Genomic DNA, 276953 nt, shown 5'->3' on the forward strand with positions numbered 1-276953 from the left:
GGCAGTTCCAAAGGATACACACCACATACATATGCAATGGTACATGTTTACAACAGCAATTGATCTAATGATTTAGCGAAAATTCCTCAATTCTCCTTCACTATCATCCAATTCAGTAGCTTAGTACTACATCCCATCTGATGACGCTGCTTGCTGCATGGCCCCACTTGTCCTCCCCTCCTCACAGCACACATAAGTCGGGCAGACTGATTCACTTCTCGGGTACTGAGAGTGGCTATCAGTGGCTAAGTCTCGCCAGTGTCATTTTTGCAAAGTAGTCAGCAGTAGTCAGGCTTCAAGTCATTCTTTGAGGGGCAGTGAGTATCTGCTGTGCTGGTGGGAAGCTGCCGGTGTCCGTCAACGCCTCTGACAGTCGCTCAGTAGTTGCGACCACATCGGTGAATTACCTCTTATCAGAGGTGGTCAGTCAGTGGATGTGAGATATAATGTGGAGCATCTAATGGATGTGAGAGTCGGTGGGTGCCTGAGGGTGTCATGGCCTCTGTGGTAGGTAAACGCCTGTGGTTCACCTTGACACCCAGTGAATGTCGTTCAAGCCAACGGAAAGTCAGTCAGCAGCTGCAAGGGTGGCAATGTTACCCTGAATGAGTAGCTCGAAGAGGCAGTTTGTGGACCTGAGAGGCAATCAGTGCTCATGTAAGTCAGCCAGCATCTGGTGTCAATAAAGTTCACTGAATACACTAAGTAAGCATCGATATTCATTTATCTGTTGTGTCTGTCAGTGCCTGGGCAAAGCACTCTTTGGCAGTTCTAGACCTGTCAGCCTTAGGGTGGTCTCATCCCAAACTTTTTGCCTTCATCCTCCTGTTTTCCGAATGTGTTTTTGTTTCTTCGGACTCCGCGCACGTTACCACTGCTGACCAGTACTAAAGTGCTTGTGCTCTCTCGTTTAAACATGGTGAAATTAGCGTACACCCGATTGGCATGCTTAATATACTTGTAAATCCTTAGCAAAGTGACACTATCTCCACCCAACAACTTTAAATTTGATGCTACTAGTGGGCCTGCAGCACTTATTACGCCTCCCACTTACGTAGCCTTTGAAACATGTCTTCAGCCCCGTGCGTGTAGTTTTAAACTGCCATTTTGACACAGCAAGATAAACCTATTAACTATTGGGCCCTCAAAGCAAACTCCTCTGTACACATCCCGACCTATGGATGACCCAGAAGAAGGAATGCTGTGCTACTGTGCTGCGTGAAGGACTGAACTCTGCTGCCCTGTGACCCTGCTGCCCTGTGACCCTGCTGCCCTGTGACCCTGCTGCCTGAGTGAGAAGGACTGGACCTGCATCCTGAACCCAAAACTACTCCAGTGAATCCAAGGGCTAGTTGGCTGGCCTCCTGATCAGAGCCTCAGAGACAGACAAGGCTCCAACCACCTTGAACTCAGCACCTGGACTCTGTTGGCTGTAAGGCTTGCTCCCAAACTGGTGCCATCCAGTTCTGGACATTTGGACATGGACCTGAAGGTGCTCTGCCAGCCCAGCTGTGGGCCTAGCAGAACTGAAGAAGTGTAATGCATCGCCCCGCTGCTCCTTGGAACCACAGCTGTGGAACCCATCTCGATGCAGGACCTCACATCGCAGTCCCACAGCCCATCAGAACTACTGCTGTGTGACGCATCCTTAACACAGGATGTTGGAACCCATATTTTAGGTACTTTGTTTATTGGGCCTAACTTGGTGGCTGTATTTGGCCTGCGCTCAATTGTGGTAAGCCTCAACTTGTAACTTTGACCCTGTCCGAAGAGACCAGATAATCTCAGTTGGCGCTTTGTGCTTTTAAGTACTATTTTTACATAATTCTTTAAAATTGCACATCTCCAGTTCAACTGATTGAATTTTTGACATTTTGATGTCAAATCATTTTTTCAAATTTACTCGGTTTTCTAAACGAGTGTGAGATTCTTCTGATGTGTTTTGTTCACTTTACCACTGTTTGTGCTGCATAAATACTTTACTCATTGCCTCTAAATTAAACCTGCCTACTTTTGTGCCAAGTGACCAGAAGGTTAAGCATAGGATAATTTGGGGAAAGATGTGTGTTTGCTGCTTGAGTAGGGTACCACCCACCTCAACCAGTCACCCAATTTCTTACAGGCGGCCGATGCCCATGTGAGTCAGTGACCTTGGGAGGAAGTGAGTGAGGTTAATGTCATTGCAGGTAAGTCAGTGCATTCAAGTAGCCATTTCGAGACAGCGCCTGTGAGAAGCACTTTGTGGCTGGAAGAGTCAACCACTTTGGTCAGTGGTATAAGAATATGTGGCAGGTTGTGAGAGCTGGTGAGCCACTTTAAGGGGCTGTTAAAGAGGATGTGGATCTGGGCCGTCGCTGACAAGCCGGTGCTGTGAAAGAGATCCATTGCAGTTTTAGCATGGACACCAAGAGGTCTGGGACAGGACTCCCCAGCACTATGATGGGGCCAACGAAAGGAACAACCGCGATGATGAAGTATGCCACCTACTGTGGGTGAGAGGGTGCATCCTTTTGGAGTAACACCTCCTCCTCTGGGATCACTCCAGTAACAAACAGTGAGGATCATTGGCTTCTTTAGGAATCATTATATACATATGAGCCTCGACTCCAGGAGTACAGAAGGTCACTCCTGTCTGTGCTTAGAGGCTACCAACCAGTGTTTTGCAGTTTTGACTGTTGTCCTTGGTTGAAAACGTGACATACCAATAGAAAACGAATCCTTCTAAATAGGACATTTTGCACAGACTTGTCACACAGTGCCAACATTGTGAGCATGCACACTCACTGTTCTTCTGTCCTTCATGAATGTATATGAATTTGAAAATACCAATGGTATTTTCAACTTGCTACAAGTCTGCCAAATGTCATGCATATTCATCAAACAATGCTGAACTCCTATGCTAGGCAAGATATACAAATGACCACCCAGCAGCAATTTCACACTCTAATATCTCAAAAACAGTTTGACAAAAACACACAAAAAGCATACTTTCTGCATAAAGTTCAACAAGTTTTACAAGTTTGCTGTAAACCGGTTCAGCGTTTTTTGCTGCAGCTGAGAGCTCAAATGAGTAAACAGATCTTTTTTGCCCTGCATGGAACTTAATTAAAGTGAACATGCCACACCTTGGATTCATATGCTATGCAAGTGCCAATTTCTGGTGCCAGTCCATGGGGATCACAGTCATAGGCAAGTCAAAAATTCCTTTTTAATTGAGAGTGCAGCTGAACCATAACTACACAGTGGCAACTAAAATTGTGCAGTACGTGTGTGTGTGTGTGGATGTGTGTGTGTGGGTGTTTTCACACGCCTCCTGTTTGCCATGTACTGGACTTATCTGGAAGGTTAACACTCCTTCCCACCCTGAGGCCTGTCTCTGAAGTTTGGGTGTTTCCACTTGGAATACAACAGATGCTCCCCCTGGAGCTGTGTGTGGAGGAATAATTTGTTAGGGCTTGCATTTTGGCATGTTTTCATCCACACCACCCTCTGTATTTCATCATCAGGAGAGAACAAACCAGTCTTAGGCATTGGCGTTATCCTGGCAACCTCTGGAGGATGCACACTGTGGGAAGAAGACACAAAACCCATAATCATCTGCTTTTACTGAGGGATGTCCACTTTACATGACAGGAGAACTCAGTGGCCTACGGGTGTCGCCCACACCATGCAGATCTGACACATATGTTTTGTGCACTGTGGCTCACGCGCAGATGATTCTAACCTGAAGGGCACATCTGCAGATATCTCACTGAGATGCAACGGCACAGTTAGTACAAGTGTGTCAGAGAGGCTGAGATGTGTAGTCCAGATCTGGAAGGCTTGTGTGTATGGGTCTATGGAGGGAGTGTGGTCTCATTTCAAATAGACAGAACATAAGGTCAGATGTCCAAAGCGTTTTAGCAGCTGCAAACGGGACGATTCGCAGAATTGGGCCGTTTGCGACTGCTAAAAAGCTTTTTGGTATGTACCAATGTAATTCGGTATTAGGAAGGAGCGTATTAAGAACATCTCTTCCTAATACCAAATCGAGGTGGTATGTTTTAATGTTTTGCGACTGAAATGCAGTCACAAAACATTCACTGGTTACCTCCAGTTATTCAAATTGGTGGTAACCCATTTGCAAATAGGAAGCAGTCCCCAAGGGACCAGGTCTCCTTTGTGAATGACTGCCAAAGCATTTTTTAAGAGCAGGCAGTGGTCCCAAAAGAAAACTTTTCATTTTCTTTTTAAGGAAAACGGGCTGCATTTAAAAAAAAGATTGCTTTATTGAAAGGCAGTCACAGACATGGTGGTCTGCTGAGCCCTGCAGGCTACCATCCCTGTGATTTCTGTGATTCCCAGTAGGTCGCAAAGCCAGACCTACCTCCTGAATATTAAAGAGGTAGGTCTATTTGCAATCCACTGGGAATCTCAAACGAAGCTCAATAGAGTTTCGTACATTTGAAATTTGCAATTTCTTCATTGTGATTCACAAGAATAGCAATTAGAAACTCACAATTTCTAGCACACGTACATGTGGGCCATATTTTGTTTCTTGCTTCAAGTGATGCATTTTGTGAGTTGTGCATTTTGAGTACTGAAGACAGTCAGTAAGATGTGGGAGAACAAGCAGTCCAGTCTGATGTAAGGTCTTGATAGCTCCTGGGTGGACATAGGGAGGTCCCACCTTATGAAAACTGCTCCATCCACTGCTGTGTAGTGAAAGGGGGAGACGCAAACACTCACCAGTAGCTGGGTCCACCTATGTGCAGATGGATGGAAACACTCAGCAAGATCTATGGCCTCTTTAATTGGCCCCTTCCTCTATTTCCAGCTTCACTCCTGAAGACTCTCATGGACAAGCCTTACTTTTTCACAGTTTCCCACACAAGCCAGAAGCTGATGTATGACACTTTGTGTACATTTCCTTAATAATGATGTGAGGATTGAGCCAGCACCTGTGCAAGAAGGAAGAGTTACAGAAAGGGCACCACACTTATCCGGCAGAAAACAGCATTTGTTCCTTGCACGACATCACGCCTATGTTTGTCTTGGCGCCGTGGTGTTTCCATTAGAGAACATCTTCAACTGCCCTGGCACCCATGCGGAAGAGAAATGTCCTCTTGGCACTAAGCTGGCACCCACTGCATTTTCCCAGGGATTAACATCTGATGGAATCACTGATTGTGACCTATTTTGGACCAGGGTGAGGACCAAAAGAACAACCCTCTTAGTGGTGAAAGGCTACTGCCTTTACCAGGGGTTAAGCAGCATGAGCGTGGTGGGGGCAGCATACCGTGTAGTGATCACTAGGAGTGAATAGACCTTTCCACCTGTGTCACTGGAGTGAGGCCTACAGGCTCATTCATTTGAAGTTCTGCTGCTATGTGCTCGACTCACCCTTGGCCCTCATCGGTTTGGTGTGCAGGGCTGCGCGTTCCATGTGTGTAGGACGTGCTGAGTGTATGTGTGCTTGAGAATTGTGCAATACCGGGATGGTGCAGTGCATGTAAATTAAATGCATGTGCTGGGTGTGTATGTGCCTGTGAATGGCACAATACATGGAAGACTCTGGGTTCCATTTGGGGAGACCCAGGATTAACTAGAGGAACATGAGGAGGTAGAGGAATGCCCCCGTCAGATTTGTGGATTGCTACTTCCCTGTGAGCCGTCTGACACACACACACACTGGGGGAAGGGCCATCCAGACTCTTCAGTACACACCTTAAAGGGTGCTCTTTGATTAAGAGAGAGGTCACTAGGAGAGGGGCTGTGCACATCTCAGGAAGGAGATGAGGCTTATAAGAGAATCATAAAGTAGGGCTGAGATGCTGGGGTAATCTTTTGATTCACATCACTCTGGCTGACATACAGGTGCGACCCTCTAGTCACTCACATGGTCAGTGTTTTGGGGCTATCAGATTTGAGTTGCTCCTACAGTGATAGATTTCTTTCTGGGGGTAGGGCAGGGCAGAGGCGAGGACACCTGAAAAGGAGAGCAGACCCCCAACATAAAGTTCAGAGACTCAGATTCTAAGTCATGTTTGGTTCAAGGCACCTAAAGTTGTCAATTGTCAGGCATCCAGTTGGGCTGTGCAAGTGGGAGAAGCTCTGCAAGACGTCTGCCTGTGACACGGGCTGAAGGCCCTGGCCAGCCAGTCTCCCAGCAGGGGGAGGGGACATCACCAAGGGAATCCAAGATCACCTGTCACTGGAGCACCTGTGCCCATCTGCTTGCCAAGACTAGTGTGCCCTGTGAGGGAGAGGAGAACGCTGGAGAGAGCGAGGTACAGTGGGGGATTCTGGCAGTTGGATCCCTGTAGCAAGGCGTGAGGAGATGGCTGCTGCACTGAACCTTGTCGTTACCCATATGCAGGGATGAGGCTGCGACCTCCGTATGCCTGAGTAGAGCTGCCATAATGCGCACAGTAACTACTGATGAACAGATTGGATCATTGCCCGTGTGCAGGTTAAGTTGGCAGCCTGGTGGGGCTACCATGAAGAGTAATGCCATGCTGATTGGGCTGTAGACCGTGTGCGGAGCTAAGTCAGCGATCCTGTATGCCGGGTGGGGCCACCGGGAAGATTGCTGCTGTGCCAATCGGACCATAGTCCAAATACTGAGTGGAATTAGTGACTTTGTATGTCAGTGGGTGCCACAGCGACAAGGCTAGGAGTGTGGTCTGGATAAGATCATCACCAGAGGAGAAGGCCACTGTTGTGACCCAAGAAGATCCAATCCCAAACTGAGACAAGTACCAGGAATGTTGCAACCCATGACCTGTGGGGAGGATCCCAAGAGATTTAACAAACAGTGGAGGAGCATCAAGGGACCTCCAGAGGCAGCCTCAAGAGGACCACATGTGTGGAACGCGAGGAATCTCAACCTCTGCTCCTACTGGCCACATCTGAGGAATTTACCGCAGACAGGCACTACAGCTTCGGCGCCTGTGAAGGGGGCATGCTCAAAGACTCTCCTATCCTCTGATGCAGGTAAACTGATTTGCGGGCTAGGTGGCTCCGGGGGAACTTCCCTACCATATAGCTCTTCAGCGCTGGAACACTTTTGTCTTTTATAAGGAATCAGAGTGAGACTCCTGAGACTCGGACTACTAGTGGGTTTAACCTGAATGTTGCCCACAGCGAATGGGGAACAGTCATTCCCCCTGGAGAGAGGGAAGTAGGGCTAAGGGACCTGGGTACAAAACACTAGAGTCCTGCCTACGGCACTGTAAGCATTGTTTGTGAATGTCAAATCATGCTCTGTGATGGTATATAAATACTCCTGGTTTCATAAAAATTATTATTTGACTGGGAAATCATTTATTGCAGCTGCTGAACATATTATGAGTTGTGCAGATGTGTTCACCCACTGTATCTGCCTACCCTGGAGAAGCCTTGAACTGCTCAACCTGCGCTGCCACTGAGAGTCAAGTGCTGTAAGGGTTTTTGGCCCTGTTGCTCAGGATCCATAGTAAGTCGGGTCCCGGGACAACAGGGGTAAAAGGCCTTAACCCCTGCACATGAACAGAACAATGCCTTCCACATGGAATCCATTTTCCCAATTTTTTTTATGCCCCAAAGCCTCAAAGACGATGCAGGACTTGCTTAAAATGAGGTTATTGTGTCCACATCGCTTAAGAAGACTTTGCTATATTTAAATAAATCACAATGCAAATATCCAGACTTCCAAGCACTATAACATCTACTAGGCGATGACAAATCTCAGAAGATTTATAGAAGCTGAACGACTTACACAGCTCCTGAGGCGGCTTCACACTCATCATATCCCTCTCCTCAGGTCAGATTCTCAACAGCTTATTTGATCCTGTAAAACCAGTTTAGGGATAACTGGTGGCTTCCTGTATTTTATACAGCTGACAGTGCTTAATTTGTGCCGGTGGTTTCCAGTGCAGGGCACAGACACGTAGTTTTCTGTCTCAAGCATTTGCTGCGAGCAAAAGACACATATGGGAAAGACGGAGGATGAGAAAAACGAAAAAGCGTCACAATGGTAGAAAGCAGAAAGCTGCAAGAGTGAGTTGAAGGGGCAGGTTCTGACTGTAAATGGATTAAAGAGGCCTGAGATGGCTTCAGGATTAAGCTGCCTCATTATTCTGTGTTGACACATTTAATTGCATCAGCCGCGTGTTTCAAAGGAGAGCCTTGTGCACCGGCAAGTTTTATTTACAAATTAACCACCAATACAGCAATAGATATATTGAACTTCACACTTCTTGACAGCATCACAAGTTGTATCTCAGTTTCCTTGCTCTACCAGGAGGAGCTTATCTTCTCTAGCTTAGGTTCTGGACCTCTGTTCAAACATGGTGCTGAACACTTGAGTGGGCTCAACAGACCTTTTCACTAGCCACATGTCCATCTGGTAATTCTGCACCAAGTATGAAATCACAAATGTCGAATTAGCCAGGCAGTGGTTGTAGGAACACAGCAGCCTGACCACTTCTAACCGAGGCGGGAAACTGAGGCTTTGGTGGGGGGGGAGAGCAACGCCTTACCTTACCAAACCTTAGGTGATCCCTTTAAACCACATTGGCTGTAAAGGCCACCCGCCTCTCTCTAGCACATATCCTTTAACTTTAGAGCCTGAGAAGAAGGTGGAAAGTTGCTAGCCCACCACCCCATCAATTAACCCACTGAGTCCGCCTAATGCTGTTGGCCTATTTTTTAGTGCAACACCTTGACTTGACCCCAGCGCACCCCACTTCTAGTGCATTCCCACTATTCCAGATTCTATCTGCCAGTCAAAGGCCTTTGATTGGCTATCAATAACCACAACACTACTGCAATCAATACTACGCCCAGCACCACCCACTGGTATACAAGGGCACTGCGTTTAGCAGCAGCTATTTCTCTGTTTTTTCACTATCCTCATATTTGCACCAAATGATTTAAGAACTTATAACGACCAAAGGCTGGACAACCCCCAAAATTTAAAAGCAGCTTAACCACTGGAATACAGGATTCCTTCAAGTCCCCCCAAATGGAGAACCTTAAACTGCTGCATTCTGTAACAAAGGAGTCATCTTTCAGAAAATCCTAGAACAAGAGGTTTCCTTTGTCTTGTTTAATATCAATGGTGTCTACTTTCAGTGTAGGTCTTACACCCAGGAAACCATGCTCGCAGATGACACCCCAGCAGGTGCTTGCTTCAAGCGTGCTCACAGCGGGACTGAGTACTCATCTCAACAGGAGCCCTCTCCAGCGCACCCCTGCACTACTACCTCCAACGCCTGTGATCTGGAATGGCCAGCACACGCGCCTTCGAAACCTTTGCAACCACTGGGGCTCCACCCACACAGGCAGCCTGCTGGAAAACCGGGGTTGAATGCCTTGAGACATACTTTGACACCATTGGTGTGAAGGTTGAAGGGAAGCGTCCATTGCTCCTGCACCTGGGGGTGCGGACATTCTTAAAATCTCCAAAACAGTCATTGAAGAGGTGCCCCACACGTACACCACACTGAAGAATGCCATTACAGCACATTTTTAACCTTATGCCAATCCTGACTACGAGAGGTTCTTACTGTGACAAGCACAGCAAAAGCCAGAAGAGTCGGTAGATGTCTTCTATGCCAGTTTAAATGAGCTGGCCCACATATGCATGCTGCCAGAAGAAGAGGATGCAGTACGGGCTTAGTTCATCCAAGGGTGCGCGTCCTCGAAACTACGCGAGCGCATCCTCCAGGAGCCCAACATGAGCATGAGGGACATCCTTATGCTGGGGCAATCTAAAGAGTTGTCCAAAGCTTGTGCAGTGCACATGGAACAAACACCAACCCCTGTAGTCAAGTCTGAACCAGTCAACACGGTGTTCAAGATTCTACCAAGCCAAGGGCTGAAAGGCCCACACCAAAGACAAACAGCTGTTTCTGCGAATGGTGTACAGGCCCAGTACCATACCCAGGCGAATGCCCTGCAAAAGGGAAGATGTGAAGCACAAGTGGAAATTTGAACTACTTCTCTAAGGTACGCCACGTGACACCCTGGGGGATGCTAACCAGCTCCAAGAAGCCAGTATGAGCTGTTGCCGCTGTCCCCTCCTCATCCTCCAACAGTGACATGGACGATGACCAGGAGATGGTTCACTTGGTGAGGACGGTAAGCCCTACCAACATCAGCGGAAGCTACCCACATGCCAAGTGGTAGTACATGGCCACCCCATTTCAGCTCTGATGGACACTGGAGCCTCAATCAAACTCATGGCCGCAGCAGTGTGCAAGAGCCTGCCAAACCCCCCACTCTTTGACCAACCAGGTTACAAGTGTATGCTTTTGGAAATCCCCAACTGCTAGAGATGAACGGCGTCTTCACGACAAACTTTACGCACAAGACCACCAGCATACCCACTAAAATATATGTTTTGCAAGAAGGATCCGGATTTCTATAAGGTTGTCAGAATGCACAAAGCTTGAGCCTCGTCCAGTTCGCATTTGACATGGAGAACCTCATTCAAGAGTTTGCCATCCTCTTTGAAGGCACTGGGTGCCAGCGAGGCCCCCCACTCTGACTACACATTGAGGAATCCATAACCCCAGTCACACTGAGACATCGAAGGATTGCTTTCCACCTCCGCCCGAAAGTGGGAAAGTGCCAATCACCTTCAGGAAAAATGATCACCCATCATTCAGGCCCCAAAAATTGCAAATCATCTAAATCAATCTTACAAATTAAAGTTGAACACCCTCCCTCACTGTCTGCTATCACATGAATCAACAATCATCACTCACAATCATTCAATAATATATCACTCATTGGTGCAATAGTTATCTGTTCCAATCCAAGCATGGTGGTAGGTACACAATTGTATCTCCTCTTTGATGCAAGAAACAGATTGGAATTTGGCAGTGTTTTATATCAAATGATCTTCTACGGCAGCCCTTCTAGGCGATGAAAAAAGAAAGATCATAGCAGTGGACGGTACAGGTTAATTTTTGCTAAGTAAATTAAGTTTGTAAAGGCCAATCACTTCTCGGCAAAATGATCATCCATCATTAAGGCCACAAACCATGCAAATCATCTCAAACAAGATTACAAATTACAGTTGAACACCCTCCCTTACTGTCTACCACCAGATGAAATATCACTCACAATCACTCACTCATTGTTGCAGTAGTTGAAGTTACCTCTTCCTCTCCAAGCACGGGCAGGCTGGGTAGTAGGTACACAATTGTATCTTTGATCCAGGCAACACATTGGGATTTGCTATTGGCACTCTTGTAAATCAGTGCTCTTCTGGCGCAGCCCTGCTAAGTGATGCAAAAAAGGATAGGCATGTGAGGAGACAGGCGTGTTCTCCAAAGTCATGAAGGAATTGTGCGGGTTTCTTCTCTGCACACTGGCCCAACTGCAATCTGGCAATACATGTGACTAAAAAATGGTGGAGCAGCATAAATCTGACAATGTTCCTCTAGCTACTTTTTCTTTTTTTTTGCAAAGAAAGAAGTTCAACGAGAAAAGTTCTATGGTGGCACTGGCACACTCCATCCAGGAAGTACAGTTTGTCCTCAGACTCAGGGGGTTCATCCAGAAGTTGGTCAGCGAACGTTCTTAATTCTGACCAATCATCCTCTTTCTCCTCCTGTGGTGTTTTGGGAATGGTGTAATCAAGTGGTATAAAATGTTGGCTAATTTTGATCATGGTTAATCTCTCCACATTTTGAGGCAAGAGACTGGTCCTTCTCACTGGAACAACTGCACCAGTTGCGCTGAACACATGTTCAGTAGACACACTGGCTACAGGACAGGACATATACTTTATTGACAGCCTGCTTGGCTCTGTCCATTGGCTCATCTTCCCATATCAACACACCAATGGGTTAGATACTCCTGGAACACCCTCTGAATGGAAAAGGCTGGTGGGAAATGAAACATTATCCACAGGGTAGCGCTGCTACCCTGGCGGGTGGTGTTTCAACTCGCCGCCAGGCTGCCTGACAGCGGGAGCCTGGCGGTGGGTGAGGGCTGCCGCTGGCGACCCTCACCATGATCATAATATGGTGGTTTTGCCCATCATGCCGGCTGGCGCCTTCAGCCGCCACTGCCGGCATGGCGGGCCACTGCCAAGTTCATAATGAGGGCCATAGTAATTGATCTGTTTGTACTGCTCAAACAGACGTCGCAACGTATAAAAGTTTGAGTTCCAACATGTTGGCACTTCCTGTATCAGGGCTTTAAATGCTGAATGGCTGAAATGAGTTCAGATTTGTCTGCAGGTGGTCAGTATGTTGCTGACTATGTCTTCTTTCTTGAGAAACTCTTTGACAACCAGGCTGCTGTAGTGCATTATACACAGGACCCTGAAATAGCCTCCGTCTGATATGGCCTTGACTGTGTTACTGCCATTGTCTGTGGAAACAAATCCAGTTCGGAGACCTCTGGGTTGCAACCATTCAGATATCTTGCTATTAAATTCATCCAAGATTTTTGCAGCTGTTTGTGATTTTTCCATGTCAAACACTGCTACTGTTGCATGATGACGAACGCTCTTAAAAATTTTGTCAGTGCCAAGACCTGTAGATAGCTTTTGCTTTACCCCCACAAAAGAGATCCAGTGTGCAGTGATGCACATGTAATCAATCACCTGACAACTGGTCAACGTGTCTGCCGTCAGGTGGATAGTGTGGACACCACTTTTCTGCAAAGCTTTCCCAACCAATTGCGGCACATCATGATGCAGTGCTGGAACCGCAACTTTGGCAAAATAGGACTGACTTGGAACCTTCCATTTTGGACAGAGGGCTGCCACAAATTCTAAGAATCCCAACCCCTTCCACAACAGAAAAAAGGATTAGGTCCAGCGCTACCATTTTTGCCAGCTTCCCATTGTACAAACGTGCCATTGGGTGGTTGCGGTCATAGGGCCCCTCCTGCCTAAACATGCCTGTTGTAGTAGTCAGGATTTTCTTCTTTTCTGGGGCCACCGGTAGGTGGTGGTAGACACAATGTGCATTGTGGTGCAGAGACCTTATGCCTTAGTGTCTCAATCTGACAATGGCTCTTTCTGTGCCATTGTGAGGTCACTAAGATGGGTGATTCTGGCACACTGCTGGGGAAAGGCCTTCTTTGTGTGAGGCTGATGTCACCCTCTTCTTCCTCACCTTCCACTGTGATTTGGCCAGTTGTAGCTGATGTTTCCCGACTCTCTTCACAATCACCATCATGACCACGTTCAGCATTTTTTTAAGGTCCTCCTCCAACCCGAGTGCCTGATGTTTTTTAATATGTGCCATCTGGCCTCCAGTACCATAATGTGAACCAGGCTCACATCGACAAACACTGGCATGGCAATTAGAGCATATTGCAATGTTTTCCTCCTGTTTGCTAAACTTAAAAAAGTCTCAGACTGGGGAGAAGTACTGGGCCATTGCCAATGCCTGAAGAAGAATGGGAGGTAGGTGGGTGTGTTGATTGCCTCTCTGCAGTGCATACTTCCACTGAGGTAGGGGTTGGTTCAGGTCTCAGCTGGGGCCTTACAAATAGGAAGCTAGTGATGCTGCCTGTGCCTCATCCCTCGGAGAAGGTTGAATGATAATGTTGGACTCCTCTGTGCCAGCTTCCACTATGACTGGCTTATCTTTGTCATCCTCCTCATCATCATCCCCTTCCAAGATTCTAAGGCTTTCTGGGACTCTTCTTTTCCCTTGCCTCTCCTGGCATCTCTCCATGTCCCTATCATTGTCATCAGAAGTGGCGCTTGGAGAGGATAGTAGAGTAGTGCCCTTCCCTTTCCTTGCTGAAGATCTGAGAGCCATTGATTCTAAAAGAGGAGGTTCTTGCTCTGCAGGAAGCTCAACCTCGTGTTCTGCTCTGACTTCGGGAAGATCTACTATTGCCAGCTGTGGCTGCTGTCCACTTTGCTCTTTTTCTTGAAACAATTGGACACTTCCTTGCGAAAGGGACAAATTCACTTCAACATCACTGCTCGTCGGCATCGCCATGATTGTAGTGGCCGCCTCAATGACGGACATGGTCTTGGGCTTAGGTTGGGGTGGTGCTATTGATGCGGAAGTGCTGCTCCCAGGTTCCTCCCTTAGGCTGGTGTGGCAGGCACACTTCTCCCAAAAAAGATTGCCATTTGCGCGCCACTGGTAGAAAGGTGTTACTTCTTCCTGACCACTTTCTTGGGGGACAACTTTCATTGGGGCCATCTTAAAGCTCTCAGTTGGCGGTGGCACTAAGCTGCACAGGTTGTAGAGATTGGATGGCTGAAATAACTGGACAGGCCGTCTCTTTGTCAGTACTTCAGGTGATGTGACATCTCTTGTCTTGTGCACCTAAAAGCAACCAAGCAAGAAAAACGTGTAGTTAGTGAAACGTGATTTTGTTGCAAATTGAAATAGTACAGACAAGTGCAATATTAATGTGATTGGTTACTTATGTAATAAATACTCATTTAATCAAACATTTTGAAGTCAAGCCTCACCACCATACCATAAAAATTCATTTTAAATCAGGCAACACAACATGCAGATATAGTTCTTGGTATGGGAGGACGAAAAGAAAAAAACTATTGTGAGGAAAGGACAAAGGAGGCCCAAATTAAAATGAAATAAAAGGAAGGAAATAATATAGGCAATGTTCATGAGAACATCTTTTCGTATACTACAATGATCCCCATGCGTTTCAATATTATACTGGTATCACATCAATTCATGCAACGCCATGGCAGATTGGCTGGAAGCATTACATGGCTGCCAGCCACACAGTCAAACAATAACAACAAGCAAGGAGGCACGGGGAAAAAGAACACATGCAAGCCTATGGCAAAGTCACACTGGCTGCATATACAAAATGTTTGCCAGCCACATGGTCAAACACCAAGGAGCAAGGAGGCATGGGGAACAAAGAATACATGCAAGCCTATGACAAAGACACACTGGCTGCATGCACAAAATGGCCGCCAGTCACATGGTCAAACAACAACAACAAGGACCAAAGAGAGCAAAGGACACATGCAAACCTACGGCAAAGGCACACTGGCTGCATGTACAAAATGGCTGCCATCAACATGGTCAAACAACAAGGAGCAAGGAGGCACGCAAAACAAAGAAAACATGCAAGTCTATGGTAAAGGCACACTGGCTGGATGCACAAAATGGCCACCAGACACATGGTCAAACAAAAACAACAAGTAGCAAGGAGCCATGGGGAACAAATAACTTATGGCAAGGGTATTCTGGCTGCATGGTCAAACAACAAGGAGCAAGGAGGCGTGGGGAACAAAGAACAGATGCAAGCCAATGGTAAAGGCACACTTGATGGATGCACAAAATGGCTGCCAGCCATGCGGTCAAACAACAAGGAGCTAAGAGAACAAAGAACACATGCAAGCCCATGGCACGGACACAATGGCTGCATGCACAAATTATCTGCTAGCCACATGGTCAAACAACAACAAGGAGCACGTGGAACAAAGAACACATGCAAGCCTAGGGCAAAGACACACTGGCTGGATGTACAAAATGGCTGCCAGCCACATGGTCAAACAACAACAAAGAACAAGGAGGCATGGCAAACAAAGAAAACACCCAAGCCTGGCAAAGGCACATTTGATGGATGCACACAATGGCTGCCAGCCACATGGTCAAACAGCAACAACAAGGAGCAAAGAGAACAAAGAACACATGCAAACCTATGGCAAAGACACCATGGCTGGATGCACAAAATAACTTCCAGAAACATAGTCAACCAACAACAACAAGGAGAAAGGAGAGCAAATAATACATGCAAGCCTAAGGCAAAGACACACTGGCTGATGCATAAAATAGCCACCAGCCACATGGCCAAACAGCAACAACAAGGAGCAAGGAGGCATGGGGAACAAAAAACACATGCAAGCCTATGGCAAAAGGCACACTGGCTGCATGCACAAAATGGCTGTCAGCCACTTAGTTAAACAACAACTTAGAGGAGGGAGCACAAAAAACACATGCAAGCCCATGGCACAGACACACTGGCTCCATGCACAAATTAGCTGCTAGCCACATGGTCAAACAACAAGGAGCACATGAAACAAAGAACACATGCAAGCCTATGGAAAAGACACACTGGCTGGATGTACAAAATGGCTGCCAGCCACATGGTCAAACAACAACAAAGAGCAAGGAGGCATGATAAACAAAGAAAACATCCAAGCCTGGCAGAGACACACATGATGGATGCACAAAATGGCTGCCAGCCACATGGTCAAACAGCAACAAAGAGCAAGGAGGCATGGCAAACAAAGAAAACATCCAAGCCTGGCAAAGGCACACATGATGGATGCACAAAATGGCTGCCAGCCACAGGGTAAAACAGCAACAACAAGGAGCAAAGATAACAAAGAACACATGCAAGCCTATTGCAAAGGCACCATGTCTGGATGCACAAAAAAGCTTCCAGCAACACGGTCAACCAACAACAACAAGGAAAAAGGAGAGCAAATAATACATGCAAGCCTAAGGCAAAGAGACACTGGCTGATACAGAAAATAGCCACATGGTCAAACAGCAACAACAAGGAGCAAGGAGGCATGGGGAATAAAAAACACAGGCATGCCTATGGCAAAGACACACTGGCTGGATGCACAAGATGGCCACCAGCCACATGGCCAAACAAAAGCAACATGTAGAAAGGAGCCATGGGGAGCAAAGAACACATGCAAGCTTATGGCATAGGCACACTGGCTGTATGTACAAAATGGCTGGCACCCACATGGTCAAACAACAACATCAAGGAGAAAGGAAAGCAAAGAACACATGCAAGCCTATAGCAAAGACAACATGGTCAAACAACAACAAGGAGCAAGGAGGCATGGGGAACAAAGTACACATGCAAGCCATGGGTAAAGGCACACTTGATGGATGCATAAAATGGCTGCCATCCACATGGTCAAACAACATCAAGGAGCAAAGAGAACAAAGATCACATACAAGCCGATGGCAAAGACACACTGGCTGCATGCAAAACTTAGCTGCTAGCCACATGATCAAACAACAACAACAAGGAAAAATGGGGAACAAAGAACAAATGCAAGCCTAGTGCAAAGACACACTGGCTGGATGCACAAAATGGTTGCCAGGCACATGGTCAAACAACAACAACAAAGAGCAAGGAGAGAAAAGAATACATGCAAGTCTAAGTCACAGACACCTTGGCTGGGTGCCTGAAATAGCCACCAGCCACATGGTCAAACAACAACATCAAGGATCAATGAGAACAAGGAACACATGCAAGCCTACGGCAAAAACACACTGGCTAGATGCACAAAATATCTGCCAACCACATGGTCAAACAACAATAACAAGGAGCAATGAGGCATTGGGAACAAACAACACATGCATGCCTATAGAAAAGACACACTGACTAGATGCACAAAACAGCTGCCAGCCACATGGCCAAACAACAACAACAAGGAGCATGGAGGGGAAAGCATGCATGCAAGCCTAGGTCAAAGACACCATGACTGGATGCCTAAAATAGCCGCCAGCCACATTGTCAAACAACAACAACAAGGATCAAGGGGAACAAAGAACACATGCAAGCCTAGGGCAAAGACACACTAGCTAGATGACCTAGATAGTTGCCAGCCACATGGTCAAACAATAACAACAAGAAGCAAGAAGGCATGGAGAACAAAGAACACATGGAAGCCTATGGCAAAGACACATTGACTAGATGCACAAAACAGCTGCCAACCACATGGTCAAACAACAACAACAAAGAGTGAGGAGGCGTGGGACACAAAGAACACACCCAAGTCTATGGCAAAGGCACACTGGCTGCATGCACAAAATGGCTGCCAGCTAGATGGTCAAATAACCCCAACAAGGAGAACAAAAAATACATACAAGCCCATGACAAAGACTAACTGGCTGGATGCACAAAATGGCCATCAGCCACATGGTCAAACAACAACTGTGAACAAGGAAGCATGGAGAACAAAGAACATATGCAAGGATAAGAACATAAACTACACAAAATGGTCCATGGCCACACGGCATGGATAGCAAAGACAAATGGTGGATGATGGCAAACATGCACACACACACACACACACACACTGGCCATAAGGAGGCATGGTTGTAACACTGAAGGAAACACACATTCTCCTATACCATCAAATATTACCTCACAACATTTACACTTTTTGCAACTAAAAAAATGAAATGCAAACATTAGACAAATTATAATTTAATTCAATGTCATCCCTGCCCTAAATGAAGTTTTAAAGACAAGTACTACTGAAACATTTATTTTATGAACTGATGACCACTAGTACGGGGCCTACTGGGTAGATGGCCCTTTGGAAATCTAGGCCACAGAATAAAATAATATTCCAAATGTTACAAACACGTAGAGAAGGTACTGAGCTGTGCTACACTTATACTTTGCAAAAGATTAAAAATCAATGAAATGCAAAATAAATATTAACTAGGCAACAAAGCAATACTGGTGCATGCCCAAGCACATAAACCATACTTGTATACAAGGGTTTTTCAACTTACTTGTATGATTTAACAAAAACAAAAGGCCCGATTATAAGTCTGGCGGTCTGAGGACCGCCAGACTCGTGGTGACACTCAGAACGCTGCAACTGTGGCAGTCCGACTGCTACATTACAACCCTGGCGGTCAAACCACCAGAGGATCGCTGTTACAATCGGGAACAGTGGTCCCAACAGGGTGACAGCTGCCTGAGTTGTAGTCAATCAGGGAGGTGCTAAACTCAGCGCCTCCTGGATGATTACAACGTACCTTACCACCAGCCTTACCATGGCTGTCACCCTGCCATGCAAAGGCTGGTGGTAAGGGTGTGCTGTTGGCTACAATGGCATGGGCAGTGCAGGGCCCCCTTGCCCAGCACCGTCAGAATGTGCATTGTCTGCTTTGCAGACAGTGCACATTCCAGGGGTGCTGGATGGCCCCCCTGTGTGACAGTATTGTACTCTGCTTCCTGTGGAACTGAGTCCAGTGCTGCTGCACAGTTTGCACTGGGATGACTAGCTGAAACCTTGGCTTCCGCCACTCAGCCCAGTGTAAAACTTGTAATGGGTCTGGTGGGGAGACCGCCAGCTACGCAGCAGTCTCCTCACCGCAAGTCTGGCAGTCTGGTTTTCTGACCCCCAGACTCATAATAAGGCCCAAAGTTCTTAAATCCAAAGGTAAATCCAGGAGACAAAGAAAGAGATACTTCCACCTCGAAATCCAAGAGAAAAGTGACCAGAAGATGGACAAAGCACTAGAGGAGCCTGCTGTACAGGAACAAGTAGTCTCGGGAGCACTTCCTCCATGTTTGAAAAAAAAAGCTTCTCACACTAAAAAACAACTTGCAACATCTATTGGAGAAGAAAATCCACTCAAAAGCCTCTTTTTGACTTCAGGTAGATGCATCTCAACAAGAAAATATACTTCAGGTGCATTTGCAGCACTTTTTTGGCCGGCATAGCGGCCAGAAGCAGTGCTAACTAACGCGAAATCTTGCGTGCATGCCCGGAAGCAGTGCGAGTAAACGAGAAATCTTGCACATGCGCTAGTGGCCCGAGAGTATTGCGGTGCTTGCGAGTGCCATAAACAAATCTTGCATGCACGAATGAACTCCGTATGGTTGAATTCGGGAACTCTGTGCTACTCTGCGTAGCGCAAAGTGTCCAAATTCCAAAAACTCTGCTAGAGGAGCAGAGTTTTGTGCCCAGACCTAATCGGGAGTACCCTTCTCAGCATCATAAGGTGGTCATGTGTAGTCCTCGTGACTGTTGTGATGTGGTGACTGGATGAAAGATGCGTCCAGCCAGGATTCAGTGCTCTGGCTATCTGTGTTGGAGATGGAAGTACTTCTAGCTCCAGAGGTCATACAAAATGTCGAGTGTAGTCTGGTGCACACCATAGTTCTTAAGATGTTTAGGGACAGGTAGCTCTCCTTCATCCTCTGTGATTAGAGTAGGGGGAGCTGTACTGATATTACTAGAGTCCCTGCCTCTGGCCCTCTCTGCTACCTACATAGTACAAAGTACCTGCTCCAGCGTGCACCACAGTAGAAGGTGCAGGTGAGCCGGGACCAGGTCATGTGCAGAAACACTGCTCACCACTGCCCAGAGGGTTTTGTATCTTCTGATGTTTGAACTAAGGTTAACCTGCTCACAATGAGCTGTTCATTGGTTCAAGGAGAAATGAGGAGGAGAATTATGCAGATCTGGTGGCCATATGATGGTTATAGCTATCTTCACTGATTTACTTTCTTTGGACCAACATTTTCTCTATTGATTTTCTCTTTACAGAATGTTACCCTCTGTCATATGTGTGCACAGAACTGAGCAAAAGAGCAGAGCTTTCTAGAGGTCATGCAATGTTGTAAAGGGAAAACGTCTTCTACACACTACTGATCAGCACATACTTGCATGCTCCCCCATGATGCCAGCAGGGCCTTCTGATCAGTGGTACTGCAGTGACAGGGACCCAGAAGGTCTCAGTCAGATAGTGGATGGCACCGCGTGCAGGTGCTGGTAGTCTCTAGAAAGCTAGCTGTCGAACTTCTTTGTGGCGTTAGTTAGGGGCAAAGCTTAACCATATCAAATGCCTTATCCAAGATGGTGGTCTCCCCATTGGGAGTTATTGGAACATCCCAGTCCAAGCTGTGGTGGGTGTTTATTCCTAGGAGGTCAGTTACTGTTCAGGCATACATATGGCAGTGTTTAAAAATGCAGGATGTGTCTCAATGCATTCATCCCCCAATCGTTTGTCATGCTATTCATCCCCTTGTCACACATTTGTATCCCCAATATTACTCAGCAGATTGGATTCTTCTTTTGTAGTGATCCTCTTTTGTGGGTTTTCTGGCTTTGCATCATTTGCTTTTATAGATATTTGTCATCATTGAGGACCTGCTTCACAAAGGTAAACTTAGACCTAGCATCTAATTTTAAACCTTAATTCTAAATTAAGACTTCAATTCTAAAATTAGACTTCAGGTCTAATCTTAGTCTTCAGGTCTAAACTTGACTTAAGGTCTAAAACTTGACTTCAGGTCTAAACTTAGACTTCAGGTCTCCTCATGTCTAAAACTTGACTTCAGGTCTAAACTTAGACTTCAGGTCTAAACTTTACTTCAGGTCTAAACTTACACATCAGGTCTAACTTTACCTTTGAGCCCTAAGTTTAAACCTGAAGTCTAAGTATATCTTTGTGAATCAGGCCTTTACACTTCAGGTCTAAAGTTAGACATCAGGTCTAAGCTTAGACTTCAGGGCTAAGTTTAGCTTTGTGAATTAGATCCACAATTTGGATGGGCTTCCTTGTGGATCTTCTGACTGGAACTATGCCTTACTCTCCTTCCTGATGTGGAGGTGCGTTTGTGCTGATTTCACCAACACAGTCTACAGCTTCAATTGAAGCTACAAGTCATCCAAAGAATGTTTTACCCCTTTGTGGGGTTTTCCTCAGAACTATAACCTCCTAAAGGAGACACCTGTCAAATCAAATCAAATCATTAACATTTATAAAGCGCGCTACTCACCCGTGCGGGTCTCAAGGCGCTAGGGGAAAGGGGGGGTTACTGCTGCTCGAAAAGCCAGGTTTTTAGGAGTCCTGGGTGGTCCTGAGGCTGGTGGGGAGGGAGTTCCAGGTCTTGGCTGCCAGGAAGGAGAAAGACCTCCCACCCGCCGTGGAGCGGTGGATGCGAGGGACGGCAGCGAGCGCGAGGCCAGAGGAACGGAGGAGGCGGGTGGGGACGTAGAAGCTGAGGCGTCGGTTGAGGTATTCCGGTCCCTTGTTGTGGAGGGCTTTGTGTGCGTGGGTGAGAAGTCGAAAGGTGATCCTTTTGCTGACTGGGAGCCAATGCAGGTGTCTCAGGTGTGCGGAGATGTGGCTGTTGCGGGGTACGTCGAGGATGAGGTGGGCGAGGCGTTTTGAATGGTTTGCAGGTGATTTTGGAGTTTGGCGGTGGTCCCAGCGTAGAGGGTGTTGCCGTAGTCCAGGCGGCTCGAGACGAGGGCGTGGGTCACGGTTTTTCTGGTGTCGGCGGGGATCCAGCGGAAGATCTTGCGGAGCATGCGGAGGGTGAGGAAGCAGGCGGAGGACACGGCGTTGACTTGCTTGGTCATGGTGAGAAGGGGGTCCAAGATGAAGCCGAGGTTGCGGGCGTGGTCTGTGACGGTCGGTGAGGTGCCGAGGGCCATGAGCCACCAGGAGTAGTCCTAGGCGGACGGGGTGTTGCCGAGGATGAGGACTTCCGTTTTGTCAGAGTTCAGCTTTAGGTGGCTGAGCCTCATCCAATCTGCGACGTCCTTCATACCCTCTTGTAGGTTGGTCTTGGCGCTGGCGGGGTCCTTGGTGAGGGAGAGTATAAGTTGGGTGTCGTCGGAGTAGGAGGTGATGATGATGTCGTGCTTGCGTACGATGTTGCCGAGGGGGCTCATGTAGACATTGAAGAGTGTCGGGCTGAGCGATGAGCCTTGAGGTACGCCGCAGATGATCTCGGTGGGGTCTGAGTGAAACGGTGGGAGGTAAACTCTTTGGGAACGGTTTGAGAAGAAGGAGGCGATCCAGTCCAGGGCCTGGCCTTGGATCCCGGTGGAGCGGAGGCGGGTGATTAGGGTGCGGTGACTGACGGTGTCGAAGGCCGCCGAGAGGTCGCGGAGGATGAGGGCGACTGTTTCACCATTGTCATCAGGGTTCTGATGTCGTCTGTGACTGAGATGAGGGCGGTTTCCGTGCTGTGGTTGGTTCGGAATCCGGTTTGTGAAGAGTCGAGCAGGTTGTTGTTTTCCAGGAAGGCGTTCAGCTGTTTGTTGATGGTCTTCTCTATTACCTTGGCTGGGAAAGGCAGGAGAGAGATGGGGCGGAAGTTTTTCAGGTCGCTCGGGTCAGCCGTAGGTTTCTTTAGGGGGGCGTTGACTTCGGCATGTTCCCAGCATTCGGGGAAGGTAGCAGAAGAAAAAGAAGAGTTGATGACGGCCTGGAGGTGCGGGGCGATGATGACGTCGGCTTTATTAAAGATGAAGTGAGGGCAGGGGTCCGAAGGGGCGCCGGAGTGGATAGAGTTCATGATGGATTTGGTTTCTTCAGTGTTGATGTGGGTACAGTTGTTGAGGGTGAAGGCCGGGGGTGCGGGTTCGGTGATGTTAGGTTGGGTCTGGTGTCCGAAGCTGTCGTGGAGGTCGCTGATCTTGCCGTGGAAGAAGGTGGCGAGGGATTCGCACAAATCCTGTGAGGGCGTGACGGCGTTTGCGTTGGCGTTGGAGAACTCCTTGACGATGCTGAAAAGTTCTCTGCTGTTGTGGCTGTTTTTGTCTGTCGGTGAAAAAGTTCCTTTTGGCAGCGCGGATCAGGTGGTGGTGTTCGCGGGCAGCGTTCTTGAGGGCGGTCATGTTGTCAGCGGTGTGGTCCTTGCGCCAGGCCTTCTCGAGGGTGCGACAAGTTTTCTTTGATTCTTTGAGGGTGTCAGAGAACCAGAGAGGCTTTTTGGTGTTGGTCTGTCGATGCGTGCGTTTGAGGGGAGCAAGGTTGTCTGCGCAGTTGGAGATCCAGTTTGTGAGGCTGAGGGCTGCGTCGTTGGGGTCGTGGTGAGGGTGGGTTGGTTGGCGGCGAGTGCGGAGAGGAGTTGCTCTTCCGGGATCTTGTTCCACTGTCGACGAGGGATGGGTTGAGTGCGGAGGGGGCGGGTCTCGCGTCGGAATGTGAAGTGGACACAGCTGTGGTCGGTCCAGTGTAGAGCGGAGGTGTGGCTGAAGAAGATGTGTTTGCTGGCGGAGAAGATAGTGTCGAGCGTGTGTCCGGCGATGTGGGTGGTGGTGTTCACCAGTTGCTTGAGGCCGAGGTTGGCGAGGTTGTCGAGAAGGGCGGTGGTGTTGGGGTCGTTGTTCTGTTCCAGATGGAAGTTGAGGTCGCCTAGGAGGATGTAGTCTGGCGAGGCGAGGGCGTGCGGGGAGATGAAGTCGGCGATGGCGTCGCTGAAAGGGGCGCGCGGTCCGGGGGGATGGTAGACGAGGGATCCTCTGAGGGTGGTCCTGGGGTCGGTGCGAATTTGAAAATGCAGATGTTCAGCGGCGAGAGGGGTGTCTTCGGTGGAGGTGGTGACGCTGATGGAGTCTTTGAAGATGATGGCGATGCCTCCTCCTACTTGGTTGGTGCGATCTTTTCTGGAGATCTTGTAGCCTTCGGGGATGGCAGTGGCGATGTCTGGAGCTGATGAGGCGTTCATCCAGGTTTCCATGATGAAGGCGACGTCCGGAGCTGTGGAGTCCAGGAGGTCCCAGAGTTCAACGGCGTGCTTGTGGACAGAGCGAGCATTGACCAGGATGCACTTGAGGTGGTTGATGGCGCGTGGGATGGTTGTCGTGGTAGTTGCGTGGTGGAAGATGCGTTTGCAGGAGTTACAGGCGAAGGGTCCATGGGTGCGCTTGGGGTGGGCTTGGAAGCAGGTGTTGGAGCGCCCGGGGTTGAGGGCGTGGAGGGTGGTGGGGTCGTAGCGGGTCAGCGGGGTAGGGGACGGCTGGGGACCAGGGGTCGTGCCGCTGGGCGCGGGCCAGGCGCAGACGGGCGCAGACAGGCTTGCCTCTGGCGCGCCTCTGACACGCCAGCGGCGCGCGCTCGCTGTGCAGTCGCAGAGCGGCCGCCATAAGAGGAAGGAGGGGGGGGGAGGGGGCAGCTGGGAGCGAATGGGAGCTGGGGGCGGGGGCGTGCAGGAGGTCGCGGCGGGAAAGCGCGAGGGAGGGGGGGACAGGTAGAGTGAGAAGAGCTGGGGGAGGGGGTTTAAGGGTGGAGGGGGGTGAGTGTTAGAGTTTTAGGAGAATAGGGAGATAGATAGGAGTAGGGTTGAAAAGATAGGGGAGGGGGGTAGTAGAGGTGGGTGAGGCTGAGAGGTAGAGTGAGAGGATAGGGAGATAGGTAACAGAGGGGGTGTTGGGACGGGGGAGAGATAGGGAAATAGATAGCTGGAGAGATAGGTGGAGAGATAGAAAAATAGGTAGATAGGAGGAGGAGGTGAGTGAGGGAGTTAGGTGGAGAGATAGGTAGAGGAGTGAGGGAGGCAGGTAGCGAAAGGGTAGATGTGGGTGATAGTGAGAGATAGGTGGAGAGATAGAGGGGGGTGAGGCAGGAGCAGGAGGGCAGAGACAGGGGCGGGAAGAGACAGGAGTCGGAGAGGACCGAAGAACAGAAGAAGCGAAGAACACAGAAGACCGGAAGAACACAGAAGAACAGAAGAACACAGAAGAACAGAAGAGAAGAACACAGAAGAACAGAAGAACACAGAAGAACACAGAAGAACAGAAGCGAAGAACACAGAAGACCGGAAGAACACAGAAGAACAGAAGAGAAGGACACAGAAGACCGGAAGAACACAGAAGAACAGAAGAGAAGAACACAGAGGACCGGAAGAACACAGAAGAACCGAAGAACACAGAAGAACAGAAGAGAAGAACACAGAAGAACAGAAGAACACAGAAGAACAGAAGAGAAGAACACAGAGGACTGGAAGAACACAGAAGAACCGAAGAACACAGAAGAACAGAAGAGAAGAACACAGAAGAACAGAAGAACACAGAAGAACAGAAGAGAAGAACACAGAAGAACGGAAGAACACAGAAGAACAGAAGAGAAGGACACAGAAGACCGTAAGAACACAGAAGAACAGAAGAGAAGAACACAGAGGACTGGAAGAACACAGAAGAACAGAAGAGAAGAACACAGAAGAACAGAAGAACACAGAAGAACAGAAGAGAAGAACACAGAAGAACAGAAGAACACAGAAGAACAGAAGAGAAGAACACAGAGGACCGGAAGAACACAGAAGAACCGAAGAACACAGAAGAACAGAAGAGAAGAACACAGAAGAACAGAAGAACAGAAGAACAAAGAAGAACAGAAGAGAAGAACACAGAAGAACAGAAGAACACAGAGGAAGATGCAGGGGACGAAGAAGCAGAAGAGCAGACGAACAGAAGATCAACAAAGAAGATACAGAAGACGAAGAGCAGAAGGCAGAAGACCACAGAGCAAGATGAGGAAGAAGAGAGGCGACAGGAGAGGCTGAGGAGCACACAGAAGAAGAGAGAAGACGGGGAGAAGAAGAGTGCAGAAGAAGATTGCAGAGGAGGAGCGAGGAGGAAGAGACAGAGAGGAGGAAAAGAAGCAGGAGCAGGAGAGAGGGTGAGTAGCGCGGGGCAGGGCGAGGGGCTGGGAGGTGGGGGGTACTTACTGTGAGGTGGGTCTCAGGAACTCAGGAACCTGGAGGAGCTGGAGGAGCTGCAGCGGCAGGGGGAGCGACCTACCCTTGGGTCAAGGGTCGCTACCACTGTCGCGCAGCGGCCGCCATAAGAGGGAGGAGGGGGGGGAGGGGTCAGCTGGGGGCGAATGGGAGCTGGGGGGCGAGGGCGTGCAGGCGGTCACGGCGGGAAAGCGCGAGGGAGGGGGGGGACAGGTAGAGTGAGAAGAGCTGGGGGAGGGGGGTTTAAGGGTGGAGGGGGGTGAGTGTTAGAGTTTTAGGAGAATAGGGAGATAGATAGGAGTAGGGTTGAAAAGATAGGGGAGGGGGGTAGTAGAGGTGGGTGAGGGTGAGAGGTAGAGTGAGAGGATAGGGAGATAGGTAACAGAGGGGGTGTCGGGACGGGGGGGAGAGATAGGGAAATAGATAGCTGGAGAGATAGGTGGAGAGATAGAAAAATAGGTAGATAGGAGGAGGAGGTGAGTGAGGGAGTTAGGTGGAGAGATAGGTAGAGGAGTGAGGGAGGCAGGTAGCGAAAGGGTAGATGTGGGTGATAGTGAGAGATAGGTGGAGAGATAGAGGGGGGTGAGGCAGGAGCAGGAGGGCAGAGACAGGGGCGGGAAGAGACAGGAGTCGGAGAGGACCGAAGAACAGAAGAAGCGAAGAACACAGAAGACCGGAAGAACACAGAAGAACAGAAGAACACAGAAGAACAGAAGCAAAGAACACAGAAGACTGGAAGAACACAGAAGAACAGAAGAGAAGGACACAGAAGACCGGAAGAACACAGAAGAACAGAAGAGAAGAACACAGAGGACCGGAAGAACACAGAAGAACCGAAGAACACAGAAGAACAGAAGAGAAGAACACAGAAGAACAGAAGAGAAGAACACAGAAGAACAGAAGAACACAGAGGAAGATGCAGGGGACGAAGAAGCAGAAGAGCAGATGAACAGAAGATCAACAAAGAAGATACAGAAGACGAAGAGCAGAAGGCAGAAGACCACAGAGCAAGATGAGGAAGAAGAGAGGCGACAGGAGAGGCTGAGGAGCACACAGAAGAAGAGAGAAGACGGGGAGAAGAAGAGTGCAGAAGAAGATTGCAGAGGAGGATCAAGGAGGAAGAGTATATCATAATGTACATGGTGGGGTGATGGCTACTGTGCGGAGATTCCTTTTTCTTGGGCACTCAACATGCTTCTCTGCGGCTAGTCCTTCTCACCCTCTGAGCCACTAAAGTCTTATTAGCCATGCCAGTGCCAGCTGCCTGTGTGCCCAATTATGGAGTTTTGGGTGTTGGTGAGGTTGGTCTTTCTTGGAGGAAATCACTGAGAGGGTCTTATGCCAAAGAAAATAGCACCTTCTGATACTGTTGGTGAAACAAAGAAAGACAACTCAGAGAAAGGCCTGCCTCAAAATGAAAGGTCTGCTTCACCAGGTGGTACATGGGGAGGCCTGGACATCCTGGGAGACAAACTGATGGGCCATAGCAAGGTCTCAATTACTCTGGAGCTCAACCCCAAAGTTGATGCAACAAAGAACCTTGTCTGCATGGTGGACAGGTTCATAATATTTTCAGTCTTGCTGCCCCATCTAGTCTGAACTATGGCTGGTTGTGGTTCATGTCATAGTGACGCCAGGGCTCCTATGAAATGCCTAGCTCCTCTTCTCCATTCTGCATGCCCAGGATTTGGCCTTCGATTAAACCTGGGGTTGATGGAGACCCATTGGGGGAATGGAGCTGGCAAAGATGCTGCTGAGTGCACAGATTCTAGGGCTGTTCCCAGTGTCTCAGTAGAAACCTTGATGAAACATTGCTAGAGCCGAAACATTTACAACAGCAGCTCTTAATGCAGACAGCAAAGCATGAAATGAAAATATTGGAGATTAAAGCTGAAAGGCTTGAGATCAAGCAAGCTGTAAACTGAGATTCAGGAGAAAGGGTCCAAGAAAACACTGGGAGAAATGAGAAACAGACCAGTGTGGTCTTGTGTGATAATTTCTGCAACAGCAGGTCATGTGCACTGCAGATGTGCACCTAACACAGCATGCTGTCAAGTAATATTTTTGTGTAAACTGTGAAGCAACAGGAGTTTCAACAATGTTTTCCATTGCCCTCAGCTGCTGGGAAGATGAGCCAGCTATGAAACTGCCAGAGGGCGGAATGAGGAACAAGGAAGCAAACACACAACAGTAGATGTGGGAGGATGTACATCAGGTCTTCCCTCAATGAATTGTGACCCTGTGTAGTAGGGCTGTGGTTCATCATTTGGGTTCCCGCCCGATGAATCAGTCCCTGGTTGCAACACCTTGTGTCCTTCCATGGTGGGGAACTGACTCTGCCCAGAGACTCACTTGGTTCAGGTAGTTGAGAAAGCTATGTCTGGGGCAATGATATGAGAGCACAGAGGTAGTCCCATGATACTGGGGGATGGGAGGGTGGTGGTCCCATGACACTATGGGATGGGATAGTGGTGGTCCCATGATACATCTGGGATGGAAGGGCAGTGGCCCCATGATACTGTGGGATGGGAGAGTGGTGGTCCCATGATACAGTGAGATGGAAGGGTGGTTGTCCCATGACACTGTGGGATGGGAGGGTGATGGTCCTGTGATATTATGGGAAGGGATGGTGGTGGTTCCATGATACAATTGGATAGGAGGGTGGTGGTCCCATGATACAATGTGATTTAAGGGTGGTGGTCTCATGATACGGTGGGATTGGAGAGTGGTGGTCCCATGATGCTGTTGGATAGAAGGATGGTGGTCCCATGATACTGTGGGATGGGAGGGTGGTGGACACATGATACAATGGGATGGGAGGGTGGTGGTACCGTGATGCTATGTGACTGGAGGGTGGTGGTCCCATGATACTGTGGGATGGGAGGGTGATGGTCCCATGATACTGTGGGACAGGAGGGTGGTGGTCCCATCATACTGTAGGAAGGGAGGGTGGTGGTCCCAGGATTCTGTGGGATTGGAAGGTGGTGGTCCAGGATACTGTGGGATGGGAGGGTGGTGGTCCCATGATACTATGGGATGGGAGGGGGGTGGTCCCATTTTACTGGGGGATGGGAGGGTGGTGGTCCCATGTTACTGGGGGATGGGAGGGTGGTGGTCCCATTATACTGTGGGATGGGAGGGTGGTGGTCCCATGATATTGTCAGTTAGTAGGGTGGTGGTCCCATGTTACAGTGGGATGAGAGGGTGGTGGTCCCATGATATTGTCAGTTAGTAGGGTGGTGGCCCCATGTTACAGTGGGATGGGAGGGTGGTGGTCCCATTATACTATGGTATGGGAGGCTGGTGGGCCCACTATGCTGTGGGATGGGAGGGTGGGGGTTGCATGGTACTCTGGGTTGAGTGGCTTTGAGGGAATGTTGACTTAGTTAGGGTGATGTGTGAGAAAGTAGCCTCTTTCTAGCCTTGTTACCCCCACTTTTGGCCTGTTTGTGAGTGTATGTCAGGGTGTTTTCACTGTCTCACTGGGATCCTGCTAGCCAGGGCCCAGTGCTCATAGTGAAAACCCTATGTTTTCAGTATGTTTGTTATGTGTCACTGGGACCCTGCTAGCCAGGACCCCAGTGCTCATAAGTTTGTGACCTATATGTATGTGTTCCCTGTGTGATGCCTAACTGTCTCACTGAGGCTCTGCTAACCAGAACCTCAGTGGTTATGCTCTCTCTTTACAAATTGTCACTAACAGGCTAGTGACCAATTTCACCAATTCACATTGGCATACTGGAACACCCTTATAATTCCCTAGTATATGGTACTGAGGTACCCAGGGTATTGGGGTTCCAGGAGATCCATATGGGCTGCAGCATTTCTTTTGCCACCCATAGGGAGCTCTGACAATTCTTACACAGGCCTGCCACTGCAGCCTGAGTGAAATAACGTCCACGTTATTTCACAGCCATTTACCACTGCACTTAAGTAACTTATAAGTCACCTATATGTCTAACCTTTACCTGGTAAAGGTTGGGTGCTAAGTTACTTAGTGTGTGGGTACCCTGGCACTAGCCAAGGTGCCCCCACATCGTTCAGGGCAAATTCCCCGGACTTTGTGAGTGCGGGGACACCATTACACGCGTGCACTATACATAGGTCACTACCTATGTATAGCGTCACAATGGTAACTCCGAACATGGCCATGTAACATGTCTAAGATCATGGAATTGTCACCCCAATGCCATTCTGGCATTGGGGAGACAATTCCATGATCCCCCGAGTCTCTAGCACAGACCCGGGTACTGCCAAACTACCTTTCCCGGGGTTTCACTGCAGCTGCTGCTGCTGCCAACCCCTCAGACAGGTTTCTGCCCTCCTGGGGTCCAGCCAGGCCTGGCCCAGGAAGGCAGAACAAAGGACTTCCTCAGAGAGAGGGTGTTACACCCTCTCCCTTTGGAAAAAGGTGTCAGGGCTGGGAGGAGTAGCCTCCCCCAGCCTCTGGAAATGCTTTGATGGGCACAGATGGTGCCCATCTCTGCATAAGCCAGTCTACACCGGTTCATGGATCCCCCAGCCCTGCTCTGGCGCGAAACTGGACAAAGGAAAGGGGAGTGACCACTCCCCTGACCTGCACCTCCCCTGGGAGGTGCCCAGAGCTCCTCCAGTGTGCTCCAGACCTCTGCCATCTTGGAAACAGAGGTGCTGCTGGCACACTGGACTGCTCTGAGTGGCCAGTGCCAGCAGGTGACGTCAGAGACTCCTCCTGATAGGCTCTTACCTGTGTTGCTAGCCTATCCTCCTTCCTAAGTAGCCAAACCTCCTTTTCTGGCTATTTAGGGTCTCTGCTTTGGGGAATTCTTTAGATAACGAATGCAAGAGCTCATCAGAGTTCCTCTGCATCTCTCTCTTCACCTTCTGCCAAGGAATCGACCGCTGACTGCTCAAGACGCCTGCAAAACCGCAACAAAGTAGCAAAGACGACTACTGCAACCTTGTATCGCTGATCCTGCCGCCTTCTCAACTGTTTTCCTGGTGGTGCATGCTGTGGGGGTAGTCTGCCTCCTCTCTGCACTAGAAGCTCTGAAGAAATTTCCTGTGGGTTGACGGAATCTTCCCCCTGCAACCGCAGGCAACAAAATACTGCCTCACCGGTCCTCTGGGTCCCCTCTCAGCACAACGAGCATGGTCCCTGGAACTCAGCAACTCTGTCAAAGTGACTCCACAGTCCCACAGTCCAGTGACTCTTCAGTCCAAGTTTGGTGGAGGTAAGTCCTTGCCTCCCCACGCTAGACTGCATTGCTGGGTATTGCGTGATTTGCAGCTGCTCCGGCTCCTGTGCACTCTTCCAGGATTTCCTTTGTGCACAGCCAAGCCTGGGTCCCCGACACTCTAACCTGCAGTGAACAGCTTCCTAAGTTGTCCTCCGGCGTCGTGGGACTCCCTTTTGTGACTTTGGGTGAGCTCCGGTTCACTCTTCTTTGTAGTGCCTGTTCCGGCACTTCTGCGGGTGCTGCCTGCTTCTGTGAGGGCTCCCTGTCTTGTTGGGTGCCCCCTCTCTCTCCTCACGCAATTGGCGACATCCTGGTCCCTCCTGGGCCACAGCAGCATCCAAAAACCCTAACCGCGGCCCTTGCAGCTAGCAAGGCTTGTTTGCGGTCTTTCTGCGTGGGAACACATCTGCAAGCTTCTTCACGACGTGGGACATCCATCCTCCAAAGGGGAAGTTCCTAGTCCTCTTCGTTCTTGCAGAATCCACAGCTTCTACCATCCAGTGGCATCTTCTTTGCACCCTCAGCTGGCATTTCCTGGGCATCTGCCCTATCTCGACTTTGTCGCGACTCTTGGACTTGGTCCCCTTGTTCCACAGGTACTCTCATCCGGAAATCCACTTTGGTTGCATTGCTGGTGTTGGTCTTCCTTGCAGAATTCCCCTATCACGACTTCTGTGCTCGCTGGGGAATATAGGTGCACTTTACACCTACTTTTCAGGGTCTTGGGTTGGTCTATTTTTCTAACCCTCACTGTTTTCTTACAGTCCCAGCGACCCTCTACAAGCTCACATAGGTTGGGGGGCCATACATTATTTGCATTCCACTTTTGGAGTATATGGTTTGTGTTGCACATATACCTATGTGCTCCTATTGCAATCTATTGTAACTATACACTGCTTGCATTACTTCCTTTTGCTATTACTGCATATTTTTGGTATTGTGTACATATATCTTGTGTATATTTGCTATCCTCATACTGAGGTTACTCACTGAGATACTTTTGGCATATTGTCATAAAAATAAAGTACCTTTATTTTTAGTATATCTGTGTATTGTGTTTTCTCATGATATTGTGCATATGACACCAGTGGTATAGTGGGAGCTTTGTATGTCTCCTAGTTCAGCCTAAGCTGCTCAGCTATAGCTACCTTCTATCAGCCTAAGCTGCTAGAAATACCTCTTCTACACTAATAAGGGATAACTGGACCTGGTACAGAGTGTAAGTACCCCTTGGTACCCACTACAAGCCAGGCCAGCCTCCTACATGATGCTACATGATTCTGGTAATACAGTATAAGGGCAGGCAGTTAGTGTGGGAGAAGACGCACTCATTGGTCCCATGATACTGTGGGATGGGAGGGTGGTGGTCCCATGATACTATGGGATGGGAGGGTGGTGGTCCCATGATACTCTGGGATGGGAGGGTGGTGGTCCCATGATAGTATGGGATGGGAGGATTGTGGTCCCATTATACTGTGGGATGGGAGAGTGGTGATCCCTAGATACTATGGGATGAGATGATGGTGATCCTATGATAGTATGGGATGGGATGGTTGTGATCCCATGATACTATGTGATTGGAGGGTGGTGGTGCCATGATACTGTGGGATGGGAGGGTGGTGGTCCCATGATACTATGGGATAGGAGGGTGGTGGTCCCATGATACCTTGGGATGGAAGGGTCCAATGATACTGTGGGATGGGAGGGTGGTGGTCCCATGATACTGTGGGATGTGAGGGCGATGGTCCCATGATACTATGGGATGGGAGGTTGGTGGTCCCATGATACTGTGGGATAGAAGGGTGGTGGTCCCATGATACTGTGGGATGGCAGGGTGGTGGTCCCATGATACTGTGGGATGGGACAGTGATGGCCCCATGATACTGTGGGATGTGAGCGTGTGATATTATGATACAATGGGATGGGAGGGTGGTGGTCCCTTAATACTGTGGGATAGGAGGCTGGTGGTCCCATGATTCTGTGGGATGGGAGTGTGGTGGTCCCATGATACAATGTGATTTAAGGGTGGTGGTCTCATGATTCTGTGGGATCGGAGAGTGGTGGTCCCATGATACTGTTGGATAGGAGGATGGTGGTCCCATGATACTGTGGAATGGGAGAGTGGAGTACACATGATACAATGGGATGGGAGGGTGGTGGTCCCATGATGCTATGTGACTGGGCGGTGGTGGTCCCATGATACTGTGGGATGGGAGGGTGATAGTCCCATGATACTGTGGGACAGGAGGGTGGTGGTCCCATCATACTGTGGAAAGGGAGGGTGGTGGTCCCAGGATTCTGTCAGATTGGAAGGTGGTGGTCCAGGATACTGTGGGATGGGAGGGTGGTGGTCCTATGATACTATGGGATGGGAGGGTGGTGGTCCCATTTTACTCGGGGATGGGAGGGTGGTGGTCCCATGTTACTGGGGGATGGGAGGGTGGTGGTCCCATTATACTGTGGGATGGGAGGGTGGTGGTCCCATGATATTGTCAGATAGTAGGGTGGTGGTCCAAAGATAATGTGGGATGGGAGGATGGGGGTCCCATGATACTATGGGATGGGAGGGTGGTGGTCCCATGTTACTGTGGGATGGGAGGGTGGTGATCCCATTATACTATGGTATGGGAGGCTGGTGGGCCCATTATGATGTGGGATGGGAGGGTGGTGGTTGCATAGTACTCTGGGATGAGTGGGTTCAGTCAGTGGCTTTGGGGGAATGTTGACTTCGGGTGATGCTACATGATTTTGGTAATCGAAGGGCAGGCAGTTAGTGTTGGAGAAGAGGTACTCATTTGATGTGGGTGGTGTAAGAGGCGGACACTGCCTATTGGGCACAGAGGTTCCCCCTCAGCCCGGTAACGGCATAAATATTCAGCAATGACACCCAGGCATTCTCTACGATGGAGACTGAAAAGCGGATAAAGACTTTCTGGGAGATGTGAGGGGCTGGGCCTGGGTAGACTTGGCAGGAGTCATACCTATGACTACCCAGGCATTAATGGGATTATTAACCTGCTTACTGGCCAATGTCCTCCCACAAGATTTGGACGTCTCTCTGCTTCTCAGGATCCTTTCTGCACATCTGAATTTGCTCACATTTCCAATCAAGCTTGAATTTGCATCTATTTTCTCTGGAGACTTGATACTTGCTCCCTTGGTTGCTCTTTGTCCTGATGATGGCCTAGCAATCACTGAAGGTTCTAATACATCTTCGAAAGGCAATGTCAGGCCTTGCAGGTTCCATCTTGTGTTTTACCCCCCCACACACACACAGATGAAGCCAGCAGTATGACAAAGATACCTGCTGTCCCAGGTGCAGAGTGAGCCAAGACCCCCATACTCTGCTAACTCCTGTATCATAGAAAGGACACAACAAACCAAATGCCCCTTCCGCCTCCCTCCACAGTGATGGCGCCAATTTTCTCAAGTGTAGGGCTGCTGGCACGTGTTAGGCAAAACGCAGCCTGATTTGAGATTTCACACGTGGTCCTAAGCTATGAACTGCGATGCTCACAATGTTGTGTTTGAAAATGTCTCCGTTCCGGAGAACAACCTGGATAACATCAGTGGTTGTCCATGGGTGGGGGCGGCAGCTGGATGGGCAAAACTTGAAAGGAGTCAGTCGTTTGGCATTTGCATGTCTTACTTTTGTAAAGTGTATGAACACTGCACACCCATGTCAAAGAGCACCTTGACTTCTGATCATTGAGGAAGATAAGTTTTTGTTCCTCCAGTGGAAGCCATCTTTAAAGAGCCTTTTTGAGATTTTTTGAACTTTGTCTACCTCAAAGAAAGAAATGGGAATAAGTACTGGGCCCCTGACACCACGTAGTTAGAATCCTTCTGGGTGGAAGGAAGTCTGCCAGGAAGAAGAGCCGGATGCTGTAGGAGGGACTGCCACTTTGCCTGTTGCTTGGTTGTGCTGGCCTGCTGCTTGCTGCTTCTGTCCTGGAAGTGGAAGGATTGGATTTGGATTTCTACATCCTGCTTCCAAAAGTTCTCCAAGGGCTTGGACTGAGCGTGCCTCCTGTTAAGAAGTCTCAGGGACATCCAAGAGTTCACCTGCTAGCACCTGGGCTCTCTTGCTGAGAGTCCTGACTTGCCAAGTGGTGCCAAATCCAGTTCCTGGGCCCTTGGGAGTGAGTTCTGGTGCAACAAGGAAGAAACTAGTGTATCGACTTCCTGAACAACTTTGGTATAGGTACCGCTTTCTGACCATGCGCCCCTGCCTGCACCGGAGCTATGGCCCCTGCTGAGTGTAACGGCTCTGACCTACAACCCAGGCCTGCCACTGCTGCAGTAGTGTGAGTCCAGAGTACCGTTTCACCGATGTCCATGGCACCCAACTCTTCTGCAGCACCTGTGACTGCAATACTTCGAAGTCGACGCCTCACGTCTTGACTAGTTGGATTCATCATAAGGAACTGACGCCTCACTGCCAACACCACATCACCTCCTCTGCAACCGTACAGAACCAACACCTCACCTCCCCTGCCTAGCAGTAAGGAACCAATGCCTCACCTCTCCAGCGGCAATAAGGAACCAACGCCGCACTAGCTCCAAAGACGCCTCACCTCCCCAACTCAGTGCAATGTCTTTGTTTCCTCATCGTTTCCCAGGGCACTGTAACCGGAGTGTACATGAATCCGTGGCCGGTCCTGCTCTCTCGCAGGTGGTGCCGGACTGTTGGAAGCGACTCCGTCAAGCGGTTTTGAAAGCCCCAGTTGGAGCTATTGTGTTTCCAAGCGCAATGCTACATTTAATCTTTGAAAATTTGTATCTTTACTTGTGTCTGTTGGTTTTAGTCATTGTGGTCTTGTTTTACTCAGACAAAGATTGTCTATTTTTCTAAACTGGTGAGGAGTACTTTTGTGGTGTGTTCACTATGTTATTGTGTGTGTGTGTGTGTGTGTGCGTGTGTGTAAATACAGGATCTGGCTCAGGTGAAAAGCTAAAATTACGGACAAATGCTGTCCATGAAGCCTTTCATCACGGACAAAATTACGGGCCATCAGTGAAAATTACGGACGGGTGGTCACCTTAGCAACAAACCTGGTAAATTATTTTATTGCTCGATTAATTAAAGCCATCGCAATACATATTACATAATATGGCACAATAAAATACTCCCAATTATTCCTGTTATAAAATACAATACCAATTATTCCTTAAATGAGTGCCAATTACAATAACTTATACTAAATTCTTTAACGTATTCTATAGCTAGTCAATATACATGTGTACATTAGAACCCATATAAAGTTTAAATAAGTCAAAGGAGGGCAGACATTTAGCATGTGTACAGCTGTCCCAGGCAAACTGCCCTTTATGTTTAAACAAGCAAAAATGTATATCTCCACCGGCCTAGTCGCATTGAACCTACATCAGATTGTACACAATCCCACACACATCGCTGGACACATCCTAGATTTAATTTTTGCTAAGCCTGAATTAGTTACTGTTCATAGAATCACGCCAATCACATGGTCAGACCACCATTTGATATAATTCCGACATTGAACACCACAAATCAACACACCCCACAACTACTTACATACATGCACCTATCGACCCTGGAGCAAACTCAGGGGGTGATTCTGACCCCGGCGGTCTTAGACCGCCGGGGCCAGGGTCGGCGGGAGCACCGCCGACAGGCCGGCGGTGCCCCGCAGGGCATTCTGACTGCGGCGCTTTGGCCGCGGTCAGTGCAGGAAAACCGGCGGTCTCCCGCCGGTTTTCCGCTGCCCGTCAGAATCCTCCAAGGCGGCGCAGCATGCTGCGCCGCCTTGGGGATTCTGACACCCCCTACCGCCATCCTGTTCCTGGCGGTTCGCCCGCCAGGAACAGGATGGCGGTAGGGGGTGTCGCGGGGCCCCTGGGGGCCCCTGCAGTGCCCATGCCCATGGCATGGGCACTGCAGGGGCCCCCGTAAGAGGGCCCCGCAAAGTATTTCAGTGTCTGCAACGCAGACACTGAAATACGCGACGGGTGCAACTGCACCCGTCGCACCTTCCCACTACGCCGACTCCATTCGGAGCCGGCGTCCTCGTGGGAAGGTCGATTTGCCCTGGGCTGGCGGGCGGCCTTTTGGCGGCCGCCCGCCAGCCCAGGGCAAATCCCAAAATACCCTCAGCTGTCTTTTGACCGCGGAGCGGTATTTTGGAGGGGGAACATTGGCGGAATCACCCCCTCAATGTTGAAGATTTAGAAACACAAATAACAACCAACACAGATCTAGATACAATTAATTCTGTTCCAAAACTTTGAGTGGCTATAGGAAGCTTTTGATATCCTAATACCTAATACCACTCAGAAAAACTCAACAGGACAAAAGAAAACCAACACCTTGGAGAAACATAGAACTTAAAAAGATAAAGCAACAAATCAGACGGTTGCAGCGGACCTGGCTCAAAACAAACGACATCCAAAGACAAACTGCAGCCACACAAACTTAACAGAATATAGAAATCACAATCAAAAAAGCTAAAAAAAAGACAGAATTCAAAATGCTAAATCTGCAACCAAAGAATTTAATAAAATTCTCAATTAATTTCAAAAACCTAAATGCATGGAAGGAAGTCATTCCACTACTCAAGATTTCACAAACAAACTGGCAACTCATTACACAACCAAGGCAGACACAATAAACTCCTATTTAAAACAGAAGAAAACCATCAGCACCAACCCCTTTTCTAAAATTCCCTCTAAGAATAAACCAACCCAGCCTCTACAGTCCTCCATACAAATATCACAAGGTGTATTTATGGATTTGGTCGAAGCTAGCATGCCTGCCGGTTGCCCTTTTGGCCCTTGTCCACCACACATCTTCAAGAACATTCTTTTATCTACTTCTGGTGCCACATCTGTAAGAAGAATCATCAACAACTCTTTCTCTACAGGAACGTTTCCTGAAGACCTGAAAAAGGCCTACATACGTCTGTTATTAAAGAAAACAAACCTAGACCCACAGGACCCCAACAACTACAGATCAATCACAAATTGACCTCTCCTGGGCAAACTGATAGAAAGAGCAGCATTCGCCCAGATGCCACAATTCATTGAAGACAATTCCATACTTTCAGACTACCAAACTGGATTCCACCCAGGAAGAGACAATGAATCAGCACTAAAAGCAATATGGGATAATCTTAAAAACACTGTTGACTGCAATGGAGTTGCTGCACTACTTCTCTTGGACCTCTCGGCTGCCTTTGATATGGTTGACCATGACACCCTAATTCAAAGACTCCATGAAGCCGGCATAGAAGGGACTGCTCTCGACTGGATTACATCCTACCTTCAGAACAGAACTAATATTATCTATTCTCCCCCTTCTCGTCCAAACCGTACCTCACAAACACAGGGGTCCCCAAGGATCAATCATCTCACCTTTGCTGTTCAACATCTACATGATATAATTACCAGAAGTGATCAGTGATTTTCAACTCACTTGCCACAACAATGCAGATGACACACAAATATTACTTAAATTGGAATTCCCCAAAAACATTGAAAACTCACAAATCTTCAGTTGCCTCAGAGCCGTTGATCAGTGAATCACTTGGAGCCATCTCAAGCTAAATGCTTTCAAAACAGAAACACTCACATAAGGTGACTGGAAAAATGATGACCCACTGTGCGCCTGGCCTGACGATCTCCGACCACCTCCTCAATTATCTGAGGAAGTTAAAACCTTTGAATTACCATGGACTCCAAGTTGACAATGAATGCCCAAGTGGACAAATTATCACGATCAAGCTTCTTCACCTTGAAGACTCTGCAATGCATCTTCCCCCACCTCAGATTTCCACGCAAGATGCAGGCTACTATCTCTCTTGTGCTATCCAAACTGGATTATGCCAATGACCTCTACAATTGATAATTTCTGTCTATTGTGAAAAAACGACAACGTATTCAGAACTCTGCAGCCAGGCTACTATTACATGTAAAGCCACAAGCCCAAACCGCCCCTGACTTGAGAGCACCACACTGGTTACCCATTGCCAGAAGATCCACCTTCAAGCTGCTTTGTATCACCCACAAAGCTATACACGGAACAGGACCGCTTTTTATCAGAAACAAAATAGCTAAAAACATTCAACAAAGAAACCTCCACTCAAGATTGGCACCCCACCTTAGAACACCACCATACAAGAAAGAGACTATAGGTGGTACATCCTTCTCCGTTCAAGCAACCAAACTACGGAATTCATTATCCCCAAATATAATATCAACCGATAACTCTCCTGTCTTCAGAAGACTACTCAGGAGTTGACTCTTTCCTTCATAAACCACCATATTCAGACAGCAATGGACTGCATACACCTGTGTTGATAAATAGTTATAACCTGATTATGTGGATATTTTAGGTGTGTATTGTTCTTTAGGAAATATGTATCGCTACTATGTCATAACAATAAATTACACGTATACTCTTTTAACCTGTTTAACAGATATATATTTACACACGGTTGTGTGTGTGTGTATCTGTGTATATATGTATATATATATAATATATAGATATATTTGAATGCATGTGTGTAAGTATCTGTGTGTGTATACATATACATGTGTATGTTATTCTATGCTTAACATGTTCATAGGTCATTGCATAGCTCCTAGATAAGTTGTGTATATTCTACATATGCATAGTTCTTTAGGAAATATGCATTGCAACTATGTCAGAACAATAAATTACACACCTACTCTTTTAACTTGTTTAACAGATGTATATTTACTCACAGTTGGGTGTGTGTGTGTGTATATATCTAAATATACATGTATATATATATATATATATATATATATATATATATATATATATGGATATAGATATAGATATATGTGTGTGTATGCATGTGTGTATGTATGTATCTGTGTGTGTATACATATACATGTGTATGTTATTTTATGCTTAACATGTTCATAGGTCATTGCATAGCTCCTAGATAGGTTGCTATTATATTAGATACTTATGAATCCCTTCTCTCCTTTTTATATCACACTGATCAAATGTTTTATTATCATAAGCATTTCACTATTCAAAAATTGAGGAAAGATAAATAAATGTTAGAAAAGTACACTTATTAATTAACTTCAAATATTACAAATCTTGAAAGTGTGTGTTTATATAATACTACTTTTCTTCTCATATTACTATACCCATTATTATATTCCTTGAACATATATTCCCTTACTGTGTATTTACATATCTATTTATTTATTACTCTAGTCCTACTGTATTAGAGAAAAATTAAATAAAAATAAATAAAATAATTTTTTTAAATACAATTCAAATGATAAATAAGTAAATTAAAGTTAAAAAAAATAATAATAATGAATACATAAAATAAAAATAAAAAATAGGATTAAAAAAAGTATATATATAAATAAAATTATAAATAAATGAAAATAATATAAATTTACTCTCTTGTAAGCTTTACTTTGTCTACCCATCACCATATGTCATGTCTCTATCAATCTATCCTCCATCCCCACTCTGACTTACCCCAAAACCATTCTACTACTTTCATCTCCTAAATAACCCTGCTGAAGCTCTTCCCTCCTCTTCCACATCTAGCTCACCCCAAACCTCAGTTACTATCATGATCTCCCAAACAACCCTACTACATACTCACTCATTTATCTCACCTTTGACTCATCCAAAACCCCTCCTGATACTATGATCTCCCTAACCCTTTCCACAGACTCTTCCCTCCTCCATCTCTCCTTTACGCATCCCAAGCCTCATCCTATTACCATAAACTCCCAATTAACACTTCTGGATTCTTCCCTCCTCTATCCCTCCATTACACTTGTGAATCCATCTAACAAACTCATATCCTCTGCTCAAATTAACTCATAATAATACTAAAACTGAACTCATATTTCCGTATACTAGCCCACCACTAATTCCTCTTGGTTTCCAGAATAGCTTGCTAGTCACCGAAAAGCGCTTTGACGCCTCATCAAGGCTAATAAGCGCTATATAAATACTATTACAAGTACAAGTACGTGCAATTTTACTCTGCAAGAAGTGCCATATCCGGGTCACGGAGGGAGTACTGAAGGAATGAGGCCGAAGACACGATTGATTGACGCAATCGAGGATGATTCAGCCGGAGACAGCAGGATGATGTGAGGCCTTCCCTCGGGCTTTCTGAATTCTGCTCGAAGGACGTCACTGGGAGAACTTACTCCCTGAGACAACTGATGAAGAAACAAGTTGCACTTACATGATCCAAGGAATATCGCAATGTTTTAACAATACAAAGGATGATGTTTGCAACCTGCTGAATTTAGTGCCAGAAGTGGTCTACCAGTGAGGTCAGAACTGTTGTCACTTCCGGGTCCTCGTCGCCAGCAGAGGAACATTATTCAGTAATGTGGTGGGAGACAATGGCTTCTGTATCAGACTAGATCACCTCTGCCAATTGCTCTGGGGAACTGAATTTGCATTGACGTGTGATCACGAGCCCTGGCTAAGGTTCTCAGCTCCACCGGATCTGAGGGCACATTGCCTCACATATCACCAGGTTCTCCCTGAAGCTGTAGGATTGTAACTTTAGGGGACAATATGTGCCTGAGGTGAAGAGTAAGGCTGGCGCGTGGGATGGATGTCCCACCTCACTAGTCCCTGAGGGAGATGAGGCGGGGGATGACTGCAGAGTTTGAAAGACAGAGGAAGTGAAAAACGGGAATTAAAATACAGTGCCTGCTTCAGAACACATGGGCCCTCATTACAACCCTGGCGGTCGGTGTTAAAGCGGCTGTAAGACCGCCAACAGGCCGGCGGTAAAAAAAATGGAATTATGACCGTGGCGGAAACCGCCAACATAGACAGCCACTTTAACACTCCGACCGCCACGGCGGTACAAACAAAGAGCATGGTGGTCAACGCCAACAGACAGGTGGAAGACAATGTACCGCCCACACCATTATGAGAGGCCAATTCGCCACCTTTTCTGGGGCGGATTCAACGCAAACAAAAACACAGCGGAAACAGGACTTGGAAGGGAAAACTCTCGCCTCTACACACCCCACGAGGAACCAGGGTGCCATGGAGCCGGAACTCCAAGTTCTCCCTGCGATAGCCTTCCTGCTCCTCTACCAGGAGGTGAGAACCGCACCTATGACACAGGGGAGGGGGATGGAAAAGGGAGTGACACACACACGCAACACCCCCACCCTCACACAAAACACACACACCAATACATGCTGAAACGTTACATTCCCCACCTACCCCCTGGAAGAACGCAAGGACAAAAGGAAATGATTGTAACAATTGTAATCATGAAAAATCCATTACTCAAAAATATATATACACTATTATCAAATATGTACACCAAGAATTCAAGTCCATGTACTGCACCTACATAGTCTGTGGACCACTGGGCCCAAAATGCATGTGTGAGGCCCACACAAGATACCCAATCCAAACGGAGAGAACACTGCAGGGGCATCAGATCGAAATAAAACAGGCACCACAGGGGGAAGGGAATGAGGGGCACCTCAGCCAGATGAGTGCACGACGCCAACTCCACAAGGGGGCTCCATGCCCATTGATGTATCCTGGGGAGTGCAAAGCCACAGTCTCTCAAGTCTCTACAGTGGGTGGTTTGCCCACTGCTGCATCCTGGGGAGTGCAAAGCCACAGTCTCTCAAGGCATCCAGTGGGTGCTTTGCCCGCTGCTTTATTCTTGGTAGTGCAAAGCCACAGTCTCACAAGTCTCTCCAGTGGGTGGTTTGCCCACTGCTGCATCCTGGGGAGTGCAAAGCCACAGTCTCTCAAGTCTCTCCAGTGGGTGGTTTGCCCACTGCTTTATCCTGGGGAGTGCAAAGCCATAGTCTCTCAAGTCTCTCCAGTGGGTGGTTTGCCCACTGTTTTATCCTGGGGAGTGCAAGGCACAGTCTCTCATCTGGTTGGTTTGCCCACTGGTTCTGGAGAGGGCTATGTGCCCAGAGTGCTTCATCCTGCCAAGGACTGAGGTAGTGGATGCCTTTCTCCACTGGTTCTGGACAGGGCTTTGCGCCCAGAGTGCTCCATCCTGCCAAGGACTGAGGTAGTGGATGCCTTTCTCCACTGGTTCTGGAGGGGGCTTTGTGCCCAGAGTGCTTCATCCTGCCAAGGACTGAGGTAATGGATGTGACACTCCACTGATGGTGGGGCAACATGGAAGCTGTCCAGGCCCCTGGAACTGACAACCAGCCTCGTACGAATGACCACTGGGGATGGCAGCCATGTCTGCGGTGGTGCCACTGGCACAGGATGTGTCGTGGGCCTCTGGCGGTGTTGGCTGCAGGCTCAGTAGCGGCAGTGCTTGCGGCGGTCATTGGGCAGCGGTGCTGGTGGCGTCCTCACTTAGCTTGCTGCTGGCGGCGGTGTCCTGAGCGGCAGTGCTAGTGGGGGGATCACAGAGCTTGCTGCTGGCAGCGGTGTCCTGAGCGGCGGTGCTGGTGGTGGCCTCACTGAGCTTGCTGCTGGCGGCGGTGTCCTGAGCGGCGGTGCTGGTGGAGGCCTCACTGAGCTTGCTGCTGCTGAAGGGCACAGTGTCTGTGGTGCTGGTAAAGGGCACAGTATCCTGGGTGCTGGCGGCAGTGCCCGTGACAACAGTGCATGTGGCGGTGCTGGTGGCGGTCTTGTCTGCCGTGCTGGTTGGTGGCGACTTCCCATTCTTTCTTTGGCCCTTCCCCACCTTGGATGGTGGCGCAGCTGTCTTGCCACTCCCAACTGTTGTCCTGACTGAGCCCTTGGTGGCAGGTGTTTTGGCCTTCTCCCTCCGGGATGTGGGCAACCTCTTCTGTTTTGGAGGTGGGGGAATGTCCTTGGCCTGGCTCCTTGGGACACTGGCTGCCCTGCTGCTTGGCGCACTCCTGAAGCCGGTTACTGCTGGCACCACTGTTCCCGGTGATGTGGTGGCTGAGGTGCTGGGTTGGGACCTGGAAAGGCGGGCCCTAGGGGACAGAAGGGGTGGGGGAGGTGAAGGGAAGAGGTCAAGGTTTGACAGGAAAAGTTTTTTAGACACACTGGGATGGGTAGATGGAGGGGGTTTGGGAGTGGAGGAAGAGGTAGTGGTTGTAGGAGGTGTTAGTATCGGTGATTAGTTTATCCATGATTGGTGTACTTTATTTATTAGTAAGTCCCTAGTAAAGTGCACCATTTGTGCCCAGGACCTGTAGGTCAAATGCTACTAGTGGACCTGGAGCACTAACTGTGCTACCCACATGAGTAGTCCTGTAAACACGTCTCAGACCTACCACTGCAGTGTCTGTGTGTGCAGTTTTAAACAGGCATTTTGACCTGACAAGTGCACCTGCTTCACAGCCCCAAACCTTCCCTTCTACTACATGTGAGCCATCCCTAAAGTAAGCCCAAGGCAGCACCATGGACAGGATGCAGTGTATTAAAAAGGTAGGTTATGTACTGGTGTGTTTCACTTGTCCTGATAGTGAAATAATGTTAAACACGTTTTCACTATTGCAAGGCCTATCTCTCCCATAGAGTAACATGGGATTGCCTTGAAATACAGTATCTTTTAAATGTAATTTCCCATTGAGAGCAGTTGGAGATGTGGAGTTTGGGGTCTCTAAACTCACAATTTAAAGGTACATTGTTTGGTGAAGTTGTTTTTTGAACTGCAAGTTTTAAAATACCACTTTTAGAAAGTGAGCATTTTCTTTCTTAACCATCCTGTGCCTCTGCATATCTGCTGAATAGACGTCTGGGCTAGGATAACAGTTGGGCTGTTTGTGCATTCACTCTCGACAGTCACACAAAGGGAGCTGAGGTGTGCCCTGCATATCCTGATGGCCCATTACTAGACTGATGGGTCTTCCTCAGCTAGAGTGGTGGGAGGAGCTGACACTTGGACCTGAATAGCGCTGTGCCTGTTCTCACACAAAGCAGTCTACAACCACCTGGAGTGTGCCTGAGGCCAAAGAAGGGAAATGCAGGGTTGTGTGCACTACAAAGACTTCTTCTTTGAACTTTGTCTACCTCAAAGAAAGAAATGGGTATAAGTACTGGGCCCCTGACATCACATAGTTAGAATCCTTCTGGATGGAGGGAATTCTGCCAGGAAGAAGAGCCGGATGCTGTTAGAGGGACTGCCACTTTGCCTGTTGCTTGGTTGTGCTGGCCTGCTGCTCGCTGCTTCGGTCCTGGAAGTGAAAGGATTGGATTTGGATTTCTATATCCTGCTTCCAAAAGTTCTCCAAGGGCTTGGACTGAGCGTGCCTCCTGTTAAGAAGTCTAAGGGACATCCAAGAATTCACCTGCCAGCACCTGGGCTCTCTTGCTGAGAGTCCTGACTTACTTGCCAAGTGGTGCCAAATCCAGTTCCTAGGCCGTTGGGAGTGAGTTCTGGTGCAACAAGGAAGAAACTAGTGTATCGACTTCCTGAACAACTTTGGTATAGGTACCGCTCTCTGACCTGCACCGGAGCCATGGTCCCTGCTGAGTGTAACGGCTCTGACCTACAACCCAGGCCTGCCACTGCTGCAGTAGTGTGAGTCCAGAGTACTGTTTCACCGATATCCGTGGCACCCGACTCTGCCGCAGCACCTGTGGCCCCATTGTGTGACTGCAATACCTCGAAGTCGACGCCTCACGTCTTGACCAGCTGGATTCATCATAAGGAACTGACGCCTCACTGACAACGTCACATCACCTCCTCTGCAACCGTACGGAACCAACACCTCACCTCCCCTGCCTAGCAGTAAGGAATCAATGCCTCACCTCTCCAGCGGCAATAAGGAACCAACGCTGCACTAGCTCCAAAGATGCCTCACCTCCCCAACTCAGTGCAATGTCTTTGTTTCCTCATCGTTTCCCAGGGTACTGTAACCGGAGTGTACATGAATCCTTGGCCGGTCCTGCTCTCTCGCAGGTGGTGCCGGACTGCTGGAAGCGACTCCGTCAAGCAGTTTTGAATGCCCCAGTTGGAGCTATTGTGTTTCTAAGCGCTATGCTACATTTAATCTTTGAAAATTTGTATCTTTACATGTATGTTGGATTTTTGTCATTGTGGTCTTGTTTTACTTAGACAAAGAGTGCCTGTTTTTCTAAACTGGTGGGGAGTACTTTTGTGGTGTCTTCACTATGTTACTGTGTGTGTGGGAATGTGTGTGTGTGTGTGTGTGTAAATACAGGATCTGGCTCAGGTGAAAAGCTAAAATTACGGACAAATGCTGTCCTTTAAGCCTTTCATCACGGACAAAATTACGGGCAGCCAGTGAAAATTACGGACGGGTGGTCACCCTAGCAACAGACCAGGTAAATTCTTGTATTGGTCAATTAATTAAAGCCATTGCAATACATTTGACATAATATGGCACAAGAAAATACTCCCAATTATTCCTTTTCTAAAATACAATACCAATTATTCCTTCAATGAGTGCCAATTACAATAAATTATTCTATATTCTTTAACTTATTCTATATCTAGTCAGTATACAGGGGTACATTAGAACCCATATAAAGTTTAAATAAGTCAAAGGAGGGAGGACATTCAGCATGTGTACAGCTGTCCCAAGCAAACTGCCCTGTATGTTTAAACAAGCAAAAATGTATATCTCCACCGGCCTAGTCGCATTGAACCTACATCAGATTGTACACAATCTCACACACATCGCTGGACACATCCTAGATTTTATTTTTGCTAAGCCTGAATTAGTTACTGTTCATAGAATCACGCCAATCACATGGTCAGACAACCATTTGATAACTTTCCGACATAGAACACCACAAATCAACACACCCCACAACTACTTACATACATGCACCTATCGACCATGGAGCAAACTGAATGTTGAAGATTTAGAAACACAACTAACAGCCAACACAGATCTAGATACAATTAAATCTGTCCCAAAGCTTTGAGTGGCTACAGGAAGCTGTTGATATCCTAATACCACTCAGACAAACTAATCAGGACAAAATAAAACCAACACCTTGGAGAAACACAGAACTTAAAAAGATAAAGCAACAAATCAGAAGGTTGCAGCGGACCTGGCTCAAAACAAACAACATTCAAAGCAAACTGCAGCTAAACAAACTTAACAGAATATACAAATCATCAATAAAAAAAGCTAAATAAAAAGGTATTACTCAGACAGAACTCAAAATGCTAAATCTGGAACCAAAGAATTTAATAAAATTCTCAATGAATTTCAAAATCCTAATTGCATGGAAGGAAGTCATCCCACTACTCAAGATTTCACAAACTGGCAGTTTATTACACAACCAAGGCAGACACATTTGAGTCCTATTTAAAACAGAAGAAAGCCATCAGCACCGACCTCTTTCCCAACATACCCTCTAAGAACAAACCAACCTGGCCTCTACAGTCCTTCACACAAATATCACAAGGTGTATTTATGGATTTGGTCAAAGCTGGCAGGCCTTCCGGTTGCCCTTTTGGCCCTTGTCCACCACATATCTTCAAGAACATTCTTTTATCTACTTCTGCTGCCACACCTGTAAGAAGAATCATCAACAATTCTTTAACTGCAGGAACTTTTCCTGAAGACCTGAAAAAGGCATATGTACGTCGGTTATTAAAGAAAACAAACCTAGACCTGCAAGACCCCAACAACTACAGACCAATTACAAATGGACCTTTCCTGGGCAAACTGATAGAAAGATCAGCATTCACCCAGATATCACAATTCATTTAAGACAATTCCATACTTTCAGACTACCAAACTGGATTCCGCCCAGGAAGAGACACTGAATCAGCACTCAAAGCAATCTGGGATAATCTTAAAAACACTGTCGACCGCAATGGAGTTGCTGCACTACTTCTCTTGGACCTCTCGGCTGCCTTTGATACTGTTGACCATGACACCCTAATTCAAAGACTCCATGAAGCCGGCATAGAAGGGACTGCTCTCGACTGGATTACATCCTACCTTCAGAACAGAACTAATATTATCTATTCTCCCCCTTCTCGTCCAAACCGTACCTCACAAACACAGGGGTCCCCAAGGATCAATCATCTCACCTTTGCTGTTCAACATCTACATGATATAATTACCAGAAGTGATCAGTGATTTTCAACTCACTTGCCACAACAATGCAGATGACACACAAATATTACTTAAATTGGAATTCCCCAAAAACATTGAAAACTCACAAATCTTCAGTTGCCTCAGAGCCGTTGATCAGTGAATCACTTGGAGCCATCTCAAGCTAAATGCTTTCAAAACAGAAACACTCACATAAGGTGACTGGAAAAATGATGACCCACTGTGCACCTGGCCTGACGATCTCGGACCACCTCCTCAATTATCTGAGGAAGTTAAAACCTTTGAATTACCATGGACTCCAAGTTGACAATGAATGCCCAAGTGGACAAATTATCACGATCAAGCTTCTTCACCTTGAAGACTCTTCAACGCATCTTCCCCCACCTCAGATTTCCACGCAAGATGCAGGCTACTATCTCTCTTGTGCTATCCAAACTGGATTATGCCAATGACCTCTACAATGGATAATTTCTGTCTATTGTGAAAAAACGACAACGTATTCAGAACTCTGCAGCCAGGCTACTATTACATGTAAAGCCACAAGCCCAAACCGCCCCTGCCTTGAGAGCACCACACTGGTTACCCATTGCCAGAAGATCCACCTTCAAGCTGCTTTGTATCACCCACAAAGCTATACACGGAACAGGACCGCTTTTTATCAGAAACAAAATAGCTAAAAACATTCAACAAAGAAACCTCCACTCAAGATTGGCACCCCACCTTAGAACACCACCATACAAGAAAGAGACTATAGGTGGTACATCCTTCTCCGTTCAAGCAACCAAACTACGGAATTCATTATCCCCAAATATAAGATCAACCGATAACTCTCCTGTCTTCAGAAGACTACTCAGGAGTTGACTCTTTCCTTCATAAACCACCATATTCAGACAGCAATGGACTGCATACACCTGTGTTGATAAATAGTTATAACCTGATTATGTGGATATTTTAGGTGTGTATTGTTCTTTAGGAAATATGTATCGCTACTATGTCATAACAATAAATTACACGCATACTCTTTTAACCTGTTTAACAGATGTATATTTACACACGGTTGTGTGTGTGTGTATCTGTGTATATATGTATATATATATAATATATAGATATATTTGAATGCATGTGTGTAAGTATCTGTGTGTGTATACATATACATGTGTATGTTATTCTATGCTTAACATGTTCATAGGTCATTGCATAGCTCCTAGATAAGTTGTGTATATTCTACATATGCATAGTTCTTTAGGAAATATGCATTGCAACTATGTCAGAACAATAAATTACACACCTACTCTTTTAACTTGTTTAACAGATGTATATTTACTCACAGTTGGGGGTGTGTGTGTATATATATCTAAATATACATATATATATATATATATATATATATATATATATGGATATAGATATAGATATATGTGTGTGTATGCATGTGTGTATGTATGTATCTGTGTGTGTATACATATACATGTGTATGTTATTTTATGCTTAACATGTTCATAGGTCATTGCATAGCTCCTAGATAGGTTGCTATTATATTAGATACTTATGAATCCCTTCTCTCCTTTTTATATCACACTGATCAAATGTTTTATTATCATAAGCATTTCACTATTCAAAAATTGAGGAAAGATAAATAAATGTTAGAAAAGTACACTTATTAATTAACTTCAAATATTACAAATCTTGAAAGTGTGTGTTTATATAATACTACTTTTCTTCTCATATTACTATACCCATTATTATATTCCTTGAACATATATTCCCTTACTGTGTATTTACATATCTATTTATTTATTACTCTAGTCCTACTGTATTAGAGAAAAATTAAATAAAAATAAATAAAATAAAATCTATAAATACAATTCAAATGATAAATAAGTAAATTAAAGTTAAAAAAAATAATAATAATGAATACATAAAATAAAAATAAAAAATAGGATTAAAAAAAGTATATATATAAATAAAATTATAAATAAATGAAAATAATATAAATTTACTCTCTTGTAAGCTTTACTTTGTCTACCCATCACCATATGTCATGTCTCTATCAATCTATCCTCCATCCCCACTCTGACTTACCCCAAAACCATTCTACTACTTTCATCTCCTAAATAACCCTGCTGAAGCTCTTCCCTCCTCTTCCACATCTAGCTCACCCCAAACCTCAGTTACTATCATGATCTCCCAAACAACCCTACTACATACTCACTCATTTATCTCACCTTTGACTCATCCAAAACCCCTCCTGATACTATGATCTCCCTAACCCTTTCCACAGACTCTTCCCTCCTCCATCTCTCCTTTACGCATCCCAAGCCTCATCCTATTACCATAAACTCCCAATTAACACTTCTGGATTCTTCCCTCCTCTATCCCTCCATTACACTTGTGAATCCATCTAACAAACTCATATCCTCTGCTCAAATTAACTCATAATAATACTAAAACTGAACTCATATTTCCGTATACTAGCCCACCACTAATTCCTCTTGGTTTCCAGAATAGCTTGCTAGTCACCGAAAAGCGCTTTGACGCCTCATCAAGGCTAATAAGCGCTATATAAATACTATTACAAGTACAAGTACGTGCAATTTTACTCTGCAAGAAGTGCCATATCCGGGTCACGGAGGGAGTACTGAAGGAATGAGGCCCAAGACACGATTGATTGACGCAATCGAGGATGATTCAGCCGGAGACAGCAGGATGATGTGAGGCCTTCCCTCGGGCTTTCTGAATTCTGCTCGAAGGACGTCACTGGGAGAACTTACTCCCTGAGACAACTGATGAAGAAACAAGTTGCACTTACATGATCCAAGGAATATCGCAATGTTTTAACAATACAAAGGATGATGTTTGCAACCTGCTGAATTTAGTGCCAGAAGTGGTCTACCAGTGAGGTCAGAACAGTTGTCACTTCCGGGTCCTCGTCGCCAGCAGAGGAACATTATTCAGTAATGTGGTCGGAGACAATGGCTTCTGTATCAGACTAGATCACCTCTGCCAATTGCTCTGGGGAACTGAATTTGCATTGACGTGTGATCACGAGCCCTGGCTAAGGTTCTCAGCTCCACCGGATCTGAGGGCACTTTGGCTCACATATCTCCAGGTTCTCCCTGAAGCTGTAGGATTGTAACTTTAGGGGACAATATGTGCTTGAGGTGAAGAGTAAGGCTGGCGCGTGGGATGGATGTCCCACCTCACTAGTCCCTGAGGGAGATGAGGCGGGGGATGACTGCAGAGTTTGAAAGACAGAGGAAGTGAAAAACGGGAATTAAAATACAGTGCCTGCTTCAGAACACATGGGCCCTCATTACAACCCTGGCGGTCGGTGTTAAAGCGGCTGTAAGACCGCCAACAGGCCGGCGGTAAAAAAAATGGAATTATGACCGTGGCGGAAACCGCCAACATAGACAGCCACTTTAACACTCCGACCGCCACGGCGGTACAAACAAAGAGCATGGTGGTCAACGCCAACAGACAGGTGGAAGACAATGTACCGCCCACACCATTATGAGAGGCCAATTCGCCACCTTTTCTGGGGCGGATTCAACGCAAACAAAAACACAGCGGAAACAGGACTTGGAAGGGAAAACTCTCGCCTCTACACACCCCACGAGGAACCAGGGTGCCATGGAGCCGGAACTCCAAGTTCTCCCTGCGATAGTCTTCCTGCTCCTCTACCAGGAGGTGAGAACCGCACCTATGACACAGGGGAGGGGGATGGAAAAGGGAGTGACACACACACGCAACACCCCCACCCTCACACAAAACACACACACCAATACATGCTGAAACGTTACATTCCCCACCTACCCCCTGGAAGAACGCAAGGACAAAAGGAAATGATTGTAACAATTGTAATCATGAAAAATCCATTACTCAAAAATATATATACACTATTATCAAATATGTACAACAAGAATTCAAGTCCATGTACTGCACCTACATAGTCTGTGGACCACTGGGCCCAAAATGCATGTGTGAGGCCCACACAAGATACCCAATCCAAACGGAGAGAACACTGCAGGGGCATCAGATCGAAATAAAACAGGCACCACAGGGGGAAGGGAATGAGGGGCACCTCAGCCAGATGAGTGCACGACGCCAACTCCACAAGGGGGCTCCATGCCCATTGATGTATCCTGGGGAGTGCAAAGCCACAGTCTCTCAAGTCTCTACAGTGGGTGGTTTGCCCACTGCTGCATCCTGGGGAGTGCAAAGCCACAGTCTCTCAAGTCTTCCAGTGGGTGCTTTGCCCGCTGCTTTATTCTTGGTAGTGCAAAGCCACAGTCTCACAAGTCTCTCCAGTGGGTGGTTTGCCCACTGCTGCATCCTGGGGAGTGCAAAGCCACAGTCTCTCAAGTCTCTCCAGTGGGTGGTTTGCCCACTGCTTTATCCTGGGGAGTGCAAAGCCATAGTCTCTCAAGTCTCTCCAGTGGGTGGTTTGCCCACTGTTTTATCCTGGGGAGTGCAAGGCACAGTCTCTCATCTGGTTGGTTTGCCCACTGGTTCTGGAGAGGGCTATGTGCCCAGAGTGCTTCATCCTGCCAAGGACTGAGGTAGTGGATGCCTTTCTCCACTGGTTCTGGACAGGGCTTTGCGCCCAGAGTGCTCCATCCTGCCAAGGACTGAGGTAGTGGATGCCTTTCTCCACTGGTTCTGGAGGGGGCTTTGTGCCCAGAGTGCTTCATCCTGCCAAGGACTGAGGTAATGGATGTGACACTCCACTGACGGTGGGGCAACATGGAAGCTGTCCAGGCCCCTGGAACTGACAACCAGCCTCGTACGAATGACCACTAGGGATGGCAGCCATGTCTGCGGTGGTGCCACTGGCACAGGATGTGTTGTGGGCCTCTGGCGGTGTTGGCGGCAGGCTCAGTAGCGGCAGTGCTTGCGGCGGTCATTGGGCAGCGGTGCTGGTGGCGTCCTCACTTAGCTTGCTGCTGGCGGCGGTGTTCTGAGCGGCAGTGCTAGTGGGGGGATCACAGAGCTTGCTGCTGGCAGCGGTGTCCTGAGCGGCGGTGCTGGTGGCGGCCTCACTGAGCTTGCTGCTGGCGGCGGTGTCCTGAGCGGCGGTGCTGGTGGAGGCCTCACTGAGCTTGCTGCTGCTGAAGGGCACAGTGTCTGTGGTGCTGGTAAAGGGCACAGTATCCTGGGTGCTGGCGGCAGTGCCCGTGACAACAGTGCATGTGGCGGTGCTGGTGGCGGTCTTGTCTGCCGTGCTGGTTGGTGGCGACTTCCCATTCTTTCTTTGGCCCTTCCCCACCTTGGATGGTGGCGCAGCTGTCTTGCCACTCCCAACTGTTGTCCTGACTGAGCCCTTGGTGGCAGGTGTTTTGGCCTTCTCCCTCCGGGATGTGGGCAACCTCTTCTGTTTTGGAGGTGGGGGAATGTCCTTGGCCTGGCTCCTTGGGACACTGGCTGCCCTGCTGCTTGGCGCACGCCAGAAGCCGGTTACTGCTGGCACCACTGTTCCCGGTGATGTGGTGGCTGAGGTGCTGGGTTGGGACCTGGAAAGGCGGGCCCTAGGGGACAGAAGGGGTGGGGGAGGTGAAGGGAAGAGGTCAAGGTTTGACAGGAAAAGTTTTTTAGACACACTGGGATGGGTAGATGGAGGGGGTTTGGGAGTGGAGGAAGAGGTAGTGGTTGTAGGAGGTGTTAGTATCGGTGATTAGTTTATCCATGATTGGTGTACTTTATTTATTAGTAAGTCCCTAGTAAAGTGCACCATTTGTGCCCAGGACCTGTAGGTCAAATGCTACTAGTGGACCTGGAGCACTAACTGTGCTACCCACATGAGTAGTCCTGTAAACACGTCTCAGACCTACCACTGCAGTGTCTGTGTGTGCAGTTTTAAACAGGCATTTTGACCTGACAAGTGCACCTGCTTCACAGCCCCAAACCTTCCCTTCTACTACATGTGAGCTATCCCTAAAGTAAGCCCAAGGCAGCACCATGGACAGGATGCAGTGTATTGAAAAGGTAGGTTATGTACTGGTGTGTTTCACTTGTCCTGATAGTGAAATAATGTTAAACACGTTTTCACTATTGCAAGGCCTATCTCTCCCATAGAGTAACATGGGATTGCCTTGAAATACAGTATCTTTTAAATGTAATTTCCCATTGAGAGCAGTTGGAGATGTGGAGTTTGGGGTCTCTAAACTCACAATTTAAAGGTACATTGTTTGGTGAAGTTGTTTTTTGAACTGCAAGTTTTAAAATACTACTTTTAGAAAGTGAGCATTTTCTTTCTTAACCATCCTGTGCCTCTGCATATCTGCTGAATAGACGTCTGGGCTACGATAACAGTTGGGCTGTTTGTGCATTCACTCTCGACAGTCACACAAAGGGAGCTGAGGTGTGCCCTGCATATCCTGATGGCCCATTACTAGACTGATGGGTCTTCCTCAGCTAGAGTGGTGGGAGGAGCTGACACTTGGACCTGAATAGGGCTGTGCCTGTTCTCACACAAAGCAGTCTACAACCACCTGGAGTGTGCCTGAGGCCAAAGAAGGGAAATGCAGAGTTGTGTGCACTACAAAGACTTCTTCTTTGAACTTTGTCTACCTCAAAGAAAGAAATGGGTATAAGTACTGGGCCCCTGACACCACATAGTTAGAATCCTTCTGGATGGAGGGAATTCTGCCAGGAAGAAGAGCCGGATGCTGTTAGAGGGACTGCCACTTTGCCTGTTGCTTGGTTGTGCTGGCCTGCTGCTCGCTGCTTCGGTCCTGGAAGTGAAAGGATTGGATTTGGATTTCTATATCCTGCTTCCAAAAGTTCTCCAAGGGCTTGGACTGAGCGTGCCTCCTGTTAAGAAGTCTAAGGGACATCCAAGAATTCACCTGCCAGCACCTGGGCTCTCTTGCTGAGAGTCCTGACTTACTTGCCAAGTGGTGCCAAATCCAGTTCCTAGGCCGTTGGGAGTGAGTTCTGGTGCAACAAGGAAGAAACTAGTGTATCGACTTCCTGAACAACTTTGGTATAGGTACCGCTCTCTGACCTGCACCGGAGCCATGGTCCCTGCTGAGTGTAACGGCTCTGACCTACAACCCAGGCCTGCCACTGCTGCAGTAGTGTGAGTCCAGAGTACTGTTTCACCGATATCCGTGGCACCCGACTCTGCCGCAGCACCTGTGGCCCCATTGTGTGACTGCAATACCTCGAAGTCGACGCCTCACGTCTTGACCAGCTGGATTCATCATAAGGAACTGACGCCTCACTGACAACGTCACATCACCTCCTCTGCAACCGTACGGAACCAACACCTCACCTCCCCTGCCTAGCAGTAAGGAATCAATGCCTCACCTCTCCAGCGGCAATAAGGAACCAACGCTGCACTAGCTCCAAAGATGCCTCACCTCCCCAACTCAGTTCAATGTCTTTGTTTCCTCATCGTTTCCCAGGGTACTGTAACCGGAGTGTACATGAATCCTTGGCCGGTCCTGCTCTCTCGCAGGTGGTGCCGGACTGCTGGAAGCGACTCCGTCAAGCAGTTTTGAATGCCCCAGTTGGAGCTATTGTGTTTCTAAGCGCTATGCTACATTTAATCTTTGAAAATTTGTATCTTTACATGTATGTTGGATTTTTGTCATTGTGGTCTTGTTTTACTTAGACAAAGAGTGCCTGTTTTTCTAAACTGGTGGGGAGTACTTTTGTGGTGTCTTCACTATGTTACTGTGTGTGTGGGAATGTGTGTGTGTGTGTGTAAATACAGGATCTGGCTCAGGTGAAAAGCTAAAATTACGGACAAATGCTGTCCTTTAAGCCTTTCATCACGGACAAAATTACGGGCAGCCAGTGAAAATTACGGACGGGTGGTCACCCTAGCAACAGACCAGGTAAATTCTTGTATTGGTCAATTAATTAAAGCCATCGCAATACATTTGACATAATATGGCACAAGAAAATACTCCCAATTATTCCTTTTCTAAAATACAATACCAATTATTCCTTCAATGAGTGCCAATTACAATAAATTATTCTATATTCTTTAACTTATTCTATATCTAGTCAGTATACAGGTGTACATTAGAACCCATATAAAGTTTAAATAAGTCAAAGGAGGGAGGACATTCAGCATGTGTACAGCTGTCCCAAGCAAACTGCCCTGTATGTTTAAACAAGCAAAAATGTATATCTCCACCGGCCTAGTCGCATTGAACCTACATCAGATTGTACACAATCTCACACACATCGCTGGACACATCCTAGATTTTATTTTTGCTAAGCCTGAATTAGTTACTGTTCATAGAATCACGCCAATCACATGGTCAGACAACCATTTGATAACTTTCCGACATAGAACACCACAAATCAACACACCCCACAACTACTTACATACATGCACCTATCGACCATGGAGCAAACTGAATGTTGAAGATTTAGAAACACAACTAACAGCCAACACAGATCTAGATACAATTAAATCTGTCCCAAAGCTTTGAGTGGCTACAGGAAGCTGTTGATATCCTAATACCACTCAGACAAACTAATCAGGACAAAATAAAACCAACACCTTGGAGAAACACAGAACTTAAAAAGATAAAGCAACAAATCAGAAGGTTGCAGCGGACCTGGCTCAAAACAAACAACATTCAAAGCAAACTGCAGCTAAACAAACTTAACAGAATATACAAATCATCAATCAAAAAAGCTAAATAAAAAGGTATTACTCAGACAGAACTCAAAATGCTAAATCTGGAACCAAAGAATTTAATAAAATTCTCAATGAATTTCAAAATCCTAATTGCATGGAAGGAAGTCATCCCACTACTCAAGATTTCACAAACTGGCAGTTTATTACACAACCAAGGCAGACACATTGGAGTCCTATTTAAAACAGAAGAAAGCCATCAGCACCGACCTCTTTCCCAACATACCCTCTAAGAACAAACCAACCTGGCCTCTACAGTCCTTCACACAAATATCACAAGGTGTATTTATGGATTTGGTCAAAGCTGGCAGGCCTTCCGGTTGCCCTTTTGGCCCTTGTCCACCACATATCTTCAAGAACATTCTTTTATCTACTTCTGCTGCCACACCTGTAAGAAGAATCATCAACAACTCTTTAACTGCAGGAACTTTTCCTGAAGACCTGAAAAAGGCATATGTACGTCGGTTATTAAAGAAAACAAACCTAGACCTGCAAGACCCCAACAACTACAGACTAATTACAAATGGACCTTTCCTGGGCAAACTGATAGAAAGATCAGCATTCACCCAGATATCACAATTCATTTAAGACAATTCCATACTTTCAGACTACCAAACTGGATTCCGCCCAGGAAGAGACACTGAATCAGCACTCAAAGCAATCTGGGATAATCTTAAAAACACTGTCGACCGCAATGGAGTTGCTGCACTACTTCTCTTGGACCTCTCAGCTGCCTTTGATACAGTTGACCATGACACCCTAATTCAAAGACTCCATGAAGCCGGCATAGAAGGGACTGCTCTCGACTGGATTACATCCTACCTTCAGAACAGAACTAATATTATCTATTCTCCCCCGTCTCGTCCAAACCGTACCTCACATACACATGGGTCCCCCAAGGATCAATCATCTCACCTTTGCTGTTCAACATCTACATTATGGGGGTCATTCTGACCCTGGCCGGAACCGCCAGAATACCGCTGCGCGGTCAAAAGACCGCCGCGGGTATTCTGGGTTTCCCGCTGGGCTGGCGGGCGACCGCCAGAAGGCCGCCCGCCAGCCCAGCGGGAAACACCCTTCCATGAGGATGCCGGCTCCGAATGGAGCCGGCGGAGTGGAAGGGGTGCGACGGGTGCAGTTGCACCCGTCGCGATTTTCAGTGTCTGCATGGCAGACACTGAAAATGTTTGTGGGGCCCTGTTACGAAGGGCCCCTGCAGTGCCCATGCCATTGGCATGGGCACTGCAGGGGCCCCCAGGGGCACCATGACACCCCATACCGCCATTCTGTTCCTGGCGGCCAAAACCGCCAGGAACAGGATGGCGGTATGGGGGTCGGAATCCCCATGGCGGATTCCCCAGGGCAGCGGGAAACCGGCGGTACACCGCCGGTTTTCCATTTCTGACCGCGGCTGTACCGCCGCGGTCAGAATGCCCATGGGAGCACCGCCAGCCTGTTGGCGGTGCTCCCGCGGTCGTTGGCCCTGGCGGATTTTACCGCCAGGGTCAGAATGACCCCCTATATCATTTCCAGTAGTGATCACTGATTTTCAACTCACTTGCTACAACTGTGAAGATGACACACAAATATTACTTAAATTGGAATTCCCCAAAGACATTGAAAACTCACAAATCTTCAGTTGCCTCAGAGCCGTTGATCAGTGAATCACTTGGAGTCATCTCAAGCTAAATGCTTCCAAAACAGAAATACTCACATAAGGTGACTGGAAAAATGGTGACCCACTGTGCGCCTGGCCTGACGATCTCGGACCACCTCCTCAATTAACTGAGGAAGTTAAAAACCTTGGAATCACCATGGACTCCAAGTTAACAATGAATGCCCAAGTGGACAAATTATCACAACCAAGCTTTTTCACCTTGAAGACTCTGCAACGCATCTTCCCCCACCTCGGATTTCCACACAAGGTGCAGGCTACTATCTCTCTTGTGCTATCCAAACTGGATTATGCCAATGGCCTCTACCATGGATCATCTCTATCTATTGTGAAAAACCTACAACGTATTCAGAACACCGCAGCCAGGTTACTATTACGTGTAAAGCCACAAGCCCAAACCGCCCCTGCCTTGAGAGCACTACACTGGTTGCTCGTTGCCAGAAGATCCACCTTCAAGCTGCTTTGTATCACCCACAAAGCTATACACAGAACAGGACCGCTTTTTATCAGAAACAAAATAACCAGATACATTCAACAAAGAATCCTCCACTCAAGATTGGCACCCCGCCTTAGAACACCACCATACAAGAAAAAGACTATAGGTGGGACATCCTTCTCTGTTCAAGCAGCCAAACTATGGAATTCATTACCACCAAATATATGATCCACGGATAACCATCTTGACTTCAGAAGACAACTCAAGAGTTGGCTCTTTCCTTCATAAACCACCATATTCAGACAGCAATGGACTGCGTATGCCTGTGTTGATAAATAGTTATAATCTGATTATGTGGATATTCTAGGTGTGTATTGTTCTTTAGGAAATATGTATTGCTACTATGTCATAACAATAAATTACACGCATACTCTTTTAACCTGTTTAACAGATGCATATTTACTCACGGTTGGGTGTGTGTGTGTGTATATCTAAATATATATATATATATGTATATAAATAGATGGATAGAGATATAGATATATGTGTGTGTGTATGTATCTGTGTGCGTATACATATACATGTGTATGTTATTCTATGCTTAACATGTTCATAGGTCATAGCATAGCTCCTAGATAGGTTGTTATTATATTAGATACTTATGAATCCCTGCTCTCATTTTTATATCACACTGATCAAATGTTTTATTATCATAAGCATTTCACTGTTCAAGAATTGAGGAAAGATTAATAAATGTTAGAAAAGTACACTTATTAATTAACTTCAAATATTACAAATCTTGAAAGTGTGTGTTTATACAATACTACTTTTCTTCTCATATTATTATACCCAATATGGTATTCCTTGAACATATATTCCTTTACTGTGTATTTACATATCTATTTATGTATTACTCTAGTCCTACTGTATTAGAGAAAAATTAAATAAAAATAAACAAAATAAAATCTATAAATAAAATTCAAATTATAAATAAGTAAATTAAAGTAAAAAAATAATAATAATAATGAAAAAAAAATTGGATTAAAAAAGTATATATATAATTATAAATAAAAATAATATAAATGTACTCTCTTGTAAGCTTTACTTTGTCTACCCATCACCATACGTCATGTCTCTATCAATCTATCCTCCATCCCCGCTCTGACTCATCCCAAACCCATTCTACCACTTTCATCTCCTAAAGAACCCCGCCTAAGCTGTTCTGTACTCTACCACATCTAGCTCACTCCAAACCTCAGTTACTACCATGATCTTCCAAATAACCCTACTAAATTCTCCCTCATTTACCTCACCTTTGACTCATCCAAAACCCCTCCTGCTACTATGATCTCCCTAACCCTTTCCACAGACTCTTCCCTCCTCCATCTCTCCTTTACGCATCCCAAGCCTCATCCTATTACCATAAACTCCCAATTAACACTTCTGGATTCTTCCCTCCTCCATCCCTCCATTACTCTAGTCAATCCAAATTACCAACTCACATATCCTCTGCTCAAATTAACTCATATTAATACTAAAACTGTACTCATATTTCTGTATACTAATCTACCACTAATTCCTCTTGGGTCCCATTGTAGCGTGCTACTCGCTGAAAAGCGATTCGAAGCCTCATCAGGGCTAGTAAGCGCTACATAAATACTATTACAAGTACAAGTACGTGCACTTTTACTCTGCAAGAAGAGCCATATCCGGGTCACGGAGGGAGTACTAAAGGAATGAGGCCCAAGACACGATTGATTAATCGAGGATGCTTCAGCCGGAGACAGCAGGATGATGTGAGGCCTTCCCTCGGGCTTCCTGAATTCTGCTCGAAGGACGTCACTGGGAGAACTTACTCCCTGAGACAACTGATGAAGAAACAAGTGGCACTTACATGATCCAAGGAATATCGCAATGTTTTAGCAATACAAAGGATGATGTTTGCAACCTGCTGCCATCACCAGGACGTGACTTTAGTGCCAGAAGTAGTCTCACCAGTGAGGTCAGAACGGTTATCACTTCCGGGTCCTCGTCGCCAGCAGAGGAACATTATTCAGTAATCTGGCGGGAGCCAATGGCTTCTGTATCAAACTAGATCACCTCTGCCAATTGCTCTGCGGAACTGAATTTGCATTGACGTGTGATCACGAGCCCTGGCTAAGGTTCTCAGCTCCACCGGATCTGAGGGCACTTTGGCTCACATATCACCAGGTTCTCCCTGAAGCTGTAGGATTGTAACTTTAGGGGACAATATGTGCCTGTTGTGAAAAAGTAAGGCTGGCGTGTGGGATGGATGTCCCACCTCACTAGTCCCTGAGGGAGATGAGGCGGGGGATGACTGCAGAGTTTGAAAGACACAGGAAGTGAAAAACAGGAATTAAAATACAGTGCCTGCTTCAGAACCCATAGTGAGGAACACCACGAGGCCCTGAAAAGGGAGAAGCATGTCTCCCATAATCTCCACCCTTACGATCGACAACAATAATAGAAATTAGGGTTATTTGTAATCAGAATCTATAGAGGGAATGAGGGCACATGTCATAGTGTAGAGACAGACATGCTGTAATGATTTGTTTTGACATCAAGCTCCCCTATACATGGTTTAGTGTAAACTATTTGTAATATTGAGGTTAACCATTGGACAGGTCTCCTTTGCAGCACAGGTGTGCATCCCTTGGAGACCCAGGTTTTGAGCTCAGGGTTCTCCTCGCTCCATAGCTTGCTTGCAACCGAGAGATTCTGCAAAAGTGAAGCAAAAACCTAAACATTCTCACGGAATCCTGACACAGATCAACAGGAGTCTCTCTTGCATTCCATGGCTAAACATTCTCACGGAATCCTAACACTCATCCACTGGAGTCTCTCTTGCATTCCATGGCTAAACATTCTCATGGAATCCTGACACTGATCAACAGGAGAGCCTCCAGCATTCCATAGCTAAACATTCTCATGGAATCCTAACACTGATCAACAGGAGTGCCTCCAGCATTCCATGGCTTAACATTCTCATGGAATCCTGACACTGATCAACTGGAGAGCCTCCAGCATTCCAGAGCTAAACATTCTCACGGAATCCTGACACTGATCAACAGGAGTGTCTCTTGCATTCTCACGGAATCCTGACACTGATCAACAGGAGAGCCTCCTGCATTTCATGGCTAAACATTCTCACAGAATCCTGACACTGATCAACAGCAGTGCCTCCAGCATTCCATGGCTAAACATTCTCATGGAATCCGGACACTGATCAACAGGAGAGCCTCCAGCATTCTATAGCTAAACATTCTCACGGAATCCTGACACTGATCAACAGGAGTGTCTCTTGCATTCTCATGGAATCCTGACACTGATCAACAGGAGAGCCTCCTGCATTCCATGGCTAAACATTCTCACAGAATCCTGACACTGATCAACAGCAGTGCCTCCAGCATTCCATGGCTAAATATTCTCATGGAATCCTGACACTGATCAACTAGAGAGACTCCTGCATTCCATGGCTAAACATTCTCACAGAATCCTGACACTGATCAACTGGAGAGCCTCCAGCGTTCCATAGCTATACATTCTAATGGAATCCTGACACTGATCAACTGGAGTCTCTCCAGCGTTCCATGGCTAAACATTCTCACGGAATCCTGACACAGATCAACAGGGGAGCCTCCAGCATTCCATGGCTAAACATTCTCACGGAATCCTGGCACTGATCAACTGGAGAGCCTCCTGCAGTCCATGGCTAAACATTCTCATGGAATCCTGACACTGATCAACAGGAGACTCTCCTGCATTCCATGGCTAAACATTCTCATGGACCACAGAATGCAATCCAAAACACAAGATGGCATGTGCAAAGGAAATATACTTATTACAAATACAACAGGTGCGTAAAGACATGAGGACCAACCATCCTTCTCCTGGTCAATATGCGATGGTTGAATGTTCTCTCTTCCATTTCCACTAATATGTCAAGACCGAGTCATTCACTCTGTCTTTTGTCTGCTTTCTACACCAATGCTTCTGCAAGGCAAGAGATGAGGCTTCTGCAAGAGGTGAGGCCTCACCTGGAGCTGTTCAATCCTTGGATAAAGAGACTCAGGAGCAAAGGACACCACCCAGCCCAGAGTGTGCAGCTGAATCACTGATACTGCATCCCTTGGTCTTTGTGTGGTCTCTTCACCCCACGATCAACAGGTGAGAAGGCTGTGATGCTGTGCACAAGGGTTTAACCCCTACGCCTGTCAAACATGTTGGACAAAGAATATCCCTGAATGTCAGATCCGCTGATCTCCTGCTCCTGCTCCTGGCACTGTTCTACACATAGCTCACCATGCAGTGGTAAACACAAAAGTGCTCTTCCAGGATTGTGAGTAGGTCATTCTAATGGGTAGACTCCAGGTGCAGCAGTTGACTGGTACCTAACGCGCCTGGCCTTGGGCAAGCTGAGAAACTGGGGTTCACCCTGTCAGATCTTAGTATGAAACCCTGAAAAAAGCTCAGCCTAGTTTTTGCAGCACCCATAAAGGGCATCAGGCACCAGTTATTGCAGGAGTTCACCGGCTGCTGGACATTGCCTCTTCAGAGGCGGTGCTGCGCTCAGTAAAAAGCACAGTAATCTAAACGTGCCACAGATCCCTAATTTAGGATTCTGACATTTGGTTTCATCCGGAATTCCAACAGAGTCACCATCAAAGGATTTCCCCAGCTGGGGTCCCGTGAGAGCTGAGGTTGATGAGTGCCCTTGATGTGATCGTGGGGCCGCTGGTGCACACGCCTCAGTGGCCAAGGCGGCCTATCCCGGGATCCCTCTTGGAGGTGGTCCCAACCAGAACAGGCCCCACAGATGGCAGCCCTAAGGGGCTGGTGCCACTCTGCAAGACACCTCCGTACATGGTCAGTTCAGTAAGCAGAGCCTTCTTCCAAAGGAAGGGAACTGAAACTGGCACTCTTGAAGATTACTGCACACCCACTGAGTGAGTGTGTGCAGGAAAGAACAAGCAACAGAGCAGTGGTGTGTGGGTGACCAGTGCAGGTGCTGGGTGTTCTGGCATGGACACTGGGCTAGGAGCAGAAGCAGCGCTTTAAACGGGCAGGCACTGTCCGGAACTGAGTACCTGCACTTCTAGCTTTGAAAGGGAGAGTGCCTGCACTTCTCAGCACTGCTGCGGTAAATCTAATGGTAGAGTGCCTGCACTTCTCAGCACTGCTGCGGTACATCTAATGGGAGAGTATATGCACTTCTCAGCACTGCTGCAGTACATTTAATGGGAGAGTACCTGCACTTCTCAGCACTGCTGCGGTACATCTAATGGGAGAGTACCTGCACTTCTAGCTTTGAAAGGGAGAGTGCCTGCACTTCTCAGGTACATCTAATGGGAGAGTACCGGCACTTCTCAGCACTGCTGCGGTACATCTAATGGGAGAGTATATGCACTTCTCAGCGCTGCTGCAGTACATTTAATGGGAGAGTATATGCACTTCTCAGCGCTGCTGCAGTACATTTAATGGGAGAGTATATGCACTTCTCAGCACTGCTGCAGTACATCTAATGGGAGAGTATAGGCACTTCTCAGCGCTGCTGCGGTACATCTAATGGTAGAGTACCTGCACTTCTCAGCACTGCTGCGGTACATTTAATGGGAGAGTATATGCACTTCTCAGCGCTGCTGCGGTACATTTAATGGGAGAGTACCTGCACTTCTCAGCACTGCTGCGGTACATTTAATGGGAGAGGACCTGCACTTCTCAGCACTGCTGCGGTACATATAATGGGAGAGGACCTGCACTTCTCAGCGCTGCTGCAATACATCTAATGGGAGAGTACCGGTGCTGCAGTACATTTAATGGGAGAGTACCGGCACTTCTAGCTTTGAAAGGGAGAGTACCTGCACTTCTCAGCACTGCTGCGGTACATCTAATGGTAGAGTACCTGCACTTCTCAGCGCTGCTGCAGTACATTTAATGGGAGAGTACCGGCACTTCTCAGCACTGCTGCAGTACATTTAATGGGAGAGTACCTGCACTTCTCAGCACTGCTGCGGTACATTTAATGGGAGAGTATATGCACTTCTCAGCGCTGCTGCAGTACATTTAATGGGAGTATACCAGCACTTCTCAGCGCTGCTGCAGTACATTTAATGGGAGAGTACCTGCACTTCTCAGCGCTGCTGCACTACCTGCACTTCTCAGCACTGCTGCAGTACATTTCATGGGAGAGTACCTGCACTTCTCAGCACTGTTGCAGTACATTTCATGGGAGAGTACCTGCACTTCTCAGCACTGCTGTGGTACATTTAATGGGAGAGTATATGCACTTCTCAGCACTGCTGCTGTACATTTAATGGGAGAGTACCTGCACTTCTCAGCGCTGCTGCAATACATCTAATGGGAGAGTACCAGCACTTTTCAGCGCTGCTGCAATACATTTAATGGGAGAGTACCGGTGCTGCAGTACATTTAATGGGAGAGTACCTGCACTTCTCAGCACTGCTGCAGTACATTTCATGGGAGAGTACCAGCACTTCTCAGCGCTGCTGCAATACATTTAATGGGAGAGTATCTTCACTTCTCAGCACTGCTGCAGTACATTTCATGGGAGAATACCAGCACTTCTCAGCGCTGCTGCAATACATTTAATGGGAGAGTACCTGCACTTCTCAGCACTGCTGCAGTACATTTAATGGTAGAGTACCTGCACTTCTATGCACTGCTGCAGTACATTTATTGGGAGAGTACCGGCACTTCTCAGCACTTCTACAATACATTTAATAGGAGAGTACCTCCACTTCTCAGTACTACTACATTACATTTAATGGGAGAGTACTGGCAATTCTCAGCCCTGTTGCAGTACATTTAATGGAGAGTGCCTGCACTTCTCAGCACTGCTACAATACATTTAATCGGAGAGTATCTGCACATCTCCGTACTACTGCATTACATCTATTGGGAGAGTACTGGCACTTCTCAGCCCTAATGCAGTACATTTAATGGGAGAGTACCTGCAATTCTCAGGAGTAACCTGATACTCTAAATTGTGAGTACCAGAACTTCTATATTTCCATCTAAAGCACAGGCGAGAAGTCAGTTTGCAATCTGCTAGAGTAGTGTTGTTGCCAGGGGAGGAGAACTGGGCAGAAGACCTTTTAAACAGAGTGTTTCCTCCAATGAACTTGTTGCCATTGGTGCAGAGTGTTTTCCAGCGGTTAGAGGAGAGGTGTGGTCTGCAGGAGGTAGGCCTCTTTGCACCCAAGGCGAATGCTCCACTGCCCTGCATGAAGGATAGATGCAGGGTGTAGGAGGCTGGCCTGGCTTGTAGTGAGTATCAATGGTACTTACACCTTATACCAGGTCCATTTATCCCTTATTACTAGATTAGTAGTGTTCTAGCAGCTTAGGCTGATAGAGGTAGCTATAGCAGAGCAGTTTAGGCTGAACTAGGAGACATGTAAAGCTCCTACTATACCACTTATATCATATAGCACTATATCATAAAAATCACAATACTCAGAGTTACTAAAAATAAAGGTACTTTATTTTAGTGACAATATGCCAAAAATACCTCAGAGGATATACTCCCTTAGGAGGTAAGTAAAATACACAAAATATACACACATACCAAAATCAGGTAAGTAAACAGTTAGAAAAGTAGTGCAAACACTGTAGAATACAATAGGATGCAATAGGCCTACGGGCAAAACAAACCATACACTAAGAAAGTGGAATGCAAACCACGAATGGACCCCTAGGCTAGTGTAGTGTGTAGAGAGTTGCTGGGAGTGCAAAAAAACACTAAGGGTGTGCAAGATACCCCACCCCAAGACCCTGAAAAGTAGGAGTAAAGTGATACTACTTCCCCAGAAACACACTAAACGTGTGATAGAGGATTCTGCAAAGACCACAACAGACTGCAAAGCACTGAAGATGGATTCCGGGAGCTGAAGACCTGTAAAGGAAGGGGACCAAGTCCAAGAGTCGCTGAAGTGTCCGGGGGGGGGGGGGGGCAGGAGTCCACTAAACCCCAGATGAAGGTGCAAAATGACTGCCTCCGGTTGGAAGAAGATGCTGGTTTTGCATCAACGAAAGGAGGTAGGAGGTTCTGCTTTGTGCAGAAGATGTCCCACGGCATGCGGGTGGATGCAGAGTTCTTTCCTCTGCAAAATACCACAAACAAGCCTTGCTACCTGCAAGACTCATGGTTGAAGAAAAAGGGTGCTGCCCAGGTCCAGGAAGGACCAGGATGCCGCCACCTAGGAGGGAAGACAGAGGGGGGCCCTCAGCAATGTAGAGAGCCCAATGGATGGAGGGAATTAAAACATTTCTAGCTATCGCGTCAAGAATGTTAGATTCTATCAAGGGCACGGAGGCGAGGATTATGCTTACTCTTTACTTTACTGACAAAACAGCAGCCAATAAAAAACTATATAACTTAAAACTAACATTCCCATGATGCCAAGTCCACCAATCACTGCCACACGATGAGCCCATAAATAGCCTGTGTGCCATAGTCCTTCCTCTTTCTTTGCGAATCCAACTTGTCGTTGAATTAGTTGCTGCATCAGAAACGAACTCCTCAAACGTGAGGGACCAACACTCCACTTCAACTTAGAACAGAACTGGAATCCAACTCTTGATCCAAAGATGACCTTTACGAATTTGTGTTAGAAGATCTGTGAATGTAAAAGAATAAACTAATATCCATGTACACTGAAGGGAGGGTCAGCAATTTAACATGGTTGATGCATATATCATAAATTGATTATAAATACTTATAATATTCATAATAACGATTAATGGGTGGGATAATCCTCACCTCCGTGTCCTTAATAGAATCTAAAATTCTTGACGCGATTGCTAGAACTTTTTTTATTCTATGTCAGGACTGGAGGCTTCGGATTCTTCTAGTTTAAAGTCTATTTACCACTTCTGACACTACCTCAACTATGGGTTTGTGATAGAATACCTTGAAGGTGGAATCATTTGACCAATCCGCTGCAGCCATAATATTCCCCAATTTGGCTCCAGTAGCAAAAGCTTTTGAAGCCGTAGCTCCGCTAACAGAATGAGCTCCAAATACACTTATATCAATAATTGACCAAAAACATTCCCTCTGAATTCTCGTGTGTAATCTTCATACACTTTCAAACATTGAACCACACAAAGCTTCCTATTATGTGGAAAAGATGGATAAGAAATACATTTCGATGAGGTTTTAGTACGTCTAGTAATGGAAAAAGATACTCCTTCTGGAGTAAATACTCTACCTGATAAATCCAGAGCTTTAACATCTGACACTCTTCTGCACGACAGCAGGCATAGTAGCATTGTCAATTTTGCCGATAATTGTTTGCGAGATAAAGCTTCATTATCTGGGCAATTTCTAAGGAAACGTAAGACAATATTGACGTCCCACAAAGGAGTATATTTTGGTTGAGGAGGTTTAACCATGCGGACACCTCTAAGTAATTTACAAATCAAAGGATGTTCACCTACTGGTTTCCCCTGAATATGCGGGTGCCCAGCAGAAAGAGCGGAGCGACAATTATTAATTGTCCTGTAAGCCAAACCCTGGGAGGCCAATTCAGAAAGAAAATTGGCTATGACATGAATTTCTGACCCCAGGGGATCCACACTCCTTGTATTGCACCAACATACCCACTTCCTCCAGGCTTTCTCGTATCTTTTCTGAGTGGAAGGGGCCCAAGATTGGGGTAAGAAAAACATTGCTGATTCCTAAACTCCAGGCACTTGCCATCGTCGCCTGAAAGTCTCCATGCCATCAGGATTAACAATCCATGCAGAATTAGTGGGTGAAAATTGTTCTACGGATCCGTGAGAAGGTCCACAGACAATGGAATCTTCACTGGAAAGTCGAAAGACAGAATCATCGCAGAAGGGAATCAAGGCTGAACACTCCAAAACAGAGTTATCAGAATGACCTCCGAGCTTTGGCGACGGACTTGTGCCAGGACGCGAGGAATCATCATGAAGGGAGGGAAAGTATAAAGAAGCTCCGTCAGCCACAGCTGCAGGAAAGCATCTGTCCCCTTCGCCTGAGGATCCGGTTTCCAACTGAAAAAACAAGGAACTTGACTGTTCAATCGGGAGGCAAATAAATCCATCTGACACGTCCCCCAACGTAGTTGGAGCGCTTGAAAAATCTGTGGATTGAGCCTCCAGTCGCAGCCATCTCGAAGGAAGCGAGAATTCCAATCCGCTGTCGTGTTGACACGGCCTGGAATGTACTCCGCTATTACTGAAATTTTCTGATTGAGGCAATAATGCCAGAATTCCTTCGCTATCTCCGCTAGGAGACGTGATCTGCCCCCCCCCCCCCCCCCCCCCCCCCCCAAGGCGATTGATGTATCTGACCGCAGAGACATTGTCCATCCGCAGGAGGATACAACAATGAGCCCGGCGAGGGGCAAGAGATCTGATGGCAAAAGCCCCTGCTAGGAGTTCTAGACAATTTATATGATATGTCAGTTCTCCCGGGGACCACCGTCCCCCCCGTCTCCACAGGGCCGCAATGTGCTCCCCAGCCCCATCGGCTGGCATCTGACTCTATTACCACATCTGGACTGGAAGGAAAGATCGCTCTGCCATTCCATGCATCCATGTGAGAGAGCCACCATGACATCTCTGTCTTGGCTTCCTCTGACAGGGGAACCAATTCTGAGTACTGAAGACCCTTTTGAAGATGGAGAATCTTCAATCTCTAAAGGGCTCTGTAATGTAAAGGGCCTGGAAAAATCGCTTGAATGGACGATGCCAAGAGCCCGAGTATGCGAGCTAACGTCCTCAATGCTATAGTCAGAGAGGCAAGCGCTCTCCTCTACTCTTTCTTGATCAAACTCCGTTTGTTGATCGGAAGAATTAGCAAGGCCTTCAAAGAATCTATTTGAAAACCTAAGAATTCTATATTCTGAGTTGGAATTAAACAAGACTTCTCGGAATTGATGACAAACCCGAGATCCTGTAGCAATTGTATTGTCCAATTTAGATGAATCAGTACAACCTGTTTGTCTTGAGCCATAATAAGAATGTCGTCTAGATAAATAATCAGACGCACTCCTCGTTCTCTTAAGAACGGGACCACTGGGCGCAGAAGTTTGGTGAAACACCAAGGAGCTGAGGATGGACCGAAGGGAAGGAATTTGAACTCGAACCAGTGGGAACCTGTGAGAAAGTAGCCTCTTTCTAGCCTTGTTACCCCCACTTTTGGCCTGTTTGTGAGTGTATGCCAGGGTGTTTTCACTGTCTCACTGGGATCCTGCTAGCCAGGGCCCAGTGCTCATAGTGAAAACCCTAGGTTTTCAGTATGTTTGTTATGTGTCACTGGGACCCTGCTAGTCAGGACCCCAGTGCTCATAAGGTTGTGGCCTATATGTGTGTGTTCCCTGTGTAGTGCCTAACTGTCTCACTGAGGCTCTGCTAACCAGAACCTCAGTGGTTATGCTCTCTCATTTCTTTCCAAATTGTCACTAACAGGCTAGTGACTAATTTTACCAATTTACATTGGCTTACTGGAACACCCTTATAATTCCCTAGTATATGGTACTGAGGTACCCAGGGTATTGGGGTTCCAAGAGTTCCCTATGGGCTGCAGCATTTCTTTTGCCACCCATAGGGAGCTCTGACAATTCTTACACAGGCCTGCCACTGCAGCCTGAGTGAAATAACGTCCACGTTATTTCACAGCCATTTTACACTGCACTTAAGTAACTTATAAGTCACCTATATGTCTAACCTTTACCTGGTAAAGGTTAGGTGCAAAGTTACTTAGTGTGAGGGCACCCTGGCACTAGCCAAGGTGCCCCCACATTGTTCAGAGCCAATTCCCTGAACTTTGTGAGTGCGGGGACACCATTACACGCGTGTACTACATATAGGTCAGTACCTATATGTAGCTTCACAATGGTAACTCCGAATATGGCCATGTAACATGTCTATGATCATGGAATTGCCCCCTCTATGCCATCCTGGCATAGTTGGCACAATCCCATGATCCCAGTGGTCTGTAGCACAGACCCTGGTACTGCCAAACTGCCCTTCCTGGGGTTTCACTGCAGCTGCTGCTGCTGCCAACCCCTCAGACAGGCATCTGCCCTCCTGGGGTCCAGCCAGGCCTGGCCCAGGATGGCAGAACAAAGAACTTCCTCTGGGAGAGGGTGTTACACCCTCTCCCTTTGGAAAATGGTGTGAAGGCAGGGGAGGAGTAGCCTCCCCCAGCCTCTGGAAATGCTTTGTTGGGCACAGATGTGCCCAATTCTGCATAAGCCAGTCTACACCGGTTCAGGGGACCCCTTAGCCCTGCTCTGGCGCGAAACTGGACAAAGGAAAGGGGAGTGACCACTCCCCTGACCTGCACCTCCCCTGGGAGGTGTCCAGAGCTCCTCCAGTGTGCTCCAGACCTCTGCCATCTTGGAAACAGAGGTGCTGCTGGCACACTGGACTGCTCTGAGTGGCCAGTGCCACCAAGTGACGTCAGAGACTCCTTCTGATAGGCTCCTTCAGGTGTTAGTAGCCTATCCTCTCTCCTAGGTAGCCAAACCCTCTTTTCTGGCTATTTAGGGTCTCTGTCTCTGGGGAAACTTTAGATAACGAATGCAAGAGCTCATCCGAGTTCCTCTGCATCTCTCTCTTCACCTTCTGCCAAGGAATCGACTGCTGACCGCGCTGGAAGCCTGCAAACCTGCAACATAGTAGCAAAGACGACTACTGCAACTCTGTAACGCTGATCCTGCCGCCTTCTCGACTGTTTTCCTGCTTGTGCATGCTGTGGGGGTAGTCTGCCTCCTCTCTGCACCAGAAGCTCCGAAGAAATCTCCCGTGGGTCGACGGAATCTTCCCCCTGCAACCGCAGGCACCAAAAAGCTGCATTACCGGTCCCTTGGGTCTCCTCTCAGCACGACGAGCGAGGTCCCTCGAATCCAGCGACTCTGTCCAAGTGACCCCCACAGTCCAGTGACTCTTCAGTCCAAGTTTGGTGGAGGTAAGTCCTTGCCTCACCTCGCTGGGCTGCATTGCTGGGAACCGCGACTTTTGCAGCTACTCCGGCCCCTGTGCACTTCCGGCGGAAATCCTTTGTGCACAGCCAAGCCTGGGTCCACGGCACTCTAACCTGCATTGCACGACTTTCTACATTGGTCTCCGGCGACGTGGGACTCCTTTGTGCGACTTCGGGTGAGCACCATTTCATGCATCCTTGTAGTGCCTGTTTCTGGCACTTCTCCGGGTGCTACCTGCTGCTGAGAGGGCTCCTTGTTTTTCTCGACGTCTCCTCTCTCTTCTGGTCCAATTTACGACCTCCTGGTCCCTCCAGGGCCACAGCAGCTTCCAAAAACGCTAACCGCACGATTTGCAGCTAGCAAGGCTTGTTGGCGTTCTTTCGGCGGGAAAACACTTCTGCACGACTCTCCACGGCGAGAGGGATCCGTCCACCAAAAGGGAAGTCTCTAGCCCTTTTCGTTCCTGCAGAAACCTCAGCTTCTTCTGTCCAGTAGAAGCTTCTTTGCACCCGCAGCTGGCATTTCCTGGGCATTTGCCCATCTCCGACTTGCTTGTGACTTTTGGACTTGGTCCCCTTGTTCCACAGGTACCCTAGATTGGAAATCCACAGTTGTTGCATTGTTGGTTTGTGCCTTTCCTGCATTATTCCTCTAACACGACTTCTTTGTCCTTAGGGGAACTTTAGTGCACTTTGCACTCACTTCTCAGGGTCTTGGGGAGGGTTATTTTTCTAACTCTCACTATTTTCTAATAGTCCCAGCGACCCTCTACAAGGTCACATAGGTTTGGGGTCCATTCGTGGTTCGCATTCCACTTTTGGAGTATATGGTTTGTGTTGCCCCTATCCCTATGTTTCCCCATTGCATCCTATTTTAACTATACATTGTTTGCACTGTTTTCTAAGACTATACTGCATATTTTTGCTATTGTGTATATATATCTTGTGTATATTTCCTATCCTCTCACTGAGGGTACACTCTAAGATACTTTGGCATATTGTCATAAAAATAAAGTACCTTTATTTTTAGTATAACTGTGTATTGTGTTTTCTTATGATATTGTGCATATGACACTAAGTGGTACTGTAGTAGCTTCACACGTCTCCTAGTTCAGCCTAAGCTGCTCTGCTAAGCTACCATTATCTATCAGCCTAAACTGCTAGACACCCTATACACTAATAAGGGATAACTGGGCCTGGTGCAAGGTGCAAGTACCCCTTGGTACTCACTACAAGCCAGTCCAGCCTCCTACAGAACCCCATTGGAATTGTAGAAAATGTCTGTGAGGGGCAAAAATCGGAACTGAGAGGTAGGCGTCTGAGATCCAGACGCACCATCCAGTCCTTGTCCCTTAAGAGGTCTCTGAGGAGGTGGATACCTTCCATCTTGAAATGGCGATACAGCATCCAAGAATTGAAAAGTTTGAGATTTAGGACCAACCTGGAACCGCCGCCCTTCTTTTGTACTAAGAAGATTGTGCTGGCGAACCCCCGAGGATGAGGAGAAGTGTGCACTATAGCCCCTTTTTGTATGAGAGAAAATATCTCTTCTTCTATGAATTCGCGATCTGCGAGGGAAAAAAGGAGAGGCATAGGAGGAGCCTTTTGAATCGGGAGGCGTAAAATTCTAATTGGAAACCCTGAACGGCCTGCAGAACCCAAGGGTCTTGTGTAATTAACTGCCAGGCTGGTAGAAATGACTGTATCCTGTCCCCCAAAACGACCTCCAAAGGAGGGATAATTCTCACCTGAATTTGAGGTGTCTTGGTTGGAACCACTTCTGCGATAACCTCTGGAGGAGCGACCACGCCCTCTGTAGCGGTTGGGGTAGAAATTGTGCTGGTCTGAAGAACCACTTCAGTTACCCTGAGAGGCGTATCTGGAAGCCTGCTTTCTTCGGCCTGACGCTCGGCCTCTGAAGCGCCTGGCCTGGGCAAAAAGAGCATTATTGATCATTTTTTTAATGTTGGATTGGGCCTTGACTAGGGCTGTAAATGTGGCAACATATTTGCTCAAGTTGGAAATAAATTTATCTCCAAAGAGCATACCATTGGCCGACGAGCCCGCTTCATTGTTAGCCAATTCTTCCAGCTTAGGATCCAAGCGAATGAGGATGGATCGTCTACGCTCAGTTGACATGGCGCAGTTGGCGTTGCCAAGAAGACAGATTGCTCTCTGAGCCCATTGCAACACGGCTTCCGTATCCAAAGGAATATCAGATTCTTTAGATTGAATGGCCAGATCCAAGATTTTTGTCAAAGGACCGGAGATGTCAAGTAATTTGTCCTGGCAGCCTCTCCAGGCACGATCTAGACCCTTCTTCGGGTCTTTGGCGAATTTTCGGAGAAAGGTTGCCATGCTGGGGTCTAACTCGGGCGTCTCCGCCACCTTACCGAGAAGAGAGGGGTGAGGGCATTCTGACCTGAGGGTGTTGCGCACCTCCTTATCAAAGCTTTTACATAGCCTGTCTTGGACGTAGTTGGCAACTTCCAGAATAGGAACCCATTCAGTGGAACGTGGGTGGATAATATCCTCGGGCGAGAATAAGAGGTTCTTGCCAGCCAGAGGATTAACATCAGACATAGAATGCCGTGTCTTGCGCTGCTTTTTGCGCGGAAGGGGATCTGATTGCGAATCCTCTGAGTCTGATTTGGACGAAGAAGGGTCCTGATAACTGGATTGAGAGAAAGAGGATTGCTGAAAATATGAGGAAGTATCCTGAGGAGGGGGAAAATCTCCATAAGCATGGTCGCGCAACACAGAGGTTGCCATTTGCACCAAAATCTCTGCTGAGGAAGTGCCACCTGAGCGTTGCAGAGGGAGACCCACATTCTCAGATTGTAAGCGAGGTTGTTGACTACTCTCGCCCAAAAACTCTCTTTTGGCAAAATTTGTCAACGGTTAGGTAGAAGGTTTAAGGGCCTGAATTAGTGCCCAATTAACGGAGTCTTGCACGGGATGCCCTAGTGCCTCCACAAGTCTTTCCTCCATTTGATGCTCCAAAGGCATCTATTGCAGTTCTTCAAGCTGCTCTTCGTCATTGGCGTAGTACGCTATACTAGACCTCTAAAGTATTGGAGGAGTTAACAGGGGGGTGGCAAAAACCCTGAGCAGGTGAGTAATATATTCTTTTGAAAACAGCTAGCAAGCTGTATAGCCGGTTATTTTTAAGTGGAGGGAGCCACCTGCTTGCCAAATATATTTTGACTATAAAAAATTGCAAGAATGTAAGAAAATGCCCCCTGAGCAAAGCTCTATAGTATTTACTGCAGCCCCGTCGGGCGAAAAAACGGCCATATGACTTGCTGCTATAAGTTGTGAATGCCCTCCGAGACACACGCGCTGAAAGCCGGTCGGAAAACTTCTGATCCGCTCACAGCGTATGCGCGTCAATGGGCACAGAAAGAGGACTGCGTCCTCTTCACAGTGAGCGCTCCTCACCGAACGGCCTGCTCCCACTCCACACCGTCAGAAAAGGGGGAAAAGAAACAACGCTGCAATTAAAGGAGTCGAAGCTCCTAGAACACGTAATTAACCTGAAAACAGAAGCGCTTGCAATTGCGCTCGCGTTTCACAGCACAATAAAACACATTCAGTTTAAGCACATTTGCTCGCGTCACTTAACTGGCTGTTGGAGCAGCAAAGAAAGAGGAAGGACTATGGCACACAGGATGTTTATGGGTTCATCGTGTGGCAGTGATTGGTGGACTTGGCATCATGGGAATGTTAGTTTTAAGTTATATCGTTTTTTATTGGCTGCTGTTTTGTCAGTAAAGTAACGAGTAAGTATAATCCGAAGCCTCCGGTCCTGACATAGAATCACCAACAGGACTCCTTGAACACGGCTCCAAGCAGACTGAACACTGCGGTCGTCTCAACACTGCAAAGAGAGGTCCCACGACACCGGAGGTCAACTCAGGGAGCTGAGCATCACAGGACAGAGTGCTGGGGACCTAGGCTCAGCTGTGCATGCAGGATTTCTTGAAAATGTGCACAGAAGCCCTTGTAGTTGCAGATCACAGGATTACTGTCTGGGGAGGGGAGGCAAGGATTTACCTCCTCCAAATTTGGACAGTTGGACCTCTGGACAGTCTGGGTCACTTGGGTCCACCACCTGTGTTCCAGGGGCCACGCTCGTCAGGATGAGAGGGGATCCAGAGTACAGGTGAAGCTGAAGTTTGGTGCCTGCTGGAGCAGGGGGGAGATTCCGTCGACCCACGGGAGATTTCTTCATGGCTTCCAATGCAGGATGAAGGCAGACAGCCCCAGAGCATGCACCACCAGGAAACAGTCGAGAAAGCCGGCAGGATGAGGCGCTACAATGTCGCTGGTAGTCTTCTGGCTACTTTGTTGCAGTTTTGCAGGAGTCCTGGAGCAGTCAGCGGTCGATCCTTGGCAGAAGTCGAAGAGAGAAGTGCAGAGTCCTGCTGGATTCTTGCAAGTCGTAATCTGAGGAGAAGCCCACAGGAGAGACCCTAAATAGCCCTGAAAGGAGGATTGGCCACCTAGTCAGGTATGCACCTATCAGGCGGGGTCTCTGACGTCACCTACTGGCACTGGCCACTCAGAGGCCTCCAGAGTGTCCCCACACCTCTGGAAACAAGATGGCAGAGGTCTGAGACACACTGGAGGAGCTCTGGGCACCACTCCTGGGGTGGTGATGGACAGGGGAGTGGTCACTCTCCTTTACTTTGTCCATTTCCGTGCCAGAGCAGGGACTGGGGGTCCCTGAATCGGTGTAGACTGGCTTATGCAAGGAGGGCACCATCTGTGCCCTTGAAATAATTTCCAGAGGATGGGGGAGGCTACCCCTCCCCAGCCTGTAACACATATTTCCAAAGGGAAAGGGTGTAACACCCTGCTCTCAGAGGAAATGCTTTGTTCTGCCTTCCTGGGACTGGGCCGCCCAGATCCCAGGAGGGCAGAACCCTGTCTGTGAGGTGGCAGCAGCTGTAGCTGCAGTGCAAGCCTCAGAGAGCTGGTTTGGCAGTACTGGGGGTCCGCGGCGGAGCCCCCAGGATGCATGGAATTGGCTCCCCAATACCAGATTTGGTATGGGGGGGACAAGTCCATGATCTTAGACATGTTACATGGCCATATTCGGAGTTACCATTATGAAGCTACATATAGGTATTTACCTATATGTAGTGCACGTGTGTAATGGTGTCCCCGCACTCACAAAGTCCCGGGAAATTGCCCTGAACAATGTGGGGGCACCTTTGCTAGTGCAAAGGTGCCCTCACACTTAATAACTTTGCACCTAACCTTCAGCAAGTGAAGGTTAGACATATAGATGACTTATAAGTTACTTAAGTGCAGTGAAAATGGCTGTGAAATAGTGTGTGCACTATTTCACGCAGGCTGCAATGGCAGTCCTGTGTAAGAATTGTCTGAGCTCCTATGGGTGGCAAAAGAAATGCTGCAGCCCAAATTGAGCTCCTGGAACCCCAATGCCCTGGGTACCTAGGCACCATATACTAAGGACTTATAAGGGGGTCCAGTGTGCCAATTGAAATTGGTAAATGAAGTCACTGGCCTACAGTGACAAATTTAAAAGCAGAGAGAGCATGACCACTGAGGTTAGCAGAGCCTCAGTGACACAATTAGTCCCTACACAGGTATACACATTCAGGCCACAAACTATGAGCACTGAGGTCCTGGCTAGCAGGATCCCAGTGACACAGTAAAAACACACTGACACACTCACAAACAGGCCAAAAGTGGGGGTGACCATGCTAGAGAGAGGCTACTTTCTCACACCAGGTTCCTTCAGAGTATCACTGTAGCCAGGATGCCGTGCTGCCCTGTATGATCCTTTCTGTCTTCAGTAGAGGAGGAAGGGCACATTCTTTGGATGTTAAGAGGGCTCTAAAGATAGGTTTGTCTAGAACTGAGGGCCAGATCTAGAGTATGGTGGGCCGGTTATACCTTCACAAATGTGAAGGATATCTAGTCCACTATGTGGGGTGCTGCCATCAGTGAACTCATGCAGATTGTGAAAATCCAATTATCACACAAAGAACAAGTGTCGCAATAGATTCACGCCCATTCAGCGGGAGAGTGGTGAGGGTGTGGGGAGTAGCCGGTGGTGCATTTAGGAGCACACAGTCACAAACACATGAACGCAGCCCGGTGTGGCAGTGCATTGTCATTCAAAGACAGCACATTTCCCATTGAACTGGCACTAAATTTTCAGAGACCTGCAGCTTTACTGATAAATTTACAGCGAACCGAGGACAATGTGTAGAAATCGGGTTATCGTTTGCACATGACTAAGTACAGTGTGTTGATTTGTTTCGATCCTATTAAAAATCTTTGCTTCCATCACACTTCAAAAAAACGTACCTGTCACCTCGGTGTCCCACCACGCCCGCTGGCTCGGTAAATCTTCTCTTCTTCCTCCCCTCCCACCCAATCCCAACGCTTCTCTCATGCTGTTGCCAGCATGAGAGAAGCGCCAGGAGTGGCCTGAGCGGGCTCAAATGCCGCTCAGGGAGGGAGTGGGAGACTACGCTTGGTCACACAGCCGGGTGGAGAGTTCTAAGTGCGCATGTCAGTTTGGCCGGCCTCAGACGTACGGCCAAACTGACATGCGCACTGAGAGGTGCACATACCACTCTACAAAGGGGGTGAGTGTTTGCATTGTCAGCACTCCGTCCATCATCCTTTTGTGTTGCTAATGTCACCCTAAGTGGGCAGGGTATGCCCAGAAGTGGGTCCCGTGCTTCCCATGCCACTGGATCCAAGCTAGCCTGGCTGATGAGGGGTGAAACCCCGAAACCGGTCCCAGGATGCTTGTTTCCAGTCCAGGGAAGACCTGGCCTGGCAGTTCGGGCTGGACTGTTCCCATGGGGAACAGGGTCAAGACTGATTTGCATATGGCTGGGTCCAAACTGGAATGGCATGGGCAGCAAAATAACAATGGATTAAACCCAGATCTGTGACTGGGGGTGAGTGTTTGCATTGTCAGCACTCCGTCCATCATCCTTTTGTGTTGCTAATGTCACTCTACAAAGGATACCAGCCCCGCCCTAACAAAGAGGAAAAATAAAACTGATAATAAAATGCTTTTATTATCACTTTATTTTTCTGCTTTCAGCAGCGGGTGACGCTCCTTCACCACGGCAGAGGGTGCTCCATCCCTACTTCCAGCGCCTATGAGGGTGGGAATGAACTCCAGCCCTCAGGCCCCGGACTCAACAGATAAATACGAGCCACCAGGTCACCTTATGAAATTCACGGGACTGCATTGCTTGGCCCGGCAGAGGGGAGGTCACAAAGAGGGAGGCTGTTCATGCAGGACGTGAGGCGCCAGGCCAGTTTTTTTCCTTTGAATTCTGGGACTTGTAGTCCTGTTTTATAATGAAGTAAACACGCCTACAATTCCAGAATTCAAAGAAAGACCTGTGCTGGAGCAGCATGCATGGACCTGGGGAACGTGGCACGGCCGAGGCATCCCTGATGGTGCCTCTATGTGGGGCATCTGCAGGCATCCACCTGCCCCCCCTCCCCCCCCCCCCATTGATGAAAGATGGAGCTCATGGGGAGGACCGGGCCATTACTGGGTACAAGAGTGAACACGGATTGTGACCTTAAGGCTGCAGAGTGTGACTGCAAGCCCATCACAGGGCACCACGGGGCAGCAAGCAGTGCTGGGTACACCCTGCCAGCGGCGGAGCCTCGCCACCGGGGGGAGGTGCGGGGGCGGGCTGCGCAACGCCCCTCCGAGGCGCGTTGTCACACTCGGGGGCGGTGGACTGATGCGAGCAAGGTTAGATCTGACACACACACACACACACACACACACACACACACACACCGAGACTCTCACACGCACACCACACATCTGTACATGCACACACACACATATATATATATACAAAGACACATGCATACACACAGGCACACAAAGACACACACACATATATATACATACACATAGGCACACGAAGACACACACACATATATATACATACACACAGGCACACAAAGACACACACATATATATGCATACACATAGGCATACAAAGACACACACACATATATATATATATATATATACTTACATATATACATGCACACTTCCCCCACCCCCAACAAAAGAAGAGCCTGTTTGCTGAAAAGCGGCCCCAATAAGGTACCAGGAACCTTCATGTCGCCCAGGCGGGGAGCCCCAACCCCGGGCTTTTCTTTCAGTGCTTCCAGGTCCCTTACTTCAATTAGTCCATCCGAAGTGCGCAGAACCACAACTCCCAGCATGCACAGTGCCGGTAAACAAACATCTATTACTCGGCACAGCATCCTGGTGGCAGGGGCCATCCGGAACCCACCAGAAGCAGGTGCTTGAAGTGTATCAAGCCCCAGGGCTGTCAATACCTCCGAGGGCTGGTCCTGCAGTGACCGCAGGTGTCAGCAGCGAGCGTTGAACCGCCCCTCCCCGGGAGGTGGGAAGGTAGGAGGAGGCCGGGACGGTCCTGCAGTGACCGCAGGTGTCAGCAGAGAGCGTTGAACCGCCCCTCCCCGGGGGTGGGAAGGTGCAGGGGGGGCAGGAACGGTCCTGCAGTGACCGCAGGTGTCAGCAGCGAGCGTTGAACCGCCCCTCCCCGGGGGGTGGGAAGGTAGAAGGAGGCCGGGACGGTCCTGCAGTGACCGCAGGTGTCAGCAGGGAGCGTTGAACCGCCCCTCCCCGGGGGTGGGAAGGTAGGAGGCCGGTCCTGGTCCCTCCCAGGCCTGGCCCCGGACACTCCCTCCTCACGGAAGCCATAAAGGCCGGGCCAGGGCGGCAGAGGCTCACAGCACTCCGGAGGAGATCAGTGCGGGTGTCAGGGCGCTACCTCCGGCTCTATCATGTGGACTCTCGCCCTGTGCTGTGCGGGGCTCCTGCTGCTCCAGCCCGCTGCCGCCCAGGAGGACTCCTCGGACATGTAAGTCATCCCTCTCTCTCTCTCTCTCTCTCTCACTCACTCACTCACTCACTCTCCTCACTGCACCCCCCCCCCCCCCCACTCCTGGTACTGAGATAGCCTGTCTAATTGTAGGGGGGAGTTCAGTCAGTGCGCCTCAGCCTTCACCAGTGCTCAGCACCGCACACAGCTGCTTCAGTGCACCTCAGCCCTGACCAGTGCCCACCACTGCACACAGCTCCTTCAGTGCACTTCAGCCCTGACCAGTGCTCACCACTGTACACAGCTCCATCAGTGCACCTCAGCCCTGACCAGTGCTCACCGCTGCACACCGCTCTACTGAGCCACCTCATTCCTGACCAGTGCCCACCACTGCACACAGCTCCATCAGTGCACTTCAGCCCTGACCAGTGCTCACCACTGTACACAGCTCCATCAGTGCACCTCAGCCCTGACCAGTGCTCACCGCTGCACACAGCTCTACTGAGCCACCTCATTCCTGACCAGTGCCCCCCACTGCACACAGCTCCTTCAGTGCACTTCAGCCCTGACCAGTGCTCACCACTGCACACAGCTCCGACCAGTGCTCACCGCTGCACACAGCTCCATCAGTGCACCTCATTCCTGACCAGTGCTCACCGCTGCACACAGCTCCATCAGTGCACCTCATTCCTGACCAGTGCTCACCGCTGCACACAGCTCCGTCAGTGCACCTCAGCTTTGACCAGTGCTCACCACCGCACACAGCTCCTTCAGTGCACCTCAGCCCTGACCAGTGCTCACCACCGCACACAGCTCCTTCAGTGCACCTCAGCTTTGACCAGTGCTCACAGCTGCACACAGCTCTACTGAGCCACCTCAGCCCTGACCAGTGCTCACCACTGTACACAGCTCTACTGAGCCACCTCATTCCTGACCAGTGCTCACCACCGCACACAGCCCGTCAGTGCGCCTTGGCCACTGCTCAGTACTGCACACAGTTCCATCAATGCACCTCAGCCCTGACCAGTGCTCCCCACCGCACACAGCTCCTTCAGTGCACCTCAGCCCTGACCAGTGCTCCCCACTGTACACAGCTCCATCAGTGCATCTCAGTCCTGACCAGTGCCCACCACTGCACACAGCTCCATCAGTGCACTTCAGCCCTGACCAGTGCTCACCACTGTACACAGCTCCATCAGTGCACCTCAGCCCTGACCAGTGCTCACCGCTGCACACAGCTCTACTGAGCCACCTCATTCCTGACCAGTGCCCACCACTGCACACAGCTCCTTCAGTGCACTTCAGCCCTGACCAGTGCTCACCACTGCACACAGCTCCTTCAGTGCACTTCAGCCCTGACCAGTGCTCACCGCTGCACACAGCTCCATCAGTGCACCACATTCCTGACCAGTGCTCACCGCCGCACACAGCTCCGTCAGTGCACCTCAGCTTTGACCAGTGCTCACCACCGCACACAGCTCCTTCAGTGCACCTCAGCCCTGACCAGTGCTCACCACCGCACACAGCTCCTTCAGTGCACCTCAGCTTTGACCAGTGCTCACAGCTGCACACAGCTCTACTGAGCCACCTCAGCCCTGACCAGTGCTCACCACTGTACACAGCTCTACTGAGCCACCTCATTCCTGACCAGTGCTCACCACCGCACACAGCCCGTCAGTGCGCCTTGGCCACTGCTCAGTACTGCACACAGTTCCATCAATGCACCTCAGCCCTGACCAGTGCTCCCCACCGCACACAGCTCCTTCAGTGCACCTCAGCCCTGACCAGTGCTCCCCACTGTACACAGCTCCATCAGTGCATCTCAGTCCTGACCAGTGCTCACAGCTGCACACAGCCCGTCAGTGCGCCTTGGCCACTGCTCAGTACTGCACGCAGCTCCATCAGTGCACCTCAGTCCTGACCAGTGCTCACAGCTCGTCAGTGCGCCTTGGTCACTGCTAACCACTGCACACAGTTCCATCAGTGCACCTCAGTCCTGACCGACGGCATGAAATGCTCTTTCAGCTCTTGGGTCAACACCAGGTCCACTGGAAGTAGCTGCAGTGAAAGTTCAAATTGTGCGGCAGGATTGACTAAATTATTGTGGCAGTAAATGTAAATTTATGCGGTGCAATGCAGCACAATTTGAGACAGTATTACTTCATTATTTTGTATTTTTTTCACATGGTAACACTGTCTGGGGAAATGTTTCACGGCCATACCTGTTTAAGCACAAAGACTTCCGTAAGCAAATGAAAGATGGTAGAGCACCTCTTGTGGAGGGCCTTCCACGCCCGGGAGCTCTGGTCGCCATGTTGTTAATAACTTTTCATCCATTTGAGCTAGACATTTTTGTTTTTTTTGTTCAAATCTGTAGTTTATGCAGCAGAGGATGAATTATGCGGCAAATGCGACCAATCCACAGCTATTTAATGCTGTGGCATTTTCTGCAGAATTCCAGTGGCCCTGGGCTACAGCTCAGCCCTCGCATAGGGCCATATGTACTAAAGCATGGCACACAATGGGTGAACCCTGTCCTCCATCTGGCACCAGGTGTTCACCCCACAGACCTCTCATGCACTTCCAGCTGGTGCAGCTCCGGATCACAGGTGGGCCAGGGCTCCAGGGCTCCGGGTGCGTGGACACCGGACCTGACCTTACCAGCCGGAACAGCTGCAGAGGAAAGCGCTTGTGGCTGTGACTCTAAGAGCAGCCGGGCCTTGATCTGCTTCCCTGCCAGAGCTTGTATGTGGCAACACTCTCCCGTGCCAGGGCACGCCCCTCTCCATGCACCCAACACACCGCTCAAGTCTATCCCAACTTCCTGTTAACCCCTCCAAACAAGGGGAAGTGGAGCGTTCTGCACGGTTATTTCCCATTCTAGCCAGAATAACGCATCGTCAGGACCACTGGAATTATGTGGTTGTGCGGCTGTGGCGATATTATCATATATGCATTTGCCACGTAATCCATGATCTGAAACATAAACTGCAGATTTTAACAAAACAAACAAAAAAAAATGTTTCTATTTCAAAAGTTACTGAAATGCAGTGACGTGTTGTCGCACAGCAGGAAGTCCTTTGCAAGGCTGGACTGGTCACCCTTCTGTTGCTTATTGCTATATTTCGGTATTTAAACTGGCACTTACGATTCGAAACCAATACCCAGACAGGTTACCATGTTTGAAAATGACCAAATAATGAACTAATGCTTCTACAAAATGTGCTGCATAACTTTCCTTTTCTTGTCGCATAATTTACTCAACGATACCGCATAATTTGCTCCTCTCCTGTCGCACAATCCCAGAGGCCCTTATCATAATTGCAAGGTAGTGGTGTGGTGTTACTGCATGGTGATGTTAATAAACTGCGCAGTTTGCACCCTGTCAATGCTCTGGAACCTGTAACCAGGCCCAGCGTCACAGCAGCAATACCTGCATTCACCCACTGATGACTCTAGTACTCCGTCTTGCACTGATCTGCCAATGTACATCAACCCTGACCTGCTGCCTCAGCAGTGCAGAGCTGTTACCAAGCCCCACCCAGATTTATGGGGGACTTCACTGCTCTTTGCTTCTGGGGTGGGGGGCAGTTTGAAGCTCTTTAGCACAGATGGCTAGTGGCCCCACGTCACGTGTGTGTGTATGTGTATATATATGTTTCTATAGCACAAACCAGTACCTTAAGTTAAAATAATGGGCTCGCCCTGCAGTGTGAGGAGGGGGCCCTTGTCACTAGACTGAATGGGGCTGCCCTTAAAGGGCCCCCCAAACCCCGTTTCTGCCCCTGGCACCATCCTAACCTACCCCAAAGGCCGCAGTTTCATTTCCCTGGTTGCAGTCTGCCTTCTGTAATTGTGGACTCGGACCCCAGCATGGGAAGGGCTGTTGTGTAACATGCCACAAGTGGACGGATGTGTCTCAGATCACACGGGGTCCTCATTGGAAAACACCCCAAGATGCTGCTCTGTGCTTTGCCTTCGGTCACTCTCCGGCCACCTTTTCCACACACCGTGCTCTGTCCAAGACACCGGATGCCTTACTCCACACTGCCAGCCCCACATCTCCAGGTCTTCTCCCACCACGTGCTGAGGCTCACTCTGTGACACGGGGGTTGCACACCCAGGGTCTCGGCTCTTCATCCTTCCAAGTGCTTCCATCCTTGCGGTCAGCCTGCCCCACATCTCCAGGTCTCCTCCCGCCACGTGCTGAGGCTCACTCTGTGACACGGGGGTTGCACACCCAGGGTCTCGGCTCTTCATCCTTCCAAGTGCTTCCATCCTTGCGGTCAGCCTGCCCCACATCTCCAGGTCTCCTCCCGCCACGTGCTGAGGCTCACTCTGTGACACGGGGGTTGCACACCCCGGGTCTCGGCTCTTCATCCTTCCAAGTGCTTCCATCCTTGCGGTCAGCCTGCCCCACATCTCCAGGTCTCCTCCCGCCACGTGCTGAGGCTCACTCTGTGACACGGGGGTTGCACACCCCGGGTCTCGGCTCTTCATCCTTCCAAGTGCTTCCATCCTTGCGGTCAGCCTGCCCCACATCTCCAGGTCTCCTCCCGCCACGTGCTGAGGCTCACTCTGTGACACGGGGGTTGCACACCCCGGGTCTCGGCTCTTCATCCTTCCAAGTGCTTCCATCCTTGCGGTCAGCCTGCCCCACATCTCCAGGTCTCCTCCCGCCACGTGCTGAGGCTCACTCTGTGACACGGGGGTTGCACACCCCGGGTCTCGGCTCTTCATCCTTCCAAGTGCTTCCATCCTTGCGGTCAGCCTGCCCCACATCTCCAGGTCTCCTCCCGCCACGTGCTGAGGCTCACTCTGTGACACGGGGGTTGCACACCCCGGGTCTCGGCTCTTCATCCTTCCAAGTGCTTCCATCCTTGCGGTCAGCCTGCCCCACATCTCCAGGTCTCCTCCCGCCACGTGCTGAGGCTCACTCTGTGACACGGGGGTTGCACACCCAGGGTCTCGGCTCTTCATCCTTCCAAGTGCTTCCATCCTTGCGGTCAGCCTGCCCCACATCTCCAGGTCTCCTCCCGCCACGTGCTGAGGCTCACTCTGTGACACGGGGGTTGCACACCCAGGGTTTCGGCTCTTCATCCTTCCAAGTGCTTCCATCCTTGCGGTCAGCCTGCCCCACATCTCCAGGTCTCCTCCCACCACGTGCTGAGGCTCACTCTGTGACACGGGGGTTGCGCATCCAGGGTCTCGGCTCTTCATCCTTCCAAGTGCTTCCATCCTTGCGGTCAGCCTGCCCCACATCTCCAGGTCTCCTCCCACCACGTGCTGAGGCTCACTCTGTGACGTGTGGTTGCACACCCAGGGTCTCGGCTCTTCATCCTTCCAAGTGCTTCCATCCTTGCGGTCAGCCTGCCCCACATCTCCAGGTCTCCTCCCACCACGTGCTGAGGCTCACTCTGTGACACGGGGGTTGCGCACCCAGGGGCACATCTTTGTAAGATTTGGGTGCGGGGGTGATCTTCAGATATCCCAACAATCTGGCTGGCACATAATATCAAAATACATTATATGACAAGCAGGGCTCCTGAGGGGGCTTAAGGGGCAGAGGAATGGTAGAAGCAGTAAGTGAGAGAGAATACCATATTTAGTGAAATAACCAACATTTTTGAAGCATTCAAAGCAAAAAGGGAGGTAGTAAGTGTCTTTGTCTGTGTTTATGTAAAAATTCTTGGTGAAATCCGACAGACATCTCACCGTACCCAACTGAATGCATCTGTACCCAACTATTTCCTAGAAAATATATTAATTAGGGGGTTCCAACACCTCCCCCGCCCCCCAAGCTACGCCCATGTGCACACATTTCAGCACATTCACTGATCTCCTGCACAACACACTACCGGCTACCACCACTGTGCCCCAGTGTCGGAAGTGCATTATAAGTAATAAGTAGGGCTCTCAGTTTTATTGTGTGTGTGTGCATATTTTTTTTACATTTTTGTCTGTATTTATACATATTTATTTTGAGTTTTAAGAATAGAGTCGGAAAATGGTAGGGATCCACATTTATTTCATTCTTAGATGTGCACTCATACCTGGATGCCTTTGAGCGTTTTAGCAAATTAAGCAGCCACATATTACAAAACATTTCACCCACAGGCGCATATTAGCATTATACAGCAAATACATGTGAACATGCCTGCATTTAAGGAATTCTCACCCTGTTTTAACTCCCCTTGCTGTCTGTCTGCCTAGTTCTTGCCTGGAAGTCATGAAGAACAGAATTGAGTCTCTCACAAGAAACTGAATTTTCAGTATTTTTCAGATTTTTTAAAATAAATACAGACAGGAAACCTATTGTTTTCTGTCTTAATTTATCTGTTAAAATCAGTAAAAATGGAAAACTGGGAGCCCTAATTATAAGGATGAGAACTGTGATGCTGTGCACGGTGGGAGTGAGTGGGGGGCGGCCTCAAAGGTGTGACCAAAAAAACAACAAAATATTCTCTAACTTTTTCCGTCTTTCTCCTTCAGGTAACTAAATATATAATAATGCCCTGCTTAGAAGGAAATTAAGTGCAAGTTGTGTTAGTGCATTTCCCACTAATTATCATGTTCTGAAACCTTTATTAGTTAATGCGCTGCAGAGGTCTGTGTGTAACCAGCGAGCCACAGTATTAAACCCTGGTTGGTGAAGTGGGGAATTGCGAGGTGTGTGTATATGTAGCACTATGAAGTCCTGGCCTGTGACAGAAAGCGCTGTGAATATGAGTCCTTATTTTAAACTTTCATTACACACCATATAAAATAGTCTTCTTCAGAATGTTCAAAAAGGTTTAAGATAAACAAAGCGCTTCCAAAATATAGACTTTAGTAATGCCCAGACTGTGAGTGCAAATGTCCTTAACAACTACGCACTTAACATGTCAGCTGTTAACTCCATTACACTACATCTGTGTTATCAGGACGCCTCAAGTGATTCCATCAAATGAAGTCTATACTGGCTTCTAGGCACCCTTTCCATTTGCAGATTGGCCAGTTGCGCACACTTAGATTTCTTTCAGACAGCATGCACCCTGGCAAGAAGGCTTGTGTAGCTGTCTGCCCGGCTTCGGTTTCACAGCACAGAAGGCGCCCTGCCTTACACCACAGCTGAAACATTTCAACTCTGGGAATGCTCGTATTTAGGGAACTGTTATTTTTTATTTTTTTATTAAAAATCACCAACAACCGTAATCAAGGGAGTAACCCTAGCTGTATGCCCTTAAAGTCAGGGCGGTTTGGCATCCCAGCATCAGCAGAGCTCCCCTCCCAGAGGGCATCTTCTCCAGGAGTCTAGACTTGCCCACAGTTAGGAGGAACCTGCCAGTCCTGTATGCTGGCGGGGCTCTTTGAACTGCTTCTCAGGCAGCTGGAGTCCTGTCCCCCTGCTCAGGATCACACGCAGCACTAGCCTTCTTTGCCTTGCTGAGATCTGCCACTTGAGTCCTCTGTGTTGACGTGGAAGGTATACATCCATCGACCCCTGCGAGACGCTTAAATGATACTGGAGTAATTGGCGTAATTCTGGCAATTTCATGTTACTCTTGACACGAAATTACTGAAAATGATGCCTGTTTGCGTAATTGTGAGTAATCCGACACACAAATCCTACCACAAGACAAACAAACTGAGCGAACACCAGCGCCTGCTTCTGTTCTGTTGCGATTAGCACTGTTCGCAGCACAAAAAGCATTCACTGCTCCATTCTGTGCTAAGAAAACCCTTGTAAATGCTGAGTTGTGCTTCTCAGGTAGTTCTGCATAAACTTGTGTAACTTTGTGTGTTCATGCTGCAGCAAATGACGTGAATTACGCCCACCCCTCGTCGCACTGTCCTCCCCTGGAGCTGCCCATCCGTCCACATCCTGTGCCATCTACCCCTAAACATCACTGCACCCCAGAGTATCCATCTGTCTTGTCCTTGCAAACTTACCTCCTGTGTACTCCTTAAGCCCCCTCCCACAACCACTCTTGAAACGTTGGCACAGCTGGCCAGAAGTCGTGAGTGTCTTGACTTAGGGTATCTGCCTCTTGGGGAAACTCTTCTTAGCCGACCCTTAAGTTATGTATCTGGAAGGGCATATCTAGCACTGAGGAATCCAGATGTTGTGAAAACATCTGCTAATGTTTACATGTGGATTAGAAATTTACTGACCCCCAACCAAGTCCGACATCTCACCCTAAACTCTACAAGAATCTATAATTGGCCGTTTCTGCTATGGCCCCTGGATCCAGGTCCTTCGGTGGGTGGTGGAGGGGGGCTGTCACCCAGGGAGGCACTAGATGAAATGGAGCCGGTTACCACACCCTGACACCACCCCTAAACCAAATGTGGGTCCCTGACTTCTGGTGGGAGAGGTGGTTAAGAGCAGGCGGTGGTTTGTTATTCTCTCCATAGCAGCAGGAACTGGGGAAGAGGTTAGCTCACCAGTGTATTTTAGTGGAATGACAAGTTGGACAAGCCACACTCGAAATGGGCGTGGCTAGAACACATACTAAGAATCTCTTCTCAGAGACGTGTAATTAAGGGCGTGGCTTAAAACATATACAGTAACATGAGTGGTACCCAGAGCATGCCACTTGGCAAGTATTTGGGTGGGTGTCTGAAGTTTCTGTTATTGCTTACAGACAAATAACCACAACAAACCTAGGCCTGCTTCCTTTGCCAATGCTTGTTAGTATCAAACCTGGGGTAATGCCAGTGGCCTTGTAGTGAATGTTTGAGACTGAATGAAACACTTCTGAGGCATGTGGAGGCTTTGGGGGGTCTTGGGGTGTCTGAGACTCCCTTTCATACCTCTGCCCTGTAACGCCTCTCGCATGTTAGACATTACATCAATTTTCTCCTGACTTCTTAGTTCTGAAAATCCCCATTTGTGTTCGTGTGAAATGGCCTCTTTTCTTCAATAATAGCGTCTTCTCACTCTTTCCTGCACATGCTTCCCTTCATCTCCTCCGTTTCGCACGCGCCCCCAGCTCACCTGTAAGCACTGACTTTTCTTTAAGTTTGGTGGTGTCCATATTTGGACATCTGGGTACCACTTCCCCACAGTAACAACTGGTGCATATGTGACCATTCACCGAGTGCTCTGCAGAGCGGCCAACGACTGGAGGGGCATGTCGTCGGACTACCTTTGCGACCCACTGGCAGGCGCTATGAGACTCTCTCGCTGCCTTCAGCCTCAGGCTGTCAATGATGGCGAATCATAAACCCCCACAGGGCACCTGAACCCACCCAGACACCTCGAGGCCACCGGGTTCGGTCTGCGCTGTACCACGTCACAACTACAACCCCGTCGTAAAAAGCAAGTAACATTAGGAAATGCAGGGCAATGGCTCTCACACGTCAGACCCCCTCTGCCCCTCGACTGATTGCTCTGAGGATGGGGGTGGGGAGGGTGTGGGGGGGGGGGGGGACTGCTTTCCTCGTTTGCAGTCATATTTTGACTGTTGGTGATTGAAAGTATAAATGTTTCCTCTTTTTCTCTCTTGTATTTTGTCCCTTGGTGATTGACAGGATATATTTTTCCCCTTTTGTATTTTGACTGCTGGTGTTTGGAAGGATATTTTTTTTTCTTCGCTTGTATTTTGTCTCTTGGTGATTGAAAGTATACACTTTTTCCTCTTTTGCTCCCTTGCAGGCAGTTCGTGCTCATGGCCCCGGCGCTGCTAAAGTCCAAAACCAGCGAGATGTTGTGCGTGTTTATCCGGAACATCGAGACACCCGCTCCGGTGACCGTGATCCTGGACCACGCCAGCTTCAGCCTCTCTGTCCTCAACGAGACCGTGCCCGCCGGCAGCCCCTACTTCAAGTGTGCTCAGGTCTATGTAAGTGTGCTGGGATCAGAGGTCAGGCACTGCTTCCTCTGTAGTCCACTCGGTGCCGCGGGTCCAGGGCCTGCTGTGCGCCACTTTACGCGCGGTGCGCATGCCACAAGCCACTTTACGCGTGGTGCGCATGCCACAAGCTTTATGCACACCTTGGCTGAACACAGGAGATCCTGGAGCAGCCTGCGAGGGGTGGCCCGTGGACTTTGCAGCCCCTACTATAAGTGTGCGTAGGTTTATGTAAGTGTGCTGGGGTCAGAGGTCAGGCACTGCTTCCTCTGTAGTCGTTCCGTGCCGCGGGTCCAGGGCCTGCTGCGCGCCACTTTACGCGCGGTGCGCATGCCACAGGCCACTTTACGCGCGGTGCGCATGCCACAGGCCACTTTACGCGCGGTGCGCATGCCACAGGCCACTTTACGCGCGGTGCGCATGCCACAGGCCACTTTACGCGCGGTGCGCATGCCACAGGCCACTTTACGCGCGGTGCGCATGCCACAAGCCACTTTACGCGTGGTGCGCATGCCACAAGCTTTACGCACACCTTGGCTGAACACAGGAGATCCTGGAGCAGCCTGCGAGGGGTGGCCCGTGGACAAGGCACATGGCTGCCTTCCTTGCTTTGTGTGTCTGTCCATGTGCACCTCCTCCAGCTGCCACATCTCACTCTGTGGATCCTTCGCTTTACTGCACAGGGTGGACTGGGTCAGGTGCCAGAATACATGTGGCCCCCACTTCCATATTGGGTATCAGAAAAAGTTGTAATTTGTATTTACAAAGTGCCTACTACCCCTGACGAGGCGTTGACGCGTTTTTTGGCGAGTAGCAAGCTACTCTGGAACCTGAAAAGGATTAGTGGTGGATTAGTATAGGGAATTATGAGTTAATCATGTGAGTCTGTTAGTTGGACTGAATATGATAATGGAGGGATGGAAGAGAGAAGCCTCTAGAAAGTGTTATTTGGGAGCTCATCGTAGTAAAATGAGCCTTGGGATTAGTCAATGGAGAGATGGAGGAGGGAAGAGTCTGTAGATGGGGATTAGGGAGATCATAGCAGTAACCTGAGGTTTGGGATGAGTGAAAGGAGGGACACGTGAGGGAAGACTTTAGTAGGGTTGTTTGGGAGATCATAGTAGTGGAATGAGGTTTGGGGTGAGCCAGGATGGATAGAGGGAAGCGTCAAGGAAGGGTATTGTATAGATCATAGTAGTATATGATGAGGTTTGGGGTGAGTCGGAGTGGAGACGGAGGGTAGATTGAGAGAGGTCTAGGGTGAGACACAGTAGTGCACTGGAGAGCGTGAGTTTTTTCTTCTCTTGAGCAGTATGAGTAAAGTGATACATATATAGTTACATGATTACATATACAGGATATATATGTATAAGGAATATAATATATTGAGATTGAGACTTCTGTAGAAATGTCGGGTGTCTCAGGCAGTCAGGGCCTCTCCCCTCATAACTTAGCAGGAATCACGTCCACGAGGAAACCACCACAGCCCTTGTGCCCACCGTCCCCACCGTTCCACCTCCACACAGCTGCTGCTAACACTTAAAATGACTCCGGCTAATGCACACTCCACTGCTGGTGGTGGCAGGTGGGGCCCACCAGCACTGATTTTGGGGGACAAGCAGTTACTTTTTTCTCAGAAGACATTGACCCCTAGTAAGAGACACACAAAGGGGGGGGGGAGAGGAATAGGAAGACAGAAAAACTGTGACAGAAGAAAAAGGGCGAAAAACAACCTGCACAAGTACAGCGGGCAGGGAAGGCCTAGTGGTGGGTGAAAGAGGCACAGGGTGGTATCGTAAATAGGAAGCCCTGAGATCCAGCGCCCTGATAGCACTGCACGCAGGTTTCTGGGCTCCAACTAGGCCCCAGCAGTGGCTGCTGCAAATCTGTAGGGGAGGGTGGGCAGAGATGGGGGAGGTGGGGTGAGACAAAAAATATAAAATAATAACAAAAAAACTTTCCGACTTCGGGTGCCTCGCTCCTGATCCCTAACCGTGGTGTTGGTGTCCGAGCAGTCCCTGGGACACCGGCACAAACACCACATACAATCCTGGTGCTGCTCTCATGCAAAACCTAGCATGAGAGCAGCACCAGGATTGGGATGACGGTCTTGGTCCACGGCTCAGACACTGCATGGGAGTCTGTACAGTTTCTCCAACCCGGCTGTGTAACAGTCAGGTTGGTGAAACCTAAGTGTGCATGTCTGTTTGAACAGTCTAAGACGGCTGCCCAAACACAAGTGCACTTAAGTGCACAGATTCCAGTCCTACTTACCTTTATCCCCACCTGTGAACCAGCCCTGCTTCTCCCTCAGCAGCTGGCTTAGTCTGGGCAGTGACTCTCCTTCGCCATTGTGCAGGAGCCGTCCCTTCTAGGCCCCTGTGCCTCTTCGTTTACAAATGAAGCTCTGGGTCACTCGCTGGTGGTCAGGAGGCCGGTTGGAGTTAGTCGCGAACTTGGAGAAGGTGTCTGCAGCATCCAGGGTGGGTAGAATGGCACACAATGGGCTTTGGGTCTTCAAACCAACAAGTGGAGACAGGATGATGGAAGGTAGTGCCAGGGAGCGAGGAGTGAAGCAGGTTAAGATGAAAACCACCTCAGTGCAGTTATTGAAGAGGAGCTGTGGAAGGAGTCCTCACCTCCTGGTGCTCTGAGGGGGCGCCTTTTTAGAACTACTCTTAGAAACTTAAAACAAATGCTGGAATTCACTGGTTATTTATTTAAATGTGACAGTAACTATGGCAACCAGTCTGGAAACGGGGATGCCAAGCACCAGCAGTGGCTTGATTTTTGAAACATTGACAGTGACCTCTTACATTTGTGTTCCCCCTCTCTGCTGGTTAGAGCATTTTATTTGAGACATCTCTTGTAATCCTGCACCCCTGGATTTTTGGGCATGTTACTGTGTCATGGCACTTATGTAGCACTTAGTTTCCCTATGAAGTGGCCCGGCCCTTGGACTTCTGACCGCCCCTGCCTCCTTTTGTTCAGGACGCCCTGGAGATGCTTGGAGCCATTGGAGTTCAGGCGACCCTGGCCCTAGGGGTTCAGGTGGCCCTGGTGGTCCCTAGCACATTGAGAGTTCATGCGGCCCCTGGCCCTAGGGGTTCAGGTGGCCCTGGTGGTCCCTAGCACATTGAGAGTTCATGCGGCCCCTGGCCCTAGGGGTTCAGGTGACCCCTAGCACTTTAGGAGTTCAGACAGCTGAGGTCTTTGAGTGGGCACACAGCCGCACATGAGTGTGGACTACAGGTGCAAGTCAGGGAGACGGCTCAATCAGTCGACCGGTAGAGTGACTTGCCACCCGTGAGGGTGTCCAGGTGCCGGCAGGGTCTCCGTCGCAGAGCCAGCTTTTCAGCGTCCTATGTAACTCCTGTAGAGTTGGGGGTGGGGGGTCCTGAGGTGTAGAGAGACTGTTTGAGGCTTTAGTTGTGAGGTAGGAGAAGGAGCGTCCTCCTGCTCTCGTGCATCGTGGGCGGGTGGTATTGGGCAGCGTAAGGGAGGTGGAGCTGAGGTGTCAGGAGGGTTTGTAGAATCTCAGACGGTGGTTGATACAGGTAGGTCTGGAGTCATGCAGGGCCTTGAAAGCCTGGGTGAGGAGCTTGAACTGGAATTTCTTCTGAACCCACAGCTAGTGGAGTTTTTTTTGGAGGTGGAAGATGTTGTGGGTGCGATGTGGGGGATCCAGGATGAGTCTTTCTGCAGAAATATGGATGGCCTGTAATCCTTGAAGTAGGTGGGCCTCGATTCCCACGTAGAGGGTGTTTCTGTAGTCCAGTTGAGTTGTGACCAGGGCTTGGATGATGGTGCGTCTTTCTTTTTGGTGAAGCCGAGATCTGAAGGACTAGTCCGTGAGAGAGAGCTGGAGGCTATCTGGGTGACTAGTTCGTCGAGACGTCCTTATAGCCGAAGAGGGTGGAGTGCCAATGTGTAAGGCCATGGGGTAGGCTCGTGGACACCCTTGGGTAAAGGCAACCTTTGTCCATCTAGAAGGGGTCTGTTGGTCCTTCTGTCTTGGAGCTATAGAGTGGCGCTAGACGCCTCTGGGCGCTGGTGGGCTCAGGGCAGGGGCATAGATGACGTAAACTGGTTGGGTACAGAGCAGCACAATCTATCCGAACAAGTCAGTAAAGTTTACCTAATCTGTGCACACGTTGTCTTTCAGAGAAGTTTAACTTGCAGTCTGGGATGCCATGCACTGATGTAATGCCAGCCAAGCCCAGCACTGACAGATGTGCTTTAAAGACCCATTAGTCTCACAGATGACCTATTTTCCATCCGAAAATTCGCCGTCTGCCTCTAATCCTTGTCAGGGGGTAAACAGCAGTTGTTTGACAACTTGTATTTGTAAAGTATTTATTTCGTGCGTGTTTAACTTTCATTGGAAATTCCACCCACCTTTTACATCATCGTGGACAGTAGTGCCTTCAGTGATCCAGTACTTCCTACTCGTTTCCAGGCACTGCAAACAACAGGTATTAATCTTTGCCACTTAACCATACTGAATTTACTGACTCCCGAAGGATGAAAGGCTGAGGTGACTTTGCCAGGATTAAAGGTCATGACCTTCTGATCTCAGGGGTGGCCATGGGACTCACAAAACCGTCCTTTTGGCTATTAAATGGAAGGGAGGGCTAGGTCCTTGAAGGGTCTGGAACGACCTGGGATGTTACATCAAACAAGCATTGGCTAAGCCCATCAGCCTGTCCTTTAAGGAAACTGCCTCTTCAATAACTGGTGGATTACTGCAGTGCTGAGGACGTGTTAGTGATTCAGAAAGGAGTTCCAGGCTCTCTGACAGGTCTGTCCGACATCAGGTCAGGGGAGCGCGGCTTCTGGACGGTTTTGGGACCATGCATAACCTAAAATTATAGGTGTTTTTCACCTCATGGGAGTGATATCACAGAAACCTCGAGCTTTGTTTGCTCTTGTCTATTTGAGGTCACTCGGAACCCCTACAGAGTCCAGAATTCTGTTACTCATGGATTCCATAGAAAGACTCTATCACTTGCACCAGACTCTAAAGCTAGTAACTCCCTGCTATGACGTAGCAACGGCTGGTAACAAAACTCTTCGCGCACTGATGCTACTCCATAAAGGCCTTTCCGGCCAGGCTGATGGGTCCCTGAGAGCAGGCTAGCACCGTTGCAGGGTGCGGAAGGGAGGCAGGGAGGGTGCTGGAGCCTGCCTAACAATGGCTTCCACCAGCTGAATTATGAGGAAGCGGTTTACCACTAGCGATCAACCTGGGCGGTGAAGGGACGGGCTCCCTATAGAAACCTAAGCAGAGTTATATGGTGTTCGGCAGCAAGCTGGCCACTTGGGATAGACGGATTGTGTTGGAGTACCAAACCGTACTAGGGAGACACCTTCCTCCGGAAGAAGTGTCTGCCATAGGGAACTTTGTTATAATCTGGGCTCCTCCCCGTTCAAATATTTTAATATTTTCGTCAATCCTGTTCAGCAAGAATTTTTTTAATTGGAAGTGGGTGCGCACAGATGACATAATTATAGCAGGGTGCTTCCTTCATTTCTGCTGTCTGCATCCAGACCCAGTCATGGGTTGGACTGGCTCCAGCCGGCAAAGTCAGGTGAGTCATTTTTTGTGACAACTGTTGTGACCCTGATCAGAAATGTTGTTACTCCGCAATGGTTCTCTTGTTAGCGCACAGTGAGTCTCTTGAACTTTGCTGCTTGTGTAGGCCTGGCATGGGGAGCTTCTGGTTTCTGCAGCTGATTTCAGAAAGTAAACAATCTGAGGGAATAGCTGCACTCTCAGAGGGGGGAATAATTTGTGCAGATCAGAACAAAGTCGAATATCACTGAATGGCGTGGAATCATCCAAAATGTGAAAGGCAGTTCAAACGTGCAAATGGAACAAGGGTGCTGACCCAAAGACACCAATGACTGAAGTTCTGCTGACTGAAAGCCCTTTGTGTATGTTGTGTGTTGTGCTGACATGAGCTCACGCAAACGGCAAGCTTTCAAGCCAGACATAAAAAAACATGGAAGCAGAAAGGCTCAGTCTAACTCCAAGCCCTCCACCTTGAGGCCCGGTTGAAAGGTCCCCGTTACCAATGAAACGGGGAGTAAACAGGAAACCGGCTCAAATGGAAAGTAGAAAAGCAGTGTAATAGCAACATTGGCCAACTGTCTACATTGGCACCATCCTGTGGGTGACCATGTGTTAATGGAGCTTGGCACCCTTGTGGGTAATACTCCTTAGTGTACGTGCTGTACACATAAGTGCCAGTTAATAGGTGTGAGGTTGCTACTGACCTATAAGGCCCTGAGGTGCCTCATATGCCACTGTGGTGTCTCCCGTGCCAGCTGAGACCACCCTCATTCAGGTGTTGCCATCACCTGTCCAGCTAGGCTGGCACAACCAGACACCCGGCCATGGAGCGAGCCTTCCAGTTGTGCTTGATATGAGTTACTGCATAAAAGCACCCTCACCCTACCCTACCCTGCTGAATAAACTCTAGTTCACCCCCTCATTGATGATGTAAGTCTGACTCTGCCTTATAGAAATCTGGGGATCATGTTGAGTTCTTCTGAAAGTGTCTACTATTGTCTTCTCTGGATAGTTGAGGTACTCTCAACATGAAACCACTAACAGTTTCTATTCTTGAGTATAGATCCACTTATGACAAATTACATTCTGTGGCGTTAAGTAGCTTTATAACCACTTTACTGCTTCCTGAAATACTTACCTGAGGACAAACATGGTGGTGACCCACCCCGAACCTATCCGCATAATATAAAGTAACATTAGGTTTCAGCACATCGGCGGTACCATTTCACTTTGTAAAGTGATGGCTGCTTTTGTTTCCGGTCACCAGTGCTTTGCTTGGCATGTTCCTGGTGCCCCTTGGTCTGGCTACAGACCGCTTTAGCTGTCTGGCAGGCATTTTATGTTCTATTCCACCACTTCTGACCTACTTCCATTGCAGTGCATGAGGCACTATTTACCATCTCGAGAGCACACAATCCGTACATTCATTTCTTAATTTCACACAAGGAATCCCGAGGCAGGCCTTTTTGTTGCTCTTTTTCACTGCAGCATCCTTTGTTTTCTTTCAGGTCTAATGTAATAGCCTCTGCCTTATTGTGATCTCAAGAGACTGACCTCAGGATGCCATCTTTACCCTCCACCCCTCCCTCAAGTGATTTTTTTTTTTTTTTTTTTTTCTTTTATTTTCACACTAAGGCTTAATGTAAGAGCAAAGTGAAAACAAGCATTGGCAAAGCAAATACGTCTGGTTTTAATTTAATCTGCAAACACAGAGATGCACACACTATCACATAAAATACAGCCTAGTGGTTTTTCCAATGCTTATTTAAGGGACGTTTGCATTTTCCTGTTCAGTGCTGTTCGGGGGCTGTATTTTTTTAGTGGAAGAAGCATATGACAGGCGGCAGGCCATTTTCTGCTGCGACACCGGCAACCTCTGTCTCACACCTTATTCCTTGTACCACAGGATGTGTTTGTGGTTCATGAGTAACATCCCTTGGCACTGCCATGTTGCGTCATCCCTTGGCACTGCCATGTTGCGTCATCCCTTGGCACTGCCATGTTGCGTCATCCCTTGGCACTTCTATTTTAAGTAATTCCTTCGCACTGCCATGTCATCGTGTCACATCGCCATGTTGCATCCTCACAATGTTACGTCGCCCCTTCACATTACCATGTTACGTCCTCACTTCAGTGCCGTTTGGTATTTATTTATTGCGCAACTAATAAAAAATGATTGCATTCAGCAAAGAAAGGTAAAAAAAAAAATGGATTAACAAATCTAAAAAGCCATAAAAGGAAACCTCTAAAAGACGAGATTCCACAATGAAATATTATAAAAACAAACAGTTAAACCAGCCGTGCCTTAATGGCAGCTCCTTGCAGCTCTGCAATGTGCATCATCACGGGGCGGACAGCAGAAAGGGAATAGCCCACTCCGGCTCCCAACCCAAACAGAGGTCATGCGTCGTATCAACTCGCTGTTTTATTAAACCTACTCAGGAGTTTAGCCGACAATGAGTCCGCTGCACAATGACGCGCTCTGCAGGTTCTCGTGCAACCAGGTGCTCGAGCGGCAGTAGAATGCGAACACGAGACGAGCATCGTTAGTGCTGAGCTCGGTCCTTCTTGGTGGTTTGTCACACGCTTATAGAGCCGTTCAACTTTTAGTATAAATGTAGCAAAGCATGCCATGTGTTGAGGTGTCAACCCTTTGAGACAGAACAGAATTGCGTGACGGCCCCACCTAATGCCGTTGGTATCTGATAGACTTCTAGTTGCAGATTCCTTACCTTTGAATTTCCCCTGGAGTCAGACTGGATCCAGGGATTTTTCTCCGAGCAGTACCGCTGCGTGGCGTTGGTCGACTCCGCGGGTGTCGTTTGCATCGTGTTTGCTGTGATGATATTGTATTTAGGCGCCACCCCGGCGCGCTGATGTCAGTTTCTTTTCACGACTCTCCACGCCAGTAGCGTGGATCCATGAAGAACACAGTCGTGTGCCAAAGCTAGGGCCCTTAAAGGGAAGTTCCTGTCCCTAGAAATTAGTTCGCAGTTTGGGGAGGCTGGGCGGGTCGGTAAGCAATCTACAACTAAAATGTCTCTACCAGAAATATTGTTACCGAAGGTAAGTAACTTGTACATTAAGGCTGTTTCTAAGATATTTTTTTCCGGCAGGATAACAGAGCAGGGCATATACAGAGAATATGTAAGAAGTTCTGCCGGGGATGTGTACAAAGGCTGCATCTCTTGCTGCTCCAGGGCCAAAGCCGTTGTGGAGCTGCAATCTGCGAAGGGAGTAGGCCTCGTCTAGCGTGGAGCACCTTTGCTTTAAGGACTCTTAATCCTGCAGCCATGTGTGGCTGTGCAGCCGGGGCCTTATACGTGTTAATAGCCATCCATGAATGAGAGCATAGTCTGGACGTACCTTTATCATCCCGCCATGAAAGCTGCATCATTTGTGTATTCAGTAATTGCTTGAAGAGTTTATGCTGTAACGTTCTTCCAGCTGCAGATGTTCTACTGCACTGTGATTCTCTCCGACCATGTATATAAGGCTTTAGGCGCTTTGAGGCCAACTTCTTGCCAAATCAGCGCCTTTACTGAATTTGTCGTAGCCTGTGTTAACCGTGAAGCATATTTGAAAAGGGCCAATCTTGTACCAGTGTCTGCCCTTGAAGGCCAAATTCCCGTCTGATTTGTGCTGGAGAGAAGCTGCGTGGCACTGAAGAAAGGTGGTGAAAACCTTTTCTCTGCCAGTATCATGAAATAGTCAAACTTGCAGGGGAACCTGTTCAGACCGTGGGCAGGAGCGTTGCCTCATCACCGTGAGGAGGGACTCCAAGTTCGGCTCTGCAGTTTCGTAGTCAGGGGTTGTTTAGATGCGAGTGGAGACGCCATCCTTGCTCTCCGGGTGTTTCGCTGCAGGTGGTGAGACTAGCGCTGAGAGGTTTATAACTGATGCTTGTGCCCACCGGTCTCCCCGCAGAGCCGTCGCTGTACTCGATTACAGCTTACCAAAGATGCCTGCCCGGGTCTCTCCACGTCCACAGACGGCTCATGTGACTTACAATGTTGATAAAGTATTTACACATTTTGGAGACTTTCAATAGAACGATGTCATCTGCATATAAAGATCTCATTCTTGGCTCAGTTTAAGGGGGTCGGATCTGGCGCTGTTCAGCGGCGCGCACAGCTCTGCAGCTAGAAGTTAAGTAAGGTGGCGCTAGCACTCCGCCTTGCTTCACGCCGCTACCTCTGGTTCTTAGCAGGGGCTCTTCAGTGGTCGCCTACTCTGACCCTGAGCCAGTTATCGGAGTATATGAGCTGTATTCCTTATAGCAGCTTGGGAATGGTGAAGTTCTCCAACTTCCTCCACAGCCCGTGTGATCGACTGAATCAAACGCTTTGGACAGATCCACAAAGCGAGTACATGCGGCCAGTTTCTTTCTTGTGTAGTTTTCGGCTAGCATGGCCAATGCTTAGTGCGGTGCGCCACCTGGCCAGTGTCCGAGTCTTTGTGAGTGCTTCCAAGCACCTCATGCAGCAACCAACACAGACCTCCTAGAAGATGTCCGGCCTATTGGCTTTACCAGCTCATACGTTTTAAGGCATGGGCAAAGTGGGCTCTGCCCCCCTCCCCTCTGCCTTTCAACGCCCCCCCCCCCCCCACCGCGCTCATGGATCCAGCTCTGTTCTGCAGTCTCTTGTCCTCATGACCTTGAATAATTCTCAACAGATTGTTTTAAACACTGTTATTCATTCATTTATTTTTAATGTGGGTGATGTGAGTCTATTGCAAACATTTTGGAGAGTGATATTGTTTCTTTCCTACAACACCCGTAAGAAAAAGTTTCTTTGAGCTCAGAAGAGGACCTCGCAGATCTAACACGGGTGGGGGTCACGGGGATTATTTGCAGTTGTGTTAGTGAGCAGCTGCTGTGTTACAATATTAGACACACCCCACGGCCCCTGAATATTGGATGTATACGCCAATGACCTCCAAAGAGGCGTCAAAGCGCTGAAACTGGCTCAGCAGGGCAAATCTGTTCCCAACAGCGGCCCCCAAAATACGTGTGGCCCCGGGCCCCCAAGATCCTGAAGATGCCCCTGTTGTCAGCCCCCTGCACCAGCTGTTCCTTCGGCCCTGTGGTATGCCAGAAGCTGGTCACTGGCTTCTCACACCTTGCCATAGAATCCAAATCACAACTGGGCCTCACGGCCGCTGCCCTGAGCGCTCCGCGAAGAGGCCAAGGTCTGGATGGGCAAGTAGGCAGAACACCTTGTCTCAAAGAATGAGCGGCCCTGTGAGGCCTCACCCCGCCTGCGGCTCCCCCAGAGGACTCCACGGTGCCCAGACTCCTAGAGGTGAGTGTCCACAGTAGGCGCTATACGAGGTTCAACTGTTGATTCCAAAAAACAAAAGCAAGAAACTACACGACTGGGAAAGAGAAATACTCTTAGAATGAGGGTACGTGCGCCCAGCCCTTGAATGCACCCCTCGGAGATGCGGCAGGGACTGCGCCACTGGTGGGTGGACGTACCAAGATGCAGTGAAGTCTTGTCTCTGGTGTGGGGTTGTAGGCCGCAAAGCACTACATCTGGGCCCTGGCACCCCACGGTGATGGAGGGGGGTGGGGGGTGTGCGCACGCGCGATGGGTGCCCCGGTGCGCTGCACCCGACGCACAGGGCCGTGCGCCAGCAGCACCGGTGTGCCGTGTACACAAGCGGGGTGTTCACTCCCAGCCTCTCTGCAGTGTGAGCGGGAACACGAGCGCCGGGTGCATTCCTGTGGCCCGGAGGTGTTGCAATGCCGCTGGGGCACCTCAGGGTTCCTCAAGCTGATTGTTTACTTTCCTTCTCGACAAAATCCGCCTTCGCGGACTCTGCAAAGAGGAGACGAAAACCCGCCTTGCGCTCGGCCTGGTTTTAACTTTCAGGCCATTTTGTTACCTGAAGCCGGAGGTTTCCCAAATATAGCTGATTATCCCGGAATATGTGAGGCCCCGCACTCTGCCCAGGCCCTGGGACTGCACGTTAATGTGGGCAGAGGGCCCTGCTTTGTGCGCACTGCCACCGGGGCCTGTGACGTGCACACTGGGGGTGTGATGTGCACAGAAGGCATGTCACGTGCACACCCTGTGACGTGCACACTGGTGCTGAGAGTGCCAGACATGTGATGTGCACAGCACTGAGGGTTTAGGCCCTGTGATATGCACAGAAGGCACGTCACGTGCACACCCTGTGACGTGCACCCTGGTGCTGAGACTGCCACACATGTGATGTGCACAGCACTGAGGGTGTAGGACCTGTGATATGCACAGAAGGCACGTCACGTGCAAGTCTTGTGACGTGCACACTGGTGGTGAGAGTGCCAAGCATCTGTTGTGCACAGCACTATGTGTAGGCCCTGTGATATGCATAGAAGGAATGTCACGTGCACATCCTGTGACGTGCACACTGGTGGTGAGAGTGCCAGACATGTGATGTGCACAGCACTGAGGGTGTAGGCCCTGTGATATGCATAGAAGACGCGACGTGCACACTGCTGAGGCCCCAGTGCACGGTGGTGGGTGCCAGACCCTGTGGTGTGCATAGCACAGTGGGTGTGCACTCTGATGTGCATAGAAGACGCGACGTGCACACTGGTGAGGGCCCCGGTGCACGGTGGTGGGTGCCAGACCCTGTGGTGTGCATAGCACAGTGGGTGTGCACTCTGATGTGCATAGAAGACGCGACGTGCACACTGGTGAGGGCCCCGGTGCACGGTGGTGGGTGCCAGACCCTGAGGTGTGCATAGCACAGTGGGTGTGCACTCTGATGTGCATAGAAGTAGACGCGACGTGCACACTGGTGAGGGCCCCGGTGCACGGTGGTGGGTATAGCACAGTGGATGTACACTCTGATGTGCATAGAAGACGCGACGTGCACACTGGTGAGGGCCCCGGTGCACGGTGGTGGGTGCCCGACCCTGAGGTGTGCATAGCACAGTGGGTGTGCACTCTGATGTGCATAGAAGACGCGACGTGCACACTGGTGAGGGCCCCGGTGCACGGTGGTGGGTATAGCACAGTGGATGTACACTCTGTGATGTGCATAGAAGACGCGACGTGCACACTGGTGAGGGCCCCGGTGCACGGTGGTGGGTATAGCACAGTGGATGTACACTCTGTGATGTGCATAGAAGATGCGACGTGCACACTGGTGAGGGCCCCGGTGCACGGTGGTGGTGCCCGACCCTGAGGTGTGCATAGCACAGTGGGTGTGCACTCTGATGTGCATAGAAGTAGACGCGACGTGCACACTGGTGAGGGCCCCGGTGCACGGTGGTGGGTATAGCACAGTGGATGTACACTCTGTGATGTGCATAGAAGACGCGACGTGCACACTGGTGAGGGCCCCGGTGCACGGTGGTGGGTATAGCACAGTGGATGTACACTCTGTGATGTGCATAGAAGACGCGACGTGCACACTGGTGAGGGCCCCGGTGCACGGTGGTGGGTGCCAGACCCTGAGGTGTGCATAGCACAGTGGGTGTGCACTCTGATGTGCATAGAAGTAGACGCGACGTGCACACTGGTGAGGGCCCCGGTGCACGGTGGTGGGTGCCAGACCCTGAGGTGTGCATAGCACAGTGGGTGTGCACTCTGATGTGCATAGAAGTAGACGCGACGTGCACACTGGTGAGGGCCCCGGTGCACGGTGGTGGGTGCCAGGCCCTGAGGTGTGCATAGCACAGTGGGTGTGCACTCTGATGTGCATAGAAGTAGACGCGACGTGCACACTGGTGAGGGCCCCGGTGCACGGTGGTGGTGCCCGACCCTGAGGTGTGCATAGCACAGTGGGTGTGCACTCTGATGTGCATAGAAGTAGACGCGACGTGCACACTGGTGAGGGCCCCGGTGCACGGTGGTGGTGCCCGACCCTGAGGTTTGCATAGCACAGTGGGTGTGCACTCTAATGTGCATAGAAGTAGACGCGACGTGCACACTGGTGAGGGCCCCGGTGCACGGTGGTGGGTGCCCGACCCTGTGATGTGCACAACAATAAAGGGCAGGCCCCGTGATGTGGGGGCTTTCTCTGTAATGTGGGGGGCTGGCCCTCTGTTTTGGGGGGAAGGCTCTGTTTTGAGGGGCAGGCCCTGGGGTGCGTGTTGGGGGCCCTGGGATATTGGGGGCAGCCCCTGTGTTTGAGGGTCCGGCTCTAAGATGTGTGTTGCAGGCCCGTGACGCGGGGGTCAGGGTCTGTGATGGTGGGGAGAGCAGACCCCCGTGATGGGAGTGGCAGACCCCCTGGTGATTTGCGACTGACTGTGAGAGTGGCACTCAGTCCTTTATGACTGATTGAAAGGACAGTATGTAGGTGGTTGTGCCCATAAAATGAAGCTTAGCTTTCTCCGTTACCAATTCTATATTTGTTCTTTTCATTGTCCGCCCACTGGTGTCGGTAGTCTCAAGAGTGCACCGTAAAGGAATAACATAGAATGAGTACAGCATTTTTTTTTTTTTTTTTTTGTCTGTCCGATTTCAAGACAAAATTATTTTTTTAGAAAGTGCGAATGCGCTAACGGTGCAAAACATTGCTAACAAGTTTCACATGGAGAGCAGCAGTTTTAGGTCGAGCCTATGAGACAAGCCGGCTGGTTGCAAAAGACTTACTGTAGGCTTCCCTAGAGTCTACAGCCTTACAGCCCGCCCACTGCCTATGGTTGGTTGGATCGACTGTCACTCTAATGTGCTTGCTTCTTATTTAGGGGCTTTCCCTGCCATCCGTGCCTTTGTCCCTCCCCTGGAGCGCAGTCTCTTTACCTTCCCTCTGGGTGGGCTTTAGCACGAAAAACACAACGTAGTGGTTTTGCCAATGCTTACTTAATGGACGTTTGCATTCTCCTGTTCAGTTCTGGTCCTGAGCAGCATTTTTTGAGTGGAAGAAGGGCATGGGAGACGGCAGGCCATTTTCTGCAGCCCCCATGCGACCTCTTCCTGCTGCTTCGGTCTCACGCCTGATCCAGTTTTGGCGCATTAAGAGATGCAAACACCCTCCACAAATGTACAAAAGGGCTCTGTGGCGGCACAAACTGTGACGTCTAGCGAGTAGAAATAGCATTTTACAAGTACAAAATTGCAAATAGGGATTTGCTATTTGCGATTTCCTAACCACATGTACATAGCATTTCATAAATGCGAAAGGGGCCTCTAGGAAATGCTATTACCATCGGATCTAATCCGATGGAATCCATGAGCAATTGTTTAAAAATGCAGTTTTTATAGTGCAGTGTTCAGCGCTCACTTGCCCCAGGGGCATAGGCGCTCAGTACTGAGGACCACTTTCTAAGTATGTTGGGGGGGGGGGGGGGGGGGGCTAGGCCTGTAGGTACGAAGGGATTTGCATTTCCAAAATTGCTATTTCCAATTAGGAAATGGGACTCCATAGGAATCGCTATTAGGAGATCGGAATTTTCTTACATTCCATTTGCATTTCCTGAATGGTGATTTCTGAGGATTCGCTATTTGGGAAATGTACGTTTCGTACATCTGGGCCCTAGTTCTTCACATGTGCCCTTTCCAGCTCCAGTTTTCTGCTCCACTTGAGTTCCACCTCCTCCCCTCTCCGCCTTAGTTCTCTCTTCATCCTCCTACTACTGCATCAAGTTGGTGAACCTTCCATTCCCAGGCGTCTCCTCACTGAGCTCCCAGCTCCCTCCTTCCTGTTTTCGGTGCCAGATGCATCCAGGGGCAAGAAACCTAAGTTTCATCACATCATCTGCAACAACTTCTGCATGTCTAGTGGTCTCTGTGCATGCATGTCTGTAGGGGGTTGCAAGAGTGTCCGTATGTGTTGCTCGGACTGCATATATGCATGCATATCTGATCTACATAGGTTTGTGGGTGACTGTTTCGTGTCTGTCTGCATTTAAAGTACAAAAATCAAGCCTATTGACCTTGTCAATGCTAACTATTTTTTTTTGTTTTTGAGAGGAAGTGGGAAGGCCAGTTCAAGTGGTGGGCTCACGTGGTAGGAGTATGTTGTGATGTTAACAGTAGGCACCCATGTGGCTTTAGGAATTGACTGGGTTCAAGGCACTTTGTGGCTTTCACTCACACCTTTCCATTCTGTGTCTTTGCAGATTCCACCTACAGAAAAAGCAGACCTCGCCTATGTGTCCATCACAGCTGGAAAGCTCAAGGAGCGTAAGAGTGTGGTGGTCAACAGTGTTCGAAACGTTTGCGTCCTAGAGAAGGACAAGCCCTTTTACAAAGCAGGCGAAACAGGTAAGACGGGACAAGCTGTTTATCCGTGACCACATCTGTATCTTACAAGGCACTTCTTTGAACCTGTTCAGGGGCCACTGGGTCAGATGTGGGTCCCATGCGCACTGTGTCCATGAAACCAAGCTGTACTCCACTGATGAGCCCACAACCAGGGCGAAACCTGCACTGGGCGCGGGAGGACCTGGCCCGGCAGTTCGGGCTGGACTGTTTCGACTGGAGCAGTCAAGACTGATTTGCGTATCGCTGGGTCCAAACTGAGGTGACATTGTAGCAAGGTGGAGGTATTATTATCTGGAGAGTGGAGGCAGAATGTGAATGACAAAACAGGCCAATGACTGAAGCAGAATGTGAATGACAAAAGAACAGGCCAATGACTGAAGCAAGCTGACCCACATCTCATGCTGTACGCTGTGGTGGGTGGAAGCAGAATGTGAATGACACACCAACAGGCCAATGACTGAAGCGAGCTGACCCACACCTCATGCTGTACGCTGTGGTGGGTGGAAGCAGAATGTGAATGACAAAAGAACAGGCCAATGACTGAAGCAAGCTGACCCACATCTCATGCTGTACGCTGTGGTGGGTGGCAGCAGAATGTGAATGACACAACAGGCCAATGACTGAAGCGAGCTAATCCAGCCATCATGATGTACGCAGTGGTGGGTGGCAGCAGAATGTGGATGATACTACAACAGACAAATGGATGAGGAGGGCTGACCCAAGCCCATGTACATAGGCGTATATCTATTTTTTTATTTCTGATTATTTTTTTGTTTTTTTTGTTTCCATGATACAAATTAGAGATTATTGTAGACTCATCTGTCCCCCTCGAAGCGTAAAGCACTTTTGTAGGGGTTTTGTGGCAAAGCCACGCCCTCACCCCTAGTGTTGTTCCTTGATGATGTTGTCACTCCTCTGACACCCCTTTAATTCTCTGACCGGCTCCTCGCAGGTGAAGACTATACCCCCTTTTAGGTGCTGGCTCCAGGAAGCATTGGTCCTTTTTTGGGAATGTTGTTCTGTCCTAGGACATTGGTCTTAGCTTTGTCTGCCCCATGTACCCTGTATTGTAAAAATGTGCCGTAAGGCAGTCATTCTAGGCGCTATCCTGGGGACTTTCCATCAAACCTTATAAACCTTTTCTCTTTTCTCTTCACAGTGAGGTTTCGTATACTTTGTTTGAATGGCACTTTGTTACCGACTCAAGAAACGGTGAGTCTGAGATACCTGGCCTACGGCGAGGTGGTTTTTAATCCCCTTGTTGGTGGTAATTGTGTAGAGCCTAGGTGTCCAGCATGGGGCTGGGGGATGGATCCATGCCAGGTTTTCAGGAGTGTGTAAATTAGTTCCGTAAAGAATCATTGTATGTACATTTATCTTGGACACCTCTGGTGAGGAGGTATGGGAGCCTGATGAGGACCGTGGGGGATGAGGGGGTACGGGGCACGAGTTGGAGGGTGTGAGAAGCTTTCCACTCCGACTAGGAGTTGAAAGCAAGACTTAGCGTCCCATCCTTGAGAGAGGAAGTGAAAATGTATCGGTGATCCCCTGGCAGTGTTTGCACAGGGACCACACGAGCCTGGTAGAACATTACACCTTGGTATTGGGACTACCCTGAGGTGCTTTCTTAGCAGTCAGTAGGGCAAGAACTACTGAGACACATGATGCTGAGGTTTGATACTCAGAAAAGCACCGCTAAAGATGGTCTCACTGAGGTGGAAACAGGGTTGGCTGTGCAGCACTGAGACCAGGAGACCAGAGGACCTCCATTTTGAGTCACCCGTGTGTCTCCTTGGACAGTTCTGTGGTTTCACCCTGGAAGTTGGTGCTCACTCGCAGGGTCAGTGGACATGTTTAGGTGTTTGTTCTTCTCTTTTGGGGTGCAGTAACGACCTTGTTGGCCACTAAAGGGTGATCCTACCCCATTCCTCACAAAGTGTCTTCTAGTGAAATGATTACACTTTATTTCCATTATGCATTAAGTATTTGGTAGAACTCCTTGGGCACATAAGATGTGCAGGTTTCCTCTAAAAATATTTACACAGTTGGCAAAAAAATCCTTCTCAAGTGTGGACACCTGGCAAGTGCTTGTGTCCCAAGTGAATGAACCCTGGACACATCAACAGAACAGTCAATGCTTCCGAGCTGGATCACATCAATCAATTAGTCCCAGAGTGCGGCAAAGGGATCCTGACTTGGTTTACTCTCATCATCAAAGAAGTGACTGACAAAAACAAAGCACCCTGAAGCCCCCTATCGAGCTGCTCAGACCCACCGGTCCTTCACTGAGCACCAATGTTATGACATTACTCAATACTTAACCAAGGAGGTAAAAAAAATCCCATCCCACGTCCTGAGCATGAACCAGACATCCTCTCTAGTGTGTCATTGCTCTACCCCCGGGTGGACTGGATGTGACTTCCTAGTACATGCTGAAGTCACCAACATCTTCCATTCGCTCAAGGCCACCGCCTATAAAGAAGAGATCCTACACCTGTTCATTGTAGGATCTCTTCATGGAGATCCCTTTACAGCCCTCCTCAATAGCGTCCTCTCGTAGCCCTACCAAGGACCTTCTCCGGCAAAATGTGCCTCAAACTAAAAGGTATAAACACTTCACGTAGAGTGATCTGGCATGGATCCGGTCGTCGAGAAGCAACTTTGGGCATCATTGAGTGGGTTGTTGTGGGCCGGGCCTGTTTGGGACCAAGATGCTTTGGTTGGGGATCAGCCTATCTTTGTTCCTCACCAGTGCTTACCTTACAGCTGCTTCCAAACCATCTTTAGAGGTTGGTGATATGGGAACAGCACTTCCTTTGTTAGTGAGGTGGGAACACCACCAGTGATGGTTAGTATAGTGGCAGTTGTTTCTATTCAGTGAGGACTTTAATGTAATGGAAACAATGTATTCACGTATGCTTTCTTTTTGGGCCGGTAAACTAAATGTTTATTTTTTTTTCTTTCAGCTCAGCTTGGTGGAAGTGCGTGTAAGTTTTCCTTCTTCCCTACCTGGCGTTGTTGGCATGAACACCTCAAGTATGATGTCCTGATGATGGGGAGACCTGGTTGTGGTGCTGTGACATGATCTCTAGAGTGATGCCTTCACTTGGGGTTCAAGGAGTGTGGATTAAAGGCACAGGGCACAGCCCCCAGCCCAGTCCTCAAAAAAAAAAGAGAACTGGTTTAAGCACATTCAAAAATCCTTATCATGCTTTTGTTGATAAAGACCCATATCTGGGCCTGATTTACTTGTCGGACGCACTGCCTCTTTGCGCTGCCCTGCACTCTTAGTGAGATGTGCCTGGCAAAGGCTAGCACGGTGCACCCAACTACCCAAAAATACGTCCTCCACGTAGGAGCGAACTCTGACCGTCCAAGGCTTCACTTAAGATAGTGGTTATGAAAGACAACTACACTTGGAAACCCAGGCTCCACCTTCGACTGGAGGCAGACCAGACTCCCTTTGAGGGGGGGGCATACAGTGGGTTACTGTGCCCCCTCCCTCCTAGAGAGAATACTGGGGTGTCCCTTGGCATCCTCTGTGCCCCACAGAAGCCCCACTAGTTGTGCACTGACCGTCTGCCACCTATGTGGCACCTCTCCCCGGGTTCTTTGCCTCTGCCCACACATCATTAATACAGCACATGAAAAATGTTTCATCGCTTTCATAAGTCCATGACCCAGTGCAAGTGAGGGAAAGGCCCCTCGCGTCAGGACTGCAAAATGTGCACTTCAGTGATCTATATTATAAAAAGGGCCACACAGGAGCCTGCAGCCCTTTCTACGGTACCACAGTGGCCCCAGGTTATATGGATGGGGTGCGCCTGTTGCGCCCCAGGGTGCCTTTTGTAATCCCAGGAATTTCCAGAGATCATGACCATATTTAAGCAAGGTCCATCTTCTCATAAACAAAGGACACTTACAGCTAGTAAACTTTGAAAATGGTGGGGTCTACACGCCTTTTGCAAATTGGATTTTCATTAGAGAGCATGCTCCCTCAAATTTTCAATTCTAAAATACAATATGCCAATTAGTCTATTTTAAATCACAGCTTCCACAGAAATTAGAGTTTTTCTAAGGGACACCACTGAATTATTTGAATACTTTAATAGTGTCAGACAAGTCTTACGTTGTCCCTGGTTGTTGGTGAGGTCTACCCTCCCCTATGGAAACCTAGAACAATTGAGACTCAACAGTGCACCACTATTTCCCTAGAGATTGGCTACACAACCAGAGATGTTACAAGCAGCCCAACACATCTCAGTGTGCAGTTTTATATGACCTATCCAATTTTCACATGTCTTTAGAGCCTTTCTTCACTTCTAAATTCTGCTTCTTTACTTGCTGTAGATTCTCAGTTCTGTGGGTCGACGAGAATCTATTTGAATGGTCAAAAATGCATAAATTGTACTACTCTCTCTTACCATAGACAGTGAAGCTAGACAAATCCTACAGGCTCCACAGAGCTCAGCTTCCATAGTCTGTACAGAATCAGGCAAGTTACAAGGACCTTCCGTGCACAGGGCGCACCCCGCAGCCGTGATCATGTTCTATCCTGCTTCATCAATGTCTATGGTGCAGACCTACTTACGAAGAGTCCCAGCAGAAAGGGCACTCTTGAAACCAAACCAACAATAAGTCTTTCAAACCCGGAACACAAGTGAAGCTCAGACCAGTTTTAAATTCAAGAGGTGCAGCCAGTTTGCCCCAACAACTACTGGAAGTCTATTGTGAGTTCCATTTTACACATGGGCAAATACACTGTATGTTGTGTCACGCAACAGCTCAGGTGTAAGTGTAATCTGGTTTACTAACTTTTTCATCTCCAAGAAGAAAATATACTCGCCATTAGGAATTTCCCCCCTTACTTCCCAATAATATTTGGGGCAGTCTTATACCCATCCTACATATGTATTTACTCCTACCCATCACAGGAGTAAACATCACTTGTTTATTCACATTCTCAAACGTTTCTAGACCCCTTCCATCCCTGGAAATATTGTAGTCTGTGGTGTTACCAACTTTTCTGTCCCACTCTTGCCAAGGAACACCTTTTTCATACTCCTGAAAGGTTTAATAGCCTGAAAAGCTTCATGTGAGTGCAACTTTTTCCAAGTCTAAACTAGGGGTAGGCAAAAGGTTTCATTCCATCAGCGGAATTTGGCGACTCCGTAGTTCCAGCCAAATTCCGCGAATTCTTTTTTCCTGCAAGGCTCCAGAGATGTGGGCATGATTTTGCATCCCCTGACATCATTTTCTAATGTGGCAGTTGCGTGCCAACATGGCCAGACGGATGCTTCTACTCGAGTTGCAGCGAAATCAATTAGAAAGGCTTCGCACTATTGCACAATGCTTGGTGCTGTTTCTGCTGAATTTTCAACGCTGTTCACGCAACTGTAGGAGGCTGGCCTGGTTTGTAGTGGGTACCTTGGGTACTTTAACCTTAAGCCAGGTCCAGTTATCCCTTATTAGTAGATTAGAGGTGTTCTAGCATCTTAGGCTGATGGAGGTAGCTCCTGCAATACCACTTATAGATACACAAGTAAAGACCATACTCAGTGCTACCAAAAATAAAGGTATTTATTTGGGTGACACAGTACCAAAAATATCTTAGAGACAATACTCCTGCTGGAGGTAAGTATTAGATACACTAGACAGCAAAATTAGACATGTAAATAGTCTTAGAACAATGCAAACAGTAGGAAATCCTATAGAATTCAGTGGGAGAAAATAGGTCTAGGGGCAACACAAACCATATACTAAAAAAGTGGAATGTGAATCACGAATTCCCCCCTAGACAAGTGTAGTGTGTGCAGAACACTGGGAGAGTAAGAATACAGTAAAGGTAAGTAAATGACCCCACCCCTGAGCCCAGAAAAGCAGGAGTAAACTACTGCAAGTTTCCTTACGACACACTACACCTCGTTTTGGGGATTTTGCAGCAGCCAACCAAGTCTGCAAAGAACTGCTGGATTATTGGACCTGGAGACCTGAAAAGAAAGGGGACCAAGTCTAGAAGTCGAAAGAAGTTCAGGAAGGACAGGAGCCCCTGCCAACCCAGAAGAGGGTGCAAAAGAAAAGTTCCCGGTTAGTCGAAGACTGCAGGAATGCACCCTAGGAATATGCCAGTGGGTTCCTGCATGATGCAAAGGATGTCCCACGGCGTGAAGATTGTTGCAGATGTGATTTCATGTTGGAAGGCACCGACAAGCCTTGGCTACGGCAAAAGTGCGTTTTTCATCAAAACGGAGCTTGATGGACCTGGGGGCCTCAACTCTGAGAGGAGGAAGAGGGGGCTCTCAGCACTTCGGAGCGCCCTCAGGATGCCAGCCAGCACCCCCAGAAGCCACAGGATCCAGGTGCAAAGGAGGTGCAAAATGCAGTTGATAAAGCACAACAAAATAAGGTCCCACGCTGCCGGAGAACAACTCAGCGAGTTGAGCTTCGCAGGATGGAGTGCTAGGGACCTGGGCCAGGCTGTGGATGAAGGAATTGTGCCAAGAGTGCAGAGGCCTCAGGATGGGAAGAAGATGCAATACATAGGGGTACTGTCGTTCTCAGGGAAGGATTGTCAGCAGGACCTCAGGACAGTCTGTCGATGATGCCCACCATCTGTGTCCTTAGGAGCACGCTCATTGCTGTGAGAGGAGTCCCAGGGTACCGGTCGTCGCCTTGGAAGGTGCCTGCTTGGAGCAGGGGAGAGACTCCGTCACTCCACGGGAGATTTCTTCGGCCCTTCTGGTGCAGGATGAAGACTGGGAGTCCCCAGAGCATGCACACCATGGAAGCTGTTGCAGTTGGCGACTTGGAGCGACTTGGAGCTCTCTTGTAGACACTTTTGTTGCAATTACAGCGTTTCTTGGAGCAGGCTGCAGTTGATCCGAGGTCAGAATAGTTTGAAGTCATTGCAGAGGATTCCTGAAGGAAACTTGTAAGCAGAATCTGAAGAGAACCCACAGGAGAGACCCTAAATAGCCCTGACAGGGGGATTGGCTACCTTATCAGGTATGGACCTCGCAGGAGGGGTGTCTCTGATGTCACCTGCTGGCACTGGCCACTCGGAGCCCTCCAGAGTGCTCCCACACCTTGCAAAGCAACATGGCTGAAGTATGGGACACACTGGAGGAGCTCTCGGTACCACCCCTGGTGTGGTGATGGACAGGGGAGTGGTCACTCCCCTTTCCTTTTTCCAGTTTCCCACCAGAGCAGGGGAGAAGGGGTCCCTGAACCGATGTAGACTGGTTTATGCAAGGAGGGCACCATCTGTGCCCTTCAAAGCATTTCCAGAGGCTGGGGGAGGCTACCCCTCCCTAGCCTGTAACACCTATTTCCCAAGGGAGAAGGTGTAACACCCTGCTCTCAGAGGAAATGCTTTGTTCTGCCTTCCTAGGAATGGGCTGCCCAGACCCCAGGAGGGCAGAACCCTGTCTGTGAGGTGGCAGCAGCTGTAGCTGCAGTGCAAGCCTCAGAGAGCTGGTTTGGCAGTACTGGGGGTCCATGGTGGAGCCCCCAGGATGCATGGAATTGCCTCCCAATACCATATTTGGAATGGGGGACAATTCCATGATCTTAGACATGTTACATGGCCATATTCGGAATTACCATTGTGAAGCTACATATAGGTATTGACCTATATGTAGTGCACGTGTGTAATGGCGTCCCGCACTCACAAAGTCCGGGGAAATGGCCCTGAACTATGTGGGGGCACATTTGCTGGTGCAAGGGTGCCCTCACACTTAGTAACTTTGCACCTATCCTTCAGCAAGTGAAGGTTAGACATATAGATGACTTATAAGTTACTTAAGTGCAGTGAAAATGGCTGTGAAATAGTGTGTGCACTATTTCATGCAGGCTGCAATTTCAGTCCTGTGTAAGGGTTTGTCTGTGCTCCGTATGGGTGACAAAAGAAATGCTGCAGCCCATATTCATCTCCTGGAACCCCAATGGCCTGGGTACCTAGGTACCATATATTAGGGACTTATAAGGGCAGGTCCAGTATGCCGTTTGAAATTGGTAAATTAAGTCACTAGCCTACAGTGACCAATTTAAAAGCAGAGAGAGCATAAGCACCAAGGTTCTGATTAGCAGAGCCTCAGTGGCACAGTTAGGCACTGCACAGGTATACACATTAGGCCATAAATTATGATCACTGGGGTCCTGGCTAGCAGGATCCCCGTGAGACAGGCAAAACACACTGACATACACTCACAAACAGGCCAAAAGTGGGGGTAACCATGCTAGAAAGAGGCTACTTTATCAGAGCTACTGGTGTGAAATTCCAGCACAAACATTGCAACATGCATATTTCCACCCAATGGTGGAACTCCGCAGAATCTCTGAGTTTTTATGTACCTCCGCGGAGAAAAACTCTACGAGTTCCGCCCACCCCTAGTGTAAGATTACAAACACAGGCTGTAGCATGAGTAAACTGAACTTGTGTGACATTGTGCATCTGGTTTCAAATGTCTAATTGCTACAGTCAGTGGCTTATTTTTTTATAGTTCTAGTAGTTCTTCCTGAAATGCTTTATTGTCATTAAAGTGAAACTAATATTTATATGCTATTCTATATTGTCCTATCATCTCTACCATAGAGTATAACCCCTTTTTCATCCTTTCCCGTCATGTCCCCAGGATCCCTCAGGGAACCGTCTCATGCAGCAGCGTAATGTAGAGACGAATAATAGCTATGCCTCCTTCACTTACAAGATTACTGATGAACCTAAGCTTGGGTTTTACCAGATCCAGTCTGAGACTGAGTCCGGAGCCAGCATCTATGAGTCCTTCGAAGTGAGAGAGTATGGTAAGTGTCAGGGCTACGCGTCCTTTGAAGTGAGAGAGTATGGTAAGTGTTGCATCTACGCGTCCTTTGAAGTGAGAGAGTATGGTAAGTGTCAGGGCTACGCGTCCTTCGAAGTGAGAGAGTATGGTAAGTGTCGGGGCTACGCGTCCTTCGAAGTGAGAGAGTATGGTAAGTGTCAGGGCTACGCGTCCTTTGAAGTGAGAGAGTATGGTAAGTGTCGGGGCTACGCGTCCTTCGAAGTGAGAGAGTATGGTAAGTGTTGGGGCTACGCGTCCTTCGAAGTGAGAGAGTATGGTAAGTGTCGGGGCTACGCGTCCTTTGAAGTGAGAGAGTATGGTAAGTGTTGCATCTACGCGTCCTTTGAAGTGAGAGAGTATGGTAAGTGTTGGGGCTACGCGTCCTTTGAAGTGAGAGAGTATGGTAAGTGTCGGGGCTACGCGTCCTTTGAAGTGAGAGAGTATGGTAAGTGTCGGGGCTACGCGTCCTTCGAAGTGAGAGAGTATGGTAAGTGTCGGGGCTACGCGTCCTTCGAAGTGAGAGAGTATGGTAAGTGTCGGGGCTACGTGTCCTTTGAAGTGAGAGAGTATGGTAAGTGTCGGGGCTACGCGTCCTTCGAAGTGAGAGAGTATGGTAAGTGTCGGGGCTACGCGTCCTTCGAAGTGAGAGAGTATGGTAAGTGTCGGGGCTACGCGTCCTTTGAAGTGAGAGAGTATGGTAAGTGTCGGGGCTACGCGTCCTTTGAAGTGAGAGAGTATGGTAAGTGTCGGGGCTACGCGTCCTTTGAAGTGAGGGAGTATGGTAAGTGTTGCATCTACGCGTACTTCGAAGTGAGAGAGTATGGTAAGTGTTGCATCTACGCGTACTTCGAAGTGAGAGAGTATGGTAAGTGTTGCATCTACGCGTACTTCGAATTGAGAGAGTATGGTAAGTGTCGCATCTACGCGTACTTCGAAGTGAGAGAGTATGGTAAGTGTCGGGGCTACGCGTCCTTCGAAGTGAGAGAGTATGGTAAGTGTCGGGGCTACGCGTCCTTCGAAGTGAGAGAGTATGGTAAGTGTCGGGCTACGCGTCCTTTGAAGTGAGAGAGTATGGTAAGTGTAATGTCTACGCACCTTTGAAAGTAAGAGTACAAGTGTCCTGTCTAGAACTCATTGAGAGTGAAAGAATACAATAATCATTCCATCAAGTCCTTTTGAAGGGAGAGTATGGTAAGTGTGATGTCGGAGTGTGGTAAGTGTAACATCTATAAGTCCTCAAAAGAGCAATAATACAGTTAGTGTCACATCTACGTGACCAGTGTGAAAGACTCCGGTGAGAGCCACATCTGTGAGTCCTTCAAAGTCAGAATGTGGTGGATGTCATGTCTGAGTCCTTCGAAGTGAAAGACTATAGTAGGTGTTGGGTACAGTAGGGTGTGAATGACCCATCTGCAGGCCTGTTTCTCCTCTTGCTTTGTTTCTGGGCATTGGGTATGGGCTATCACGTGTGGTTTGCATGGGTTTGTCTGAGTGGCATGTTTGTAGGTTTTCAGCACAGCTGAGTTTGCATGTTTGCTTTGTTAATATAACATGAGACATGCTCAATAGAGAAGGCGGAATTTTGTGCATAACATCTGAGCTTCCTAGAAATGCATTTGGGGTGTTTGGACATCTTAGGTAGTGCTTTGGTGCAGGCTAACGGTGGTTGAGCAAATTATGGGGCTGCTTTGGTCCACTGAAGGACTTACTTGAGAGCAAAGGGGTTCTCCTTTTAAGACTGGTTGTGCTTTGCGGTGGGACTGGCTTGAACCAATATGGGGATAAAGTACAACTTTTCCGCAGAAAGCGGTTGGATGTAGTGCATGGGATTGATTGGACAATCCGTGGTTGCTAAGGTGAAGTGAACATTACTGTCTAGACTGCATGTTTTGTTGGTACATTTTATGGGTTGTCACCTCACTGTCTATGTTGGTGATGCATCTGTTTTTGTTTCCTCTTAGTTTTACCCACGCACAGTGTTACGTTGCAAGCACCACAATCTGCATCCATCCTTGAAGAAAGTTTACCTCTCGGCATCTCTGCAAGGTACGTATAGCATCTGATGGTAGCTCTACCATTGTGGAAAGGCATGAGTAGAACCTTGAACCGACCAGACGGGAATGTACCACTCCTGATTAAAGGATGCATATGACCCACTCTGGCCACCCCCCAACACAAAATACATTGACGAACAGTCAGTGCTTGCTGAATGTTGGTGTCGATTCTCCGCCTCCTCTTTCTTTTTTCTTTTCTATTTCTTTCTTTTCCTTTTTGTCTCCTTCTCCCATGGTCGCCTTGAGACCCCATGGGTGATTAGCTGAGCTTTATAAATCACTGATTGATTGTTGATGGGTAGGCAGGTAAAACGAGGTTGTGTGTAGGGAAGATGCTCAAAGTCCCTCTTGTCTCATAAAACCTGGACACCCTACTAAACTCAGTCAGTCTATTCCCAAACTCCGCCTCCTTCTTGTGCACCAAAGGACTTTTGATTGTCCCTTTTGTCAGCTCCACGTTCTCCAGTTGTGGCCTTCTTCCCACTTAGGGGCTGAAAATGTTCACATTTTGGAAGAAAGTCCATACACAGTATGCAGCCCACCAGCTGAATTTTCTCTGTTCGAGGGATGGCTTTGTGGAGGGAATTCAGCTGGAGTCGGCCATCTCTCATTTAGACTTTTCCACACAAATTTGATGAATTTCAGTTACCACTGACCTGTAAATCAAACTATTAAGAACATGTTAAAAGCCTTACTTAAACCAGTTGCTGTGTCAGCTATAAAAATACCACAGCACATATAATTAGTTCATCCTAGTGTAGTTCAAAGGAGATGCTCTTTTTTGAAAGTTATGTTTAAAAGGCTAGTTCCCCAGTAACAGTGGTGATAGCGGATGCCCTGTCAGTTTCACTGTAATAGTCCAGAAAGGTGTATTTTGGAGTACTATACCACACAGGCTTTTTTTTTTTTTTCTTTTACATTTCTTGGACTCCTGGCATGAGACCCCAACTAACATGTATTGTAGGCAGCTGCCTAGGGTGCCAGCCCACAGCGGGCACCTTCACAGAACAGTGAGTTGTTTCATTAGGCTCTGAATTCTGCTACTTAAATTGTTCAAGATTCTTATGCTGTAAATGTTACAGCTGCCACCCACTTTCTTGCATTTGTTGCCCTACCATGCCACCCTCTTAGAGCAAGGGCAGTCCATATCTGGAGGGGGCTTTGTAAAAGCACATGTAAACGACAGGGCTGGTACTTAAAACTGCACTTTGTACAAGGTGCAAAAAGCCACCTGTAATTATGCCTCCCTGGTGACCAGATACATCCTGCAGTACAGTGCACATCACACACTGCATCCTGCACATGCCCCAAGGCCCTCGAGGCTGCCCGGTAACCGAGCTTATTCCTCATGGTGGTGGGTCACTCCGCGCGTTGAAAAGTACCTCTCGACCCCTCTTCCACCCAGAAGCTTAATAGCACATCTCCCTCTCTCCTGTTTGTGGAAAGAGGGAGACCCTACTTCTCCTGCTACTCACCTTTTCCTGAGATTTCATGGACCATGGTGGTACCCAACATCCTGGTGGTTGAGAATTCTTTAAGGCAAAAGGGTTCTTTCCTCCTTAGGTCGCCGAAGGGTTCATAGATTGATCTGAGCGAGTCGGGCTCTATAGTTTGTGTACAGTGCCCAGGACACGTCATCTAAGGATGGAGGGCCGTGTTCTGTCCTTTGAAGTGCCCTTCAAGTAGAGAGACTACAAGGGTCCCTGTGAAGAGAATATGACTGGCAGACTGTCAGCCCATGACCAGGGCTGTGATGCTTCTCTTCCTAGGTCTCCATGTCCATGTTCGGAGTGCTTTGTGGCCCATCTTCCTGATGCTATAATACACATCCAGACTTAACCCGCCAGCTGCCTACCGCAGTGCTTCAGAAACCAGAGGAAGACCAGTTAAGGTGCTTCTGAGTGGGCCATGGGGGGCACGGGCATCCGACCACCCACCATCAAAGGACCTTTTCTCTCTGTTCTCCTCCCTGACTCCAGATCTTAGTTGCACCTCAAACAGAACTTCAGAGGCGCTTTAATGAGACCCAGGTCCCTTCCTCTCAGGCCGCCATTCCCTCCCATTCTCACACAGCGTTTCACTCTGTGCTGATGTAACCAGGAGGCCCTGCCCACCTCAATGAGCGTCTCAGCTTCCACGTGCCCAACCGCCAGCTCTGCTCCTCCAACCTCGCCACCGTCACCCCCCCCACCCCCTTACATCCACCGTACCACAACCGGCGGCAGATCCTTCTCCCACCTCGCCGCCAAAACCTGGAACTCCCTCCCCGTTAACCTACGTCTGACCCAGGACCTCCTGACCTTCAGGAAACGTCTCAAGACCTGGCTATTTAAGCAGTAGCAACCTCCTTTCTCTCCCCCTCCCCCCCATTTCCCTAGCGTCTTGAGACCCTACTGGGTGAGGAGTGCACTTAACAAGTGATTGATTGATGCACTTACAGCGATAAGGGCTACTTTTTGTCTCCTTTCTGTGGCCTTCTCATTCCTTCACTGGCTGTGGCGTGGCACTGATTTTTTGCAAGCCCAGATGTTGTAGCATCCTTCCCCTTGTGTGCTGGTGCTGCTCCTCCCCTTGTGTGCTGGTGCTGCTCCTCCCCTTGTGTGCTGTCGCTGCTTCATTTGTGTGGTTTCATTGCTTCTTTTACCTATGTGGTTTTGCCGCATGTATATAAATGTGCAACACTGATCGGCGCACATTTTTATGCTGTTCGGGCCTAAATGATCACACCCGTGTCTGGTTTATGGATACCCCTGAGCGTGATAAGTTGCGCTTTACAAATCCTGTTTGATTGATGGATTGTTTTCTGCCAATAATATATTATAGAAGGTAATTATGTACCTGGTAAATATCCATATTGCTGGGTGCAAAACATCTCCAGTCCCAGTTTCTACCTTGGAATGGGGCATTAAGTAGGAGTTTTGAATGTGTTTCTTCCGAGCAGCAAACCTTGGAATGTGCAGTATTTTCACCACACACATTCCACCAGGTTTTACCCATGGAAATCTGTCCAGTTACAAATTGTGGAATTAACGCATCAGTTGTAATCTGGATGTAGTCGCAGACTGATGTTTGTTACAGTACATGGCTTACTGCAGCTCTGGGAACGATATGGGAAGCATATGATTGCCAAGTCTAAAGCCTCTCCCCCTTCATTGCAGTTACACCTATGGCCAGCCTTTGGTTGGAAACGTTAAAGTGACTGCCAGCAGGAAGCCCAATTCCTGGAGACCGGAGCAGACCTGCAGCCTGGCCGCTGACGGCATCCATGAGGTCATCGAAGGAGTGGTGAGTGATCTCCTGAGCGGTGGGCCTGAGCCGGCCTCAGCCCCTCATGTGATGGGCTTCTCTTTAGACTGGTACCCAAAAGGGAACCTTGAGTTCTTCAGTGGGCGGTATTCACGACACAGGGGTAACGGGTTCTGCATCGGTTATCTGCACCGCTGCTCATGAAGACCACAGTCAAAACTCTGCCCGACTCAGGTTCTTCCAGGCTAAGGTGCACATGGTATTCCAGTATCATGGGGATTAACGCTACCATTAATCATCTGCTCAAAGCAGGGGGAAAATGTATGTGAACTTTGAGGCAGATTTGGGGAGAGGATGGGTAATTTGTTCTTCATTGCAACATAATTATTTCTCAGTGAGTACTCCGATGAAAAAGAGAGGCAAAGTTCATGTTCCATGATTGGAAAAAAAATCTTTTTTTTTTTTTCCCAACCATTGATTCTTCAAGTTGTACAAAACAGGCACCACGTTTCGTACCAATACGCACAGAGCTTCATCAGGGCTGTTGGAAAAAAAAATGACAAAAATAAACATTATTAAAAGACAGCACAATAAAAAAAAAAAAAAAAATATATATATATATATATATATATATATTTACAATTAAAACCTGAGGTTCTATTTACAGAAGACTTGTTGAGCCTCTCTATCATAACTTTTGTACCAATGCAAATATGTCTCCTATCCACAAATGTAAATAGGGCTACACAAGTCTTAACAGCATCTGTAATAAGCTGTGAGAAGCTTGCACCAAAATTAACACACAACTCTCATCCATACATGATTGATGATTACGCATTCTAGCCCCTATATCTATTCTTATAGATACATAGGCCCCATAACACTCATTAGAGATGCATTTAGGACATGTATAATTATCTGTCGTACACTTCTACACCCAAATTCTTATATTTCCCTCCATGGCCTCCTTCTTCGCCAAACCCCCCTGTATTGTCACCTCTGCCACTTCACACACTCACGTTCTTTCTCCTTGCACATTAGGAAGTTCTCTCTCTTCCCAACCAAAATCTCTCCCGTCTACTCAGTGTCCTCACTCCATAGAGCAGGAACTCCCTCTCACCTGATGGTATGGCCTCCTAGTGTGGTGCCAATGACTTCTCAGCCAGTTGCCCCACCCTTCTAGTCTGATCTTCCACCCATCTCGCAGGACCACGGTAGTCTGCAAGTCCACCTCCGGAGCCAAACCACGGAACCTCTCCCACTGTGAACGAGAATGTATCATTGTCCAGTGCAGGAATGTGCCTCACCCAAAAGGAATATTTTTCAGCGCAAGCTCAGTAAACCACGCACACACTCATTGCTCCCTGTCGACTTGGTTGTCACATGAATCATTGCATCATTGTGCACCTTAACTTTACTTTTCTGAAATTCTTGCCTCCACTGTCTGGACCACTGGGGAGAATTCCAGGAATGCATTACCTTCCACCCTTCCTGTCACTGCTCCGCACACCAGCATCTTTCCGACACAGTGCAAAGCACACACAGCAGACGCATCAGGAAACGTTCCAAGTGTCACCTGGTCATCCTTCACCACTAGGTCTCTCCAATGGAATGGTCAAGTACTCTCAGCCAGACCGGCATGTCCATACTCCCTCATTCTGTAATCCTTATTCTGTGACGAGGCTTAGGTGTTCCCCCCCCTCTGCCTCCAGAACACCGTCCCCGACGCCTCAACTTTATAGGCAAAGCTCAGATGGCCAAAAGATGTTGCATGAGACGCAACTCGCATTTTCTCTGCCCACCACCTGTATAGTGTGTGCCTTAATATAGTCCGTTTGTTGGCAAGTGTGAAACCATTACCACGGAGTCCAGCCCGCTACCTAGTACAAGCTTGTTCAAGAGGACGCTGGTGTGCCATTGGTGACCCCGAGAGACAGAGGTCCCGCTACTCCTCCACTGTATTCAGTCTTGCATTCTCCCATCATTCCCACTATCAAGAAATATTCAAGGTAGTGTAGTATCACTCAGACCTCAACACTACCTCACCACCTCGAGCGAGGTCATAAACTTCTCAAAGATCGGGAACACCACTGAACAACCATAGGCATTGCCTTGTCGATGCAGTATTGCCCTAGAAATTGAAAGCTTAGCAGCTGGAAATCCTCAGCATGTACTGACCGCTAACGGAATGCAGAATTAATGTCTGCTTTCCCCATTTTCTCTAATTGTTCTTTCCCACAAACCCCTCAACCTCTGCCATGTTCCTGTTCCATATAAACAGTAATTAGCAGCATGAATGTCCCTGCATTTTGAGCAATTGGATTGGAAATTGGAGGGGTACCTGTAACATTGGGTTCCAGCGGACTCCTGCTTCTTCCCGCCTACCCATGCTCCCCAACCCTCCGGTGGGACACCTTGGTAAAGGTGTGACCGGCATAGGTTACCCGCTCTCTGTATGTATGGTGGGTATGTATCAAGCCGGTGTCATAACTTCCAATCACAGCTTGCTTTCCAAGTCCCATTAAGGCTTGGTTTATGCTGTTCTGGATCTGAATTCTTCATCATTCTGGAGGAATGGCAGGATACCAATATATTGCTTCCATATACCTATTAGCTAGGGACTCCTTCATATTACACTACCATTGATCGTGAACGCTTCTGTCCTCTTAACATCAGTAGGGAGCTTCCTCAGACTGGTTGTTTTTGACCTCCATGGAGTACGGATAGTCTATAGGTATTGCTGTTCTTTTTAGGATCCTCCCCAATTCATGCTTCATCATCGGATCTCACCCTGGTACTCTTTAAAGAAGGATGGGCTCAGCCACAGTGGAGGAAGAACTTTGATATTGCTTTTTTTTTAGGTCACTTACATGATAAAAGTGCCTAGGGCCTACCCCGGTACCCCTTTATTTTGGGTGCCACTGGTGCAGTTTAAAAAACATGAGTTTTGAATCCCACAAACTCTGTATTGTTACTTCATTCACACTTCTTGCCGTGCGCCCTACCCGCTCCCTGGTGTCTGGAGGGTAGGCCTTCCATCCACATACTCCAGCTCCCTGGTCCAGCTGTTGCTGTATGACCTCCTGGGCTTCTGATGACGTCAGAGCGGAGCAGCTCCCCCCTCTGCCCAGGCACTCCCCTGTCCTAGTGGCACACTTCTCCTCTCTCTGGCTCCTGCCAGTCAGCCGCCCCTTGCCAATCCCTTTATCCCCAGCATCAGGGCACACGACCAAGTTAGTCTGCCCCTACATACGGGTGTCCTGGACAGGAAAGTGTGACACTACCCCCTACTTGTCTCCGCTGCCCTGTCTGTTTCTGAATGGGACAGCACTTCCTTGACAAGTCTGTGAGACCAGTGCTGTAGGCTGGCCCTGCCAATCTCCCCGGTCAGTGGGGGTTCCTGGGCACTCACAAGCCTCTTCCCTCCCTGTGGCAACATGACAAAATCTGAGCAAGCCCTCCGCCGGTTCCATGCTTTCACTGGTACTTTGTTCTGTCTTTTCAAAGACGGGGATGTGACCATGCACTGCATTTTGGAAACTCCTGATCTTTACAACAATCAAGTTGGGATAGTAACTCTGCACATAAATGTGGACAAATTAAAGTGAATGAGATCTGCATGTTTCAAAACACAATACCGCTGATCCCGAATTTAGTAATGAAATTGCGACTCTCTGGTACTATCACAGACATACTGAGCACAGCTAAATAGGTATACAAAAAAGTGATCGATCAAATACTTGAATTAACCTCAGCTACTGACAATCATTTGGGTCGCATTCCAATCCATAGTTTTTTTTGCTCCTCACTATGTCACCCCAGATTGGACCCAGCCATATGCAAATCAGTGTTGACCCTGCTCCCCATGGGAACAGTTGAGCCCGAACTGCCAGGCCAGGTCCCCCCCCTTGGACCAGAAACCAGCATCCTGGGACCAGTTCTGGAGTATCAGCCAGGCTAGCTTGTATCCAGTGGCAGAGTGAGCAAGGGACCGACGTCTAGGCATACCCGGTGTACCATGTAATTTACAGTGGCTAAGATTGATTCAAGCTATCCATCCATCACCTTGTTGTTTCAGCATTTGATGCTGTAAGTGTGACGGGGATGTTCAGATGTGAGTCCTGGGCACGCAGTGCCACTGGAACCAAGCTATACACGGCTGAAGAGCCCTAACTAGGGACTGAGTTCTGCTCCAGGGAGGGCCTGGCCTGGCGGTTCGGGCTGGACTCTTCCCATGAGGAGTAGGACCAAACTAAGGTGGCACGGTGGGCAAAAAAAAATTCTGGAGATGTGCCGTGAGCGATTGCCAGTGGATGAGATTAATTCAAGCGTTCAATCCATCACCTTGATGTTTTTGTTCCATTAAATAAGTGAAAATAATTTTAAATGTCTCTGTAAATTTGAGACGGTTACTTTGTCTCTGATTAATGTGTGTTTTTTGCCTGAACTCACTGACCGCCCTTTGAGTTGATGAAGATTGAGAAAGGGTGGCAAAGAATAGACATTGACCTTACATGTTCAGAGGGGGCTTCACCCTGATGTAACTCCTGTCTCTTTTCCAGCTCGGACCCGATGGAGTCCTAAACATGACCATCAGCCTACAGAAGTTCCAGTTCTACCGCCCGGGCCTGGAGAACAGCCTGTCCATTGAAGCTACAGTGACCGAAAATGGAACAGGTGAGAGTGCTGTGCAGTAATGGTGACCCCTCCCTGGAGAAGCCAGGTGTGCAAGGGCCCTTGAGGGAGCCCAGGGCCTCCCTGAGCCTTGGTTATTGCAGTAAAGGAGACCGTGACCTCCCCCTAGAGTAGCCAGGGGTTCCAGGGCCCTTGAGGGAGCCCAGGGCCTCAGTGAGCCTTGGATAGTGCATTAAAGGAGGCAGTGACCCCTGCCTAGAGAAGCTGGTGGTTCAGGAGCATTTGAAGCAGCCCAGGGCTTTGCGGCGAATTCCCAAGTGCAGGTAATGAAGCAGTAACCCCTCCCTAGAGAAACCGGTGCTTAAAGGGCCCTGAGACAGCCCAGGCCCACTGAGACATTACTAATGCAGTAAAGGAGACCACGACGCCTCCCTAGAGAAGCCAGGGGTTCAGTGGCCCTTGAAGCAGCCCAGGGTCTCACTAAGACCTCTCTATTACATTAAAGAATACAGTGACCCCTCCCCTAGAGAAGCTGGGGATTCAAGGACCCTTTAGGGAGCCTATGGCCTCACTGGGCCTTGGCTAGTGCAGAAAAGGGGACAGTGGCCCCTCCCTAGAGAAGGCAGGAGCTCAATGGCCCTTAAAGCTGCCCAGGGCCTCAGACTTGGCTAGTGATGGGCAATCACCAGATACCTGGAAGAAGTGCTATGCCCAGAGAACTGGCTGACATCTCAGCACTATCCTAGAGGACTTGCAAGACGACACCAGTTAAACTCTCACTGCTGACGTCCAGTGAGCTGTAGGTCGCAAGTTCGAATCCCAGCAAAGCCAAGGCTGCTTTCCACCCTCCCAAGATCAGCATACAGAGGACCATTGCATTACGTAATACCTGGTAAAACCCGCACTTAAAAAAAAAAACTGCACAAGTGTGCTATGAAGGTCTAAATAATAAGGTATTATGGTGGAAGTGATTCCACTGGTGCGCTGCTGTTCTACACAAATCAGGAAATCTGGTCTTCCTACTCAAGTATACATCATTGTGGAAGTCTTCCGTAGCCGCAAGGTTTGAAATGAGCACCATTGTTCCAAGGTGTGATGTCCTCCTAGAACAGTGAAGATTTGAATTCCCCTGGAGCCAGAATCCTTTTTACCCAAGAATGATTTTTCGAGGTCCTCCAGGGATTGATTAATAATTAAATTTCTGCCCTTAAAGGGTTTGGGTCCAAGGTGCGGTCCTCTGTTGATCTCTTGAATGGGGCCAGGCTTTGAACATAGATCCTTTCTCTTAGATCCTCGCACTAAGGTATACATGTCGTTGAGACTTGGTCCATGGGAGGGTGGCCGGCCTGCGGAGTTGTCATTTCTCAGTTAAAGACAGTCTCCTTGCCAGTCTGACCTGCCTTCTGCCCCTTGTAGGGTCACTGCAACCGCTGCTGGTTTCATTGGCCGGTGTTTAATATCTGCCTCATAAGGTTGTGCCAGAGCATGGGGAAGGGTGCTAGTGTGCACAGTACAGATGCCTGTTTCTTGCCCATATTATGGCACTGAGCTTGGGAATAGATCTGAACATCTCAAAGAGAGGTTTAGCATGCGCATATTTCTAGTTTGCAGAAACATGGATGTTTGTGTTTCTACAGAATGATTGCTTTGTCACTCTCTCTTGCCAGTAGGTGCAACAATATTGTCAGCCCTCTGCCTCTCCACGCCAGCAACACACACTGTTCTCCACACAGACACCATAAACACTCCTCTCTCTCCACTTGCTTTGCACCAGGACCCACACTCTGTTGAGAGGGCTCCTAACAGAAGCTCCTGTCCTGACATCCTACTAGCTGGTCTCTTGTGGCTCGCTAACATATCTGACAATCTGGAAGTCCCCCAGATTCAGCAGTTTAGAGAAGCCAACCGCAGCCTGGGTACTTCTGTCCAAGTGCAGCACAGAAAACGCCCCACTCTTGGTTCAGGATGACATCCTTGCTCACACCCAGGAGACCCCACTGGTGGCAGCAAGAGTCCTAGAGCAGATATCTCCTTTGAAAGGAGTCGCTCAGTATACTCCCTAACCATGGTATCTAGCTGCTTCCTCTGCTCTCTTCTATCTTAACACTAAGAATAAAACGAAGTACTTTAATCATCGATTCAGTCCTGAGGCGCTCCAGTGTTCAGATGTACCCTTGCATGCTCCACAAGGATCTCATTCAACAAATGCAGCTACTCAAAGTTTGATTTCACTTTTTCAGGGGATGGCCAGAGGCGTCCTGGCATGGCACACATGCAGGTCTGGCATGATTGGAGCAATCCTTTAACTACTGTGAGTGCAGGGTCACCCACACACCAGGATCTGGTGAAGGAACAGCAAACCTTGAGTTGAAAGCAAGTCCTCCGGCCTCACCTGGATGTCCCATGAGGCAGGCTGAATATGGGGGCATGTTGGTAGGGTTGAAGAGCTTGTCGAAAAAATGAGGTCGGAAAGCTGCTTCAAATGCTACACCTTTGTCTTGTTGAAGGAAATCTTTAGCAGAGTTGTACTCATAGCAGCAGGTTTGTAGCCTCTGATTAAATTAGTTTAATTTTTGATCTCCATCTTCCAAACACTCAATTTCTATAAACACCTAATTTTGAAAACTCGTAGCTGGGTTGCTACTGATGCCATAAGCTCGATAAACAAAATGGAAGACTCTGGGACAGACACTGCTCGTGGTGGCCGTGGTCGCTTGTGATGCTGGCTGTCCTGTGCATCCTTGGGTTGACTTGTAGACCAGCGGGTAACCTCGGCTCTGCTTGCTGTACTGACTTGTCTGCTTTGAATTCTCACAGATATCCAGGTGACTGAGACGAAATCCGTGTGGTTCTCCCAGGAGGTGATGAGGCTGAATTTCGACTACAGCAGCATGGATCGCTACTACAAGCGGGGGATCAACTACAGTGGATCGGTAACTCATTCTGATAGTTGTATATCACTCTCTTGTATAATGAGGATCTTCTCCAGACTGGACTGTGTGAAATCAGGGAGAGCGCTGGGGGAGGGGGTGAAGTGGGGGTGGTGGTGGGGTGAGCGCCTCTTGAAGTAAACCCTGCTGGAGTGTAACTAGGGACCACTGGTTACAAGCCCACCTCCCTTCAGCCAAATCATTTATGACCCAAGTATTATTGGCTCGGACGTGGTGGTGGGGCAGCTCGGCTGGAGGGACATCTGCCAAGCTTTACTCTCCACAACATCACTGCCCCTTGCTTCATTTTCTTGCCTGCTTGTGTTTTCTATTCCTAGTTAAAACTGTAAGTCAAGATTCTGGGTCAGAATGCATGACAAAATGTACCATGAAATATGTGTCTGAGTTAAACTGTGGATGAAAGTGTTTTAGATCGGCACCTAGACCCAGTTCGATACCTTACACTAAACATTTTTTTTGTTTAGCTCATCCTCCAAGGCGTGAACAGTGAGCCAATCCCCAATGAAGGCATTGACCTGTACATTGACTATTCGAAGGTGGACAACTGTACGACAGATGAGGATGGAAAGTGCTTCTTTTCCATCGACACCACCAACTTTGTGGACGCCACCATTGTTATTGAAGTGAGTATCACATCAGCAGTGGAAGCAAGTACCGCAAGGGTATTTGTTACTCTGTTCATTGTAGTACAGCATCAATATCCAGGTGAGAACAGCACCATTGCTCCAGTAGGTACACATTCACCATTTGTGCACATCCACAATTGGTGACACTACCCACGTGAGCACAGTGTGCATGTCGGTGGCCAAGCACATTCAGTGCTCCCATCTGAGGCAACTCTGTGTAACTGAAGAAAGTGCAGTGTTGCTATGGATTAGAGTAGTGTGTTTAATCGAAATACAGTCGGATACCTAGGTGAGTAAAATGTCCTTGTCTCGAGTACAGTTTTGGTACCATCTGAGACAGTAAACATCTGTTATTAGTGTAAACTCTGCACAGCGGATCATAAGGTGTGGTACAAGTAATGAAAAGGGCCTCACGGTGTGTGGTTACACATCTTTGAAGGTGGTACAGATATAGCCTTACAATACATGGAGGAACCGAAGGCACCATTTAAGTAAAAATAAAAAAGGAGTAGAGGGTACAGCCAATGAGATGGTTCCAACCAAATCGTTGTATTTAACACATCACCACAGCATATTCAATAACTCACTAACAAAAGTAAGATATCTTCACTGGAAGTCTGAATTTATATATTTAATGATCCTTCAAGCTAAAAGTAAGGCTGATAACATAAAGAGAGATAGCCTGATATGAGGATGGAATTTGATGTAAGTGAGCAGAAGGTGAGATTGATTACAACATATTCCAACCAGTCACAAGTCCTGAGACAGATTTTGAATAGGAGTTGGCATATATTACAGACTGACTCTACTTTAAGTAATGTCATTTCCAGGGTACCCTCGATCACTTTTCGTAAAAGTAGATCATTAAGAGAGGATCTCAGTCACAACAGAGTAACCAGTGATAATGTTAGAGCTAGGTCTTCAGACCATCCTGTGGGTTTTTTCTGTTGTAGACAGTGCAAAGCATGTAAATACAGCAGCAATTGTTTTGAAGTGTTTGGGGACAATGGACATTGGACCCATCAAATTCGAGGACATTTCAATTGCAATACAGATTTCTGTGTTTATTGCCTGATGTCCCCGTGTGGGAAATTGTATGCGGGCAGCACAATACACAAGGCTAAAAAGAGGGTTCTGGAACACATTCGCGCTAGACCGAGCCAAGAAACTATGCCCGAGAGCCCTCCGAGAAGGTAACCATTACCTACTCCAAAGAAGAATTACTCCTCCTGAACACTAAATCTCATAAGCTGTGTATTAAAAGTACAGATCCTTATATTGGCAAATATAGATACCCCTCGTGTGCATGGTCCTTCCAAATACATACGGATTCTCAAATAACCAAGGACTCTGATAAACTTTCTATTTTTTTAGTTAATTGTCGCTCATTAGGAGCTCATATATTGGATATTCACCTTTTGGTTGAACAAATTAAACCTCTGGCCTTATTTCTGACAGAAACTTGGCTGGATGAAAGCTCTGCTCCAGATGTTGTGATGGCACTCCCCACAGGCTATAAGATTAGCAGAATTGATAGACCTAATAGAGGGGGGGGTATTGCAGTCATCTATAGAGATACTTGTAAGATCACTACAGCACCCACTCTAATTAAAGACTGCGAGAGTATGTCTTTCTCTCTCAGCGTGAACCCTCATTACACCCTATCTGGTGTTCTGATTTATCGTCCACCGGGGCCCATGGGAGATTTTATGATCTCATTGGCAGAAAATATCTCGCAACTAATTTATACCAAATCAAATTTCTTAGTGTTGGAAGATTTTAATCTACATGCGGAAAATATAGATAATGCTTCCACTAAGAGGTTGATAGCAGACATGAATGCATGTGACCTAGTACAGCTTATTTAGGGACCAACTCATATTAAGGGACATACACTTGATCTGGTATTTTCTAACGTACCAGGTATAAAATTTCTATCCTCACACCCGCTAGCATGGTCGGATCACTTCCTTTTAGAGTTAGAACTATCCATCTCCCACTATAAGAGCAGTCATACGGGGGCCCCTCCACGTAGAAGGAAATGGCATAAACTAAAAGCCACAGAGTTTATTACCGCATTGGAGAAAAATAGACCAGGAAATATAAATATAAGCAATATAACAGACTTCTCACACTCTGTTAACAAATGGATAGCCAATAGAATAGCCTAGACGAGCTCATACCCCTCTCTGCTACTAAAAACATTCCTCGAAAGAAGTCGGCTCCTTGGTTCAATGCAAGAAAAGAGAAGAAAAGAGAATGTAGGAAGCAAGAGAGGAAATGGAGATCCACCCAAGATGACTCTGTGAAAAGGGACTACAAGAATACGATTCGAGAATATCACTTAGAAATTAAAAAAACTCAGGCGACATACTATTCTGAAAAAATTGAAGCAGCAGCTAATTCACCCAAGGAGATATTTAACGCCTTAAAAGATCTTATTCATCCAAGTGAGGAGTCAGAAACTAGGGACTCCCCACAGCAACATGTAGAGGATCTGGCAAGCTTCTTTTTAAGTAAAATTCAGAACATCTATCTAGCCTTTCCCAATTCCTCTATTACAAATCAGGGGATGATGAACCAGGAGGTTGGGGAGGAAATTTTCCTTACAAACTTCACTCCTATTAGTTTGGACAGAGTTACTAAATTACTGAGCTCAACGAAATCAGGCTCGCCGCTAGATTCTGCCTCTTCCCCCCCTCCAGATCTTATCCATGGGAACATCCGTTTTAGGTCCGATAATTACGAAACTTATTAACACCTCATTAGTTTCTGGTACGGTACCAGACCACTGGAAACAGGCTATTGTCAAGCCGCTCTTAAAAAAATAATAATAATAATAATAATCTGGATACTGAGCAACTATAGACCGATTTCATTGCTGCCTCTAATAGCCAAACTTGCGGAGAAGCATGTACATTCTCAGCTGTCTACGCTTCTGGAAGAAAAAAACCTGATACATCCTACCCAGATGGGTTTTAGGCCTAAACATGGTACAGAAACCGCACTGATTGCCATTACAGAAGAAGCAAGGAAAAGGATCGATAAAGGTATTGAAACCGCTATCATCCTTCTGGACTTGAGTGCGGCATTCGATACAGTTGATTTAAATATCCTCAAAAACAGATTGCGGGGATGTGGAATTGCCGGAGTCGCACTAGAATAGATCCTTTCATTTATACATGGGAGGTCCTTTCAGGTACTGGATAGATCATATACCTCTAGGCGCACTTTCAGTAATTGTGGTGTCCCTCAGGGGTCGGCCCTGAGTCCGCTACTTTTTAACGTCTACATGCGGCCGCTAGCAGGAATAGTTGAGCCATTTGGGCTGAACCTGGTAGCTTATGCAGACGATACTCAGCTGGTCGTCTCTTTTTCTAATACCCACCCAGATATGGGGACGGCACTAGGTCCCTGTCTGAAAGCAGTTGCTACTTGGATGTCCGAAGTAAACTGAAGCTCAACGACGATAAAACTGAGGTTATGTTTTTTGGAAATAAAATGCCCTTAGTTAATTCTAAGCCTATTGAGAGGGTTGCCCACCCTCCCACCCCCAAAATGTCTCATTAAAAGCCTGGGTGTATGGCTGGACCCTCTTCTCTCAATGGCCCAACATGCTAATAGAATAGCAGGAACTGCATTTGCCCTGCTTAGGACCCTGAGGAAGGTTTTAACTATTCTACCGTTTTTTGCCAGAAGACTGGTTATCCAGGCACTGATAGGCTCCCGGATTGACTATGGCAATGCCTTGTTTATAGGCTCTCCGAGATATGTGATTCAAAGGGTACAAAACGCAGCAGCACGTCTGCTGTTAAAAACTCCTAGACAACACTCGATACGGACAGGGATCGCAGCCCTACACTGGCTCCCTGTGGAGGAAAGGATTCAGTTCAAGACCCTCTGTCACTTTCATAGAGCCATATTTGATAATGGTCCTGAAATGCTTAAAACATTGGCACAGGTCTACATTCCAGCCAGGACACTCGGATCCTCCTCAGCTAACCTGGCCATAGTACCAATAGCGAGGAAAGCAAGATGGGGAGGAAGATCACTAGCACATCAAGGTGCCTTGCTCTGGAACAACCTCCCTTTCAAGATAAGATCAAATCCACAAGAGATGTCTTTTAGGAAGGATCTGAAGACTTGGCTATTTAAAATGTAAACTCCTGTATGAACATAAATAGTACATCTCCGCCATGGCAGTATAAGCGCTACGAGGCCTCTGGGCAGTTTAGGCGCTATATAAACCATTATAACATAACCTAACATTCGAGCGATTCGCAAGTGTGATCGAACATACCCAGTGGCTAGGCATTTCTGTGAAATACTTAATGGGGATGAGAGGTTGTTGAATTTTGCAGTCATAGATCAGATCAAGTCCAATATGAGGGGAGGCAACAGAGGAAAAAAAAGGTGAGGATCTTGGAATCTAAAATGATTATTAGACTCAACACCTTGAGCACGGGGGGATTGAATTTGAGTGAGGAAATGAATGTGCATTTGGGCTAATCGAATTTGCTGGACATGGATTTGCTATTATATTTTAATAGGATTTTTGTTGTGTGGGTTTTAGGGTATATTATGTGATAGATGTGACACGGTTGGGGTGTATTCACATGTTGGTAGGTAGTAATACACATATATTAGTAACACAGGGATATTAAGGAATATGTGTACATTAGTGCCCATCCTATGTTCACAAATATGATATCCAGTTTACATTATGCTTTTTACATTATGGATCTTTTTCGATATTAACAATATTTAATATTTAAATTTATTTAAATGAGGATATTTAATTGATGTTTAATAGAACACATATTGTGGATGAACTTGTGATTATAAGATCATTTTTGCATTTTGTATAGATTTTTGGACATTTTAAGATGGCGCTTACATTTGCACAGTGCAGGGTAGTCATGTATTCCGATAGTCCTTTTTTTCATGTTTAGTTTGGTTGTGGTATATAGTTTGTGTGCAATATACTCTCAAATAGTACGCGAGCAAGGCTATGGCTGAAACGCGTTGTACTGGGAGAAAGCATTGGTGAATTAAGTATTTTTGGACTTCCATCTGGTGTCCAGGAACTTTCTGTATGGTACCAGAAGCATTTTTGAAATATATATATATATATTTACGGATTTGGGGGGGGGGGTGTTTGGGGCATTGTTGGAGTATTTTCTAATCAAGTTTTTTTTATTCAGTCTGTCAGTTTTTAGTGGGTTGCTTGTTTATGGTGTTGGAAGGTAGGCGGAGAGGTGGACCTGATGTGCAGTGGTAAAGGAGGTATGAATGGCAAATCGTACAACCAGCGATTGTGGCTGTTCTTGCTGCCGGCTTGGAGGCCAGAAGCTTTCCTGGTAAATGCAGGTCCGATTTGAGATTAGGTGAGGTCTCCGAGTGTGTGACTGTTCCACATTAACTGCAGTGATATGTGTCAAACAGAAGTACTTGTGAATATGAGTTTAGCCTCTTGGGAGTTGTGAAGTTGTTGCAAGTGAGAGGGCTGGGGTCTGGAAGGTGGCACAATTGGTGCAGTATTGGTGCTCACTGGGAGGAGGGTTCCATCCTTCCCAGAAAGCAGCCCCTTTCAGTCCACTCTGCTGGTGTTTTCCCTTTGCTTTGCATGGGCAGTTGGGCCATGACACCATTCAGCTTTTTCAGTGGAAGCTGTGGGCAGCAGTAAAAGTAGATGGCATGTTCCTTACAGCAGTATCAGTGAATAGAAGAGGGAACCCTAATGAAAAGAACTCTGTTCAGAAGTGAGAGAGTGACCAGTTCTGAAGATAATCCCTTCTTCATGAGAAGAACTTGCAGGCAGAAGCAACTGTTTAGTATTCTACTCTGGAACATTTGCTGTTCGAGGATATTCCAAGTAAGGGTTTCGGAAGACTGGGAAGACATAATATACACAGACACCCCCCACGAAGGATAGACGCAGGGTTGAAAGAGAAACCGACTAGGGATCTGATTTAGATCTTGACGGTAAGTCTCGCTGTCAGTTTTCAAACTGAAAACATATCTGCTACCTTGGCGGTCTGCCCGCCAGATTTAGATGTTGGCGGTCCCATAGGCAATTTCCCCCCCCCTCCCCCGAGTCCCGCCGACTCCACCAAGGATTCCAATCTGTGTCAACAGTGCCATTGGAAATAGTGGCTGGTGGCGGGACTCCAGCCACCCTTACCTCTGTGCGGATTTGAATGTGCCTTACCGCCAAGCCAACTGTGGTGATCCGACCGCCACATCTGAGTTGACGGATTGGGGTTGAGGGGATTGAGGTTAAAAAAAAAAAAAAAAAAAAATCCCGATTCCATATACCTTTCTGACTGGACACGACTGGATAACACCTTTCATCGCTGCTGCCCCTGGACCACTGAGAAAACACAAACCCTCCTCTCCCTGTCGACAGACTCTTAGGGAGGGAACCCGCATTGCCTGTGTCAATGGTGTGGCCATTGCACACGAGCTCGATACCACTTTAGTTACATACATGTCAGTAATTTTTTTTAGCTTATGGTGACATGCATGTATCGGGAAACTATGGGGTGCAACATGAATGGGGACACACTGGTACAAGACACACATGGCACACATACATAACTATTATTATGATGTCAATATTTATTGCAAAATGAATGCTGGCACCACTATGGTGTTACAGTCACAGTTGTCAAGTATGTCCATTTGTGCAGAATTGGGCCTGTACCTGTCATGTTGTGGATGTGAGTCTGTATGTGTGAATGAGATTGGACTGGCTGGTTGAGGTGGATGGAGCTGGAGTGGGTGGTGTGGTTGTCAGTATGTGTGCTACGTATGTATGGGGTCTGATATTGTGTGTTGCTGTGTGCAACATGCAGGTGAGTTGTTTGTGTTGCGGTCATTGTCAAGTTGTGTTTGTGCTGAAGAGTGTGTGGTTTTGTTGGTGGTTGTCTCAACTGTAGGTGTAGTAGCAACTTTGTGTGTATGTTATGTAATGGATGCATGTTAATGTGTGTTTTCGGCATGGGTATGTTGTGTGGTGTTGGAATGGCAATAGAAAATGGTGTGTATGTGTTGTGCAGGTACAGTGTGTGTATGACTTACCTCTATTCCATTGCCACTGGCATTGTCCGATGGACATTGGGTCCAGTGACGAGCTCCCTCCATCGGCAATCTGCCAGCACTGCACAGCTTGCAGGACTGTACCATCTAAATGGGGTTGGGCGTAACCCGCCAGCCTGACAACTAGAAAAAGCACTCCTTCGTGGTGGTATGCGGCTCAACCACAACACATCTAAATACGGAAGACAATCTACTTGACCGTGTTCTTGGGTCTGCCACCCCGACTGATGGGCGGTAATCCCGCCAAGATCTAAGTCGGGCCCCAAGTGAGGGAGAGAGAAACGGGGGAACAGCATCTCGGAGAAGAAGACAGAGGCCATAGAGAAGGAAAGGTAGAAACAAAAATGAGGCGCGCGATTGAGGCAGTAGGTTTGAGAGAATAATTCTCCTAATCATGAGAAGAAAATGTAGATTTTCTTAAAGACTCCGAGGTCAGCATTATGCATTAACTCCTTCAATGCTGCATCTTTCAACATACCAAAAGTAGGAATAACTGCTAAACGTCTAGTTACTGGATGTTCACATCGTTTACCTCTTCCCTGCATCAATAGTCGTCCTGGTTGAGAGCGCTGAGACTATCCTGTAAAACAAAAATATCATCTTTCCATTCATTTTCCTTAAAGTCACATCCTTCTGGTTTCTACTGTCCAACAATCAAAAACGGGATCTCTCAAAAACAAACTTCTGAATAAGACTCATTTTGGGAAGCTCTCAGCTAAGCATCACTATTTCTTTCTCCATCAAGAGGGCAGGACATTGCTTACCTCTGTGTCTCTAATTAAATGTAGGTTCTCTTGTCGTACTTGGGTAAATCATCATTTTATGGGACGCCCAGAGGATGTCCTTGTGCCCCGAAAGCTGTGTTCATTACATGCTCCATAGTTCTCAAATAAGGTTTTGCGAACGCCATTGCATCATGTGTTGAATGTGCTCCAAACGTTGTCCCCTCTAGATCAAATTCTCCCACTATGTTCTTCACCCCTCTTGCTATCGTTGCGGATGTACCCGCTCTATAAAGTTTCACTTATGAAATCAATAACTGGTCCTTTCCTCAGTCTACATCCGAACGCACTTTCTTCAGCACTTGTGCTGCTCATCACACACCATTCAGGTTGTTCTTCCAAAAGTGTATCAAAGCAAACCGATTCACTAATTGCATTGTTCTTCCAGAGACCTCAAACACTCTTGTCGGGTAAAATATAAATCTTACTTCCAATGCACAAACACCTGATACTCTGCTGTATGATCTAACGCCTAATAAGGTTGCCCTCATCCCATTCAGCTGTTTCAAAGTTTTATATTAATCTGCTTTCCAGCCTTCAACTTTGTGAAGATGTTATCTGCATCCCAAATTGATCTGTACCTTGTGTTTGGGAGGGTCTCCTGATCAGTATACACTCCACTCCTTTTCATACTAAGGGCCAGATGTACCAAAAAAGCAATTTGTGACTTGCAAATTGCGAGTCCCTGCGACTCGCAATTTGCAAGTCGCAAATTGCTATGCAGTACGGTGTCTCAGACACCGACTGCAACTCGCAATGGGGTCGCAATGACCCACCTCATGAATATTCATGAGGTGGGTCGCAAATTGCGGCCCCATTGCGAGTATGGGCACTCGGTAACATGGAGGCCTGCTGACGTCAGCAGGCCTCTGTTAGCGACCTGCTTGTCCATAAAGCAGGTTTTTTTTTTTTTTTTTTTGAAGTGTAGCCCGTTTTCCCTAAGGGAAAACGAGCTGCACTACAAAAAAAAACGAAACCTTTAGTTTCGGATTTTTCAGAGCAGGGAGTGGTCCCTTGGACCACTCCCTGCCCTGAAAAAATATTTTGGGGTGCAATCACAAACTGGAAGGGGTCCCATAGGGACCCCTTCCAATTTGCGATTGGGTTACCATCCACTTGAAGTGGATGGTAACTGCGATGCCATTTGCGACCGCATATGCGGTCGCAAATGGTATTGCATCCCAATGCGACTCGCAAATAGGAAGTGAACACCCCTTCCTATTTGCGAGTCTGAAATGCATTTTGCGAGTCGGTAACGACTCGCAAAATGCATTTCTGCATTGGGATACGTGTTTTGCGACTCGCAAACGGCAAATTTTGCCGTTTGCGAGTCGCAAAACGTTTGCTACATCTGGCCCTAAATCTCTGCATATCGAACAGTCTTCCTTCAACTAATGCCCACCCAGCATCGTGGGTTTGTAACCTGTTCAAGTCTCTATATAGCAAACCTTACTCAACCAAATGGGATAAATGTGTCAATATTACATCATAAACCGCGGAGGGATCTATACCACGTGCCATGCACCAACACACCAAGACTTTCCCTGCACCTGTATACCTATTTGTAGACCCTGGAGCACAATGGCAGACTCCTGGATACCTAGTATCCTCCAAACAAGACGGGTCAATTCTCCACTTTACTCCAAAAGATATTCCTCACCGTTGTTTGCTCATTAACAACTTCTTTGCAGGAAGTAGAAGGTGGTCCTGAATTAACAATTGCAGCTCTCCATGGTTGGGATCCCCAAAATGGAGTTGTCAGCACCATCTGAACATCTCTAGCTGCTCAAAAGCAGTCGGTCCCTATGTCATTATAAAAGGAGGGCATGTGCTCTTCTGGGAAGCATTCATTGCCCCAGCTCCCGAATCTGCTTCAACTGCATTATCGCTCCAAGTGTGTGGGTAGTATTGAGGCATGAAGGTCCACCTCCAACATGCCCATCCTTCTCTGCACTCATATCTCTGTAGTCCACATCCAGTCATTGTAATCCCTTAGAAACCTAGAATTCCTGTCTGTGGCCTGATTGGCATCCCCTGATAACTTCTCTGTTTTGAGCTCCACCCAGTGCTCTAGACAAGAATACAACTACTTTGCCAGATCTGTCAATGCTTTTCATCTCAAGCCTCCTAAACGATTAATACTCGACACTGGTCTGATTATCCAATACTGGGCTGCCTTCTAACGGATTCTGAAATCTCTGCAATGCAAAGAAACTGACTTCTCCAGTCCGTTTATATACATGTCCTTCTCTGAGAAGGACATTGTCTCCTTCTGCCCTAATTTAGCCCCCAAACAATAGAAACTTCCATCTGATTCCAGAGTAAACTCTAGGCTTATCTTAAAGCACTCACCTCTTCCAGGTTTCAAATTCTCCATCTACCCCAGAAGTTCCTCTTTTGCATCCTGCATCACTTGGACCTTGTCTTCATCTCCTGTGAAGTACTCACTTGTATTCTCTAGAGAACTTTGCACTGCAGGGGTCCAGGAAATACAGGCTGGATTGAGGCTTGCAACAGACCTATCACCCTAGCAAATGGCTTAGAAAATAATTCCTCCTTCTGTATCGGACTCCTAACTTCCAGTTTTATCTTTCGTACATTCTTCATAAATTAATTTAAATTAACGCTCTGTTCTTGGGTACCCAAACTCTATTTCCTTCTTGGTTACCAAAATGGATTTCTCTAAATTAATTACAAATCCAACTTTTCCAATAAACTGTCCCAGATGTCCGACCAACTGTCCTGACTCTGGGCCTGATTTAGAACTTGGCGGACAACTTACTCCGTCACAGTGGTGACCAGATTTATATTTTTGTGGACGGGATATCTATCTGGTATAATGGGATTTATATTTCGATGGATCTGTCACCATTTGAGATGAAGCAAATCACCCTCCAAGATCTAAATGGGGCTGGCGTCTATGACCTAATTAAAATATTTTCCAGATAAACTACTATTGTCTTTTTGACATCAAGTAACCTACCGTTGGCCTCAAAACTTTCGTAAAACACCAAGGTGCTGACGATACCCTGAAAGACATGGTCACAAACTGGTCTTAAAGGTTTCAACCACCTGAAATGGAAAGCTTTTTACAGCCAGTTTCATTAACCAGACTTGCTCCTGTGAAGTATGACCGACATTGGGATCTCAACTGACTCTGTTCTGAAGCAGCGATTTGTTTCTAACACCCAAGTATCTGATGTTACTTCTTCCTTCTCCTGAAGTGTCTTAACCTTCCTTCCACCATTATAGGGAACAAAACAATAATAGTCTTTGTACTCCCACTGGGCTGCAACTTGCATTTCACCTCTTCCTCTGGCAACTCTCCCTGCTGTGGAAACAATCCTGTAGGTAACTGAGAGGCTTGGCATCCTGTTCCTCCTTCTGGCTGATGATGGGACCTTTGATATAGAATATAAAAGGTTGACTCATGTTTGCTTGTCTAATTTACTCTACTGTCGGCAAATAATAAACCTTTGTCTCTGCAGTTCCTTCTTTACCTTTCATTTCTCCTAGTTTTGGATGTTTTACCGTCGGCACTGCCTTGCGGCACTCTGAGATTAAAGCCGATTAGATGTGTCCTGATGAATAGCCCTTTGACTCCAATCTCTGAGTAATTTCTCACCCATTAACTTCTCTTTAAATATATTTTTCTTTCTAAAGGTCTCTAAATCTCCCTTCACCTGTCCTCACCATGGTTTAGTGATCTCTCCAAAGCTGTTGTTGGATCCTCTCCAAGCCTGAATAAAAGATCTGTCATTTCAGGGTCCAGATTTGGTCTCATCACTGCTCTCGCCTCTCTGCAGAGGTCTCCGAACCCATTCCTTAGTACAATTTGCCACAAAACTGTACGTGGGTGACAAACAAAACCAGGCAAACCTGTAATTTTCTCGACGACCCCCTCTTTGGTCAATTCATATACCTTAAAACGTTCTGCATACCCTCTTGTGAAGGCCGCCATCTCCTTGTTGTTTCTATCAAACATTCCAAAGTCCTCATCATTCTGAGTAAACCGCTTCTGCGTTGGGCACAGCCTCTTTGAGTGGCATGGGCCACCTCTCCTTTGCCTGGTACTTCACTTATCTGTTGCCAGTTATTCATAATTTCTCCTTCCCAGATGTTTTTTCGAACCCTTACATTTGCCTCTCTTCAGTTCCAAACTATCCTCTTCTCTCGCTCATATTGACCAAATTCATCTGAGTTTACTCTTCTTCCTTTTACCTGTGGCCACTTTTGCAGCCTATTTCCCATTGAGATCAAGACATACTCTATCTCATGAAGAGTCCGATTTTATCTGTGGCATCCAATTACATTAGGACCAATCATATGCCATTGTTGTTAAAACTCAGTCCGTGGTGGGAGGAGGCACCTCAAAGGGAGCGGCAACATGAACCACAGACACGTTGGTTACTGTGTTCCAAGCTTTTCGTCATTGGTGGTCACCCGATCGGAGGGGATCGATCTAGTCAAGCAAGGGAGGTACATGTGTATCATCACCCCACTTGTTTTTGAAGATTCTCAGGGCCTGATTTAGAGTGTGGCGGAGGGGGTTATCCTGTCTGCCATATTACAACCCCATTATAGCTTATGGAAATCGTAATACGGTGGACGGGATACCTGTCAAGTTTCTGATGCAATAACCCCTCCGTCAAGTTCTAGATCAGGCCCTGTGTGTGATAGAGAAGAAAAGGGGGGGTTCAGTCAATGCCATGTGATGAGTGTCCTCAGTATGGGTCTGATCCTCCAACCAGTCAGCAAATAAAGATGTGTCTGGGGATGTATTGCATTTTAATTGGTATTAAACTAGAACCTATTTAAAGAATGTACCTTTTGGTAAACTATTTTTGATTAGGGGTTGTTTTGATTTGAAGAATCCAGGGAGGGAGCCCCATTCTCCTTCACTCTTGGCTCCCCTCTGCTAATACTCTCTCTCATTTATATTGTCCCTCAACTATCCCCTTATTTGTAGACTTCAGTTAGTTTTTTCAGAATTGCTAAGCTGACAAAAGTAAACCAGAACTACAAAAATGCCTTAGAAAAACCAACCTAAATCCCAAAGATTTTCATAAATTAGAAAGCTTCATAACTATACCACACAAACTATTTGTTTGAGTACAAATGTATGTTTTTAGTACTAACACTTAGTACACTCAATAGCCCTTGGGTGTTCTTTATTAAACAACTCTGGAGATTTCAGCCGGAGGCAAATCCTACATGAAAATTTTCCTTTCATATGGCAGTAGGTCACTATATTGCAGCACTATGCACATTTCACATTTCGTTATGCAAGATGGTTGCGCTAAGTAGTAGGAATATGGAAATAATCTCCACCCCCCACCATGGCCCCACTTTTCCCATGTTTACATGGACAACCTCTGACCTGGTAAGTGGCTCCTCCATCTTCTCCAACTTGAGACCCTACGGGTGATTAGCCGCGCTTTAGAAATCACTGGTTGGTTGATCTTTGAACATTGGTCCATCCATCCTCCTCAGCCAATCCTGGATTGTCAGGGTCATTTCAGTTCTCCAGAACTTTGGGATATCTCTCTTCGCCAGAGGTGTAGCCATCACCACCAGGGTTCTTTCTTCTCCTCGACTACCCCCTCTCCGTACCATTCATGCTCCTTTAAAAATTTCTGCAAAAAACCAACCATGTATCTGGTTAGAACAGAGGACTTTGATGTGGAAGGTCAGCAGTCAAAAGAGGAGAACTGTGGCCTCATGCCGGGCCTTGAGCTGTGAATCTGGGAATCTAACACACGTTGTAGAGATGAAACTACTAATTGCAGAAATTAAGACCCAAAACAGTAGCCCTCTAAATCACTTTAATGCTGTTTGCTAAAATGTTGTATATTTCTCAATTAGAAAATAACTGTTTTCCTGTTCTTGGTTCTCTTCTGTTCCTTTAAAACTTGATTTATTTCCCTTTTTTTTCCTGCTTTTTGTTTGGCTTTTGTTTACAATACATGTGGTTCAGACAGTCCATTTGCCTCACTCCTTCTTCTGTTGCCTCTTTCTGGTCAATCTTTTGTCTTTTTCCCAATCTGCTTTCAGCCATAAACTATTAAACACTTGAGTTCTCTCCTTCTGTGGATTTGTACTTTGTGTTTTTATGTCTGCAGTGTTTCAATCTCTGGCTGTTTCCTGGTCCTTCTCTTTCCCAGTTGTTTCCCGAATCCTTAACTGTCTCTTAATACTATTTCTATCTTTTATTTTTTAAACATTTTTTCATTTTATTCTTGTACCACCTTTTCTGTATTTTCCTGGCATCTACTTTTTTTTCCACTTTTTCTTGCAGCACCCTTTACTCTGTCTGTTGCTTGATTACTTTCTTCCACCATCTTTCTCTGGCTGGTTGTCCTATCCCAGTTTTCTCCTGTTCTTTATTGTGGAAGTACTTTTCCTCACCTTTCGGTTTGCCTCTTCCTCTCCAACAGGCCCGGTACCCGAAAAGTCAAGAATGCTCCTCCTCTGACTGGACGAGATCTAGGTTCTCCCCCACAGAGTACCGCGTGAACCGGTTCTACTCCAAAAGTGGCAGTTTTCTGAAACTTTCCCAGGTGGTGGCAAAGCAGAACTGTGGCCAGGCCACCAACATGGACGCAGAGTTCATCCTCAACCGAGAGGCACTGGATAAAGATGCAACCTCCATCACATTCTACTATGTGGTGAGTCATGGGACATCTCTTGGTGGTCAGTAGATTCCGAGCGAAGCACTGGTGCTCAGTGGTGCTCATTCCCAGGTCCTGGTTCAAATTGCTGCAGTGGGATCAAGCGTGTGTAATACACTATCAGCCCTCTAAGGACCAATCCGCTTTTTCGTTTGTTGAACCTTAGTTCAAAACTGGGTAGCTGTGGCTCTGAGCAGTTGGGCTTATACAAAGCAGCAAGTGTTAATAATTTACAAATCACCAAAACATTTGAAGAACAAAGAAACACGGCTCAAGAAATATAACAATGATTTTAAATGTTTTTTAAAAAATTGTGTTTTTGTGAATTTATGGACACTAAAATGATAAAGATCCACTGAAGGGTTCTGGAGATATTGATTATACAAGAACCAATAATTTGAGCCTTTTTACTTGACCACAAACAAGCACTGGCAAATTCAACAAATTTGGCACAAACCTTTTTTCAAGAAAAACTTTGACAAGTTGGTTTGTGGTTACTTAGATTTAGTTTGGGTGACCAACTCTGGCATGGAGCCAGTCAAAGGGACCAGCAAGATCCAAAGAAACCATTACCCCCTCAGGAAAAGCAGTCTTTAGTCGGGTCCAGCATCAGTGGCTCCTTGCCATTGACTTCTGTAGGGTGGTCCTGATCAGGGGCATAGCTTAGTCAGTAAGATTGGGGGGAATGTGAGTTTCAGATTGGTCAACTGTCATGCTGGCAGATAATGTTATAAAACATTACACCACAAGCAGGGTGCACAAGAAGGGCTAAAGGGACAGAGGAAATGCAGATTTAGCGGGGTACTAAGTGAGAGGAAACACAATATTTTGTAAAACAACCAACCTTTTTGAAGACTTTCAAACCAGAGGGAGATTGTGTGTGTCTTTTGATACACATTTCTGGTGAAATTGGACAGACATCGCACCATACCCGCCTGAAAACACCTATTACCAGAAAAATAATTCATTGGATGGGTGAAACCCCTCCACCTCCCAAGCTACGGCCTGGTCCTGATGCAAGGGATACAGGATACTGAAGATGTTCAAAGATGCTGTGTAGTTGACAGGGGTCATCCTGTGGCTACTCCTTGTATGTGGTCTTGGTGAAGTGATTCTGGCCGCAGGGATCAATCTCCCTCCAAGCCCACAGGGCTACCAGTCGCCTGGCTGAGCATAATCAGTGGATTCTTTCTCTTGGTGACTGAGCTGCACTCAAATTCTCCCAGGTCCAGCAGACTCTAGTGCAACTTTTGATAGGCGTTTCTGGTATCTTAGGCTGCACAGAGCCGAGAAGCGGCTATCTGATGATCTTGTACACCAACTCACCAGGTGGGTTATTTCGGCTTTTGTGGCCCTGTGCTGTGAACAGAAAGTCAGCCAACTGACACTTGGAGTCTCTTCTTCTGTCTGGGCTCTGGGACGACCTCTCCATGAGCAGGCACAGTCCTTTTCTTTGCTAGCCCAAGGTGCAGCAGGCGTACTCCAGCTTCGGTGCAGCCTCTCCTCTGCTGGGTCTTTGGTCTTGCAGGGCAGTCCTTCAGTTCCCTTCTCCAGTTCAACAAGATTTGAATTCTGGGTGCAGTAGTGCCCTTTTTGTGCCCAGAAAGTGTCTTCTAGGGAGGTCGCTGACGCTAGCCAATGGGCTACTAGGTTCCCTCTTGCCTGATTACAACTACTTGTGAAGTGTGGTCTCTAACTGTCCCAGAACGCTCTACTCTACGCACCCCCAAGATGGTGAGCCCCTTCTCTTGGTATGTGGAGTTCTGTAGCTCACCCTAGAGGTGTGGGTGCCTGTGGGCTACATGCCCATAGGAAAACCGGTTTTCCCTGTGTGCTCCCTTCTCTGCCCCAGACGCTAACTTGTGTGTCCACCATTTGCCCTTCAAAGGAGGCTTCCCCTTTGAATCTTGCCTTTTGGGCTAGCACCCCATGTGGCTTCCTTCCACAAGCGGTAACGCCTCCTCCAGTGGCAGGCCTCTTATTACTTGTCTGGGAGCCGTTTACATGTCTCCCCAGGCGAGCAGAAGGCTGTCATGGCGCCACCCTCAGTAAATGACTACTGGAAAATTTGGGCAACAGAGTAGCAAATGTTCTTAAAATGTTGCAATAAGTTACATTAATTTCGGGTTGGACATCCAAACAGGCTTTATGTAACAAGTTGTTTGGGGCCTTGAAGTACCAACTTTGGAGGTCTCATTCGGAAGCTAGTCCAGCTGAGGTATCCGCAAGTAACTCTGTACTCTCCAATGGAGCTACCAGTCTCTCTGGGTAAAAGTGACGACTGGGGAGTTTTACTGTGAACATGTTAAACACATGTTCTAGTTTACTAATAAGCAGCTCGATAGGCCAGCTGAAGGAGCGACTTGCACACATTAAAAGGGAAATTTGGGCTTTACCATTGATTAGAATGGCAACGTCGAGTTAGCGGTTTTTAAAACGGCCCGGCAGTGACCGACTGGAGACGTGTTGTGCCTTCCTGGTGGAATAAGGTAAAAGTGCTGCAGTCCCTGAAGGGACACTCTAACTCCCCTTCGTACCACTGGTACCATATACTAGGGATTTAGAAGTAAGTTAGCCTATGCTAATTGGATGTAGGCCAATTAAACATACACATTTAAGGGTCCAAGCACTGGCACGGAGGTCTGGCCCGCAGGCGTCCGTGCACTGTTGCAGTCCAAAAACCAGCAGCATCAGCCCAAAACTTTGGGGGTGACCATACAATGAGTGGTATTTCCTTGCAAAGCTGCTGTTGAATATGTTGACGTGGACCTGCAGTGTAATGTTGGTCTCTTCTATAATAGAATAGGAGTGACGTCATTGCAGTAATGAGCATCCCCGCCCTCAGTGCCAGTTGCAATCTGGCATGGTCTGAGGTGCGAGGTGTTAGAAAGAGCTGAAATCTACCTTTGACGCAGAGTGAAGAACTTTACTTGGAGTTTTGCGAAAGAAAGTAAATATTGGGCTCTACATTTTTGGGAAGTTTGTCTGTTAAATGTGTTACTGCACATAAATGACTCAAAAAATTGAATTTGATAGTACAGCGATGTGCTGGCTGGAATTCTTTCTTTCTGGTTTTCAGTCGCCAGAGGAAAAGGGTAGAAGGGCAACTAATCCCATCTGTAAGTTTCCCTCTTGGACAAGGGAGTACACGGAGGGGCTCAAGGAGGGGCAACAGAAAGAAGCAGATTTTCCCAAAGAATACATCCGAGAACCTGCAGCTGTAGGTGAAAATTTGTATACTGGGGAATGAATTTAGGGGTGGGTACTCCTACCACTGTAATAAAAACTGAGACTGCCACTCCCCAGCTGAGAGAGGTCTCTTAATCTCTGGTAGCTGCAACTCAAACTGTAAACTGTTGCTCCACAGAACTTGTTAAATTCAAGGAGTCCCAAAACTTATTCAATATAATAACATTCTCAAACCAGTTTGCAAAAATCAAGAACAAATGCAAAAAGCAAAAAATGAAAAGACAAATTAAGGGAGCCTGTGGTTTGGATTTTCATAGTTTTAAGGCAAAAGTTTAGTAAAATGCCCCCGTGAGCTAGGGAGGTGTATATAGACTGACACAGACTTTAACATTAGCCAAAAACTGCAAACACAGCCCCATCTTAAACCAAAAATGAAAACAAGCAAAACATACCAGAAAACTGCTCTGCCTCCCAGGACCTTGGAGGTTTTTGGGGGAGCAGAGATGTAACCTTTCACACTGGGACACCCCAGTGACTTCAGTCATCTTGCCACTGTTTGAGACCTCAGTCTCCGCTCCTAGAGTCGTTTCCACCGCTTATTGGCCAAGCCAAGAATCCCACCAGTTTTTCATCCTGAGAAAACCACTTGGCTACCTCTTCCTGGTTCTAGGCCACCAGGCATCTAGGAACCAAGAGGTCCGGCCAATCACAGATCCTCTTATGAATTGGTAAAAATCTCGAAGTTGAATGAGGAAAAAAAAATACTTAGTTACCCAGGGTGGATCAGATAATGATTGTAATGTGTGAACTAACCCATGAGAGCCAATTGAAGAAAAACATTTTAAATATAAATTTAAATCTGATTTACCAGGAGCTTTATAGAATTCTGAGCCTGGCAGGGAACTCTAGCGGCAGTCTCTCCTTAATCTCACCTGGTGACTTGAAATCCGTGCAGGAGTACCATTCTACAAAAAAAATGTAAAATATAACCTTGTGGGAATGGTGACAAATTGAAATACAGGAAAACCTTGGTAGCTTTGAGAAACAGTTAGCCTTGGTTTGAGAGTCATTGATGGTATTAATAAATGTATTTCATATATTTTCACAGGCTAAGTGCCTCCGTATGAGGCTGGCAGGTAGATCAGTCAGACCGCTGGGGCGGTGGCCTCCGGACGGTCTTTGGTCCACCCTATTGCAACTTAGCCACAGGGCTGGAGGTGCTGGCAGGCAGAGGCTGAAGGAAGCATGCTGTGGCCACAGACTGCCATGGTAGGCTGCTGTCAGTCCGGTGGGTGGACTGTGTCCACGCACCACGTCGTGCATGACACCCAGTGCACCCCAAAACCCGACAGGTTCCCTGGGGCCCTCATCCCGGGGGTCCTCAGTTTGGCTCCCTCACCTGCAGGACCGCCAAGCTTTTTATGGTGGGGTGCTTGCCATGGAAAGCTTGGCGGTCTTGTAGGTCATAATGGCTGTCAGGAAGCATTATTCGGTAAAATTGACCACTGCAGTCCCAGCCACCACGGTCACCGCTGCCCTGACCATGGTGGTGACAGTGGTGCGCTGGCAGTCGGTTGATGGTCCCACAGACAAACTTGTAATCGAGAGCTCCAAGCACCAACACCCCGGTGGATGGACCGCCACTACCACCATGGTGGTCCGTGAACCACCAATCACGTAATGAGGCCGGAAGTCTGGTTCTTGTATGACAATTTAGCATCAAAAAGAAAATAAATGTCATAAAAAATGAAACAAATATTATATGGTGTTACAATACAATAATCTACACAAAATCGCAGAAAAGTTAAAATTAACTAATGTAATGTAACTTGACCACAACATTTTACTGTATATAACAAAAATCTAAAACATTTGCCAGGTAGGTTATGGTTACTGTTGAAATCCCACAGCACCCATGTGGAAAATTAACCAGAGAAAAGCTTGGCTTGGAATGTGTTGGTTTGAAGAAGAACTTACCATAACTAAACATTATAAGTGATTCCTAATTTCTAAAATGTAACCTAACTATTACTTAAGTGTGTGAATCTTTTCAGTGAAGTTTTAAAATATGCTTTGCTGAACCTAAATACATTCAGAATTTAAGCATTTATACACCACCTCCCCATCTCCTTTCCTTTACGAAGGTCACACTGCACCATGTACAGTCCAGGGTGGACTTTTTCAACACTACCTTGTGCCAAATCTTAAATGTATTAATCTCCTAGGATTCCACACTTCTGCCTTCAGTGCTGCACCCCTTTTATCTACTGTAATCCAGTCTTTTAATCTTCAGCAGTTCTGGATTATTGCAAAGCGTCAGGAGACCTCTGGTCGTGGTTGCATTATATAAATGTTAAACAAGTAAAAATAATGAGAGGTTGTGCTAGCAAATTATATAAATCTGTTTTAAATGACCGGCTACATTTGAGACACAGAGAAGTAACATGATGTGGGGGGCACAGGGGGTGGGACTCTGGAGTACATGGACCTCAGCGATGAAGAGTGTTACAATTTCTAAGATTATGAGACTAAGAGATTATCCAGAGACCACCCAACTATCCTTCTGCATGTTCTGTTCTCACCACACTTTATCCATCCACAGATCATGAGCCAAGCAAAAATCACTCAGAGTGGTCAGGTGGACGTCCCCATAAAAAATGGTGAGTGACTAGAAGCATGAAGATGTTGGGGGTGGGACGTCTGAAGTTTAACCATTGATGAATTATGTTGGCCACCCTCCCATCATTACTCTCATCTGGTTTTAGACTGTAACAGTAGATGAAGGTTTGTCGGATGAATTAGGTTGTGTCCAGTGGTGCAACAAAAGTGCCATGGACCCCAGTGCAAACAAGGGAAGTGGCCTTCTTTCCATAACTGTGGTGTAGAGGGGCCTCACAGTCTTGGGCTCCGGTGCCACTGCACCTATTGCCCTCTTGATACCTACACAGTTGGATTCTGGTGGTTGTGGAGGGTGGTGATAATGGTAAAGATCTTAAGTTGATACCTACTGGTCTAGGTGCCTAACCTCAAACCCAGGGCGTGATACAACATTGTCTTTCAGGTATGGTCATTGCAGTAAGGGTTTTGTGAGGGTAAATCCACCAACATTTAGAGGGATGTTTTACAAACTTGCCTTTGCCAACAATTACCCAAAGCCATATGTACTGGAGGAAGCCTTGTGTGACCACGTGTTTCAGCGTTATTGAGTTTAGAGACTTTAATTTACAGAAGATTCCATGCAAATGTCATAAATAACAGTGAAAGAAATAGCTGCACCTTTGGTCACTTAACACAACAGAAAAGATCCTGAGCTCCAGAACTTTAAGGGATTATTTGCATTCATGGGCAATTTTTAAGGGCTATCTGGTTTTTGGGTCAGTTGCACAAAAGTAGGAAGTTACGCTCAGTCATACAGACATTGACATATTACCTCTGGAGCTGCGACATCGTTGTAGGAGTGTACCTGTTGGGTATCTTCAGATCTGGATCTCTATGAAGGGCAATGGCGTACACGGGCTGATCAATGGCCAACTCCTCTGGAAGGTCAAGACGGCCCTTCAAAGATGGAGGATGCTGTCTCTTTCCCTTGTAGGGTATCCGTTGAAGTAAAATTAGAATGTTGCAGCTCCTGTAATGTGTTTGTTTCCCCAGGGATTTTGTTTATTTTTAAAAATTTATCAATTTAGGAGAGCATCCTTTGTATGGCCAGGGGCAGCCTCCTATGTATCCAGACAAACTCTGGGCTAAGCTTGAGGACGGTGAGGACTTGGACAATTAATAATTAGCGCCCATCCCAAGACCAATAAAGCATGTGGTCCTCCCCGAATATACTGCTCAGTGCAATAAATTCAAAGGTCCACACCTCATTATAAAGGTGAAACTCTGACATTGAAATGCGGTTTGTGTGGGTATGCAGAGTGGATACGGGTACAGTGTTCATCCGAGGTGGGGGGGGGGGGTGCTTCTTCTGCTCCGGAGCAACCTTCATTATCAGAGGAAGTGATGAAGGTGCTTGGGGTTAAGGGTGCTGAATCAAAATTTGTTGAGCCTTTTTAAGTTCCTGTGTTAACACGGTCTCATTTTTCCTGAAACAACATCATCATAATACATACACACATGCAGGGAGTTTTGGTCAACCATTTTCATCCATTGGCTAGTTGACCTGTCATTCACACTTTGCTTCGTCCAACAGCATGCACCATAGGGCAGGGAGTCAGGACATTTTCTCCACTGTTGCCCTGCCAGGGATTTTTGCGTGATCACATGTGCAAAACAGTCTTAACAGGAGTAGTCTTCTGTGCTAGGGCTGGTCGACATGTGATTACACCAGCTTGAGTAATTAAAAGTAATTTGGGGCAAAAAAATCCTCCTGCAGGAGCTCAGGAATATTGACCTCAGAGCAAGTGGCTGCTGACTAATGCTCTTCATGTCCTGTAATACTTAATGCTATTTCCTTAGCGCAAAATACATCATCAGGCCCAATTTGGATGTGCGGGTGCATTTTGAACTAAGAAAATGGCACTAAATGCTGGATTATGGTTCTGACGATTCCACAAAATTACGAGTAATTTTACAGTAATTACGCTAGAGAGAATTACTCCAATTACTCCCACCCCTAATTTATACTTCTCCAGTATATTAGAACATTTTATTTCAACTGTGATTTGACCAGCCAAGCATCAGTTATTGCACATTCCTGGTTCTCTGTCAAATTTTGGGGTAATTAGGAGCGCAGTTTCCCAATTGCTTTTTTCTTCTCTTTTGCACTTTTCCTCTAGACACAAGGGGATCTTTTTCCTTTCCGTTCTTGCCTGACTTCAAGACGTCGCCAGTGGCCCACCTCTTGGTGTTCACTGTCATGAAGACTGGGGAGATCGTGGCCGACCGTGTCCGCATCGATGTGGAGAACTGCTTCCAGAACAAGGTGAGGCTGGGAGGTGGCCCAGGTCTGGCTGGGACAGGCACGGGCACCAAAATCAAAGTGGCCCCCACTATTGAATCAGAAAACTAAAAAAGTGTCTCACATTTGCAAATGAGGGCAGTTTTGAACTTGTAAAGACACGCTGTGTAAGTGTTTTGCAATGTATGAGAGACTGTTTACGTTGGTGCTTGATGCGGGGTAATGTTTGTGGTACTATCGGGTAAACCAGCAGTAAAACCATCAGGCCATAAAACCGCCACAAACAGGAAAAAAAAAAACCTCACACTGACCCATGTGTGCCAATAGATCTGATTCAGGCAGGAGAGCACCAATTTCTGAAGCCATAAATGGCTTTATTTTGGGTGTCTCAGACATGAATGGGGGAAATACATTCTCCAAATCTTTCTATTAAAAATCTACCACTTTCCGCTTCTTAAATTTTGGGATGTATGCAACCTGTCTGACCAGCCAGTCAGGCACTGGCAGATTGCCCATTAGGCCAGTCGGACCCTGGAGGTTGCTATGGTCACCGCTGATTCCTGCAGTGGGAGGAGACCCATTGGCTCAAGACTGGCAGTGGGCGGGGAAGGTGATGAGGCCTGCCCTAAGGAGAAGCCTATGATGGCTCACAGTACAGCTGGTCGAAACCACCTTAAGGCTGGAGGATGCGGCCGAGGTATGTGTTGCTTTCTTGATTGGGTTTCTAGAGATCCAAAAGTCAAACTACCTCTGGCCAGGTAAATGGTTAGGTATTTGTATGGAAATCTAACAAGAAAATGTTCTAACCAATGGCAACATCTCAAAGCAACAATGTCAGGTCTCATTAATCTGTTCATGATCTGAGCTTACCTTACATGGACTCTATTGTGGGGCAGCAAGAATCAGCCGTGAGCATCAAATGGGGGTCTCTAGAGGTAGACTGCTGCCCCTGGATTCACCCATCACACCCTGGTTCTGCCCGTGTTTCCTGTGACCCCTGGTTTCCCATGACCTTAGGATGTGAAGAGAGTGCCAGAAGCTAGCCGCAGACCAGCCTCGGTACCCTGTGCGCTTTCTGAGGGTTCCACTTCCTGCACACTCTGTAGCAGGAAAGAGGAGGCTGTTGAGGGGCATGAAGTGAGTTAGCCCTAAGCACATGGCTCAGCTGTCATCCATGGAAGCCGCCTCTGTCAGCTCAGTGTTGGGTACCAAAGTCGAAGGGATCTTCTTGAGAGTACGTGGCACGGAAGAACTGTCTCCACGTCCATTCAAGAGGCCTTGGCAAGTGTCTTCAGCACAATGTGAATGACCACAAACTATGAAACTATCTTTATTTCCATGTTTGTTCATGGGTTTTAGTGGTTCAGTATTGACTAAATGCCATCCGCAGGACACGTTTAGGGACTAATGGGCATGAAAGCTTCACACAGTGTAATTCGCAATAGTCCCCGTGTGCCCATGGAAGTAGGGTATAATGGCAAACGTACACAGGATCAGCATACGTGTAGCCACCTCTGTTAAGAATGCTGTAATCCAACCACTCCTTAATCCTTTGGCGATCAAATGGAAATTTCCTCCACCACAGTGTGAAGATATCTTTGCAATTATTCTTTCTGAAGATTTCCCAGCAGTCGCTCAATGAAGCTGTACTGTCTTTTGACCTTTACAACATTTCTTTTAGTAGACTCAAGTCTTATCCTCTTCAATTCAGCAACTTTGCTGTCATCTTGCATCACTTGCTGTTATCACATAACCAATGAGATTCTCAAACCTAACTGAGTGTCTCGGCACCCAAGAGGCTACTGGACCTACATTTTAGCCCTCACAGCAGTCTCCTAAAGCAAGGTTTGGCTTTGAACAGGCCTCATTTGACACTGAGATTACAGCACCCAGAGGTAACTTCTGTGGAGGCCGGCAGGCTTTGGACGTAGGGCCTGGTTGTCACCCACACTCCAGGTGAAGGACCACAATACTCTGGGTGAAGGGCGCCTGACATTCATTCAGCCTCTACAAACAGACCTTGCTCCCAGAATCTCTAATCCCAATAGTCACTTCACCATAAACATTGTCCTGTGATCTGAGTGTTGGGCCCAGCCATTGGGCTGGCCATGCAATTAATACCCCAATATCCATTGTGTACTCAGCTCTGCCTGCCTTTGAACTGACCATAAACAGAGGCCTAATACTCAACAGCCCTAGCCCACACCTGGCACCATGACCAACTACTCACACCTTTATACAGTGAGTAGGGGTGGTCAGAACTCAAGAAATTTGACTCTCTGGAATTCAGTGAGGTTACTTAAAAATTCTGAGATTCTCAGAGTTCTGCCAATGGGCAGAAATAGGCACATTGTGCTGCTTGCACTGTGATCTAGTGCCAGGAGCACGTTCCTCACTAACAAGTCATCACAAATCACACCATGTGTTCTGCCAGAGGGCACAACTACTCCAGTTAGTTTTCCTGCTGCTTGAGTAGATTCAGCCACACGTCCATTGGAATTTTGCCAGAACTCTGTGTAATACAGAGTTGGCAATATTCTGCCAATTCCACTAGCGGTACAGAATACTTTGCACATCCCTGACTGAGTAGCAGAGTCTGACCACTGGGTGTGGCCAGACTTCAGGCTTCACCTTGTGTGGGTCTCTGACCGTTCCTTCTTAGGATCCCCTGCCACCGTTATTGGGTCATCAATGACTCGACATCTGACAGAAGTTGAGACTCACTGAGCAGCTATTTCATCCTTGTTTTGGGAACTTGTCCTACTTCATGGGCAGCTGACTGAACCCCACTATGTCATACCTTGCAAGTTATCATTTAGATGTTTCCCTGTTCACAAAAGGTATGTCCTTACCTTACGAGGAATAATGCACACACTCTAAGCAATATTTCTTTGAAGTGTTGGGATGAAGATGATCCCACCCTTTTTTATCCTTTGAGGCACACAGTGGGATATGTGACCTCACGTGTCTTTGCACAGATGAGGGAGAGCTGCTTGGCTATCCTACAGATCACTTGGCAATGAAAGAATTGTCCCTGCATGGTCTAGTAGTCTGTATGTTCCTTGAGCCTTTGACCTATCATCCTTTTTCTTTTCTTTTTCAAATATCTTGTTTCTTGTTCACAGGTCAACCTCACATTCTCTGCCGCAAAGGGCCGCCCCGGATCCAGCGTCAATCTACGTCTCCAGGCGGCACCAGGCTCCCACTGTGGCATCCGCGCGGTTGATCAGAGTGTCCTGCTCATGAATGGTGGAAGGGACCAGTCACTCGGTGAGAAGGTAAGGCTGCTCCCCTTTCCTTTCACTCATACTCTCTCTTGAACAGTGCCGAGATGGTCCTGCCCAGCAAGGGAGGTGGGTGCCTTGGGAAGTTATCTGCACTTCAATGGGCCTTTATCTGTTGTATCAAGCTGCCTCACATCAAAGATACTAGAAGCAGGGCAGAACCATAAGGCACATCACAGCTAGATAAATAAATGTGCATATTATTTGCTTCACTTGCAAGGCCACAATGTGCAGAAGAGCTGTGGTCTCTTTTTCAAAACCATTTATCAGACGAATTCAGGGTGGATTTAAGTCTCTGCAAGGAAGAATTAGGAAGCCCAACCACAATGGACTTGGAATACAGCAGTTGAGGGTTTATAACTGATCCAGATATGGTCTCTCTGAGCCACAGGAAGAACCACAACTTTTTTCAGGGTCTGTAGTTAAGCAGTTGCTTGCCACTGGTTTAATTCTGGCTGGTGAGTTACATAAAGTAGGGTTTTTTCTTGTTAAATTCTAATGGAGAAGCTTGCCCATAGATTGATGGAGGGTTTGGGAGCTTTATCAAAGGATGGATCCTGGAGATAAAGTAGTTGATTTGCCGTTGTGCATTTTTTGAATGGTGAGGAGTGTCCCTCTCCCAGGATTGAAGTGCATCTCATCAAGGTACCCTAGACTTGATTTAATGCTGGGCGTTGCCTAAGACAACTAAGATAAACCACCAAGTATCTGAAATAGTGGTTCAATGGATGCAGGCCTTAGCAATAACTCAGTCAGCGCTCATGGTTGCCAAACGTGTGTTTTTTTTTCTCCCCAAAACAGGTGTCACAGCCATCTTGGAATGATTTTTCTTAAAGCAAAGGAAACATCTTTACAAAATGGCCGCCTTTTGTATGCTCACATACATGGTGGACCTCTTGCATTTGCCAGACCCTTGCAAAAAGAAAAAGCTGGATGGGCTTAGTGGGAAAAGAGAACAAGGAAGGTGACGTGCTCCCATGGAGTGCTGAACCAAAAAAATAACAGTCCCTCACGTTAAGCAGTGGTAGGCTACAACTGATCCCATCAAACAATGTCAGGAAGAAATGTTCTTGGGGTGGAGCAAAGAAGAATCGGGAAGAAAGCCATTGATCAAGGAGCAGAGATGGACAAGAGACCCATCCAGTCATGAGTAAGGGGCTGACCCAAAGACAACCCACCTATTAAAGGTCCTTAATCCACCTTTACAAAGAAGTATGGCAAAAATTAATTTATTTACTCTAAAGGGCTGAACTTTATTCAGAAATGAAATGCTCAGTTGTGTTATGGGCCCCCTGAGGGTTACAGCCATCCTTGTGCACAATGACCAACGGTATTTTTCTTAAATCGATTTTTCTGTTGGTTTCTTCCTCTTCTCGCAGGTGTTGAACCAGCTTCCGTATCGAGAACTCTATGGGTATTATCAAGAAGGGTTTAACTTGAAAGCGCCTGAACAGAACTGCGTCACGATGAAGAACATTATTCACGAAGGCGTGCCCTACATGTCGCTGGACGTCGGCAATGATGGTTCTGTCTCTGACATATTTGAGGTGGGTGTCCTATCCTCTGTTGTATCAGAATCTGACACACAGCTGTACGGGGCTGAGGGGCAACACAGCCTTTTGTGGCAGCTTCTAGGCGCTAGGCACAGACAAGGTATATTGTAAGAACAGCTGCTGTACCTATGGTGAGGCTCCGCCAGCCCGTTATATATTACCTCTGCCTTCTCCGGCCCCTTGCTGACTCCCCCATCCCCCACAGGGATTGGGCTGCATTTACTCCTTTCCATCTGGGTGGCCAATAGCTTGGTCTCTTTGTGTGTTGTGTCTCTAGTCTCTCCCAAGCACTGATGCCTGCTCGTGGCTGGGAGGGGAGATTGGCTTTAATGCTCTGTCGGTGCTTGAGCTCTCAGTTGGTGGTCTCCAGGAGAGACGGGTCTGCCTTCATGGCCTTGTAGTCCTTGGAAACGTTTGTGGGGAGGAGTTTAGAGTCCGTAAGGGAGCAGTGCCAGTGACTGGCAGCTGGTGACCTTCCAAAGGGTGCTGTATAGACATCTAACTAAATGGAATGAATGAGGCTGGCCTCCCTCCCCTCCGTTGGGCGGTGTAGGGGTCCGCCCTTCGAGAATATTTAAAATAAATGGACTCAGTTGTGCATTTTGCAGTAAATTATCAGACAGTTTGCATTGGCTGAATAGCACCTATTATACAGGCTGTTCTGAAGGAGCATTAATGCAATATTTCAGTACTCGCATTAAGAATGTATTCTAAACAAATACTGAGACAGCTTACCTGACTCCATAGCTTGTAGTTGGGCAGGCGCAGACTGGACCTCAGTGAATGGGAAACAAGTTTGGGTTTTATTCCAGCTCTACTGCTTAAGCCATGGACAGTAAAGGGTAGTGTTGGGGTGGAGTCCTATTGATAACCTACACCTCTCTGCGGGTCTCCGGGACTAAGGTGGAAGTCTTCATTGCGGGCAGCAGCCTTCCACCCCAAGCACCTCCATGGAAAGCGTCAGACTGCGAGCTTCTGCACATGCACATTTGTTCCCTCTCTCGGATGATGCCATGTTTTTTTCCACCTGGAACAGCAGCTTTTAGATTCCTAACAAGAGCTTCCCCTTCCACCCAATGCTCTGAATGATAACCAGCTGGAAATCCCCAAATGCTGGCAGAGGGCAGTGCATGCAGAGGTGTTGGAGGCCCAGTGAATGCAGCTCATGGGATTCTTCTGATACCAGTGTCTCCACCATGTCCTCGTCAGTTAAGATCCCTTAACACCATGGAGTCACTCTCCGTGGCGCTGTGCAAGTGCAGTCTTTCTTCTGTTTCCCCTGTTCTCCAACCATCCGTCTGGTCTGGTTTCACGCTATGGTATTGCTGGACCTTCGGCTATCTTCGAATCACTCAGTCTCTTTATTTGCCTGTTCTTCTTCCAATAATTTGTGCTGCTGTATTTCAGGGCACGCTGTTGGTGTTATTTGCTGCCTCACTCGCTCTGGCTACCGATGGTTGCGGGTTCAAACAGAGTAGTGATTTAAGTGATGGAATTGCATCTACTCGGATCCAGACTTCATTGTCATGGTCTGTCTGCAGTTCTGCTTCTGCCTTTGCAGGAATGTACAATGGAAACCAACCCCAGATAATACTCCCAAACACCATCCGCAGACCCTTTGCCATCAGCACTCGTATACAGACATTTCGGCTCACCCTAGATCGGTTTAATGTATAATCCAGTTTTTCTATTTCCCTCAGAGAATCCTCTCCTGTGATGATCCGTGCCTTGATCAATTAGCCATCCATGAACCTGAGAGAGGGGAAGTGATGTCCAAGTTGAAAGTTTGCTCCTCTTGAGTACCTATGCTCTACCGCATGGTGTGAAGAATTGTTGGCACATGCTTTCCTCTCACACACTGGCACCTCAAGAATATTTGATTAGGAATGTTGAATAATTATGAGAAACGGTAAACCAAAATCTTTTGGGTTCCTAGAATCCCTGAACTGTCCATAAGGGGTGGAGTATGAAACATGTTGAACAAGCACATTCCTGTGGCCATATTGAGATTTATTCCAATAGATGTTTGTTGTTTGCAGCATCAGTTACATGCCCCTATTCTTCCACCCTATGCCAGGCTCACTTGACATAAGGGTATGCCAGTTTACTGCATTCCATCAAATCTACTGTACCCACAGCTTCTTGTGTGCCACGGTTTCCCAAGGACGTAAAACATCTGGTGCCCCTTCTGATTACTGCTGGCAATAGCATCTAGTTAAACGAGGGCCCACGGACTGATTTAGTGAGCCACTTCAAATCTTGGAGAGTCCAGCAAGTTGGAGGAGTTGGCTTGACCCTGCTTGTGTCATTAGGTTTGGCTGGCAAGCTGGGTACATGATTTCATTTTCTTTGGTTTACAACTTTCCTCTCCGGTGAGCATTGAACTTTATGTAACATCAACACCTGTAGGTCTGGCTGGTGATGCCTTGAGCATCTGAAGCTAGGCACAGCCCATCTGCAGCAGACCAGCAGCCATGGCTGCTGTGAGAGCCAGTTATTCAGGTGCTGGAGCATCACTCGTGGGAGTGCCAGAGATAAATATGTTACTATCTTCATGTTTCTGGTAAAGCTTTGTATCTGTGGGAGGGAAAGAGCCTGTGCAGTTGTGATAGTGGGATTAGGGAACAGTGAAGATCCAACCTCTTTATCATCCCACCGCCGCGTGCTCTGCTTATGGGCTCTTGCTTTGGCCACACCCCTTCTTAGCTCATTTATGGACCATCACTATAAAGTCCTTTATTCTATGAGGTGGCTCATGTGTCTCCAGAAAGTGTAGACCTCTTAATCTCGATCAGCCGAGGGTAGATTTGTCGGCTTGCATTTCTATTTTTTGTCGGGAGGGGGTAGGGTGAGATGGGTGGAGGGAGTGCAGCTGTTGTGGACTTAGATTTTAGGTACTGTTTGTATTCTTACTGCCTAACAACCTCTTTTGTCTGTATGGATTGCCCCGGGGTGTTGGTGAGTGGCCCAAAGTTAAACTTATATTGGTCTCCGCTCACTGAAGGTGGCAGAAGAGTTGGAGTGCTTCCAGGTCAATGACGCTCAAGGGTATCTGAGCTCTTCACCACCTGAAATGTGAAGCAAATGTCTCATGACTAATGCCTGATGTGTTCTGTTGAGCGTGTACAGATGTGGAATTTCTTTCTCTATGTTGTGTCTATGGTCCTAGGTGATCAAGCAGAGGCCCCCAGTTCTAGAAGGAAGTATTGCTGTTCTACTCTCTGTAGAAGACAGACTCCTAGCATGAATGTTTGTAGAAAGCCTAATTTCAGAAAATCAAGACTCCATTTCTTTTCTGAAAGCCTTCACACAACCCTCTTTTGAGGGATTGTGAGCCTGAGTACAGTGACTGTGAAGAGAGGTTTATAATGGGCAGTTGGAGAAAGAGACCTGAATACATGATAAAGATTGGCATAGAGAAACAGACATTAATTCTAGTGGTGGAAAGATGTCCCAAACACAGCACGTTCATAAGGCGAGTAAGATTCATAGTGTCTAGGATTTAAAGTGTGTGTAAGTGTCAGAAGATGTTGGAAACAAGGGTGGTATCAGGGACGCAAAGTGTGAAAGATATATAATGAGTTGGGGGCAGGCTACCTGAGAGCCAGAGGGGACAGGGACGAATGTGGAAGTCGGGGGGGGGGGGGGAAGGCAGGAGGTGACGCTTTCTATGAGAGTCTGAGGGCACGGTGTCCAGTGGTCCGCATGAGAAAGGCTTTGGAGACCGAAAGATAGAGACCACCAGTATTGACTGGAAAGTTAGACCTGAAGGGGGAAGGCGGTATATGGCAAGGGTGGGAGGCTGTGGAGACCGATGCTGGAGGAGCCAAGAGCGTTTGAAGCTGAGGGAGCTCTGTGGCCTTGAGGGGGTGATGTCTTCAGAGCAGGGACAAAACCCTGGCCCAGAGGTTGTGGGACAGAGCAGTGCAGGGAAAGATTGACCTTGATTTGGGGGCTTGTTCTGGTAATGCCTGGCTTGAGTCTGTTTCTAGCACTAATAGGGGTATCTTGAGGATTTGGGAAGCTCTTGGAAGGACAGCAACAGCACTCAAGGCTCTGTCATTTCCCTCCGATTCCTAGGATATGGGTATGCAGCTCCTCAGCGCAGTGGACCCGCGAAAGCCTAATGTTTGTCCTACTCCGAACTACTGCCCGGAGCCGACACCACTCCCCATCCAGAGACCAGGAGGAGGCATAAGAAATGGGAACATGCTTAAAGGTGCGGTGGCAATGGAATCAGGTTTGTTCATAAAATCATGTTGTGGTCCTCCCAGTAAAGCCAGAGAATGCTCCTTGTTTCTTCTGCTTAAATCTTTTGCTTGGATGTTAATGCTGGGGTTTAATGGTGCTTTCGTTCATTCACTTTTAAAGCAATTGTGCCATTGCAGTTCCTCATCAGTTGCTTGTGATGCAATGGCAATATCTCATGAAGTACCCTTTCCAACCGAAGGACACGCAAACCTGCTTTGCAATGTTACTGCATATGTGCGACTATCCATGCAGTACAGATCCAACTGGTTGCAGTCCGAGCACCTTTGATGGGGGTTTATGATGAAGGTTCAAAATGGCGGTCATCAAGTTGAGCTTTTTACGCATTGACTTTGCACCTTACATATTCCTCCTTTTTTGCCCAGGTAAATCGATTTACTAAGAATGACTGTCATTGAATGCGGATGCCAGGTTGGACCCTCAGGTTCCAAAGCCTGCTACCTAGGGCTGCCCTACTTAGAACATGGTGAAGCAGAAGTTGATCAACTGGTGAAACTTCTTCTCTGCCAGGCTTGCAGCTACTATCTCATTTTGGTTCTGTGGAACCAAAGGGTTTCCTAGGGTAGCCTGAGCAGGCACTGCTGTCGGAAACCGTGGGCAGGGTGGCAACTCCCACTGGACTGGAGGGTTATTATGGTGCCCTGTACACTGCCACTGGGGTTCCAATGCCTGTTCCCCCCCCCCCCCCCCCCCCCCCCCCCCCAGGCAAGACTTGGTGGTGCAGGACTCAAAACAGTGGTCACAACTTGTGTAGAGAAGTCCCCGAAATGGAAAGATTTGAGGCATTACAAGTTGAATGAGTTGTCTCACTACTGATGTAGTACTACAAATACTTGCCATTTCAACGTGCCCTGACTGCCGAGAGGTCGGACTGTGCGGATACACCAGACAGCCGCCTTCTGGTGTATGTGGTGTTGATGGAGGGAAATAAACCCCTAGCCAGTCTCGTACATTTACAGCACCCCCATTAATAAACCTAACAACTGCAGAGACTCCGCAATACATAGGCGAGCGACTTGGGACCCCTGAGGATGGTGACTGGGTGGAGGCTCTGGTGCATACCAGAGAGGTTATGATCAAGGTTCTACTACTAATTCTTAATTAAAAATGCTACATCCTCTATACTATAACAGGAGCCGATCGCTCAAGATGGCGAGAGCGTCTACGCCCATCTACTTGAATTGTCAAGTAACATCCGGCTCGTTCCTTCATAAAATCTCTAGTTGCCCTAGGGTGATTTGGAGATACTACTGTGGAGGTCACAATCCTTGGCACTCCCCAGCTGGTGATTCTGGGTATTTTAGGGGATGCCAACCTCTCTAGATCGCGGATTCCCTTTTGTGTGCTAGGTTTTGTACTCCAAAATGAGACTTGGGGACGGATTTAGTCTGGTGGACTGGTTACTCCATCGTAAATGTGATGCATATCGCATCCGCCGCGTTACAAGTCCATTATATCCTATAGCAGTTGTAATATGGCAGACGGGATATCAGTCAAGTTTGTGGCGGAGTAGCTTGTCTGCCAAGCTCTAAATAGTCATTGCCAAAATATGGCGGCAGCAGCAAGCGCCAACAAAATCAACGTGGCAAACTGGCATGAACGTGTGTGGAGGAGGAGAGGGTGCTATACGAAGGGGGGGTTGCCCTAGAAAGCTTGATCAGGTCTGGTTCAAATGGAGATTATTTAAAGGGATGAGGGAGAAGAATTACACAAAGAATCATCCTCATTCAACCCCCGTCACCACCCATCCCCCCCCCCCCCCCCCCCACCGCACACCGGAGCCTGGGATTGAAGCTTATGTTGAATAAAGAACTGAAGGTGGAGTATGGAAGTTTGATTGCCATAAAATACGCCCTCTGGCGTAAGTGAGTAAAGTGCAAACCCCGCTGTCTGCTGTGAGGTGTACCCCTCTGCTGGTTCATTTGCTATAATACAAATATTTACTGTCGTAGCAATGTTATATGACCATTTATTCTCGGTGTGAAATCTCATCAAGGAGGACTAATTATAATTTTATACAAAGAAACACCTGTGACTTTGTGGGGTCATTGTTTGTGACTTCTGATGTCCATGCCTGCTGAATTTGTGAGGTCATGAGCGGTACATTTGGGTGGAGTTATGGCAGCACAGCTCTCGACGTCAAGCAAAGTTTAGCATTGGTTTTGTATCTTAAACATAATGCTTAATTTTTTTGTGATTTTTAGGTCCTGGTGAGTAGATAGTTTTTCTCCGACCCCTCTGCAAAGTTTGGAATTCCAAGTTGGGTGGTATTGCCATCACTGATAATAATGTTAAATACTGCACCCTTTGTTAAACTTCAGCAGCTCTAATCTACTGATCTAACAGAAAACAGTACATCATACACCATAACATGCAGATTTTGGTGCATTAAGCCACAAAGTCTGCATTTTATTCCCCAAAACTTCAAATGGGCGCCATTCCAAACCCTAAAGTGTTGAATTTTATGAAAAGCCATAAATAGCACCTTCTCCTCTGACACTCTGAATCAGGGCCTTGGTTTTACACCATAATGTTCATTAAAACAAGAAGATTTCTTTACTTCATGTTTGATTTTGTAATAATATACTTAACGCACCCCAGCACAACCCCTCCGAAAGCCTATTGGACATGGCCTTTGGCGGAGCCCAGAAGTTAATTATGGTCACATCTGCTGTATATAGGCGCTGTAGTTACCAGGCATCAATACTGACCAGCAGCTAATCTGTGCCCATCAGGGCATGGGCACATGCCATTAGATTTGGACACACCCTACAGGTGGTCATCCCATTGCAATACCTACTAGGCATGCCTTTCAGTTGTGCCCAGCAGTGCATGGTACAGGGTGTGGTTTTGAGTCATGACATCCTTCCAGTACCCAACCACCAAAGCCCCACCAGAGAAAATTGAATACAAGTCTTCCCCTTTGTAGGAAACTAGCCTCTTTCTAGCTTGGTTACCACCAATTTAGGCCTGTTTGACTGTGTCTACTGGGATCCTGCTAACCAGGATCCTAGTAGTTATGCTCCCTCCCCTAAAATGTTTCTTGGTTACTGTTATCACAGTATCACAATCGGTACCCCCTTATAAGTGCCTAGTATGTGGTACCCAGGGCATTGGGGTTCTAGGGGATCCCAATAGGCTGCAGCAGTTATTCTGCCACCCATAGGGAGCCCATGCAAAGGGTTCTGCAGGCCTGCCATTGCAGCCTGTGTGAACTGGGTGCATGCACCCGTTTTCACTATAGGTCACTACACCAGGTCACTATAAGTCACCCCTATTGTAGGCCCTCTCAGCCCAGAGAGCAGGGAGCATGTACCTGTATGTGAGGGCACCCCTGCACTAGCAGAGGTACCCCCACAGACTCCAGACCCATTTTTCTGGACTTTTTGAGTGCAGGACACCATTTTACGCGTGTACTGGACATAGGTCACTACCTGTGTCCAGCTACATAACGGTAACTCCGAACCTGGGCATGTTTGGTATCAAACATGTCGGAATCCTACCCCAATACTTTTGCAATCATTGGTTGTATCATCCCATGCACTCTGGGGGCTCCTTAGAGGACCCCCAGTATTGCCATTTCAGCCGTCTGAGGTTTTCCAGGCGGCCCCAGCTGCTGTCACCTCACAGACCGGTTTCTGCCCTCCTGTTGCCTTAAAAGCTCGAGCCCAGGAAGGTAGAACAAAGGTTTTCCTTTGGGAGAGGGGTGTTGCACACTCTCCCTTTGGAAATAGGTGTTACAGGCATGGGAGGGGTAGCCTTCCAGAGCCTCTGGAAATGCTGTGAAGGGCACATATGGTTCCCTCCTTGCATGAACCAGTCTACACCGGTTCAGGGACATCCAGTCCCTGCTCTGGTGTGAAACTGGACAAAGGAAAAGGGAGTGACCTCTCCCCTGTCCATCACCACCCCTGGGGTGGTGCTCAGAGCTCCACCAGAGGGTACCTGGATTTTGCCATCTTGGATCCCAGGTTGGCAGGGAACTCGGGTAGCATGTGAGTGGCCAGGCCAGCAGGTGATGTCAGAGCCCCCTCCTAATAGGTGGTCACTCAGCTACGTGACCAATCCCCCTTTCAGGGCAATTTAGGGTCTCTCCTTTGGGTGGTTCCTCGGATTCAGATTGCAAGACTCCAGCAGGAATCCTCTGCATCCTCCAGTTCAACTTCTCACTGAAGAAACTGCATCTGAACCCTCCAGGAACATACAAGCTCCACCAATGAAGCAAGACGCCTCCTGCAACATTGTATCTCTGGCTCTTGCCAGCAACTGCAAAAGTTTCTCAGACGTGCATCCTCTTAGGACAGCCCTTCTTCAGGCTGCATCGGAAGGAAGAAGGAATCTCTCTTGGTGTGAAGGAGTCACTCCCCTGTGTCTGCAGGCACCAACTGCGACAACGACAGGCTGCATGGATCCCCTCTCCTGCTGAGCGAAGTGGATTCTGCATCACGGGTGGTGGACTGAAGTGGTCCCGATGGGTCTCTCTTCCAGCTGACCTTGCCTCCTCACGCAAGACAGTACCCCTGTGCACCGCGTCTTTTGCAGCTGCCAAGGCTTGTTGGCATCCTTCCTCCAAGTCCTTCATGCATCTTGTAGCCCGTACCCCAGCACCCTATTCCGCGATGTACAGCTTCCTGAGTGGATCTCCAGCGGCGTGGGAGCCTTTGTCAGAGTGCTGCATGGGCCTCTTCTGCAACTTTCTTGTCCTCGTCCTGTGGGACTCCTGTATGCGCTGCCTGGTGTTCTGTGGGCTCTGAGTTGCTGAGAGCCCTCCCCTGTGTCCCCCCTCCTGGGTAGAGTCCACCTAGTCCTCCTGGTCCCCGGCAGCGCTATTTTCTGCTAACCATGAGCTTTGCGCGTGCCAAGGCTCGTTGGCGGACTCTGACTCAAACCCAACTGCAATCCTCCATTCGGTGTGGGACATCACTTGCACCCTCCAGGAACCTGACTTCATCTTCTTGGGTGCAGTACAGACTTTTCTTCTCCCTCCTGTGGTTCTCCTTTTGCACCTTCATCTGGATTAGCAGAGGCTCTTGTTCTCTCTGGACTCTTCTGGCTTCTTGGACTTGGACTTGGTCCCCTTTTTCCACAGGTCTTCTTGTCCAGGAATCCACTGTTGGTGTCTTGCAGTCTCTTCTGGGTTTTGCATAATTCTTCTTGTTTGTGTGTGATCTAGGAAACCTATTGTGATTTACACCTGTTTTCCTGATCGCTGGGGTGGTTTGTGGTACTTACCTTTGGGGTTTTCTAGTACTCCCAGCTCCCCTCTACACACTACACTTGCCTAGGTGGGGGACCGACGTTTGCATTCCACTTTCTTAGTATGTGGTTTGTGTTCCCCCCTAGGCCCATTTCTAACTATTGTGATTTTCACTAATTGCACTGTTTTCAAACTGTGTTTATGCCCATTTCTGCATACTAGTGTATAACTTGTGTATTACGTACCTCCCTAAGGGAGTATAGTCTCTAAGGCATTTTTAGTATTTGTGTCACCAAAATAAAGTAACATTATTTTTGTAACACTGAGTATTTTCTTTCATGTGTGTGAGTACTGTGTGACTACAGTGGTATTGCATGAGCTTTGCATGTCTCCTAGTTAGGCCTTGGCTGCTCATCCACACTACACCTAGAGAGCCTGACTTCTAGACGCTGACTACACTACACTAATAAGTGTAGACCTGGTGTAAGTACCTTAGGTACCCACCACACACTAGGCCAGCCTCCTACAGCCTTCAAGTGTGCCGTGTGAAATGGTCAAGACCCTGGCTGGACATAGTTGTCAGCCCCCCCCCTGTCTCCCGCCCTCCCCCCCCCCCCTCTCCCGGTATCGGCTAGGCATGTTCATCGTGCCACAGTGTTTGCTGCTTCCATAATCATTATTCACTATGGTCACTTCAATGACAAAACCATTTTTTGAGAACCACTTCCTTGTACCCTTCTGTGCCATCACGTTGCACACAAAATTGAAAGATCAGAGCTGTGTTCATGTTGCTTATGGAGAGGAGAATACATGTTTCTCACGTACTTTCAAAATGTCAAACTATCAGTCAAACAACCTTCGGTGATGCAAATTTTCAGGCACAAAAGTTGTAAATCTCCCAGCGTGGATGGTAGAAACTCCTTCTGCCAAAAGTCTACATTTGGTCTTGGGTGCTGTGTGTTTGTGCCCATGAGGTCTTTATTGGCCACAGGCTGGCTCCTCTTGCCATGAATTGGTGAATTTAGTGCATAAATGTCCCATTGAGTCCTTCTTGGTGGAGGCATTGCGCTCCACCTCCAGGTCTTTCATGCCCTTATGGCTGTCGTCTCCTTTCTTGCTGTAGTTGGGATGGATGGCGCCGGTCGTGGTTTCAGCAGTGCTGTGATCGAGAGTGTCCGCACCTTCTTCCCAGAAGTCTGGTTCTTTACTGATGCAGTAATCGGGTAAGGAAATAACACTGATCACTTTGCGCTATTGTTGTAATTTTCATTATTACTGTTTTTCGTATTGACTGTCACAAGTACCATCTTCACTGTTACCATGGTTACTATAGTCTAGCTGTTGCTTCTGGGTCTAAGGATCATAGTGATGATTACTAGACACTTTAAGTGAAGCTCTCGGGAGCTGACCTAATGTCGCGTGACGTGGGAGACACACAGTAGGGGTGTTCAGGGTGGACGCAGGAGTCGGGATGGTGGTGGCAGTCAGATGATTGGACAATTGACTGCTGCGGCAGAGATGGTGGTGTGTAGAAAGACCTGTTGAAGGGTACATGGGGCTGAAGACATCATGGGCCCGAAGGACATCGCACTATCTTACATATTATAAATTGAATCCTGGACTGCGTATTGGGCAGAGGTTGGACATCTTAGTAATGGCGGCAGCGAAACCTGGAACCGCCCGCTGTAGAAGGATCGATTCAGTGCTTTCATTTCAGGTCCACAAAACTAATGGTACTTTGCGGACTCTTAGTGAAAGAGGAAAGCACTTGTGCTCCTCCTGGGCCCAAAAACTGGGGATACAAACCCCACAGCATCTAAGGAGCATAGTGACTTTTTGAAGACTGCACTACTAGTCTACCACTGGATCACAGCACGAGTCATTCATTACTAACCGGTAGGGTGGGTGTACAGAGGGACAGGTCGAGGGTGCAGTGTAGACTGACAAGCTGGGTCAGGTCTTTTGTCAACCCTTTCATGATGCTGGTGAATGTTGCTATTAGGCCTTGATAAGGTGCCCGTTGTCAAGGCATCTCCGAGTTGGTCCATACCTTGCATCTCAGTTTGTGGTATCTCAGTCCCTGTGTCTCTTTTCCATGTCCTCATTGGCCAGTCCAGCTCCTTGTCTTTCAAACAGAGGCACACGTTCACTTCTCCTGTGGTTTCAGGCCTGTTCCTAAGCTCAAGGGAATCCACAGAAGAGGGACCTGCTTCAGGCAACTCAGTCTCAGTCCGACACAAGGATTCATCCAAAACCAGTGGATGCTGACTAGAAGTTAAATCCCAGCTACATCTAGATCTGAGATACAGGGTGTTCCTTCTTTAAATTACAACTCCAAATTCAGCAAGACAGGCCGTATTTTAGAGCCAATTTCCTGGACTTCAAACACTGTATATAAATGATCACTGATGTACAAATTTGGGAGTCACTGCCAGTCTTCTGAGATACCGCTGCTGGGTAGGTGTCTGGCCTTACTGTTGGTTGTAGACCCGAAACAAGTGAAACCTGAAGGCACTGCAAGCATTTTGCAGATGAATATGTATGATAAAAACATGTAACCAGCTTTGCAGATATCTGGAGTAGAAAGAATTGGTCATGTTACTGACCTCAAAGTTTAATGGCTGTGTGAACCTAATCTGCACGCTAGTCTTGGCAGCTGGCAGATAACCTACTGAGCTATCACCCTGATTTCCAGAGTGCAAACCTCTCCTTGAAGGTTGGTCTTTCCAGACATGGAGAGTTTAGCTTCCAAAGTTTCTGATCCACCCAGAGGCCTTGATTATGTGCAAGAAGTTTTGGGCCAGCAAGATAAACTCTTTGCAGGTAATGTATGCAGTCTTGTAGATGCTGGCAGAGACCTGGTGGGTGAGAGGTGGGTCCTCTGATTGCCAGGGTGATGAAGACATTGTTTGTTCAGGTCTCCTTCTGTTTCTCCTTAGCTCTGATGGGTCGGTAGAGATGCCACTCACGCTCCCAGACACCATCACCGAATGGAAAGCGGACGGGTTCTGCTCGTCGGAGACCCAAGGGTTTGGAGCCACCAAAGTCCCAGCCAGTGTGACCAGCTTCCAGGATTTCTTCAGTGAGATGACCATTCCCTTCTCCATCATACGGAAGGAATCCTTCATCTTGAAAGTCTTAGCTCTCAACTATTTGCCGCAGTGTGTAAAGGTGAGAGTGGGATGGTGCCATATAGCATACAAATGTTTGCGATGTCTGTGTTGTGTTGGGTGCTTGGGTAGAAGTTGGTTAGAGAGGTGGATAAATATTTTATGATCATATGACTTTTTCATTTGCACGGGAGTCCTGATTCATTACAGGAAACTCTTTAACACACCACAGGCAAACATACTTTCAGAGAGCGGAAAATACTTTCTTCCTCCTCTTCATCATCCCTTGAAGAAAGAGGAGGAGGTTTGGGACCTTCAGGACATGAGAACAAAGTGGACATCTAGCTCCGCAACAAATGAAAGCCATGGTGATTGCATGGAGTCTGAGCGAGGGTTGAGTTGGACTTGTAGGCATGACCCTTCCTGAGAATAAACCTCTGAGGGGCTCCTCTGTCTCAACCTTCAGCGTTCTAAATGAAAGCCTTCTGCTGTCAACAAATGTGGTTAAAGTCTTACCACACTCGTTGCAAGATAGCAAGAGGCCAAATTCCTTGAGTCCTACAGAATGTACTCTGTGGGCCAAGCTGTGCTGTGAATTCGCATCCCTAGGCAGAACATTCTTAAAGACACTAGCAATCCTTCTCTAGGTAAGCATCATTTGTAGAGTAGATCTGCTACCACCGCTGGCCCATTTTTATCCTCCAAATAAATGTCCTACAAAAATAATACATTTGAAAGGGGAACAAGTGAAAAGTAAAGACCAGAAATGAAAGACTGTGTTGATCTTTAGATAATGTAAAGACCTGGATGCAATGCTACTGCAATGTGTAGAAGACGACTTAAAGATGTGCCATGTCGCAGTCATGTCATAGACCTAGTAGTGTAGACACTGGTTCGGTTTTCATGTACCAAAGAAGAATGCATCTCCTCCCATTAAAGGTTGGTGACAGTTCAGATGTTCTTGGAGAGACTCCTCATTCAAGGCATTACAAACTGTTGCAGTGGTCATGGCACACAAACTGCATCAGTGTGAAACTCTTGGGTGTATCAATGCAGTGCCATTTACTCCTGCCCCAAGAACTCACCAGGGGACTTTTGTCTCATAGGTCAAGATGACATTGGCTGAATCCCCAGATTACACAGCAGAGCCCCTCCACACGGAAGCCAAAGGATGTGTGTGTCAGAATGAGAGGACCACATACTCGTGGGACTTCCAAGCCAAGAAACTGGGTGAGTATGTGTCAATCGAGAACCCTTCTGGGGTCTTCCTTCTAACGCAGAGGTCTTCAAACTGGGCAGCTTCCCCTGCAAAGGTGGGAATTGATGTCTGGGAGGCACCAGGCTCTAGCAGGTGACCCTCTAAGATGCACCTGGGAGGCACAGACAAACATGCTGAAAAACAACACTGTCTTTTTATTGAAAGAAACAAGTGAAGGTGAGCCACTCCCATAGGCAACCAGTAACTTTTCTCCAGCATTGAATCTTTCATAGATTTACAAGCTTGAATAATACCCCCTTGGCAGAGTTGGAACACCCGGTATTCTCTAACAGTAGTACATACTTAACATATAACTAGGGCTCCCAGTTGTATGGTTTTTTTTTTTTACATTTCCGACTATTTATTTTGTGGGCAGCTTATTAGTATTTATCCATATTTGTTTTGTGGCTAAGTGGAGTCAAAAATGGTATGTTTCCACATTTATTTAACTGATAAACATGCATTCATAGTTTGATGCCTGGCACGTTTTAGCGAATTCAGCAGCCAAGTATAGCAAAACAATACACCCACAGGTAAATATTAGCGATTTACAACAAATAATTAATATAAGTTTGTATTTAAAGATATCTTAAGCTGTTTTTTTAACTCCCCATGCTGTCTACCTCCCTATGTCTCTTCTAGGATTTCACAAGACAGTATGAAAAGTTACTCAATAGAAGCATACTTTTCAGTATTTGTCCACATTTAAAAATATTTTCAGACAGGAAAAACCTTGTTTTCTGTCTGTATTTATCTGTGAGTCAGTAAAAACTGAAAACTGGGAGCCTTACATATAACTTATCAAATAAACGAACAGGTATCTTTCACTACCCATCCTCATCGTTTTATGATCTATACATAAGCTAATCCGAATGCTCTGCCTCCAGCTGGCCCCCCGTCGATGCTTCCAGACGGCTGCACCCCTTTGCCTCTGATAAAGCATCACAAGGTGGCACCGTTTACTGGAGTGACAGGTCTGCCAACTGCATGCTGGTAATCCTAGTTCTGACTGCACCTTCAAAAGGGGTAACAACTGCAAGGTTTGAGTTGCTAAATATGTTCAGAGCTGCAAAGTGGAAACATTTCTTATCCAACATTTTGTAAGCAGTCCTGGTGTTTTTAGCCAACAACACATTAAATTTTAGGACTTGTAGGTTCAGGTATAACATTGTAAGGATGGACTCCAATTCCAGCGTTCAACATGTTTTGGCTGAGATCCCAGGACTGGTTGGAGATGCCACAAACCACACAAGGCTAGCTGCCAGCTCAAAATGTATTCAACCGCTTTGAAATCCCTTTCACATTTTGGGTACTTTGTTTGCAATATTTTTTTATTTAATTTATGGGGCATATTGTAAGAAACAAGACAATTCTCAATTGAAATAAGACTGAACATAGTGTCTGTGAAAGTTTGTTAAAAATGCTTCACGTCTTGTTTTCCCTTCTTAAACCTAGTATGGGATGTTGAAAAACTGCAGCAAATCAGCTCTGTTTGTTAGAAGAGGTGGGATCATGCCCCATAAAATTGTCAAATGTTCTTGCAGTATTTAATATAACCTGGTGGAACAGTGTTAATCATTTTTAAGTGTTTTTATCAACTTTTACCTTTATTGAATTAACTGTGCAATGAAATTTTGAATGTAATTTTTAAATGTGTTAACTATTAGCAGTCCCTGAGGTGATGAACTTGGTGGTTTAATGCAATTCTTTAAAAAAAATTGTTTAAACGTATTTATTGGGTAGAATAGGTCCACTGTAATTTTGGTAGTGGATTTTTTTTTTTTCTTTTCAATAATGAGTTATGTGATGTTTATTTATTTGTTTTTATGGTTGATAATTTTCAAACCGAATAAAGTGTTTTGACTTGAATCAATATTTTATTGAACGAGTGTTTGAATTTATATATTTGGGTGTGGGAGCTCTGGTGAAATTATTTTACATTGGGAGTCAGCGCAAAGCAGTAAAGAGTTTGAAGACCAATTTTTTTAATTCATTGGTCATTAAGGAGGGTTTGAGCCCATTGGGCATCAAACAAGAGATTTGCCCTAACATTTGGTGAAAGCTCCTCCTACATCAAGTAGTTTGGTGCTGAGCAATAGTCTTCTTGTCATCCTCCTTTTAAAGCCTGGCGTGATGGGGCACATTTTTACAAGCGGCCGTGAAGCCGAAACTTGTATGTACCTTGATTAAGTTAACTGATATTTGCCATCAGATCAGGACACTCCACGTTTCGTTGCAGATAGTTAAATCTGTAGTCGAACGTCTGAATGAGCAAGATGTGACTGTAGTGAAGCCCTTTACCAGCGTACATCCGTAGAGCCTGCTTAGTGCACATAGTGTTGTTGAGCGGGTGAACCTGTATTCCAAGCCATATCTTGATGACAACCCAGCCACCTAACTTTACCGGCCAGCTCTAAGTTAGATGAGAATTAGAATTTTTGGCTATCGGATTATTCTGTGGCTGTCAGAGGTGATTCGTGGAGACACTTTCTCTAATGGAGACTTGAGAAGTATTTTAGTCCATTTCCTGAAGAGCCTGGGCAGTAGACTCCCTCTACCATGGCCAAGTATTTATCCCTGTGTTCTACTCCGAAGAAGCTGGAGTACTCACCTGGAGTGTGAGAAACTGCAAAGCACAGGGAGAGGGTAGATGGTAACTAGGAGTTCACCGTAACCAGATTAACCAGGGCTTTGAAATTCTTATGGGCTGAAACTGGATATTTTCTTGAATTTATGACGTTGGAAAGGTGTGCCAAAGATCTCTTGGGCCAAGGTAGCCAGTATCTGAGAATAATCTATGAACATACCTGGTATCTGACATTATCTGCTTGGAAAAGATGGGTAAAATATTCTATTTATGTATTTTGTGTAAGGTCGTGGGGTATTTCAAGCCTGATGGAGCAAGTTGTGCGTCACAAACGTCACTTGAAAGGAAGGTGTATAACACTGACAAACTAGTCTGGTTGTCTTATTAAAAAAAAAATGTACATAAAATATGTGTTGAAACTTCTTATTGGGGTGCCTTTCACCATCAGCCTCCTTGAAGCCAAACTCAAAAGCATTTTTTTTTGTTTTCCCCTTTTTTGTTTTTGTTTTAGGATACATGAATATCTCCGCTTCCGCTGAGACTATTGACGACAGCTCATGCAATGCGGGGGCCGGTCCACGGTACAAGGACACCTTGACCAAGCAGCTGCCGGTAGAGGTATGCGCGGCTCCAATCACAGGGCTCTCGACATGATCAATGAACAATATGTCATGAATGAAACAATTTGTGAGGCAAAAACAAAGTAAGTTTAAATAAGGGTATTAGAGTGGACTAGATCTGGAATTACAATTAGGGATTCTGTAAGGTAAAGAGATACAGATGGAGAGACAAGCTAAGACGCAGACTTTGAGTGAGCGTTAGAGAAAACGTTGAGTCGTAGGAATGAATCAAACCAACTATCAATTCAAGCCAATATCAGTCTCAGTGAAAGTGGGCGTGGTTTAATGATTTGCACCATGTGATTAGAACCCACAAGCCATTCAAGCCAAGAAACTAAAACGTTTCACATTTGGCCAGATGTACAAAACATGTTGTGGTTGCAAACACTAATTTCAAGTTTACAAACTTAAGAGTTTGGCCAGGTACAAAATACATTTCAGGAGTCTAAAGTTTGACAGACTTCTAAAATAGGTTTGCAACTGGATACTGAGTTGGTATTTGCAAAGTATGTGTTTTGGGTACCCTTCCAAATAACAAATGGGAACCAGATGTACCAATGGTTTGCTACCGGAATTCTGGTCGCAAATCATTGAGAAGGTATCGACTTACAAGTGGGGATGTTAATTAACTTGCATAGGGGAATGGACCCCACTTGGTTTATTTCCCCTTTTTTGAATTGTTAAGGGGACCACTGTCGGCTCTCAGAAAAACTTTGAATTTTTTTTTAAGCTGTTCTGTTTCCTTTAAGGAAATTGAGCTGCTTTAAAATAAGTTTCTTTTTTTAAATGTGATCAGACATGGTGGTCTTCTGACCCTTACAGGCTACCATACCTGCTACTATGTCCAGTCAGAGTATGTCGCAATTTGCTACCTACATAATGAATATTAATTTGGTATGTTGATTTGTAACCCACTCTGAATTTCACGAACCATCTATAAGTACATAGGTCATTTAGCAAAATTCAATACTAGTATTAAATCTGCTTTAAAATTGTGATTAGTACAATCATATATCTGGTCCATAGAACCAACATTACTATGACCTGGAAAGCAGTTCAATGAGTGGCTAGTGTTCTTGTTGAAAATAAGGTAATTATTACATTTTCTTGGAGATGGTTCGTCCGCTAATGTGTTTGTGGGTACAGAAGGTTTCTGCAAGAGGTCCCAGTAGACAGCGTGATGCAGCGGACGTGTAGTTGAGACCTGGGGACACACTGTAGTTTGTATTGTGGAAAAATCTGGCTATGTCTTGACCCTGTAAAAGCATTTGTCAAGAGTGTTAAATATTCCTCTGCCTTGAGTACAGTGCACAACGATAGGTAAGGAATGTTCTCGGTTTATGCAACTTACCCACTGTCCCTTGACTTCTTCTTTCCTCCCATGAACAGCCAGAAGGCATTGAACGCGAAGAGTCCCAGAGCTCTCTCGTCTGCACCAAAGGTAAGTGGCATTTACCTCTCCCTAATGGATATATTGAGCTTCCCCTGAACCCAGTCTCACTCTTGATATGTTGGTCTTTATCCAGCTGTGCCTCTCTAGCAGCTAAGGTCTACGAAGGAATACACATTTCAGTAGAGGTAGCTTGGCAACGTGTCCCAGAAACCTCCCAAGGTCAAGATACCCTCTTTGTAGGAGGCAGGGTGGGTTGTCTGAGCCCAGGTGAAAGGGGACAGAGGGAGAACATGGGAATGAGTGTTATGGCAAAAGAGGACCCTCAGTGCCGCAGAAGGTCACACATACTTGCAGTGTCATACACCATTACCAGGATACCAAGAAAAACTTTCTTTGCCCCATTGTGAGGAATTCAGGTGGAAGAGCTCTAAATTATCCTGGTCCTGTGTAAAGTGCAGGATCTGATGTGTTTGGGCCACTCTGTGGTTTCTGTCTGAGACTGGGTTTAAACTAATTGAGAAGGACTTATGCGAAGTTGGCACCTGTTGTAACTAAGGGAAAGCTTCCCTTGACAGTCCTAGAGACCGGCCATCTCCGTTACCCGTATATTTTTATATTAATTCCACTGACATTAAAGCACCTGAGACTATCAAGACACAGAAGTCCCTTGATTCAGCCATGAGTTCACTTCAGAGAGGAGTGTGCTCTGGGCTGACAGATGTTTGGGGGTAAACGCAAGACCTGTTGATGAAGAGCAAGGTGGGAGAGACATTACTGCTCCTCAAACATACTGCGAAGAATTTGTGGATTTAAAAGACTGATAGTTAACCCTACCCCAGAGGGAGTTTGATTTGCTTGAGATCAATTCTAATATATGGTCTGGACTTCTAAGTTATCAACCATGGTGTATGTAAATGACGTAGACCTCCCCAAGCAGTGTTTATACCTTAAAATGGTCATTGTCATAACCCTGTTTTCGTACTTACATGTGTGATCTTTTGCAGACGGCCCTCTCTCTGAAATTATCGACTTGAAATTACCACCAAACCTGGTGGAAGATTCAGCCCGAGCGCACATCACCTGTCTCGGTGAGTGAGTGGGGAGCGCTTTCTTATATGGTGGTCGCTGGCCAAGGCTTGTTGTCCCCTCATTGGAGCTGAGGCTACAAAAATGATCCAGACTGTTTGGCAGGAATGAGTGTGGAAAGCGTCAAACTAGGTTACACGTAACTTCATTGCAGTCAGACAGATTTACACCAAGACTCTCAATACGAGGGTCTCTCTTGCACCATCAATAGCCTTCCTTCTGCTGCACCCTCTATAGCTCTGAAATGGATCAGTAGGTCTAACTTAGTGGATTCCAATTTGGTTTTATTTTGTCACTTCCAACAATGGCTCTTGGGAAGATGTGCATGAATTCTGTCAAAAGTGTCCTTTGTCATTGTGTCTCTAAGCAGTGGACATGATCAGATGGTGACGGGTGGGGAGAGCCCGAAATGTAGATGGTGAGTTAGTTTGCTGCATTTGCCCGGTTAGTTTATAAAGTCTGCCCCCCCCCTAAAAGATAACGTGTGTATGCTTAAAGATTAATACTGCCCTCTCCATAAGAGGGGTCCCTAGACGGGGCTGTGAGCCCTCCAAAAGAGGGGTCATGGCAAAATGGACGTGAAAGGGACCCTCCCTTTGCTCATTAACAAGACTTTAAAGTAACTAACTTTACAAATTCAAGTAAAGTTGCTTGCTGCTTCAAAACAAACACTTTTACTCAGGAGGGACTAGTTATGAAAGTTGAGTTTAAAGACATTGCAGACTTAAACCTGGAGGCTAGGGGTGCATTTAATCAAAGAGGACATTGATTTTGAGTCTCTAAAGCTTGTGTAGGTTAAGACTCCGCCTTCAGCAGTAGGTCAAGAATTGGGGCAGTTGCTTCACTTGGGAGATCATCCATCAGGGCTCCCTCTGACCCAGTGGCTGCTTCAGGGGTGTCATATGGGATCCTCAACTGTGCTGTATCCTAGAATGTGCGCTTCAGAAGTATTGATAGCAGCATATTGACTACTACTGAATCATGAAGGTCTATGTAAATGGATAAGAGTAGATATGTTACTGTTAATTCCAGGATGAGAAGTCTGATCAAAGTACATTGATGGGGTCTTTATAAATAATTAATCTCCACAGTATACATACATTAACTAACCTTAACTACGCCTCTGTGTACTTGGATAAACCTATGCTTACCTATTTATACTTATCTTCAAGCTGTAGTGGTAGTCCGTTCTCTCTTTGTTGGACTTCAGAAGTCGGCTATTGTGGTACTCAAGCCCGTGGCCTGCAGGTTGCACACACTTCAGCAAGAAATGCTTAACTCGTGGCTGACGTAAGACTGAGTACGCCCAATGTTACCTAATGTTTTGTGTGACTCAACATAACCAGCAGAGTAGCATCCTCCATTGTGTGCTGGTCCGTACTTGGTCATGTGATGTCCATGTTGGTGGCTGATACCTGCAGTATGTGTGCCTGAACTCTCTTACTCTCCCAGGTGACCCGATTGGACTCTCCATGCAGAACTTGAATAACCTGGTCCAGATGCCCTCTGGATGCGCCGAGCATAATATAGCCAAGATGGAAAGCAATCTTGTAGCCTACTACTATCTCAATGCAACCAACAGCCTGACCCCAGAGAAGGAAGCGGAAATCAAGAACAACCTGAATGTTGGTGAGTATGTTCTACAAAACCCCTACTTCCTGCTCTTTTCAACACCTCATCAACCATCTTTGCTTCTACTCTGAACCTTTACACAGCTGGGTGGTTGAGGGAGGCGTTGATGGAGCCGAGGATGTGCTGCTGTATACCTGGGTTTCTAGAAGGCTCTTCCGCGTTCTTGGCTCCTCCAGCACCCAAAAGCAGAGCCTGCTCCAGATATGATAGCTTGGACTTAATATATCATTGGTCACAACACAAACAGTACAAACTGAGCGCCAATTTGTGACCTGCCAAGCATTTTGCAATGCAGCTGAAGTTTCATTGCAAAATGGATGTTGGCACGTGGTGTTAAAAGCTTCTGCCTCAGTAATATTGATCAGACCGGATGCAATTTACAAGCCTCTTCGTCCGAATGGCTGCAAACGCAGGGAAGGAGGCCTGCAATAGACAGTAGCCCTCCATTCACGCGTTCACATTCCTGAGATGATGTTTTTCCTTTAAGCAGACCATGTCGCTCTATGGGACAGGCTCTCCTTAAAAATTGGTTTCTTCTCAGGAATGACATCGGGGACATGCAGTGGTTCTTGGACCACTGTCTGCTCCCTCCGAGGAAGGAAGCAATCACGTTTGCAAATCCGATACCACCTCAAGTTAGGAGACCATAGCAATACAGGGAGTGCAGAATTATTAGGCAAATGAGTATTTTGACCACATCATCCTCTTTATGCATGTTGTCTTACTCCAAGCTGTATAGGCTCGAAAGCCTACTACCAATTAAGCATATTAGGTGATGTGCATCTCTGTAATGAGAAGGGGTGTGGTCTAATGACATCAACACCCTATATCAGGTGTGCATAATTATTAGGCAACTTCCTTTCCTTTGGCAAAATGGGTCAAAAGAAGGACTTGACAGGCTCAGAAAAGTCAAAAATAGTGAGATATCTTGCAGAGGGATGCAGCACTCTTAAAATTGCAAAGCTTCTGAAGCGTGATCATCGAACAATCAAGCGTTTCATTCAAAATAGTCAACAGGGTCGCAAGAAGCGTGTGGAAAAACCAAGGCGCAAAATAACTGCCCATGAACTGAGAAAAGTCAAGCGTGCAGCTGCCACGATGCCACTTGCCACCAGTTTGGCCATATTTCAGAGCTGCAACATCACTGGAGTGCCCAAAAGCACAAGGTGTGCAATACTCAGAGACATGGCCAAGGTAAGAAAGGCTGAAAGACGACCACCACTGAACAAGACACACAAGCTGAAACGTCAAGACTGGGCCAAGAAATATCTCAAGACTGATTTTTCTAAGGTTTTATGGACTGATGAAATGAGAGTGAGTCTTGATGGGCCAGATGGATGGGCCCGTGGCTGGATTGGTAAAGGGCAGAGAGCTCCAGTCCGACTCAGACGCCAGCAAGGTGGAGGTGGAGTACTGGTTTAGGCTGGTATCATCAAAGATGAGCTTGTGGGGCCTTTTCGGGTTGAGGATGGAGTCAAGCTCAACTCCCAGTCCTACTGCCAGTTCCTGGAAGACACCTTCTTCAAGCAGTGGTACAGGAAGAAGTCTGCATCCTTCAAGAAAAACATGATTTTCATGCAGGACAATGCTCCATCACACGCGTCCAAGTACTCCACAGCGTGGCTGGCAAGAAAGGGTATAAAAGAAGGAAATCTAATGACATGGCCTCCTTTTTCACCTGATCTGAACCCCATTGAGAACCTGTGGTCCATCATCAAATGTGAGATTTACAAGGAGGGAAAACAGTACACCTTTCTGAACAGTGTCTGGGAGGCTGTGGTTGCTGCTGCACGCAATGTTGATGGTGAACAGATCAAAACACTGACAGAATCCATGGATGGCAGGCTTTTGAGTGTCCTTGCAAAGAAAGGTGGCTATATTGGTCACTGATTTGTTTTTGTTTTGTTTTTGAATGCCAGAAATGTATATTTGTGAATGTTGAGATGTTATATTGGTTTCACTGGTAATAATAAATAATTGAAATGGGTATATATTTTTTTGTTAAGTTGCCTAATAATTATGCACAGTAATAGTCACCTGCACACACAGATATCCCCCTAACATAACTAAAACTAAAAACAAACTTAAAACTACTTCCAAAAATATTCAGCTTTGATATTAATGAGTTTTTTGGGTTCATTGAGAACATGGTTGTTGTTCAATAATAAAATTAATCCTCAAAAATACAACTTGCCTAATAATTCTGCACTCCCTGTAGTTTGTACCAATTATTGTACTTGCAAATCATTGATGCAAAGTATTAGAAGTCCCAAATTTGAGCAGGTGTCCCTTTAATGCTGCCATGTAGAGCACATGATTTTGGAATTTGCAGGCTTTGTAACTGCAAAAGTGTTCTGTACATGAGGTCTTTAGTGTCCAAAGTAGACTTCCAGAGCCACCATCCTCTAGCTGTAAGGTTCAAATCCTTACACTACTTGATATTCATTTTATCTTCTATCTAGGAATGTGTGAGGTTGTGTTTACCTCACAAATTTTAGCATTATTAGAACTTTGCTTGTTTTGCAAAGTTTGAGGAAAAAATCCTGCAAAAACATTGTGGAAACGAAGTCTGTTCGAAGCCCACTTTTAGCAGAAGAACCGTCTTGCAAAAATAGTCTTTTACCACTAAACCTTTTTCAAAATGCTTTCCCACACAGGCATTCCTAGTGTAAGGTGACTTGTTAATTACTTGCTCACCTTTTCAAGAGTAAATTACATCTCTTGTTCTGGGTTAATACTTCACTGTCAATTTATGGAAGGAGTGAACCCTTCAGTGGATGCTTTAGTGACCAGGAACCAGCCAAGGGTTGTATGACTCTGCCATGCATGGTAGAACCACACCTGGCTGAACAATATGGTTGGAACCACGACAGCGTCTATACCACGCATGCCTTTACCAACCTTGCCTTTACCACAAATTTAGTTGTAAAAGCATGCCTAGTAAAGGTATATTTGGTAAACGCATTGGTGTTTCAGCCATACAACCCTCCCCCTAAACTTAAAAAAAATTACCCGACCCCTCCACCCACCCTGAGGCCTAAAAAAATAAACTACCCTACCCCTAAAAACCTCCACCCCAAAGCAAAAAAAAAAATGACCCGAACACCACCCCGCCTGCCCTGAGGCCTAAAACCTCCCCCACACCAAAAGTAAAATAATCTCACCACACCCCACCTGCCCGACCCCTAAAACATTCCCTTTGACCCTGAAAAACTTCACCCCCCCCCCCCCCAAACATGGCCCCAGACCCTCCACGACCTGAGACCTAAAAACATCCTGAACCGCTTAAGTACCCTGTCCTCCCCTTCCCCCCCCCCCCCCCCACACCTCCCCAACTGCCCTGAGGCCCAAAACTACCTCTTCCCCCTCCCCCCCCAACACCCTGAGCACACCGACGCCTTAAAAACGGAAACAAAATGATCCCACACTGTCATTACAAAAAATTAAATAAAAATACGCCCCAGCCCCACTTAATCAGCTGCTGTGTTTCTCTCCCGGCTGTTCCCGCTGTGTGGCTGTACTACACGTACGCATGGTTCAAGCACATGCGTGGTTCAGGGCAAGCGTGGTAACGCTTGGTGGTTACGGTCTGTGTGGGTTTAGCCGCATTGTAAAGGTAGTTTCCCCCATCCAAAATGTTCAAATGCTAACACACCTGGGAACAGGAAGCAAAGGACAGACACACACAGGGATGCTGCAGGAAGTGGGAGGTGCCACACGTTTTGCAGTTGGGACAATATACACAAATAGAATAATCCCAAGGGACTATTCCTAGTCATAATCTATATACAATTTTAAGGAGAGCAATGCAGGTTGGCTGACTGCACAAATAGGGGCATAAACTCTGTACATTACCTCCAAACAGGCACCGTCTTTTTTCCTCCCACACTGCCACACAGGCCAAAAAGCTTCGGGTCCCCCCCCCCCCCTTAATATTTCCAGCCCTATTCATCTTCATGTGGTGACATCCAGAGGGAAGGGGACACTTTGACAAGTGGTGGAGATGGCGGGATTCTCAGTTGGGTAGTTTAGGTGATTTATGCATGCATGCCAACACTTCAAAAGAGGAAAGTGGGAGGATTTAAAATAAATAATTGGGGCAATGTATTTCTCCCAATTACTTCTATTGAAGGAGAGGGAATTTCAGTTGGGAGATAGCCAAAAAAGTAATTTTGGACTTTAATAATTAGGAGTTTCCGACCTGATTTGGGTCTATTGACATGTATGGTACATTGCATGTGTAGCCCACCTACCGTTCAAGTGGCTCTAGTGATGCACAATCAGTTTGGGAGTGTTTTCTCCTGCGTCTGGACCTATCCACTTTCAAGTACTGTGTCCCTTTTACTCCCTTCCGTAGCCACTCCCTGTTTCCCACCAACACCTCCTTTTTGCCACTCAGTGATTCAGTGTGCTATAGTACAACAGTTCACGATGAATAGGCGAGACCGGTAATACACACACATTGTTGTAATGTAGTGTGTTGTGGTTTTCACATGCTTTTGAGTTCACATATATCCGTGTACATCTCTGAACTGAATCCAATACTTGTAACACCTGGTCCTTGCATATCACTGTCTGTGGTGGGAAAAGCTTCTGAAGTTAGAAGCTAATTCTTGATGCGGCTCAGTCTACTGTGCTCTATTGCGTGTTGATGGTCTTAATCTGCTGCTTCTTGTACTTTTTTTCAGGGTATGCTCGGCAGCTCACATTCTATAACTCCGCTGGGTTCTTCACCACCTGGGCACGGGACCAAGGCAACTGGAATCTACCAAGCAACATATGGTAAGGGGGCCAAACACTTGACAGTAGTAGATAGTGAAGTTGACTTGGGATGCTTTATGACCACAAGGCGTCAATATAGATAAAGAAATCCATACGTGATAAGCACGGATGTGGACTCCACCTGCACAAACCGCTCAGGTTGGTATAAGCAGTGTTGAGTAAGACTTGTCTCCGTTGCTACAGCATGCAATACATCGAAATAAAGTCAACAAGGAGAACACACTTAGAATTGCTCTCAGTGACTACATGCACTAGTGAGGAAGTACAAAATGAAATATAATTATGGTGTTTACGTCACTCAGTTAGCCACTAGGCATTTGGCTTTGAGATTCACCTCACAAAGCACAGCAAACAGATGTGTAACACACATTAGTGTATCTCTGGACTCACTTCAGGTGTTGTCTAAAATGTGGAAATCTTAAAACACCAGTGGTACACATATGAATAAACCCCGCAGTATGAAAATGCAAGATCCCATCAGAGGGATGGAAATATCATCAATTATTGCAGGATGAATTAAACATGTAGATAACACAAAAGAAGGGCTAACATTTTATTCCCAAAGGAAATTGGCATCATTTGACAACATAGTAAAACAAAACACTTGTTTTTTAGTAAGTCTGGTTGCTACAGAATGCACTACCACTGGATTAAATTTTCCCAAGAGTTGTATTGGTACTGAGTCAAGCATACACATTTCTTAACAAAAGAATTGTTGCCACAACATATGACATAATTGGGTGATAATGCAGAGAGTGATTGCATGTAGCTAAGAGATCATCATTTTTTCATGTATAGAAATTGGACTGATAATGTGTAAACAAATGAAGCGTCCACATAAATCCAGTTACAAGTTTCATGAGACACAAAAAATAACATCTTGGGGCCATTTCCAGCTGCAACGTTTCGGTCCATGAGGCACAAATGTGAAGGGCCATCATCACTGCATTAAATGTTTTGTCAGAATTGCGCCAGCATCACCTCCAACTATGCCGTTCACACTGCCTTAAAGTGCTAAAAATCCATCAGTTTGAATCTGTCTGGGATTTATGTAAGAGAGCAGAATGACTTAAGAAAAAATAGTCATCAGAACTTCAGCTCTTAAAGTAAGTGTCTGGCTTACCATCACATTAACTTGCAGTCTGTTCAATTAAATCATAGGTTATCAAAAGTGAGATTACATCTCCTTGGACCACCATGAGCTGTATTAAATAAAATTCTCCTAGTTTCTATTCCCCGGGGCGTTTTACATTACAGGAGGGGCTCCTGCCATAATACAGATAGCACTGCAGCACATATACCTCTGGCGCTATCTTGAGAAGGTGTTCCCTCATTTGCATGGAGGCGTGGACTCATGCTAACGAGGGAAACCCTTTGCCTCTGGAGGCAGGCCCAGTGACAGAGGCCATCAGCAGGTGCACCGCTTGAGCGCCGGAAAGCTTAGGGAGGCCAAGACGTGAAACCAATTCAGAACAAAGCAAGCCTCTTCTGAACCCTTGTCTGGAGCTACCCCATTCTTATGGACCTTTGTCTATTGACCTTAATTGAGGAACTTCTCTCAATTTGCAAAAAGCCTCCTCCACACTTTTAAAGTTCAATCTGGGCTAATAACAGCTTTCACTTCAGATCTTCCAATGGTGAAGTTCCTGAAGTCTTTCTCCCTCTCTTCCACACCCATTTTCTGTTCTCATGCCCTCCCCCCCCCCCCCCCCCCCCGGGGAGGACTTGTCATCCTCCTGCCCATTGACCCTAGCGAGACCTCCTTGAATGTCCTATCACCTTTTCAGTCTGGCCTATGACCTCTTTCCACTACATCCTCCCTTTATCCCCACTTGGTCCCCCTTGTGCCCAATACTTAGTCTCGTTCCCCTCGTGCTACTAACTTCCAGCCTCTCTGAATCATCATATGTAATTCCACACCGTACCTATTCGCTTCAGAAGATGGTAACTTTGGAATTTTTCTAGTTCTTTTGTCTGCGGTTATAGGTTCCTCTTCTCTGCATGGGACCGTTTGCATCTCAGTAGTTTTGTGATCACACAGGTCATGCTCAGACCTTTGCTTGACAGTTAGTGGGGTAAAATAAATAAATATACAACATGGGGGACAACTACACGATGTGTTCGGATAGTCCCACTTTGCATTATTAAAGAACCCTCAACTGCTGGGAATTATTCTGTTAGGATTATGGCCAGGACCTTGAAATAGGGGCTGTACAATGGCATAGGCCTGAGTGTTTATCTGTGCATCTCATTAAAAACCAGTATTTTGCATACATTGAACCAAGGGACATGTACCTACAGCAGTTCAGATGAACTTTTAATTGATTTGACAAGACCAGCACACCTCCACCTTGGGGGGAGGGGGAGGGGGGGAAGAGCTTTAATTTCCTGGCACCCATCCACTCTGTGCCCCAAGCCCATGCCTTCCGCCACTGTGGGTCCCAGATCTAGAAACCGGTTGAAAGAATAGTCTTCCTCCTAGGAGAGAAGATAAATCCTTAGTCTTCTAAAAATACCCAAATTACTTGCCTCACTTTTGCCATCAGATATTGTGCATTTACAGCATGTTTGAGTTGAGGTAAATTGTTTCTTTTTGGGCAGCTTCGTGTCATTTCAGTAGCACGCCACCTCTGCAGCGTCCACTGGCAATGCCTGCGTACTGTTCTTGTTAAGTTTCTCTTCTATGTCTTTCAGGCTCACTGCTAGGTGTTACACCTGTTTCGCAAAGACAAAGGATATCATCTTCATCGATGAGACAATACTCCGACAGGTCGAAAGCTGGCTGGCACAGCAGCAGAACAAGACCACCGGGGCCTTCCATAGTGATGGCAGGGGCTACAACAACCTTGTGAATGTGAGTACCTCACCCTTTGAACTGTCCATCCCGATCTCCCTGGACGCCACCTGGAACGCTTCACCTACACCACATGGGTTAAGGTGGTTCTCTTGGTGGGGCTCTGGGCTTAGTATTGAGAAGCCTTATAGGGGTGCCTGATACCCTAATGAAGGCAAAGAACACCGTTCACCCTGATCCTCAGTTGAGGTGTAAAAGGCAGCTTTGTTTGGTGTGATGTGGAACATTCGTAACCGTGGCCCCCACGTGGTATCAATCAATATTTGTAAAGTGCGGCTACTCACCTGTGAGGGACTCAAGGCGCTGGGCCTTAGAGTGGTACACCTACCAATCTAATCGTAGCAGCCAAGCCAATAATCATGCCTCCTCTTCATCTGGTCTGGGCTTGCATTTCTTCCTTTGCACATCCCTGCTCCTTTATCCGGTCTCCTCCTCCCATCTGCTCCTCCCGATGGTGTGTGGTCTTAGAAGCTCATTCTGCTTCAGAATCTCATCCTTCTAAAGTGAAGCTGCAGTGATACTCGGGCTCAAGACAGCTGAAAACTCACTAAGCCCTTCCGCTTGGGTCTAGTTATCTCCGGGGGCTTCTTGGAGTCGGGGAGTTGTACACTGATCCTTGTCCTGGGAGGCTGCATGGATCTCAACAAGGCAATTCTAGCGTGCTGCCGCCTCAGAGGGGTATGAGCTGGACCCGTTGCCGTGTTGAGTTTCTTTTGCATGCAACTCGCAGGTGCTTTCCTCTTCCTACATAACATTGGCCACTTAAGAGGTTTCTATCAGAGACCACTAGTATGGGTAGGGTCCCTTTCGGTGAGAGGCCGCATCTGATTTAGGTAGGCTACCGTCTATTCAGCACATACTAAGCGCACAGATTCCCGAGACCTTCTGCAGGACAAAGAGAGTGAAACTCTGCTCCCTGACCTGAAGGGAACTACCAATACATCTCTGAAAGTGGTGTTTCTAAGTTCATGCCTCTCAGCAGGATCACAAGGCTGCAAATTAACCAGAATCTTCATATAACCCAAGGATCCATCTAGTTCAGAGGTCAGGTGTGTCCTTTCTGATTTCAAGCCCCATGACCTGCAGTGTCCTTTCATGCAGTGTAGTAAGTTGTGGCAAAGGTTGTGTGATGTGATGTCCTTTCCAATTAATCAATCTTTTAGCTAATTACTGGTTTTCAAACCATGAAATAGCCCGTCTTCTTTGTTGGCAGTATATTGTCAAGTATGTTTGGGGACAGCGTGGTGCCCACTGCCTCCAAGTAAAGCATGGGTGAAGGTCTGGTCTGGAATCATGGCCCTCCTTAGGGGGCATCAATGGAAGCCATTTTAAAAGAAATATCATGAAAGTAGAAAGAACCTCTCTTTATGTACATGAAGTTCTGATCCATGGCAGCCACCATAAACCTGTGCAGCCTCTGCTCTTCACCTCTGCTCTTCACCTCTGCGTCATTTTGTCTTTGTGCTGGTCTCTTGCCCTTCCTCGGGCACCTGTTCTCTCTCAGATCTCTCTGTACCCCTCCCTCTCACTAGCAATCTTCCCCTCGATCTCCCACCTTCTCTTTCTCTCTCCAGCTTCTTACATTTCTTCGTCCCCAGCCTGCATCTTAACTGCTTTTCTCTCTTTTCCAACCCATCATTTACCTTCCTCCTTGGTCAGTCAATGTCTTTGTCGTTCCTTGCTTTCCTGTCTAGCTCTCCTACCGGTTTCACCTAACCCTTCATGTTGTATTGTTTTACTTCTGCAGGATGACGCTTCGTTCACCGCCTACATCGCCTCTGCCTTCCTAAATGCCGGGAACAGCGTTTCGGTAAGGAACTTCTTTTTTCAGTGCCCATCTCTGCCCCTTCTCATCTTTTAAACTGGCTACATGATCGTCATGCATTAACACCACCTGTAGGCCTGGCTTTAAAGACCTCAAAGTGGTTTACTAATCAACTGGTCCGTTTTGGTGAGGATGGATGAGTAGATGAATCCAAACATATTCAGTGGTTGGATGCATGTATGTCCGCTTGAGCAGAAGGACAGATGAATGGGAGTGTGGCAGGAAGGATGGATGAGTGACTGGGAGCCCAGATGGGTGGAAGAGATTGCATCGATGAGTGAGAACCAGTGTCAGGACTTTAACGTTAAGTTGGCGAGCACGAGTGAGATGTCTGAACACGAGAAGTCGCAGCAGCTGACGCTCGCATTGATGAAGCTGCTGCTCGAGTAGAAAATCTACTCGAGCAGCAGAAAGAAGTTAGCGCCCTTTGACTCTCCATCTGATGCCACTAGAGCTGATTTTACTGCATGGAAGAAACCTCTGGTGCTGAAAACATTGCAGACAGCACGACTTACCCAAACTCCACTGCTCGTGGAGCTCCGCCTAGCACTGCAGAGTTTTTTCAGCACTTCATAGCAGAACTCCTCTAACTCTGCCCAGGCCTAACCGGAACTAGACTGTTTAAGATTCCCTCTGAATCTAAATCCATTCTTCAACAGATGGGTTTGATAGCACTTCAGGCTGGACCATGCTAATTCATGGATGTCAGCGATCCCTTGGTGAAAGTTGTCCATTGTCCCAATACGTTTCGGTACAGTTCTGCATTTAGACACTGCTGCAGGTCATTCTTACATTTTTACTGGAGCTGACTAAAAGGAAACCCTGGGATGGTCATTTTCTAATGGTCACAATGTGGGATTGTGGAGCTGGGGATCATTTCAACCAGTTACTTCAAACTTAACTTCTATGACTCGAGCGGCGCTTGTTATGACTCGGGTAGCGATGGTGATCAGGTGTCTCCACTGTGTGGCACGTAGGTTCATAAAGTTGCACCAACCTCCAAGTGATGTTCCCCTTGAACCATCTTCTTGCCAGTGAGGCCACCCAATCATTCCTCATCCAAGGGTCCAGGTTTGGTCTCTGCTTCTCCTGATCGTCAGTTTCTTTCTCTTTCCATTGTTGCAGCATCCAGTGGTCCGCGATGGCCTGAACTACTTGAACAGTATTGTGGAGACCTCGGATGACACCCATGCACAGGCGCAGATGTGTTACTTCTATGCCGTGGTGCATGATGAGGCGAAGCATAACCTTCTGCTGGGCAAGCTGGATGGCAAAGCAGTCAAGGAAGGTTTGTCATTTCTGCTTTTCCTAGTGTCCCTTTCTGAAGCTCTGAGACTTGTCCTGGGTACAGTGTAAGAGGAGAACAGAAGAGCCAAATATCTTGATTTAAACACTAGGGTGTAGAAAAGAGATCCTAGTTTATCTTGATCTGAAGGAAAAAAAAAGATTAAAGTAGCAAACTCTGCTAAGTTTAAGAATTTATTTTGCAAGGTGAGAAACTTTCCAAAGTGCAAGGATTGCAAAGTTTAAAAAAACAAATAAAAAAGTGACCGTTTTTGTGGCCCAGTTGGTGTGAAACATTGCCAGTGTTGTCCAAGTTGCAGTCACTTGGCATCCACGCCCTACACTTCTCAGCCAGATTTCCACTGTGGTCGCCAAACAGCGACTGTTGAACCCCTGCTGCTCAGGGCCAGGGGCCGCACACATTGGTAGCCGATACAGCGTCCTTGCACAGGGTCTGTTCTTAAACATTTTTTCTGCATTCACACATAGCTCAGGGATGCAAATAGCACCATCTGCAAGGGCAGGATTAGATTCCTCCTTCCCAAACCTGGTGGCAGGGATGGGCGCTTGCCGGTTTTCTCAGTAGGTGCTTTGGTGAAAGTCGGCGACCAGCCACAAACTTGTATGTTTACGGGGACTGACGAAGAAGGCGACCGACAATGCTGGGGCGAAGTGAAGGTGGAGGGTCTCTCTGTGTGACTTGGTACCATCTGATGCAGTACCCAGGCCCTGATTACAAGCATGGGTGCATTAATCACACATGACTAACAACACCATGGGGTACGTTACTTGAGTGCAATACATACCACCTATTATGAGTTGTTGGGGAATAACGTGTAGGTTTCGATGTTTAATGCACCAAGCTCTGCATGATGTGATAAATACCACACAGTTTCCCCTGTTAAACTCAGCAGATTTCAGCTGATGAAATTTAACGATGAGTGAGTTCTTAAATACAGTTTTTTGGGTGCATTAAATACCTAAAAACTTGTAATTCCAACCCGAGCGTAAACAGGGGTTTACTTTCTTTCTGGCACTTTCAGAAGATTCTGGATAAACTAGTAATAATCTAACAGTCGATCCCAACCTTTTTAGGACCTCAACCCACTTTTTGGAACAAGAAACTTTTCCAACCCACCTACCTTTTATAAGGGACATGAGGGGTGATTTAATTTCAGTTTAAATAATGTCACTGAAGCATGGAGTGGCTCGGCACTGTCATTTACAGACCACATATTTTCCACTGACGGCCACTTTGCACAGACATACATTGTTACTGATGAAACTATATAGCGCGCCAGTGGTAATGTGTGGCAATTGGATTTTACACTTATCATTTACGCCTCACCATGTAAAGTGGCCTGATTTCCTTTGACCCTACTAAAATCTGCTTCCCACACACTTCAGAATGTATGGCTTCATGTGCTTTTGTTTTCATAACTGCTGAATACATACAGATCAGTTTGTCGTTTTTACAGGAAACAAGATCCTACAGCCTTTCCTTTCACACTCCCTGTACTCCAGCAAGATTGTCACATAATTCACTTTAAAAAACTCCCCTTGCTCTGCAGTCGGAGAAAGGAGAATAAACACTGATCCCCATGTTAAGACAATAGGCTGCGGTGTGTCAGAAGGCATAGCCTGAGGTTTGCCTTCTGTCTTGGAAGGACAGAAAAATGACAAGATAAATATAGAATTTAAGGGCATCTTCATTTCTTGCTCAGACTTTCCGGACCCACACTTTAGACACGCCGGTCTATTAGGCCAGTGATTGGCCAAAGAACAGGTGGGATTTGTTGCCTTCAGAGTAAACTAAACCCTTTGAACAGTGAATCAGTTCACGGTTTCTGAATGTTGCAAAAGGTGAGAAAACACCTTCATGGTAAACACAAATAACTTGTGCCTAAATGTGAAACGGCCTGTAGGGAATTACAATCAGTTTTACTTACCAAAAGTGTTTTTTTTTCTTTTTCACAAGGAGCACCAAGAAATGAGTGAAGTATAAATGATTTAGTTAATATTCATCTACTCCTGTACATGTTGTGTAAATTGTCCCTTGATGTTCTTTCTCATTGAGCCAGTAACATTGTTGTCCCTCCTGACTGTCCCAGGTTCTAGATTTATTGAAGGAATTACCAGGAGGGTACCCGTTTCTAGCGGGTAGAAGCCGAAACAACTCCCAGAATTAAAGCCCTCAGTTGTTAAGTAACGACTTACTTTTTGAGGCAGTTTCACTCCCTGGAAATCCTCTCAAACGTACCTCTGTTTAGGCAATATTAAATATATTTACAGGATGGGGATAGGAAGTGAACATCCCAAAAATGGATCACAGTGCAGGGGAGGAGGTTTCTATTTGGGGAAACATATTTTCCACAAGTGAAAGTCTGAAATGTTCTCGAAACAAGGGCAGTGTGGCAGAAGAAAGTTTACAATTTGCTTTTGTTGTACATTGGGCTTATAGACTCTATCACAGGCTGCAGAATATGTTCTACCTAAAAGTAATATCCGCTTGTACCATTAATCGCATGCCCCAAGTATGCAAGAACTAAAGTTTGCTGGATTTATTTGCCTTTTTCTACATCGGGTGATAACCGAGTTTCTCTGGATTTAGGAATTTCAAATAGGTCAAAGTTTGGATAGTGATTCATTCATGTTGGTATTTTTTAATCTGTTTTTGGAATCCAAGATTTAAAAAAAAAAAAAGAAATCCACTTCTAATCATTGAATAAAGTATAGCGGTGGCTTCAGGTGTGTGGACAATCCAGAACCACTTTGGACATGTCCCGGGTTTGGCTTCTCTTCTGCTCATAACACGCCTGGTCATTCCGTGAAGGTCCGCACTGTGTGGGATTCACGGGAGGCGGCAGGGATGCGCCTGGAAGAGAAGGTTTGTTGACCACGTCTACACTGGAGCCTGAGATGTTCAAAAACGGGAGACTAGACCCGTGTAGGCAGGGCCAGCTTTAGGGTGGTGTGACGAGCGAGGCAGCACTGGCCTGAGCTCAGTCCAGGGCCGTGGGCAGTGAAAGCCGCCGTTTCAGTCCTTGTTTGTGCACAAATGACGACAGAAGAGAGACGAGGACTTAGCTGGGTTCTCCAGGGGGATTCATCATCCTTCCCCCAGCGGCTTGGCTCTCCGCTGCTCTCTGCCCCCAGGCTGCTGGCAGAGGAATGCCCCCCCCACCCCCAAGTCACGAGCCACACAGCGCAAGCGCAGACTGTGCTTGAGCTGTGTGGCCCTTAACTGGGCTGCCGTGCACACTGGGTGAGCTCCGCTCCTCTGGCGGGGCTGGCAGAGCTTTTGGTGAACGCCGGGCTCCAAGCGGAGCGCCAAAAACTCCATTAGCTCTGCCAGCGGAGCTCCCCGCACACACCTGGTGGAGAGCTTTCTGCTGTGGAGTGCAGGCTGAGAAGCTTGTGGAGATCCTTGCAGGACGGGTTATGACCTCTGCCTCTCTTTCCAGGAAATGCTGTGTACCTGAAAGGCCCGGAGGTGCCCATCTTCAGGGACTTCTCTTCGTTCCGCAGGAGGGCCCGTTCCTACGACATCTACATGACTTCCAACTACCTGCTGTGCCATCTCATGAGGAAGGACTTGTCTGCCAAGGACCTGACCCACGCTGCCGGCGTCGGCCAGTGGCTTGGTCGCCAGATGAACCCCAATGGAGGATTTGTCTCTTCTGCGGTAAGGTGATCAGTCTGGAAGGTACCTCAAATGACTTACATGACCCCCAAAAGTGCAGCAGTGTCCCACAGAGACCACGCTTTGGCAGTATGGAACTACATGTACTCTCATGAGGAGGTTCTGCTAGCCTGCACACTCACTGACAGTTAATGCTGGAGCTGTCATGTTACCCACAAATTATTGGGGTCACACGCAGTAGGTCCGCTAAGCCCCACAAGATTACTGTGAAACGTTCGGGGGGAAAAGTAAAACTGACAGGTGTCCCTCCCCCCTCCCCAATGAGTGATGCATCCAGTAGACATTCCTACATCTCAGACAAACCTGTCATTGAACCCCTCTTCTGAGATAGCATGGGCACAGTCCCACCCCGAAATCAGGGTCACACACAATAGCGTGTATTTCACACTCTGATTTATTATACACGGTCTGTCTACACATTGTAGGTTAGATTAATTGTATATTATATTAGAAACTCTGCAATAACTATACACATTTGGGCAAAGTTTGAGTAACCCCAACCTTTTCTGCCACACCCCTGTTCTGCGTCTGTAAGCCACCCAAGTACTACTCGGCGTCTAATGCCGAGTTTTAATAGTTCTTCCTGATATGCCAAGTTGTTACACCCTCTCCACACCCCTTATGTCCCTTCAGGCCTGATGTTCGCACTGAATATTTCAGGATCCCCTCCAGGAATTGGTCCAGAGGTCTGAGCGATATTTTTCCACGTAGGATAGTCACAACCTGTTGACCAAGACTGCCTACAGTGGATTAAATGTTGCAGCGTAAAACTGCATTCGTGGGATACAAAATGTGCTTGTAAGGCAAAAAATGGTTTAACAGAAATAAATATTGGATGGGCACTGACTCGTGCAAGAGCTCCCACGTCAGCCGCACTACAGGACACACATTGGCCAAACCATCGTATCTGCCTCGCCTGGCTCACAATTTCACATGCATGGGCTCATGGCGCCACCAAGCGTCTACTGTAGGTATAACACGCAAAGACACTTTTGTTTCACTAAACATGAAGCAGTCGTTGGCACGGTCTAGCAATCTCTAGTGTGGTAGGTCTCATTAGATCACATTAGATCTCGCTGAGGCTGTCCTTGCCCAGATGCAGAAACCACTTGCCCCAGTGAGTGACTATGGTCCATCCTGGTCACACCCTCATACCTTGCCATACTGATGGAGCAGGTGGATGAAACTGAGTGCCAACCAGGGTATCGAACACTTTTCACTGCTAAGCTGCATTTAATAATAATTACTGCGGCCCCTTGCAGGGGAGCTAGCCGCATCCGAGGGCTGTTGGAAAACAGCGGGGAGCAGATGTGAAATACGGGGGGGGGGGGGGAGGAGGGGATTTCTGGTTACGCCACATCTTACGCTGGCTCCGAGGCCTGGTATCTAGTGCTTACCAGCTGGCCCTAAAAGGATTTCAGGTGCAGCTTTACCAGAAGTAGTCATTCTCCCAGGGGTTCTGATCACACGGCCTGAACCCCTGTTCCAGTTGTGCACTGACTTCTGTGACTTGTACATTGCCAAGCTAAGTGACTGGTCGACAGGTTCAAGAACACTATTTGTGCCAAGGGACCTATGCAAAAAAGACCTGTTACCCTGGCCGATCAATGCACACGTTGGTGCATGCAAAGGACCCTCCGCGGTGGCCCCCAGGAGTGTCGGTGCATGGCTGCCTCACAGCAGGTGCATTCTTGCACCTCCTTTCATGGGGTGCCCGGGGCCCCGCATCCTCTGAAGTGACCAGGCTGCTGTTTGGGGTATATGTGAGCCTGCAGCGCCCCCTGCAGCCTGAGCGGACACCTGCACAGCCCAGCATCAGGGTGGGAGATAGAGCTGAGCTTATCATAGGTTTTTTCTGGGCTAATTTCTCTCTGCTAGGATAGGTTTCTCCGACGGTGGACCTTTGAAGCACTGGCTCCAACCGCAGGTCCTTTAATCCGTCTAGTATTAAAAACAAAAACCCGCTCACGCCCCCACCCTTATAGGGGCCCCGTGCACTGGCCAGCTGCAGCACTCTTCCTCGGAGCATGACACTGACATGTGAAGAAGCCTGCGCAGGTGGGATCTGCTGCTGTACATTTAATGGGAGAGTACCTGCACTTCTCACCGCTGCTGCAGTACATGTAATGGGAGAGTACCTGCACTTCTCAGCACTGCTGCAGTACATTTAATGGGAGAGTACCTGCACTTCTCAGCACTGCTGCAATACATACAATGGGAGAGTACCGGCACTTCTCAGCACTGCTGCAGTACATTTAATGGGAGAGTACCGGCACTTCTCAGCACTGCTGCAGTACATTTAATGGGAGAGTACCTGCACTTCTGAGCTCTGCTGCAATATATTTAATGGGGGAGTACATGCACATCTCCGCACTGCTGCAGTACACTTAATGGGAGAGTAACAGCACTTCTCAACACTGCTGCAGTACATTTAATGAGTAGAGTACCGGCGCTTCTCGGGGGCAGACAGGTACTATACTTAGTGAGTACCTCCACTGCCTTATTTCCATTTAAAGCACTGGGTATCGGAGCTACACAACAAACCACTCCAATGCCATAGTGTCACCACTATCACGATAGAGCAGCGCTCACATTTTGTAGCCGCTAATGATGTCACCCCAGCCAGGACGTACATAAAAGATCTCAGTGACATCCCCCCCGCTGGCCAGAACTAGCGTGGACCGTCCTGAGACCAGTCCATCTGTGCATGTTACTGGGGAGTCCAGCGAGGGCACATGTTCTCCCAGCACAGTGGGATCACAGAGGGTTCAGGACTGTCTTAACGATAACAGGGGCCACTGGAATTATGCGGTTGTGCGGCTGCGACGATTGTCTCATAATTGTAGATTTGTCACATTTCGCACCCAATCCATCATCTGTCACATAACCTACAGATTTTAACAAAACAAAAAAAAAATCGCGCTCAAACGGTTCAAAAGTTACTAAAAACGCAGCGAGATGTGTTGCTGCACAGTAGAAGCCCCTTTGCAAAGGTTGATTGGCCACTTTTCTGTATCTTATTGTGATATTAGGTATTAAACTGATACTAATGCAGTGCAAGTAATGCCCAGACAGGGCTCACTTTCACAATGACAAAATAATGAGGTCATACTGTAGCAAAATGTGCTGCATAATGCAGCCTAATTTGCATTTTCTTGCTGCATAAGTTACTTAGCCCTGCGGCGTAATTTGACCCTCCCCTGCCGCATTTTCCGGTAGCCCTGATGATCTCTTTGGAGGAGGGGGTACACAGCTGTGTGAAGGCATCAACCTCTCTTGTCAAGACCTCTGGAGCTGTGTCCCTCCCACCCCCCAAACTGTGCACGCAGAACATCAGTCTGTAGCAAGAACCCCCCCATCCCTTGTCCAACTTCTGAAGAAGGCGTTGTTATCTCAGTCCAGGGACATCCTTTCCTCTCACCCGGGACACCTGAAACTTTTCTCCCAAACCGGAAAACGTCTGGGATCTGAGCAGATACCAGCGACCCACACTGTGTCCACCCTCCCCCACTGGAAGTATCCATTTGTAGATCAGCTGCTGAGGGAAAGGCCCTCAAGGAGTTGATGCTTTTACAGACCTCGCTCCTTGGTTGAGCAGCCAATGTAAACATCATTTAATGACTTCAAACTATCTGCGGCCACCATTGCTTCTAAGACGTTTAAATGTGGATTAATCCCAACACCTTTAATATTTCTTCATGCCACTTAAGTCTTTTATCTTCCTCATTCTGTACAGTGACCGGGGGCTCTTTACATTTTCCAGGGGGCGGTGGGATCCACCTGCATGTGCAACAAGGCACATTGCCCACCCAGTTTAACCCTCAACTGGCGATTTTGGTGGTTTCTCCCCCTGTCCTTCGAGCCAAAAAATAGATGGTTTCACACTGCATTCAAGAGCACAATATACAAAGGAAATTTGCTAGTGTTTGAGAGCTTACATTTAGTGTTGAAAGATAAATCCTGTCTGCCTTAGCAAACACCATGCATGCGCCTATCTGCGCGTTTTGTTCCTGGACTGGATGGCACTTTAATGAGGCAGCGTTTTGCACTTTTCTGCATGTAGGAGTGCTTGTAAAGTGCCACAGAGCGTTCAGTGTGGGGCTGCCTAGTGTGTCATGGGGCTGCCCAAAACTGCGGCACAGGGAGAAACCCAATGCATTACAGGGCTGCTCAGGGTGCCACGGGGTCTGCTTAGGGTGCCATGTGACTTCTCAGTATGCCACATGGCTGCTCAGGGTGCCAGGGGGCTGCCCAGTGTGCCATATGACTGTTCATTGTGCTGGGTACTGCTCAGTATGCCACGCAGCTGCTCAGGGTGTCAAGGGACTTCTCAGTGTGCAAGGGGGCTGCTCAGTGTGCCACATGGCTGTTCATTGTTTCAGGGACTGCTCAATGTGTCACGTGACTGTTCATTGTGCCAGGTACTGCTCAGTGTGCCACATGGCTGCTCAGGGTGCCATGGGGCTGCCCAGTGTGCCATATGACTTTTCATTGTGCTGGGTACTGCTCAGTATGCCACGCATCTGCTCAGGGTGTCGAGGGACTTCTCAGTGTGCAAGGGGGCTGCTCAGTGTCCCACATGGCTGTTCATTGTTTCAGGGACTGCTCAATGTGCCACTTGACTGTTCATTGTGCCAGGTACTGCTCAGGGTGCCACGTGGCTGCCCAGTGTGCCAGGGGGCTGCCCAGTGTGCCAGGTGACTGTTCATTGTGCCAGGTACTGCTCAGTATGCCATGCGGCTGCACAGTGTGCCCTGGGGCTGCTCAAGGGGGGTCAGACCCTTACAGAGTACACATTCAACAGTTTCTTCAATATTGCTATGAAACCAAGCTTTAAAACCTGCCACATATTGACGTGCCCCATATTGGAAAGCCGCAGGATATGCCACGTGGCATGCTTCTCCATCACCTATGTGGGATTCCTCCTCTTCTCAATCTTTCGTCTGATCACAGCAGAAGCCCTTCAGTCACATGAGCGCATGATGAAATGCAATAAAAGATGCCCCCACTTTGCCACAGGTAAATATGTGCTGTTTTCATCATTGCTCCATGACAGCAGTCTGGGTTCTCTCTCTGTGTGACCTTGGGCAGGAGCAGATGATCAGTACAAGAGGGATGGACAAAGAATGAGGCACAGTAGAGGTGCGGAGCAGAAGGTTGGCCTCAGTGCCTGAATATCCTCATGGGTGATAAGCAGCGCCCTAAAAATCGACATAACATGTGGGGGGTCTCAGGAGGGGGAACAGAGGAGCCGTGACTGGTGGCGCAAGGCAGCGGAGCGAGGAAGGAGGGGTGATGTGATGGGGTGACGTGCGCTGGATGAAAAGGCATCCCCTAAACAATGAGTGACCATATAGGGTCCCTGCGACGTTGAAGAGCTCTTAACTTTGACCTTCTCCCCATAACTGTTTGATGCTTGCAAAATTTTAATAATGAAGAAAAAATACTTGAAAGTATATTTGGTTGGGAGGAATTCTCAGCAAACCTCCACTTTTTTTTTTTTTACAGGAGAGTTAGTTTGCAAAAGTGTTTTTGCAGGAGTGTTCATTTTCAAACCTCGTTGCGTTACTTTTCAACTACAGTGAAAGTTGTGCACTTGGTCAGTGGTGTTCAGAGGCGCTGAGCCCCCAGGGATTGTTTCAAACTCCCTTTAAGAGAGCTGCTCCATATGTGGCACAGTGTGGCATCACTCGCCCTCCTAACTCATGCCTTTTCTTGCGAAACCTCATCGTATGCGGTTCCAACCGTATGAGACTCTTCCAACCTGGTCTTTACATCTCTTATGTTTACATGTGCGTTTCCAGGACTGTGTATAATGCCTAATCTCAAACCCAACGCTACTCCCGCTAGAGGCATTACTTCCCTCTTTGTAAAGTAATGCATGTTTACATTTCCAGGACACGCCCACCGCCTTTGAAGCCTTGTCCAAGTTTCAGCTTCTCACCTATGCCCCAAATGGAACAAACACCGTGAACCTCAACTCTGGCGGAACCCAACTTCAACAGTTCCAAGTAACCAAAGACAACCAGGTTCTTCTGCAACGCGCCACCTTGCCGACGGTTCCTGGGGTCTACTCAGCGAATGTGAGCGGAACCGGTTGCGTTTACTTGCAGGTGAGTGAAGGACGGCACCATCTCACCCTGGGGTTGATGCAGATAAGGAGGTTTACATAGTGAAGGTACTATGGTCCTGGGTCAGAGTTCATCAGTGGGCCAGTACGCGCACCTGTCAGATCACCTCTTCCTTGCACTATAAGGATGAACATGTGGCTCCCAACTGAGACCCTTCAAACATACTGTTCATCTACAAACACTTCTCTGAAGGCAGCAAGGACCACTTCTGTCTCCTTTGAACCTTAAATCCTTGAGCTCTCCTACAGGAGTCATGGATTGACATGAGGGCCTACACCCCTACTCCTTCCACCATCAAAAAGTTGTGTCCAAGTCCTGTACTGGAAGCTGCTAATGCAGCGTCAGCTGTTTGAATCTTGTTTACTCCTTGTTTGTTTCACTAATGTCCCTATTTGACTCATCAAGACGAGACCCACTATCTCATGAAGCCACGTCTCATTGAATGAACATCCAGTGATGCCTGCTGAGGGGTGGGGGGTGTTATTCTTTGACTTTTGCTGGTGGTAGGTACATGATGTGGACTGGAAAGGTGACCTATTTGGAATTTGTTTGGTTGTGTTCCTCAGAACGATTAATACCGCTCAACATTGAGAACATTTCTCATCTCTTTTATTTTGCTCTCTTCTGTTGTAGACCACGCTTCGATACAATATTAAGTTCGCCAACATCAAAACCTCATTTGATATCAAAGCTTGGACATCTCCAGCGACCTGCGTCGAGGGAGCACAAGCAAAGTTCGATTTACACATTAATATCAGGTACTCTTACAATTAAAGAGTTCCCTCTCTATAGTGTGAATAGACAGGATTTCAGTCCTATCTGAGGACAGCCTCCAACCCTTTTCAGGTGATCACATAATTCAGTCAGTCTTAGATTTCCGCCATGCATCCTCTGCTAGTGTCTCGTACTTCGTCTGTAACCTCTGTTGTGAGTGGATATTCTTTCTGTCTTATCTTTTGGTGAAAATGAGTTGCTGTAATCAATGTGGCTTGTGATGCACACCGGTGGACCTAACTCGACCCCGTGGTGCCTGGGGGAGCTGAAAGTGAGACAGGCCAATCGTTGAATGGGAAGTGTGTAAAATACACCTACAGAGTCCCACCAAACCTTTGCATAAATGCTGAGCTCTACTCTCCCATAAATCTCTCCAAATCAAGAGGATGGATTATGAAGGTTAACAGATATATTCATATAAACCAAAGGCAATACTGACATTCTCAGTGGCAGCTTTGTAGTGAATGGTGACCTCTCCTTTAAATTCCCACCTCCTTTAAGTGGGAAACGTTTGATTTGACCAACATGTCTAAGGGCCCAATAGCTCCTGTGTGCTTGTGACCGTCTCCTTTGGGGTTTCACTGGAGACCTTTAGAAACACCGGCATGTCTTTGGGTTTCACTGGTGACCTTTAGAAACACCGGCTTGTCCTTGGGTTTCACTGGAGACCTCTGGGAGCACCCGCTTGTCCTATGGTTTCACTGGAGACCTTTAGAAGCACCGGCTCATCCTTGGGTTTCACCAGAGACCTTTACAAGGACCGGCTCATCCTTGGGTTTCAGGACCTGCTCATTCTTAGGTTTCACTGGAGACCTCTGGGAGCACTGGTGTGTCCTTGGGTTTCACTGGAGACCTTTGGGAGCACCAGCTTGTCCTTGGGTTTCACTGGCGACCTTTACAAGGACCAGCTCGTCCTTGGGTTTTACTGGAGACCTTTAGAAGCACCGTCTGGAGACGTGGTGTGGGGTGGACTCCAGGCTCCCTTTGAAAGCTGTAGGTCTGGCATCCAGTTTGATGCTTTGTTGTATGCCCAGGGGACAGACCTTAATTTGACAGGAGCCATGAAGAATGGTGTATTTTCTTTTACACTTTCTGATTCATGAAATACTATTTAATGTTGTTTGAGGCATTCCCTGGTTTATAATTGCTCAGTGAGACATGTTTGTACTGTTTTTGTCTTTGTGGCTTTTTATGTCAATCTGGTTTTTATGATTTTTTTTTTTTGCGTTAATTATGAATGTTGATGGAGAGATATTTCTAAGTAAACTGAACAGCCTTCCCTGGTTAGTTAAAGGTTGAACATTACAGTTGTGACATCTTAGAGGAAGTCCAGTGGTGATCTTGTTTCCCTATAATGCCCAGCAGACCAAACTTGACTTTCATCATAGCTCAAGAGCTAACTAGAGTTTTAATGTTTCTTTCAAACAGTTACACTGGGAGCCGGAACTCCTCCAACATTGCCATTGTGGACGTAAAGTTACCGTCTGGACACAGATCAGATGACGCCTCCCTGAGAGAGGTAAGGGGTTGAAACTGGGCAGAGGTTGGGGTTTGAATGAGGTGGAGGATGAAACAAGATGGTGGCGAGTCCACATTTGTCCTCTGCTCCCTTCCACCACACACAGTGGAAAGGAGAACAGCACATGAAGCTGCTCAGGAAAATTCACCTGAAACTTTATAAAAACGTAGGGCCATATTTATGAGGCAGTTGTAATGTTTGTACCATGCAATGTGGTGCATGTCTGATGCAAAACTGTCAGGTTTTTGAAGCCATGCTCTTTGCATGGCTTTGAGCAGCTCCAAAAATCTGACGTAAGGCAGTGCAAATCAATGCATCGCATTTCCCTGCCCTGGGAAAGCTTTCCGTGAGCGTTGCCGTGGTTGTTCCCATTCAAATCCCATCATTTCTAATGCTTTCCCAGGTTTACAAGAACATGTAATCCTGGGAATGAGCAAACAAAATACCTCCCCAGGGGAGGAGCAACAAGTAGACCTATCTTTACTTCTCCTCATGACTTCCTCTTTCTGTGTGCTGAATTCCGCAGCACACAGAGGGATATGCGTCTCTATTTTTTTTTTTTTTTTGCGCAGGAAGGTGCCCGTTCCTGCACAAAAGCAATCCTGCATGCAATGCACACAGCCTTGCATCATGGTGCAAGGGTGCCTGCGTTGGCGCTGGGCAGCCAAGACAGCACTTGTGCAGGGGAAAAGGCAGGAATGTGCTGTTTGCTTTAAATACAGCACATTCCCGCCCTTCCCCTTTGACGCAGGGCCGTGCAGCAAGGTGAGTTGCTGTGCTGTGCCACTCTCCCATAAATATGTCCCTTATTGTAGTCATTTCAGTGACAGCAGTTGATGTGAAGTGCAAGGGAACTATTCAACTATGTAATCGGTGCACGCTGTAATTATAATTACCATTGGAGTCCTTCACTGATGAGCCCTATAATTCGAGAGCCTCTAAGAACCCTTTCCAGAGCTTGTAATGGGGGCCATCGCCTAGTACTTCCCAGTGTCTCATCTTCCACCGGTGAGGCATCCAGCCTCCTTCCCTCATGGTGCACGTAGAGTAAACATCCATATCATAGCCCCGGTACTAACTAGCCCACCTGGTCGTCCTTACCTGCCTTGGGTTCAAGACCCGAAGCTCACTGGACCGGATCACAGGGGCCTGTTAGAGTGTCACCCCTGTGCGAACGGGTGCTTCTGCAGGGCTCGCAGTCCTATGTGGGGCAATGTTTATGGCACCTGGGTAATTACCAGCAGTTTGCATCCTTAGTTACCTTTTGGCAGGTCAGACCTGCTGGAATATTAGGGGAAACCCATCATTTAATAGGACATGTGGACTTTGGTGTGGTAAGCATCGAAGTCTGCATGTTAGTCCCTAAAAGTCTGCCTAGGCAATAATTATTTCATGTGCTAAATTCCAAACCCCCCAGTGCAGAATTGTTGTTGGGTGTGAGGTAGTAACGAATACTCAGACCACCTTTCTACCCTTTCTGTCACCTGCCTTTGGCAATCATGAGCCCCCATAACTGGTCCTCCATAAATGAAATGAGTGAGTAACCCTGCAAGACTTGGGCACCTGGGGCAGCTGCTGGCAAGATCCGTTTGGATTTCAGCAATTGTTATGCATCACATAATCCCTGTGTAAAGGTTGTCCAGAGTTGCACATGGCTGTGGACTGACCTGTGAATCAGCCAGTCCAAAGCCTAGATCTGTGGCCCTTCGCTCAAGGGCCAGTATGGCTGGAAGCTGGGAGCCCCACTCCTAGCACCATGTACATTCCCACCCCTTCCCTGTGCTTGGCAATACTTGAGTAGCAGACCACGAAACCCCACAACTCCCACTTGTAAGAAATGTTAGAGTTGGTTGTATACAAAAATAAGCTTCTTAGTGACTGTATGTGCGATGGGCACTGTAGCCGTTTCATACTCTAAACAACATTGGTGAGTATTTAGAAGGAAGAAAGGTGGGGTGCAGTACTTTTAGTGGGAGAGTACCCGCACTTCTCAGTAGCAGAGAGTTACTCCAGCCCAGTGAGTACCTGCACTTCTTAGCAGGGAGTTACTCCGGCCCAGTGAGTACCTGTACTTCTCAGTGGCAGAGAGTCACTTCAGTCCAGTGAGTTCTTGCACTTCTCATTGGGAGAGGGTTACTGCGGACCAGTGAGTACCTGCACTTCACAGTAGCAGAGAGTTACTCTGGACCAGTGAGTACCTGTACTTCTCATTAGCAGAGAGTTACTCCGGACCAGTGAGTACCTGCACTTCTCAGTAGCGGAGAGTTACTCTGACTCTGTCAGTACCCACACTTCTTAGCAGGGAGTTACTCCGGCCCAGTGAGTACCTGCGCTTCACAGTAGCAGTTACTCTGGCCCAGTGAGTACGTTCACTTCTCATTAGCAGAGAGTTACTCTGGACTAGTGAGTACCTGCACTTCACAGTGGCAGAAAGTTACTCCGGCTTAATGAGTACCCACACTTCTCAGTAGCAGAGAGTTATTCTGACCCAGTGAGTACCTGCACTTCTCAATAGCAGAGAGTTACTCCGGCCCAGTGAGTACCTGCACTTCTCATTAGCAGAGAGTTACTCCGGACCGGTGAGTACCTGCACTTCTCATTAGCAGAGTATTACTCTGGCCCAGTGAGAACCTTCACTTCTCAGTGGCAGAAAGATTCTGTGTCCCAGTGAGTAGCTAGGAACACGCTCCTGGAGTCCTGCCTTGATGTTGTGATGGATGAGTTGACCTGTGCAGTCTTGATTCAGTCATCTGCTTGCCCATTGTTGGCTCGGGGTTTGATAGTGGTCGCCCACAGTCACCCATCCTCTGTACCAGTGCTCCCAGCCCGGAGGGGTGTTCAGCTCATGGTTTCTCAGAGTTCCTTCCCAAGCTGTGTCCGACTCTACAAGGTGTTGCCAATCAGCCTTCAGGACCGCTCCCTCTACCAAGAGGCAACGAGCGCAGCAAGCCCAGGAGCTCTGCACCAGTCTGTCTGTAGCCCAGCTCTGCACCTCACGTCTGGTGGTGTGTGAGGATCTGTACCTCTGTGGGTCCTCCCAGACCTTTTGTTCTGCTAATATGTGAAATTGTCCTCACTGAGGTGTTGAGCCTCTGCTGAAACCAACTGAAGCCAGTGGTTGCAACTTTGAAATGGAAAACCCTGCCTTCCCGGAAGTCAGCTTGGAATTTGTTTCCTGGAAGGCTTCTTGTGTCACTTGATGTAGTAGATCCTGTGTGAATGACCTAACTGAGTGCACCGATTTAGCTCTAAACCCCAACCACTAATCCTCGGGGTAAATGGGAGAGCGAAAGTGTGATCGAACTTGTACAGTGTAACCAGGAAACATTGGATCAGTACTGGTTTCCCCACTTGAGCAACTTGTGTGACCCTGCGCAATTGATGTGTTTTATTGCACTGTGACAACTTCTGGGTGGGAGCAATGCTTGCCAGTAGTCTAACCCCCCTTGGTATTATTCAGGGTACCCTTCCAAACCATCGACTTTTGCCCAAGGTGCCATTATAGACAGATGGGCCCCTTATGCATCGCTTCATCCCTGAATGTCAGGGGGGGCACTTGTAGAAGACCACACTGGTGACCCTACATTGGTTTTGTCATAATCAAGCCTGGCCAGTGAGGTGTAGCTTGAATCCTGTGGCACAGCAAGCGAGGGACCCTGGTCTGGGCATATCCTAGGGCACTTGGGTGACCAAGGACCGGGGGGGGGGTATGGCTTGGGTTGTCACCGTGCTGGTTTTATACCGGCATCACTTAAATGTTCTTGACAGTAATACATGTATAGGAATCTCCCCTAAAACTGGTATTTTTCTCTGGGAAGGTGGCAGCCCTATCCTTGGCTCAGTTTCCCAATTAAGATCTGGCGTAGCCATCTTTAGTGGCGTGTCTTAAAACACGTTGTTCCTTTCTAAATGTTTAGTTGATGTGCTGTACTTTTTCTTATTTCTCTTTCTCTCTTCACCTAGCTGAAGGACCAGAGGGTGATTCCCAGATTTGAGACCTCTCCCCCTGGCCACGTCGTGTTTTACTTTGATACAGTAAGTGAATATGTGTTATTTTATTCATGTCCAAGAAGATAAGCTCATTCGAACTCTGAGATCTGTCTCTCCTCGTGGAATGGTGTTTGAAGTTCCAGTTGTGGTGGACTTGAACCGTTGAGTGCCTGCATCCTTGGTGCATTTAGTGAACGCTGTGTGACTGGTGCAGGTGGTTGATGGCTCCTATGCAATACTTTGAAATAAAAAGAAGTGCCAGGGGCCTTGTCAGGAGGCCACTGCAACTGGCACCACCCATTGCCAATGTCCGCACTGCCAATGACAATTTAGACTTTTTATACATTAAAAATGACTAATACCTGCTACCCAAGCTATTCGTTTATGCTTTGGGTGGCAGGTATTAGTAATTTTTTATGTATATAGAACTCTTAAACAAGTGTTGTCTTCATTACAAAATTAGGCAAACAGCGCCACCATGTGGCTTTCTGTCATAGGTGCAGGTTTTGGCAAGTAAGTGCCACGCCTGAGGGCTGGGAACCACCGGCTCAAATTAAGCACTGGCTCTTTGTTCCTCCTCTACAGTGTAATTGATGCGTGCTTTACTTTTATGCTTTACTTTTTGCTCAGTTGTCGCTCCTGCCCAGTGGCTGGAAATCCATTCATTTCCATTTTACTCAGATAAGCAGCTTGAAGACTTGCATGATCTCTGCCCCTGCACATCTCAGCTGTTCTCATTCCTGATCTTTGTGAAACACAGTTGGCCAGTTTGATACTTGGGGTTCACTGGTCACCTGTGGAGTCTCAGCAGAATTCTTCCAACCACAAAAAGAGCGTTCTTGTGGTGGGACCTCTTTATTTCGCTTTATCTTAGGTCACTACTTGCCTTACTGTTGGGTAGACAGATACCTAGAACCGTTCGTACTTTGCTGTGACACGGACTCGCTGCAGAGACCAATGGCCAAGAAAAGAAAGTAAATTGTAGCGGGCTGCAATGCAGTTGGTTTAGGGGCGGCCACAAGCAGGATTCAGGAGTCTCTCATGGACCCCCCTAAAGTCTAAAAGGTTCTTTCTTGGAACTGGGGCAGGAGTGAAAACTCAACAATGGGTGTGCAGTCTGGATGTGTGAAGCAAGGGTGTGGCAGCAGGCAAGGCTGTGAGGCTACAGGTAGTTTCCATTAGCAAGACCCTCTGGAGACAGAAATCTGTGATGGAGGCTAAAGGTGGCCTCAGCTGGTGGGACAAAGGTGACAAATAAGGCTGTGAGGCTACAGGTGGCCTCCATTAGCCGGACTCTCCTGTGAGAGACCAGGCTGTGAGGCTACAGGTAGCCTCCATTAGCCGGACTCTCCTGTGAGAGACCAGGCTGTGAGGCTACAAGTGGCCTCCATTAGCCGGACTCTCCTGTGAGAGACCAGGCTGTGAGGCTACAGGTGGCCTCCATTAGCCAGACTCTCCTGTGAGAGACCAGGCTGTGAGGCTACAGGTGGCCTCCATTAGCAGCACTCTCCTGTGACAGGCAAGCCTGTGACTGAGGCGAAGTATTCAACAGTTAGAAGTAATTTGTATGTCAAAAGGATTGTCTTTCAAGTGTGGAACTGGAAGGGATTTAAGCGGTTGTGGAAATCTCTCCAGCAGTATTCTTCGCACATGATTTGTAGTAACCAGCTTTAAGATGCAGTAATGACCTCATCCGACAATTACCTGTGATTGGTCACTTTTTTCTGGTCTCGCTTCATAGATCTTATCAAAGCCCCAACTGACAGCATCTCTAAAGCTCCCATCACCCACCTGACTCTCCTGGAGCCATGAATTGTGACCTTTTCATCGGTTCCATGTAAACTACACAGTCCCATGATGGTAAACGGTGGAATGCGTGAAGATAGTCTCACCCAAGCTTCTCGCCCATCCTAAATAGGAGAAAAAGGACTTCATGTAGTGGTGAGCAGGCTAGGTTGCAGACCAGGGTTGGCCACAGTGATAGAAGAAGAGTTGTGTAGGTGTGTAAACACATCCCCCCCTGTACTCACTACTGGCAGGTAAGTAGGGCCCAGGGAGGGCAGAATCTTCCTTTGTTGCTCATGCTCAGCTGAAAGATCTGCCAAATCTCTCCCTAATATTTCCTGTTTGTCATTTTGAGTAAATAAAACCTAAACTCTTCCTAAACCTGATCAGAGAAGAAATGTAGGTCTGAAAGTATAATTTACGCAGCAATTACTCTAAAGCACCTGCTGTGTTTGTTACATTCTTAAATGCTGCACTCTAATACGTATTTTTAGGGATGTGCCTACTGGAAGGATATTTTCACCTGCATTTCAAATATAAATTAAATTAAACACCACTTTAGCTGTCGGCCATAGCTGATGCCATTAACCGAACGAAAACACCTGTCTCCATCTCTCTGAGTACTATGGGGTGCCTGTCTATTTCTGCTGTGGAGGTCGCGTGTACACGGTCGGGCTGGGCAGTGCCAGCCAGGCCTTGAGTAAGTAGCTTCTCTGGGATTCAGGTATAAGTGATGGGTGATGGTGACGGACACTGCATTCGCTACAGTGCCTTTGTATAGGTGCCCGTGTCAGGAGGCCACTGCTGCTTGCACCACCCATTGCCAATCCCTGCCTGCCAATGCCATCACCAACACAAAGACTAACTGTTGCACTCCTCCTTGTGTGACAAGTCAGACTATTCCAGTCCCCAGAGCTATAAGAATGGCTTGCGAGGCAGGCGCTAGTCATTTGTGAGATGTATTGAATTAACAAACAACCGTTGTTGTGCAAGTCACTAAATTAGTCAAACAGCGCCACCATGTAGCAGACTATCATATGTGCCAGTGTTGACAATTAAGCGCTGGTGCGGAGTACCAGAAGCCACCAGCTCAAATTAAGCACTGGTTCATTATCAGTATTCTGAGCCAGGATTACACTTCCCCTTGTGGCCACCTGCTACTGGGTGGTCTTTCACTGCCGATCTAGATGACTCAATCCTTCCTTGCGATCACGTACCTCCCAGGCAGGGGAGAGAAGACCCCCCACAGTCTCATTTCAACCCAATCACTGCCTTCCATCTTCCTCAACTATGTGTTGACTGAGTTTTTTTTCCTTTTGTCCTTAGATTTCCAGCAAGGTAACCAGCTTCTCCTTCAGGGTGGAGCAGACGACGAAGGTAAACAATGTCCAGAAGTCGAGGATTATAGGTTATGATTACTACGAGATAGGTAAGATGGCGGCTGACATCTCTACTCACTGGGGAATCACACTGCTGTTCAAAATGCATAGTTTGTGAAATGTGTGGGTTGGTTGGTTTGGGTGGAGGGGTCTTGAGTGTGGTTCATAAAGTCATATTAAGTACAAAGATGACCAGCCTTGTTTAAGAGCAGAGGCATTCCTAGAGTCTCCTGTAAGCTATGCATGCCACCACATCCATGCATTACTGCATCATGTTCGTGACTATAAGCGAGAAAAGCTTCCTGTATGTGTAAGACCCTCGTGTAAGCTATTCATGCCGCAGCATGCGTCACTGCATTGTATTCATGACTGTACTGGAGGAAAGCGTCCCTATGTGTAAGGCCCATGTGTATGCTGTACATGCCACAGCATGTATGCATTCCTGCATTGTATGTGTGACCATAGGTGAGGAAAGCTTCCATATGTGTAAGGCCCATGTGTAAGATATACATTCCCCAGCATGCATGCATTACTGATCATATTCATGACCTTAGGTGAAAAAGCTTCCCCATGTGTGTAAGGCCAAAGTGTAAGCTATGCATGCAGCAGCATGCATGCAATACTGCATCGTGTTTGTGATCACCAGTGAAGGCAGCTTCCACATATGTGTAAGGCCTGCATGTGAGCTCTGCATGCCGCAGCATGCATGCATTACTGATTGTATTAGTGACTGCAGGTGAACAAAGCTTCCCATATGTGTGCGTCCCAATTGTAAGCTATACATGTTGCGGTGTGTATGCATCGTATTTGTGACCATAAGTGAAGAAAGCTTCCCATATGTGTAAGCTATACATGCTGCTGCATGCATGCATCGTATTTGTGACCACCAGTGAAGAAAGCTTCCCATATGTGTAAAGACCACGTGTAAGCTATGCACGCCGCAACATGCATGCATTACTTGTGTAAGCTATACATGCTGCGGTATGCATTCATTACTGCGTCGTATCTGTGACCACCAGTGAAGAAAGCTTCCCATATCTGCAAGCCTCACATATAAGCTATACATGCTGTGGTGTGCATGCATTACTGCATCGTATTTGTGACCACCAGTGAAGAAAGCTTCCCATATGTGTAAGGCCCACGTGTAAGCTATACATGCCGCAGTGTGCATGCATTACTGCATCGTGTTTGACCACCAGTGAAGAAAGCTTCCCATATGTGTAAGGCCCACATGTAAGCTATACCTGCTGCGGTGTGCAAGCATTACTGCATCGTGTTTGACCACCAGTGAAGAAAGCTTCCCATATGTGTAAGGCCCATGTGTAAGCTATACATGCCGTGGTGTGCATGCATTACTGAATTGTGTTTGTGACCGTTGGTGAAGAAGGCTTCTTTCTGTGTGTAGGACCCACCTGTAAGCTTTGCATGCCGCAACATTACATAATGTCTAGATTACTAGAGTTAATGAAATCATTAAATTTACCTCCTAAATGTTTGTTCCCAACAACTTACGCAACAAGAAAACTATTTTTCTAGTTACATGCGCACTTGAGAACACAGATCAGTGGCTCATGACCATTTGAACTCAAACCACAAAAACATGTGAATGTTTATCAAGTAACAAAAACCCACTTGACAGGTGGTTTGTTGCAGACCTAGCTTGGATTGTCGAGGGTTGTTGGAGTCTAGTGGTTTACTCTTTGGCTTTTTGTTGATTTTTTTTTTTTTTTTTTCTTCATAATGTGGGTACAAGGCCTGTTTGCTAGTGCTCCTATAAGTGATTCACTGCATCTCTTCTTTTCACAGATGAGTTTGGCTATGCAGAGTACAGCACCCCCTGCAGCAAGTCCTCTAGCCCAGGTAATGTATTGGCAGACATCATACGACACAATTATGTCATGGGTGGCACAGTCTGGTCAGGGAGTGTAACGCTGTGTATTGGAAGTCTGGGTGAGCAGACTGTGGGGCAACAGGATGACACTCAGTAATCACTCCTCGTACCTCACAAGGTGGCTCCAGAGGTTTGTATGCCCATACCTACTAGCTGGACCTGCCCAAATCAAGGATGTGCATATTGGCATTCAATATTTACACCTGAGCAGAAGGAGGCTCCGGGGACATCTATGCTGCCTGTAGCTTAAAAGAACAACAAAGAGGCATACTTAGGAGCCCTGTGTGCCACCAAAGTGTCACATTTTTTTTGATCCTCCAGCGGCACAGACTGCAGAACCATATTGATGAGGACATTTAAAGCCACTTTGCAAGGCTTTTCATGGCCTCTTAGATATGGAGTAAGGCAACATGGTGCAAGTCACTGCTCTGCCTTACACTGCATCAGGGGGTGTTTCATGGGCGTGGCATGGCGGTGGGTGTTCCCACACATCACCCATGGGTTTTGAAGCTGCCCCAAATTTACAAGGACGTGTAAACATGAACGCATACGCTTCTCCAGGAGAGGTGTAATGAGGAGAAATATCTCTCCTCCTTTTTTCCTCTGTGTGTGGCATCCTGCAGAGTGCAGTCTCTAAAGTGCACTTTGACACTTGTGTAGCACTGAGGGGCATATTTACAAGTCCCTTGCACCGCAGACCCACATCTGACCACACAAAGCCACGTTGTGTGGCTTTTCATGGCATCAAAGACTTTGCATTTAGCAATGCAATGCAAGTCACTGTGTTTTACACTGCATCAGGGGGTGTTCCATGGGCATTGCAGTGGGTGTTCCCACGCAACACCCTTGGGTTTTGACGCATTCCCAGATTTACAAGGACGTGTAAACCTGAGAATGTGTCAAATCCTTCCATCTCCTAGGGCAGGTGTAACGAGGAGAAATATCTTAATTTTTTCCTCAAACGCCTCCATGGATTGTTTTTATGCGGGATGGTGCCCCTTCCTGACAAACAGTTCTGTATGCAACGCATGCACGCTTGCATCATGGTGCAAGGGTGCCTGCATTGGCGCTAGGCAACCAAAGGGGCACCAGTGCAGGGGGAAAGGACAGAAGTGCATCGTATTTCGTAAATACGGTGCATTCCTGCCCTTTCTCTGTGGTGCTGGGCAGCAGAGCGAGGTCAAATTCTGGCACAGAGCGGTGCAGCAAGTAAGTAAATATGAACCTACATGTTTTATAAAGGCTCCGATCGGAGCAGAAAGAGGCTGCTGCCACACGTTTGGGGTAGTGTGGAATATGTGTTTAAAACAACAGAAAATACCAATGACATGCAGAGATCCAGTTTTTCTTAGGTGCCCACAGCTGGCTCAGCTGAATGCTGAGGTCTGAAGACCGAACTGCGTGTAGTCTTGTTTCCACCTCATGCCTCTTCCCCCAACCTACCCTTCCTGATTATTTGTCTCATTTCAGGTTCTCTTTAATCTCTTCCCCCTTCTCACCATTTTCCTATCATTCTCTCCCACTTGCTGTCTTGCACTGGGCTAAAGTCTGATGATGGAAAATAAATCGTGGGCCCCAAAAAATGACTGTGTGGAACCACCTCCAAACTCTTTTCACAAATGGCCGATGACTTGTTGGGTGGAGTTTGGTGCAGGCATACTCGGTGGTCTGAATTAACATTTCCAGATGGTACCTCAGCACCTATCACAGGAGTAGAACATGTGGAACAATTATTTCTCAGAGCCCTTGTTAAAACAATTATTTTCTTTTTGTTTTTCAGACCCGATCACCTTGCCTCCTCCCAAGGTAAGGACTGATGTAGCGAAGGCCTAGGAGGCTCCTGCTTCTGAAATCGGATTTAACGTGTTGGGCTGGGCAGTGTGGTGGCGAGGAGGGTGGTTGGTGGAATACATTTCTGTAGATGCCTTGCTGTTGGTTACAATGATTTGTGATGGGAAAACCTCTGGAATCCAGATTGCACATTAAACTGCATTCCCAAACATACAATCCAAAGTTCAACAGTTAAATCAAATGGCCCACTGTAGATTGTGTACTTGGGTTTTCTTCTCTCCAGTATAGGATGTGTCCGAACTCTCTGTAAAATTTCTACTAAATTCCCACAGAAACCTGTAATAATTTTTTAGAAAAATTGTATATAGTTTATTTCTTTAGCATTCCACCTTGCTTCCAAAAGTGTTGTATGCCAAAACTATAGGCTGGTAGGGCATCCGGATAGGTATGGTAATGTTAAGAGCGCCCCCCCTCTGTGCCCCGCATACATTTTATTCTCATTGCCACCTGAAATCATCGAGAGGGGAACCAATGTTGTCTTACGCCCTCCTCCCAATCACTGTGGGTTACTGCGCCACTCCCTGTAGACCCGCCATTGAGGCAACTAACGCACAAAGAAGGGCAACCTCCTAGAATCTGTTCGCTTTACAATGGTCAATAGTGTTTTTGTTTGTTTTAAACCAGACATTAAGGGCCATATTTCATGGTGCAAGGATGTCTGCATTGCCTGTATGATTGTTTTTGTTCAGGAAAGAGCAACTTCCTGCACAAACAGTCCTGGAAGGTTGTTTCCTGGTTCAATGTGTTCTGCATTCTGCAGCACACATAGGAGGAGGATAAAACAAGAAGAAATGAAGATATTTGTCCTGCTTACACCTCCACTTGGGAGGCGTAAGGCTTTGGCGCATCCCCAGGTTTACAGGCTCTCGTAAATCTGGGGATGCATGAAAATTCCATGGGTGTTGTGTGCGCTAGGGAGGCATTCCATAGGCAATGAAGTGTGTTTTCCCAGAGTAAAGCAACCCAGTGACTTACGTGGCTTTGCTTTACTCCATATCTATGAGGCTATGCAGAACTATGCAAAGTGGCTTTGTGTGGCCTCAGATATGGGTGAGAGGTTTGCTCCACCGATGCCCACTAGAAGTGACGCAACAGTGGCACAAACCTCTCATAAATACGCCGCAACCTTGTGTCATGAATCCATTTATTCTGTTTTGTTTTGCCATTTGCCAGGGCATTTTGTTTTTTACAAAGTGGGGATAGTTCCCAGTTTTGCCCAGAATTTGTCCAATTTATGATCACACTGAAAGATTATAATACATTTTTGGAAATAATTCCTTTATGTGTTTTAATAACCAGTTTTCATTCTGTTTTCCAGGCAAAGACGGTGACTAAGGCAGCAAGAAAGTCCTCAGCTCCAGGGACTACTGGATAAATGCCCCCTTGGGTATTTCCCTTCATCTGTTTGGGCACAGCTACTGTGGCAGTCAGTGACCGACAACATGGACATCTTGTGCAACCATCTTTAGAATAGTTGGTTAGACCTCTGAGCCTGTAATTCTGGTGATGACAAATAAAATGTTTCCACAAAGCGCTGTGATGTGGTTGTACCTAAGCGGTCAGCAGGACGAAGAGGGTGAGAGAGTGAAACAAGCACAGTTCATATCCTTGATTGACCATTCGCCTTTTAAGAGGATCTTCATACAGTTCTCATGCTGAGGGTGTGGATTCTGCTTCAGTTCCAGGGTAATTTAAGGGTGTATGGGTTCAATGAATGACATCAGTTTGGGGCAAGTATTGTAAGGTATCTAAGAGCTGGACACAATAACCGCTGCAGGATTCAGTGCAGATGTGACCCCACACCACGGACAGGTGCACACTTGGATTGTCAGTGGACACAATGTGATGGTGCACTCGTTCAGTGCTTGTTGGGCACAACCAGTGGTACCGAGGGAACCCCCTCCACAAATAGAGATCAAAATTCAATGGATTGACCCTTGTTTGATCGCCTTCACCTTGAGTAAAGTAGCTCCATCTGGTGGAAAGGAGCGAGTCATGGGAACTAACTTCCACTAGTTATTGTGTCTTCTGCTAAACAGCTCCAGTAGTTCTTACAACTATTTTCAAGGTTCCAATATTTTTGTTTCCTGCTGGTCACGTAGTTGTCTAGTTTTTCCAGTTGTAATTGATCCTCTTGTTAAAACTGATTATTCAATCTGTTTCACAACAGTAAACGAATGAAAAAGCTGCTCAAAGGATCCATTTTCTGTTTTGAAACCTTCAACTATTTCTTTAGCCGCTTCCCACTCTTGTACTTTTCCCACAGTTTTGCTCCTGTTCTGGACAATGCTGAGTTTACACTTCAGCCTCTTCGCCCCTGAAATCCATCAACGTGCAATACCCAGTTTTCCGTCTCCTATTAATGTGTAAAATAAAATTCCCTGACGTCGTATGGTGTCAACAGACCTGTGGGGGTCTCAGTCTCACGAAGAGGCTGAGCCGACCAGAGCCTTTCTGTTCGTAGGTGAGTTACCGCTGGACAATCATTGGGGTTCATTGTGCCAATGGATGTTTTCATAGTACCTCAAAGCTCCACCACTCTGCCTTCTAAGACTTTAAGACTTCCATACACAATGATGGACAAGGTAACAGCCCATATAGAAATCAGTCAGGGAAATATTGTCCACGCCTCCTTTGGTTGCAAAGCATTCCATTTATTGGATACTCTCAAATGATACACCTAACTCATCTGTGGCTTTTCATTTCAGATTGTTCGAAATATCGCAGACATATCTTTAGGCTGGGTTGCAAATTTCTCCTACCTTAATTTAATTCAAAGTTAATTTATTTAATAGTCCCATGGTCTCCTTCTCTGTCTTTTGGGGCTCAACTCTGTTGGTTTTCTCTCAATTTTTGTATACACTCTGAAAGTGATTAATGTTTTTTTATTATAAAAAAAGGCGTACAATTAGATGGAATGTGAACTTCCATGGCAGCTGAGGTAAGTAAAACAATTGTGTTTAAATGTATATTGTGTGTGCTTGCAGGTGAGTGCATTCATGTGTCAGAGAGAATGTAAGTGACAATGAGTTTATGTATAAGCATGTGTGTGGCGTGTGTTGTGAAATTGAAGGTCAAAGGGCATGTGATGTCACTTCCACTACACCTGGCATGGTTTGAATTGGCGTTCATGGGCATGAAAGTATTCATTTTAGTAATAAGTCTCCCCATATAATGTATTGCTCTACAATTGATTTTACATTTATTTTGATAAAAACTGCAATATGTCTCCAAATATCAGCCTATAAGTTCTGAAAATACAAACATTTTCATCTTGGATACACAATTTGACATACATTAACATGAATTCAACAAGCACTAGGTTCTAATTTAGTAGGCAGTAAGTAGCTTGCGGTGTACTCTGAGACCCCTGCACTAGACGGAGTCTAGTGTTCTACCTCTCATGCAGCGAGTTACTGGGGAGTGAGTTCCCAGTCAGCCTCACTCACTTCTTTCAAACACCACTCCTGTATGAAACGAGTAATATTATAAAATATGCAGCAATTCTGGGACTTTCACAGCTCCAGATGGTAATGCATTAATTTCCCCATGTTTTAGAAGCCTTGAGCAAAGTTTTAGTAAACCCAGTGGTCCCTTTCACAGTAAATTAATAATCTGTATTGAAGGTGAGGCAGTTTGTGAATCTACACACAACATCCACTGGGTGAATTAATGCCTGATATACACTGTACACATCATATCTTATGATTATGAGGCAGACTACCAAAGGATAAGTCTGTTAGAACCCCGTATTGGTCATGAACTATTTTACCAAGAGCATCTGCGGCCTGATTTAGAACTTGGTGGACTGGTTACACTATCATAACAGTGGCAGATATCCCGTCCACTGAAATTTAAATACCATAGAAGATAACGGGATTTAGATTTCGGCGGACGGGATTTCCATCTCCATTGTGACGGAGTAACCCGTCTGCCGAGTTCTAAATCACGCCCTTGCTTCCTGCAACCATCAGTAAAACCTTTTACGCGGTCTGCCGATGTAAGCGCAAAGCTGGTCTTCTCACGGAGTACCAGCCCTCACCATTGGTTCTCTCATTGACTGTCCTATCTGCACCACCTTGGAGGTGTGACCGCCCTTCTCCCAGCAACATCAAAATGAGATCCTGACGGTTCACCTGTGTATGAGTGGCTACACTAGCCACCTACTACCAGGCACCACCACACAGAAGCAAGGACTGGGCTTCACTAACACACACAGTGGTGCGGAAATGTAGGTGCTTGATCCAGAGCAACCCTGCAAGAGGTAGGCTGACCACCGGGTGTCCTGGATTTGCCGGGACAGTCACGGTTTTCCACCAGCTGACCCAGCAGACTTCAGGAAATTAAGTCCCGTCCCGGTTCTTTCGAGACGGTCAGCTGAAAACTGTGAGAGGTGCCTTTTTTATGTTTTCCAAAGTAGGGATAGTAGGGACAGAATCTCCATTCCTCCTTCCCACCTTGGGGACTAGGTTTGGGCACCAGTACCACTGGACTGGACCAAGGACTGTCAGAGGGCTTAATTACCTTGAGCTCCAACATCTTAGCCACTTCAGCTTTGATGTTGGCCTTGACCTGGTCAGACAGCCTGTACGGCTTTTTTTTTTTTTACAGGAAACTGTCACCAGTGTCAATGTCATGGACACACCAATTGGTGAGTCCAGGGGTCCGGTAGAACAGACTAGCAAACTGCTCAAACTTTTCTGCAGTCTTTTTGTTGCTGGTCTGTCAACTTGCGAGAGAGTACCACTCCCTCCACTGACCCATCTTGTTCATTTGAGGACAGGAGGTCTGGCAGAGGTTCACTCTCCTTGTTCCCTTCATCAGTGACCATCAGCATGGCCAGTCTGCCCTGTCCTGGTGGGGTTGCAATCTGTTGACATGCAGGATCCTATGAGGATTCCTGGGGGTGCCAAGGTCACCAAGTAGGTGACCCCACCCTTTTTCTCCAGAATTGGATAGGGCCCATTCCATTTGGCCTGAAGTGCCTTAGGAGCCATGGGCTCCAAAACCCACACCAGCTGTCCTGGGTGATACTCAGGCATGGTAGCCTTTTGGTCATGCCAGAGCTTCATGAGCTCTTGGCTGGCTTCCAGGTTTCTGCTTGCCTTCTTCATGTACTCAGCCATGCGTGACCGCAGGCCCAGCACATTCTCCTTGGACTCTTTGAGAGGCTTCTCCCAAGACTCTCACCAAGCACAATGGACCTCTTACAGGGTGCCCAAACAGTAATTCAAAGAGGCTGAATCCAACCCCCATCTGTGGCACCTCTGTAGGCAAACAGCAGCCATGGGAGGAGAACATCCCATCTCTTCCTGAGTTTGTCAGACAAACCCATGATCATACCCTTCAGGGTCTTATTAAATCTTTCCACCAGACCATTGGTCTGTGGATGATAGGGGGTGGTGAACTTATAAGTAACACCACACTCATCCCACATGGCTTTCAGATAGGCAGACATAAAATGTGTGCCCCTATCTGAGAAAGCCTCCTTTGGGAATCCCACTCTGGTGAACACACCAAGTAGGGCCCTAGCCACTGTGGGAACAGTGACTGTCCAGAGGGGTATTGCCTCAGGGTACCTGGTGGCATGGTCCACAACCACCAAAATGTACCGGTTGCCTGAGGAAGTTGGTGGGTCTAGGGGACCAACAATGTCCATCTCCACCCTCTCAAAGGGAGTCCCAACCACTGGCAGTGGTATCAAGTGAGCCTTTGGCTTACCCCCTGCCTTGCCACTGGCTTGGCAGGTGACACAGGAGCTGCAAAACTCCCTGACATTTGGGGCCGATTAAAAATGGTTGACCAGCCTGTTCCAGGTCTTGATCTGTCCCAAATATCCAGCTAAGGGAATATCATGGCTTAAAGTGAGGAGGAATTCTCTGTACTCCTGGGGGACCACCACTCTCCTGGTTGCCCCTGGTTTGGGGTCCCTTGCCTCGGTGTAGAGAACTCCATCCTCCCAGTAAACCTTGTGGGTCCCACTGGTATCCCCTTGTTTTTGCCTGGCAGCAGTCTGCCTTAGGCTCTCAAGAGTGGGACACTCTTTGTCCCTGGCACACATCTTCTCTGGTGGGCCCACCTGCCCCTTGCAGTTCTGCCAAGTCAGGGAGAGCTTGCAAGGGAAGTGGCCCTCCCTCAGAGGTCAGGTCCTCCCCCTCAGGGTTGGATTCCTCCTGACCCTCTGTACTTGTTGGGGTTGGCAAGCCAGACCCAGTGCACTTTCTCTTCTTGGAGGCCTGGCCCATTGTTCCAGGGTCCAAGTGTCCAGCACCCTGTTGTGCTACCTGTGACCTGGTCACAGCACACACCCATTCAGGGAGGTCCAGCATCTGTGCATGGACCCTTCTCTCCACCTCTGACCATTCAGATGCTTCAAGATCATTTCCCAGCAGACACTCTACTGGGAGGGCAGGAGCTACAGCTACCTTCTTAGGGCCAGTCACACCTCCCCATTCCAGGCTCGCCATGGGATGGAGTTTGGTTCTGCTATCTGCATAAGCCACTTGATGGAAGACACCAGGTAAGACCTGTTCTGGAGACACCAGCTTCTCTGTGACCATTGTCACACTGGCTCCTGTATCTTTCAGAGCTTCCACCTCAGTCCCATTGACTTTAGGCCTCGGCCTATACCTCTCCATGCTGGGAGGTAAGGTGGCCATAGTTGCAATGTCAACCCCACCCACGGACACTAAGATGACCTCTGTGTACCCTGATCCCAGCCCTGGGCCAACTTCCACCCCCATCCCTACACTAGCAATCCCCTGGGATTGCCCACCAGTGGGGGGCTTCTTGGAGCAGACAGCATCTCCTCTTTTGTGTCCAGGTTGATGACACTCAAAGCACTAGCTGGCCTTAGCAAGCTCCTGAAACGTTCCTGCCTTAACAGGATCATAATGCTTCACCTGATACCTTTTCCCCTTAGAAGTGGAATGGCTCGGGCTCCCCCACCCTGAGAAGTTTTTGGGGACTCTTGTGAGGACTCCTTGGGCTTTTTATCATCTTTCCCTTGGTTCTTCCCCTGAGAAGAACCATGTCCTCCCTTTTTCTGATCACCCCCTAGGGGTTTCTAGTTAACCCTAGTTCTTAACCAGTCATCTGCTGCCTCCCCCAGCTCTCTGTGGTTGGTCAACTTAGAATCAACTAGATACTTGCGGAGCTTCTCTTGGACACAATTGGTTAGAAGATGATCCCTCATAATCAAATTGTGCAGCCCCTCAAAGGTACTTACCTTGTTGCCCTGTATCCAGCCCTCTAGTGCTTTAACTGAGATGTCTACAAAGTCCACCCAGGACTGGGTACTTGCCTTTTGGATGTCCCTAAACTTGAGCCTATACCGCTCTAGGGTCAGACCAATCTTTTTAGTTAAGCATCTCTTCATACTGCGGTATGAGTCTGCCTCCTCCCCCTTCAAGTTTAGGAACCTATCCCTCCCAGAGTTGGGGACCAACTCCCAAAGAAGTGAACCTCAGTACTGAGGCTTAAATCTCCTCATCTGGAGGGCCCTCTCAAAGGCCCCCAGCCACTTATCTATGTCATCCCCCTCTACATAGGCAGGAACCACCCCCTTGGGAAATCTGGGCCCAAAAAAACCAATCATGGACACCTCAGCTTCTCTGTCGCTGCCACCATCTCTTTTCTCTTCCCTTGCCCACTTTTTCTTTTCTAGGGCTAGCTTCTCTGCCTCCAAAGCTATAAATGCTAGCTCGGCCTACAGCTCTCTTTCCCTGAGGGACAGGTTTTCTCCTCCTGAAGGGGCCCCCTTCCCCCAACTAGCTTTGGTATGCCCCTAGTGACTGTGTGCAGTGAGGACCGGCCTTCCCCCTCATTTAGGCTCAGATGCCCTCCCTCCCCTGAGTGGTTGGAGCTAGCATCCTCCCCTGCTTCTTCCTCCTCTGGCGCTTCCTCTGAGCCTACCTCTTGGGCCTCAGCCCATGCTGTCAGGGATTTAATCAGGACATGCTTCCTTAGGTCAGTGGTTGCAGGCAACCCCCTTGCAGTACGCAACCCCCTAAGCTGGACTACTGTCAGTGTGGGTAGGCTAGCCAGATCAAGCTCCATGGTTCCCTAGTTTTGTGTCAGCAAATGTTTTGCAAAAATTGAAACAAAAATTTAGAAAAATCACAAAAATTCAATATTTGAAATTAATCCAAATTAAAAACAATTTTTGCACTAGTACAATTTTAAAGGATTTTTTTATTGGTCTTAATTAAAACTATAATGTGAAACTGAACACAAGTACAGGATCCCACCACTGCGCACCATAAATGTTGGAAAATGGGTTATTGGCAAGGGCAGGTAAGAACCTACACTTAGCAATAGGCCACTAACCTCACTTAGGTCCAGTTAGGTCTCAGTAAATTAAACCTAGCTCAACCCTTGGTAGCTTGGCAACGAGCGACAAGGCTTAACTTAGGAGACCAAGCGTAAAGCATTAAAATATCACAAAACAGTAATTGAATAAAACACAGGAAACAGTTTAAAAATGCAAAATCTATTTATAAAAATAGATTATATTTTTATCTTTAAAATGACACCAAAACAAATACAATCGAATAAGGGGAACCAGAGAGATGAATTTTTAAAGAATTAATGCTTTCTAGCGCCTAGAAGCAACTAGCGCTCAAAGGGTTAAAAAAAGTCACACTGGAAAGAAACAAAGTCCAGAGTACAGGCCACCCACGAGGTAACACTGTCACACTTACTTTCAGAAGTGTTTGATTCAGAAAGTGGTTCACAGCACTAGCCAAGGTTTCAGAGGCTCTGGTGTGCCTCTTGGGGTCTGGGACTGCAACTCCCACAATGCACCACTTCAACTTATGGAGTTGCTCCAAACGTCTCCAAACTTCTGGATCTTCTTCCAGAGGTCTTTTGTGTCCTTGAAGTTCCACTACTTGATCCAAGGTTCCAGAGGCTCGGAGTTGCTCCTTGGGATTTGGGACTACAATTCCAGAATGCACTTGGTCAGAATCCTCAAATGGCCTCTGGACGCTAGTCAGCTGGGCTCTGCTTGCAGGACTTTATGCAGGGGACTCTGGGCAGCTCCTTTGTACCTGTAGCAAACAGGGAGTCCCTTCTTGAAGCAGTAGAAGACAGGTAAAGTCATTTTAGTGGTGAAGCCCAAGTATGCAGCTGGGACAGTCCTCCAGAGTGCAGTGTCCAGGTGCAGGTCAGGGGTCCAGCAGGGCAGTCCTCCTTCTCCTGTAGTTGTTCCTTGCTGGAATCTGATAGGGATCCGAGGTGTGGGTGCAGGTCTGCCAGTTTAATCCTTGCTCCTGGGTGAAAAACAGGGGGGGTCCTGGTTCTCCAGTCAGGGGCAGGGTCCTTCCCCCTGTGATGACTACTTCCTGGGAAGTGTGGCAAAAATAAATCCCAGGGAGCAACATTCCTCAAAAATCCATTGTGGCTGAAAGTGATTTTTGGAGGTTACATCTGGCTGAGCCCACCCACTGGTGTGGCTAAAAATCCTAAACACACCCCTCTCCTAATCTAATCATGGGGCACCTAATTGTCTGGGTTCTCAGGATGTGAGGGTGTTGCTGGGTTGCTCCAAATGTCCTTCCCTGCCTTTGAAGACCAGTTTGGCAGCCCTTCCTGTTTCACCATCTTCTGAGGGGAGATTCCCTCCCACAGGCACATCTCCCTGTGCTGAGCCAGGCCACTTCACACCTCATCAAGGTAGCCTGGCCAGGCTACGAGGCTGGCCAATCATAGCACAGCAGCAGAAACACTGCTGGGCTGAAGCTGGCAACTTTTCAGGTAAAGTTTAAAACTCTTTACCTGAACAAGTTATATTAAATCCCACAACGAAGTTGTGGGATTTATTATAACAAATAATTTGATACCAAACTTCTGATATCTGTTACTTGAGGAGATTTTAAGAATTAAAACAGTCTCCCCATTCCAGCCTATGGAGGCCATTCACTACAATGAGGGAAAAACAAATTTGGCTGTTTTACCTCACCAGGCCTTATAAAACTATTTTTATAAGGTCCTTTCTTATAGTTACATGGCACCCAGCCTTTAGGGCACACCTTAGGGGTGATTTATATGTAAAAATAAGGTTGTTTAAGACTTTGGAACTACTTTTGATTCCAAAGTCGAATTTGCATGTAACTTTAATCTAAAAGCAACGAGCAAGGCAGGCCTGCCTTTAAAATGACACTGGGCACCTCAGCAGTGCACCTATGGGGGCACTACCTATGCTGGGGTCCCTAAACCGCCATGCCCTACCATATACTAGGGACTTATAGGTATGTTAAGTTTTCCAATTATAATTAGCCTAATTTGCATATCCACGTTACACAGGGCTGTTCCCTGGGTACTGCTTACCAGACCCAGGGCCAGTGCTAAGAGTCAGTAACCACCAGTACCTATCCAAAACGTTTGGGGGTGACCAGGTTAAAAAGGAGGACTTTCCTACAGCCCCTAAGTGATTTGCCCAGAATCAAAGGATGTTGAGGTGGTGCATGTCATTTAACATACATTAATCTGGCCTGCGCAAAACTTTCTCCTTATTAATACCAGTTTAACGCCTAACAACAAGAGTCAGCGACAAAGTGAACAGATTACCTCTTTAAAGGATATGCCTCTCTGAAGAGTATGCCAGTCACAGAACTGCATCATTCCAGTGGCCCTTTTTCTTAATAACCTGCACCAAGAGAAGACACTGCATGCTTAATGTGGGTTACATAAATGATTGTTATAATTTTATTATTATTGTTACTACATTCGTTGTGCGACGGGGTTATGAAGAGGAATGCACCTTTAGGACTGCACTACGTATGCTTGTGCAGTCTAGGTCGCCAACACAGGAGTTAATATTTTCTCTAAAGTAATACATGATTCCTATTTATGACTTGTGAGGCACTGATAACTTGTGGCTGATGCAACATCTAATTATGCTTCACAGACTTGGACACATCTGCTCTCAGCATCACCACAACATTGATCTGTTTCAGGGCAGCGGTTCACGGCATCTTCAATACACACAAATATTCTTGGCATGTGATCAGATTATTTCTAAACATCTTCTTTGACTTTAAGAGAGGTCAGAGCTGAGTCACTGCCTGAGAGGAAACAACTGTCTTAGCTTTATCTCATTGTGTGTTCTACGACTACACACCAGAAGTACTCTAATGCTGTATGCTTTGTTTGTTGCATTTGGGTGTAGCGTAGACTCTCATCCTAATGAGACTACTGGATTTTTGGGCGGCAAGATCGTTCACAGTGTGGGGGACTAAGTCTGACCCACGGCGAAGGACCCTTGTCACCCCAAATCCTGGTTGAGCTCCGGCTAACTAGCAGTGCCTTATCTCTCCCAAAAGGAAGAGACAGTTGGGCAGTCGAGCGCATGACATCTTAGTGCTTCCCAGGGAAGTCATGGTCACTCAGGTCCCAACCAGTTCTCTCATACACAGTGTGGTCTCATATATAAATGACAAAGGCAGTTTGAGTTTTAAAGATTGGTTTAATAAAACGACTGCATTTTAGATAACAAGGCGTGAGCCGCAATAACCAGAACCATCCAACACAGTAGGATTGAAATAGTAACGAGGAGAGTGAAACATAAGAATAATGCTATCATAGGGCAACTAGATTACGTTCTTTCTCTAAGTTACATTTTGAGCACAGCATTTTAAGCTCTAAGCCTGCCTTTCAGGTTCCCTCGGGAGGACATCAACCCTCATACCTGAGCAAAGGCCTGTGACCTGAATCAGCATCTGCAACAGGGCAGTCAGCGTCTAGTTGTGGGTTCCTGGTCGGAATCTCCCTCTTACGTGTACCAGGACTAGGAAGTGTTTTTATAATTAACACGCCGGTGTTCTAAGAAACGTCCCTACGTAAGAATGTGTACTTTCTACGAACCCTAAAGACTAAACTTCTACCACGTCTATCGGCAATGTACCAGACTGTATCCTTGACTGAAGCACAGAGCGAGCAAGAATGTATTGTTTGAGAACTTCAGTGCTGAAGGAAGCTAAACAGTGTGATAGAAGAAAATAAAACAAGACCGTGAAACTGGTTATTGTAAAATAACAGTGCGAGGCTAAATAAAATGCATCTAGGGCATAGTGCACAGAGGCCTAATACTTTAAGCAAACGCACAGAAAGCTACATTAAAAATGGCTACACCACATGGGGATGCACAAGTTCTCCTTCAGAGGGCATATGGTCTAACCAAACCTTGTGATGTAAGGAAGGTGCCTTATGGAGTCATCTTGTGGTTAGATGACATTATTTCCAATTTACCTTAAAAACCTCTATGGGGACTGCAACATTGGCACAGTTCTATTTTGCCTGAGGAGCTGATAATTGAACGGCTCCCTGGCCCAGCTCTTCCAACAGAATGTCCATTGAATGGCTGGACCAAATTAACTCTCACATGGTTTGTCCCAGCCTGTAATGGCATAGGCAAGCTAAAAATAATGGAGCGGAATGTTCCTCACCATGTCTCAGAATATTGTGTTCGATAGTACAATTCACATTGAGCTGTTTGCCAGCTGAAAAAGGTCTGTGTGATTTCTCATTTATGGCTGTGCCACACTGTGTCAGAACCGGAAAGGGGACCAAGCATCAGTGTGATATAACACAAAGCACCACCACTGCATTATCCAGTGCCATGACAGTGGCCACCATTGGCTGGATCACTGCTCACATCCTGGTCTGCAGGAATATTTTGAATGCAACTTTTTCCCAGCACCATAAGATATACTTGTCAAATGATTTCCTGGGAAGCAGGAATATGGGCTTTTGTGCCCCAAAGCACTCATTGTCCGATTCAGTCATTTGCATGGATAGGCTCAACTTACTTGTGTAATTGGCTTGACTTACAATACCGGAATATGAATTTGAGCTTATAACTCAATGTACACACATAATATAACACCTGTAATATGTAACATTAGATTTAAGTAAATCTGCTCTCCTGGGTGTGGAGTGAGTATTCCACAGTAGGGATGCCATAGACAGTTTATGCAGACTGACAAATTATGAATTGGTAACTACTTACAAAAGTTCTCAGCCTGGAAAGGTTTAGAGATTTACTGTTGTTACAGACAGGAGTAAATCATTTCTCAGTAACAGAATGAGGGGAACATTCATACATTTGTGGAGTTGTCGGAGATCTCCATCACGAAAAACACTTTCCAGGTGGAAAATGGAAGGGAAAAGTTTGAAAAGGTAATTACCTTAGTAATCACTTTTTTTCTCATACAAAATTGTTTTCCATGAGCAGTTATGTAAGTGTAGCGGCTTACGATTGTGAGCACTTCTGAAAAGTTGTGACTGTTGCAGGCTCCCAGGATTACTTCTGGAATTCTTCAAGAATTTCAAAATCAGAATCAAAAATCTCCCCCTTAATGTAGGAGTAAACTTGAGACTGTAGGTTTTCTTAGTGAATGCGGCCCCTTGTGTCTAAAAAAAAAAAAAAACACACACAAGCGTAGAACATAACTGGAGGAGCCATCACTCCTGACCAGGTGGCAGCCCAATGCCCCCTCCCCCCTGTGAATATTAATTACTGTTTCACTTCTGTAACTCTAACTTGCCATTGGAAATTGAGCTGGTGGTTTGTGGTCAGGCAGTCTTTGTTTGCTTCTGTACATAGAAGTTTGGCCTAGTTTGCTAGTTGCATGCCTTTGCATTCTGAAACAGTCATCTGAGGCTCGGCCTCCAAAGCCATGGCTGCTTCATAGCTTTTCACGTTTAACTTTTCACTTCATAATTCTGTTGGGCCTAAAGTACTTTTTTTTTCAAATATTTTTAACACTGGATTTTTCTACTTGCTGGAAATGCTTGCTTTAGGCCTCTGCCACCCTTTTCCTCACGGAGGAGAGACATCAGTGACCTCATGAGCTGACAGAGTGAGGTGACGCAGGAAGCAGTGCACTGCACAGGAGCTTTTTATTTCATTTTTGTGCTGTGGTTCTTATGTGCTATATACATATAATAGGTATACCTTGAGGTTATTAGAACACTTTATTACATGTCATTATAGAACATGCATGTCCATTGAAGGACTGGGAAGGCAGGATCCATGCCAGACTTGCAGGGTAACCTCTGTTTAAATAAGTTCTATATAAATTATTTTTAGGTAATTTATCTTCTGTGGGTATCAAGAAACTTTGACATGGTTCTGGACCTACCTCCGATTCCCAAGAAAACCATACATTTGAGTCCTTTTTATAGCCTGAAAAAAATCCAATGCACCAGCCCTGTAGGACCCTCAAACACTCTATCCTCCAAAGCCAGGCTTCCAGCTCTAGTCTGAGTGGCTAGATGGCAAGGCCAATACTTCAAATTTTGAGCAGCCACCCCAACAGATATAATCACTTCAAAACCATCAACCAGTGCACAAATGTATGCACCGAAAAAGCACCGTCAAGGCCCAGGAGATTCAGGTACATGTATCTGTTCTAAAGAGTCCAGTCCTGACCCAAGGGCTGTCACACGACTATTAACCCACGGCAGGGCTTTAAATGAATACAGAGTACCAGCCTTTCTGTATTTCCATTTAAAACACTGACCCAAGGTCACAGATGACACAGCTCTGGAAGCTATCCTGTCGGCCCATATACCACTGAAGCTCTGTTTCACCAATCTGTACACACTTGAAGCCTCCTGTTCAGTTAAACTGCCTCTTCTATTATTCTCCATATATACAGTCAATGTTTTTAAAAGTTAGGCTGGTATTGCCAATGTAGAGGAATAATTCCTTTAAACGTTTAACACACAGAAATGTATGGCTGCCCCCTATTCTTTGCTCCTAACTCTTTTGACCCCCTCATTCCCCCGAGTTAAATGCCACAAAGGTGCCTCTTTGTGGCTTGTTTGGTGCTAAACAAATGTAGGTAAACACACTAGAAAGGGTTGCATTTCTAGAGTATCACAGCCAGTCTGTAGGAATGAGGCAAAAACACTCCCTGATGGTGGCCTTGATGTGTCCTCTTACCTGCAGCGACAGGCCTGGGGGGGTTTCTCTGGCACCTGGCATACAACCACTACATGCCAAACCAACACACATAGGTAAAAGACATTGTTATTTACAATGCCAATAGCTCTGACGCGAGACCTATTGCATTGCAAATGCTTGTTTTTTTGGGGGGGGGTTTGCCACAACTTTGACCCCGCCGCCTCGCTCACTGACCCTGCCCTAGCTGCATGCAGCATCACAGTTCCCATGCTTTTTTTTATGCACTTATCCCACTGGCCCAGGGTAATGATCTACGAATGAGAGCTAGCCCATGGGGGCTACCTGAAGCAAGGCGTCCTTAAGAATCTTGTGCCTCCCTCAGCTCCTGACCTCCATACCCTGCTTGGTTGTGAACCTGAAACTCATCCCACACAAGGTCACGTAGTCCATGCATTACACCTGCAGCCGCCTGAGGTCCTGGGTGGCACCAGAGTGTCCTCTACGTGGAAGCCTCTTACACAGTCGCGGCAGCGCATAGTGGAGCACTCCCCCTCCGTCTAAGTCATGCCTGTGGCCCTGCCCACTTTTACAGAAACAACATAATAAACTGATTTTATTTTGTTGTTTCTATAAAAGGTTTGCAGATCCTGCTGCTGGCAGGGGCGATGCTCCTCCGCCCTAGTGGAGGAGCCGCGGCTGCTCTTACATTCCACTTTCCAAGGAAAATTAACAAAAGCCCCGCTTAAACACACTCCTAGCAGACACAGTATCCAATCCTGTTCGGTCAAGGAAGTGACGTCAGAACGAGGCTGTGCCCGGTGCACAATTCACACCTCTTGCTGGTTTGATCAGCACATTTGTGGATTGTTTTATCATAGCTGCCAAGCTTCCCAGGTCTGCACATGATGCTTCAGTCAGATGTTTTTCTTTGAATTCTGGGACTTGTAGTCCTGTTTTATAATGGAATAAACAAGACTACTAGTCCCAGAATGAAAAAACTACGTTCACGCTATACATAAAATAATGTAATTATATATCATTATTGCTGTTCTCCTGGGTTCTGTTGACAAGACTATTCCTGGGGTCCCCTAGAACAGGCCCCTTCTATTCTTGTCTCACCCCCTCTTCTGTGGGACAATGGAGGCAGTAAGTGTGCAGTGTGGGGTGGGGTGGGGACAATTACAAATGACCCCCCCCTCCCCCCCATAGGCTTGTAAGTAAAGTGAGGCAAGGATATGGTCGCTATCAAAAGGAAGGTGCAGACAGGGTTTTGCTGGAAATATTTGTTCTTTATTAAGATGAGTTGCTAGAAGGTTACAAGAAGTTTACAGAAGACTTTACTGTCAGAGACACAATCAGGCAGTCCTGGGTGCTACAGCCTGGAGGAGCTCCTGGCTGATGAACAGATTTCAGGAGAGCTGGAGGTTGAAGCCTATATCATCTTGAATCCTCAGCTCCAGCTCGTACTTTCTGGTTGGTGCTGGTCACTTCACCGCCTCCTTCCAGTGTTCTGCTGTTTGGAGCGGTAATACCACATTTCATTTTAAAGGCACATTGTGGGGTCTGTGATGGCCCTTTGTGGCGTTGCTCTTTGTCTAGGCTTTCTGGTGTCCTGGTGGTGTGATGTCCTGGTGGCATCGCCCCATCCCAGATATGCTGTGGGCCGGCACGCAACAGTCCCAAATGCCTGTCGGAATTGTGAAATCGAGATGCAATGATTGTGAGTCTGACGAGAGATGGTCATTCCATGGACCGCAGATGTTCTCCGCATTGACAGGGTATTGGTTGCTTTGAGGTTTGTTTTAACTCAAGTGTGGTTGGCATTGTTAGATCTCCTCTGCTTTCCTGAGGCTTTCAGAGGACAGGACTTTACCCTTTTTTCTGCAGAGAAAAAGACAAACAGAGGCCACATGAAGACTGCATGAGTTGCATTAGTCAGCTGTAGGCTGAACCGATTTCTAGGCGCCCCTTCCTCTAGATCTCAGTGGCCTGGAGCACCCTTTAAGTCTCTAATATGTGATTAGATGAGATAACTCCACAAGTCAAAGGAGCTCGAATCTGTGTCACCTTGTAATACCCAATGTGTTTCTATCTGCACTACTCCAACAGTACTCAGCAGTCCCAAGAGCAAGGGTCAGAGCAGTTGTAAAGTCAGTGGTGTCCCTTCTCCCCAGGAGTGACCTGACCATTTAGAAGATAAAACCTTCTGGCAGGACCCCAAGGCAGATATCTGAGGTGGGTCTACTCTCGCCTGAGGTAACTCAAAGCTGATTAACCCTACTTTGGCAAGTGGTTTTTGGTGAAACATCATTTAACTGAAAAGTAATGTTTTGTACATAACAGTTCAGAAAAAAATGAAACCACAAAAGATTTCCAGGCTTGGAAGAATTTAAATAACTAAATATAACTTCTCATCAGTCTGTCTTCTATGTCTACCATGATCTGGTTCATAAACAGAGATGAAAGAGGAGAGAAAGGACACACATTTAAGGGTAGGCACGGAAAGTGGAGTTGGGAGAGCTTTCTCAAAAAGATGTCATTAAGCGCATAGGGCCGATGTGTCATATTCTCTCCAAATCGCAATTAGGAAATCGCTATTCCTAATGTGTGAAACTCTTGAGTTTTATTAGCGATTCCTAGTGGGCCGCGAATAGACCTACCTCATACATGTTAATGAGATAGTTAGCAATTTATGGCCCACGAGGAATTGCACCCACCACATGGATGGTGGCCTGCTGAGTTCAGTAGACACCCATGTCTGTGACTGCATTTTAATAAAGCAATCTTTTTTTTAAATGTAGGAAACCGGATGCTTTTAAAAAGGAAAAAATAAAACTTTGCAGTTTCATTTTTAGGTAGAGCGAGCAAGAGCTTGAGACCTATTGTAATACATTCTGTGGGATTTAACGATGCCCATCTCATGCCCATCACTTTCATTTGTTCGTGGGCTTGCTATATACTTTACGTTTGCCCCGCCTTGGGGCGGTTTTGTTACTGCATTGGACACCGACTGTTAGCTGGATAATTGCATGATTGCCAATATGTTTTACTGTGAGCGAATTACTTTGTGCTCTCTCCCCTTCGTCCATGTCGCTTTCATGTTTTACCCAGTGCAAACTTGATCGACAGTATTGGCGTGCTTTTCATGACTGCCAGTTACTTATCACTGTTTACTTTGTTTTTCATTCCTGCTCATGGCGGCCATGACGCTTTCACGTTTTACGCAGCGCAATGGGCGGTATTGGAGCACTTTGCATGACTACCGGCTACTTCTCATTGCTTATTTTGTTTTTCATTTGCTCTCATGGTGGCCGTAGCGCTTTCACGTTTTACACAGCCCAATGGGCAGCACTGAAGCGTATGCATGAGTAACAGTTACCTCACACTGTTTCTTAGTTACCTCACGTTACAGTTACGGAGAAGACAGTGCATCCCGTTTGCGCACAGCTTACAAAATGGCAGTGCAAAGCTTGTCTAACTGTAGCTAAGCACTTTCATTTTCTTCACCATTGTATAGTGCTGTGATAACCTACACTTCACAATTCTTGTTTCACGGTTTCTCATTAAAAGTTCCCTTTTGTCTCGCATGGTCTTCATGCGCTGCTTGCTCAGTGGAATTATCTGGTAGGAAAGGACAAAATTATGAGGCAGGGTTGACCAATTTATGTGGCAAAAAAGTCCAATTATGCATTTACAATGCTGATCGTTCTAACTCTGGTAAATGTGAGACCTTTTGCATTGAAAATGCTTGTTTAGGAGCAAGCAGTGGTCTGTGGGACCACTGCCTGCTCTTAAAAAAATTTGTTTTCCATTCTCACAGGGGAAGGGGCCCCTTGGGGACCTCTTCTTATTTGCAAATGTGTTACCACCTCCTCAAGGATTTGGTAAATATAAATGTTTTGCAACTAGAATTCGGTTGCAACACAATTCATAGATCCCAATCAGATTTGGTATTTAAAAGTGACGCCCTAAACACCCCCTTGCAAATACCGAGTCGCTAACTCAAATTGTGATTGGGTAACGTGCTACTGAATCGCAATTTGTGTTTTGTACATATGTAAAAGCATTTTTTCAGTCGGAAACGGACCAATCGGCCGTTTTAAAGTGCAAAAATGCTTTCTTCATTTGGCCTATAGTGACACAAGTCTCTTATTTCTCTCATTTCCTAACTTCATGTCATCTAAAGTAGACTTATCCCTTCCCTTCAGTTTTCAATTTTCCACACACAGCCAGGGCACCGAACTCTTTTCTTCTGCTTCCTGTAGTGATAATACCCACGTCACTTCCTCCCCAGCCTCCGGCAGTGACAGGAAGTTTACAATCAGTTGCCTCCTTACCAGTTTGCGCAGGAGAAGGTCTTTGAACACGTGAGTCAGCGGTGGGTGGCGGCACACATAGGTGCAGACGCCCCTGCAGCACAGCTTGGAGTCCAAGGCGCAGTCCACATCATTTATACAGAAGCTCCCTGGGGACAAGAGGCAAAGGAGACCATCAGTCTATGGCACACCCAAGAAAGTACCACTGCTCACCCAAGCGGAGTAGCCACACCTACCACAAGCGGCAAGGCATTGCAAGTGAAGGGATCTAAAGTAAAGCCAATAGTGACCCCCCCCCCCCCCCAAAGCACGGCTTACAAACATACAATGTATGCATCATGTGTGCTGAGGGGCCAACTGCACAGAGAACAGACCTGCGCCTGGGATGCTTCATGTCATGGATATTACCAAAGAGCATTCAGGGGGTGCCCTTCCTGAGTTTTCATGTACTCTGATTGAGAAAAGGACAGTAAACCCCAAAACATGAAACTAGAATAATCATGCAATACCTTGAGTAGATGACTGGGTACAAAACAGGACATGAAAAACTAGTGAGATTTCAGAAGATGGATCACCAGAGAACAGGGCCTCACTGCTGAGGGGCACGGCTAGTGACATCAGTGCTAAGAAGATGGAGAGAACAGGGCCTCTCTGCTCAGGGGCACGGCTAGTGACATCAGTGTCAAGATGATAGAAGATGGAGAGAACAGGGCTACACTGCTCAGGGGCGCGGCTAGTGACATCAGTGTCAAGATGATAGAAGATGGAGAGAACAGTGCCTCAATGCCCAGGGGCACGGCTAGTGACATCAGTGTCAAGATGATAGAAGATGGAGAGAACAGGGCCTCAATGCCCAGGGGCACGGCTAGTGACATCAGTGCTAAGATGATAGAGGATGGAGAGAACAGGGCCTCACTGCTCAGGGGCACGGCTAGTGACATCAGTGCTAAGAAGATAGAAGATGGAGAGAACAGGGCCTCTCTGCCCAGGGGCACGGCTAGTGACATCAGTGCTAAGATGATAGAGGATGGAGAGAACAGGGCCTCTCTGCTCAGGGGCGCGGCTAGTGACATCAGTGCTAAGATAGAAGATGGAGAGAACAGGGCCTCACTGCTCATGGGGCACGGCTAGTGACATCAGTGCTAAGATGATAGAGGATGGAGAGAACAGGGCCTCAGTGCTGAGGGGCACGGCTAGTGACATCAGTGCTAAGATAGAAGATGGAGAGAACAGGGCCTCTCTGCTCAGGGGCGCGGCTAGTGACATCAGTGCTAAGATGATAGAGGATGGAGAGAACAGGGCCTCACTGCTCATGGGACACGGCTAGTGACATCAGTGCTAAGATGATAGAGGATGGAGAGAACAGGGCCTCACTGCTCATGGGGCACGGCTAGTGACATCAGTGCTAAGATGATAGAGGATGGAGAGAACAGGGCCTCACTGCTGAGGGGCGCGGCTAGTGACATCAGTGCTAAGATAGAAGATGGAGAGAACAGGGCCTCTCTGCTCAGGGGCGCGGCTAGTGACATCAGTGCTAAGATGATAGAAGATGGAGAGAACAGGGCCTCACTGCTCAGGGGCGCGGCTAGTGACATCAGTGTCAAGATGATAGAAGATGGAGAGAACAGGGCCTCACTGCTCATGGGGCACGGCTAATGACATCAGTGCTAAGATGATAGAGGATGGAGAGAACAGGGCCTCACTGCTCAGGGGCGCGGCTAGTGACATCAGTGCTAGGATGATAGAAGATGGAGAGAACAGGGCCTCACTGCTCATGGGGCACGGCTAATGACATCAGTGCTAAGATGATAGAGGATGGAGAGAACAGGGCCTCACTGCTGAGGGGCACGGCTAGTGACATCAGTGCTAAGATAGAAGATGGAGAGAACAGGGCCTCACTGCTGAGGGGCGCGGCTAGTGACATCAGTGCTAAGATAGAAGATGGAGAGAACAGGGCCTCTCTGCTCAGGGGCGCGGCTAGTGACATCAGTGCTAAGATGATAGAAGATGGAGAGAACAGGGCCTCTCTGCTCAGGGGCGCGGCTAGTGACATCAGTGTCAAGATGATAGAAGATGGAGAGAACAGGGCCTCACTGCTGAGGGGCGCGGCTAGTGACATCAGTGCTAAGATGATAGAAGATGGAGAGAACAGGGCCTCACTGCTGAGGGGCACGGCTAGTGACATCAGTGCTAAGATGATAGAAGATGGAGAGAACAGGGCCTCTCTGCTCAGGGGCGCGGCTAGTGACATCAGTGCTAAGATGATAGAAGATGGAGAGAACAGGGCCTCACTGCTCAGGGGCGCGGCTAGTGACATCAGTGCTAAGATGATGGAAGATGGAGAGAACAGGGCCTCACTGCTGAGGGGCACGGCTAGTGACATCAGTGTCAAGATGATAGAGGATGGAGAGAACAGGGCCTCACTGCCCAGGGGCACGGCTAGTGACATCAGTGCTAAGATGATAGAAGATGGAGAGAACAGGGCCTCACTGCCCAGGGGCGCGGCTAGTGACATCAGTGCTAAGATGATAGAGGATGGAGAGAACAGGGCCTCACTGCGCAGGGGCGCGGCTAGTGACATCAGTGCTAAGATGATAGAAGATGGAGAGAACAGGGCCTCTCTGCTCAGGGACGCGGCTAGTGACATCAGTGTCAAGATGATAGAAGATGGAGAGAACAGGGCCTCACTGCTGAGGGGCGCGGCTAGTGACATCAGTGCTAAGATGATAGAAGATGGAGAGAACAGGGCCTCACTGCTGAGGGGCACGGCTAGTGACATCAGTGCTAAGATGATAGAAGATGGAGAGAACAGGGCCTCTCTGCTCAGGGGCACGGCTAGTGACATCAGTGCTAAGATGATAGAAGATGGAGAGAACAGGGCCTCACTGCTCAGGGGCGCGGCTAGTGACATCAGTGCTAAGATGATGGAAGATGGAGAGAACAGGGCCTCACTGCTCAGGGGCGCGGCTAGTGACATCAGTGTCAAGATGATAGAGGATGGAGAGAACAGGGCCTCACTGCCCAGGGGCACGGCTAGTGACATCAGTGCTAAGATGATAGAAGATGGAGAGAACAGGGCCTCACTGCCCAGGGGCACGGCTAGTGACATCAGTGCTAAGAAGATGGAGAGAACAGGGCCTCACTGCTGAGGGGCACGGCTAGTGACATCAGTGCTAAGATGATAGAAGATGGAGAGAACAGGGCCTCTCTGCTGAGGGGCACGGCTAGTGACATCAGTGCTAAGATGATAGAGGATGGAGAGAACAGGGCCTCACTGCTCAGGGGCGCGGCTAGTGACATCAGTGCTAAGATGATAGAGGATGGAGAGAACAGGGCCTCACTGCTGAGGGGCGCGGCTAGTGACATCAGTGCTAAGATGATAGAAGATGGAGAGAACAGGGCCTCTCTGCTCAGGGGCACGGCTAGTGACATCAGTGTCAAGATGATAGAAGATGGAGAGAACAGGGCCTCACTACTGAGGGGCACGGCTAGTGACATCAGTGCTAAGATGATCGAAGATGGAGAGAACAGGGCCTCACTGCTGAGGGGCACGGCGAGTGACATCAGTGCTAAGATGATCGAAGATGGAGAGAACAGGGCCTCACTGCTCAGGGGCGCGGCTAGAGACATCAGTGCTAAGATGATCGAAGATGGAGAGAACAGGGCCTCACTGCTGAGGGGCGCGGCTAGTGACATCAGTGCTAAGATGATGGAAGATGGAGAGAACAGGGCCTCACTGCTGAGGGGCGCGGCTAGTGACATCAGTGCTAAGATGATAGAAGATGCAGAGAACAGGGCCTCACTGCTCAGGGGCACGGCTAGTGACATCAGTGTCAAGATGATGGAAGATGGAGAGAACAGGTCCTCACTGCTGAGGGGCACGGCTAGTGACATCAGTGCTAAGATGATAGAAGATGGAGAGAACAGGGCCTCACTGCTCAGGGGCGCGGCTAGAGACATCAGTGCTAAGATGATCGAAGATGGAGAGAACAGGGCCACACTGCTCAGGGGCACGGCTAGTGACATCAGTGTCAAGATGATGGAAGATGGAGAGAACAGGGCCTCACTGCTGAGGGGCACGGCTAGTGACATCAGTGCTAAGATGATAGAAGATGGAGAGAACAGGGCCTCAGTGCTGAGGGGCGCGGCTAGAGACATCAGTGCTAAGATGATAGAAGATGGAGAGAACAGGGCCTCAGTGCTGAGGGGCGCGGCTAGTGACATCAGTGCCAAGATGATCGAAGATTGTGAATCAGTGTTAAAATGAAAAAACAGATCACCAGAGAACAGGACCACACCACACCACACACGGGGCACAGCTAGTAAATCAGTGTGAAGATGATAGAAGGGGGATCACCAGAGTAAAGGACCACACCGACCACAGGGCACGGCTAGTGAGAATCAGTGTTAAGATGTTCGAAGATTGTGAAATCAGTGTTAAGATGATCGAAGATTGTGAAATCAGTGTTAAGATGACAGAACAGATCACCAGAGAACAGGCCCACACCGCTCGTGGGGCGCGGACAGTGACATCAGTGCTGGGGGGGTTTCAAGCCTTCCCGGAGGGCAGCACGTTCAGACTGAGTCTCAGTTGAAGCTGTGACCGGTTCAAGTGTCTGCAGCAGGAACAACTGTCAAACTCTCTCATGTTTTTCCCTTTCATGAATTTTCAGGGGCAGGCAAGCTTTGAAGTGAAGGTCTTTGATCTCCATGAGATGAAGCTTGTCCTTAGGATAGCAGGACCCACAAGAGGGATGATGGGTAATGAAATGTCCAGGAGGTGATCATTGAGTAAAACTGGTGCCTACGTTTCAGGCGCAGAAAACCTATAGTTCGTAGATATTGGTAGTTATAAAGTTCAGTGTGAGTTATATTAATACGGGGTGACGGAGATAATCCAGGACCATTTGAATAACATTTCACATTTAAAACAAGAGGGGACTCAGACATTTGAATAACATTTCATATTTACATAAAGTGAAGGCTCACACATTTAAATAACATTTTTATATTTACAAGGAAGGTGACCCGCAGATTTCAATAACACTTCATACTTAACACAAGAGCGGACTCACATTTGAAAAACAGTCCATATTTACATCAAGTGGGGGTGGACACATTGAGTACCAGTTCGTATTTAACATGTTCAGAGAGTGAGGTCACCAGGCTCATGGGGGGTCCTCCCAGGCCCTTGTATCAGTGCGCGCTGTGGTGCCCCCTCCCTTGACAGGTGACAGCCCCCGCTGGTTGGAGGTCCTGCAGGCGGAGCCCCCCTGGCTGGACACCTGCTGTTCCTCGCCTCTGAGTGGGCAGCGGTCAGTGTATGGCAGTCACTCAGTCTGATGGGACAGTGGTGAATGTATGGCACTCAGTCACTCTGATGGGGCAGTGGTCAATGTATGGCGATCACTCGCTCTGATGGGACAGTGGTGAATGTATGGCAGTCACTCGCTCTGATGGGACGGTGGTCAATGTATGGCAGTCACTCACTCTGATGGGGCGGTGGTCAATGTATGGCAGTCACTCACTCTGATGGGGCGGTGGTCAATGTATGGCAGTCACTCACTCTGATGGGACGGTGGTGAATGTATGGCAGTCACTCGCTCTGATGGGGCAGTGGTGAATGTATGGCAGTCACTCGCTCTGATGGGGCAGTGGTGAATGAATGGCGGTCACTCACTCCGATGGGGCAGTGGTGAATGTATGGCGGTCACTCACTCCGATGGGGTGGTGGTCAATGTATGGCGGTCACTCACTCCGATGGGACAGTGGTGAATGAATGGCAGTCACTCGCTCTGGTGGGGCAGTGGTCAATGTATGCCGGTCACTCACTCTGATGGGGCAGTGGTCAATGTATGGCAGTCACTCGCTCTGGTGGGGCAGTGGTCAATGTATGCCGGTCACTCACTCTGATGGGACAGTGCTGAATGTATGCCGGTCACTCACTCTGATGGGTAGTGGTCAATGTATGGCAGTCACTCACTCTGATGGGACGGTGGTGAATGTATGGCAGTCACTCACTCCGATGGGACAGTGGTGAATGTATGCCGGTCACTCACTCTGATGGGGCAGTGGTCAATGTATGCTGGTCACTCACTCTGATGGGACAGTGGTGAATGTATGGCGGTCACTCGCTCTGATGGGGCAGTGGACAATGTATGGCAGTCATTCACTCTGATGGGGCAGTAGTCAATGAATGGCCGTCACTCACTCTGATGGGACAGTGGTGAATGTATGGCGGCCACTCGCTCTGATGGGGCAGTGTCCAATATATGGCGGTCACTTGCTCTGATGGGGCAGTGGTCAATGTATGGGGTGGTGGTCAATGTATGGCAGTCATTCACTCTGATGGGGCAGTAGTCAATGAATGGCCGTCACTCACTCCGATGGGACAGTGGTGAATGTATGGCAGTCACTCGCTCTGATGGGGCGGTGGTCAATGTATGGCAGTCACTCGCTCTGATGGGGCGGTGGTCAATGTATGGCAGTCACTCACTCTGATGGGGCGGTGGTCAATATATGGCAGTCACTCACTCTGATGGAGCGGTGGTCAATGTATGGCAGTCACTCGCTCTGATGGGGCGGTGGTCAGTGTATGGCAGTCACTCGCTCTGATGGGGCGGTGGTCAATGTATGGCAGTCACTCACTCTGATGGGACGGTGGTGAATGTATGGCGGTCACTCACTCCGATGGGGCAGTGGTGAATGTATGGCAGTCACTCACTCCGATGGGACAGTGGTGAATGTATGGCGGTCACTTGCTCTGATGGGGCAGTGGTGAATGTATGGCGGTCACTCGCTCTGATGGGGCAGTGGTGAATGTATGGCGGTCACTCACTCTGATGGGACAGTGGTCAATGTATGGCGATCACTCACTCTGATGGGGCGGTGGTCAATGTATGGCAGTCACTCACTCTGATGGGGCGGTGGTCAATGTATGGCAGTCACTCACTCTGTTGGGACGGTGGTGAATGTATGGCGGTCACTCACTCTGATGAGGCGGTGGTGAATGTATGGCGGTCACTCACTCTGATGGGACAGTGGTCAATGTATGGCGGTCACTCACTCTGATGGGGCAGTGGTGAATGTATGGCAGTCACTCACTCTGATGGGACAGTGGTCAATGTATGGCGGTCACTCACTCTGATGGGGCGGTGGTCAATGTATGGCAGTCACTCACTCTGTTGGGACGGTGGTGAATGTATGGCGGTCACTCACTCTGATGGGACAGTGGTCAATGTATGGCGGTCACTCACTCTGATGGGGCAGTGGTCAATGTATGGCGGTCACTCACTCTGATGGGACAGTGGTCAATGTATGGCGGTCACTCACTCTGATGGGGCAGTGGTCAATGTATGGCGGTCACTCACTCTGATGGGCAGTGGTCAATGTATGACGGTCACTCACTCTGATGGGGCGGTGGTGAATGTATGGCAGTCACTCACTCTGTTGGGACGGTGGTGAATGTATGGCGGTCACTCACTCTGATGAGGCGGTGGTGAATGTATGGCGGTCACTCGCTCTGATGGGGCGGTGGTCAGTGTATGGCAGTCACTCGCTCTGATGGGGCAGTGGTCAATGTATGGCAGTCACTCGCTCTGATGGGACGGTGGTCAATATATGGCAGTCACTCACTCTGTTGGGACGGTGGTCAATGTATGGCAGTCACTCACTCTGATGGGACGGTGGTGAATGTATGGCGGTCACTCACTCCGATGGGGCAGTGGTGAATGTATGGCAGTCACTCACTCTGATGGGACAGTGCTGAATGTATGGCAGTCACTCACTCTGATGGGCAGTGGTCAATGTATGGCGGTCACTCACTCTGATGGGCAGTGGTCAATGTATAGCAGTCACTCACTCTGATGGGGCAGTGGTGAATGTATGGCAGTCACTCACTCTGATTGGGCAGTGGTCAATGTATGGCAGTCACTCACTCTGGTGGGGCAGTGGTGAATGTATGGCAGTCACTCACTCTGATGGGACAGTGGTCAATGTATGGCGGTCACTCACTCTGATGGGGCGGTGGTCAATGTATGGCAGTCACTCACTCTGATGGGGCGGTGGTCAATGTATGGCAGTCACTCACTCTGATGGGGCGGTGGTCAATGTATGGTAGTCACTCACTCTGGTGGGGCAGTGGTGAATGTATGGCAGTCGCTCACTCTGATGGGACAGTGGTCAATGTATGGCGGTCACTCACTCTGATGGGGCAGTGGTGAATGTATGGCGGTCACTCACTCGGATGGGGCAGTGGTGAATGTGTAGCGGTCACTCGCTCTGGGCAGTGGTCAATGTATGGCAGTCACTCCCTCTGATGGGGCAGTGGTGAATCTATGGCAGTCACTCAGTCTGGGGCAGTGGTCAGTTTATGGCAGTCACTCACTCTGATGGGGCAGTGGTGAATGTATGGCGTTCACTCGCTCTGAGGGGGAGTGGTCAATGTATGGCAGTCACTCGCTCTGATGGGGCAGTGGTCAATGTATGGCAGTCACTCTCTCTGATAGGGCAGTGGTCAATGTATGGTGGTCACTCACTCTGATGGGGCAGTGGTCAATGTATGGCAGTCACTCTTTCTGATAGGGCAGTGGACAATGTATGGCCGTCACTCACTCTGATGGGGCAGTGGACAATGTATGGCAGTCACTCGCTCTGATGGGGCAGTGGTCAATGTATGGCAGTCACTCTCTCTGATAGGGCAGTGGTCAATGTATGGTGGTCACTCACTCTGATGGGGCAGTGGTCAATGTATGGCAGTCACTCTTTCTGATAGGGCAGTGGACAATGTATGGCCATCACTCACTCTGATGGGACAGTGGTGAATGTATGGCGGTCACTCGCTCTGATGGGGCAGTGGTCAATGTATGGCAGTCACTCGCTCTGATGGGGCAGTGGACAATGTATGGCAGTCACTCGCTCTGATGGGGCAGTGGTGAATGAATGGCGGTCACTCGCTCTGATGGGGCAGTGGTGAATGTATGGCGGTCACTCTCTCTGATGGGGCAGTGGTGAATGTATGGTGGTCACTCACTCTGATGGGGCAGTGGTCACTGTATGGCAGTCACTCTCTCTGATAGGGCAGTGGTCAATGTATGGTGGTCACTCACTCTGATGGGGCAGTGGTCAATGTATGGCAGTCACTCTCTCTGATGGGCAGTGGACAATGTATGGCCGTCACTCACTCTGATGGGACAGTGGTGAATGTATGGCGGTCACTCGCTCTGATGGGGCAGTGGTCAATGTATGACGGTCACTCGCTCTGCCTTTCTCGAACAGTTCCTAAGTGACTTTTGAAGAACTGCTCTATTCTGAATGAAGTACCTAATGTCGAATAGGAGCCCATGTGTGACCCGGAGGCCAGATCTCCTCAACATCTGGAGGTGAAAAATGGATATTTGAGATAAGACTGACCTTAAGTGTGATGCTTCCACATTGTGGTCAGATTTAATGTGAAATTCACAAAAGTATTTGCCTTGTGATGTTAGTAGGGACTGAGTTGCAAGCTGTGTTCCCATAATACTGAAGGCTGTAAGAGTTTACAAGAAGGTGGAGCAGGCCAGCGCTGCAGGTCACATTCCTGCGCTGCACTGGCCACTTGGAAAGGGCAGGACTGCGCCATGTTTAAGGAATACAGCACATTCCTCTACTTTCCCCCTGCGCTGGCGCCCTTTTGGTTGCCTAGCGTCAACGCAGGCACCCTAGCACCAGGGTGCCTGCATTGTATGTAGGATTGTTTTTGTGCAGAAAGTGACACCTTCCTGCACAAAAACAATCCAGGGATGCTTTTTCCTCTTTCTATGTGTGCTGCAGAACGCAAGAAACAAGGAAGAGAAATTAAAATATTTCTCCTGGTTACACCTCCCCTGAGGAGGTGTAAGTTTTTGAAGCAGTCCCAGGTTTGCATGTCCTTGTAAATCTGGGGATGCGTCAAAACCCATGGGTGTTGTGTTGGAAGTATAATTTAAGTAATGCATATAATTTAAGTAATGCGTATAAATTGCATGAACATTATTTTTGTTACACATGGAAATTTCATGAAGTTTCACCCTGCCTTATGTAAAATACTGCATTCCCCCTATTGGTAGCTTCAGTGTGTTCTTCAGTCCAATGAATGGCGAGAGATTGCCATGGTCTAGCGATCCCTGCACTTTTGGTGAGGTGGATGGCCCCTCGTGCCGTCCTGTTATGGGTGGTTGGTGTAGTGTCATGAGAGTGTGTGTGCCAGGGCGATCGCTGTTCTAGGCAGACTCAATAGAGGAATTACGTAACTTGCTGCAAGGTGGTGATTAATGGTTTGACCGAATCAGAGTGCTGTGTGGGACGGTGTGCTGAGGAGTAAAGACATCTGTTAGAGAGCTCCATGTGTGGTGTGGTCATTTACATGCTCCCAGGATAAGGCGACGCTACAGTTGGGTGGTCCGGCTCAGACAGGGCAGAGGTGGCACTTGTGGTTGAACAATAATAGCGACCAAGGAGGTGGACTTGGTTGTCTAGAGGGAGATTGGGAGCGTCTCCTTGTGGACGTGCTAGCCTCTGATTGGCTGTATAAACAAGAATGTTTTCAGGCCTCTTGTGTCCCTTCTGTGACCTCAAGTTAAGACACAAAATGATCCAAAGTGTGGTCGATACCATTTTACTGACATGATTTCCAGGTAGGGGTGTGTGTGTAAAATAAAGCTTCTTGATTCCTGGTAGATGCTGTCAGTCTGTCCCTGTGGAATGCTGGGTAGGGAAGTTATTGCAGGTAGAGCTGCTGCCATCTTGTGGTAGTTTGATGGAAGCAACGGTGGCAGCAGTAACTATGTCAGTGGACATCCCGCTGAGGTGGATTTTATTCAGTCCTCTGGAAAATGGCTGATTCTATATTGCTGCTAATGATTGTAATTCTGAATATCGACACCAACAATATCGTGGTACAAGGATATAGAGGACAGAATATCGAGGGACAAAATATCAAGAAGCAAGTGCATATTGGGAAGTTTAGGATTTATATTCTTCATCCACATCTGCAAACCTAGAAGATATATGCACTGCAAATGTACATACATGTGGAGTTTGGTAGAGAACATCTAGAGTTGCTTACCTGTCGTTGTTTTATTTTCAATATTCTGTCCTAGATATTGTGTCCCATCAGTATTGTGGTTTTGATGTTCATACCCTGCCAATCTAAATCAGGGCCTAGCTGTCCTCGACCATGTTTCTTAGTTCTTACATCTCTACCAGCTTGTTTATTGTTCATGTGGCAACTACAAAGGAATTGTTCCAACCGATGGTGAAGGGGCTTGTCTACAACCTGTTGGCTGTCTGAGGACCAAACTCTCCATTTAGAGGTCACTGCCTGCTTGACAAGGATCTTTCTCTGACCAAAGCAGGGGTTTATTTCTGAAAAAGAACAAATCAACCTCCCCAGTGTGCACAGCACTCGCCGTCCTTTTGGTGCATTGTTTTCATGTCTGGGACTCAATGCATCACATGTCAGCCAAAGCAGGAAATATTATTGGTGGAAAGCCTTTCCTAGGTAGGGCCATTGTGGCTCACCAGTTATGTGATGGATGGACCACCGGGTCAAGGGTTTCTGACAGCAGAGCTAGTTGGTCTTGCATTGCATGAATCCTGGGGGTCTCCCACCATTAAATGAGGTAGCTGGTCCCCCTTTTTTCGTGGGGAAGAAGTTGAGCACAGCAGGACTCCCACACTGCTAAACCCCAAATGACCCCTCCCAAAGATATTCCAGAACATAATAAGAATATCCAGGGGTGATGGGGCAGCTACATGAGACAGTTATGACTGTGAGCTGAATGTGACATTCACCCATTGTCATAGCAACCCATATCTGGAGGTATTGGCTTGTGCGTATTTGTTTGCTTGTACACTTTCTCAAACTATGCAAGAGTTGAATTTGCTGGTTAATGAAGGTATGATTACGTTTTGCTTCAGCCTATCACCAAAGTACAGAACCCTTCTGCACAACCCAGTCACGTGGGAGCATGCTTAATTTGGGCCGTTGGTTGGTGGTGGGGGCCATCAGACATTTACTGCTAGCAAGAGAGGGAAACACACACACAGAAGAAAGATGGAGGAAGAGAAAGATGGAAAAACCACCACAAAGGGAAAAGCAGAGACCCATGTGACCCAAGAGCGACAGCGACGTCACAAGATGGGTAGAACAGAGCTCACCGGGTGCGGGGTCCAGGCACTGCTTGCCGCAGCTGGTCGGGCAGCACTTCTGGTGTTTGGGACACGTTGAGTCAACGCTGCAGCTCTGGGCTGGGACCGTGGCACAGTCCGGTGCAGCAGTGGGGAGGGCCCCAGGGCTGGTGCAGTTTGCAGCTGTTCCATTGGTGCAGTCAGGGGATGACGTGGGTAGAGTCTCCTCACTGGTGCAGTTTGGATCAATCCCGTTCACACAAGGAGGAGTTGATGGGGACTGGGTACTCTGGGCATCGACTGTGGCACTCTCCGCGGGGCACTGCCCGGGCCTATCATTGCTTTTTTCATCCACTTCGTTCCACCAATCTACACGTAAAGACATAGAGAGTCAATTATTTACTGCCAAGGAAACCCAAAAGGGGAGAGCAAACTGCACTGACCTGAGGACTAGCCAGGGTTACTTCTGGGAGAGAGGAGGTGGCATCTCTGTGTAAAGTTGGGATTGAGCTGAGCACAGGTTACAATGTATCACGGGTCAGAGTAAGACAAAGCATAAAAAAGCTACTTTAGAAGTGGAAATGATCAACACTCCCTAGGTCCAGGACCCTCCATACAGGGCCTCCTAGGCTCTCATGGACCACCCGCTGTGTTCTGGCGAACACACTAAGGGCCACATTTAGAGCTTGTTGAGAGGAATAGCTGCTTCAAATTGGCGGTCCTCTCTCCCATCAAACCTGCATTTCTTCCGCTCAGTTTTTACTAAGTGGGAGACAGTGGTGTCAGTGACCACCTAAGAGGCATATTTACAAGCCCCTTGCGTCTTCATGCGCCGCCCTAGTGTAATTTTGTTTGACACTAGGAGGCACTGAGGAGGCCTCTACTGTGCGCCATATTTACAAAGTGGCACAAAGCATGTATTGCGTCAGTTTGGAACCCCTCGCGCCCACTATACCTGCACCAGGTATAATGTATGCAAGGGGGGCATTCCGAGGCTCTACAAGATTTCACTGCGCCATTTTTTCCATCACGACTTCTCAGGGAAGGCTTTAAAGAAACGCTCTCATAATAATCTATGACCCTCCCTGTGCTTTGCTGGACTAGTGCCATAATTTATGCTATTGTGCTAACGTGCGCCATGAAGCTCTGTAAAGTAAATACAGCGCTACCATGGTGACGTTAGGGGGGCACGGACGACACAAGAAAAGTGGCGCATCAGAGCTGATGCACCACTTTCTTGTACGTTTGCCCCTAAGTGTTTACTAGAAATTGCTTTTCTGACACTGGCCAAAGTTATTGCATCACAATATGCCAAGCAGAGCCAGTGCAGAGCCACTTTTCTTTCACCCCTTAGCACCCCACTAACGCCACCATGTCTGCACTGTATTTAACATATGGTGTACCATGACGGTAGTTAGAAAACTAGCGTCAAATTTTTTGATGCTAGTTGATGCTTTGCAGATTTAGCATAAAAAATGTTGAAACTAATCCTGCAAAGCACGCTAAGGCCCATTAAAAATAATGGTGAGCCCCATTTGAACACCTGCCCTGAGCAGGCATTAAAAGTGCAAGAAAAAATGATGCAAAGAAATCTTTTACATTTCCTTGTGCCATTTTTTCGGCCCCACTAATGGGGGAACGTCCCCTTTGCATTCATTATGCCTGGTGCAGGTATAATGTAGAGCAAAGGGTTACAAAGTTGCACAATGCATGCAGTGCACCACTTTGTAAATTTGGTGCAGTGATTTTGGCCTCGTTGGGCCACATTAGAGTAAAAAATAATTATGCCACTGTGGCACAAGGAGGCGCTAGGGGCTCTTAAATCTGCCCCTAAGTGTGTGCCACCACTGCCTACTCCACATCGAGCGTGCGTGCCACCACTGCCTAATCCACATTGAGTGTCTATGACATCACTGCCTATCCCACATTAAGGCCCATATTTATACTTTTTGACGCTAAACTGCGCTAACGCAGTTTAGCGTCAAAAAGTTTTGCGCCGGCTAACGCCATTCTGAAGCGCCATGCGGGCGCCGTATTTATTGAATGGCGTTAGCCGGCGCAAGCAGACCGGCGCTGCCTGGTGTGCGCGAGAAAAACCACGTACACCAGGCAGCGCCGGCGTAGGGGGAAAATGGCGCATGGGCGTCTTAAAATGGGGCAAGTCAGGTTACGTCGAAAAAATCGTCGTAACCCGACTTGCGCCATTTTTTAACGACGCCCATCCCCCATCAACATGACTCCTATCATTGTAAAGATAGGAGTCATGCCCCCTTGCCCAATGGCCATGCCCAGGGGACTTCTGTCCCCTGGGCATGGTCATTGGGCATAGTGGCATGTAGGGGGGCACAAATCAGGCCCCCCTATGCCCAAAAAAATTATTAAAAAAAAATAAAAAAATACTTACCTGAACTTACCTGAATGTCCCTGGGGTGGGTCCCTCCAGCCTTGGGTGTCCTCCTGGGGTGGGCAAGGGTGGCAGGGGGGGTCCCTGGGGGCAGGGGAGGGCACTCTGGGCTCATTTTGAGCCCACTTGTCCCTTAACGCCATGCCTGACCCAGGCGTTAAAAAGCGGCGCAAATGCGCCGTTTTTAGCCACGCCCACTCCCGGGCGTCTCTTTTGCCCGGGAGTATAAATACCACGTAAAGGCCTGGGAGTCATTTTTTAGACGGGAACGCCTCCCTTGCATATCATTAACGCAAGGAAGGGGTTCACGCTAAAAAATGACGCACATTCCGGGAACTTTGGCGCTATACGCCTCTAACGCCATAGTATAAATATGGCGTTAGTTGGCGTTAGTTTAGCGTCGAATTTGCGTCGAAAAAAACGACGCAAATTCGGCGCAAACGGAGTATAAATACGGCCCTAAGTGACTGTACCACTGCCTGTCCCACATTAAGTGTGCATACCACAGTGGCCCATTCCATATTGGGTGTGCGTGCCACCACTGCCTCTTCCACATTAAGTGACCATGCCACTGAGGCCCATACCACATTGAGTGTGAATACCACCACTTCTAATCATATATTAAGTGTCCACACCACAGTGGACCATTTCACATGTGTTGTGCGCACCACAGTGGGCCATTCCCTATTGAGTGTTCGTGCCACCACTGCCAATCCCACATTAAGTGACTGCTCCACTGAGGTCCATACTACATTGAGTTTGCGTGCCACAACTGCCTATCCCATATTAAGTGTGTGTGGCACAGAGGCCCATTCTGCAATGAGTATGCATGCCACCCCTGTCTATTCCACATTAAGTGTGCGTGCCACCAAGGCGAATTCCACACTAAGGGCCTGATTCTAACTTTGGAGGACGGTGTTAAACCGTCCCAAAAGTGGCGGATATACCACCTACCGTATTACGAGTCCATTATATCCTATGGAACTCGTAATACGGTAGGTGGTATATCCGCCACTTTTGGGACGGTTTAACACCGTCCTCCAAAGTTAGAATCAGGCCCTAAGTGTGCGTAGCATCGAGGCCCATACCCAGGCCCAGACCACTTTGAGTGTGTGTGCCATCGCTGCCTATCCCACATTGAGTGTGCGGGCTACCGAGGCCCAGTCCACAAGTGGAGTGTCTGCTACTCCAAAGAGTTCCAAAGGGAATTTGTCAACCGTCCACAGCCATGACAGACGGAGTGTCTCTCCCACCCACTGTGCTTCCACGTGGAAGGATCTTGTCTGTGCCTTCTCCAGGTCTGTACACTCTAAATTGATTTCTCCGATTTAAAAAAATTCTCTAATGTATCTTTAAGCCTCTTTTCTGGGGCTTTTAAGTTTAAGATTAAAAGATTACGCGTGAAATCCCCATAAATCTTGCCCTTGGTTTGGAAACATTATGCAAACTGGCCTACCTGAGAAGCCTCCTCACAGATGTCCTACCACGGATGAAGCATTTAAATGCAAGGCTATCTGATGTTCTGTGAAGATCAATGGCTGTAGTCTACAACCCAAAATCTCAAAATTAATTCACAGTAAGGTTGGGTAGTCCTAGCCCACAGAGCCAGTTGTGGAGCTTGGAAATCAATAAAAAATCTGAGGAATGGATGAATTCATGAAGGATCTATACACAACTCTAGGGGTACGTCACTGCCAGTAGCATTACCCACCCTGATCTCAAGCTCATTTCCTCACCTAAGGGTTTTTTAACCCATCATCTGCACTCGAGGTGTTGCGACTGGCACATCTTAAATACTTTCTTTGTGATTCCTGCACAAAGGATGCTGTGATCTACATTTAGTAGAGGCCCGCTATCATGCAGGCACAAAACCATGCAAATCAGCCTTGCGTGGCTTTGCATGGGGTTTTCCCAAAAGGTTAGGTAAGGCAGTGCCTTCCATTACTTTGTGTCGGGAAGCGATCCATGGGTGTAGCATTGGTGTTCCCATGCATCCAGCCATAGATTTACCCACAATCCCAGATTTAACGCTGTGAGTAAAACTTGGGATTGCGCCAAAAGGCCACAGCTTTCTGAACTGGGAGCAATGAGGATCGATATCTTTTTTCCTCCATGTTAGTTATTTTTTTCGTAGAATGCAGCATGCATAGAAAGAGGAAAATGCCTCTAAGGAATGTCGGCAGCCTTGCACCGTTTTGCGGGGGTGCCTTCTTTGGTGCTAGGCAGCACAGACAGAAATGTCTTAATGCAAATGGTGCATTTCTGCTGTCTCCCTTGAACGCAACACAGAGTAGCAACTTTGCCTGCTGCCCTGCATTGTGTGAAGTGTTAGCAAATCTGGCCCAAAATGACTAATTGCCCTGATGATGACATCCTGGTTTTTATAGGGTCGAAACACTGTCAATACGTGGGGTTAACTGGATGATTAAATATTGCTAAAAATCTCAGGATTATGTGGTGAGACATTTCATGTTTATTCTATACTGTATCTAATTACACCTTTTTGTGTACAATTTTTTTTACTTTGTGAATTATCACTCCATGATCACTTGAGCACTCTGCGTCTAGGCTGGCTTAGAGACTTCTGATTAATTAAACGTTTGAGATAATGTTTCATATCTCATGTGTACTCCAGATATTTACTAATACTACCCTTGTAAGCCATATGTATGGCTGGTCCCTTAGGGGCACAGAATGCCTCTGTGACATGTGCTCTTCTCAAACTCTGCCCTATAAAATACTTTAAAATCCTCTGCCGATCCACTGAGACACTTTACGAGTACCCAGCACTTCTCTTAGTCATGCGCCTCTGCATGCGTCATCTACTACCGCCATCTTGTCACTCGTAGAGACCATTGTCATGACTGCTGTTGTGTTCTCTGCAACCTCAGAGCCACTCTGGTTCCACTGGTCACCATTTCTGGGACTTCCCAGCAGAATGTCAGTCATCTTGGCCACTGCGATCACTGCTGGCAACACCTGCATCACGATTATCGTCGTGTTGCTATATGACTGTTGCCATGTCAGCTTTGAAACCCTACATTTCAGTCTCTGTCATGACTTCTTTCGGGTTAGACACTGTGAATGTTGCCATGACTGCTGTCAAACACTTTGTCATGGTCTCTGCAAGCTCCATGGTCATTATCATGTCACACATCGTGACTAGCCTCATGACGGTGACTCTCATGTCACTCATCGTGACCAGCCTCATGACGGTCACTCTCAGGTCACTCACCCTGCCCAGCCTCATGACGGTCACTCTCATGTCACTCATAGTGACCAGCCTCATGATGGTCACTCTCATGTCACTCACCATGAGCAGCCTCATGACGGTCACTCTCATGTCACTCACCATGAGCAGCCTCATGACAGTCACTCTCATGTCACTCACCCTGACCAGCCTCATGACAGTGGCCAAACTCTGCATCCTGAGCTCTGCCATTTTCACGATCACCATCCTGACACACACTGTACTTGTTGTTAATCTGCGGTCAAACTCCTTATCACAAATTCTGCCTCCTTCACAGTCACCATTGTGTCCCTCATTGTTGTGACCAATCTCATGACTTCTGTCAAACCTAGCATCACAATGTCCACCTCCTTCTGTCCCTCATTGTTGTAACCACTACATTCACTACTGTCAAAACCTACATCACAATGTCTTCCTCCTTCACAGTCACCATGATGTCATTCTTTGTCGTGACCACAGTTTTGACTGCTATCAAACCCTGCACCACAATGTCTACGTTCTTCACAGTCACCATCATGTCCCTCATTGTTGTGACCAGTCTTGTGACTGCTGTGAAGCTTTGCATCGTGATTTGTGTGTTGTGGTCCCTCACTATCACAAGGTTCATTGGCACCATTTCCATGACCTGCACCATGAGATCTGGGAAGACCTTGGATGGACCTCTGCTCTGAGACCACCTTCCCGTGTGATGTGCTGGAGTAACTTCGCACACTCACCTCCACTCGGTTCCTCACTATGTTCCTCCTCGTGCTCCCAGCCATGAGCCCGACTCACCAGCAGGACCACCAGGGGCAGGACTAGGATCTTCAGCATGGCGGTGGAACCTTTGGTCTTCAGGCCTGTAAACAAGAAGCTCAGATCCACCAGCCCAGTGTGTCTAGAGCCCAGCGGCTCCTCCTATTTATTGCCAGCTGCCCTCTACTGCTCCAGCCTCTTCTCCCCTTACGCACCTGCGGGGCACGGTAACTCCAAGCCCAGGCTCCATGGAAGGGGTGCTCCAGTTACAGAACATGGCCCACCTCTTGCGACACATCTTTGGGCTTCACAATAGGCCTTGGCGCTCGTTTGGACTCGGTGTCTTGTCTTATGGGTTATTTAGTGATGTAAACATTCCCCACCAGAACAACCTCAAAGGAAGGTGCTGTGAGTCAGAGATGGGCACACGCCTGTGAAGTAACCCGAGAACCTTTGTGAAGGTACCAGGACTTCAAGTTCAACAGAGCACACAATGATTCGAGGTGTTTCTTTCACAGGCTGTGACTTTTGTGTTTGAGGCACAGAGCAAGTTTATATGGATGTAAAATATTTGAGGAAGGGAGGGGTAGCTGGGGGCCTGAGCACAGCTTATAGAGGGACCTGGTGCACGTGTGCCAGGAGCTAAGACTGGAGTGTGATCCCCCAAGTGGGTATGTTACCTCATCATCGGCCGAACTGGGCACATGCTGCTATTCCAGTACCTCACTCAGTTCCCAAAAACCAGCTGACGGTGCCCACTAGGGGGGTAGCCATTTTTCATGCTCCTAAGATGAACCGAAAGTAACCCAGTGAGCTTGGCCAGCAGTGGCTGAGGATGGCTTTTAAAGCTCACCCGATGTTTGGTGCCAAACATTTTCCCTCACTTCTTAGAAGCCAAAAGTAAAAGAAAAAAGCCATTTTAAGGTGCATACTTCATTGGGGTTGGGTTTTGACAGCACAGCTGTCAAAAAGTCATGTTTCCTACAATATACTTAGAATGGGCTTTGGGTCCGCCCTTTCAGCCATTTACTGTCTTCAAACAGCCTCTTTCACCCACTGGCTAGAGAGATTGTCAATCATGTCTGGTCTCAGCCCAGTGGAGTAATCATCTCTCTCCTAATGCTTTCGGCGGCTAGCTGTAACCTTCCACCTCCACTACGCACTGCGTTGAAATTACTTTCCTACTATAGCCCTCTCTGTCTTCTTCTCTGGTTCCATCCCCTGCCTCACTCTACCATGTTATGTCGATTTGTATAGCACACAAATCACTCATGAGGGTATCAAGGTGCTAGGTAGGTTTGTAGTTGAAGGCTTGTGGTCCCTGTGGAGTTATTCAAAGAGCTAGATCTTCATCTTCTTGTGGAACTCAAAAGTGGGAGGGATCTCTGATGTGTTGTGGGAGATTGTTCCATGTTTTGGGATGAGGTAGAAGAAGGAGCGACCTCCTGCTGTGCTTCTGTGAATGTGGGGGTGAGTGGGGGTGAGGCTGGGTGTAGGTGTCGGGCAGGCTCGTAAAAGTGTATGCAGCTGTTCAGGCATGCTGGCCTGTGTTGTGCAAGCCTCTGTTTGTGCGCGTGAGGAGTTTGAATGGACTGCATCTGTGAACAGAGAGGCAGTGCAGTCCTCTGAGGTTGGGTAAGATGTGGATGCAGCACGGGGTTGAGTATGAGTCTTGCTGCGGAGTTCTGGATGGTCTGAAGTCTCTGTGTGGGATCTGCTTCGAGATTCTGGCTTAGAGGGTGTTGCCATAGTCGAGTCTGCTTTTGATGAGTGCTTGCATGAGATGATGTATCTAGGGTTCTGTGGCAGCCACTTGAAGATCTTTAATAGAATATGTAGGATGAGGAAGCTGGCAGCGCTCATTGACTTGTGCTGCCATGTTGAGCTTGTCGTCCAGGATGGTCCCTAGATTTCTGGTGTGGTCGGTGGCTGTTGTTGTTGGTCCTAGCTCTGTTGGGCACCAGGTGGCGTTGCATGTGAGGTCCTGTTTCAAAGACCAGCACTTCCGTCTTGTTGAAATTAATCCTCAGGCAATTGGCCTCATCCGTTCTGCTACCATGGTTATTCAATTGGTGAAGGTGGCCCTGATGGTGGTTGTCTTGCACATCAGGAAGAGCATGGGTGTCATCAGCGAAGGAGATGAGGTTGATTCCTTGGGATCGGATGGTGTTGGCGAGTGGAGTCCTGAAGAAGTCGTACAGGGAAGGTTTGAGGGACGATCACAGGGGGCCTCCGCAATTCAGGCTCTTGGTTTTCCATGTGAAACGTGGCAGGCTGACTTTTTGGGTTCTTCCTTTGAGGAAGGAGCGGATCTGGTTGAGTGTAGGTCCTTGGGTGCCGCGGAAAGGTCCAACAGGATGAGGGCCGCTGTTTCTCCTCAGTCAAGAATGATTCGAATGTTATTGGTGGCCGCGATGAGTGCTGTTTCCATGCAGTTGCTTTTTTTTCTGAATCCTGATGGAGTGCTGTCCAGTATGTGGTATTGTTTGAGGTGGGTTGAGAGTTGCTTGTTGATTCCCTTCTTTACCACTTTACCTGGTTAGGGAGCTGGGAGAGAGGGTAGAACTTGCCCAGTTGGCTCGGGAGTGAGCCAGATGGAGCAGCAAGAACTGAAACGGGGCCTTCAGTGGCTAAATGGCTTTAAATGTATGTTGCATGAGTGCATGTGGGTGAGAGTAGGTTTGTGTGAAAGAACATTTGTATGTTTGAACATGTGTGTTGGTATCTGGGTTCATATATGTGTGTATGTGTTCATGTGAGAGTGAGTATATGTGAGTTAGAGTATGAGTGAGTGAGTGAGTGAGAGTCTAAATGAGTAAGTCATAGTAAGATTGAGCGCAAGAGACTTAGGGCCCCCTTCACAAAGGCCAACCTAGACCTGAGGTCTAAGTTTAGACCTGAAGTCTAAGTTTAGACCTGAGGGCTAAGTGCAGAGCTGAAGTCTAAGTTTTGACCTGATGTTTATGGGCCTGATTCACAAAGGTACAATTCCACCAAGACTCTAACTTAGACCAAAAGTCTAACTTTACTACTTTTTGGTATTCACGGAGGTAACGTTAGACCAAAAATCTAACTTAGACCAAAAGTCTAACTTTAGACAAAAAACCTAACTTTACTACTTTTCTGTATTCACAAAGGTAAAGTTAGACCAACAGTTAGTAAAGTCTAAGTTATAATTTTGGTCTAAGTTGGACTTTTAGCCTAACTTTACCTTTGTAAATACCGAAAAGTAGTAAAGTTAGAATTTTGGACTAACTTTACTTTTGTGGATCGGGCCCTATGTTTAGACCTGATGAGTAAGTTTACACTTGAGTCTATGTTCAGACCGGAAGTCTAAACTTAAACTTCAAGTCTAAACTTAGACATTAGGTCTAAGTGTCCCTTTGAGAATTGGGCCCTTAGATTTCAGGTCTAAACTTAGAGTTCCGGTCTAAACTCCTTTGAGAATCAGGCCCTTAGTGAACATGGATGAGGGCAAGTGAGTGCTAATGAGTGAATGTGAATGAGTGTAAGTGAATATAAGTGAGCATGAGTGAGAAGGTGTTGTTATGCTTGCAAATCTGCTGTTTGTCCTGAAATGCATCTTGGTTTAGAGGAGCATCCTTGGCAACAAATACTGGTACTGTCCTGCTGGAGGAATACTTGTATATGGGATACCCATGGCAAAATGCTAACCCTGGCATTCTGTGGGTAACTGTTGGTATGGGGCATCTGTGAAAAAATAGCAGCACTGGCATACTGGAGGAAATTCTTGTCATATGGAGGCCAACAGTCGCAATGTCTTGGGGCCATCCGTGACAAAATGAGGTCCTCGACATATTAGACATAACTTTTGACACAAGGGTCCTCCATAGTACATGGACAGCAGCATTAGCAAACTTCTGGCATATTGTATGTAATATTTAAGTAAAAGGGGTGCCCAGGACCATATGCTGCCCTAGCCACAGAGGTAATTTGTGACGTAAGGAGCACATGTACGACATTTTAAAAACATGACTGGGTCACCCCATGGGGACTTTTGGTTTCATCAGCTTGACACACCAAAAAAGGACCTAAATATTTAATGAGCCTCTGGATTTTTAGCAAATGTATATGAAAATTGTGGGTTAAATGTACTGAGCCCATTTTTTAAAATTTGCTCAGGGTATAACAATCCTCACTCTTCAGACTCCCCTAGAAGATGTCAGACCCACTTTGCTTGTTCACTACAATTCACCCAACTGTTCCCTCGACATATCATGTCCGCACCTTTACATAGATGATATCTAAAGTGGGCATTATGTTCATGTTGTGCTGTTATGCTAATTATGCAATTATTATGTAATTCAACAATGTTAACTATAGTGAGGTCATCAGGAACAAGGCCATGTGACATCACTTCTTGGGAAGATTCAGACTCATAGGTCCTATGATGCCACTTTCTGTGACATCACCAAGGTCAAAGGGTATTTGATGGCACTTCCGGAAACCCTGGCATTTTGGTGAATCGCTGCCCATGCCAGTGAGCCCCAGTCTGCCCATCTAAACCACAAAGACAACTGGCCTGCTTGTGCCACAGCTATAAGATATTGTAGATTTCTGCTGCACAGCACAGGTTGTAGCCACGCCCCCCACTAACCCACCCTATGGGTTAATATTCACTATTAATGATTGAATACCTGGCACATTGGCTGTAACTGAGTGCACAGGTGGGGGGGAAAGGGCAGGGGGGGTGCAGGAACCGGTTTTAACCCATTACTTGCTGGCTGGCACGGTGACGTAGCCGGGGCTGGGTGGGGGGTGTTTGCTTTAAAAATGTTTCCCGATTGAATCACGTAGAGGACATTGAGGTCTAAGGATTATGTCTGTGTATATAAATAAAACGTGGGCCGGTGTCAATGAGAGAACTTTAACCAAACATGCCAGTTTAGCCAAAAGCAGGCTGGTCCTTGCAGTTCCATTCAAAGTTGCATCAAATGGTCGCTACAATATATGCAGGGACTCTATTCTTAAATTACAACATCTTTAGCTTTTTTATACAAATGCAAAAATATATATATTTTTTTAAATGTATCATTTAAAGACGATCGTCTCTTCCATATTGCATACAATTTTGTAAAGTATTTGCATTGTACAAAATCAGAAAAGTTTCATTTGTATTTAAGTCAGTAGCCACAAAATTCACAAAGATTGTGAAGAGGCCGCCAACACGTGTTTTGTGACAGGAGTCCACCACTTCTTCAGGACTGTGTGACATCAGTAAAAACACACAACAGAAACAACCAGAACACAGCAAAATGAGAAACACAATATTCTAATCACTTGTGTTTCATTATATAAATCAGGCAAAAAACATGGTATCATTATTGTCCGTTTTGCCACCATTTAAATAAACATTGCATTAGGAAACATGTTTTGAAAGATATTTTAAAACTTTTTAAAACTTTTCTTTGGTCAGTTAATAATCGCAATATTTGCTTGTATCAGAGTCACAAAGACAGAGACCATACTTGCTTCTCAAGCTCCTAGAGGGAGAAACAGTAGAGTAATTTCAGGTAAATTCCAAATTGTGAACAATGTTATATTGGGAATCAAGCCCGTAATACAGATAGTAAATAAATAATCACTCCTGCATCATTTTCTTCAGCAAAATGTTTTCTTCCATTTTCGAGCACGTTTAAAGTGAAATATTCTAAGCACCTTAGTTACTAACTGTTAAATGAGAGAAATCTTTAAATGATCCACTTGTGTGCTAACTCATTTTATCACACTAAACATAACTCACAGAAGTGCGCTCATTTTTACACTAATAATGTTCGAAACTCGCCTATATTAAAATCCATCAGTGCGCTAGAGTATACTTTTAGATTACTCACCCTATAAAATAAAATTAAGTTAACACATTTTTGAATAAAATTAATTATAGGGAAAGTGTCAATTTCAAGATACACGCAACTCGGATTAAAAAAAGTTTACCTAATTAACCTGATTATAATCCTAAAAAAGGTTACAATCATTTTCACAACTTCTTTCTAAGTGGTTTTGCCGTTCTCACACCAGAGGTGTAACGTCTTTGCATTTTACAAACAAGGGACACAGAAATCACGAAAAACAAACAAGTAACTGCACGACCTCTGACCTGAAATCGAGATGAAATTACCATTTAAATCCCAATCTTCCAACTCTCCTTCCTGCATCTGCAATGTCTTTACCAGTCTGGACAACCCGTTTCAAGTGCTACCAAAGACCCGTTCAGTGTCTCCCCGTCACAAGGTGGCAAGGGGCTGATTTAAGAAAAGTGGCGCTACACTCTGTCATTGCGCTCCTTAGCGCCCCCTACCTCCACCATGTGTGCGTCGTATTTAGAATACGTCGAACCATGGCAGTAGAGTAGCGTCAACATTTTTGTGCTACTGCTGCAGAGTACATAGCGGCCCGTTGTATTCAATGGCGTGTCCCCTTTTCACACCTGCTCTGAGCAAGCATTGACAGCGCCAAAAAAATGGCACAAGGAAATCTCTTAGATGTTATTGCGCCATTTTTTCGCCCCCCCTAACTGGGGAACACCCTCTAGCATAAATTATGGCCAGTGCAGGCATAATGTAGTGCAAACGGTTACAAAGTTGCATGCTTTGCGTAATTTTCTAATTCAGTGCGGCGATTTTGGCCTCGGGCCACATTGGCGTAAAAAAATGCTTCTAATATGACGCACGGAGGCGCTAGGGGCTCTTAAATCTGCCCCAAAGTGTTTAATTCTTGAAAGAGAAGGTCCCACACATGGCAGCGTCCTTCTGACACACCTTTGCATACCAGGTCTAATCACAGGGCGGGCAGAGGGGCTCCAGACTGTGGAAGGAGCGTGATGAATCTTCTGTCAGGCAGCGGATTGTGGCTGGGTGCAGCTGGTGCAGTGGCACCAGGGCACAGGGTCCAAGTTAAATAAAGTCCACTCAGCCACCCCAGAATTGTTTAACCAGGTGCCTGCCCGGGTGCGGCCTCTCTGTCCTCTTCCATGACAAGGTGGGGGTTGGGTTAGTATCAATGCGAGGGAATCAGGCTCCAGGTAGGTACTGGCACCCCCAAATGTAAAGGGGTGAAGTGCAGGTAGCTTGAATCTAGAGGGTGTAAGCAAGGGGTCACAGGTGCCAGAGCCTTGTACCCGTGTTCGACCTGGAGAGAGGACAGGCAGCAGCCGCAGGGGTATTGCTATCAATTGTGCGACCGGTGCACCTTATTAGTGACTTTTTTTTTTTACAACCAAAGCTGGGGGTTGGACCCAATGTATCTGGTGCCCTTGCTGCCACAGTGATTGCATGAGAAGGGCCGGGAGCACTGCAGACGTGGATCTTGTGAGGGGAAACAGATCTGACTGATGGGCGATGAGGGGAGAGGATTTCAAGGGAAAGAGTCTGGAAGTTCCAGGAGCATCTGGATGCAGAAAGAAAGGGGAAGGTGTGTTTGTTCTCCTGGAAATGAAAAAACGAACCCTTCTGAGGGAGGGGCTGAGGTGTAATACCAGACACCTCTCTGAAAGACGCAAGCTGTAATATTATCATTACAGCAGCAGACAATGCTCTGTAATCTTTCCCCTGATTAACCACTTTAAGGATCACTTCAGCCTGCTAGGCAGAGGAATACCTGGATCCGGGGGGTGTCCCTGCTCTCAGGCCTCCAAGAAATCTGTCAGTCCAGGACATTGTGTCTGTCAGGCCAAGTCCTGCAGCTACCGCTGATCTGTGCAGGTTCACTGCTGGGTGATGTCTACCTCCAGAGAACAATGGAGCAAAGCTGTAAACACCTTCTGTGGTGGACACCTGACCCAGGTCTCATTTCCAGCCACCGCCCACGCCAGAGTGACAGTTGTTTACTTCTGGAACCACAATAACTTTTTTAAACTGTTCAGTCAGCTGGGCATGTCAGGGGGGTGACTGATTCAGCCCTTCATCCGTCTGAGGCTGATATATAGCGTTTTAGGTGGAAATGGGAAAACATCCCGTTTCTGGATGAGGTACTGAATCGGAGTGGGGGTGTCCACAGGCGGGTGGGATTCCTTCCTCTATGGATATTATTGTGCAGGAACTTGAGTGGTTAGATAGTGAAAATTCAGATTTGCTCCAAAAAAACAGAGGACTTCCCGTTACAACTGTAGCCTAATTCATACTCTAGGCTTGATACCTCAAAATGTAATTTACAATGTTACGAAACAGAAAAACTCCTGTGGTAAGCACTTATTAAAAATATTTCTGTGCTGATACAATTTCAGATTCCGGAAAATAGACAGAAAGTGTACATGTTGTACAGAATGGTTTATTAAACTCGTGATGGCCTTACAAGTGTTCTTAGAAATAGACAAACTGTCCACCTCTTCTGTAGCAGACAGACGCCGGCACTAAAGCGCTACAGTCCCCCTTCTACGTGAGATATATGCAGCGCTATGTTACTGTGCAGGACAAGAGAGAGCCTGATTCTTTCTCACGGGCCTGGATATACATCTTGAATCTGCATTCTTTGAATTATGCGGCACTCCCGTGCCAAGTGACTGACCCACCTTATCATACATCTCTGGGTGCCATTTAAACCCCAAGGACTTTGGGATGGCAGACTTCTCAGAGCCGCCGCCCTGCGGCAGACCTCTGTCCCGTTTCCAGTCACCCCCACAGTTGTGGGGTGTTTCTGAAAGTGGGTCTGCGTCTGGTGAACATACTACCCCAAAACATGGCGTTTACGCCTTCTGAAGTAAAGGCCCACATTTTTTGTCCCAGTTTTTAATATAAGAAATCCATGCATTTACGCAGCTGTTGTCATGTGACGCAAATAAACATTGCTCTTGGCAGTAATGATTTCAGAAGGGAAGAGATACAGCCCCACTGTGCCCCCAGGCTTGCAAGTTTGCTGTCTGTCTGAGTCGGCTTTGTGGCCTGGTCTGTGGACATGGGTACTCCAGCTCCCTCTAGCTTGCATTCGTATCTCTCGAACGGTTTCGATTCCTACCTCTCCACCAGGCACAAGTCCTCACAGTGTTTCACCCTCATAATTTAAAATGCCTACCTTATCCCGCCTCCACCATCCCTTGCCGGCAGCCTCTTTCCCCTCATGCTGCGTCCTTGCCAACCACATGTAAGGGTTCCTAGTGACGGCTGCCCTATTGTGGGAAACGCAAAGACAACAGGGTGATGGATTGAATGCTTGAATTAATCTCAGCCACTGGCAATCGCTAGGGCAGCATCACAATTCATCATTTTGCACCATAAGCAAATCATCCTTGACCCTGCTCCTCGTGGGAACAGTCCAGCCTGACCTGCCAGGTAGGACCTCTCTGAACACAGGTCTCGGGACACAGGACCAGTTTCGCCCTAGTTAGGGATCATCAGCCGGGTAGAGCTTGCTCCAGTGGCACATTGTGGGAAGATCATCCCATTAACAGGTTTCCATCCTCAATCCCTCTCTCCTGGTCTCTTCTCCACTCTCTTCTCACAATTGACGCTTTGTGATGGTCTTAGAGCAGAAACTCCACAAGCCAAGTATGTCAGGTAGCACAAGGCTCTTGTTCTGTGAGCCTTGTGTGGAGACGTGTGTCTGTAGGTCTGGGTGCCTGCATGCCTGCCGGTCTGTGTGCATGGCTCACTCTAGGTATTTGCCCATATTTACGGAGAAGTGGTGCACGCCCTATCATGTGCCACTTTGCTTGCGTCCCACTTACCACCACCTAACGACGACACCATGGTTGCACCATATTTATAATACAGCACACAACGATGGTTGTTAGCACAATAACGTCAACATTTTCTAAGCTATTGTGACGCTTTGTTACATTAGTGTCAAAAATGTTGATGCTTGTGCAGCGAAGTGGAAGGAGGCCCATAGGTTACTATGGGAGCGTCATTTTAACGCCTGCCCTGAGCAGGAATTAAAAATGACGCCAAAAATGGTGCAGTGTAATCTGTTAAATTTCACTGCGCCATTTTTTTGGGTCTCTTCGTGCCAGAATGCCCCCTGGCAAACATTATGCCTGGCACAGGGGTTACATGCATAGTGCCACTTTGTAAATATGGCGTTGGAAAAAAGCCACTTTAGCGCTGCTTTGGCATAAAAAAAATTATGCTATGGCGGCGCTAAGGGCTCCTAAATTTTCCCCCTGTGATCCTTGTGTGGATGGATGCTGCTTTTATTTTACTATGTGTATTTATTTGCCTGTCTGTCTTGCCAGTATCAATGCTTGCATAAATGTTGTGTGAATGCTTAAGTTCATGACCTATACAAAAGGCAAACATATTGCCTTTATCAATGCTTCTTTACTCGTGCATCATGCTCGTGCCCAGAGATACCGCCCTCTCCAATCAGGCTAAACACTAGGCATTGTTTGCAAACTGCCTCTAGTAGCAGGGACTGAAGACCGAAATAGAAGGGGGACATATGTTGTTGCTGCGCGTGCGCAGTGCCGGAAGTAAGAGCTAAAACCTTCATGACCCTGAAGTGCAAAATGTGTGACAAGTTATTCGTCATTAGCGCTACACAATAAGCATAGATTAATGATTTCACAAGAGGACTAGACATCGTGCTCAATCACGTAAGACATTACAGGGCACATTTACAAGCCCCTTGCCGCACATTAGCGCCCACACAGCGTCATTTTATCGACGCTAGGGCAGTGCCACTGTAGCTTTTCTGCTGCGGCATATTTACAAAGTGGTGCAATGCTTGCAGTCCGCCACTTTGTGACACCTTGCGCCAGATTATGCCTGCGTCAGGCATAAAGTACGTGAGGGGGGGCGTTCTGGCACAGGGAGGCCTGAAAAATGGTGCAGTGAAATTTACATTTCATTCCACCATTTTTTCCATCATTTGTAAGGCCTGCTGAGAACAGGCGTTAAAATGACGCACACATTATATTCAACGGGCCTCCCTGTGCTTTACATATTTTACACTAGTGTAGCAAAGTGCTACAATAGCGTAAAAAATGTTCATGCTATTCTGCTAACGACTGCCATGGTGCACGTGTATTATAAATACGGCGTAACCCTAGTGTCGTTAGGTGCTGGTAGGGGTCACAAGACAAGTGGTGCACCAGCTCTGATCATCTGTGATGCGTCACTTCTTGTAAAGATGCCCCCAGGTTGGATAGTGCCACCAGCACAGACAAGCAAACTTTGAGCATGGCAAGGCCTCACACTGGAAGGAACAGGAGAATCGAAATGTGAGCAGCCTCTATAAAGGAGAAGGGGCTGTGTCTACGGCCTGTCGGTGCTCTTCGGAAGATACAAGATCTGTTGTGGGTGTGTTAGGACAGGCCTGCAAACCCTGGAGACCTGAGCACTGCTTACCGCTGACATCCCTCCACCCCAGATGCAGGTCTCATCGTGTAAATGGACCCTTTCTCTCAGGTACTGTGAGAAAGTAGCCTCTTTCTAGCTGTTTTACCCCCACTTTTGGCCTGTTGTGAGTGTATGTCAGGGTGTTTTCACTGTCTCACTGGGATCCTGCTAGCCAGGGCCCAGTGCTCATAGTGAAAACCCTATGTTGTCAGTATGTTGTTATGTGTCACTGGGACCCTGCTAGTCAGGACCCCAGTGCTCATAAGTTTGTGACCTATAGGTATGTGTTCCCTGTTTTATGACTAACTGACTCACTGAGGCTCTGCTAACCAGAACCTCATTGGTTATGCTCTCTCTTTACAAATTGTCACTAACAGGCTAGTGACCAATTTCACCAATTTACATTGGCATACTGGAACACCCTTATAATTCCCTAGTATATGGTACTGAGGTACCCAGGGTATTGGGGTTCCAGGAGATCCCTATGGGCTGCAGCCTTTCTTTTGCCACCCATAGGGAGCTCTGACAATTCTTACACAGGCCTGCCCTTGCAGCCTGAGTGAAATAACGTCCACGTTATTTCACAGCCATTTACCACTGCACTTAAGTAACTTATAAGTCACCTATATGTCTAACCTTTACCTGGAAAACTTGGGGAACTTAGGTGCACTTTGCACCCACTTTTCAGGGTCTTGGGGTGGGCTATTTTTCTAACCCTCACTGTTTTCTTACAGTCCCAGCGACCCTCTATAAGGTCACATAGGTTTGGGGTACATTCGTGGTTCCCGTTCCACTTCTAGAGTATATGGTTTGTGTTGCCCCTATCCCTATGTGCCCCCATTGCATTCTATTGTGACTATACATTGTTTTCACTGTTTTCTATTGCTATTACTGCATATTTTGGTATTGTGTACATATATCTTGTGTATATTTGCTATCCTCATACTGAGGGTACTCACTGAGATACTTTGGCATATTGTCATAAAAATAAAGTACCTTTATTTTTAGTATAACTGTGTATTGTGTTTTCTTATGATATTGTGCATATGACACTAGTGGTACTGTAGGTGCTTCACTCGTCTCCTAGTTCAGCCTAAGCTGCTCTGCTAAGCTACCTTTTCTATCAGCCTAAGCTGCTAGACACCCCTCTACACTAATAAGGGATACCTGGGCCTGGTGCAAGGTGTAAGTACCCCTTGGTACCCACTGCAAGCCAGACCAGCCTCCTACAGGTACCCCAGAAACAGACGACATTCTAGCCTCCCTTTGATGCTTGCCTAACTTGGAACAGTACTGCTTACCATGGACCACTTCTCACGCATCACTGGCTCAAACTTCACAGCTTACCCAGCCCAGCCTGCAGGCCAGACATGGGTTGTGCTCAGCCCCTGAGTGGGGTGGAGTGTCTGAGGCTGTGGAGAAGATTTATTGTGCCTTCCCTTGATGACAGCAGTCTGTGCGTGAAGTCAAGTTGTCAGGGACAGGGCTTGGTGAAGCCCTCTTCTGGTTCCCTGAGCACCCACGGAAAGGGAGGCCCTTCTAGGTAGCCACGGTGCCCCCCTGCATGGTATAACGCATATGAAAGGTGACTCTTTAAGGGGGGGGTCAAGGTTAGGTAGAAAAGGCCAATAAGGAAAACACATCTTCTTGCAATCTGAAAGTACTTGATGGTATAAGTCATTTTGCAGTACATTAGGAAGGCTCCAAGGCCCAGATTTATGGTGGGCTAGCACCGTTCAAACGCCACGTTAGCGTCATTTTTTTTATACTAATGTGGCGTTGGAAGGGCAAAAATCGCCACGCCATATTTATAAAGTGTTGCAAACCATTGCGCCACATTTTGAGTGTGCCACGCATAATGTATGCAAGGGGGTCGTTCCTGCGCTAGAGGGGCCGTAAAAATGGCACAAAGGAATCTATGAGATTCCTTTGTGCCATATTTATTGGCAGTTTTAGCGCCTGCTCAAGCAAGCATTAAAAAGAGGCTCTCGTTGTGTTCAATGGGCCTCTGGGTGCTTTGCAGGATTAGCGCCAACATTTTTTATGCTAATCCTGCGAAGCGCCAGTGTAGCATCAAACATTATGATGCTAGTTCCCCTGACGCCGCCATGGTATTTTAAATACGGCGCACACATGGTAGCATTAGCGGGCACTAAGGGGCGCAAGAAGAGTGGTGCTGCAATAGGTGCCGCACCACTTTCCATAAATCTGGGCCCAAGTTCCTATCACATCCTTAATATTCGGTGCACCACGGGTTTGTGTGCAGAGGTTTGGGGCCCAACACTCATTCTATTGCAAATAAAGCTCTGTCTGAAAGAAAGAAGAACAAGCCAAAGAACCCATAACAAGAGTCTGCATGAAACCCAGCAGCCAGAAGTAAACATCAAAGATAAAAACAGAGAACAAGTGGCCAATGGAAAATACTGACCGAACGCAAAGCGACACATCATCCTCTCATGACGGCCTCTTTTATATCTTACATAAACAGGAACTGATATCACAGGATAGACTCAGACTTCATCTCGGATTGGGAATCTCCAATAGGGTCTCTGGACAATCCACCATCTTGGGAAGAGTAGTTCATAGGTTTGGCCATGTCTCTTACTTACAACCTTGGACTCGGCTTAGCAAGTCAAGAAGATGAGGTGTGTGAGAACTAGGGCCAGATTTACAAGAATCTGGTGCACCAGTACTGATGTGCCTGATTTCTTGTGCCCCCCCCACCTATCGACACCATGGGTGCGCCGTATTTACAATACGGTGCACAATGGTGCATGTTAGGCCAATAACGTCACACTTTTTGAAGCTATTGTGATGCTTTTCTGTGCTAGCATCAAAAATGTTGATGCTAGTGCTGCAAGTGCAAGGAGGCCCATTGATTTTAATGGTTGCATCCTTTTAATGCCTCCTTTGAGCACGCATTAGAAATGACGCCACAAATAGCGTAATGAAATCTTGTAGATTTCATTTCGTTATTTTTGCAGGCCTCCTAACGCCGAAATGCTCCCTTTGCATACATTATACCTGGCGCAGGCATAATGTGGCGCAAGGGTTCATAACACTTTGTAAATGTGGTCTGCGATTTTTGCCTCGTTGAGCAACATTAGTGTAAAAAAAAAATACCCCTAGTGTCCCCAACTGGTCCCAGAACCTCCCTCTGGCTGCCCAAATCGCAGACCGAGTGGCCCTGCCCAGGCTGAAAGGAAACCCAGCCATGCGGTGCGAGAAGCACCAGCAACACATGGTCTGAGTGCCCAATGCACGCCCGACCTTCCTCGGACCACAGACAGTCTACGTAAGCCCTGCGCACAGATGCGACACCAATGCTCTATGCTCCCTCTACTCGGTAGGGTGTGCAGGTCTTGTGAGCACCATGGCACAACAACTTGTATTGCACTTCACCTCACACAGTTGCAGTCTCCCACCACCTGTGGTTTACTTTCATTGTATCCTACAATTCTCGTTAATTGTCAATTGATCAAACAGTCTTTTCCATGCTCTGTGTGTGGGGTGTGCACTCTGTGTGCAGAAATGCTATTCAGCTCAATACCAAGGTGACACCTCACACCAACGATGTCAGCAGTCAGGCTTATAACTGTGGGCCACGGGGGTGACAGACTCCAAACCCCCTTCCACCAAAACCATTTATGGATCAAATCTGTTTATTATTATTTTCAATTATGAACATCACATATGCAATGCATCAAAATAGTACAGTTGCCGTGGAGGACAGCATGCTACATGTATAGTGACAATAAACATAAACAAAACTTTAACAATGTTTCCCTGCAACTGGCACGACATACAGCCCTCACTAGATCCCAGGCCTTGTTTCGATATAACCCTGGTCCTCCATACACATCTCTTCTACTCACACATTCCCTTCAGCTCATTTCAATTCCAGCACCCTCAGGTAGGCCGGGCATGTCAGTTCTGTGAATTCCGTGGACAGTATTTGTAAGAAAGGTTGCCAGAGCTCCTTGAATTCGCCACTACGCTGCTGTGAAGCCAAAGTGAGCTTTTCCATGGCGAGAATGAATCAAAGCTTATGAAGCCATGATGTTACTGTTGGGATCTTGTCAGTCCCCCACACGGCCAAAAAGCAGCTACAGTGCCGCGTTCAGGGCCAAGACCATCTGCCGTCCCTTCAGTGATCTCAGGGGGAAAGTGAACGGGTTAGGCAGGCCCAGCAAAATATATGCAGGAAATCTGGGAATCTGAGTATCAAACGCCGCATCAATAGTGTCTAAAATATTCTCCCAGTACCGATGAAGCTTAGGGCAGTGCCAGAATCCTTACTGGGGTGTAGTACCAGTAGGAGGCCACCTTATAGGCTGTCTCTGTGCCTGACGCATTGTAGGCCGTGTGATGAATCCTGTAAAAAATGCCCTCCCATTCCTCATCCGAGAGCTCTCTTTCCAGTTCCCTCTCCCACCTCAGCTGGCCCCTGGTTTTAGGCGACTGGGCTTCCCCCCTTAGGAGACCGTAAAGCTCAGAAATCACCCGCTTATCATCCTTTTTAACTAAAATCAATTTTTCGAACGGTGTTAACGGCCTGTGTATTAATGCTCTATTGGCTGGCAACATGGCCCAATGCCTTATTTGGTAGTACATCATCCTGTCCGCCTCTGTTAAGCCATATGCCTCCTTCATCTGGTCAAAGGAGATCACCTCCTGCTCATCGAAAAGGTATCCTATCCTCTTGCAACCCCCCTCATACCAACGGCGTAATGCCTCCTGTTGCAGGCCCGGGCCAAAATCCGCATTCGCCCCTAAGGGAGACATTGGAGACAGGAATGTCGTCAGGCCCAGTCTGCTGGCTACCGTATCCCAAACCCTCATCGACACTTCCGTGACCGGGGAAACATACAGCCCACATGCTCTATGACGGCGCCGGAGCCAAGGCTCCTTCCATATATGGGAACCCGCCACCGCTTGGTCCATAAGGCACCAGTGTTTCTCGGAAGACGGGCGACCCCATTCTAATAAAAAACACAGTTGTGCTGCCTGAAAGTATCGTAGAAGGCAAGGAACCGACAAACCTCCCTCCTGCTTAGGGCGATACAACACCCGACGTGGCAACCGCACCGCCTTTTCTTCCCAAATACATTTTAATACCGCTGTCTCAAGGGTTGCAATTGTCCGTGGCGGGGGCGTCACCGGCAATGCCTGAAACACGTACAGAACGCGTGGTAAGATGGTCATCTTCACCGCCGCCACCCTGCCCAGCCAAGACAGTTTAAGTCTCCACCAGGTCTCTAGATCGCGCTGCACCTCCCTAGTCAATTTTTTATAGTTCAACGTCGCCGTACGAGCAACAGTGCGCCCTAAATCAATACCCAAGTACGGGAGCTTTAAGGAGGACCATATATAGTGGAAACGGGCCTTCAGATCTCTTTCATGTTCGACACTTATAAACCTGCTCATGGCCTGCGACTTTGACATATTCATCCGGAATCCTGAAACCCGTCCAAATTCCTCTAATATTTCCATTAGTACTGGCAATGAGGTCGTGGGCTCCGCCAGGGTAAGAATCACATCATCCGCGTAAAGTGAAATGACGTGCTCATCTCCCCCGAATTTCACCCCCCCTATCTGAGGATTATCACGAAGCCGCTGGGCCATGGGCTCCATATAAAGCGCAAACAAGAGAGGCGACAGTGGGCACCCCTGCCGGGTCCATCTCTGTATTGAGAACGGCAACGAAAGTGTCCCATTGACCCGGACCGCTGCCCGAGGCGCCTGATAGATGCAGAGGATCCATGTCATGAAACCCGGGCCAAATCCAAATCGCTCAAGCACCCTGAACAGATATGGCCAATGGACCCTATCAAACGCCTTTTCGGCATCAATAGAGAGAAAGAGCGCCTCCCTGCATGAGCGATCGGTTTTATCCATTAGATGGAACAGTCTCTTAGGGGCATATTTATACTCTGTTTGCGCCGGATTTGCGTCGTTTTTTTTTAACGCAAATCCGACGCAAAACTAACTCCATATTTATACTTTGGCGTTAGACCCGTCTAGCGCCAAAGATCTTGGAGTTTGCGTCATTTTTTAGCGTGGACACCTTCCTTGCGTTAATGATATGCAAGGTAGGCATTCTCTTCTAAAAATGACTCCGAGGCATGTGCGCCGTATTTACACTCCCGGGCAAAAATGACGCCCGGGAGTGGGCGGGAAAAAAAAAATGACGTCCAGCCGCTTTAGCGTCATTTTTTAACGCCTGGTCAGGGCAGGCGTTAAGGGACCTGTGGGCTCGGAAGGAGCCCAGAGATGCCCTCCCATGCCCCCAGGGACACCCCCTGCCACCCTTGCCCACCCCAGGAGGACGCCCAAGGATGGAGGGACCCATCCCAGGGAACTTAAGGTAAGTTCAGGTAAGTATATATATATATTTTTTTGGGTGGCATAGGGGGGCCTGATTTGTGCCCCCCTACATGCCACTATGCCCAATGACCATGCCCAGGGGACATAAGTCCCCTGGGCATGGCCATTGGGCAAGGGGGCATGACTCCTGTCTTTGCTAAGACAGGAGTCATTTCAATGGGGGTTGGGAGTTTAAAAAAATGGCGCAAATCGGGTTGAGGTGAAAATTTTGCCTCAGCCTGACTTGCCCCATTTTTTGACGCCCAAGCTCCATTTTCCCCTACGCTGGCGCTGCCTGGTGTGTCATTTTTTTTTTACGCACACCAGGCAGCTCCGCCGGCTAACGTCATTCCATAAATAAGGTGCCCGCATGGTGCTTTGGAATGGCGTTAGCCGGCGTTACATTTTTTGACGCACAACTGCGTTGGCGCAGTTGTGCGCCAAAAAGTATAAATACGGCCCTTAGTGTTATCACTACACTGCCTATGCAGGATAAATCCTGCTTGATCGGGATCGACAAGACCCGGCATATAATAATTTAGCTGGTGTGCCAGTATGCCCGTGAACAATTTGGCATTGATATTCAAGAGGGAAATCGGCCTGTAGGAGGCACACTTCTCGGGATCCTTCCCCGGTTTTGGAATAACCACAATAGTGGCATCGAGCATACTGGCTGTGAGAGCCCGCGTCTGTCTAAAGGAATTGAAAAGGCGGGCGCACTAAGATCGGTACAAGTTCCACACAGAAGGTCTTGTAAAAAAGTGTGGAAAAACCATCAGGGCCATGTGACTTCCCAACCTGCAAGCGTGAGATTGCCGATATGACCTCTTCCGCCCTTATAGGTTGATCTAATGAGATCGACTCTCTTTCCGTCAAAGAAGTGGTTGCCACTCCCTCTAAGAAGGCCTCCGGAGATGCGTTACCAGGATCTTCAGCATCATATAATCCCCGGTAAAATTCCGCAAAAGCCTCCGCAATTTGGTCGCTCATGCGCGCTTCTTCTCCCGAGGGAGAGCGAACCATTTTTATCATTGACGCTGCGCGCTGTGCTCGCAACCAATGTGCCAGTAGCCTCCTGCATCTATTGCTTCCTATATAGTACTTATGCTTAAGGCGCACTACCGCGTACTCTGCCCTGTCCCAATCCAACCTCGTCAACTGCTTCCTCACTTTCTCAAGCTCTCGCCAGACTCTTGGGGCACCGGTATGTTTCACCGAAACTATTTAGAGGGAGACAAGGCTGGAGGTGGCCACAGAGTGTCAGCGGGGCCAGGTGAAGGCATACACACCCTTCAAGGACACATGACAACACATTTCTGACAATGAAACTACAGGCCAGATCTCCAAGAACGTGGGGCATCGGTCCGGATGGGCCACTTTTCTTGTGTCACCCCTGCCCCACCTAACGACACCACAGCTGCACCGTTTTTACAATAACGCACACCATGGCAGCTGTTTCCACAATAGCGTCATAATTTATGATGCTATTGTTGCGCTTTGCTGGATTAGCACCGTAAATGATGGCTCTAGTGCAGCAAAGCACTAGGGAGGCCTATAGGCTACCATGGCCCCGACATCTGCCCCGAGCAGGTGTTAAAAATGATAGAAAACATGCTGCAGTGGAATCTTGTATATTTCACTGCGCCACTTTTTGCGGTCTCCCTGGGGGGGAACGCCCCCTTGCATACAGTATGCCTGGCGCAGGCACAATGTGGTGCAAGGGGTGACAAAGTGGCACAATGCAAGCACTGCGCCACTTTGTGAATATGGCACGGGAAATGGCACCTTAATGCCACATTAGCATTAACATAATTTACCCTACTGTGGCATAAGGAGGCGCAAGGATGTTGTAAATCTGGCCCTACATTTCTTAGAAATCTTGGAAACGTAATGCTGTTTGAACCCGTAGCCACGGAGGGGGGAGCAGAGCTACTAGATAACTGCCTGCCCCCCTCCCCTGAATGCAACTGCAGGACGGGTTTCAAGAGATTGCTTTGTAAATCTGAGCTCATACGTTCAGAATGCAAAGTAAAATGAAAGAATGGCACTCTAGTTTGAAACATAATTCAAAGCTTATCAAGTGGTCAGTGAAACTGCCTCCGCACTGCAATATCCAGACATTAGCATGAAGTGGTGAGTAACTGAAATACTGTGTGAATCACTGCTGCAGGGTCCTCCCCAGCCCAGGAGCATGCAAAGACCACCCACACACGGAGCTCTTGATTAGACGTCTTTATTCCTCGGCATACAATCACACACTAAGTCACTGATTACCCCAAACCTGTTAGCAAACACACCTCAGCATCTCCCAGCAGGTTGCATAATCTCTCCTCTAAGTCTGTCCAGGACTGCAGGGGTCCTAGTGCACCTAGCGCCAGATTTACTAACAAGTGGTGTAGCGCTGCACCAATATATGCAATGCCGTGCTGCATCACTTTAGAAATGCGGGGATGCGCCGTATTTACTAAAATACAGCGCAGCCCTGTGTTTCCCCCTGTGCTGGCGCTAAATTTCGCTGCCAACGCAGGCATCCTTTCACCATAGTGCAAGGGTGTCTGCGGTGAGGGGATTTATTGTTTATGCGCAGGAAGGTGTCCCTTGATATGTTTCTGATCATTTGGATGACCATTATGTTAAGCAAAGATCGCCCCCAGCCACACCGCGCTTGCATCTACAATGAGTTCAGTATGTAGCTTGGGGTCAAAATAGGCCTTCTCAGTCACATTCTCAATCGCATGATATCTTTTTGGAACTCTAATCAAGTCCTTCAGACAAGAACATCTTGTTTTGTCAGCTCTTGCAATGGGGCACTCGCTTAAGGATAGTCACAATTGTACCTTTAGCAATAACTGGCCAAGTCAAAGCAGGATCGCAGCACGGTGACGTCTTGTGAGGGACAAGTCGATGACGGCACTTGCACTTTATCTGGGTCAGGAGTCAATCAGGCATTAGAGAATATGTGCCCAAAGAATTGAAGCTTGTTTTTATGAAACTCACATACAGAGTGAGACCGGCTTCGGCAAGTCATTTGCACACTTGTGTGAGAGCTTTGTCATGCTCCTTCCGTGTTGCTCCAAATACTAACATGTCATCCCTGTAGTTGAAAGCATGCGCAACTGGTTGAATTATGTGTGGCATAACATCCTGAAATATATTTCTGCAGCTGATGACATTCCAAAGCTTAATCTTTTGTATCTGAACAATCTAACATGAGTCAAAAGAGTCGTAATAAACCTACAGTTCTCTTTCAGCTTGAGTTGATGTTATCCCTTGTTCAGGTCGAGACAAGAGAAAACTTTGGCACCATTCAACTGCATGATCATGTTCACTATGTGAGGACCCAGAAGTTGTTCTGTCTTGATCACTTTGTTGGCCTGGCGCATATCAAAACAGATATGCACAGCACCTCCACTGCCCCTTTTGGGCACCACCAGTGGACCCCGTGGCGTAGGACCATTGGAGTGCTCAAAGATGTCATGCTGCAGCAGCATTTTTAGTTCTTTCTCTACAGCTTCTTGCAATTGAAAGGCATTCTGCAGTGCCGCTGCGCAACAGGGAAAAGGCCCCCGGTAATGTGAAGTCTCACTTTCATTGTTTTAAGTCTGCCAAGGCCATGGAATAATGATGGAAACTGACTTACAATTTCGGACTGAGTGTGTAGGTTGTAATTGAGAGATATCAGTGCCATGTCAGCAGCAGTGGAAAGGCTGAGCAGGCATTCTCTGGGTGTAGCTCCTAGAAATGCATCAATCAGCGCTTGCATGCACACTGCTTTGTATTTCTTGGTTGCTGTGAAGGATCCTTCACTTCACAATGGTTTGGAAGCAGCTCATGTGCATAACTTAGTGTTTGACAGGTTAAGTCATGGCACAGGAGACAGGTTGCTAAACTCTCAACTGACGTGATGTTAGTCGATGCACCACTCTCTATGAGGAAGGTTATGGGACAAGCATTACCCTTTATTGTGTTCCTAAGGCAGTGCCCAAACAAACTGGGTTGTTCCATTTGGCGACTTATCTTCGTTACTTGTTCTGCCTCACGTGCATCCAACCCAACATGTTCCTAGTGCCTTTGGTTGACATCATCATTGTTTATCCGTTCTTTTCACTCTCGCTGGATAATGACATTGAGGAGTCTTTGCAGGACAAGCTTGACGATGATCGACTTCATCGGGTTTCTAATTGTCGGAACTGGTGCTGCTTTTGGCCTTGTGGGTGTGGTGAGAATGTTTCTGGAACGTTCTGGTGTCCATTATCTCGTCTCCCTGCGATTCATTTGGTTTCTCTTTTGCCTTGGACACTGTTATGAAGTGTTTTTCTTTTCCGCAACCTTTGCACATCTGTGCTACGTCGGGACATTTGCTCTCAGGGGGATATGAAAACCCACATCAAAAACACACCTTTTCGTTCTTTGAAGACAATGATTAATGGCACTGCAGAGGGCTTGTACCTGCTCCTCATGACTAGCGCGATCCATTTCTCACTGTTCCAGCGTTCCCATCAGAGGCTTGTTTTTCTTTTCTTTCATCGGCTCCGGCGGCATCAGTATTGTGTATAAACGGAGGGGCATATTTAGGAGCCCCTAGCACCACTTTAGCTCCGCCTTAGCATTATTCTTTTAACGATAAGGGGCACTAAAGTGGCATTTTCCCCATGCCATATTTATAATGTGGCACAATGCATGCATTGCACCACTTTGTAAACGCTTGCGCCACGTTATGCCTGCACCAGGCATAATGTATGCAAGGGGGGGTGTTCCCCCATTAGGGGTGGGGGCAAAAAAATGGTGCAAGGAAATCTAACAGATGTCCTTGTGCCATACTTTTCTGCACTTTTAACAGCTGTTCAGAGCAGGCTTTAAAAAGGGGGCTTCCATTATTTATAATGGGCCCTTGTATACTCTGCAGGAGTAGCGCCCAAATTTTGGTGCTACTCCTGCAGAGTACATCAGTAGCGTAAAAAAATGATGCTATTGCCTCCTTCCCTGCGCCACGGTGTGCTGTATTTTAAATAAATGCACACATGGTGGCGGTAGGGGGGCGCTAAGGGGCGCAAGGTAAGTGGCGCTGCACTCGGTGCACTGCCACTTTTCTTAAATCTGCCCCTGCGTGTCTCTCTCAATATGTGTCTTCTGAAAGGGCACAACAGACAACTATCAATGATCCTAAGGCTTCCTCATAGTTAAATTCACTAGATTTACAGTGCTTAGTGAGCACATCAAGGGGCTTGCGCCACTAGGGCGTTGCTTTTCTGACACTCCGGTGGTGCAAACCTCTCATCCATATCTATTGAATGGCCTCATAGATATGGAGTAAGATAAAGCATTGCAACTCGTTGCGTTGCTTCACTCTGCACCAGGGAGCTTGCCATGCAACACCCATGGGTTTTGACGCTGCCCCAGAATGACTTAATCAAATAAACCTGCGGAAGCGCCAATACCTCACGGCTCCCCAGGGGAGGCGTAACGAGGGGAAATATTTGTATTTCTCCCCGCAGTGCACATAGCAAGCGGGAAAACCCTCTCTGGATTGTTTTTTTGTGCGGGAAGGAGTCCCTTCCTGCATAAAAACAATCCTGCCAACAATGCAGACACCCTTGCACCATGGTCCAAGGGCACCTGCATTGGCGCTAGGCAGCCAATTGTGTGCCAGTGCAGGGGAAAGGATGAGCATGCAGCATACTGCATAAATAGGGTGCATTCCTGCCCTTTCATACTGGGGTGGGGCAGCACAGCAAGAAGACTTGAGGCGCTGCCCTACACCAATTCCCTGTAAATAAGCCCCCACGCCTTTCAACAAATTCAGCCATCGTCTCACCATCTTGCTGTCTCGCCTGCTTGAGAATGCACCTTTCCTAGTCGACGTTCTGAGTCAGATTGAACTTGGTATTTAAGGCTTCTTTGATCTTACAGTACAATATGGCCTCAGTCTGCAAGAATTTCTTCAAAACTTGTTTTACTCCATCAACGACAAGGTTCTGTAATTATTTAATGATTTTCTCATCATCCACTCCTTCTAGGGCATCTATGAAGACATCGAACATCTCAATCCACGTGGTCCAACTGGCGCCAATGTTCTGGTTCGTGAAGCGGTTGAATGGGAGTGGTGGTTTCAGAAACCCAGCTGCACTGTACTGCGCACCCTTTTATACTTCGGCTGAGACTATATGCTGTTCAGGTGGTGGCAGCCGCTCATCGGTGGCCACTGCAACTTCTGCAAGCACAGGCCACTTGCTTGCACTTGGGTCACTTTGCTGAGCAGAAGTCATAAATTATTGCCCTTTTTCTTGACGGTAAGCAACGATTCTGTGTCTCGCACTTGATCACTCCTGCGCTTAGGTTTTCGCATCATACCTGGTTGTCACTGCCTTCAGCATTTGACTTTCGACAAGGGCTCTGGGATACGGCACACCGCAGGATTCTGGTGGGTGTTTTGAGAGCTCTCCTCTGCAGCACCTTCCACTTTCCAAGAGCCGCGTGAGAGCTGGAGTGTCGCTTCGATTCCACATACTTCAACTTTGATCAGCTTCTGATCGAGTCGAGCACACGTGGCACTCACGGGCAGTCCACTTGGTAATTGCAAACACTCAGGGAGAGCAGCTTTGTTTCTTTGGGGCACATTTCCTGTTACTCATCACCAGTTGTAGCATTCTTCCAAGCCCAAGAGCACACACGGAGTTCTTGATTAGACGTCTTTATTCCCTGGCATACAATCACACAGTAAAGCACTGATTATGTCACAGCCATTAATAACCACATCTTAACACCTCCCAGCAGGTTGTGCAATCTGTCCTCAAAGTTTGCCCAGAACCACAAGGGAGCTAGCGCATGGAAAATGTGACACACTGGTGGCACGAGGTGCTTGTAAATAAGCCCCTCAGTCTCACAACACTACAAGTATTACTTGGCAACTCTTCCTTTTATGAAGCAAGTCTGTAACAAAAACGTTCTTTCACAATTTTTTTTCATGCTTCCTAAATTACTCATCCTCGATGGTCTATTTTGAAGAATTATTTTGACTCCAGTTCACTTCATCATGCATTGTGCTAGCCTAGCCATGACTAAGAATTTTTTCCAGTTTGAGGACAAACTCTTCCACCAGATTCGCGCTACTTCTATGGGAAGTACTTTTGCCCCGAGCCTGGCCTGCATGTATATGTATGATTTTGAGAAACGTTTCATCCTGCCTGAGTCCAACCCCTTTTTTGACAACATTAAACTATGGCGTCGATACATAGACGACATTCTTGTCATATGGCACGGCCCCACATCCGAAGTAGACTCATTCACCACATGGATAAATGTCTGGACCCCTTTCTGAACTTTACATCTTCCATCTCCACTACAGAGATCTCGTTCTTAGACCTACTGATTAGCATTGAGGAAGGCCAACTGAGAACTCGAACCTTCCATAAAGTGACGGATCGGAACAGCTTGTTATTATATGACAGCCACCATCCAAAGGCGGTAAGGGACAATTTACCGTATGGGCAGTTTTTACGCCTTCGACGGAACTGTAGTAACCTGCAACAATTTACTATTCAAGCAACTGATTTACAGACCAGACTACATGACCGTAATTACCCGATGAGGGTCATTAACACAGCCTACAAGCGAGCCAAATACAGTGACAGAGAATCCCTACTACAGTTGACTCCTAAATCCACGGAAACCAAACTTACCTGTGTATCTACATTTACACCACTCTCCAATGCAGTCAAAAAAATAATTAACAAAAGATGGTCGGTCCTCTGCAGTGGAGGCGAGAACATCCCCAAGCCTGTTTTTGCTTTTAAACGAACTTCCAATATTAAAGATATGCTGGTACATACTCGACCAAGACCCACCATAACTCCGACCAGTCAAAGGTCACTTTGGGACCTCCCTCCAGTTAAGGGTCATTTCCCCTGTGGAAATTGCAATGTTTGTTCTCTAACCAAACGGGTAGATACCCTTGAACTAGAACCCTCACTAACATGGCGATTGATGAAACATACCAATTGCAATACTCGCAACTGTATCTACCTGATCACGTGTCCATGTAATCTGCGATACGTAGGGATGACCACACGATCTGTGAAAGTAAGGATAAACGAACACCGCAGCAACATTCGCTGTGGACGCGCCACGACGAAACTAAGCATCCACTTTATTGAATCTAATCATACACCAGATGACATGTGGTGGGTAGTACTACAGACCTGTGCCCTGACAGGTACTCGCCCTCTCTTTGAGCTTGAACAACGTTGGGTATACAGACTTAATACCCACCGTCGAGGATTGAATGATGACATACCTTGGTTCAATCTCTCTATGTAGTTGGTTGTTGACAAATCCAGGCTGAACCCCTCCCTGGTCTTGACTGATGCATTATGACTATTGACAGAGTCCCTGATCACAACACACAGTTGTGATTTTTATTTTATTTTTCCACGCTTTCTGAAAGAAGCCTTCTTGTAGTTATACAAGAAGTTGATGACCGTTGTCCTCATGAGTCACGTGGGTGGCGAGTCACCAATTTATTCTCAGAATTTGTGACTGGTATATTTATCTGCTTTTCTGGTGATTATTCACCAGTCTAAGATGGCCGCCGCAGTGGTTAAGACTACAGCGACCTCATAGGTGAAGTCCTTTCTCCCTTTTGAGATCTCTCTTACCAAGCTTGACATGGTTGCTTGGTAACAAATTGATTTATTGCTCAACGCGCGCTCCGCGCGCGGGTTATTTATACTTCGAGTTCTTAGGCTCGTCTCATATTCGGGAACGCAGCCGCGGGGGTAGGTGTCTCATCGCACGCCGGTAACCTCACAAGTAAGTGCTCCAGGTCCGTTTAGAGCGCTATGGACGCGATACTTAGGGATATTGTTCCCGTTCATGTCCCTTAGCAGCCTGGCTGGGGAGTGTTGTTTGTCTAGCTACTCGGAATAGTAATCGGCTTGTTATCCATTATGTAACATTTATCCCCCTACCACCTGGGCTTTGTGTTATTTACATTTTAAGGTGATTGTGCATATAATAGGAAGGTAGCCAGTACAGATAGTATATCCTGGCCCCCCTATCACTGCCATTCACACTTATTACTGAGTGTCCTTCACACACTTGCTCTCCGACCTTTAGTAATTCTAGGACTTGTTTCTCGTGTTGTAGTTCTTTCCCTGAAGGTTGTCTATTTACAGACCTCTTAGACATATACCCAATACTAGGGTTATTATCACTATCATCTTGTAACTAATGATGAGATATTTGTAGTTATACTGCTATATTTCGGCTTTATTATATGCGTATGGATGTATGCTACACTTTATCTGTACCCAGTGTTGCACCACTTACTATATAATGAATTTCTGCTTACTTCCAGTGACCATGTTATAGATCTTATTGATGATTTAGTAACGGAGACATTTTGTCCTTTTGTCATTGCTTATGCTTATCTTGCAATTAGATTCATTGTGAACCGGGCAACAGGCCTGCGTGATCCCATGAAACACTTCCTCTAAATAGAGATGGTAAGCCCTCCTATATATCACGAGCATGGGTTGCTACCATCCACTTTATCACTATGAGTTGCACAGTTTGTCACTATTTTTCACTTTGCATTTATATGTACTACTCCCTGAGCGTAGATGAAGTAGTTATGCAATTTATTAATCTCATTTTTCTCCCTGTATCTAGGGTGACTAATAGGAAAGGGAAGCCAGTCCGGTTTACCTCTAGTAAGTGACCAATGACGTCTTGACTGTGAGCGTTAGGTTGCAGGAGCTGATGAATTTTCCTTTGTTTTCAATTGGAGAAGTCCAATGAATAAATAGGTCCTGAAGAAGCGTCAAGGGATCCTGTTGGACCATGAGAGACGCGAAACATGTCGGCCGTATATTGACCTTATACTGAGGGACTTCGGATAATTACCGTCTTCCTTTGTTTTGATTTTTGTACGAGTGTCTGAGCATTACCTCTTGTTTCACTCCCTTGCTACTTTTTTAATCTTGACCAATTCCCAACAGCGAACAATAAATTATTTAGTGAGGGTTTTGAGCCAATTTTATCCTCTTCTTGTCTTTTCTCTTTCCTCTTTTTCGGACCCACATGTGGTT

At 47.3% G+C, this 276953-nt stretch overlaps 2 protein-coding genes across 3 annotated transcripts; one reads left to right on the forward strand and one right to left on the reverse strand.

Annotated features, from left to right (window-relative positions):
- The first annotated feature begins 80983 nt into the window (after positions 1-80983).
- Positions 80984-212977, forward strand: LOC138303550 (ovostatin-like). 2 transcript variants are annotated; one of them, XM_069242791.1, is made up of 37 exons: positions 80984-81131; positions 90733-90919; positions 106570-106714; positions 107874-107926; positions 109681-109701; positions 115348-115516; positions 117495-117579; positions 120746-120872; positions 125396-125510; positions 128286-128401; positions 128884-129042; positions 143366-143596; positions 149391-149448; positions 151567-151712; positions 154814-154966; positions 156352-156519; positions 160606-160765; positions 167115-167214; positions 168931-169162; positions 170208-170331; positions 173458-173564; positions 174956-175007; positions 175964-176047; positions 177498-177674; positions 182366-182459; positions 185154-185313; positions 187061-187123; positions 188264-188426; positions 191887-192107; positions 198023-198238; positions 198890-199014; positions 200459-200549; positions 204513-204584; positions 207651-207753; positions 209510-209563; positions 211375-211400; positions 212764-212977. In XM_069242791.1, the coding sequence occupies exons 1-37, from the start codon at positions 81055-81057 to the stop codon at positions 212818-212820; spliced, it is 4491 nt and encodes a 1496-aa protein (XP_069098892.1). In that variant the 5' UTR covers positions 80984-81054; the 3' UTR covers positions 212821-212977. The 2 variants fall into 2 exon arrangements, with proteins under 2 accessions (XP_069098892.1, XP_069098893.1); XM_069242792.1 differs by having other exon boundaries at positions 160606-160744.
- A 14654-nt stretch (positions 212978-227631) lies between these two features.
- LOC138247117 (WAP four-disulfide core domain protein 3-like) lies at positions 227632-249336 on the reverse strand. Its single transcript, XM_069201860.1, has 4 exons — positions 249190-249336; positions 242850-243188; positions 230694-230821; positions 227632-228237 (listed from the first exon to the last, which is right to left on the reverse strand). The coding sequence occupies exons 1-4, from the start codon at positions 249284-249286 to the stop codon at positions 228226-228228; spliced, it is 576 nt and encodes a 191-aa protein (XP_069057961.1). The 5' UTR covers positions 249287-249336; the 3' UTR covers positions 227632-228225.
- Positions 249337-276953: the final 27617 nt, after the last annotated feature.

Source organism: Pleurodeles waltl, chromosome 7 (assembly GCF_031143425.1).
Source record: "Pleurodeles waltl isolate 20211129_DDA chromosome 7, aPleWal1.hap1.20221129, whole genome shotgun sequence".
Lineage (NCBI taxonomy): Eukaryota > Metazoa > Chordata > Amphibia > Caudata > Salamandridae > Pleurodeles > Pleurodeles waltl.

Bases quoted from the DNA above. Each gene is read 5' to 3' on its own strand.
- LOC138303550 (XM_069242791.1), top strand. From the start codon at position 81,055: ATGTGGACTCTCGCCCTGTGCTGTGCGGGGCTCCTGCTGCTCCAGCCC. The intron at 169,163-170,207 runs GTGAGAGTGGGA...TTTGTCTCATAG, and splicing joins ATTTGCCGCAGTGTGTAAAG to GTCAAGATGACATTGGCTGA. The intron at 204,585-207,650 runs GTAAGTGAATAT...TTTTGTCCTTAG, and splicing joins TCGTGTTTTACTTTGATACA to ATTTCCAGCAAGGTAACCAG.
- LOC138247117 (XM_069201860.1), bottom strand. From the start codon at position 249,286: ATGCTGAAGATCCTAGTCCTGCCCCTGGTGGTCCTGCTGGTGAGTCGG. The intron at 243,189-249,189 runs GTGAGTGTGCGA...CTTTACGTGTAG, and splicing joins TAGTGAGGAACCGAGTGGAG to ATTGGTGGAACGAAGTGGAT. The intron at 230,822-242,849 runs GTGAGCTCTGTT...TCTTGTCCCCAG, and splicing joins GTGCCTGGACCCCGCACCCG to GGAGCTTCTGTATAAATGAT.